At 42.2% G+C, this 248,543-nt stretch overlaps 15 protein-coding genes across 39 annotated transcripts; 6 read left to right on the forward strand and 9 right to left on the reverse strand.

Moving 5' to 3' along the window:
* Window positions 1-3,129: 3,129 nt before the first annotated feature.
* On the reverse strand, window positions 3,130-45,219 carry ano2b (anoctamin 2b). 4 transcript variants are annotated; one of them, XM_028954861.1, is made up of 26 exons: window positions 45,055-45,219; window positions 43,478-43,647; window positions 41,741-42,064; window positions 38,846-38,944; window positions 38,515-38,669; window positions 38,183-38,237; window positions 37,845-37,896; window positions 37,225-37,280; window positions 37,089-37,136; window positions 36,373-36,437; window positions 36,139-36,273; window positions 35,734-35,894; window positions 34,238-34,320; window positions 33,149-33,232; window positions 32,638-32,724; window positions 22,735-22,809; window positions 22,221-22,422; window positions 18,452-18,563; window positions 18,094-18,151; window positions 17,911-18,011; window positions 13,716-13,864; window positions 10,923-11,075; window positions 10,757-10,809; window positions 9,754-9,935; window positions 5,524-5,629; window positions 3,130-4,198 (listed from the first exon to the last, which is right to left on the reverse strand). In XM_028954861.1, exons 1-26 carry the CDS (start codon window positions 45,083-45,085, stop codon window positions 3,863-3,865), a joined length of 3,132 nt encoding a protein of 1,043 aa, XP_028810694.1. In that variant the 5' UTR covers window positions 45,086-45,219; the 3' UTR covers window positions 3,130-3,862. The 4 variants fall into 4 exon arrangements, with proteins under 4 accessions (XP_028810694.1, XP_028810695.1, XP_028810696.1 ...); XM_028954862.1 differs by lacking the exon at window positions 32,638-32,724; XM_028954863.1 differs by lacking the exons at window positions 43,478-43,647; window positions 45,055-45,219 and adding an exon at window positions 42,277-43,327.
* A 5,360-nt stretch (window positions 45,220-50,579) lies between these two features.
* Window positions 50,580-58,435, forward strand: cd9b (CD9 molecule b). Of its 2 annotated transcripts, none has more exons than XM_028954633.1 (8): window positions 50,580-50,731; window positions 53,876-53,978; window positions 55,520-55,617; window positions 55,919-55,993; window positions 56,228-56,329; window positions 56,427-56,522; window positions 56,621-56,704; window positions 57,888-58,435. In XM_028954633.1, exons 1-8 carry the CDS (start codon window positions 50,663-50,665, stop codon window positions 57,951-57,953), a joined length of 693 nt encoding a protein of 230 aa, XP_028810466.1. In that variant the 5' UTR covers window positions 50,580-50,662; the 3' UTR covers window positions 57,954-58,435. The 2 variants fall into 2 exon arrangements, with proteins under 2 accessions (XP_028810466.1, XP_028810467.1); XM_028954634.1 differs by lacking the exon at window positions 50,580-50,731 and adding an exon at window positions 52,179-52,393.
* Window positions 58,436-59,143: 708 nt separating this feature from the next.
* On the reverse strand, window positions 59,144-64,010 carry cwf19l1 (CWF19 like cell cycle control factor 1). The gene is made up of 14 exons (XM_028955004.1): window positions 63,883-64,010; window positions 63,695-63,779; window positions 63,521-63,605; window positions 63,342-63,443; window positions 63,005-63,219; window positions 62,798-62,913; window positions 61,754-61,838; window positions 61,517-61,666; window positions 61,309-61,435; window positions 60,845-60,927; window positions 60,550-60,759; window positions 60,012-60,131; window positions 59,581-59,678; window positions 59,144-59,501 (listed from the first exon to the last, which is right to left on the reverse strand). The coding sequence occupies exons 1-14, from the start codon at window positions 63,903-63,905 to the stop codon at window positions 59,357-59,359; spliced, it is 1,644 nt and encodes a 547-aa protein (XP_028810837.1). The 5' UTR covers window positions 63,906-64,010; the 3' UTR covers window positions 59,144-59,356.
* Window positions 64,011-64,318: 308 nt separating this feature from the next.
* washc3 (WASH complex subunit 3) lies at window positions 64,319-66,813 on the forward strand. The gene is made up of 7 exons (XM_028955218.1): window positions 64,319-64,612; window positions 64,763-64,861; window positions 64,955-65,020; window positions 65,105-65,227; window positions 65,781-65,891; window positions 65,988-66,052; window positions 66,173-66,813. Exons 1-7 carry the CDS (start codon window positions 64,562-64,564, stop codon window positions 66,261-66,263), a joined length of 606 nt encoding a protein of 201 aa, XP_028811051.1. The 5' UTR covers window positions 64,319-64,561; the 3' UTR covers window positions 66,264-66,813.
* Window positions 66,814-67,070: 257 nt separating this feature from the next.
* On the reverse strand, window positions 67,071-73,450 carry dram1 (DNA-damage regulated autophagy modulator 1). 4 transcript variants are annotated; one of them, XM_028954730.1, is made up of 7 exons: window positions 72,949-73,450; window positions 72,781-72,848; window positions 69,494-69,636; window positions 69,220-69,397; window positions 67,939-67,997; window positions 67,753-67,845; window positions 67,071-67,571 (listed from the first exon to the last, which is right to left on the reverse strand). In XM_028954730.1, the coding sequence occupies exons 1-7, from the start codon at window positions 73,077-73,079 to the stop codon at window positions 67,518-67,520; spliced, it is 726 nt and encodes a 241-aa protein (XP_028810563.1). In that variant the 5' UTR covers window positions 73,080-73,450; the 3' UTR covers window positions 67,071-67,517. The 4 variants fall into 4 exon arrangements, 3 of the variants coding, with proteins under 3 accessions (XP_028810563.1, XP_028810562.1, XP_028810564.1); XM_028954729.1 differs by having other exon boundaries at window positions 67,753-67,997; XR_003742546.1 differs by lacking the exon at window positions 67,071-67,571 and having other exon boundaries at window positions 67,759-67,845; window positions 67,939-68,343.
* A 2,198-nt stretch (window positions 73,451-75,648) lies between these two features.
* gnptab (N-acetylglucosamine-1-phosphate transferase subunits alpha and beta) lies at window positions 75,649-95,124 on the forward strand. The gene is made up of 22 exons (XM_028954355.1): window positions 75,649-76,157; window positions 76,310-76,395; window positions 77,169-77,288; window positions 78,055-78,105; window positions 78,759-78,961; window positions 79,285-79,349; window positions 79,573-79,707; window positions 84,132-84,293; window positions 84,546-84,725; window positions 84,835-85,005; window positions 85,103-85,226; window positions 85,300-85,512; window positions 86,332-86,456; window positions 86,715-87,644; window positions 87,960-88,159; window positions 88,288-88,507; window positions 89,153-89,266; window positions 89,396-89,481; window positions 89,629-89,727; window positions 89,819-89,986; window positions 91,597-91,687; window positions 92,657-95,124. Exons 1-22 carry the CDS (start codon window positions 76,026-76,028, stop codon window positions 92,726-92,728), a joined length of 3,747 nt encoding a protein of 1,248 aa, XP_028810188.1. The 5' UTR covers window positions 75,649-76,025; the 3' UTR covers window positions 92,729-95,124.
* A 397-nt stretch (window positions 95,125-95,521) lies between these two features.
* On the reverse strand, window positions 95,522-102,743 carry chpt1 (choline phosphotransferase 1). The gene is made up of 8 exons (XM_028954356.1): window positions 102,179-102,743; window positions 99,344-99,491; window positions 99,070-99,211; window positions 98,881-98,965; window positions 97,838-97,969; window positions 97,204-97,362; window positions 96,960-97,085; window positions 95,522-96,786 (listed from the first exon to the last, which is right to left on the reverse strand). Exons 1-8 carry the CDS (start codon window positions 102,416-102,418, stop codon window positions 96,664-96,666), a joined length of 1,155 nt encoding a protein of 384 aa, XP_028810189.1. The 5' UTR covers window positions 102,419-102,743; the 3' UTR covers window positions 95,522-96,663.
* Window positions 102,744-103,773: 1,030 nt separating this feature from the next.
* Window positions 103,774-133,244, reverse strand: mybpc1 (myosin binding protein C1). 8 transcript variants are annotated; one of them, XM_028953803.1, is made up of 34 exons: window positions 132,917-133,214; window positions 129,656-129,673; window positions 128,654-128,725; window positions 125,420-125,470; window positions 124,490-124,531; window positions 123,376-123,417; window positions 122,544-122,654; window positions 122,275-122,423; window positions 122,009-122,126; window positions 121,883-121,937; window positions 120,437-120,493; window positions 120,005-120,013; window positions 118,685-118,848; window positions 118,306-118,438; window positions 117,200-117,208; window positions 116,116-116,240; window positions 115,321-115,426; window positions 114,714-114,880; window positions 114,379-114,544; window positions 114,191-114,297; window positions 113,893-114,029; window positions 113,620-113,779; window positions 112,905-113,009; window positions 110,738-110,926; window positions 110,169-110,303; window positions 109,833-110,000; window positions 109,239-109,327; window positions 108,958-109,153; window positions 108,736-108,875; window positions 108,496-108,655; window positions 107,784-107,920; window positions 106,974-107,160; window positions 106,222-106,260; window positions 103,774-104,461 (listed from the first exon to the last, which is right to left on the reverse strand). In XM_028953803.1, exons 1-33 carry the CDS (start codon window positions 132,936-132,938, stop codon window positions 106,244-106,246), a joined length of 3,543 nt encoding a protein of 1,180 aa, XP_028809636.1. In that variant the 5' UTR covers window positions 132,939-133,214; the 3' UTR covers window positions 103,774-104,461; window positions 106,222-106,243. The 8 variants fall into 8 exon arrangements, with proteins under 8 accessions (XP_028809636.1, XP_028809632.1, XP_028809631.1 ...); XM_028953799.1 differs by lacking the exon at window positions 106,222-106,260 and having other exon boundaries at window positions 124,490-124,528; window positions 132,917-133,244; XM_028953798.1 differs by lacking the exon at window positions 106,222-106,260 and having other exon boundaries at window positions 132,917-133,242.
* Window positions 133,245-144,334: 11,090 nt separating this feature from the next.
* Window positions 144,335-147,516, reverse strand: spi2 (Spi-2 proto-oncogene). Its single transcript, XM_028955282.1, has 3 exons — window positions 147,394-147,516; window positions 146,250-146,376; window positions 144,335-144,651 (listed from the first exon to the last, which is right to left on the reverse strand). Exons 1-3 carry the CDS (start codon window positions 147,514-147,516, stop codon window positions 144,335-144,337), a joined length of 567 nt encoding a protein of 188 aa, XP_028811115.1.
* Window positions 147,517-147,632: 116 nt separating this feature from the next.
* spic (Spi-C transcription factor (Spi-1/PU.1 related)) lies at window positions 147,633-149,678 on the reverse strand. The gene is made up of 5 exons (XM_028955287.1): window positions 149,502-149,678; window positions 149,303-149,378; window positions 148,742-148,854; window positions 148,569-148,662; window positions 147,633-148,479 (listed from the first exon to the last, which is right to left on the reverse strand). Exons 1-5 carry the CDS (start codon window positions 149,502-149,504, stop codon window positions 147,998-148,000), a joined length of 768 nt encoding a protein of 255 aa, XP_028811120.1. The 5' UTR covers window positions 149,505-149,678; the 3' UTR covers window positions 147,633-147,997.
* Window positions 149,679-153,584: 3,906 nt separating this feature from the next.
* Window positions 153,585-155,061, reverse strand: dnajb9b (DnaJ heat shock protein family (Hsp40) member B9b). Of its 2 annotated transcripts, none has more exons than XM_028955196.1 (3): window positions 154,986-155,061; window positions 154,612-154,843; window positions 153,585-154,522 (listed from the first exon to the last, which is right to left on the reverse strand). In XM_028955196.1, exons 2-3 carry the CDS (start codon window positions 154,826-154,828, stop codon window positions 154,086-154,088), a joined length of 654 nt encoding a protein of 217 aa, XP_028811029.1. In that variant the 5' UTR covers window positions 154,829-154,843; window positions 154,986-155,061; the 3' UTR covers window positions 153,585-154,085. The 2 variants fall into 2 exon arrangements, with proteins under 2 accessions (XP_028811029.1, XP_028811030.1); XM_028955197.1 differs by having other exon boundaries at window positions 154,943-154,991.
* A 3,753-nt stretch (window positions 155,062-158,814) lies between these two features.
* Window positions 158,815-160,656, reverse strand: akap14 (A-kinase anchoring protein 14). The gene is made up of 2 exons (XM_028954628.1): window positions 160,091-160,656; window positions 158,815-159,820 (listed from the first exon to the last, which is right to left on the reverse strand). Exon 1 carries the CDS (start codon window positions 160,571-160,573, stop codon window positions 160,094-160,096), a length of 480 nt encoding a protein of 159 aa, XP_028810461.1. The 5' UTR covers window positions 160,574-160,656; the 3' UTR covers window positions 158,815-159,820; window positions 160,091-160,093.
* pnpla8 (patatin-like phospholipase domain containing 8) lies at window positions 159,762-167,672 on the forward strand. The gene is made up of 10 exons (XM_028954627.1): window positions 159,762-159,872; window positions 161,693-162,756; window positions 162,842-162,991; window positions 163,685-163,836; window positions 164,564-164,658; window positions 164,737-164,908; window positions 165,130-165,187; window positions 165,292-165,486; window positions 166,273-166,468; window positions 166,955-167,672. The coding sequence occupies exons 1-10, from the start codon at window positions 159,833-159,835 to the stop codon at window positions 167,227-167,229; spliced, it is 2,397 nt and encodes a 798-aa protein (XP_028810460.1). The 5' UTR covers window positions 159,762-159,832; the 3' UTR covers window positions 167,230-167,672.
* Window positions 167,673-170,013: 2,341 nt separating this feature from the next.
* Window positions 170,014-217,944, forward strand: nrcama (neuronal cell adhesion molecule a). 10 transcript variants are annotated; one of them, XM_028954082.1, is made up of 32 exons: window positions 170,014-170,148; window positions 185,438-185,506; window positions 197,768-197,971; window positions 199,805-199,822; window positions 200,177-200,282; window positions 200,493-200,686; window positions 200,810-200,932; window positions 201,710-201,880; window positions 203,208-203,319; window positions 203,738-203,922; window positions 204,037-204,168; window positions 204,295-204,438; window positions 204,532-204,643; window positions 205,040-205,206; window positions 205,551-205,698; window positions 206,098-206,222; window positions 206,396-206,425; window positions 206,733-206,834; window positions 207,476-207,673; window positions 207,982-208,052; window positions 208,170-208,395; window positions 208,554-208,669; window positions 208,785-208,989; window positions 209,069-209,191; window positions 209,404-209,580; window positions 210,909-210,944; window positions 211,493-211,558; window positions 212,067-212,189; window positions 212,519-212,674; window positions 213,103-213,234; window positions 213,328-213,406; window positions 214,506-217,944. In XM_028954082.1, exons 3-32 carry the CDS (start codon window positions 197,878-197,880, stop codon window positions 214,738-214,740), a joined length of 3,906 nt encoding a protein of 1,301 aa, XP_028809915.1. In that variant the 5' UTR covers window positions 170,014-170,148; window positions 185,438-185,506; window positions 197,768-197,877; the 3' UTR covers window positions 214,741-217,944. The 10 variants fall into 10 exon arrangements, with proteins under 10 accessions (XP_028809915.1, XP_028809920.1, XP_028809918.1 ...); XM_028954083.1 differs by lacking the exon at window positions 170,014-170,148 and adding an exon at window positions 184,433-184,557; XM_028954087.1 differs by lacking the exon at window positions 211,493-211,558.
* Window positions 217,945-220,092: 2,148 nt separating this feature from the next.
* On the forward strand, window positions 220,093-232,535 carry cntn1b (contactin 1b). The gene is made up of 24 exons (XM_028954354.1): window positions 220,093-220,212; window positions 221,733-221,864; window positions 222,153-222,191; window positions 222,266-222,392; window positions 222,512-222,693; window positions 222,789-222,884; window positions 223,748-223,954; window positions 224,182-224,281; window positions 224,820-225,001; window positions 225,086-225,210; window positions 225,415-225,532; window positions 225,677-225,827; window positions 226,150-226,277; window positions 226,396-226,568; window positions 226,894-227,017; window positions 227,258-227,425; window positions 228,105-228,254; window positions 228,343-228,413; window positions 228,577-228,811; window positions 229,171-229,283; window positions 229,847-230,036; window positions 230,161-230,276; window positions 231,091-231,247; window positions 231,339-232,535. The coding sequence occupies exons 2-24, from the start codon at window positions 221,810-221,812 to the stop codon at window positions 231,419-231,421; spliced, it is 3,090 nt and encodes a 1,029-aa protein (XP_028810187.1). The 5' UTR covers window positions 220,093-220,212; window positions 221,733-221,809; the 3' UTR covers window positions 231,422-232,535.
* The last annotated feature ends 16,008 nt before the right edge of the window (window positions 232,536-248,543 follow it).

The raw sequence follows: 248,543 nt of genomic DNA on the forward strand, positions 1-248,543 counted from the left end.
TCAGCACAGAAAATGAAACACATTATAGAAATTGTACTGATTTGCAGACAAACACACGCGAACACGCAGACAAGTGTGTGATACATATGTAACATAATGTAACATATGTAACCACTAAGTATGTATTTATAATGTTTATACATGCAAGACCTAAGCCAACCCATGATCTAAGCTCAGTTATATAAATATGTATGTATATATGTGTGTGTGTTTTTGAAATAAATAATTTCTATGTGCTAACACGACACACGTATATGCACACACACACACAAACACACAAAAGACTAGAATTGATTGAAAGGACTAAATAACACCACTGTGATCTTGGTGAAGGACACTACTGCTCATGGGTTTGGACACACCTACTCTCGCCACACTTTACCTTCATGGCTGCTTTGTGCACTACTGTCATCATCAGGAGCAGCTTCATGAGAAGCTCAGTAACACGCTGGCATCAGGGCTGTGGGGAAACTATCTTTATGGCCTTAACTTAGGCCAAGACTGTGAAGCCATTACATCTGAAGACCAAATGTAATATGTGGTGTTATTTTCATTTTTTGTTTACTAGATACATTAGTTTTCAGTATTCAGATTTGCTCTAAAATGTACAAATTGTCAGAAACAAATTTGACTAGTAGCGTAGCTCTCCTTTTCCTTCCTTTGACGCTTACACACACAGACACACACACACATCTGCAACGAGACTGGAAGTCTGCAAAGTGCCTCGCTGTGTCCCCTGACATGCTGCATTCAGAGACTTACTTCAAATGTTCCCCCCTTTAGCCCCTCAAAAGTCCTGCTACATTACCATTCTGCACTCAAGACGTTTCAATGCCTGCCACCTAACCCTGAGAAGGAACGCCCTGAGGGACTCAGCGGGGCAGGTTTGTGACACCAATCCCTTGCTGACTCCTCTCTATTCTCCCATCTGCCCCAAAACACTGGTTCCTCCTCTCCTCTCCTCTCCCCACCCACATCTCACATTAAACCCTGATGGTATGTGTTCTTTTCATTTGGTCTGAAGATATGGACACATTTTATCTCTCTTCCAGGCTCCGAAAACCTATCATCACCTATAATTACGGGCTGCAGTCGCGCTAATTGTTTTTAAGGCAGTTGTGCGGTAAGTCCAGCGTGAGAAACAGAAACGTGTAAAGGACGCGGTCACATGATCTGAGCTCCTGGCTGTTGACAGGAGACATTTGTTGAGGCAACACAGCGGAGTAGGTTGCAAAGCTAAATGAATCCGGCATATCTGTCTATCAGGTAGAACATGGCTCTCTGTCATGACAGGTATTGCGCTGGTGTATCCCATGGTTTTGTGCCAGGTTTTAATGTTAATCTCCCAGGATTCCACAGGGCTTAGAGAAGGAATGAGGCCTCTGAGTGAGGAAAGTGAGAAGACATGTGGTAAGAAAGCATGAAAGGTATCTAAGGAAATGATTCAGTTGCCTTATCTGGTCCAACACAGTTTAGTGAAATAGTCATGACCACCAGAAATAACAGAGGTGTTGCAAAAATACACAGGAAAGTCAATAAAAAGAGGGTCAAGCTTACAATCATTTCTGGCCACTTTTGAACTGTTTAACTTTTACCCCATCTTTCACTTGTTAAGCCATGGGACATGCAAATTTTCCCCCATGGGAGCCCAATTGTGTAATGAAGCTTTATGTATCTTCCATAGGGTTTTTTGTATTCAGTGTGTCCTGAGCCTAATCCTCTTTTGGCCTGCGGCGCAAAGCCCCAGATAAATCAAACTCCATTGTGGCAGATGAGTCTCGGGAGAAAAAGATCAAAATCCTGTCCTAGAAAAAAAATAGGCATGAAACATTTGGAGGAAAAAAAAGGCAAGAGTCCCACATTACAAGACGGAACAATGCTCAGAAACCATTATCCTCAATCGACGGGGGTAATTTTCCTCCGTTTTTTGTGAGTCGGCAACATTTAAAAAGTTCTGTGGTTCACAAGTGGTTCCATTTGTAATGTGACTCTCCCACAGTAACTACACATATGCTAGGTAGATAAACAGATAGAACTAAGCATGTGGCCTTAAAAAATTTAATTAAGCCTATACTGAAAATAGTAGTCACTTGCCATTATAAAGGTCTGAATACAAAGTCAATATGCATGTAATTGGGATTAGCAGCTCATTTTTATTTTATGAGCTTTAAGTTTCTCAAACAAAAGCCACGAGTACCTGCTACTCTTCTGCTTATCCTGAAACACAATGCTCCTTCCATGTCACTAAGATTATGTTGACAAGAAACATAATAAAGGCAACAGGTTTGAAGAAGGTGAGAGCGATTCAGTCACATGACTATACAGACACCATGTTCTTACACTAAGGATCAAATTGGTCACAGAACATATTCCTCTTGGACATCTGGAAATGTGGAAACTGCACGATTTGTACATATCAATGTTTGTCACATGATCTCCATGAACGTGGGTATGGGTACTGCTGGGTGCACACAGCACCCTTACCCTACCTTCAGTTGCTTGTTCAAACGACAGGGCTTCCTGTCATGGCACAGATGCTGATGACACTTTATCTCGGTGTATGCTTTGTAACAAACGTTTTGTACAAATTTGACAGTATATTTTTAGATGTATATTTTTACTAAATTTATCTCTAGACATAGAGCTTGTAAATGTGTTTTTTTTCTATTGAAAAAGCCATGTCTATCAGTATTGCTGACTTTTTGCCTTTGAACTTCACCAAAATGCTAAATAAACAACAACAAAAAAATTGGCAGTGTATTCCTTTCATTTTCCCCATAAATTATCCCATGGATGGCAATTATTTCATATTTATCCAAAGCCAATAGCCAAAATTCTCTCCATTGTACCTTGTGGCACTGTGATCCCTGGCTGAAGAGGAGGCAGAACCAGCCTTCTCAGGTCTCCAGGAAGTTTTAATTTGCCGAGGTAAGGAAAATGGCTATTTAAACTCTATTTAACACTTTTCAAATTAGACAAGTGAACTGAACTACAATACTTCAACATATCCTGAAATGTAGTACCAATCCCTGACTGAACTTTGTTGCACTGACCTGACGTGCACACACACACACACACACACACACACACATTCACAATATATATAAACATATAAACAAGGTCACAGGGTTGCATCTCACTTAAATTTATATATCATTTTATATAATACATTTCCATGTTAATAGTAAACATTGCTTATCTTGTGGCTTATTTACTTGATTTAATACATTAATTGCTCTATTTAACCAATATTTAACCAGAATGAGACAGACCTAAGGTGACTGTGAAAGGCCTTATCTGCTGCGTTACACCACAAAAAAAATCATAAAAAATGTGTAAAAGCAGTTTTACGTGTGTTCAGTTTTGCAGGTTAGGTTGCACTGCTTTCTCTGACATCTCCCAAATGTGGCACCCCACTTTCACACAGTTCAAGGAAAGATCTGGAAAATCTAGAGAGGAATGTCCTTCCTCCTGAATGTCCATGGCTTTCAGATTTGGATGCACATATGATTGCCTTTGCAATATGTTTTCTACGGAAGCCATCAATGCCTCGCCCATTAAGGAAGAGACCCAAATATAGAATAAAACCACACCATCCAACACGTAGGTAACGAGGGTTACAGGAGCCAGGTCCCAGCATGCCCCTCTCTTTAAAACCCAATCTTCAGACATCATTCAGATTTACAGACAACTTGACAAAAACAAATGACTTTCACCTTGTCCCAGAGCATTGCTTCGGCAGCTCCGGCTGACATTTAAAGAGAACTGAACTGCACATCCAGTGCCAAAGGCCAGCACCAGACCCAGGACTGTGTTCAGACGTGTATTTGAAACTCTTGCTCTCGTTATTACAGCATTTTCCTCACACTGCAGTGTGCCTGGTGGTCTCATGCCAAGGGGACACAGACTCCTGCCTGCTGAACTGGCTGAAGCTGGCAGCCCGCCCACGGGGTCGGGGAAAGCAGTGGTCCCCGTGTCCCAACGGGGGCTGCTGGAGGGACCTCTTGTTTGAAGGAAAAGAGGAAGCTTGACTGACATCCTTTGAGAAGAGACTCTGGATTAGCTGTAGCTTCTCCTTCTCCTCCCGTAGAAAGACGTCCACCAACATGGCCTTCTCCTTCTTCTGCTGTTCGCTAATGTTCTTGGGAACGTCTGGGATCACCCAGTCAACCAGCACACTCATAAACATCACCAGGTTCTGGGCACAGAGACGAAAGTCAAAGTTATTTTCAATCATTGAAGTGCACTCTTTTTAAACTTAGCACAGCACTAGCTGTGTGGTATGTTTGCTGGTGTAAGGTCAATGGGAAGATGTCGCTTTCTCATCCTGGATCATTTTAAACCTGCATGCATTGATATCATTAAAGACTGTGTTCTCTGCGACAGAAATAATTCCACTTAAAAAAAGGTAGTTGGTTTCTCGAACTACCAAGCAGTTCTTTCTTTTTATATTTATTAATTTATTTAAATCCCAAATGACACTAGTGAACAAGCCCCATGCCAATAATCAGCTTGAAAATAGTTCCTTAAATAGTTCCTTCTGTGTCCCCTGTTGGCACTTTATGTAGCCCAGTTTGTGTCGCACACATGCACCCTATGTTGGTATATAACTTAGTTTAATTGTTCAATACACGTAGAACCAGGTTCCCGGAGAAACGTTATTTCGTTCCACTATGTACTGTCTAACGCGTATATAGCTGAAATGACAATAAAATCAACTTCAGCTTCAGCTAAACGTTCAGCCTAAACATGTCCAGTTTCGTTTTGTTTATTAGAACACCGCTTATTGCAAGATGTCATGCTTCTGAGCCTCACGTTTCACCCCGTTCAGCATGACACCAGGCCTTGGCGTGATTTCTTTTAATTTTCACAGACTGGACCTCAACTGACTTCTTGAAATATTTCTTGCTCTAAATCTGGGTCTTGTGCACAAATGCACATGCCTGATGCGTGAGAAAAGGCTTGTTGTTCAAACCTCTTCATAAAAGTACTGTCTGTAGATGGGAAAACTAATCAGCTGATGGGGAAAAAACCTGGTGGGTGTTATGGATGTCATCATGGATTAATTCACTCTATAAAAATGGGTTACAAGTGAAAAATATTAATGAGCTCAATATATCAGTATGTTGCATTTTTCTACTGACATTTCAGCGTTCTATTACTGAACAAAAAAACACATGGTTCTCTTTTTATACACGTGAACAGAATTATAACCTGTGGCAAACCTTGCCCCACATTGCAATAGTTCAACTAGGACCTCTGGACCTATGTATTCTGTGCTGGAGAAAATGGGAGAAAATCGTGCTACATGTATAGGTTTAAGAAGGTGTTATTATGTATAAATGTTTTATATATAGGGGTAGGAGTGTCATCCCAAACATGTTTGGTAATACCAGGGTCCATTTTTCCAGTTATTTGTTTTGAATTGTCACAGTATACCTCTAGGCTTATATGTGCAGATAAAATGCAGATAAACTGGTCTCAAGTAACAGCTACTGCAAGCATAAAGCAGATGATTTGTACCTGGAACAGAATGACAAAGCCTAGTCGCGCTGCCAGTATAGCCCAGTAATGTTTGGAGAACTGGTAGGCATCAGGGGACCATGGTGGCTCCCTGTAGTCTTTGTATCTGCCAAAGGAACAACAATCAGTGGTTTAAAAAAACACACACACACACACACACACACACACACACACACACACACACACACACACACACACACACACACACCAGATACCTGTTTGGTTGTTTGGCAACAAAAGTAATTATTAAATCAAAAGACATGTATTCAAGAATGTATTCAGTGAAAAAAAGTGGATCAAATTACAATTGACATTTCAGGGTACAAAATGGACAGAAGGTATAAAATAAAAACAAACATTTCTACAGCATTATACAGAACTACACATGATACTTAAGGTGTCATCTAAGGGACAAACGACAGAAATTAGACCTGGATTTGTAAAGACACTAACTTCCTGTCAGTGCAGTAGAAAAACTCGATATTGCATCTTTTATTGGGACTTGTATTTAATGGCAATGTGCACGTCCAACACATCATTAACTGCAACCATATTCCAGGCCTAAATGTAGGACTATGTTGTTGAGGCTCCAGCGTCCCAATAATACCAAAATAATACTAAAATTACGCACGCTATTGCAAAACTGCATGTCATTCCAAAAGTACAATAACATTATATGATGAGGTAGAAGAAAAGCATGCAGTATTTTTCAAGGAAAAATGGTAGGTCATGGTCCAGGGTACTTTCATTCCAACCCACTCCAATTCCAACTGACCCCATACCTTACTAATATATCGAGAATTTAAATCTCATTCAGTTTTTGGAAGAAAATAGCCATGGTACTCCAAATGAACACTGCCATATATGAGTAAAAGTGTGAATATGAGTTTAAATGGGATAAAAAAAAAAAAGATAAAATGCCCATAGTTTTCATTATCTATACTGAATTATGGGAGCACAAACAGAATGTCTGCAGAGGGGAGCCTGTGATTTCATTGCCATATACAGTAATCCATCTGGAATGTGAAAGAATGGCTTAGATTCCCTAAGACAACCAGCCATCTTCATTTTGAAGAAATGATCCCTTGGGCAGAGACTCCTTGTTTGGCAGTGCACAGCCTGAAAAGTGCAAATAAGGAACTGGCCTGGGATTATTCGTTTAGTGTATTATACCCCCAATTTTAGTTACAGGGACGAACACAAACACATACCCAAGCACAATCTGTCATGCAAGGATGCATGCATGTAGACACACACACAACTTGACATCCTGCTACCATTTGGGCCTCTGGGGAAAAGTTCTGCAAACAGAGGTTAGGTCATTCCCACCCAAACCAGCTTCCTACAGGCTCCCCTGATAAATGCCCTGTCTGGGACTCCCTGACAGAAACAGATCAGATACCAGATCTTATGGCCAAATCTTACACTACCAACAACCTCGATGTTTACTTCCCCTGCAAGGCAGGAGTTTCACCTTGTTCCTACTACCCACCCTAAATCACAGAGAATATTACCCTCTGCTTGGAGAGTCAGTTCTGACAGATCACTGTGCTTCCCGTCATTAGACCATCCAAAAAGAAGCATGTCACTTACAGAAATAATGAACACTGCACACCACTCTAATGTCCACATTAGCAGCAGGCACAATGTGCCTTAATGCAAGGCTAAATGTGAGATGTGCAGTATAATGTTATGCATGAAAATCATAATGAGCCTGTACTGCACTGAGTTGCTTGTGTCTGGATACACACTGGTTAAACACCTTATCCACACAGTCTTTCAATCTTATGGTATTAAAATACATAAAAACACAGGTCAGACTGTGAGGGCATCTCTTGTGAACAGCCCTCTTCAGGCCACCCCTCCGATTTCCTCTGGGCTCTGGCTGGGCCGTTTAAAATGTAATTTTCATCTGGTGAAGCCATTCTTCCATTTCTTTGGATGTATGCATGGGGTCATTGTTGTCCATTATCTTCTCTTCTTTTTAAAGGCTGTCTTCACAAATGTGTAGTTTTTATGATATAATATTCTAATAATACTTTAGCTTGTTTTGCTCATATGCCTTTATACTGAAATATGAGTAATGTAGTTAAAATGTGGTGCGTATTGTGATATTGTCAATAGAAGTTATGAATTACATTCATAAAACTTTTGGTAACGTGTCACAAAGGTTATTGAAATTCTGTATTATAAAAGGAAGCACCACAAGCTATTTTGCCCAAACAGTATTATCTCAAACTTTTATTTGCCGTATTATTGAAATGCCAGCTATTGTTAACACACCGTCTCAAAATGATACTGGCAAAATACCACGGCAAACAATAAACAAATTTAGTTTTTTTACTGTTGGATGAGACAAAGGGATAAATACAATGAAAACAGGCAAAAACAACACAAAAAGTACACCCATAATGCGACTCACACAAACTAAATTATGCTGTTCACATGAGTCTCATCACTGGGGCAAATTAAATTTCACTTTATTACAAACTGAAGCAACATTTTATATAGTGTAGCATAGATATCATTGCCAACACCAATTATCTAGTGCTAAACCAAGTGCATCATACAATTCCCAGCCACTTCTAAGCATTTAGGTCCTTATTAAGAGAGGAGATTTCTATTAAAACCATACAAAATGCTAGTCCTGCCTAAGTGGCACACAGCACAAGCAATTGTGGTGATGTATCCCCTAGGGCTTCCCTGAAAAAAACTAAATATTCCATTTACAGCTTACAACTTGTGCTGACACAAGAAACTAAGTAAAGTATTGCAGTTTGTATGACTGCCAGCATGAAAACTGCACTCTGAGAGCTCTGCCATTCCACGGGTGTGGACATTTGCATTTGTGAACCACAACCAGGTAGAGGTTCAAATAGAAACAGGAGCAAAAGAAAAAAATAACTAAACAATTTATAGAAAACCGCATTTTGAACAGGTTGTTCATCAACTGACCCAAAGTTTAAGACCATAGCCCCCCATAACAACTAAATGGGTCAAATAACTTTGTAGAGAGTAGCCCCACTGTTCTTGTTGATCACTTTGTTGATCAAATTCGTTTAGATATACTTAATGCAATTATTTCCACGAGGCTGGAACGTTGCGACATGTGGTGAAGATATCTTCATGAAGGGCATCCATGGTCTGGAACTGATATCTGTTTTTGTAAACTTCACCTGCTGTCAAATATTCTTAATGAGATTTAGATGAGAGATATTATTCTCAACAGATGGGTGGTAGTAGCCTAGTGGGTAACCATAAGCCCATAAGTCACAGGTTCAAACACCACTTGCTTTCAGTGTGTCCCTAAGCAGGACACTTAACCCTGAGTTGTTCCAGAGGGACTGTCCCTGTAACTACTGCTTGTAAGTTGCTCTTGATAAGGGCTTCTGCTAAATGCTATAAATGTAAATGTTAATTCTCGTGGAAGAAACGCTGACAGGTGTGTTGTTAAGTGAAGTGTCCAGTGGAGCCTCCTCCATTGCACTGTGTAGTAAACATCATAGATGGGATCTTCTTGTCATGCCATCAGGATCATAAAAATCGTAAAAAAAATAATTTAATCATCAGAGAATAATTTTTTTTCCACCATTTTATGTCCCATGTAAGTTTGTGGCATGGGAGAAGTTGTGGCATTTGAAGACTTTTTTTATTATTTGGATGCCGTGTTATGGTTATTAGGCTTCAGTCAGCATCAAGAAGGGCCTTGAGGATCTGTTGCATCCTCCAGCTCAGTGCATGTGTTTTTTGTCTCATAACTATAAGGATCTTTTTACATTTTTTAAATCACTGTCTCTCTCCGTCCATCCCTGGCAGCAATGTTGCGAGAGACCATGATTGACGAATAAGAGACCACAAGAGATCAAACCTGCATACCAGTAATTTTCCCCCGGTTTTTGTCCAAATGTGTATTAGGCAGTAAGGGAACAGTCGGTTCTTGATCCTGATGTGTTGGAAGCAGAAAAAGAGTAATGTCCTAATTGACTTCAGATGCCAGCCCCGTAAACAGAAGGTTGCCGGTTCGAATCCGCCAAGGTGCCTCTGAGGTGCCACTGAGCAAAGCACCGTCCGCACACACTGCTCCCTGAGCACCTGTATTGCTACCCACTGCTCACTAAGGGTGATGGTTAAAAGCAGAGGACACATTTCGTTGTGTCACCGTGTGCTGTGCTGCAGTGTTTCACAATGACAATTACTTTCACTTTTACTTCAGATTTCGGTGTCTCCTACCTGCAGAATGTAACCTCTTTTGGGTAGTTGGAGACCACAGGCGCTGTGCCTGGCTTTAAGTTGCTGACATTGAAGTAAGAGAGGGTGTGGTCGATGAAGCCGTACATGGTCCCTGTGTCGCTGTACATGTACTGGTACATCAATCTTGGGATGAAGTCAGAGGTGAAAGAGATCACAAAGGCCTGTGATCAAAAAGAGCAGATTAGAACCTGGTAGAAGTTTTTACAGATACATTTCTACAGATCACACTGTCCAACAAGGATCTAATAAACTTTGGTATGACATGTGCTATGTATAGCAGATATTATGCAAGGATCTTGTTCATTTTAAGAAAACCCAAAGTCCCACTAAATTTTATATATGGCTGCAAGAGTACCACTGGACATCTCAGTCCCCACCAGTCCTTATTTTCCTTTCTTCAGGATCCAATCTTATTTCCATTAAAGCTAAGAAGGTGAAAAGCCAAATGGAGGCCCTGAATGTCTTTGGGAAGGAGTGGTTCATCTGGGAATAATGCTCTTCACGGTTGCTTTACATTAACTGCATCCATGGATCAGACTTTAAGAGGCATGAGGGAGAGCAGGCATTTTAAATCAATTTCAGATTATCTGATCTCACTTCCAACTCACTTGCTCCATACATTGCCCTTTTCACCTAATATACCATTAAATGTTGTACAGTAATCCTCCTTAAACACCCAGAAGGGTGGAAGAGGGGGAAATCCCCTTCGAAACACCCTCCTGCACCTCACATTAAGCTGGTTCCAGGATCTTTCTACATGGCTCTATGTTGACCGGATTGCACTAGTTTTTACTGATACAAACAGGGCAGGCATTGTGACCTCCCTAAGGGACATAAATTTAGCATGGTGTCTCTCAAGCAGAGGTCCCATGATGGGAGCAGTAGTCCCAATGTGATTTGTGTGGGAAAGATGGCATAGGCAGTCTACCATCGCTTGGTTGAGGGACGAAAAAAAAAAAGATTAGATGGCAATTTGACTCACATTTATAATCACTGAGAACTTGCCCATCCCGCTAAGGATATTGTACCAGATTCCTAGAAAAAGCAGTAGACAAGAGGAAATGTTGCAAGGAAAATGTTTATTTATGTTAATCGTGAATGAAATACATATAGAAGGTGTACACTGGTGTGTTCTAAAAGTCAGGTACCAATATCTTTAGCTCGGATTGCGTCTGGTCGTCGCAGCTCTGTGACAAACTTCTTGGCATCCAGGCGGATCTCAATGACATTGTTCAAAAGGGCAAAGAGCGGAGCCAGGGGGAAGGAGGCCACAAACAGAGAGACAAATCCAAACTGAATAACTGTTGGTGAAACAAAGAAAACGCGATCATATAACTAGATGTTGCATTAATTCTTTTCACTGAAAAATAAATATAAAATAAGTACACACTCAAAACTCATTTTCTATTTTACACTTAACACTATGGCACAATTTTTGACTTGACACAAGGGTGGGGCTTGATCACAAGTGTTAGGTCAAAGGTGTCCTCAGGCACATGCACACGCTTTACTATAGTTGTTTCTTTCTTCTTTTCGAGCAAGTTAGAAAATATTGCCCTGTATGTTGATGTTGAAGAGTGGTACGAATGTCAGGCCCACTAGATGACCCATCAGAGCTAAAGTGGAGATATTCCATCTGCAATTTTGGTTTAGTAGAGTATGTGGTCCCAAGATGTCCATAACAGATATCCCATTTGTGATGTCAGCTGACACACACATGAGGATTTGGAGTATCTTTAAAAGTCATGCAACCACTAGTAAGATTACATCATGTAACCACCTGATTACACATGAAGCCCCTGTGATGTATTTTCATCTCACTTTTCTTCTGAGGTAAAATATTTAAATCCTGCACTCAATCAACGGCCTTTGGGACTGACATTCTGTGACTTAAATTGGAATTTTTTTTTTCATTTTGAGAATGAAACGACCAAAAAGTAGAGTCTAACCATTAATCACAGTGCCACACCATAATGACAGATTGAGCAATTTGACCACTGAGTATGCCACTGCATTTTCCATTCTGTGGTCTCCCAGCAAATCTAGATAAGACTGGATAAGTTTCAAAACAGAAGCCACAAACCATCTGCAAATCATCACATTAATTCTTTCCATAATTTGTTTCCTACCAAGCCAATAAAGAACTGAATTGTTCTTTAAAGGGCACAAAGTGGGATTCATTCCAGTGAAGCCGAGTCATATATGAGGGATGAATATGATGGGTTAATTTTAGGCTAAAGGTCCTGACAGCAGAGTGTTGATGAGGTTGGGCAGCTCGGCGTCCAAGTGACCACACTGTGCACCCAGTTTTGTTTTTGAGGAGAGAAACAAGGCAGGGGAGGATGTGGACACACTCCATCTGTTAACACCAACAGAAACATCCTCTTTTAAATATAATGCTGGGTGTTGGTACACAGTCTGTTCCGGCTGCCTCATCCATGCACACAAATCAGAATCCATTCTCATTCTGCCGGCTGATCTATTTTGGATGATTCAGTGTGCAAGCACATCGATGCACAAACCGAATGACACAAACAGTTCAGCCATGTGAACGGAGGCATCTCGTGGCATGGCCCAAAACTTACAAGCATGAATACCATTCACATTCACTCAAAAAACAAATCCAAATGGCCAAAAAGCCTAGAGCGGTTTAAAACAGCTGAATATTTGTCAACTAAACAAACACAATCCTTGTGGGAAAAGGTATTTTGAGCTGAAACGTGAATGACATTAATGACCAAGTGTTTTTTATATAAATGGCCAGTAGTCTGCAACATTACACCTTGATTTAAGGGCTGTCACACTAAATGAAAAAGTAGTTTTAGGGGTGCAGCATATACTCCGCCCCCTAATGACATATTTTTGACATGTTAACGACTTCTAGTGAAATTCTAATTCCTCATCAAAATACGCCCTTTGTTGATGGAACAAAACCGTTTACCAAATGACAACATGTTATGTCAGGATATCACATATGTTGCCCATATCACATTGTGGGATACTTACAGACCAAAATGTATTTTTCTGTTAAAACTAACTTTTACTACTGCATTAGGCATGTCATTGGTTTCTTACCTGACAACCAGAGAACATGTCAGCCCTGCCTGACTCGGGTCAGTGGTTCAGTAATGTTTTGTTATAAAATATTATAATAATATTGGCCTGACAAGGCCTGTCAAGCAGCATTCCTACACACACAGCAAAGTCATTAAAACTGGGTTGTATGTGACATGTTTTGACACTGTTTTCCTTCTAACTGTTTTTTTCCCAAAAATATTGTAATCATGCAAGCATTCACACTCCTGCAGTCACAGAGGCGCAGCATTTACTCATTCATGAGCTGGATCTGAGACCTTACTGAGATCTTACACTAGTGCCCCTGTCAAGGCAAGTAATTAAAGCTGAGTAACAAAACTGTGTGTGTGTGTGTGTGTGTGTGTGTGTGTGTGTGTGTGTGTGTGTGTGTGTGCGTTGATCTGCACTGTGATCAGGTTTGCGTAAACATAGCTTAACACAACACACACACAGGGCCTGGGAATCCAAACCAGACGTCACTCTGACATCTATCAGTGTGGCCTCCTTTAGAGTGGGTTAAACCAACAGATCAGGATGGGTTTGGCTGGGCTGCACTGGGCTGGGACTCCTCAGTAAGGCAAGACCCAGCGTGGGTGACGAAAGTCTTAGATTAAGACTTATATGAAGCACTTTAATTTCTAATTGTTGTGGTAAAATTTAAATGGATGGATCTGCTGCAACCCTCTGTTGCATGCACTGCACGGAGGACTCAAGCAGAGTTTTTCAAAACTGATGGTGATATTATCCCAGTGTCATCGGGAAACAACCCATTGAGTGATGTGAGTTGTTACAGAACAAGTTAACAGTCAGCCACAGAATTTTTAATTTGTCTCAGGTTTTTGAACCCTCTCAGCAACAGGACTCACTCATCTCCATGTACTCTGGTGTGAGGCCATTGAAAGGCTCCAGGCCGTAGTCCAGGACCCACTGTGGCCGAACCCGGCCCTGCTGTTCTTCACTTTCTGAGGGGGCCTGCTCCTTGTCCTTCAGAGTCCTGTACAACTTCTTCAGTTTCCTGCAAAGTTTCAAACAAATTGATCATAGCAACCTGTGAATAACATCTGAAATATGCCATTAGTCTCAGTAATAAATGTTGGAAATCACTTCTCAACCATAACATTTTAATACTACAACAAAAACATGAAATAAGTGGCTGTAAAATGTTACAAAATATTTCCATTTTTTAAAAATGCATAGAATCACTACTGGAAAGACGTTTTGTTATTCTGTTGGGGCAGTTCCTAAAATACAGGTTTACCCAATTCCTAAATGTATAACTCTTAGTCAGACTCTCTTAAAGGGTTTTTCCATCCCCCAGAGCATGTTTTGGTAAGTAAGTGAAGATTTTGCCAATAATCTTGCTTAGTAGTAATAGCCCAGGGGGTAACAGTATGAAACCCAGGTTCAAACCTCTCTTACTACCATTATGTCCCTGAGCAAGACAAACCTGAGTGTTTCCAGGGGGACTGTCCCTGTAAACACTGATTGTAAATTGCTCTGGATCAGGGCATTGATAAATTCTGCAAATATAAATCCATTGAAACCAAGGTATCCTGGAATTCCTGGAGTATATCTACAACCCACACAGACTCACATCTGGAGCCATGTATACAGATTATTATTATTTTTTCCAAACATTGAATATGATATGTTTTGTCTGAGAATTTATTCAAAACTGGCAGCCCCAGTCATGCTACATTTGTATTTTGTAGTCGAAATTGCCTAGATCAATCTAATTTTAATTATGGTCAAATAATTACAGTTTTAATGTTGGACACACTCAGTTGCATCTCCGGTCCCGCGGTAAGACTCTGAAGACATAGGGCACTGTTTTTGAACTGATGCTATGCGCTGAGCATGGACTTGTTTGCTAGTGCAAAGTCATAAGTAATTATTATGTCAGATGCTACTGTTTCAGCCAAAAAGGTGTCTTAGACATGAAACACAACAGCTGCAACAACATAAAATTCCTCCCGTCACAGTAATACACGAAAGACAACTTTCATCCCTCAAAATCATTGGCTGGGGCTATGAAGTGTAAGATGCCAAAATATTGTGGCAGCCAAAAGAAAGTCCATCCCACAGTGTAACAAGAGGTCACACATAAACCGAATAAAAGCAAAGTGGACATTGTGTTGCTCCAGAGGCCAAATACAGAGGAAGAAATGGCCCATGTGCTCCTGCTGCCTATTAATGCTTCCCAATAAAACCTGCTAAATGCAACAAATGTATTATTTAAAGGCTGAGAACACATGCCCTGAGCATGTCATTACTATTTAATGCACTGCCTTTGTGTGACAACTCCTTTACTTTGGTCACGTTAAAGTACTTGTTTACCAGCTGTTCTAAAACAGTCATAAAACACACTCACACACACACACACAGACAGATAACATAACTAACATGTGAATGCACACTGCAATGTACATAGCATGGAAAGTGTAAATGTGATCACCAAAGAACAACAAAGAAACGAAATCACACGTGCCCGCAAGTGCACATACATTAGGAGCACACACATGACAATGAAAACTCTATCAGGGTCAGTGTGAAAAGCTGTTACAAATCATGACACTGTCCAAACCAATAACATACATACATATATGCTAAGTTGTATTCATATATGCTAAATTTCATATTTCATTAGAATATGAATATTCTTATATTTCGTTAGAATATTAATATTTTTTAGAACATGTTAATATGACATAAACCCAAAATACATTACCTTTAAACTAAAAAAGAAAATGGGTATATTCTGCCCAAAAATGAAGAGGATTAAACGTTTCTTTTCTACAAAATGTAGTTTGGTGGATTTATGGTGAGGGGGAGGAGAGGAAGGGTAAAAATATCAAATGTCAAGAACGAGTCAAACAGAATTTTTTTTTTGATTGCATGCGGCTCAGATCATAAGGAGAATCCCTTTGATTCCATTTGATGAATATCTCTCAGTCCCCCTCTGTCTGTCAAAGCCAGTCGCCCATTAACGTATTCAAATAGTTATGAGTAATTTTCTCCACTGTATTTCCAGAGAAGAGAACAGTTATTAGGTATAGATATTACAGTTTTTTTGTTTGTTTTTTTTTACATTTACATTTGTAATGGTGTATAGGTGACCTGGTGCAAAACAAGCCAGTTCACAAGAACTGAATTGGATTTAATGTGAAACTCATCTTCCAGGTTACTTTTAATCAGGTAACTACTGTGCTCAGGTTGCAATAATTAAGTGGCCTGAAGTGTAAACAAACACGGTGCATAACTACAAAAACAAATAATTCACACTACAGTAACCTTTCCCGCACGAACACAAATACAAAAACACACAATGACAGTGCTGTCAGGGTTTTGCTTTTGATGGCTGAGAAGGCCTTTGAAGGTGCGCCAAAGAGCCTGACGTATGATTCATGCTCCTGTGTTGGCATGCTTACTACCATGCACACATGCACACACACGCATACACACACCGGTACAATCCTCAACAAAATCGTAAGACTGGGGGAAAGTGCACCAGTGGATTGTAACCAGGTTTAAGACTATAGCCTTTAAAAGATAGAATCTGCACATAAATTTGGCTTTCATGTCAGCCATTCGCAGGCACAACCTTCTTATACCAAAAAGCAAAAAAGCTTTCTGTCTTTGAATGTGTCAGGATTGTTAAGCTGCACAAGCATGGTCCCTCCATTCTTTCCGGCTTGAAACAGGTAAGACAGCTTTTTACTGTTTTCAAAAACACCCCAAAAATTTTCACCTGGACTGAGCCAGAGGATCCAACAAGCTGTCTGTAAAGACACATGCCAATCCTTAAAATTTGGCATATTTGTTATATTGCCGTGTGAAACAAGGATTAAAAAGGTAAACAAGTGTGTGTTCTTCTGAAGGACATGTTTCTCTATGGAGAAATAGGTTAAAGAGGGATTTCCACTAAAGGACTTTGCAGCATTTAGGTCCATTCCACTACTCTAGGGAAATCACAGCCTAGATTTCCCTCTTCCTATCTCCTACACACACAGACACACACAATCACAAATGCAATACCATTGCCACTTTCTCCGTCACTCACTCGTTTGCTATTCATGCATATTTGGTGTGTGCATAGATGGCAAAAGTATTTAGTGCCTGAGGTTCAAAAGGAAACAGAGATCACATAGTTGACCATACGCTCCATCTGCCTAAAGGCAACTGTGTGGAATGTGGGTGTGTGTCCAGATGAGTGTATGGGTTTGTGTTTATGAATGAGCTGGTACAGATATGAAGTAATGAAACTAGATGAATGCACTTATCAGCCATAACATAATGACCAGGTTGAGTAAAAAACTTTTATTCTCTCATTACAGTGGGACCTGGCAGTGTGTGGGATACATTTTGAAGTTGATGTGTTGGAAGCAGAAATTCATTGCGTGAATCTAAGGACAAAGGGTCAAATTGTGATGGCTAGACAGTTGGCTTCTAACATGTACAAAATGGGTGTGATGTTCCTGGCCTGCAATGGTCAGGACCTATGGAAAGAAACCATGGGCTGCCGAGGCCCACAGATGCATGGGGGAGCACAGGCCTGTGAATGTAATCTGGTGTAATAAAAGTATTGTAGGTGAAATGACTGTTCTGAACACAGTGCATTATGTTTTGCTGTGTATGGGGCTCAAATAATGTGCATAAGATGGCCATTCAGACAGGGCAGCAACAGGCATTTTTCATTTCACAAAAAGAAATCACCTGTGTAAACATGCACACTAGTACTGGAATGTGAGGTTTGAAAGACATAGAGATGAAAGATGAAAATATTCTGATCTGGAGATTGATGGAAAGTGCTTTATTAGAGCTGTGCTAGAGATTTCAACTGTACAACTGGACATTGACCTTAACCAGAACCAGACCTGCGATGGCTCCCACTTTTATCCAGTTTTATAAAAAGGAGTTCAGGACTGTTTACAACAAAAAGCTATAGAGAGGGAAAAGCAGGGGCAAAAAGTAGAAAGAAACTCTCATAGTAGTATAATAAAGAAGAGGACATGAAAAGATTGAACTGTGTGTGTGTGTGTGTGTGTGTGTACACAGACTTACGGAATGCCGATCTCAAAGATGTTATTCTGGATCAGCTGTTTCCCCAGCATGATGATGCTTAGCTGAATACACAACTCTATCAGACAGCCTCCTGGAGCACACTACACACACCAACACCCAAATCAGTTAACCCTTACAGTAACAACAAACATATATGTTACATACACACACACAAGGACTCACCTCCTCCATACGGTAGTCATTGAACACATAAACGTAACCTCCAGGCCGTCCAGCAAACCTGTGACAGGAAGGAGGTCAGCAATGGCCTCACCTTTACAGGGCATCGAAACCTTAAACCTTAAACATGTCGTTTATTGTTACTGCAATGAACAAATATCTATGTGGGAGAGAGAGAGAGAGAGAGAGAGAGAGAGAGAGAGCGTCCAGTAGAGGACATTTTCTTACAACACTTCAGGCATCTCTTAAGAGTGTCTGCCTTCTCCCTCTCAGCTTCATTCATCCACTTGACACACTTCCCAGCCACATCTCATCAACATCTCACCCTAACTCACAACAAGGAATAAAGGCCAGCACACACCTTCCTTTGAAGAAGGCCACATAGAAAATGGGGGCGTAGGCGTTCATGAATTTTAGAAGAAAAGCCTTGAGAATCAGACGCTCTTCAAAGTTGGTCTCTGTTTTGGGAATCTCTGGAAATAAAAAATATCATCCATTAATAATAAAATGACTATAACCGAGGAATCACTGTCATTTACATCGATTAATTTGCAAGATTTACAGTAACATCAAGACATATCAACCTTCAAACCATTTCTTCTCAATCCAGATCTAGAATAGTATTCAGGACCCTCCAGTCTGGCTTAATAGACAATTAAAGATTGGGACAGGTTTTACATAATGTTGGTCCTCCATGAACAGGGTTGAGAAACACAAGTAAACAATTTAGACAAATCATACAAATCAATTATTTGATTGAAGGTCACATAGGAAGTGTCAATTACTGAGTTTTTAAACGACTGGGTTTTAAGATGTTTTGTGATGGTGGAGGTGAAGTAACAGCAAATTATGGCAAGTCTGAGATCTGTTGGTCTGTATCACAACGAATAAATCATAGCAGCAGGCACATTTGCATGATATAGTGACTTTTAATGATGAAAGAAACAGAAATAAAGAAAGAGCCAAAACACAAGAACAAATCTTCTTAAAATGGACTAAATGGAAAATTAGGGCAATTTGGACTGACAAGACATCAAACTGGCACCACCTGGTGGGGCAGGAGCACCACAGTCTGCTGGTGTCCCAGGAGGAAGAGGGACCAGGCATGGCTGTTTGGGAAGGGTGGGCTACATACGTCGAACCTAATGAGTGACACTAATGTAATCATTGGAGAGACATCTGAGAAACCAAGGAACCAACTAACACCCGAGTGGGTCCCTAAATGTCATACCCCTTCCCTGCTCCTCCCATGGTTCTCTGCTGTGACTGAATATTACTAATAAAGGATTAAACTCACTACAATAGCAAAGCAGCACAAAATAAGGAGAAAAATAATAGCAAGGAAAACAAAACTTCCTGGTCATTTCAGATGCTGACTGACATTATTCGTCCAAACAGTGTTAGGAAGGAGGCTACCAGTGACCACTGATACCAGCCCCACTATATGTGGTCAGACTTGGAGAGTGAACAGCTTGTTGGGAATTATGACTTATTTAGGCAAGACAGGAAGAGGCTGGAACTTGTTCAGCCTCCAGGGGCATTCATTTATTAAAGCCCCTCTCAGAGACAACTTCTGTGATGGACAACTGACGTGTTGTGTGTTTCCTAGCTACTCAGAACTGGCCACGATGAGCCCCATCAAATATTCATAACAGAGCCGAGTGCCAGGCTGTGAGATAGAGAGGGTTCTTAGCTCTGAGGAAAGGACAGATTAAGAAGAGAATGATTCTCAGACAAATTTCACTTAATTTTACATGCCATATAAAAAAACCTAAACATCAGGATATACCGCGGGGTCACAGGATCAAATGCTAGCTGTCATTACAATAAATATCTCAACTTTTGGGACCCCTTTCATGTAACAATGGCCATTTTCCAAAAGTGGTCTAGTAGCATAAACAGTAGTCTAGTAATCTCCAAACTAGACTACTGTAACTCACTTCTGGCTGGTCTTCATTTAACCACTACTCAACCTCTCCAGCTGATCCAGAATGCTGCCGCATGACATGTTTTCAACCTTCCCAAATTCTCCCACACCACTACATTGTTACAGTCCCTCCGCTGACTTCCTGTAGCTGTCTGCATCAGATTCAAAATATTGATGCTGGTCTACAAAGCCAAGGAAGGGTCAGTGGCACCCTCGCACCTTGACCTCTCTGATCCTCCAGCACTGCTCGACTGGTACCACCATCTCTTAAAGTACTCTGTCTCGGATACTTGGGAGGTGGAAAGAAGTTCCACTACATGTTAGAACAGCTGAGTCACTAAAGATCTTGAAACGCAAGCTAAAAACCTTCCTTTTTAGGAAAATACTTCAATTAGATTAAAAAGACCTCTTACACACACACACACACACACACACACACACATATACTTACAGACTAGATTAAATGGAAAGTCAAATGAATTAAAGTGTCATTGTGAAACACTGCAGCACAGCACATGGTGCCACAACGAAATGTGTCCTCTGCTTTTAACCATCACCCTGAGCAGAAGACAGCCATGACAGGCGCCCGGGGAGCAGTGTGTGGGGACGGTGCTTTGCTCAGTGGCACCTCGGTGGCACCTTGGCGGATCGGGATTCGAACCGGCAAACTTCTGATTACGGGGCCGCTTCCTTAACCAGACAGACTGATCTTCTGTAAAAAGTACAGGGATTATACTGCTGAGGACTGCTGGAGTAAAGTCATTTATTATAAAGTCCTTTCATCTCTAATGAAGCCCCTTTCCAATTGTTTGGGGTATCTGGAAAAATGATTGTCTGGAGAACAAAAGGTGAGCACTACCATCGTGCCAACAGTACAGCATCCTGAGACCATTCATGTGTGGGGCTGCTTACGGGGCTGATTACTAAAAACCAGAGTCGACATGTTAAATGTCTAATCTAAACGGCTTATTGTAAGACTAATACATCAAGGCCACAAAACCACATCACATGCCATTCATTATATTTGATATTGATAGGATAAAAGCTCTCCAGAGTTTCCAATCCTGTCTGTACTGTGCTGTGGTGTAGAACACTGCATAGTCTGTTGTTGTAACATGCCTGAGTGAATATATGAAAGTTTTGGCCATCATGCCCATTTACAGTCATGTTTATGTTTGAGTGAAATATGCTGTACAATGTTCAAGCCATGCACTTGCTTACAGTTAAAGACTTTTGAAAACCACATTGATTCTCTTTGCGCAGTCCGTTAAAAAAGTTGAGCACAAGATGGTGCCAGAAATAGCATTCACTATGGCACAAATAAAGAGCATAATATTTTACAGTAGACATCATTTTATTACACATATGAAATATAATGAAATAATTACACTAACAAATTATATGAGCCTCTATGGCCATTGGTAAAGGGAACATGAGGTTGTAGTTCTATAAATGATATTAAATAATAGAAGAATAAAAAGAAGACTACGACCTAAAAACGAGTTAGTGTTTTACCATTGCTTGTCTGTATTAATATGATGCAGCGGTGAGACCATGGTTATCCTATATAAAATTGATGGCTAAATATTCATGGTATAATTACTTATTGTTTCTTTTGCATGCTCAACGTGCCATTTGTACAAACACACCCAAACATGTGTTGCCACTTAGCCCTGGTATTCCTGCCTTAGATGATCAGCTTGCGGGGTCAAAATAGGGCCCATTAAGTTTTGGCCACCATGCCTGTTTATGTTCATGTCTGAGTGAAATAAAGTCATGCACTTGTGCCTCGCCCCCTCCTTTCAGAGTGAGACCTATATATGGAACCAGAAACAGAACGTCAAAAAGTAAAAATTCAAAATAATTCAACGGAACTAGTTATTATTGAATAATTACAAATTATGCTTACGTTTGCCCACTGGAAAAAAATTACTAAGTAAGTGTCCATCGTGTTATTTCCTGGATGCAGTTTGTTTAGGCCATGTAGTCATGTGATTTTCTTGTTACTGAATTGTATTATCAGGACCTTACCATACCATGACATTAGTCCAAGTAGCCATCTGTCAATCTAGAGTGCAGCCACATAACCCAAATAACTCCAGTAGTACAAATGGGTGAAACCATCATTAAATAATCTTAATAAGCATTTATATACATATAAGTATAAATGTTTTTATAGTTATGAGAATTATATTCTTCTCACCCAGTTCTGTGAGCCACACAGCTACCGTCCCATAAATCTCGTCCAAAATAAGAATGACCACCAGGTTGATGATGACAGCAGTTGCAGTGACTGTCACTCTGATGTTGGCCTTTGTGGCGCCATCTGTGCTCATTGCCATCAGCGCAGAGACGGTGATCCGGTAAATAATTACACTGAACACAGCTGAGAATGTCACACCGAACTAGAAGAGAGGGAGGGGAAAAGGTATAAATGTGAGAAAAAGCTGGCAGAGGAGAGAAAAGGAGAATGTAACGCTCGCCTATTATTATTTCTTTTTAGTCTTTTTGCAGAAAATGTTCAATTACTAAAAATAAGAACATAATGACAGTGACACTAATTCATCTTGCATTGTGCCTCTAACAATCAAAACAAGTATAGCAGATCAATTTCAGCTCCCTTTTCAACTGATGTAAAATCTGAGTGTGATGCATAAACGCCCATAGGCCTTGTTTTTTTTTTCTACGTTTTTCTACGTTTTCTAACTCCACCTTACCATTAATAGTATAGAGGAAATACTGATGAAGTATCCTGGTATCCTGTCCCTCCATGTGAGCTTCTCTTGTCCGGGCTGTGGGAGAAAAATATCTTAAGTACAGCAAGTGCTCTTAACCCACAACCAAAGAAAATTTTACTAAAATGGTAGCCGTCATAAATACATAAAAATTGTGTCTGGTATAAAATGCTTGAGCCATGCATGTCATTAGTGCAAATCTGACTGTATTAATGGCAGTAATAATTTTAATCAGACAGAAGAAAAAAACAATCCAAGATCTACTCAGTTACTTAATGCAGGAACAATTGTGATCACCAGTTCATATAACCTGCACAGCTTTGGAATGTGGGAGGAAACAAAACAGGAACAGGAAACAGTTAGAACCCAGGTTTTCTTATGCCTGTGTAAGTGTGCAAACCACACCTTTGGAACGTTACGTGTTTCTTCATTAATTCATGATACCGGTTTGTCAGTGACCCTGTGTGACCTCTTTTTTCTCCAATTTACTCCAAAAGCATTCCCAGTATTTTCATCTATGACAATAATGCCAAGAACAGCATGTTGGCATCAACAATTTAATGAAAATAGACAGTGCAAATTGATGTAAATGCAGTTCATAGTGTTGGGGTATCGGGGGGTTGCCCATTACTAGAAGATTTCTGGCAGGAGGGATGAAACAGAAGCTGGGGAGGAAACGCTGTACGACTGGGCTGAATCCCTTCTGCGCAGCTGTGACTGCCTGTACGGGCAGCATCGGACACACATCATCGCCACACAAATCCAGCGTAAAAAATGCAACAGCCACAAGATGCAATATGGGCACACAGTAGAACCGAGAATGCAATTAGGCGGCCACAGGAATTTGCAAAAGGGCTTGAGCGTCCATTCCCCATTGAGTATAAGGATAAAGGAATGCTGTCGTGTAATGAAGGGGAAGGTGTTGCATCAAAAATAGCCCGCAGAAAGTCTGAGTAAGGCTCAGTAAGGTTCTATTTATTTAGTAAGTACACACTAAATAAATAGAACATATATGCTTCAGGAAATTGGACTGAGCCTGCAACCTCTAAAAATCTCACCCATAGTATGAGGTTTACAAAATTGACAATTATACAAAGATAGTATGAAATTTTGATTTAGATTTTCTGGAATATGATTATTAGTTTTTAATTGATTAGCTTGACCAAATATACAGGACTGGTGACCATATACCAATGAAGACGTATGAAGCCCTATTGGAACATATTATTATTATTATAACATATATTAAAACATATTGTTTATATAGGTATATAAAACATTATATTGTACTGCAGAAAAAAACACTTATGCAGATTTTTCTGTTTAATTTCTCATTACATTTTTAAATGTAATGAGAAATTATTAAAATTATTTTTTTGCATGACTATAAAGTATTGAAACAAACAGCATTGCTTTACTAAATTTGAATGCATGTTTTTCCTCCAGTCCCCACCCAGTGCCCAGTGTCCAGGTATGGGCTCTGGCAGCTTCGATGCTGACTAGGACTAGAAGTTATGAAAAGTAAGTAAGAGTGAGAGTAATGACAATTTTGAGCTGCCTTAAAAAGTCCTATCTTTCACAACACAAATCGCATGTTCATTCAGACCTTAGCAGAAGCGTCCTAATGGACAGTATGTCCTGTTTCTCTCATAAAACTGTTTTCAGACTGGAATCACTTTTCTTTGAATATTAGTGCCATGATAAAATGCAATATCAAATTCTCAGTTCTATTAGGTTGTTATTAAATCAGTCATTATAAATCAATATGATATATATTGTCCCCACTGTACACTGGCAATTGAAACATTATCCAGTTATATACACAGTTTTTCTTTTTACAGTAGGCAGTCTATGGCTCACCTTTTTACCAACAGACTACTTTGTGAACAGCAATTTCCAAAAAATTGCCATGACCCAAAATTGAAAAGCAGATTTTGCCTCTTCTAATTGGCTTCATTATTTAGGCAACAGCACCACCTAGCACACAAAACACACAAGGTGACAAGCCCCAGACCTAAGAAAAGATGTACCTTTCACATACTACAGCACAAAGGTCGGGACGATATTTTGTTGATATTGCAAATACATTAATCCCAAAAGACAAAATCTGAACAAATTAAGATATCTACACTTGTACACAGAATCTGCGACCAGTGATAAATATCATTCCTGCATGATCCAGAGATCACATTTGTGTTGTCCAATGATGCCCCTGTGTACAAGGTGCATTAGGGGTGTACAGAATGGAAACTGTCCGATGGTGCACAATAGCTGTGCATGTGACATATTGATTAAATTGTAGGTTACTTTACTTGGCAGTAAATTGATGTCTTATTGAACAATAGATTGAAATGGTGTATGAACGTAACCCATTAAGGCTGTTATTATACTGCTCCTGGGCAGGTCAGCCATCGTCAGCATGTGTAAAAAAAACAAAAAAAAAACAGGAGGAACCCTTATGGAGGCCACCGATGACGTCACCGATTGGTTGAATCCGCTTCTAACATCTGTGCAGCTGCATGTGCTTGCATGTCAGTGTGGAAAGAGGCCAACAGAAGTGGGGGCTGTCAACGATGTGGCTCACAGGATTAACCTCATCTGTGCTGGCAGTTAAGTGGTGTGGGTTGGGAAAGCAACCGCACAGCTGTAGGTTGCAGACGGGTGGTGGGTACCAAGGGTGTGGACAGCTGTGGTGAACAATATCCCCCTAAGCCCTCCGTCCTGAGACGGCCTGCAGACGTGCCCTGCAGGGGAGGCCATATCCTGCTGTAACCATGCAAATCCCTTGGTGGGGTTTCCCTACTCACAGTATGCATATATTTCAGTGTGTGTGCGCTTGTTCCCAGAGAAACGTAGGCAACATTTTTAAGCATTCCAAAACTGAGCCATAAGCCCAGACTTGGGTACCATGCCTGGCATTTAACAGCTTGAGGGCTCCCTTTCTTGCCAAATTCATCAGTGGATTACACCACAAATAGATCTGGAGCAACCACATATCCTACAGCAATGCACATAAATGACAGCATGATGTAAACAGTCAGTAACCTTTGTGGTAAATATGCGGCTAAATATGACATGAATGTACTGACTTCAGATATTTAGACACTTCCACGGGAACCAAATGTCCTTGCAAAGAAGCTGAATCCCATTAGGAAAATATTTTTTACTATGACTTAGGGGTAGGATCATGGTTGAATTTTTCAAAATTATAGAGGTAATTATGCATTTATAATCCAAATTGTTCTCCAAGATCACAACCAATATACTAGTGCGTGTCACTAAATGCACTAGAGCAAATGAATGCGTGTCCACACTGACACCCAGACCCCAGGTCACCCCCCCCAATACCAAATGCGTCAAATAGCATCCAAACCGCCTGCACGCTAAGCCCTTTTGAAAATTATGGACAGGATAAGCAATCTGGGTATTTCCTCTGTGCCATATGTCACCCCATCCTACTCCCACCCACCCCGCCCCGGCAGCAAGGACCCACCAGCTCAGGCTTGACGTCACACTCCTGGCGCCACTGCCCACTCATTTTGTGCCGGTAGCCTTTGTGTGATGTGTGACAGAAAAATAAATAAATAAGAATTCGAGGAGAACAAGGCAGTTGCCTACATTCCTTCACGGTGATGACGTCTTCTCAATATAGGACCTCATGGGATGGGAAAAAAATAAAGCTTAGATTAAATGTGTCGCGCAATCCACCCACCACTTTGTTCCAAGAAAAGAGGGGCTGATGTGACCTGCTTGTTGGGCTTTGTGCGTGCGTGTATGTGTGTGTGCGTTTTGAATAGGACATCAACTTTTAAGTGAATGGTGAATGCAGAAGATTTCTCAGTGACCTCCATCTAACACCATTTTCAGTCCCAGCTACACTTTTACTTCACTTTACTTTATTGCAGCACACACACACACATAAATAGAAATGGGCTGCATTAACATACTGGTTTTCCTCTCAACCATGCACAGCATCCATGTAACCCATATCTACATGCAATTTACATATTTTGCCAGAAAGGCCAGAAAGGCACAAAACATAATGTGGCACATCACAAACAAAGACACCAATCAAAACTAAGATACAAGGTTCATCATTACCAAATCTCTGCAGCCAGTAATGCAAATCTCAAAGAGGGTGAACTAAACACATTCATGGATATCATTTCAGTGAAGACTGAAACACACACACACACACACACACACACACAGATCCCTGGAGTTTGGCTCTCTCTGCTGGACAGTGTCGTCTTGCCGCGCAACCCAAATACCGTCAGGATTATGGGTCAGCTCATCAAAAAAAGTAGAAGCAATGATAGAAAAGTGAGAGGAAAACAAAATCTGTGGCATTCCTGGTCCAATTCAATATTAATTATGAGAACAAGAACCGTACATTCCAATGGCCAATAACGATCACATACAGAGCGTCCTTCAACTTGAAGGAGCCCTTGTAATATTTAGCATCACATGCATTCCATTCCACTACAATCATAGATCTTTAGTGAAATGATATTAAAAAACATAAATAAACCAACAACATGACCCCCTTGCCCTCAACCACAGTGCCGGAACTAGTGACTATCAAATAAAGGAGAAAGTCAAAACGAGAGACACAACAATATGGCATCATTTGCCCCATGACAGCCAGCGGCCTATTAATAAATAACGATAAAAACATTAACATTGCCGCTGTTGTCTCTCAGCCGGCATAGTGTCTCCAAGACTAAACCAAATCATGCGACTGAGACCAATGACAAATTTACCCTGTACATCACAAGTGATACAAGGATAATGGCAGGACAAAAATACCATCATCAGAAGACACGTTTAGTGGCCGATGGGGCAAGGGGAACACAATGGTGATTCCAAATCAAACATCTGGGTCAAGACTGCCTGTAGGCAACAGAATCTGGGACATTGATGGCTATACTTAAAACATGCAAACATCTTCCAAAAAAGATTAATCTCTTCTGCTGAAGCCTCTAACATTTACCTATTATTCACAATGGTTTCTTTAAAAGATATACCTGTAAGCTGTTCATCTTAAGGGTAACACCACACTGATTTACCGTATTAGGGGCAATTATGGCACAGACACAGATTAGTCTTGGACTACAAAATCTGTTTAGGCCCAATCCAATTGGCCCAGCACTTAAGGTTAAATTTAAATCGTAGTTTAAATTTGATCTGTGCCTGCAAATCTGCCAGAATGTGATGATGCAGCTAGGTTTAGGACAATAATTAAAATTTATAAATGACTACTGTCCTTACCATGGGACTTAAATTCTTTGTTGGTGCCATGAATTTGGGTTCCTTTGATTCTCCTCATTAGTTGCAACTCTGGCTAGTTGTATTGTTCTCCCGGTTTAGCCTTGTGTGCGGCTAAATGGCCTGTACCACAGCTTTTCTGCCTTCTTTTAGGGTCATGTCCCCATTTACATTCTCCTTATTCTCATTAAAGTCTAATGAACAACTTGCAGATGTGTCCTCTATCCTCTGTGCAGCATGACACACATATTATTTACAGGCTATTGATGACATCTAATTAGTTGTGTGCTGCCATGGACAATTTTGACTTTTCAATCCTTTCTCACAAACAGTATTATCCAGTGTGTCAGTATATAACTAGACATTGAAATAAACAATGTATTTTTTATTTGTATTATTCATTGTATTATTAGCAGTATTAATATTATTCTGACATTTTGATTGACTGAGAGATACATTGACACAGCTCTTTAAATATCATTCTACCTTATTATCCTGTTTACTTTATTGCTGCCTCATGTGGCACAATGCTTCCTGACTGACATGAAAGAGACTTTTGCCACTATTTAAAAGATTTAATGGGACGCATGTGACAGTGTAAATAGGCAGGGTTGAGTCAGGAAGTTACCCCTAATGGTAGAAGCCAAAGGTAGCAGAAACTGTGGTATAATAATAACAATACAGAACCTGGCATTCAACCTTGGACCTACACCACAATGCAAAAAGAAAAAAAATTGAAGGTACCCAATATTTTAGCATTGCCGTAACGTCAAAAAACAGACAAAAAAAATAAACGCTGTCAGTAGCATTATAGTAAAGTAAAAATAATTTAATTTACTCATAAACATAAATTAGACTATTTAGTTTAAAAGAGCAAAATAATATTTTTAACTACTAACACATTGGACAAGGGACTGTTACGCTTTACTTTTTCAGTGCAGTAAAGAAATCAAACTGTGACCTGCATTTTTCACTTATGCATGATGGATATGGGAAGCGAAATGTCATTCCAGACTTGTGTATGAAAACTGCCTGGCAGTGAAAGGGACGAGGATAGAAAGAATGTAATGACAAAAATGACTACAGGCCTGGGCTTGCTTAAATCTGGCTTTAATTAACAGAAGTGTTTCCCGGGGAGGGTGAGTGATGTGGGCCAGCCACCGTACAGTGACCACAGCTCCATGGAGAAATGAGTTGGGATTGGGCTGCCTAATGAGACCTAAAACACTGTTCCGGACACCCATAGCAACAGGTACAGCCACTGCCAATTAACTTTCACACCTTTGGTAACCTTTGGCACCCTGGAAAGAAATGGGATGATGTCGTACAAGGGTACAACCTTCCTATAACAAATAGCTGATTTATTTTAATATTGTGGATTGCAATATCAAATTCCAATTAAACAATTATAAATTAATTAATAAATTAACCAGAAAGACTGCCATGTTGTATTAAGAAGTTAACATCCTGTGAGGCAACTGCAATAATGTCAAACCACCTGATAATCAGCTTAATGCACACATAATGATGGACTACAGTACTGTATAGGCTATGTATAGTCACACACTCACTGTCTTACATTTCTTGCCAGTCAGATGGACAAAACAGTCCTCCAGCAAAACACCAGAATTAATGAGAATTAATTTTTGTTTCACATGCTTGCAATTTATGCTGTTTCCTTGCTAAATAATATAAACAACTTTACATAATTACTTACAAGAGTGAAGCAAAAATTAGAAAACCACAAATTCACAAGTTCAAACCCCACTATCTACCATTGCATCCCTCAGCAAGACACTTAACCCTTAACTACTGATTGTAACACCCTCTGGATAAGGGTGACGGCTAAATGCTGTAAATTATTTAACTAATTAGACTAGAACTCTCTTCCTCAAATCTTACATAAGCCTTTCAGGCTCTAAATACTTGCATAAGAAATAGGTCGATTGTGTGTGTGTGTGTGTGTGTGTGTGTGTGTGTGTGTGTGTGTATCTAAATTTTCTGACATTTATTCCAATAATATATATTGTACCAACATTTATCTTTGACTGCATTAAAACCCCCTGCCTAACATTACCACAGCAAGTCGAACCCTGCAATATGGAAGGTACCAATGAAGGTATAATTTGGTGTCAGCACCACATCCTTCTTGTCCTGCAGCAGTATAGACCCATGAACAGCAACCTGCATTGCACCCTGCTGCACTGTGTGTTGTGGGCAGTGGTGGCCTAGCGGTTAAGGAAGCGGCTCCATAATCAGAAAGTTGGCGCTTCAAATCCTGAGCCGCCAAGGTACCACCGAGGTGCCACTGAGCAAAGCACGAAAAAGTTTTTTTATTTCACCTTGTATCTACTTCCTGTATGAGCAGAAATGACCATCTTCCCTGGCCTCACCTATTCCTATTCCTATAAGCCATTGCTTATATAGTATAATGTGTCCAACCTCTCTACCTAGTGTCCAACCTAGTGTCACTGCAAACATGGATGAAGGGTCCGACCTCTCCACTGTTAGCTCACTACAGCATCCCTTGAAGACAACGACTGGGATTACCCACGGCAGGAGTCTTTTTAGTTGAAAGATGACCCTGCCAGCAACGTTGACAATTGTTAGTGTCCAGAAGTGAGTGAGGTACTGGGTGATGGTGTACTCTGGGCCGACCTTCTCCCAGCCATTTATGCATGTCCACAGCCAGAACCCACATTGGAAGCTCCACCACTGGTGCCCACACTGAGTGGTCTGATGCCGCTCCTCACCGCCGCTCCTGCATCACTATCTGCACCCACCGACCAGCACTCCCTGACTACCATACACCATTCTCTTCTTCCATTTTATCGGCCTTAAGCGGAGCTGACTGCTGCACCCCTGGCTCACTGATACCAGCAGCCCAAACCTCTTCACAGGCAAGGATATTACTGCTACTAAGATTGCACCTAAATCAACATTCCCATTTAGGTTGATTTAGAGAGGTTCAAGTGTTGTGAAGAAGGCTTCAGGGTCCAGCAAGCACTTCAGCAAGTGCAAGGAAAGTCCAGCAAGCACCAGGACAGTCTCCTAAAGATGATTCAGCTGCGGGATCGGGGTGCCACCAGTGCAGAGCTTGATCAGGAATGGCCTAAGGCAGGTATGAGGGCATCTGCACCCACATTGAGGCAAAGACTTTTGGAGGACGGCCTGGTGTCAAGAGCAACAAAGAAGCAACTTCTCTCCAAGAACAACGTCAAGTAAAGTAAAGTGAAGTGATTGTCATTGTGATACACAGCACAGCACACGGTGCACACAGTGAAATGTGTTCTCTGCTTTTTACCATCACTCTTGGTGAGCAGGGGAGCAGTGTGTGGGGACGGTGCTTTACTCAGTGGCACCTCAGTGGCACCTTGGCAGATCGGGATTCAAACCGGCAAACTTCTGATTACGGGGCTGCCTCCTTAACCAGACAGACTGATATTCTGTAAAAAGTACAGGGATTAGACTGCTGAGGACTGCTGGAGTAAAGTCATTTATTATAAAGTCCTTTCATCTCTAATGAAGCCCCTTTCCAATTGATTGGGGCATCTGGAAAAATGATTGTCTGGAGAACAAAAGGTGAGACCATTCATGTGTGGGGCTGCTTCTCATCAAAGGAAGTGGGCTCACTCACAATTTTGCCTAAGAACACAAATAAAGAATAGTACCAAAACATCCGCCAACAGCAACTTCTCCCAACCATCCCAGAAAGAAGAACAATGTCTTTTACAGCATGATGGTTCAGAGAACAAAACGTTGAAATTTTGGGTCCATGGCCAGAAGTTGATTGACAGCATGCCAGGGCGAATTGCAGAGGTCTTGAAAAAAAGGTCCAACACTGCAAATATTGACTCTTTGCAAAAACGGGATGAAACTGTCAATAAAAGCCTTTGAAACTGCTTGTAATTATACTTCAATACAGAAACAACTGACAAAAAGATGAAAAGAAAACAATGAAGCACCAAACTTTGTGAACACCAGTATTTGTGTCATTCTTAAAACTTTTGGGCATGACTGTACAGTAATCTGTCAATGAGTCAATCTTTATGCATGAGGCACAATGTACACTGGCACAGAGAACCTAGCTTATAAATGAGATGCAGAGCTCCAAGCCTCAAGTGAGCAAATCCAAGGATGTTTCACTTTGAAAGTGGGGAAACCAAAACTGACATCAGACAAATTGCATCTTTTTAGAATATAAAAGCTTCCAAACTTTTCAGGGTTCCAAAGTCACACAATTAGAGCAGAACAGCGCTGATGTCTTGGGGGCTATCAGCCTTAAGTGCTGGAAATATCCAGCCTCCCCAGAGACCCAAGGGAGAGAGTGGCATAATCAGAGCCCATAAGACCACAGACACACGCTGCACAGATTCAGAGGAAATGAGAAAGGCCCTGATAGACACAGGGGAGGTGAGACTGGAGACAGGAATGCTGTTAAGGTGAGCGAACAAGATGTGACCTCCTCTCCTTGTCTTTTTTTTTTTTCCACAGGAAGTAATCTACATAAAGATTGGGAGGATGTCCCAGTTCTTAAAAGGTCTATGACGAAAAAGGACAGAAATAAAGCCCCAAGAAAGACAGAGGGACGGAGGAGAGTTTTTTTTTTCTTTTTACCGGGATGCCCGTTGTCATAGCAGACAGCAGCCTCTGCCTCCACTTGTCCTTCCTGGACTCCCCACTCTCCACCGCACTCTTGCCATGCTGGAACAGACAGACCGGGCCAAATGAACACAAATGTGGTGCCTGTAAAGCCCTCCAGCTGAGAAGTGTTAGGGGCAGGGAAACATAACTAGCCAGATCTGAATTTTGAGCCCAATCTGTTCCACTAGCAAATGCCATCCGTCTCTTCCGCTCCACCTCCGTCCGTTCCCTCTCGAAGCCTGTGCAAGCTTCACCATCTCACTGCCAAATCCTTAAGGCCATTGAAATGCATGATGGGATATATGAATTCCCAGCCCTCATCATTTGGCTTCGATTGTTCATCCCCCCTCGGAAAAAAATACAGGGCAGAACTTCTTCCAAAACAGTCCGGTCCAGACAAACTTATCACAGTTTGCTCTCAAAAGTCCCTGGTTTCAGCTACTTTTCTAGATGATAATGACTAAATCAACATTGTGTATCCAACCTCATTTTTGCTCTTCTTCTGGTTCCTCATCTTCCTCTGCCTCTTCTGTAGCAGTATAGTTTCATATTTTGGGCGTGGATGTTCCTAAGGGAAATGGTGTTCAGAATATTATGTGATGCATCACAGCTGGCAGTTCAATTTGCAGAGAGGTCAAAAATGTTACCACTGAAAGCAAGGGAAAGAAATCAAGGACAAGTTATGCGCCTTGAGCAAATGGAACTCAAATAGTACTTGGACTATTACTTTGAGATAGAAAAAAATAAGACAAGACTGTTTTCCATAGTTCTCACAATATTTAATGACCTGTTAACATGTGACATATTGATGCCGTGGATTTAAATCATCCAAAATTATGGAACAGCGTGTGTGAGAGTTGTCAGTCCAGCTCCTGCCATTTTAAGTTAATTATAATTAAAGATCATGTTCTGGGAGACAGAAACCCCCCTGTCAGGATCCAGTTTTTGAAGGGGCCATCTTCGGGTCCGGAGTTCGGACCGGCGTTTCACGTTCATCCTGTGCTATTATGTTTCCTGATGGTTTTCACCTGTGTCTGACTGTATTAAGCTGCCCTGTTCGTGTCTGTTCGCCATCGGGTCATTGTTACTTGATGTCTCCCCTGTCCTGTTCACCATGTGTTAACCCCTGTGACGTCTCGTGATGTCGTGTGTATGCGTCCTTCTTCCTCGCCATGTCCAGCCATCGCTGGATCTCCTTCCTCATATCAAACCAGCGTGACATATCTATCAATATATATTTCTGACTGGATGGTTACCAATTGCCCACAGAGCATTTAAGATCTCAAGATAAAAATGTGATGTCAAATTAGATCCACTCTTTAATGTTTAATGCCATCTTAAAAAGTCTTACTTACTTTGCCTAACAATGTCCATAACTGCCATAAAACCACGCCCCACTTTTCATTTAGCATGCAGTTTTATAAAAATCTATGAAATCCACCTTCTAGTAAGGAATTGAATTGAGGCAAGTCAAGGTCTGTCTGTTATCCTTAAAATAGCAATAAGGCACAATTAATTTCGAATGGTGCGTCACTGCATGTGTCTCACTCCTGAGGTGCTAAGTGACCCTCACCTCTTCTTCCTCCATACCAGTCAGGTCCCAGCTGTGGTTCAGACTGATCTGCCGTCGCTTCCAGTGCTCCAGAAACATGGCAGCTGCATTCACAAAATAACAAACACAAAGGGATGTTAAGAACATTTTACTCTGTCACTCTTAAGTGTTGCAACTCCACAGTGTCACTGGACCATTAGTATTTGCTTATTAGCCAATAAACATCTGCTGTGGATAGGAACTGTGATATTTGCAGGGTATTGCTTCAAGCCACAATTTAATTTGGAAGAACAACAACTGCAATCCCCTCGCGGTCTAAAAAATTCGCCTGATAATGTACACGATTCGAAAACCCGCGCACTAAATATCATCAGTCTGGGAAGGTCGTTAATATCTATTGTCCCCCTGTCCCCCACGTGGAGGTCCCGCTGTGCGTAATAATGCATAGGCCCCTTCGCCACACGCGGTTGTGAAAGACAAGCTGCTGTCAGCCCACACGACACAAAGCACCCGTCAGCCAGTGCACTGATGTCAGGGTCCGGCCCCGATCGCGAGGCAGTGACAGGAGTGGAAACACAATGCTCCAGCCATTCATCTGCTGTGTCACAGACGGTATAATCTTCATCTGCCCCATCTCTCCATCCCCCTTTCTGTGACATCCCTCTATCTTGCTGCCTATCTCCTTCCCATGTCCGCCCCTGCAAGTATTGTGTATCCGTTCATCTGGTGCTTTCCTATGTTTGTGGAACGTGAAGCTGCGTTCAATCTGCTGTCCACTTCAAAAGTGGAGAGTCAATTCACTGCTGATAAAAGTATTGGTTTAGAGACTACAACAACGGGGTCTAATGGCAGTTACATTGGCCTAATATTGTTCACAATCTCAGAATTGACAAAAGAGCCATGGCTTTTTCATTAATGTTATTCCTCTGAACAAGGCTCTTAACTGTACATTACATCCAGCAATGTTAGAATTTGTGTGAAACATAAAGGTTGTTGATTGCTGAATGAAACTGGTATCCATCAGCTTCAATGTTAAAAAGAATAGTATCTTGTTCATGGAATAGTATCTTGTTCACCATCAGTTTTTATACAGATATAGTTGTATATTGTAAATGAATAAAATTAATTATATGAAGTGCAGTGCATTTGATTTAGCATTATACGGGGCGCTGGTGGGCAGTGGGCAGTGAAGGAAGCGGCCCCGTAATCAGAAGGTTGCCGGTTCGAATCCTGAGGCGCCAAGGTGCCACTGAGGTGCCACTGAGCAAAGCACTGTCCCCACACACTGCTCCCCGGGCGCCTGTCATGGCTGCCCACTGCTCACCAACGGTGACACATTTTGTTGTGTCACCGTGTGTTGTGCTGTGTATCACAATGACAATCACTTCACTTTATATACCATATATGGTTCACAATTTCTAGCTCTTCATCAGTGTTCAGTTTCTGACCACAGGACAGCTACTGTCTGCAATGACAGGAATAAAGAGAGAGGGGGGAAATGGGGAAAGATTGCCTACCCCACAGGGACATGAAGATGGCAAAGAAGACCGTGGCAGGGTTGTCAAAGAGGTGGCTTGCCCTAGCGGTGCTGCAGGCCGTACTGAGCTCCCAGTAATCACAAGCCCCATCGCACAGCGGGCACATGGTGAAGTTCTGCATTGTGTCGCACATCTCTAAACTGCCACAGACAAATGCAAAAGACAAAGGTTGGCCTCATAAATGTAAATTTAAGATCTGGGACAGTAAAATGCATTATGCATTTGAAGCATGACTCAGGAATACAAATCAACTTAAAAATAATTACATAATTAGGCACAAGTCTTTTAGGGAAAATGATTGAGGGGTCACCTGTTCCTGTGACATTTTTGTATGCCAGCCACTCCTCATGTTGATACTAAAGCCCCGCAGGCACCACTACCTACCTGGGCACGTTGGTGTCGAGGGTGGCACAGCCGTACAAGAAAACAATGATGCCCACCAGGGACGCCGGAATTAGCAGCTGGGTGTACACACCGAGCCAGGCAAAGTACAGGCCAATTTTTTCCCCAAAGTACTTCCTGAGTTGAAAATTGAGACAAAAGTAAGATGGTGCTCAGGACAGGAGGACATGTCGTAATAACCTGCGTTCGGTAATAAATAAATAAGTAAATAAACACCTAATAAGGTCCACAGGTTGGTACTTATAGAACACCCCATATCTCGCCCATTCATCATGCAAAATCTGAAACATGAGAAAAACACTCATAAATAATTATCACTACGGTTTCAAATCTATTATTGTGGTTAAACCGCAGTTTATGAAATATACGCAGTGTTGCAAACGTAAGCAATGTAATGAGGAGAAATGACAATTATAGAGATTGTCACTCTCAGACATAAAATACCAGGCTAGAAAAAGTTGTGGTTATAATACAGTACAGGCCAAAAGTTTGGACACACCTTCTCATTCAATGTGTTTTCTTTATTTTCATCACCGGACCTGAACCCAATCGAGATGGTTTGGGGTGAGCTGGACCGCAGAGTGAAGGCAAAGAGGCCAACAAGTGCTAAACACCTCTGGGAACTCCTTCAAGACTGTTGGAACACCATTTCAGGTGACGATCTCTTGAAGCTCATCGAGAGAATGCCAAGAGTGTTCAAAGTACATAACTCCACATGTGTTCATTCATAGTTTTGATGCCTTCAGTGAGAATCTACCAACGTAAATGGTCATGAGAATAAAGAAAACACATTGAATGAGAAGGTGTGTCCAGATGTTTTCCTGTACTGTACATATCAAAACATGATATACCGGATATATATGTTAATATAAATATAAAATATATGTGTTTTTTTTTTTTATTTGGTCATGTCACTCAGCCTGAGCACCTACCTGCCTGTCATTCCTTTCCTCTGCACTTTCCGCACCTTTAAAATCCCCCTGTGAGCAGAAGGAGAAGGTCACCAGCAAAGAATTACACACAGTTCCCAACAATCTATACGGCCACAGGCAAAAGAGGGCAACTCACATCATGAAGTGGGAATGCCGACTCATAGACACCTTTTGCTATTAGGGTGGTGATCCCTAGGAGAGTGGAGAGGAACGTATGAACACACAACCCACAAAGCCAATAAAATGTGCACCCAAGGTCCCTAATTTCTCACTGAACCTAGACCATCTGGTGAAACTTCTCAAGACGGAGGACAGCTGACATGTAGAGCACAAGCTTTAATCAAAGTAATTAAGCAGTCCTCTAAGGAGCGGCATTAAAAGTTAAGCGATTAGCCTGCAATTAATAACACGATTCCCAGATCCAGCCAGCAGGGACACTTCTGAGACAAACCCTGGAACTGTGTGACCCATTTAACAAAGAACACAGGAGAAAGGCAGACGGCTAAACTGTGCGAGGGTGGGTGAGAGAGCGCGTCCCCTCCTGAGCTGGCCTGAATTTCTGCTCTCCAGTAGCTCTCAGGGGCTTCCTTCTGCCCTACTCCCCCGTCCAAAGCAACATATGGCGGCTCTGGCCACGGGCGCCGCGGCCCCGTGCCCACACACACTCCTCTCGCCCCCGGGCACGGCTTTCCCCGGAATTCCCATAAGCCCGCGCGTGTCCCTGCTGGCAGCCGAGCGCGGTTCAGATGCGTTTACCCATGGTTTGGCACGTCCGCGTGCAGGCGGTGCGGCGCAGGATCTCGTACACCTGAGAGACAGACAGACAGAGAGAGAGAGAGAGAGAGAGAGAGAGAGAGAGAAAAACATCGGCCTCACTGATCGCACCCCGGGGAGGGGAAAGGGGGCTAATTGTACGAGCGGCGCCTTGGCGACGCATCATTACTGGTGAGCACCTGCAATGTTACCTGTTGTACTCACTGCCCTCTCCCACAGGAGCTGAATTAACAAATAAAGATGCCCACACACACACACACACATAAATACAAACAATACCCCCCTTCCCCATGCCAATCCAGGAAAGGGAAGAGACTCACTATTCGGCTCCGGGTGGTATTGTCGAAGAAGGTGTCTTTGGACTTGATGTTGTACCTGAGAACAAACAGGCCGCCGATGAGGAGTGAGCGAGACATCGTGCGGCTTGATTGGCAGAATGAGTCACGCTTTATTTTTACATTCACACGGACGCCTCTGGCAGCTACAACCAAATCCCGTTACGTCCTCCGAGACTAGCGGAAGGGGGCAAAATCCACACGTTCCGCCCCCGCTCTGCCCCAGGACACGCGTGCACGTACAAAAACGCTCGCGTATACAGGTACTACAACGCACACACACACACACACACACACACACGCGCGCGGCCTCTCACAGGTGCATCTTGTCCCGGGAGAAACAGTGGGACAGGAATTTGGTGCGGCCCTGGTCCTGTGTTTGGGGGACGTTGGGCTGGAATGGTTGGTTGAGCTTCTGCCACACCAGGTTCATGGTGCCAGCAAAACCTTTTTCTCCCTTCAGCTCGTAGCTCTGCGAGACACACACAAGCATATTTTCAAACGCCTTTCCATCTTTTCCCCCCTCGCCGTGGAATGACGTGAATTCCACGCGTATCGCCGGAGCCTCTTGTGATGTGTGCGTTAATGTGGGTACACACTTTGGATGAAATCTAGGGTGCTAGAGGGGAGTGGGGCGCGGTGCCTCACCTTCTTGGTGGCCACTTTAATCTTCAGGAACTCGGCCTCCCTGCTCAGCACCTGCCAGGGCGCGTGGATCCGGACGAAAGTGTGGCCGTGGGCTTTGTGCTGCGGCGCAAAAAGAGAGACACTCGGGGTGACACTCGGGTCGCACCTTATCCCGCCCGCCTGCAATGGCGCGTTCTAAACCTTGCGCATTGGGAGACGGCGTGTGCAGAATACCTCTCACCACCACCTCCATCTGACAATTACGTAACGCAGACTATCCTCCAGCACGCGCGCAAAAGCGTCCCATCGCGGCTTATCATCAATACCGAGCGACGGCCAATCGTCTCGGCCTATCCGCTGCCAGGTCGGCGTCTCTTCGCTGTTCAGTAAGTGTTGCGGCATCATTGTGCAGGTCTGCGGTTGTGTAACAGAACCCTGCGTGGCCAACCTCGGCAGAGCAACGACAAAGCAGTAACAGTATACACATGGCACATGCCAGCTACTGACCGGCACCCGATCGCTTTCAGTACACCACCCGAAAATGAAAGAGAGGGAAGGGGAGAAGAGAGTGAAAGCCCTGAGGGGGACAGGCAGTGAGACAGGGACAAACAGACAGACAGGAGATGGATGGATGGATGGATGGATGGATGGATGGATGGATGGATGGATGGATGGATGGATGGATGGATGGATGGATGGATGGATGGATGGTATAGATAGATAGATAGATAGATAGATAGATAGATAGATAGATAGATAGATAGATAGATAGATAGATAGATAGATAGATAGATAGATAGATAGATAGATAGAATGCCTCTCATGTGTGGAAAAAATGGGTAAAAATAAGAAGGTTAATTAGGATATGATATTCCAATTAGTACTTCATCTCAGCAGGGGAAGGTATTTAGGTCGATTTGGGTCTGGGGGAGTCTCCACCACAGACACTGGCTGTGACTGACATTTGAGGGGCTCATACAGACCCCAAAGCGGAGGTGGCACAGCAGGCTGAGGTGTTTCCTGCCTCTGACATTTCAAATCAGTACACTGACAGAGTCATGTGAAGGAGTGTACGAAAAGAAAAAATTTATATATGTGTTATTTTAAATTATATTAATCAATTGTATTGAAAACAATTGACAATTGAAATAACATCTAATTGAAATGGCTCTTAATTAATGAAATTACTGCATAAATGTAGAGCAACAATTAGTTCTTGAGCTTCCGTGGCACGATGCTGTGCTCACTAATGCAGGTCTGCCACTTTAGCAACATCACTGATTACTACAAACTCCTTTTGCAATGATCTCAGTACAGCTGCTTAAAGAAAAAATTCCACTAGCCTCCTTCAGCAAATGGTGCATCATGGAAGGAAACATGGGAATTTCGACTTGACCTCGAACTTTTAAATGGTAGTGTAGAATAGATACTCGTACAAATTCTTATCCAGAAGCTTATTCCAGCCCTCACCGTACACTTGATCTGTGAAGTAATCAATACTGGTGATGACAGTATGAAAGGTTCACAAAGGTTCACGCTGACAGCGTTGGGACGCTCCGTGCTCATGGGACGGCACTCGGCAACCACCAAGCGTTCCCGCCTGACCTGGAATCAAACATCCCCGGAGTGGATACATTATTTATGCTGTGTGGCCCTGAGCACTTTGTCCAGGTGCTGAACCCAACGTGGCACATGTAAACATACTGAAACTTTTCAGACGTGTCCGTGTAAGGACTCCAGGGCTAAAGGGATGAAATTGCAATTCATTTCACTTTCTATTGCTATGCATACAGAAAACCTAAACCAATGCAGTTTTTCTTAAACGTTGGACTGCTAAAATCTAGTGAATAGACGTGAATTTCACAAACAAAGTCACTTGGCTTAAAGCAAACAAGAAATCCTTCAAATCACGTGAAGTGAAACTTTTTTGTTCGATGTTGATAATTGTGGCTGGGTATGAAAATCAGAAGTCCAATTATGAAAATCAATCAACGTTTCACAATACTGAAATGTCCAATTTATGCAGTACACAACTACATTTAAAAGACATTTAAAAGACATTTCTGGAGATTGATAGAGAGGATGGCGTGACAGCTTTAACTACTTCACCACCACTGGCCTCTTTACACCTACCTATAGTGCTCTAATGCATAAAGACTATTAATAACAGTCAAACAAATCTCACAATTTTGCATCTACGCTTCTGGCATTTATCAGCGACTTACAACCACCAGCTACAGGGACACATTGGTAGTACGTGGGCATTGAACCTGTGACTTTGCGGTTCACAGTCCAGTGTGTTACCAACTAGGCTATTACCAGCCCGCACATCATATCTCAACTCCACCAAGCAGACGGAAAAAGCTGATAACGTATTCCGTTGCCCCGCGAGTCTTCCAATTACAATATGCACAACAAAAGTGGCAAGAAACAAATGGTGAATAATTAAACTGCTATCATTAATAATGACTCACGTACAGGCGGTCTGGGACTAATGGCACCCTATTGGCCGTACAGTTACATCATGAGACAACCCTTAGCACTGAGTACCCCCCTGGGGGAAGCTGGTCCGTGGAGACCTCTCCAAGGTGCGTTAACAAACGTGAAACACGTCTATGCCCCTCAAAGATCGATCAACGTTCATTTTTTTTTTTTTTTAAATCGCAGCAAATGTGCAGCTTTTGTCTCTTTCCACTTGGCCACTAGACCTCATCCCTCCCAAGTTACGCTCACTGTGCTTGGCAACAACCTTTATAAAACCAGCCTCCTCTAGTAACCATTTCACAACATAGTGCGCCCACACGAATCCATTTCGCCGAGCGTTTGTCACCACATGGCATTATCTGGATCCGTGCTGTGGCGTGAGATTTCATGATTTCTACAAACCCAACCCTCGTCCTCCTCCTCCTCACACACCTCGCTGCCATGCTCCATCTCCAGACCGGCCTCCTTCAGGTTGGCTTCGAACTCCTCTCGGATCATCCTCTTCTCCCCTTCAGCCGGGTCGGCGGGTCCCAGATCCACCGAAACCTCGCCCCGCTCCGCCTTGCCCTCCTCCGGCCCCTTCTGTGCCGCCCTCAGCGGGAAGCTGCCATTGGATATGACGGAGAGCCGGTGCTGGTCCGGGGAGTCCCGGGCGGACGGCCGCCTGTGGCAGTGGTACACCAGCACATAGTCCACTTTCCTCTTCCCGTCCGCGAAGTACAGCCTCTGCTCGGGGTCCATGAAGTTGTTGACCACCTGAGGAGGACAGAGATGGGTGTGAGGGATGGAGACGTTAGAGCCGCCGCTGTCATCTGTGGAAGTGAGGAGGGGGGCGTGCTGCCAGTATTTACGATGTAGGTCAGGGTTTCACTCTCTCTCCACACGCACCGAGCCAAAAACCCTCCATCTGTGGCCACACGCACACGCTCCCAAGTTAGGGTCTGAATCTAAACGTTGCATCCACTCACCGGTATCTTGCTGCCAGAGGACAACGGAGGCTGCATGTCGCTCTCGCGAGAGAACAGAGGGAAAGAGAGAGCGAGAGAGAGAGAGAAAGAAAGAAAGAAGGAGAGCAAGGCAGTAACACTGGGGACGCGCTCCGGTCACCTCGAGGCGACGGAGGGCTCCATGGCTCAGGCGCAGAACGCCTGGTGTCGCGCGCGGCGCGCGAACCCCGTCTGCGCGCGCGGCCGCGGCGCCGCGCTCCTCCGCGCGCTCCGAGAACCTGTACGTGGGAGGATCGGCTTCAGATGGCCGAGGGCCGGCATAGATGCATTCGTTTCAACGACGAAAGAAAGAAAGAAAGAGAGAAAGAAGAAAACAAGAACGCTCACGGAATCAGCACCGTTTAAAAAAAAAAAAAAATTAAATGCTTATAAATCTGTGCCGAACCCTTTTTGGTCTATTCAACAAAAGCCGCTGAATCGGAGGACGCGGCGCGACGCGCGAGTTCGTTGGAGAACTACCCCGACCCTCCTGTGAGCAGTGCAGGCGGGGGGGTGTGACCGAGGGGGCAGATCGATTCACGGGACAACACCTCTACTAAAAGTGCGCTAACCAAGAAAACACACACAAATATACGCACAAATCGCAAAGGATGTCACGCGTAAAAAAAATAAAAAGCTTCCTGGCCGCAGAAATGACATTTCTCACGAACGAAGCCACCAGGACGAGGACACGAGGTCACAATTAGCGTCTCGCTGATCTCGCGAGAGAATCAAGAATAAAAGTTACGCGACGCGCGCATGTTTTCCACACTGAAAATGGGCGAATACACGTCGCTTGCATTTGCTTATGCGTGTTTAACGCGTTTAGAATGGTGGATTTGTTGGTAAGTCCACGTAAAGACGGCCGCCTGTCGCTCCGTCGGCGTGACGCCGCCCACGGCCACAGAGGCCCCGCCCACCTCGCGGGTCGCCCGCGCCACGCTCGCTGGTCTCCATGGAAACCGGCGGCCTTTACGCACAGATTCGATGGTCGGCAGGCGCCAGAGGGGAATACACGTCTTCAGATTTACTCCTAAAGAATCAATAAAGTGGCACTTTGATGAAGTGTAGTTCAGTTCTGAAGTCGTTTGCTCGCTATTAGCTTCAAAGCAAACACACGCGACTGGCCGAGAAAGTCGCGGGGAAAAAAACCTCGATAAATGAACTCCAGCCTGATGCTCACCGTCTCCACGCCCTCCTCCTCCTCCTCCTTTTCCGGCTCGCCTCCTCGGGGCGAGAGGAGACCCGTTCCCGAGTTCTCCCTCGCCGAGCCCCGCGGTCCTTCGCTGTCTATGGAGGACGACTCGCTCAGCGCCGTGGTCACCTCCACCGTCACGGCGCCGCGCCATATTTCTGTCGAGGGAGGGCAGACGACAAGAAAGGAGACGCAGAAGGCAGTCATGAATGAGCCTGTCTGACAGGTGTGTGAGTGTGTGTGAGTGTGTGTGTGAGTGTGTGTGTGTGTGTATACCGTGAGCAGGAACACCAGCGTCAACACAACACTCCCCAGGGAGAGGATTCCAGGTCCCCGCATATGTAATAACGCCTGCATTACTTATGCACGGCGTGTCGTAGGCAAAATAATACATATTAGGGTTCTTTAGAAAATATCGATACTTACGTGGTGATATTGTATCATTTACATTTACATTTATGGCATTTGGCTTACAGCGACTTACAACGTACTTTCATGCTACCATCAATAAAGTAGATCTGTTCTGGTTCAACAGGACTCAAACCATGAATACAATCACTTTATTCACTCTGTTGTAGTTTTTCCTTGCGTACGTCAGACTATAAGAAAGTTAGAAGTTAGCCTGGAAGACATTTTTTAAGCTGCCGATAGAAAATACTCAGCGACTGTGCTGCTCTGACCTCGAGGGGAAGTTCGTTCCACCAGTTCACTCCTCCAAGGGCCAAGACAGAGAAGAGTCTAGACGAGGGTCTTCCTCGTACCCTCAGCGTTGGGTGACCAGGCGAGCAGTACTGGAGGGTCGGAGAGTTCGAGGTGCAGCGCGAGGTATAATGGGGGCTCTGGGGTACGTTGGTGAAACCCCAAGTTTGGCTTTGTAGGCCACCATCAGCATTTTGAGTCTGATGTGGAGGGGGCAGCTACTGGGAGCGTACCAGTGGGGTGGTGTGCGAGAATACTTGTGTGTCGTATACTTGTGTGTCATTGGAAGCAAGTTAAGTTTATCTATATATGTGAAACCCTTTAAAAAATTACAATAATAATAAAATTCACTCGTGCTACAGCAAAACACTTATATAACTAACTATGTAAACCGGGCTGCCTATTTTGACCTCCAGTGATAATGGCAACCCCTGTGACACAATATATTCACAATGTGGACATACATTTTTGGACATTTACTGTTCAGTGGCAAATTCACCACGAACCCCAAAACATACATCTAAAAAGCCACAATCTCACTGAGGAAAACAAACAGACAAAGAAATTCAATCGTCGCCTGTTAAATTCAATATATCACCAATGAAGATGAATGTTTGTGTTTATGAGGGTGAGTGCCAGTACTTAGTCACATTTGATCCGATCTAATCTGACCTGATTTGACATGTCCCACCCTACGCTATCCTGTACGGGTCTTCCCGACGGAAGCAGGTGCCTAAGGACTGAACAGCAGATGCTGTTGCACGCGGCCTCCTCGCGGCCTTTGGGAATGTCTGCCTTCGTTAAGAACACCAGGCTATTCTCTTACGAATAAAAGGCTTCTTTCCAACGTTTGTTTGAAAGCTTACCTGGAAACAGCGGCGCTTCACTCTCCGACATGCTGCTGGTCAGACGGCGGGAGGGATAAGGGGACCTGGAAAGACTTTGCCGGCTTTGCAATCCGCTAAGATCGCAAGGGGCTTATGGCAGACCAAACTTTGACTAATGACTCGAACCTTCTGTCTCGGTCTAGACTTCACGTTTGTCTCCTGCTCCACATAGACACAACTATGCGAGGACACCTCCAGCATTGTCCCAGCATATTACGTAAAAAGCTAATCAGTGCTGTAACGATGAACAATATTCATTAACATGGATTAAAGAAGATGGTAAAACCATCAATATTTAACAGCCTGAACAGACGCTCCAAGGCAGATGACCATAAGATAAACCATGAAGGTGTCAGCCTATGCAGTGGTGGGCCTTCACGTGGAGTCCAGTTACACAACTTTTCAATAAGAGTATCCAGTGTGATACTCACCCTTGAACCACAGTCATCCACAAGCAGAACGTCTCTCACCCCAACAGGCTCCAGTTACGCTCTAGCCGCAAAATAGCCCCGTAGCCATCTATCTGATTGTTTTGTCTGCAGATGTATCTGTCCAATTAAATATTGAAGCCCAGCTTCGAAGAAACCAATGACTGCTCCAGGTTCAGCACCACTGATGCATGCCTAAAAGGGGGTATTAATGCTTTAAGTGGAGGATTCACTTGGAGAGGAAAAGTACTTTTTTTTTGTCTCAAATATTTATTTGACCTCAGTTGAAACTTTTAGGGTGCTAAAACTCTCAGGGTATCTCACAAAAATGTGGCATTTTTCCTGTTGAGTCCTGAATCATTGAAAAATTCAATGATTCAATTGATTTAAATAAATCTTCACCAGTGACACATGGAGTTGTCAAACCAAGTCTCATATGCCCATATTAGTACCTCTCACCTGCCAAGGTTTTTTTTTTTTAGAAATATCGATTTTCCACTAATCACTTCAAACATGTGATCGTGTCAGTACAGTACAGTACAGGCCAAAAGTTTGGACACATCTTCTCATTCATTTTCCTGACCATTTACATTGGTAGATTCTCACTGAAGGCATCAAAACTATGAATGAACACATGTGGAGTTATGTACTTAACAAAAAGTGGAGACCTGGCCTCCACAGTCACCGAACCTGAACCCAACCGAGATGGTTTGGGGTGAGCTGAGCAAATGGCGGCTATTTTGAAGAAACTAGAATATAAAACATGTTTTCAGTTATTTCACCTTTTGGTTATGTACCTTAAGTACATAACTCCACATGTGTTCATTCATAGTTTTGATGCCTTCAGTGAGAATCTACCAATGGAAATGGTCATGAAAATTAACACATTGAATGAGAAGGTGTGTCCAAACTTTTGGCCTGTACTGGATATTTTCCTTCAAATAGCAGGTCCTGGAGCCAAGCCTGGTTTGGTTTGGTACACGGCCCTCCCTGTCACTTTTTCCACGGATTGCCACTTATTGCATTACTGTCAGCTATTATGGCAATGTATTCAGCAATGTATTTTTATAGATCTGTGCTAGAAGACAAGCCTCCAGCCCAATAGTATGGCTAATGTTGCTCCAAATTTGGTAGATTTCCACTTCTAGCAGATCATGCCCAAGCCAATTCATTTTGCGTCCATTACTTCTTAGTGCCTTCCAGCCTCAGACTCTCATGGGAAAGTTTAATTAATTTGAGCCTATATAATGAATCTCTTAAGCAAGACTTTAATTTTGGTACATTTTAATATGGTACAGGTTTTTATGTCTGATATTACATTTATATCTCATGAGGGCAGATTTTCTAGTCAGCAAGCGTCACAATGCAGTAAACTAACATTAAGGTAACTGCTAAATAAGTAATAAAAGGGCAATAATCAGAAACTCAAATAATGTTGAATTCAAATGGTTGATAGAAAATGAGTGAAGGAATTAGTTGATTTTATTGAATGAGTAGTATCTGTCATGGGAGAAGACGATAAAGGAAGGCAGACTGTTCCGATGCCAAGGGGCAATAAAGATCCTGCAAATAAATGTTACGAAGGCCGCTATTCTTTTCTTGTACACTTGTTTGTTGATTAAAAACTAGCCTCTATACTGGTAGCACCAGCAATTCTGGATGTGTCACTCATGTTCCTGGATTTGTTCAGTTCAGCCTTCAACTGCCTATAAGATTTTAATTAAACATGCCACACCTTAAACTGGTTCTGTAATCCCTCTGGGCTCAAACTGTCCCAGACTTATTCGTGTCCGTCTCTCTGTCTGTTTTCATACCGCCTTTGGCTAAATTATAAGATCGGGGTCCTCCCACAACAGAACTGTGGTTTTAACACAGCGGCGCAGACGCACCATTTGTCCACAAGAGGGCGCAATTTGACAAGGATTTCTGAACACAGTCACGAACCACGCAACAGGCAGTAAGGCAAGTAATGATCACATCTTCCTTACGTAATCATTACCAGAAGCCAGTTATGTAGAATTTGTTACGAAGAGCAGGAGCACATTCTGAATTACTGTCCATACTGTGATCGTGCCTTCATTCATTCGGCCTGAATGATTATGTCGTGTAGGATGTATGAAGCATTAACAATTCATGATTTGTAACTGGGATCATCTATGGTTGTTCAGAAATGTCAGCTTTATAAATAACCTAATGGCACAATAATACTTCAAAGGACTTGACCAGCTGTTGACAAGGTGATTTTTTTGTATTTTTCCTCCATTACTCCATGAGGGTGGTAGTAGCCTAGTGGGTAACACACTCGCCTATGAACCAGAAGACCCGGGTTCGAATCCCACTTACTACCATTGTGTCCCTGAGCAAGACACTTAACCCTAAAATTGCTCCAGGGAGACTGTCCCTGTAATACTGATTGTAAGTCGCTCTGGATAAGGGCGTCTGATAAATGCTGTAAATGTAAATGTAAATGTAAGTTTATTCTCTTGGGCACAAGGTGCTATGTACACTGCTCAAAGCCCCTAAGCTCCCTTTTCCCCAAGCGTTTCACCAGATGCTATGATGAAACAGCTAGGTGAAGTCATCATTCATCATCCGCAAAGATTAAGTAGGTTGCAGTCAACTGTTAGTCACCGTGAGGCATGTAGCAACACTTGCGTGGGTATTTAATAAAAAGGTCACATCTCCACAGTTTCCGAAATTTCGTCAGCACCCGTCTACTCCCTTTCTCAACTCGACCACTGCGACTTTCCCAATGCAGCCTCCACCCCTTCATGTTTCCGCATCCAGAAGCAGCGAAGAGGGTGTGATGGTAAAGGTGCTGTTGTTTGGCAGTGAGCCACGTGAACCACACATTAAAGTTCTTAAAATTAAGACTTTTGGACAAATTCAGAGAATCACTTGTAGTTTCTTCACTTTTGCCAAATAGAGCAAATGAAAATGGTTCTAAGCTTGATTCTGTGAGTTGTGGGGGGTCAGTCATGGATCAAATAACATGTTTCAATTACATTGCACTATAATTTAGCAACTAGCTACAGGGACAGTCCACGTGGAGAAAACCGGAGGGTTCCGCTTGGGCACACGGCGGTAGTTCGGCATTTGTGCTTACCCAAATAACTTCTCCAGGTTTGGGTACTTGACTAGAATTGCTAAACTTCAACCTGGAAAAGATGGAGTAATGGACTAAATGATGCATACGCCGGGCGGAAAATGTGACTGCGCGATCTTCAGATTTGACCTTTCGCATCTCCCCACGTTGTGAAGTTCGAGGTTGCTACAACATCGCCTAAACACAGCAGCCGCACCGCAGCAAGCGGCTGAGAAAGAAGAAGTGCCTCGGGCTCACGCCGACTCTAATTAGCAGCTCATAATGTCTCATCTGTCTCCGTCTGAATCAAACAGGGCCAGAGGGAACGGCCACACTGTTAGCTGCATCAGCCTGGTCACATGATTAAATTCTGTCTTCGGCGTGCTGATGGGACACATCGACGTGTAACGGAACTAGAGATCAGTTGTGGGTGAGGCATCGAGGGACAGCAGATACCGTGTCAGATTTTGAAAGCCTTCGGGACTGTGTCTGGCGTTCTCAGGGCCGGGGGGGTTCTCGAGGACCGATGCGGCTCAGACATAGATGGATGGCTGACACAAGAGCGGTGGGCGTGCGCCTTTGAATGGAGCCCATTCTTCTGGCGCAGGCGCCTCGGCACAGGCCCGTCATCAGAGAGCCATTGTCCCCTTCCTCGTTCCGTCCTTGTACTGTGAATCTCTGACACCACCAGCTCAGGGAAGCATCAAAGCAATTACAGTCGGCGCAAGCAGACCCGAGGGCGGCCGAGTTAGTCGTTCTTTCACCAGATGAGTGACAGGATCCAGCTTACTGATTATACACATTCGCCAGAAGCACAATAGCCGCGGAATTTGTTTTGCCGGTGCCACAGCTTTCGTGGTCGAGGCGTCCGTTTTGATTAACAGAAAAAAAACAAACTTTAGAATTTCAAGCATCAAAACTTGATATAGCTGAAAGCATTTGAAATCAAGAAACTACTTCTGTGTACAGAGTGTCTACATTTAGAAGGCAAAAACAGGCCGGTTAATGTGATAGAAGATTCAGCAACAAAACATCAAAGAGTTACAAAAGAGTTTAAAACCCCAGTCAAAAGACTACTGTAAAGTTTATTGTCACTTCAGCTACATACAGTACATAGTGAAACGAAACAACGTTTCTCCAGAACCTGGTCCTTCGTGTAGCATTTGAACGATTGGACAAAGTTACATATTGACATAAAGTGCACGTGTGCGACACCAACAGACTGGGCTACACAAAGTGCAAACAGGGCACTGAGGCAGTAAAAGATGAACCTTTAACAAAAACCATGTAGACACAATGAGATAGACAACGCTAAACTAGTGAAATGAGTAATAAATGGACAGAGATAAATGGGCAGCGTGCAACATTTTTCTGCTCATTTTGCACGTTTGTCTTGTCTTGTGTGTCCTGTTTGAAATACCCAGCATGTCCTCTTACAAGCATCCTACATGATGTGTGTCCTGTTTGTCCTTGTTCAGTGTACAGAAAACTTTTTACTTTTTTTTTTATACCCCTGTACAATATTCAAGTTCTAGTTTTAGTTAGTATAGTTTAGTGTGTATATACCTATACAGTACAGGCCAAAGGTTTGGACAAACCTTCTCATAAGTCCGCATGTGTTCATTAATGGTTCTGAATGAACACATTTTTTTTTTGATGCCTTCAGTGAGAATCTACATGTAAATGGTCCAAACTTTTGGCCTGTACTGTATAAATTTCTTTATTTTACGATTGCTCTATGGGGAGCCTGTGTGAAACATTATTTCAATAGAAGATGCAATACTGGTGTATACTGTTGTACTGACAATAAACAAATCTTGAATCTAAAAAAAATCTCTTAAAAATAAATTAACAAATAAACAACAGCAGAAATGTTATTTAAAGAGATTTGCGAAAGGCTTGAATAGAAAAGAAAGAAAGCGAAGCACGTGTGGAGTCGGGAGGGTGTGAAGATAACGGGGCGGGTCACGCGGATTTCCACGGCGGACACTCCACTCTCCGCTCTCCTCCACGGACCGAGGCGCGCTTATTCTGCACCTTTTTTGCGCTTCGCGGGTGTGCATCGGAGGACATCATGGCGGCGTTGTCCAGCGCAGAACTCTGCGTCAAATATGTTTTGTTCATCTTTAATTTCGTCTTCTGGGTAAGTGGGTTTTTTTTTTAAAGTTGACACGGTGACATCGCGTCGCGTTTCAATCCGCCTGCTGCCGACTGATTTTACAATTTCTGTTTTGTCGCAATCGTGCGGTAGGCGTTTTTTTTTATTCAGAATAGAATAGAATGCCTTTTGTTGTCATTATACGCATGCACAATGAGATTAAAAGCATTTAAACCGGATTCTGACAGGCAGACACACAGTTAGCATTCTAAATTTGTAACCGGTTCGTTTTTTAATTGTTCTGTTGCAACTAAATACATTTTTCGCCGTCTGTAATCTGCATTTGTTGCGCATGCGCCGCTCCAGTCAGCCTGATTTAAATATTCAATCACCGCCCCCACATTATGCTTTTAGGGGAGATTAGAGGGGCGTTTCCCCTCTCTGGTGGGACATTTGGGTGGAGTGGGGGGGGGGGTCTCCCAGAGTCCCCTAAAACCACAGTCTGGCTGGCACGGGGTGGCACCCCCCAACACACACGCTGCTTTAGAATGCTGCCAATGCCCCGCACAGATTCCAAGTTGCAGGAATATTAATATGTCAGGGGAGGAACTCCGGATTCTGTCGGGTCAACAAACGTAACCGCTGTTTGCTTTAAAAGCAGAATGGCGGCGTTTCTCCTTAAGCCCCTGCTTTAGCGTTTGGGGCGTGTGCTGTTTGATTTTTGTGGCATGAGTTCACGGCACAGACTTGTACAGAGACATTGTTTCCCTCCCAGCTCCAACAAGTGGCCCTGTCAGCTCGTTTGGTGCCATCTATTGGGAGCTGGCGGCGCACGGAGCTCCTCCGGCGACAACAACAACCAAAAAGAGAAAAAAAAAAGCCCAGCTCCAGTTTGCTCTAAGGTCTAAATCAGAGACGGTAAGCGGAGAGAGAGAGAGAGAGGTGGCTGGGCAGGTGCACAATGTCGCGCTTGTTGGCGTCCAAGTGCCTTTTGGGGAAGTGCAGCTCGGGTTTCCTCCTCCACAAAAGAAAGGCCCAACCAAACCTCCCCCAACCCAGGCATCACCTGCAAACAGCACTGGCGACCACAGCGTTACACGGACCACAAAAAAAAACAGAAACACTGACACTTGAATACTAACTAAGAGAAATTGTCCCTTTTTTTCATATCACTTCATCGCAGCATTGCTTATCTTTGTTTGAGTATCGTTCATATGGACCGTTTGGTCAACAGGTACGTGCCACACCTCCCTTCATATGTTCTCTTTAGTTGTGAACGGCTTGTTTTTAAGCTATAAGAAGCACGTAGTTTTATTTATTTCAACAAAAACTGCAATTTTTTTTACTCATTTACTCTGTTTGAGGGTGGTAACTAAGCAACGGTTTCTATACCCCCCCTTCCTCTTTTGGCCTGACTTATTCATTCCTTTTTTTTTTTTTTTTTTTTGGCTCCACCCATCCACACACCTAGAACCTATTTGAAATCAACCCCTCCTCCACCAGCTCTGGCCATCAGGCGAAACCCAGGTGGGGCAGAAAACCTTTTCCTTTCTTTCTCTGTAACGGTGAGAGGCTGCTGTGGCCGGTTTGAAGGTCCTACTTGCTCCTGCTGGAAACCCGTGGTAGCCTCAGACCCTCACCATGGCAGTAATGGGTGGAAACAAATGCATCAAGTACCTGTTGTTTGGTTTCAACTTCCTCTTCTGGGTAGGTTCTTTCTTGTGAAAGCTTCCGCGATGTGTTTCTTCTTGGGCAGTGCATTTGAAATATGGGCAACCTGTAGGTCTGATCCGATGTCTGGTGAGGGGTATTGAACTGGATTTATTGCTCGTGCGCGTTCGTGTGTTCATGGAAGCTGCCCAACTTGTGCTCCGTATTCCATGCTGCGAAAGTGTTTTTTCTAGCAATGTGTGTGTGTGTGTGTGTGTGTGTGTGTGTGTGTGTGTGTGTGTGATATATATATATATATATAGTGTCTGTCCCAGTTCGTTTGGAACCATTTTGTAATTGTACCGCTTTCAACTTTTCTTTGCTTTTGGGTACTGCGTTGGCTTGGCCGTAGCTAATGGGGTTAATGAATGGGGTTAACTTCTGGCATGGTGCAGTTATTTGGAGTGTGTGTGTGAGTGCAGTCGTAGGTTCTGTTATATTGTCTTATTATATTGTGGTGTCCCGCTGTTCATTAAAACATTTTTTTTTTTTTTTTTTTTTTTTTTTTTATGGTTAGGTTAGCACAGCTTATCGAGGAATCAGGCTTTGTGCCCTGGTTTTGTTGCTAAAGGAAACCCTGCTTTTTTTTTTTTTTTTTTTTTTTTTTTTCAGGGCATAAAAAAAAAAGTGGGTTGGAAACCCCTTGCTGCTGTATTCTTTGAATTCCACACTTCTCGGCATGACGAAGGGAAGGCGTGTTCCTGCGCGTTCCTAGCATCGCTGTGCCCTTCCGTCTGAAAAAGAAAATTGCCCAAAATCTACATTTATGTTCTGTTTGTCAGAAGATGGTGGCATGGGCTGTTTAAATGCAAGAATCTGAAGAATCCCAAATACAATAATGTTGGTTTTTCTCCATGTTTAGTCTCACAGGGCTACATGTTCTAGACAGACAGAATGAGTTTCTCAATCCCTCGGCCTGTAGTTCCACTTGTAAAAACTGTAGTTATTGAACAGAACCGGCAATTACTGACGTGAACTAGACAGTCGGATTGGAGGAGACGTTCTTGCATGTTTGTCTTTTGAAAACAAGGTTTAGGATGACCCTGTATTTGGGTCTGATTCTGTCATCTGAGAACGCCTCAACAGGGTATCTTGGTCAAGCTGAGACGTGACTCACATCTAGTGTGCATGATCTTGTTCCTGTTTCATAAACGCTACTTGGCAGGAACAAGTGATTCCATCGCATTTGTCATATAACCGCATATAGTTACTTGGCCTACAGTAACCATATTCAACATACTCATTCATGTCCTTTTTACCACAAAGTTGTGACTTGGCACCTGGACAAATGTGTGAATTAAGCGTCTCGGGCACAAGTAAAACGGGTTTAGCGGCTCTTGTACTTGCAGGGTGTCTCTGTGTCTTGTCTAACAGCCGGTTTGACCTCATTCCCACTGAAGTTAACTGAACCGTGAGCCAAACCCAGTCAAGTTTTTTTTTTTTTTATATTTTTACAAATGTATGTCTCCCCCTGACCAGCTTGCCGGAACCGGTGTCCTCGCTGTGGGGTTGTGGCTGCGCTTTGATAAGAAGACCGAGGGCCTTTTTGTGCCACAGGACTCCCCCTCTGTCTTTTTCACAGGTAGGACCATCTGCACTGAAACACGATGCAACACCGTTAAATAAAGCATCCCGATTCGGACTTTGTTTGATCAGGACGAGTGAGTTCGGAGGACAATGTATTTAGATTTTTTCTGTAATTGAATATTTCCACATAGTATCCAACAAATCTGGCCACACCCATACACCACCTGTGTACTGGTGTGATTTGAATGCTGCATCATTAAAGGGTAAAGAGAGAACAAATGCTGAACAAACACTGGCTGTAGTGCTGGCGAGGTACAGGTTGGTTCTCGCCACAGTTTAGTTATCTGAAGTGCTTTTTCATCTGCCCATGGTGGTTCTAGGTGGATATGGGCGTTGTTTGAAACTGCTTGTATGAATGAAATTGTGTTTGATTTGCCAGTTTTTTTACTTCAACTTCCAAACAAGCTTAATGCGAGATCTAACTGACTTTAACTATGTGTATTACTGTACAAACCCACTTCGACAATCCCTAATTATATTTTATATATATATATATATATATATATATATATATATATATATATATATATATATTGAAAGTTTTTTCAATTTATAAGGTGCACCCTATGCAAAATTTACTGATGTTTGAAGTAGTCTAGAGTAATAGTTATGAATGTATAAACAAGTTGCAGGTGACTATTTGGGCTTAATTTAAAATGTGAGTTTGTCTTTGTGTGTGTGTGATATATAAATAAATAAATATCTGGCAAATCTAGTCCTGGATGGCCATCAAGTTATTAATTCTTGACCGTGTATGTAGGGTTAGTACTTTATTTTTTCTTTTTAACTGGTAGAAGTGCATTTGCATCCTTAGAGTATAAACAGGATTCATATGCTGAACCTGCTGTCCAGAATAGGGTGGTGCAATGCCCAGCCCCCTTTTGCTGCCAGAACTGCGGCACAGGGTCACAGTCACCATTCTCCTCCACGCCAACAGGGAGTTCATTGTTCCCATGAACTTGTTTTGATTTCTCGACTCACCAGCGCTCCTATAATTTTTTTCTCTTCCGGCTCTGCAATGGCAAACATTTTGATGAGGGCCTTCCACACAAACAGACTGTGGGTGGTGTGATGTGTGTGTGGACAGAGCTGTTTATGCCTGCGTTGGAGCTATTGTTTAAGCTGCAAGTTTTCCATGCTTGCATGCCAGTTCTTGCCACTTGCTGTGACCCAGCACCAATATTATTTAAATATGTATTGGTGAAAATATGCATTTGATATGCATTTTCATCCAAAGCAAGAACCATACCACCAAAGCTTCTATAGCCTCGTAAAATGCCTCTAATCACACACACTCACAAATTGATCCAGAGCGACTAACAATTAGTAGTGACAGTGCCAGTCCCCCTGGAGCAGCTTCAGGTTAAGTGTCTTGCTCAGGGACACAATGGTAGTAAGTGACATTTGATCCTGGGCATTCTGGTTCTCACCCACTAGGCTACTACTAGTCTATATATTGTGTTTGTCAATGAAATAAATCTTAATTACCAATTGTATAGTTTTATTGTGTAAAATAAACATTACTTTTCTTATCAGGAGTCTATCTTCTCATCATTGCTGGTGCTCTGATGATGGTGGTTGGCTTTTTGGGCTGCTGTGGGGCGATCAGAGAGTCTCCATGCATGCTGGGACTGGTGAGTTTATTGACAGACTTTGTATATCTCTGGATGACCTGGGAAACTGATTTGTGTGTTTTATTTGATCAATGTATAGGAAAAATGTTTTTTACCTTGATCAAAGTTGTTTTTTTTTTTTTTTTTTAAACTGTATAAGGAAATACTCTGTGCTTGGAATAAAAAGCCTGTTTTTAAACCACATATACTTTCCTGTGGCAAAGTGTTCTAAGATGTTTCTTGAACTGAGTTAGATCTTAGATGGATGCTGGACGAACTCTGACTTCAAAAGGTGTCTGAAACCACTGCTTTGTTCCTACAGTTCTTCTTCTTCCTCCTCCTCATTTTTGCTGCTGAGGTCGCTGCTGGAATCTGGGGACTGTCAAACAAAGACAAAGTGAGTTAAATACCTGAGGCTGGATGCCATACTGGGGAATGTCCTTCAGTCATGAACACACCCTGTGCTGTTAACCAGCATTAAAGTAGATGGGTGTGATTTTAAAACACTGAGCAAACAAAGCTTTAGCAGTCTGATTTTAAATATTTTATTTATTTTCACTGTAGAGTTTGATCATTCAAACAAATGGAAGTAAATGACCTTGTGTGTGTGCCATGTGTTTTTGTTTTGCAGGTTGTACAAGACATCAAGGACTTTTACACTGAAACTTTCAATAACTTCATGACCACAAGACAAGAAGCACTGAAAACCACACTCACCGCCATTCAATACGGAGTGAGACCATTTTTATTTTTATTTTTTTGGTGCAATTATTTCATAATTTTACACTTGCATCGGTAACCTTTATCCCCTCCCCTCACTTTACCATCAGCTGGACTGTTGTGGTATCACAGGGACTATTGTGGATGCAGCAATTGCCACGGACACATGCCCAAAGAAGCAGGGTCTTAGCGCTCTCATCACAACAGTAAGCTATACACTCATCCATGTACAATTTATTGCGTTTAAATTCACTTGCTTCATTTAGAATTTTTATCCTAGATCACATACTCTTTTGCTTTGTAGAGCTGTCCCGCTGCCATCGATGACATCTTCGGCTCTAAGCTGCACATCATTGGTGGAGTGGGCATTGGAATCGGAGTGATCATGGTAAGGGCTTGTATTTCTGTACTAGTAGAAATACAATTAGAGTTACAGCCCTTGCATGGTTCCAATCATACCTGGTCGGAGCTACTATATTCATGTCATGTAGGTGACTGCCTCAGCTACTGCTCCCCTCATGTCTGGAGTTCCCCTAGGCTCTTTCTTAGGCCCAATTTGATTTTTACTTTACATACTATGCGGATGATATCCAGATCTACATGCCATTAAGAGCTATTAGTAATTATTCTATTGATAAACAAGTGAGCTCAGTCATAAAAACAAGTTTAGGACTATGTCCAAGGTCAAAGGTTATTTACCACCTGGAGATATGGAGCGGGTAATCCATGCATTTATCACCTCATTGCTGGATTACTGTAATTCATCAAACTTTGGTATTGGTCAGTCCTTAACCCATCAGCTGCAACTAGTGCAGAACATAGTGACTCTCTGCTCACTGGCAAGCAAAAGTGTGACTGTTTCTTGGCCTCACTTCATTGAAGTTTAGGATCGCTAATTTTTTAAGGCTCTTAAGGCGTCAGCGCCCCAGTACCTCTGTGACCTTCACATATATAGTCCAGCAAGACAACTTAGGTCATCTGATCAGCCTCTCTTGACCATCCCTAGGACAAGGCTAAATACTTGAGTAACAACCTTCCCTGGCATGTTCGATCTGCTATCACTTAGAGGCTTTAAAAACTAAACTAATTAATTAGAGCTGGCTAAGGAGTGATGTTTTGATATTTTTGTTATTTTATGTCCTGTGGTTTTATTGCTTTTGTCTTTGTTTTATTATTTTATGTTCTAAGTGTTTTATGATCACTTGTATTTGTTCTTAGCTGTCAATTTTATGTACACATTAGAGGTGTGATCCTTCACTAGTCTCACTAGTTTCTACATGGTCACATGATGTTTTCAAATACAAGAGTTAAGGTCTCGTTCGCCTGTGTGAATGCTTCAATTTGCTACAATGAGCAGAAAAGGTCTGTATTCTCTTCCAAGATGGTTTCCTGTAACCACTAACAGACAAAATGTTTAATTTCACTGCAGTCACAGAAGGTAAAGAATGGAACTGACATCATTGCCTATTCATACCTGTCCCAGAATTCTGTGCGCTGTGCCATATGGGAGCATGGCATGTATGTGGTGAATGGTCAGATTTGTTCTCACCGCCTCTGCCTTTCCTCCGCAGATCTTTGGCATGATCTTCAGCATGCTGCTGTGCTGTGCCATTAAGCGAACCCGGGAAGTTGTGTGAGGATCATTTCCATGGAAACCCTCAATCCTGCACGATTAATTTATCCAGTGTGTTCGTCAGGTTTTTTTTTTTTTTTTTTTTTGTCCCTGCACACGCCTGCACTTACAAGATCACTGTTTTGTCAGTGGATGCCTGGAGGAGCTGAAGTGCCTGTTACTGGAGTGACTCAGTCTAATCGAATGTATATAAACGTGCAGATGAATATTCTAATCATTTTGATTTGACCTATTAGAAAAGAGGACATTTGGCGCAATTTTTTTTTTTTTTTTTCTTTTTTTCTCCTTCTTCTGAAATTGCTTATGCTCAGTTATTTACCTGGAGAGGTTTATTTCATAAGCTATGATTTAACTATTGTAACTTTTTTGAATTTTTAGAGAGCTCTGATTTTATAATTATTATAAATGTCTATACTTATTTTGATGACCAAACATATGTGTAACAGTTTGAAAGACAAATAAAATGTGCTAACAAGTGGGAAATAAGGAACCGTGTGTTTTGTGTATTTTTATTTATTTATTCCCCCCCCCCCCCCCCCCCCCCCCCCCAAGATTCCTTATCCAGTTAGAAAATAAGGCTGTGCTCCTCAGCTGTGAGTGCATCCACAAATATTACTCTATTACAGGGCCAGTGGTGGCCTAGCGGTTAAGGAACTTAACCAGAAGGCTGCCGGTTCTGATCTGCCACTGAGCAAAGCACCGTCCCATGCTGCTTTCATGGCTGCCCAAGGCTCACCAAGGGTTAAAAGCAGAGGACACATTTCATTGTCACCATGTACTGTGCTGCAGTATATCACAGTATATATTATTCCATTAATGAAATGTGTTTTTTGTCCTGTCCAAAACTTCTAAATTTAAAGCTCACATTTTAGTCTGGTAATTAACGGTAAAGAACTTTTCAAAATCCAAACCATATGCACAAAATTCTTGCATATTTCATAAAATAGTTACATAAAATTTTCATGTCATACTATTTATCTGCACAGACACAATTCATGCAGTTGAACTGTGCAGCTGTTTCCTCCACCCACTGCTTAAAATTTGTGTAGTTACGTTCTTAGATTTGCATGCAACATTTGTTTACATTTTCCTTTTTGACTTTTGAGGTTGTGACTGCTCAGAGAACAGTGTGTGAGGCACAATTTGACAATCTTGCCCCCTTCTGGGTAAGAAGAACATTTCATACAAAAAAAAAAGAAGCTAAAAAGAACTTTATTTAGTGAGCTACACAAACCATAAAATAAGAAAACATTTTTATACAATATCAGCTCAACCACAGTTCCAGCACATTTAAAACATTATCACTGCAGTGATAGTGTCTTTAGAGATTACTGAACATTTTAAAAACTGAACGGGGGGAGTATCTGCTCATCTCTTTCTAAACCACCCTCCAAATTGGAAATCTGTTCAGTCTTCCATGGTGAAGTCGAAGGGCTCGAACTCGGCACGGACCTGCTGCGTCAGAGTTTCCTCTTCGTCGCGGCTATACTTACACTCCCTCCAGTCAGCGCGTGTTGGGATGTCCAGGACCGCTTCGCTTGCCAAGACCTCCCTGGAAAAGACACAGACATTCAGGAACAGTGCGGTTTAAGTAAATTCCCTACGTAAAAACACTGCATCACAGTCCCCACCTGCCAAACTGCAGAGGGAAATTCTTTTTTATTCGATAGAAGAGCTTCTCGCCTGAATCCAGCTCCAGGTAGAAGTATGGGGTTCCGGGAGGGGCAATCTAAATGAGATCAGTTAAAGAATATAAAATGCACAGCTCACAAAAAGAATTTTTTTTGACTCAACATCACCCTACTTCAATGCTTGTTAACAGTGAATAAAGAATTTTTCTTCCCAAACCCAAAAATTTTGATATGCCGAAATAACAGGTAGAATTGCAATAGCAATGTGCAGTTACTTGGTCACTTTTTATGATGAATTAATTGTATCCTTTGTATTTCTGATTCATGCATTCTTGCTCCTCTGCTGTAAAGCATGTAGCATGTCATGACTGTCGTGAAAATGAAAAGTTAGTGAAAACCTGCATCTGAACTATCATTGAGCTGGAATTTACCTGCTTCAGATCCGTGTGTTCTGGAATCTCCATCAGCTCCATCTGCTGTTCCTGGGCCTGTACCATGAAAGCTTCCTTCAGGTCCTCTGAGGAACACTTATCCATTGGTACAGGTACTACCTGAGCAGTGGAGACAAAACTGATATTATAACCCCCCCCAAAAAAACAGGAAATATACACGAAGATGGTTTTTGTTCCATTTATTATTCATGGTCATCACAGAGAAGCAAGTCCCTCAGACAGTGTTGCTAGTCACAGCAGAGACAAAAACTGGACATCTGTCTCTGCTCAGACTTAAACTGATGACTGACTGTGGGTGACACTGGGTAGGAGGCACAGCTGGACTCCAGAGCTGCATCCTTGCAGGGTCCCAGACTCACCTGACCTGTTATGTGCGTGGAGCGTCTAGGCTGACTGAAAGTCTGTTCAGAAAGCCATAAAGAGCAGCATCCACAGGGATATTTTTCCATTTTTGGAGAAAAAAAATTCTACTATATGAGGAAATCTGAATAAAAAAAAAAAAAAAATGTAAGCAAACCTGTAGCTGGAGGTGCTGGCTGCGATAGTTCCTCTCAAAGAGCACACAGCGCTTCCCCCGGCTCTTGTAGAATTTCCTCACTGCGCTCTTGTACTTATCCAGCTCCTCAACCACCTCTGAAGCCAGATCCACCACCGACTGGTAGTGGCCAATGGGCAGCAGCAGGACGTGGTCTGGGGTCAGGCAGCCCTTAGCCAGAGCCATATAACACTGAGGGCAACACACACACACACACACACACGTGATTATGACGTTACGTTCAATTTTCAATTGTCCACCAGTCAGTTAAACTTACATGGGTGCCAATACTGACAACCAGGTGCTTCTCCACCTCTGGGCTAGCCAGACAGAACCAGCAGGGACCAGTGGGCCGAGGAGCTGGGAGTGGAGAGAGGGCATGTCAGTGATGTTCTAACTTCCAAACATTACCATTTTCTACTAATTTATACTAAATTAGTATTTTACCATTAACAGCAGCAAAGAAAAGGGGCAGAATGAAAGTCACAGCCAGTCGCTGAAACCAGGATGAAGGGACTAATCTGTAAACCCTCATGCATGAAGATGAGGTCTCGCATTTAGAATCTTGCAATGGCAGCAGAGTGCATGTTTAAACCTACATGCACGTGAGTGAGATTTCCCCAAAAATGTACGAGAAAATCCTGATCATCCAGATAGCGTCATAATAATGGATGAGAAAAGAAATGGATGGATAATAATGGAGGACACTGCTTTTGAGGTTGCTACGAGACATGGACTCACGGGGTCTCCGTGGTTGTTTGTGATGATGCTGCATGTCTCCATCAGAGTGTCTTTTCCTGCCTGGACCATGGTGGTGGTGCTGTTGCTTCTTCCCCAAGTCGAAGAAATACTGAGAGGCCGGTTCCTCCTTCCAAATGACATTAAATGTCAGAAACGTGCAACTGAAACTGAACCCCAAAACGCACAAAAGTTTTTACGAGATACATACCTCATCCACAGATGAAGCCGGCACTAGCCTCTCTTTCTGGCCTTCTTTTAAGGGTTTTATGTAGGGATTCTCTGTCGTGTCTTGAGGCTGTTTGACCAGCTCTGAAGGATCCATGTTCTTCATGGGAACAATATTGAAAGCATACAAGTACTGGAAAATGAACAAAAAGTTATTTGCACAACAACCTAACAATCTTTGTGCACATAAACAGTATTAAAGACTGTTAAACTTTCATACCTTCTTTTTCCCTGGATTGTTGACAGCAGCGAGTGCAATAAATCTACTGACGTGTCTGGGACTCTCCTGAAGGACTACATGGTTTCTGGGAAGAAAATAAAATTACAGAAATAAATTAATTTGGACTAGGTGCCACCCTCCTGAATTTCTCCACAAACCAAATTTGTTTCAGGCAACTCCCTCACACAACGTAGACAACCAATAAGGTATTAATAACTGCACAACTGACGGTGGCCATTTCAGGTGCACCATGTTTCCTGCTGGGGAAGCAATTTGCATAAAAGCATTCAAACTTCTCTCAACATTTACATTTACAGCATTTATCAGACGCCCTTATCCAGAGCGACTTACAATCAGTAGTTACAGGGACAGTCCCCCCCCTGGAGCAACTTAAGGTAAATTGTCTTGCCCAATGGTAGACACAATGGTAGTAAGCAGGATTTGAAACTCCTGGTTCATAGGCAAGTGTGTTACCCACATGTTACCCAGGTGTAAAATTGGCTCATGAAGCAGCATCCAGCAGCAGTTAACATGACTACAGAAATGATCCCCACACCACTTTTAGGTCATGTGGGTGACATTGGGTGGCTACCTAATAGGGACAATAAATCAGCTTCAGAGGCGAACTCCAAATCCCGTCCAACATCACTGCTTTAAGCCAGTCTGCTCTTTTTCCAGCTTTATTTTTCACTGCAACGTCAGGTGCAGCGCTCAGTCAAGTGAAGCGATTGTCATTGTGAAAAACTGCAGCACAAAGTGACACAATGAAATGTGTCCTCGGCTTTTAACCATCACCCTCGGTGAGCAGTGGGCAGCCATGACAGGCGCCCAGGGAGCAGTGTGTGGGGGATGCTCAGTGGCATCGCGAACCGCCAACCTTCTGATTACGGCTATGATTCCTCACCCACTAGGCCAAAAACTGACCCACCACTACCCCAGCACGTCATGTGCCGCCAAAGTGAACTGGGGGGGTCTGTCGCTTCGCATTGTGTCCAGCAGAATCCGTATGCAGGAGGGATGGGAGAAGCCTGACAATTCACATACCTGTATGGGAGTCGTTCGTAGTGGACACCTTCTACTCCGGCAAAGTGGTAGCGAGGCTTCAGCTGATCACTAATTTTTGCAATGGATGCAACCCCAAAAAACTTTGTGTCTATTTCCTGCAATTAGACAGGGAATTTTTATTTATTTATTTTGCAAACTGAGGTACAAGACGGCTTTACGGGTAAATCAACCTCCACATTTGCTTACTGGGTTGTTCCCATACTGCCAAACTCCACGGGGCCACTGAGACGTCAGGAGGACGTCCACGCCTCGGAACTTCGAGCTGGACACCAGCGGGTCCACCAGCACAGACGCGTCCTTCGGGGTGAAACAGTGTGCAGGCGCGGGTTCTTGCCGCGCCTCGCGTCCGCTTACGTAGGCAATCTGCAGCCCCGATGCACCGGTGAAGATGCCCCGGCGTCCTAAACACACACACACACACACACACACACACACACACACACACACACACACACACGCAGTTCATGGAAAGCTGGAACGTTCAATGAAACATCCTAGTCTGGGCTGGAAAGAGACTCGTTACCAAGGTAGACGATGTTCTCTGCAAGCTCACATCCATCCGCACTTGGGAAGTACTTGAGCGTGTCGTGGCTGGCTGCCCCCAACACATAGGTGTGGATGGGTGCTGGGTGCGAAAACGGCAGGTGTCAGTGGACCACGCGAACCGCCATCTGTTCAGCAAAGTTGGGGTTCACAGCAAACCTTTTTTGGCTCCCGACTTGTATTCGTTCCACTCGGCTTCGGCATCCGGCGTCGATCCGAAGAACTCCCCGACGCACAGCAGTAGCTATTTAACAAAAAGCAAAAAAAAAAAAGTGACGTTGAAAGCACCCGAGGTACGGTCCGCAAAATCGCTTCACGTCGACAGCGACTTACATCAAACTGGCCGCTTTTCTTCTGAATGGCTCGGACCCGACCGAACAGCGCGCCGATTCTTCCCTCGACGTCCCCGCACGCCAAACTGCACAAGCACAACAGCGTGAAACGTTTACGCCTGGACAGCGCGGCGCGGTCGCTAAAAAAAAAAAAAAAAAGACTGTAAAGAAATAAAAATAAAAACCTACACCCTCAGCGGCTGCTCTCCCATCCCGTCGGCCGCACGGTGGTCGCGGTAAAAACACGCCGTGTGCGGAGAGCGGAGAGCGGGCTTTCCGTCTTCGGTGCGTCATCTAAGACGGGCCGTGTTCGCCCCGCGAATCCGGGTTAGCGCGACGAAACCGAAATCCCGAGAAATCATTGACGCTGATCAGTTTTTTTTTATTTTTCACCGGTGAGTGTACAGAATAAATGCATTTATCATTTTAAAAGACGTGCAAACAACAGAAGTCTTTGCGATCTTTCGCTTAGATTTACGTCATTAAATTACCGGGAACTAGTTTCTACACGGAAGATAAACTAAGTAGAACCTTTTTTTCCCAAAATTAGAGTTAGGTATTTTACTTGTATTAATTTCTCCTATATGTGTCTTCAAATGTAAACTTATGCTAGATACTTATACAGTGTTTTATAAGTAAGATATGTATCTATTATAACAGGAACAAATGAATGACATATAGGAAACAGAAAACTTTCATCAACTTTTATTTTGACATATTATAAAGAAACCCTTCAGAAGTCACACCGTGGTCACATGAAAAGGGAAGAAAAAAAAAACAACATTCTGTATTATTCATATTGTTTAGCGTTGGCCTGCGCTGCGAGAAACATAAGTAAAATATAAAAAGCATTAGATTAAAAAAAGACATGGACGAAGACGGGCTACCAATAGTAGGATCGGGAGTCGATCTGACAAAGGTTAGTTCCCCAATTACTAATATTTGCTGACGCCTTAGCAAGCTAGCATCTGAGATTCTTACGCGTGAAATGTGTCGTCTTTACGGGTTTGTTCACACGCCACGCAGCGCGACGTTTATTTTCACATTCCTTTATTGGCCTTCGCTTAAGGTCCCGGCCATCCAGCAGAGGAGAATTGTGGCTTTCCTCAACCAGTTCGTCGTCCACACGGTCCGATTCCTGAATCGCTTTTCAACCGTGTGCGAAGAGGTATCGTCTGTGCACATGAGCAATAGGTCGCTGTCTGAAGTTCCTTTTTGTTTCATCTTTGCACTTTTGTGTCCTTTGTTTCTCCCCCCCCAGAAACTGGCCAGCATATCATTGCGGATACAGCAGATAGAAACCACACTGAGTATTTTGGAGGCAAAGGTTGGCTTTTTTTTTTTGTTGCATCTTGCGAGGGGTGCGACTGGATGGCAGCAGAATAATCTGTCTTTTTATTTTTTTTTTTAGCTATCCTCCATACCTGGCCTGGAGGATGTAAAAGTGGAGAACGTCAGTCTGACAGCAGCCGAGGAAGCCAAGGGGCCGGTGATGCCTCCCAGTGGGACCCCGGCAGCACCATCACACGTAGAGGTATGTGAATGGCCTTTTACAGGGTTCTTCTGTCAACAAATCTGTCTATAGATTCTTTTGTGTTATTTTCTTTGTCCCTTGGTTTTTATTGTTGTTGCAGGATAATTTCAATACAGCAAATGTCAAAACGTGTTTAATAATCGTTGTCTATTAATTGATTCTGATGAATACACTAAACACTAAAATATTTGCAGTTAAATCAGGATCATTATCCTGATGCAGTCATATTTATGCACTTTTTAAAGTGTAAACTGGTAATACCTTTTAATGACCACAAGGGGTGGTCATATGACAGAGAAAGTGATTTGTCAGATTTAGATTCAGATTTTATTTGTCACACACACCATCATACATACAATTGTATTGAGGTTATACATCTAAAAGTTCATCCGTTTATTTACTCTTATTGCCTTGCAGATGTTTATTTTAATGAACAATTAATGAGAAATGCTTTGATTTGGTTTATAATTACTTTATATTGTTTATTTATTATTGTATTATAGTGTAAGATATATATTGGATTCTAGAATCCAATGCTTGTTTTATGTTTCAGTCTGGCACACAAGAAGCAGCACAAGATCAGAAGGCTGAGAGCATCGCAGAGAATTTGATGACTGTGGCTAAAGACCCGCGCTATGCTCGATACTTGAAAATGGTTCAAGTGGTGAGTTGATTTTCGATATTGCCAAGGTGTGAAGTTACTATTCACATCCTTCTGATGTGTGACTTTACTGACTAGGATTCATTTAATCATCTTAAGGGCGTCCCGGTGATGGCGATAAAGAATAAGATGGTCCTGGAGGGTTTGGATCCCAGTCTTCTAGAGTGAGTTTTCATGTTCATGTTAAGCCTTGTCTTCTCTTTTCCCCGAACCTCTACTCTTGCACAGAAATACACGAAACATCTTTCTTTTTAAATACGAAATTACTGACTTTTTCCCTCCAGCACACCGAATGCCCCAGTACCAGATGGGTCCAAGAAGGCCACAGAAGAAGATGATGACAGTTCAGGAAGTGAATCGTCTTTTAGTGACTGAAAGATCTGGTGTCTCACCATTACGTTGATGAAATCTTTTCCTATGGCCATGAGGATCACACCTGGATATTGTTGGACACCCATGTACAGGGGGGGATTTCAGAATGTGAAGAGTGTTTCAAGCTGCTTTCACAGCTTGAAGCATGTGTGTGTGTGTGTGTGTGTGTGTGTGTGTGTGTGTCTTAAAGAATGTATATGCATAAAATATAATGAGACATCATATGTCACAGGAATCAGCAGACTGCTACTTTTGTTCCCCATGTTTCTTTTGTTTGATGTGTTTTTCCTTCCGTCTCTTTATTAACAACAACATGACCAGCTGTTTCCTTTTCATGGTCAAATTTCCACACGTGATAATGTTGATGTGTGGCTTGGTTTTGATTTGTTAAATCTGATTTGTCATGTCAGTGCGTTGCTCTGTATGATAGAAGAAACACAAATATTTCAATTATTGGAATTCACGTTAAACTAACTGATTATTTGCACATTTGATATTTTCATCTCATGGAAATTGTGATGTGATTTTTGCAAAATACACAAATTGTGCCTGACCTGAGACATGCTGCTGACTTTTTGGAAACTAGAGTGCATTATCTTTCTTCCTATGTGATTGGTGAGTAGGGGGACCTTTTAAAAGAATACACACCTGATACATGCATTTGGTAGTTTGTCCTTCAAGAAAGGAGTATTGCCTAAGGCTCAAAAACCTACTAAGGATGGAACGATCATCTTGTGATCAATTCAAAAGTTTCTACACTAACAAGGCTCCACAGTCAAGAAGATGAAACAGTACAAACACAAGCAGAAGAATTTTTACAATTTTATAGAAGAATGTTATGTTTGGTCAGACATAATATTTAGACATTTTTTTCATTTAAGATATAAAAAATATATATAATTTAGTAGCTACAACATTTTTCACTAGAAGAGCTTGATTGTGGCATCACATGGTTTTATTTCACAACACACGAAGTTCCACAAATCTGATCTTGTCATGTGTTTAGGATTTTTTTAAAAATATGGTCAGTTGACTAAAATTACTTGCAACATATATAAATTAATAAAAATGTAACAACAAACAATAAACTAGTAATGAAATAATAATAATACCAATGTGTTGCTGAAATGAAAGTACATCAGATTGTCAGCACTGGTGCCAGTAGAGGTGTGAAAATTAATACTGAACAATGTCCCCAATGCAAGTGATACAATCACATACCTCTGAACGCACATACACATATATTTTTTCTCATTTCTAATATTCTTGTGAATGTTCTTGTAATTCTGCTTTCACACTCAGGGTGAAGAGCTGTGACAGAGACAATAACAGACATATATATTTTAAATGAATTGTATTGTTAAAAACCTCCACTGTTAACATACCGTTCAGTCATAATTTCATGATTATATTATAGTGCATGCAGAGAATTAATCCTATGATTTCTAAATCATCAAATCTCTGGGTTAGCAGTTTCAACAGTGCAACTGACCTTGAACTCCCTGATGTATGTGAGGAAGAAGAACACGAAGCTGAAGGCTACTGTCCATTCGCACACAGCGCTGATTAAATGGAGGACATAATCCTGCAAGAACCAAGCACAGGACACAATAAAACAAATCAGCTTCATGTTCGGCCTTTGGCAAGATACAATAGAGTAGAGGTGGAAACACGGAACCTGATCCTGAGGATCCCAGTGCAGTTTATTTTTCTTCACAAACGCCCAACAGATGATGGCTTGAGAAATAGCACTCAAGGACAAAACTATAAAACTATCATGTAAAACTGTACAACATGGAATGATTAAACAGTGATTAACTAGACCAAAGGTGCCCGGAGACCTTCAAAAGACACAGTGTTTCACAATGACAGTCACTTCACTTTCATGATACACTTCAGTTCAGTGGTTTTACAGACATCTTCCATATCTACTCTGCACCTGTGTGGTTAAGATGAGATTCACCCAGTTAGTAGTAATACTGGGATTTTGCAGAGGTTGACCATGGTCTGAGAAGGCATCACTTACTGGAATTAACATCTCCAGTGGGGTACAGATCTCCATTCACTCTACTCCATGTAGCTGCTGCATGGATAAATTCTACTCAGGAGTAGTAAGGAGATGTGCGATTACATCCCACCCTGGACTAACTGAACCTCACAATCCTTTTTATACATGCAGGCCATTATATTTAAGCAATATGGAGGGCTATGAGTGCCAAAACTAAATATATAAATACAGCAATAATTAAATAATAAAATGTGCTTTGAATTTTTTTAAAAGTAAATTAAAACATTATTAATTCATTAATAAAACGATTTAATCCATAAAAACTGGAAATAAAAACAATATTAATTTAGTAAAGGTCTCATATCCACATATTTCACAATTAATTTCATTTGGTCACAGACTGGGCAGGATTACAGCTGATCGAGTCTGTGTCCTATCCAACATGGCGCTACCATTCCCAGGCGCTACAGAGATATTGACTGGTACTTCAGTAAATTCCTCTGCTTTTATGTCAACAGTGAAAGTGAAGCAATTGTCATTGTGACACACTGCAACACAGCACACGGTGGACACAATGATATGTTGACCCATCACCCTAACTGAGTGGGTAGCCATGAAAGGTGCCCGGAGACCTTCAAAAGACCCTTCCGATTACAGGTCCACTTCTTGGCGCGCTAGGCCCTGGCTAATCCTACAAAGTCTCTTACCAGCTCTGCTGGAAAACCATGAATGAATTGTAATGCCATGTTGGAAAGGACAGAGCTTCAGATCAGGCTACCTTACTTTAGTCAAATGGGTAAATAACATTTTTCGGACAGCTACTTGTAACCATAAGCAATGTAATAAGGCAGAATGATATTAAATTTTTTTGTGTCAATCAATCAATCAATCATGCAATAAAAAGGTTGGCGCTATAATTCCACGCAAAAAATTCTAGTGAAGCAAGGATACTTGGGAAAACAGCCACAAAGGCAACAACAGCGAGGATGGTCCGAGTCCAGCACACTGTCTTGGAAGTCGCATACGGGTAGGCCTTAAAAGAGATGATGGTCTGAAGAACGATGTACAACATCCCACAGGTGAAGAAGGTTGAAGCGCCAACATCATGGACTACAGCCACAACGGTCTCCTTCAGAATGGAAACGTTGAAAAAAAGTCGAGCTCTTTGCCATAGAAAAACCTTATCTTGTTTTTTTTTTATTTAGGTCATAAATTTTGCGTGTACTTGAAAGGTTGCCACCATGCACATTCCAAAGCAGGCAATTAAACCCACTGCAAGTGCACTTCGATTCAGAGTTGGAGGTACTTGACCAATCTTCTCATTTAATCTCTCCAGAAACTTGTATCGGGCGTACATGGTAGCCAACCCTGGAAAACATATAAATTTGTGGATTATTTCATACAGTTTAATTCTTTCATAATAATGATATTATTATAACATACACCAATGACCTGTTGAACAAGGCATGGCCTTCTAAAAGGCTTTTGAATGGCAGAATGAGTTACAGTAAAGGTCATGGCCTGACCTTTTGTCACGACGGCATGCCAGGCAGAGAAAAAGGACGTTGTCTTGCCACAATGGAGGGTGGAGGAGGATCAAACGCTGGACATTTTAACTTTGATATTTTAATAAACACAACCTCGGCGCAACGGCCAGAAAAACAAAAGAACAGAAAATGTGGCACGAAAGTGAAACATCAGTGACAATGCAGGAAAACCTATGTTTCCTGCAGGCACGCTATTAAAGGGTCCTGATCAATCGAGCCTAATGAGTGGCAGTGATCAGAACCCGATGATCAGGTCGACTGGCGCCAGCTGGACATCGACTTTTACAAGACAGGGGATTTACTTAAAACAAAGCATGACATGCATGGCACACAATACAATGACACAATAAGCATATGCATTCATACGCCTAACATTAGGTTAACAAGCACTTAACATTCGGCAATCAGAGAGGCGACATTGACAACATGAAACGCAGGGTCTCCGGCTGCAGTCTACCTCAAAGCTTGAGTAGAAGTAGTAGAATTCACATTTCTCAGGTCGGTGAGACAGAGGAAGAACATAACTGCCACCTCTTAGGTCCTCGGCCAATTCAACCAGGCCACTGCTGCCTTTGAGCCAAGTCCAAGATCATAAAACTAGATCAGAGACCTGCATGCTTTTGCAGAAGGACCTCAACTAGAAGCCTTAAAAACTGATCAGAGATTTTTACAGATGAGAACAGCCTTGTGTAGATGCCTGCTACAGAATGGATGATGACTGTGGGATCATCTTTCAAATGATTTCTTTACATTCATTTATCATTACGGATCTATAGATACAGATCCAATTCTGTTCCTTTTCTGGGGCTGGATCCTTTTCTTAAGAAAAAAACGCTGTAGACTATTATCTATTCCTGTCACCAGTTGTCACAAAAGTTCATGGAACCTTGGAAAGTGGAAACAAAGTTCAAGGGAACATCTGAAACACTCTAGTGTCTAATGTACACTTGTACAATGTACAAGCCTTTTATAGATCAATCTCTGAAGTGATCTAACGTCTCTCTTAATGCCTTGCAGGAAGAGAGGACAGCACCCACTGTTCCTTTGCTGTTCAGTGCTGTCCCATTGCGGCTCAGTACTATTCCTTTGCTGTTCAGTGCTGTCCCTTTGCTGTTCAGTGCTGTTCCTTTACTGTTCTGTGCTGTCCCTTTGCTGTTCAGTGCTGTTCCTTTGCTGTTCCTTTGCTGTTCAGTGCTGTCCCTTTGCGGTTCAGTACTGTTCCTTTGATGTTCAGTGCTGTCCCTTTGCGGTTCAGTACTGTTCCTTTGCTGTTCAGTGCTGTCCCTTTGCTGTTCAGTGCTGTCCCTTTGTATTTCAGTACTGTCCCTTTGCTGTTCAGTGCTGTTCCTTTGCTGTTCAGTACTGTTCCTTTACTGTTCAGTGCTGTCCCTTTGCGGTTCAGTACTGTTCCTTTGCTGTTCAGTGCTGTCCCTTTGCTGTTCAGTACTGTTCCTTTGCTGTTCAGTGCTGTTCCTTTGCGGTTCAGTGCTGTCCCTTTGCAGTTCAGTACGGTTCCTTTGCTGTTCAGTGCTGTCCCTTTGCGGTTCAGTACTGTTCCTTTGCTGTTCAGTGCTGTCCCTTTGCGGTTCAGTACTGTTCCTTTGCTGTTCAGTGCTGTCCCTTTGTGGTTCAGTACTGTTCCTTTGCTGTTCCTTTGTTGTTTAGTTCTGTCCCTTTGCGGTTCAGTACTGTTCCTTTGCTGTTCCTTTGCTGTTCAGTGCTGTCCCTTTGCTGTTCAGTAATAGTCCTTTGCTGTTCTGTGCTGTCCCTTTGCTGTTCAGTGCTTTTACCTTGCTGTTCAGTGCTGTCCATTTGCAGTTCAGTACTGTTCATTTGCTGTTCCTTTGCTGTTCAGTGCTGTCCCTTTGCGGTTCAGTACTGTTCCTTTGCTGTTCCTTTGCTGTTCAGTGCTGTTCCTTCGCTGTCCAGTACTGTTCCTTTGCTGTTCAGTGCTGTTCCTTTGCTGTCCCTTTGCGGTTCAGTACTGTTCCTTTGCGGTTCAGAGCTGTCCCTTTGCTGTTCAGTACTGTTCCTTTGCTGTTCAGTGCTGTTCCTTTGCGGTTCAGTACTGTTCCTTTGCTGTTCAGTGCTGTTCCTTTGCTGTTCAGTACTGTTCCTTTACTGTTCAGTGCTGTCCCTTTGCAGTTCAGTACTGTTCCTTTGCTGTTCAGTGCTGTCCCTTTGCTGTTCAGTACTGTTCCTTTGCTGTTCAGTGCTGTTCCTTTGCTGTTCAGTGCTGTCCCTTTGCTGTTCAGTACTGTTCCTTTGCTGTTCAGTGCTGTTCCTTTGCTGTTCAGTGCTGTCCCTTTGCAGTTCAGTACTGTTCAGTGCTGTCCCTTTGCGGTTCAGTACTGTTCATTTGCTGTTCCTTTGCTGTTTAGTGCTGTTCCTTTGCTGTACTGTTACTGTCAAGTTGCTGAAGGCCTTGCAGAATTAGAATGTAATTGTACTGTGCGACAAGGTCTCAGGTTCATAAGACAAAAACACAGAACTGAGTTCGATTTCTACTGTTTATTTTGGGTTTATATTTTGAACCTGCTGCTCTCTATTAACTTGTTTCATATTCACTATTTCTACCTTTTTATAGCAGGTGTGGGTTTTTCCTAATTCATCTGGACTTTTTTTCTAAGGCAGCCTTATGGGAAAACAAAGTTTCATTTCTTTGTCAGATGTGAAGGTTTGATCCAGCTAGTTTTCTCGGGCAGGTGTTCCTCAGCACGGCTTCTTCTGCCGTGTTCACTCCACAGAAGGAGAAGTGAAAATGAAACGGGGGCTCATCAAACAAAGCCTTAAGAAAGTCCACGGCTGCTCACCCCACGCAAGCCCCACGATAACGTAGCAACAGCGATCAGAAAGTGTTCAAAGTCTCCGTCCTAAAAAAAAAAACTTCTGTATAGCAGTAAAACACACACACACACACACACACACACACACACACACACACACACACACACACACTCCCTACCTGCAAAAGCTGTGATCGAGGTCATCAGTCCGAACACGCAGCTCTCGGGAGGTTTTGTCCCTGTGTCGCTTTACAGAAGAAGCAGTGAGACGGTGAACGTTTCTTCTGTTTGGAGGATGCGAGGACAGGAAAGCGAAACCGACCGAGCGTTGTACCCCGACCCCGTACCTGATGTAGGGGAAGATCGCGTCCACGTCCCTCCGAACCAGCGCGATGACGTAGTCGACGATGAAGGTGCTGGACGAAGAGATGACCAGCAGGACGGGCAAGAAGCACGTTCCTTCCGTGAACCACGGCATCGTCACTGAACTGCCGTGGTTTATTTCGACATCACGTGTCGGACGAGGCTGGTCCCGACCTCGCTCTTCCTGATTGCGATCGTTTCCCCATCGGAGCCTCTTCTCTTTTGTTCTGTACGATGATGCTTCTGCTGGTGGTAGGGATGGAGTGATGGCAATGGAACTTCAAACAGCAGCAGCAAGAATACTGATTATGACCACGATGAATTCCGCTCATTTCGTGCATGGTCACTGATGGCTGAGGTGAGGTGGTCACCTGTACAATTACAGAAGTACAAAGTAAGCTGGTTGCAGGAGCGTGGACACCCTTCAACCGATGAACTTTTTAATGAATTGTAGCATTTTGTCTTAAAAGGGAAGCGATTGTCACATGTGATACACAGCAGCACAGCACATGGTGCACACAGTGAAATTTGTCCTCTGCATTTAACCCATCACCCTGAGTGAGCAGTGGGCAGCCATGACAGGCGCCCGGGGAGCAGTGTGTGGGGACGGTGCTTTGCTCAGTGGCACCTTGGCGGGATTCGAACCGGCAACCTTCTGATTACGGGGCCGCTTCCTCAACCGCTAGGCCACCACTACCCCTTATCAGGTTCACACCTGCCATCTATTGAAAAGACCAGGATTTACCTGCTACAGTAAAAGCCACGGCCCACCAACCTGCCTCAAAACCACCAAGATCATCCCAGTGCCAAAGAAGTCAACTGTGTCCTGCCTCAATGGCTACCGGCCCATAGCAATCACAGCCATCATTATGAAGCTTCCCTCAGAAGCTGGGGAGGAAGTTGGACCTGCCGGGAATAAGCTCTCCAGACTTCCTAACAGAGAGGCCCCAGTCTGTGTCTATAGGAAATAACACCTCCAAGGTCCTCAGACTGAGCGCAGGTTCCCCACAGGGATGCTGCTCAGCCCACCGCTGTTCACTCTGCTGACACACAACTGTGCTGCAGGGTACAGCTCGAACCCCATCATCAAGTTCGCAGAACAGTATGGGGCTCATCACCAACAACGATGAGTCTGCCTACAGAGAGGAGATAAAACATCTGGTGGATTGTAACCTGACTCTCAATGTCACCAAGACCAAAGAGATGGTTGTCAGCTTCAGGAAGAAACCGTCCGTCTCCACCCCACTGCACATCTTCTGTTGAGATCGTCAGCAGTTCCTCAACACCACCTCAACACCACCTCCACCACCAAGAAAGCCCAGCAACTTCCTCAGGAAGCTGAAGAAGGCCCTCCTACCGTCTGGCAGACGGCTCTGCACCAGACACTTCAAGAGCTTCTTCCCACAAGCAGTCAGAGCTCTCAACTTAACAACCATACACTTCCAGTCTTATGCACCTGAGCTTTGCACATCTCAACTCATTTTGCACATTCCTGCACGTTTTGCACATGTCTGTGTTGTCTTGTGTGTCCTGTTTGAAATATCCATCATATCCACTTACAAGCATCCTACATGATGTTGTCCTGTTATGTCCTGTTTGGCCTGTTTTACTTTTCTCTTATAGAGACCTGTACAGAATTTAACTTTTAGTTTTTGTTAGTATAGTTCAGTTTAGTGTCTATGTACACATATATTTTTCATACAGGAACTGGGACGTCCTTTGCTAGTGGTTAAGGTTGCTGGTTCGAATCCCGATCTGCCAAGTTGCCACTGAGCAAAGTACTGTACCCATGGCTGCCCACTGCTCACTCAGGGTGCATCGTGTGCTGTGCTGCTGTGTATCACATGTGCCAATCACTTCACTTCACTTTATACTCAACGCACACAGCTACCCACACAAAGGACTTTGTTTCAGTGTTAGTCGTGGTGGATCATTTCCAACCAGTCTTCATTTGTGTTCAAAAAACTCTGCTCATTTCTGTTGAGCCCTGGCGGTCCCTCGTTTTCCCCTCGACACCTCGGGCATGACACTGACCAAGCTGATCCTGTATAATAATATGATAATATGAATATAATATGAAATAATAATATATAATATGATATACAGTACAGGCCAAAAGTTTGGACACACCTTCTCATTCATTTTCTTTATTTTCATGACCACATTGGTAGATTCTCACTGAAGACGTCAAAACTATGAATGAACACATGTGGAGTTATGTACTTAACAAAAAGTCAAGACCTCCACAGTCACCGGACTTGATCCCAATCCAGATGGTTTGGGGTGAACTGGACCCCAACAAGTGCTAAACACCTCTGGGAACTCCTTCAAGACTGTTGGAAAACCATTTCAGGCGACGACCTCTTGAAGCTCATCGAGAGAATGCCAAAAGTGTTCAAAGCAGTAATCAGAGCAAAGGGCGGCTATTTTGAAGAAACTAGAATACAAAACATGTTTTCAGTTATTTCATCTTTTTTTGTTAAGTACATAACTTCACGTGTTCATACATAGTTTTGATGCCTTCAGTGAGAATCTACCAATGTAAATAGTCATGAAAATAAAGAAAACACATTGAATGAGAAGGTGTGTCCAAACTTTTGGCCTGTACTGTACGTGTAATGTTGCAAGACTCAGAAGTTGCAAGACTTTGCTTAATCATATTGGTCTGTGTTCCTTTACGTTACTGGTGCAATTATTTATCCCTACTAAGCCATGGCAGTGAGAGAGCGAGAGTGACTAACCACTTAAAACAGAGCCACACTGATCTGAGGTCAGTGTAAAAAATGTGTTTAGGTAATCTTCCACACCAACAGGGGGCGACAGGAGAACTTCTTCAATTCACACGACCGTAGAGGAAGTGCAGGGACAAGCCCTGTCATGCTTTTTTTTCACTTTCGAAAGGGCCGTCAGGTGACAGGAAGACCCCGGGCGAAACTGTCCTCTTCTGTCACAACTTCCCCCGTTTATTTCTGCGCGGCTGTTTTTTTGCGGACGTTCCCTGCGCACATGTTCGTGCGCGTAGCGTGTGCGGAGGGACAGATATGGGCATCCTCGGGACGCAATGGTGATAATCAATTCCATTCTCAAACTTCTGCAGAGACAGACGTATACCTGCCTGTCCCACCGCTATGGACTCTACGTCTGTTTCGGGGGAATAGTTCTCATGATCGTCTCCGCTTTCCAGTTCGGGGAGGTGAGTGGCCGCCGCCCGATCAGATCAAGCAAGCATCGATCCACGTCGATACGGACCAGGGTCTTGTTCACCTTGTGCACTTCTGCATTCGCTAACCGAAATGAGTGTGGAGGTGAAAAAGACACGTCGTGACGTGTTCGTTGTCTCCTCAGGTGGTGGTCGAGTGGAGCAGGGATCAGTACCACGTGCTGTTCGACTCCTACAGGGACAATGTGGCAGGGAAGTCCTTCCAGACACGGTAAATATTCCCAGCCACGTCCCACCAACCGCCGACCCCCACGTGACCCGACACACCCACATAGTGAGCCTGAGCAAAAATGCATCAAGTGGGAAATTGTGTTACGGTCCTGATGAAACTGCATTTCCAAAAGGCACGTTTGGTGCCTACAACACCGTGCCCAAGGTGAAGCGTGGTGGGGCCAGGATCCTGCATTATAAAATACCAGCACAAAACCTTTTGGCATCTGCTAGGTAGTTGAAGATTAAGAACAAGCATCACAAAATATAACATTTGAACAGGGGTGCGTACACTTATTATAGCCACTGCATGATGGGACCAATTTGTGGGGAATAGTAGACAGGAAGAAGGACTACTTTGAATTTCACTCTTCACAATCGGAAATAAATAATGTTAAATGCTTTAGATCTTGGAAGCATCTAAAATTCATAACATCACAAATGTCAGTTTCATGTGCGATGCGACCTAAACACTTATTTGCTATATTTGTCTTCCTACAGAAGTCGCTCGTCTTACAGACCACTTCTAATTGTATTTTTTTGTGTTATAAAGTTATATACTGACAATAAGAGCTGATCAAAATGCCACTTTTCCAGAGGAAAGCGATGTCATTCTTAGAGACTGTTATCCAGAGGTCATTGGCAAGTCGTGAATCCTTCCAAATCCTCTCGATTTCCTCCGATCCTCTCGGCTTTTCCACGAATGTTGGCATGTCGTGTCCAGCATCTGCTCATGTGCTGCTGAGTGATGATCGGGCTATTTGTGCTGTGCAGGCTCTGTTTGCCCATGCCTATTGACGTGGTGTATACCTGGGTGAACGGCACTGACACAGACCTCCTGAAGGACCTGAAGGCCGTGAGGGAACGCCTGGAGGAGGAGCAGCGAATACTGCGGTACAGCAGGGCCTTTCCGTAATCCGCTTCTTTGCCATCAGATATCTGCGTGGCTGTAGGATCATATCATACAGACATAATGTCTTTGTCAGTCCTGTTGCAGATTTGAGCTTTTTCTATGGGACAAACGAAACCTAAGATAAGATAAGATGATCCTTTATTTGGCCTACAAGTGGGAAATTTACAACGTCATGGCAGAAAGTGGACAGTACAAGATAAGAGCAGCAAAAAATAATAGCATGGACAATATGCTGACTGTATAATATAAAAAGTTCAGTATACAAATAAATAGTCTGGGTGGAAAGTTTTACAAATATAATATAAATATTTGTGAATGTCTGTATGCATAGGATATAAGTAAGTGTACATATGTACAGAGTGGATATGTGCACATATTGCACTTAAGAAAAATGGTTAGGCTGGATCAGCGTGTTTTTGTGGTTGGCCACTGTAGAGTCTGACAACGGTTGGCAGGAAAGACTGTGGCAGGCGTTAAAAATGGCAGGAAATGAAGACACATTTCAATGGGTGACAATTGTGAAGGTTTTAGACTTTTTAGTTTAGTTTAGACATTTAACCGGTGTCTATGGGCAGATCAGAGTGCATATGAGCAAATGGTGCACTAGGATTCTGTATGAATATTTTGTTTGTCACTTATTTTGTATATAGAGGTGATAAGCGGTTAAAATTACGGTTTGATTTAAGCCGTGGACAAAGATCCCCGTTTCTACTCTCTTGAGTCGGACTGGATTGTTTCTCACTGCAGGGAACAGCTGAGTAAGAATGCAAGCCAGACGACAGAGGTACCAAAAGCAAGGTAAGTCTCTCTGAAAAACCGTCATTTTAATAAACCAATGGTGGGGTAAATCCATATTCATCTGGTCCCGACTTTTGCTCTGCCATCTAACCATGGTGCTCAAATGATGGTATAACTTTTCAATTAAGGAAAATTGTTAAGCCTAATGACTGTGAAAATGCTGATCCGTGTTACTTATTTCATTTTATTTAGATTTTGGTAATACTCTCTATGTTTGAGTGTGAGCCAAACAGCCTCGTCTTGCTTAAAGTTAGCACATAATGCAGCGGACAGTTTACTCACCAACAGCATTTACATTTTACATTTACAGCATTTATCAGACTCCCTTATCCAGAGCGACTTACAATCAGTAGTTACAGGGACAGTCCCCCCCCGGAGCAATTTAGGGTTAAGTGTCTTGCTCAGGGACACAATGGTAGTAAGTGGGATTCGAACCTGGGTCTTCTGGTTCACAGGCGAGTGTGTTACCCACTAGGCTACTACACCAATAATGTTTGCTTCTCTACATTGGCTGTTGGGTTTTGAAAAAGTCAGGTTTATTATCTGATTCTTCAGATCAGGTCTTTGCAGTGACCGTCAAATGAAGAGAAGCTTTTAAGCAGAGAAATGACCCTTTAGAGTTCACCGGTAATGACACTTGTTTCTCTTTGTAGTGAAAGGCCAGAGTGTTTGTTGTCCCACTGCATTATGGCTCCCATCTTGGTGCTGGACCCCTGTCTCCCAGCGAACGTGTCCGCGAAGGAGCTTCCATCTCTTTCTCCTTCCCTGTCCTCTGCCAAGCAACTGCTGCAGGTGGCCAAGCCCCTCCACCCTTCCACCAGCGTGTCTGTTCTTCTGTTCCACTCCCAGAGCGACGGTAAATACACGCGCAGTCATACACACACATAACCAACACTGCATATGAAAGCAATGATCTGCACATGTTAAAAAAAAAAAGATATATGGTTGTATAAAAAAGTTTAATATTGATGAAAAAATTATTTTAATGTCAAATGCCACCTTAAATGCAATCAGATTGATATGTACAGCGGTTGTGGGGGTGTTTGTGTTCTTATTCATTAGCCTGATCCAGTGCTGGAGATCTGTACAATAAGCAGACTAATCATTCAATCAGAACAAATCTCAAGTTGCTGGCTGAAATGCTGTATCCAGTGTAAACTGTAATCTCTCGGTTTTCAGTGGAAAAAGCCTGTGCTGACGTGTCGAAGGACCTCCAGAAGCACACTGTGCACAGGGGCTACTTGGTGAGTCAGGAAGGCATTTTCAGCAAATTACGACTGCTTATTCTTGGTAAATAGTATTGGACTAGTATAGTAAAAATAATAGTATTTTTTTTTTTTTTATATATGCTGGAAGTTTTTTCATGTAGTCCACTAATGTGAAAAAGAATCTGTTAAGACCGGTGCACAAAATAAAGTGTATTGGTCTTGTTGATGTTCCAAGGTATGTTTGCTTCCTCTTGCACAGACGACCGATAAGGAGGCTCCGGGCCTGGTGCGCATGCAGACATTGGCCTACCTGAGTGGCTTCCCTGCGTCGTTTAAAGAGACTGAGCAGCTCAGGGTTAAATTGCCTTCTGTTGTCACCAGCAAAATTAGACAGGTAAGACACTAGCTGCAGGTGTCTGTCTTCCTTCTCAAAGACATTTCTACCACTGCTTTTGTTCTGTCTTCATATTTCTATATCTATATATCTATATACATTCCCCGGCCACTTTTTTAGGCACACCTTGCTAGTACTGGGTTAGACCCTGTTTTGACTTCAGAACTGCCTTAATCTTTTGTGGCATAGATTCAACAAGGTACTGGAAACATTCCTCAGAGATACTGGTCCATATTGACATGATAGCATCACGCAGTTGCTGCACATCCATGATCCGAATCTCCCGTTCCACCACATCCCAAAGGTGATCTGTTGGATAGTGATCTGTGGAGGCCATTTGAGTACAGTGAACTCATTGTCATGTTCAAGAAACCAGTCTGAGATGATTCGAGCTTTATGACATGGCGCATTATCCTGCAGGAAGTTGCCATCAGAAGATGGGTACACTGTGGTCATAAAGGGATGGACATTGCAACGATGATCAATTAGTACTAAGGGGCCCAAAGTGTGGAAAAAGAAATGTCCCCCACACCATTACAACACCACCACCAACCTGAACCGTTGATACAAGGCAGGATGGAGCCATGTTGTTGATGCCAAATTCTGATCCTACGCAGCAGAAATTGTGACTCATCAGACCAGGCAACATTTTTCCAATCTTCTATTGTCAATTTCGGTGAGCCCGTGTAAATTGTTGCCGTTCGACGTGTTGTGCGTACAGATGCTCTTCTGCATGCCTTGGTTGTAACGAGTGGTAATTTGTGTTACTGTTGCCTTTCTATCAGATCGAACCACTCTGGCCATTCTCTTCTGACCTCTGGCATCAACAAGGCATTTTTGCCCACAGAACTGCCGCTCACTGGATACCATTCTCTGTAAACCCTGGAGATGGTTGTGCATGACAATCCCAGAAGATCAGCAGTTTCTAAAATACAGAGACCAGCCCGTCTGGCAGAAACAACAACGTGCCATGTTCAAAGTCACTTAAATCACCTTTCTTCCCCATTTTGAAGCTTGGTTTGAACTGCAGAGGTTCTTCTAGACCATGTCAACTTGCCTAAATGCATTGAGTTGCCACCATGTGATTGGCTGATCAGTAATTTGTGTCAACAAGCAGTTGGAGGGGGGCCTAATAAAGTGGCTTGCGAGTGCATATGATCTAATTTGACCACTGGATGGCAGTATTTTCCAGTATGTTCTTTTTGTGGGGTTTGAACCCATGACAGTTATCTCATTTGCATTATTTTTGCATTTTGCGGTGTGCATTTACAATAGACAAGAAGTCAGCAGGAGCCACATGATAATACATCACAGGTCACACCCACTAAGGTCCACGTTAATGGACTTTCACTCTCTGCCATGTTCTCTTGCAAAAGCTACCGCCCACTCCGCCCACCGGTTCTCACTACTAGAACAGCACATTTTAGGGGCCGTTTCGGTGATTGATTTAAGGGCACCGGGTACAAATGGCACATTGGTTCCAAAATAACAAACCGACACGGGAACCCGATCACTGGAAAAGGGTTCTAAAAATTCTGGCTTATAGGCAAATATTTTACCAACTAGGCTACTACCACCACGGGTTCAGACACGTTTTTAGTCTGCTAAAAGCAGGTGGACAACAGTGCTGACCAGAGAACAATAGGATAACAGGAAAATCTGCAAATACACTGTGTGGATAAACCTGTTTGACAGGTTCTTTGGTTACATTAACAAAATGGTGGGGTCAGTGGTGGCATAGCTGTTAAGGAAGCAGACCTGTAATCGGTACAGTCCCCACACACTGCTCCTTGGGCGCCTGTCATTTCTGCCCACTTCTCACCAAGGGTAATGGTTAAATGCAGAGAACACATTTCGTTGTCACCGTGTGCTGTGCTGCAGTGTATCAATCACTTCACTTTTATTATTATCTTTTTTATTTGCTTGCAGCTTAGATTAACAATGGTTTTGTTTTCTCTAGTTTGTATTTGTGCCTAAGACTTGGACACAATATTGTATATTTTGTTCCAAATGTTTTGCTTTTTAAAGTTTATTTTTTATCATTTAAACTATAATTTAAACTGTTCATTTGAAATGTTAGCTTCAACACAACAAATTTGGTTTTGTTTGTTATTATTTCATTATGTTATATATTTTTACTAATTATAAAGGCAGTGCTGTGATATAATGGCAATTAAGTGATTGAAAGTTCGACATTTGGATTTTTATTTTCTGCCCTGCAGCTATCTATGTCCCCCATAGTCAAATCTGCTACTGATCATAAATATTGATGTTAAACAGTGGGAATATAGCTTGGCCCCAGTGGAGAGGCACATGAAACCACCAGACGGGGTCGTTGTAGATCTATCATTGTTATTCCTGGACTACCTAAATATTTATAAAAGATTACAGTAGATCCATACAATACTTCTTAAACTCACCACAGTAAATGGTTCTTAAATCCAGGTAATGTTATGTCATTAACAACGGCCTGTATGTTACACACACACGCACACACACACGCACACACACGCACCCGATGTGTTGATAGCTGAGGTTTTAAAGTGAAACCTAAGGTGCCAGAACAGTGGGGGGAAGGGTGAACAGGGGGTTACAACTGTTTGATGTGGCCTGGTGCTTGTCTGCAAAGGGAAGGGTCAGTGGGGTCTCACTGACCTTTCACTCCTCTTCACTCACCATTTTTTTTCTTTAGCGTGGTTGTACACACACACACATACACACACACATATATTTTAAAGCTTTGCGTGGCCCATGTTTATTAACATATATGACATTGGTCATACATTTCATGGCATGGGTTCCCAACCACCTTTGGTCACCCTAACACCCCTGCAGTACTTGCATGTCCCTGAAATTGGCGATGTCAGACTTTACCTAGGATGGTTAATCACCCTGGCTGCTGAAAAGGATGAATTATAACCGGAAATGTTCATTTTGAGTGAAGCAGAACACCGTAGATTCCGATAGGCCTAGTGCATGAAGTGTTCGTTGTGAGTGATTGAGAGGGCAGGTTTGGTGAGGCGGCAGTGGTGCTGAGCGATGGTGTGATATTAATAGCAGGCTTTAGACTGAAGGATATGTTGTTGAAAGCTCTCCAAAGTCCCCAATCATCTGGCCAGACGCTGTTGTCTGTAAAATATTACTACCCAGTGGTTGTGGTTTTGTTTCTTGTACAACCGTTCAGGCAACACATAAACAGTTATTATATAATATTATATGCTGGTGATGAAGTTAGTGTTGAACCTGATCATTCGGGGGAGGATTAGCAGTGGCTGGTAAGGAACAAACCCGTAATCTTAAGGTTGTGGCCAAGGTGCAGTTGAGGTACTAGGGTGGTAATAGCCAAATGGGTAACACATTATGAACCAGAAGGCCCAGGTTCAAATCCCACTTACTACCATTGTGTCCCTGAGCAAGACACTTAACCCTGAGTGTCTCCAGGGGGGGGACTGTCCCTGTAACTACTGATTGTAAGTCGCTCTGGATAATGGTGTTTGATAAATGCTGTAAATGTAAATGTAGGTACTACTGAGCAAAGCACCCGTCATGGCTGTCATGACTAGTAATCAGAAAGAGTACAATCATAAATAAATAGACATGCCACATCTCCTATTTTTGAGGTTTGAGGTGTTTGATTGCCATACATGGAAGCTCCACGAGATGGAGCTGATTGAATCTGTACATGCAGGATAATACATATTCATGAAATGAAGTGCTGGTCAGCAATTTATATATTTTATTTTAGTCAATTTATATATTTTATTTTGTTTTAAAAGATGTGTTTCTTCTCAGTACACATTCATAGACATATAGATATTAATAATTTAAGGAGGTGGAGACTTCCTTAGTCATCGCTGGGCCTAAGACCAGCATCTTTCACTGCCTGTTCTAAGCACAGAGGTTTATTGGTCCGTTCATCGGAATGTTAACCCCTGTTCCAGTGAAGTCTATTCATAGCCGAGTAGTTCACAGTATTGGCTTGGGGGGATTTTGTGTTTAGTGGACGTCCGTTGGAATGTTAACAATGGGTTAAAGCCTTTAATTTTCCCCCCTGGGGTCTGTATTTTAATATAAAATATAATAATAATAAAATATTTGTGTTTTTTTTTTTTTTTACTGACTTATGCTTGACAGCGCATGTCATCTCTCCTGTATTGATGTCTAGTGGTCAGTCGAGTAGAAAGATGAGTCCACTCTCGCTAACCTTTCAATTTAATCCTGTAAATTAAATCAAATTTGTGAATGCCATATTATTTGCATACTAGGAAACAGAAATGTATTAAATACATTGAGCTTCTAATGTTGAGGCTGTGTCTGTGCATTTCTTGTTATTGTCTGAACTCACAGGCACCTTATCAGAATTCCTATTTTCCATATGTTGCATCATCCACTGATATATTGGCATGTTGTTTTGGTCTGTGTAGCTGCAGCTTTTTTCGGAGGCCAGCATCGCCCTGCTTCATTTAAACAGCCCTCAGGACTTTAGTGACCTGACCCAGCAGGCCAAGAAGAACCTGACTGTGGATGGGAAAGAGCTGACTGTCAGCCCTGCCTACCTGTTCTGGGACCTCAGCGCTATTACACAGGTACAGGGTCCTTGTCTAACTGTCTTTCTCTTTTCCTATCTTGAGCTCCCTTATTTCCTGTTTTTGTTTGGTAGCATTACTATTACTATTTTAAAATGTTCAGGCCAATACACTAATCCTACCATTAATGTAATTTAATATTCTTTCCAGGTGTGTATATATAGTATATACAGGGTGGAATGAGAGTATTAGCCTCATACATGAATATTTAAAAAAAAAAATATATATTTTTTTAAATCTTCTGTCCCGTAGTCCAAACAGGATGAGGATGTATCAGCAAGCCGCTTTGAGGACAATGAAGAACTTCGGTACTCGTTGCGATCTGTGGAGAGACACGCCCCCTGGGTGCGGCACATCTTCATAGTCACAAATGGGCAGATTCCGTCCTGGCTCAACCTGGATAATCCCCGCGTGACGGTGGTCACCCACCAGGTCCAATGGCGAACATTAACATCTGGATAAGATTTAAACAGACCATGTTGTCCTTTTGAGCCTTTTTAGGTTTGTGTACAAATCTGTAAATTTGTGTGTCTCTTCTCAGGAGATATTTCAGAATCTCAGCCATCTTCCCACATTCAGCTCTCCAGCCATAGAGACACACATCCACCATATAGCCGGCCTTTCACAGAAGTTCATCTACCTCAACGATGATGTCATGTTTGGAAAAGATGTGTGGCCTGATGACTTCTACAGCCACTCCAAGGGGCAGAAGGTCTCAATTCATTTGTTCCACATTTAGCAGTGAATTCTGTACATAACCTCTACTCTGTTAAGCAAAAAGTTTTGGGTCTCCCCCCCTCTCTCTGCAGGTTTATTTAACTTGGCCTGTACCTAACTGCGCAGAAGGATGCCCTGGCTCCTGGATTAAAGATGGCTACTGCGACAAAGCCTGCAACAACTCCGCTTGCGACTGGGATGGTGGAGACTGCCTTGGTGAGCTTCCCTCGCTATTCCAGTTATCATTTTGACATTACAGCCGGATGAAAGGTATATCTTCTACCCGCAGGTGCAGGAGGCAGCAGTCGGTTCGGGCCAGGCGCACCTGCGGGGGCAGGCGGTGGACCTGGGCAGCCCTGGCATTTCGGAGGCGCGTTGGGAGGAATTGGGAGTGTTTCCTTCTGTAACCAAGGATGTGCCAACTCTTGGTTGGCAGACAAGTTCTGTGACCAGGCCTGCAACGTGCTGTCATGTGGCTTTGATGTGGGAGACTGTGGCCAAGGTGGGGGTGTTCCTGAATTAGCCAAGTATCTTTCATAATGTTATTACATAAAATCAACGCCAGTGATTGGGGGAAAATGCATGCTGAGCTGCAGTCAGATTATGTGGCCGCATGTCATTTTGGAGCCGATCCAGATTCTTAGACACTGGATTAAGCTGCCCCAAAAATCTGCTGTGAAATAAGCACTCACTCGGGGTTATCACTGAATCTTTTTTTTTTGTTTGTTTGTTTACGAAGATTGGCATGGACTATCATTTACTGTCATTCTCATAAGGGCTTAAAAAAGCTTTATATGTGAAATTGAAGTGATTGTCATTGTGAAACAGAGCACACGGTGACACTGTGAAATGTGTCCTCTGCTTTTAACCATCACCCTTGGTGAGCATTGGACAGCCATGAAAGGCGCCCGGGGGAGCAGTGTGTGGGGACGGTGCTTTGCTCAGTGGCACCTCAGTGGCACCTTGGCCGTAACCTTCTGATTACGGGTCCGTCACTTTACCCACTAGGCCACCACTGCCTTATTTGTAGGCTTGGATTTCTTTTTCCTTTATTTGTCCATAATTCGACTATTTAATTTAAACTAGAATATATAATTTACTTTTATGAGGAGTTATTAGTTTTATTAGTTTATTATCACTAGTTTATTATCACTAGTTTTATTAGTTTTTATCACTAGGTGGAGCAGTCTGACTGTGAACTTGCAAAGATATTGTCAGGTGATCAACGCATATCAATTTTGTTCCTAAATTTAAACCTCAATTAAGCATTTTAAGTGTTTTTTTGGTTTGTTCTGACATCAGCATTTCCTGTATTTTGCAGATCACTTTGATCAGCTTTATCATGTAATGCTAATAAGGAACCAGACCACATACACCCTGCCACAGGGGGAGATCCGGCCTTATTTCAGCTTTTCCGGACTGGCCCAGCGTGTTGTGGAGGCTCAGGTCAGCACCAGAGTGTCAAGGAACTGACAGAAAATGACAATTGTATAATCTTTGCTCTGTATTTTACACTAAACACATGTACACTAACACAGAGGCACTGCCAGTAACAGTAATACACCATTTAGCTTTGCTTCTTGTCTTTTTAGTGTAGAAATTCATAAATCTTCACATATGGGTATGATGGGTGATTCAAAGTGTCTGACTCTCATGCAAAGGTGTGGCCTTATATCAATGTGTAGCCTTCTTCTGTATTTTCAGGTCAGTGAAAACCCATTGGTGCGACACACTAGTGTAGCCAACAAATGGAAGACCATTCACTTGCTGCTCCACCCAGGCCCCAATGCCACCCAGGTCTTCTACAACATCACCTTCCAGGGAATCAATGATGCCCATTTCATCATGACCTTCACAGTTTACGCGGACACCCGTGAGCTCCCACGTCAGAACACGTCCAGTACCATGCAAAAGGATGAGAAAAGCAAAGAAGCTAAAGCTTCTACCCCAACTCCTGAACCATATGTGGTCTATACTGATGTCCCTGTTGGGAAACAGGGTCCTAAAATCATGAAGAAGCCACCCGGTGAAGCAGAGGAGGCCATCAAGGTGCCTGTTCTAGACATAGGCCTGTTGCCAAAGGATATTCAGTATGAGCTTCATTTGCTACAAGGAAAGCTTCAGGCTGGAGACATCACTATGAAGGGTTACAACCTCACCAAGGCCACATTGCTGGCTCGTTTTAAGGACCTGCCCCAGTATAAAAACAACAAACCTGCAGCTGACAGCAAACATCTGGTCAAACCCTATAAAGACCTGGAGGCAGAGGAAATGGGACGAGGTGGGGGAAAACCAGAGCGAGTGAAGAGACAAAGCGTGGCTGAGGGCTTTCAAGGTACAGTAGACATGAAAGAACAGCAAAAGGAAAAAACTGTGACCACGGTGCAGATACCCATTGATGACAGGCCACCGGTTAGATTTACACCAGGAGACCTGGTGCCTACTGAGAAACCTCAATCAGCCAGGCTCCTGGGCAGCCTGCTAGGAAGCAAGTCCAGAAGTGCAGCACGTCCACACGACCAGAGTGAGGTTGCAGGTGGCCTTCCCATCAGTCGTAAGCTCCAACATTACACCAGCTCAGACCGAGGCTTCCTGCCCTGGGAGAGAAGAAAATACTTTCAGGACCTTCTTGAGGTACACCTCACCGAGGATTAATTTGACCTATCTATCTATTATCATTTTTCAATAGAATTACAGTTATAATGTAATGCAATGTGGCCACAAGAACTTTGGATCGCTTTATGCTCACATGACTATTGTAGCAGTCCACACAGCATACCTACAGTTTTCTGTAGGTGTCCAGAAGAAATTGCATTGTTCCTCTCAGACAGATAAATAATTTCATTTTTTGCAGTGAGTTTTTTTTTTGCAGCCATTAATATATCTGTGTGAATTGTTAATTTTTTTTTTCAACAAATATACATGGGCATTCTCCTCTGTGTCTTTCAGCAAGAGGAGATTTTGCGAGCAGAGCTTCAGTACATGTCTGACGGCGGTGCCACTGCTCGGAAGCTGCGGGACACCTTTGCCGATTCGTTGCGCTATGTCAACAAGCTCTTGAATGGCCAGTTCGGTTTTACATCCCGTAAAGTTCCTGCCCACATGCCACATATGATTGATCGCTTAATCATGCAGGAGCTGCAGGACATGTAAGAACGAGTCGTTTTATATGGTCAGGCTAGTTAATATGCTCCTCGTCTTACGTTGGAGACTTGAACAAAGAATGATCATCTCTCTAAGCGCTAACCTTTTCTTTCACACTACGTTCTCGTTCCAGTTTCCCTCCGGAGTTTGATAAGACCTCATCCCACAGGGTTCGTCACTCGGAGGACATGCAGTTCGCTTTCTCTTATTTCTACTTTCTGATGAGTGCCGTCCAGCAGCTCGACGTGTCCCAGGTGTTTGACGAGATCGACACGGACCACTCTGGGGTCCTGTCGGACCGGGAGATTCGCACACTTGCCACTCGCATCAATGAGCTGCCCCTCAGTCTGCAGGTAAGCAGTGCATGTTAGCATGTTAGGTGAGCTGGTTTGAACATTTGGTTTTGAAATGTCAGCAGCAATGGAGGGTGGATAAATGAATTATACTAATAAATTCTTTTAATTCAAGGAAGCCATGTGTTTATGTCCTAAAGCTTTAAAGATGGGGTGGTAGTAGCCTAGTGGGTAACACACTTGCCTATGAACCGGAAGACCCAGGTTCAAATCCCACTTACTACCATTGTGTCCTTGAGCAAGACACTTAACCTTAAGTTGCTCCAGGGGGGGACTGTCCCTGTAACTACAGATTGTAAGTTGCTTTGGATAAGGGCGTCTGATAAATGCTGTAAATGTAAAGAGAAAGTAGATACAAACCGAGAGAGGCACACGTGGAAGGACATCAGTTTTAAATGTCAGTTGACTGAAAGGCAGACAGTAAAGATCACTAATGGAATGGAAGGAATTGATATTAATGAATATTCATGTAAGCAGGTTCCACTTTATTCTGCCAGACACCTTGATTTGTTTATGTTTGTTATGTCAATAAATAATAGTAACATTTGTGTTTTATTGTAAAATATGAATATGCAGTTGTTATGGATTGGTAAAGATAATTGACAGATGTTCCGTACTCTCCTTTTTTTTTATTTCATGTGACAGGACCTGACTGGTTTGGAACAAATGCTGATTAACTGCTCTAAGACTGTCCCCACCAACCTCACCCAGCTGCACCTTGTCAACCCAACGCAGGAAACGTACTACGACCCCAGCATGGTGAGAGTTCCCCCTCAACAATGAACCTCTTCGTTGTTTCAACGAAACTTTTGAAAGCATATGAAATCGATTGTATGGCATTACCATTTGGAAATAACTTTTGTCTTATCGTCTTTATTATTTCCTAAGCCCGTGGTCACTAAAGGCTTAGTCATTAACTGCAAGCCCATCACAGAACGGATTCACAAGGCCTTCAGGGACCAGAACAAGTATAAGTAAGTCCACTGTGTATCTTTATACTCACTACTTTATTTATTAGAGATGTATCAATATACAGAATACAACAATCATGTGGTTGAATTTAGGTGTTTCTGAATTTGTGGTGTTTGTGGTTCATTAATACCACAATCTGTCTTGTGCAGGTTTGAGATCATGGGTGAGGAAGAGATTGCCTTTAAGATGGTGCGCACAAACGTGTCTCATGTGGTTGGCCAGCTGGATGACATTAGGAAGAACCCAAGGTGAGAGTGGAGAGTGTATAGTGCTTGGTCTGATCATGCCTGTTCTTTGTGTGCTCTTGAAATGAACCTTGTGATTAAAACTTGCCCACAGGAAGTTCATCTGTCTGAACGACAACATTGACCACAGCCATAAGGACGCTGGTACAGTGAAGGCGGTTCTCAGGGACTTCTATGAATCCATGTTTCCACTGCCCTCTCAATTTGAGCTGCCCAGAGAGTACAGAAACCGCTTCCTCCACATGGCAGAGTTGCAAGAATGGTAGGAAAAGAAATGAAAGCAAAGTGATTGTCATTGTGAAACACTTCACACTGAAATGTGTCTTCTGCTTTTAACCATCACCCTTGGTGAGCAGTGAGCAGCTATGACAGGCGCCAGTGTGTTAGGAGGGTGCTTTGCTCAGTGGCACCTCAGTGGATCGAGAAGTTAAATAAAAGCCTGTCCGCTCTGAAATCCATGGGCTGGACACATAAACAGTGACCACATATTTTATTAACATATTTTATTCAATTTATGGGCATCAGGGAACCACTATCAATATGCATTAGACTCCCAGAACATGGGGAGTCTGCAATACACCACAATCTCTGGTGAACATTGCAATAGCATTCAGAAACAGGTCTGCATTCCAAGGACCATTGGACTCTAGATAAAACAAAGAAAAATATCTTCAACATCTTCAACATCAAAATGGTGAGAAAGGAGGTTAAGATGTTATTCACAGGGTCAGCAATATCCAAAATGGAATATGAAAGATGTTTTCCTGTGCATTTCTGCAACATCTACTCCAAAATCTGATCTCAGAAGGGAACAAGCCTGACCTGAGACCACGTTGAAATGCTGAAATTTCTTAAACCATGATTGAAATAGCATCATAATGATTTTTTAGGTCTGGATTTCTGTTGGTAATGTGAAGCATCTTTCTTGTCTTTATTATTTCATTCATTTCATAAATGTAAACGCTGGTAGCTAACTAGACATTTTATAATTACGCAATTCTTAGTCAATGACTAATCGCAGTAGTTGTTAGTTGCAGCCTGAACTCTGTATTGACCACTAAGCTCCCTCTGCTCTGTGCTAAAAGAGAGCAAGTGATTCATGGTTTATTTGTTTCTCTCCCTTGTTTGGTGGGTGGAGCGGATGGTGTTTCCCGTCCCTGGGGAGGTTGGGGAGTTCTAGAAGCTGTCAGCAGGCTTTGGAAAGAGTACAAAGAGGCGACGTTCTATTTCAGCAGCACTGAACCGCCAGTTCTGCATGGAGATCATGAAATTAGCCAGTGGTCTTTAGGAAAGACTTGACTTGCCGTGGACAGAAATAGGCATCCATTTGCACCATGCACTGTTAAGGCAGTAGAGTCAGCATGGTAGGACAATGTTGACAGAAGGTTGGAGACTGTATGTGTGTGTGTGTGTGTGTGTGTCTTTATGAAAGGCTAAAGATTTGGGGTTCACTTTAGGGTCTGTTTTAGGCTTTGGTCGTGTTTTACATATTTATCACCTTTTGGTCCTCAAAAAGATTTAAAAATGTATGTCTGTAATGTAAAAAGCTTCCAAATGTGTTTAGTGCTGGAGAAAGCAGCCATCTTTTTTTCACCCATGTTGCCCTCTGGCTGGCAATTGCTTTGGGCCGGTGAGTTCTTCCAGCCGGTGATGTCACCTTGTCACCCTGTCACCTTCTCACCTCAAGCATGCCTGCACGTATGACATCAGCCACCGGCACATAGACACTGGCACCAGACACCACCAGGTGCTGTGGTGATGAAATCCCACTGACAGCCGCAATATAGACTCATCATCACATGAAAACACATGACCATGTGTAAATGTTGACAATGCTGGCGTGTAAACTGCGAGTATGTGTGTGTTCTTCAGGCGCAGTTACAGGGACACACTGAAGTTCTGGACGCACTGTGTGCTGGTCACCCTGGTCTTCTTCACGGTCATTTCCTTTTTTGCTGAACAGGTCATTATCCCTACACATTTTCTAATGTTGCCCCTGCTCTACACAAAGTTAACATAAATACCAGAATGTGTTCGTTAATAAATTTGTATTTAAAAATTCCCCATGGCAGTGTTTCTCAAACTTCTCACAAGAGGTACAACCTCCAGAAATATTTGCTTCCACCACGATGACTGGCATTAAAGCAGATATTTATATTGAACTAGTTTGCCATATCATTCATTGTTGACCTGGTAAGGTTATTAACTATTGTACACGGAGGATTAGGAATAATAACTACACTGCATTTAAACACACTGAATTGTATCAATAATTTCAGCATGCCGGTTATAGAACTAATAACACAAAACCTTCTCTTCAGAAACCTTTTTCAAACCCTACATTTAGAGACAAATTAGTACTTAGTGAAATAATTAAAATAATTAGTACCTACTAGTTAGGCTTAGGACTAAATATATATCATTCTTTTCTACTTAATCTTTTATGATTAGAAGTAGTGACATGCCTACTCAAGACCTTTGGTTATGTAGATCAGACAGTACATTCTTAAAAAGGATTGTTGGTAATTCTGAGGAAAACTGATCCTGTGGATATGAATATAAATCTCTTGTACTGTACTGATGCAATGTTCATAATGATGTGTTGTCAGTTTGTAGCGTGCGCACACACAGAGAACACAGCTTTTTTGACTCCGTGGACCTTTGAATGTGGAGAAGTCCGGGGTCGTGTTTCCCTCAGCTGATCTTTAGGAAAGGTTAATGGTCTTGCTGACCTTTATGGCTCGCACATCTTCACCATTCACATTCTGATAGGTCGGCATTCACACGGTTTTGATTTTCAGATGCGTTAACAGTGTTTAGAATATTCTCTCCTCTGTCTGTAGAAGTATTAACAGTGTCTGTACTGAAAGCCCACTGTCGTTTCAGGTTGCATTTGCATGCATTCTGACTCGTGCATTCCTCTCTCCCACAGCTGATCATGCTGAAGCGCCGCCTGTTTCCCAGACGCCGCGTCAGCAAGGAAACAAACCCCGAGCGTGTATGAGAACTAGGACTCTCGTCTCGGGAGAGGGGTTCAGTAGGGCCTCCAAAACACTGTGAGGTAAAGGGGCATGATTAAGTTTGTCCTCTAAAACTTGTTGCATATGGAATGCAGCAGAGCAGCCGTGGGAGTCAGAAACTGCTCTGTTTCCATGCTGAGCGAAGAGGGCATTTAAAGAGACTGAAATGAATGAACGTCTACAGAGTACAAGGTTTTCTGTTTCCATTCGCACCCAGTAGTGCAGTCTGGAACATTAGAACATTTTCACCCCTAAATAAAAGTGTTTAAATGTATCCAGAGGCCATGGAAAAAACTTTTCCAGCTTTTCCTCTCGCTTTGGTAATGAAAGTTGTTGTTATAGGGAATTGAAGACAGATGCCATACGTTTCTTTGCAACTGATTAATTCAGATCGATGTTTCCTGTGTTCGCTAACACGTCAGCTCGCTTAGTGACGTCTCACACAAAAATGTCAAAAGACTGATTCAGTTGTCAAGTTTGTCTATAATGTCTTGTCTTGTCAAAAAAAAAAAAAAAGGATGCAGAAGAAATGTGAACACAAAACTCTTCTGATTGGTGCTTAATGCTGCCATCTGTCTTTAGTTCCCCACTATGACAAACTACACCGCTCAAAAAAATAAAGGGAACACTTAAACACCACAATGTAACTCCAAGTCAATCACACTTCTGTGAAATCCTACTGTCCACTGAGGAAGCAGCACTGACAATCAATTTCACATGCTGTTGTGCAAATGGAATAGACACAGACCACGTCTCAGTTCCTGTGCTTTCTGGCTGATGTTTTGAATGCTGGCGGGGCCTTCCACTCTAGTGGTAGCATGAGACGGCGTCTACAACTCACACAAGTGTTTCAGGTAGTGCAGCGCATCCAGGATGGTGCATCAATGCGAGCTGTGGCAAGAAGGTTTGCTGTGTCTGTCAGTGTAGTGTCCAGAGCATGGAGGCACTACCAGGAGACAAGCCAGTACAAAAGTAGATGTGGAGGAGGCCGTAGGAGGACAACTCAGCAGCATCATCTCGCGTTGCACCACAGACTGTCCAGGTCTGGGAGGAGATCCCTCAGGAGACCATCCATCACTTCATCAGGCCACACACACATACTACTAAGCCTCATTTTGACTTGTCCTTAAAACATCACATAAAAAGTTGGATCAGCCTGTAGTGTGTTTTTTCAATTCAATTTGGAGTGTGACTCCAAACCCCAGACCTCCATAGGTTGATACATTTGATTTCCATCGATAGATTTTGTGTGATTTTGTTGTCAGCACAATCAACTATGTAAAGAATCAAGTATTTAATAAGAATATTTTATTGCACTGTACATTATGTCAAATGGCTATGTTAAGGGATGCACTGTTCACTGTCACAGATAGACACTGGCACATAGAACATAGATTTTATGATTTATGTGATTTTTTTTTTTTTTGCCTTTTAACCTCTATTTGTTTTCAACAGTCAACTGGTTTATCAGAAAATCATTTTGGGAACAGATAATATTTAGATAAAAGTCCCTTGATGTGAAAAATACAATACAGTACAAACCAGTACAATGAATCCATACTGGTTAACGGTAATGTACAGTATTTTAAATTCCTCCTGGCAATACAATATTTCAGTGGCCAAATGATCGATCATATTTGTTGGCTGCAGTTTTGTTTGCCCATTCGGTCAATGCATCAGCTTGTGTGTCAGTGTCTGCTTCCTTCTCCTCCACCAGAGGGAGTAGAGACTCTGACTCAGGTCAAGAGGAGTTGAGATGTTGATTTCTGCCACTGTTAATGTGACAAAAAAATAGAAGCAGCATTTGACTGCTGTCATTTCTTAAATGTTAGATCCTCTTTTTGGGATAAGATGAATAAAAAAAAACACCAGACATATTTGTTCAAACTGTTCAGTGATCCATTGAATTCTTGATTAAGTGCCTTTTATGAATCATATATAAGGGTTTTTTTCCCCCTTGGTCATTGTTTGGACCCTTGATCTCATGACAGTTACAAGTGGAACTGAAGGTGCTGGAGTTTGTTGTGCTGATTCACACTGTACAGTGTTTTTGAGCTGTATTTGAAGATATGTTACTTCAGAGTACGATACCTCCAATGATTGTGGACCTGCTGTAATTTTTTTTTATTTCATTTTGTGTGTGTATGTCTCTGTGGGTTGCAGCTAAGAAGCCATTTGTGTCCTTGTCCCTATGGGATCCTCTGTGGCCTGTGACCAATGAGTTTAGGGTTGAAATTGTTGTTAAAAATCTGCCACTGGTGACCAATCGCAATTTTCCTTAAGTGACACGGCCACTGAATGTGTTCATCTGTTGTGAAGGGATTTTAGACCGCTCTGTTTAACGATCATGAGACAATAAAAATCTGTATGTTCACACTCACAGCATAAAACCATAGCCACGTATTTCTGCATACATGACATCAATGTCTCACTAAATGTCTCCCAAAAGAGACTTTCTGAAATCACGTGTACCTCAGGTTTCGAAATCAGATCAGAGGTTAATCTTCAAAAAGCCGCATTTAACATTCCCTAACTGCTATTATACATATTAAGTTTGTATAAAGCAGTAAAACAATGAATAAATCACTTTATGTATTATTAATGTGCATTTGAGCTGTGATCTGCTGTGCCAGTGTAATGATTCATAATGAGCAGAACCAATGATGCTAAGGGGATCTACTTTTTATAGAAGAAGTAGAGTATTTGGGATGGGGGGGCACCCTTTGGATTCTTTCCATTGGTTAGATAAATGAAGACAATAACTGATACACTGCTTATTAAATTACATAAAATTTATTTGAAATGTTTAGCCCTTTAGGGAGGAGAAGACTTTAACAGCAGATGGAGTGTTAGTGTTTCTGCATCATTAAACAGGGAAGATGGACTCTGAATGGAAGAGGGTGGGGTAGGATGGGGTGGGGCAGGGTGGATGGGGCAGAACTCATACTTTGAAAAAAATTCAGTAACAGGGTCAGACAGGACATTCCCCCTAGACAGAGTATTCCCTATAATCTGCATTAAACACAACCCCTGGTCCCTTTTTCCCCCTCAGTCCTTGACTATTAGCGTCTGGAACAAACTGACCCTCAAACGGCTGATTCTAGCCCACGTTATTTAGAATTATCTAACAACGTGCTTTGTATTCCTTTAAACACCCGATTCACTACAGCATTTGGCGCCACACATTCAATGAGATTCAAACAATAAATAAGCAGTGGTTGAAAAGATACTACTTTTTTCTTTGGGAAAATAGGTTTCAATTTTCTTTGCTTGAGATAAACAATAAATCATGTTCTAGAATTACGACGCAGTCCCTCTCAGCTCGATCAGCATTCAAACATGTACCCAACTGACATAAATTAACACAACCCATCAAATGGAGCTGTGCCGAGACGAGTCAACGAGTTTGGCTGCTGGCACTGCTCAACGTTGCCCCCAGAGGCAGCAGTTTTACAAAATTATTGCTTCATAAGTTAACCATAAACAATGGTGGGGGAAATGATTCAATCGGTTTCCCTTTTTCCCTTTTATCTAAACCTACCAAACTACAAACCACAATGCAGGTGATGTAAAACATCGACAGACATTGGGTAAATGTTGCTGTGTGGTGTACTCTCAGCCAGCGAGAAGTGTTCCAGTGTTCGCCCTTCTTTTTTTTTTTTTTAAATCGATGCCAGTCAGTCTCAGCGGCAGTGGTGCTAACCTATCGAAACAAACGAATACAAAAAAAAAAAAAAAAAAAAACAGAACAAAGCACATTCATGTCTGTGGGTCAGGGTTAGTTAGAGGCGGTTACAGTGTCAAGGCTGATGAGGTTTTGGTTTGAGATGGTCTCCTCTTTTTCTTCTTCTGCTGCTGCTGCTTTCAAAAGTGGGGCGGAGTCATCATCCAACCCCGCCTCCTCCCGCCGGGCAAAACGTCAGTCTTTGTTGGACTTGACTTGGCCTTGCGGCGTAATGCTGAAGACGCAAATGTGCAGGTGCGCCGCGATCTGCAGGCATACACCTGTGCAGTAGCGTGTTAGGTCCACCAGGGACAGGATCTGCCACCCACACGAACAGAGCAAAGGCCACAGGAAAATAACACTGTTAGTTTTGCTGATTTAAAAAAAAAAAAAAAAAAAACCTGAATAAATACTAAATGGGTTCAATGTAAGGTGGTGTATGGAGCTGTACTTGTGAATGGAAATTATTTTAGCGTGGGACGTGATCTTACCCCAGCTATCCACAGAACAATGTACTCTTCAACATAGCTGTTGAAGTACTGGTTTAGAAACAGGAGTCCAGGGCCGATGAAGGCTGTGTCGTGCAGATGAAGCTCACTCTTGGTCATGTGTGCTATCTGGAATGGACACAGGTATGCATTGGAAAATGAAACAAAAAATTAAAAGAAATATAATTAAGTCCGAAAAACGTGAACATATGTTAATTTTGCAAAAAAAAAGGAAGGCAGGACTGACCACCAGCTTGTTGGAGATTTTGGCAATGACCATGCCAAAAGTGAGGACATACAGGCAGGGGTGGTGCTCAAACAGCTGGCTGGAAGACTTTTTAAAGATGATGAAGGCCAGGGTGAGGATCAGACCGATGTGCAGCCCTGGAGACAATACACTGGTGTCCTGTGGAAAGCATTTAAACATGACTAACACCAAGAAGCAGGGTTGTGTTTTATCAGTCCCAATCAAATCATTAATACAGGCAAAAAAAAAAAAAAAAAAAGTTTTCACCTTTAAATAAAAAAACTGGTAAAATAAACAGCAGTCATCTCTTGGCCAACGATTGCATTTCAGTCCTTTGTTGTTCCATTTGATGCTTGATCATTTTTTGGATTGATCTTGTATACTAAGGGTACTTTCACACATTAGTCTGTGAGTTTGTAACAATTCCTCATTGTTTTTCACAGAGAAAAAGAATACGTGCGAACCAACATGTGTATCACTTAACTTTCTCTCCACTTACTGGTCAGATGGGTTAACAACAAAAGTGAATACAGGAAGTAGACTATTATTTCTACGATTTTGAATTAGTTTAGCCTAATACCCACACCAAGAATGTAATCAATATTATGTTGGAACGTCTCTACAGGCCACTTACTGCAACAGTGGAGCCGTTTTTCCCAACACCTCCACTCAGGATGACCTGGAAGTAGTTTGTGCAGGAGAAGAGAAAGCCCCCGATGATGCCCATGATTGGGAACACATGCAGCTTCAGGCCAATAAGGGGCAGCTGAGGAAAAGGCACAGCCAGTTATTGAGAAAAAAAAAAAAAAAAAAAAAAAACAGCCAACATCGAGGCAAAAAGGGAACGCCCTCTCTACTATTGCTCTGGACCGGTGACGTATGTGAAAGAGAATTTTGGAGTCAATTTGGAGTCAATAAGCAATTTGAAATTTTTATGACCGATTACCTCTAGGAAATGTGGAAAAGGTTGAAGAAAGTGGGATTTCAGAAAAATAGCTAAAATAATTTTGTTGGTGATACCAATTTGTATATTAAGAACTATTATGGTTTAAAAAAAAAAAAAAAAGTCACTAATTTCAGAAACTTTTTCTATCTTATGTATTGATGTCCGAAATGACTGAATGTGATTGAAATGGAAAGGTCTTACCAAAATAAAAATTCTGAAATCCCATGTTTTTGCACCAAAAAAAAAAAAGGGACCTGGCAGAGGTCAGAAAAGTGGACCCTTCAGTGGGCCTCAGCTGGACTCTAAAGCAACTACATGGGCAGGAAGAGAGCGGGTCGGGTCCGGACCGGGTCTGCGGTTATCTGTACCAGAGAGCTGAGAGCATGCTAAGCATGATGGGGAAAGCCGGTGCGCACTGTGGTGACACCGTGACACTGTGGCGCCTGCTCATGTTCAAGGGTGACTTGGTTGCCATGGTAATAGTTACTCATATTTACCTTTTTCAGAGCTTGTTAGTCAAGCCTCCAGAGGCAGCACAGAGCAAAAGTGAAAGAAGGTTTTAAAGACTTGCAGTCAGAAAAGTGTGCTTGTTGAATTATGCGTCACGTTTGTGAAGCGGTGGTGTGTGTGAGTGTGTGTAGGACACCGTTTGGGAGAAAAACAGGCAAGTTATCTTTCGTTTTATCATTCCTCGGTGGGAAAGCATTGACGAGACGTAGCAGCCCTCATACCTCCGTCTCCCACAGGCTCACTCCACCAATCGCTGACATCACGTACATGATGACAATGGCCACCTGCACCTCTGTCACGTCAACCCTGAAGCAAGACACAATTAAGGAGGCTTAAAATCAAGTCCCTAAAGGGTTTCTACGGTCATTATTTGTGTTGCGGGGTGACCGCTTCCTTGCCACTCCACTCACAGGCCAAAGCGGAGCGTCCCAGACACGTAGGTCTGCCAGTGCGCGCAGAAGAACATGAACATGCCCACGAAGCCGCAGAAGAACATCCAATTAGGATACGCTCCGATCCCACAGCAAATACAGGTTCCCACGGCGACAAACACTGCAAGGGGAGGACAGACAGGGTGGGAGATGGGAATGCAAGCTGGACACAGGCGGCGGGGCATCCTGCTACACAGGGTCCATATAAATCCCTACGGACACGGTGACTGTGATGGTCAGAAAGAAAACTGACCTGTGGACACCGCATCACAGCCGTGGTCAAACAACTCGCCCAAGGCTGAACTGCTGTTGGTCCGGCGCGCCTGTTTTCCATCAATGGCATCCAGGGACTGATAGATGAACAGCCCCAAAGAACTCAGGAGAAAAGCCCATGATGGAGCCTGGACACAGTAAGAGGAGCACTCAGCTCAACATGCTCTATAGAAGACAAATGATGAAAAATTAAGGAATTCACAAAGGAATTAATGCTGTTGATGAATTATATTTGTTGTGATTTTATTTTTTATAAAAAAAAAAAAAATTAAAAAAAAACTTTTTCTCTCACAGTCCAAAACCACACAAGTGAAACTCAAGAAGTTATTCTGAGAACAAGCTCTTTAACCGGCCTTCTGTAATATAGACATTCCCCTTTATTAAACAAACCCTTTCACCCAGTATGGCTGTTATTGACAGACATGCAGGAAACTGATCAGCAATACGGTCTCACACGTTCTGGTAATGAATAAAGAATGTCTGCACTCTCGATTTACGTGACTGGACTCCATGTGAAGAAGAGCAGCCACAGTAATGATAAAACAAACAATCAAATTAATAAACAAAAACAGACAAACACTAGTGGCTGAACAGGCTAAATCCACACCACACATTTTGCTGGTGGTATCAGATTGTTAAAATACAAAACAAAATGTACCAAAAGGCCAATAAGAACAGACGCAAAATTAAAACAACAAGTCATTTTTGTTTCAGCGTTTATATCAAAGTCAATCTTTTATCTGCTTCTTAACTCTCAACTGTTCGATTTCGGTAAACGTTCTGCAGTGGATTGATAAGAGCTATAAAGTTGGGAGGTGGAAATTGTGAATATGCTATCTGTGGGCAGGCCACTTTTAATGGCGAATTATAAGCTGCCACGCAAAAGCCTACAATGTTCACTGCTATTAAAAAATGTGATTAATGTAGAAATATATATCCAGCTACTCTAGTGGCTGGAAATATCTGCATACATCGCATATATGTAGAGAGGACTTTTTTCAGCAGCGGTTACCAGTCAAATGCTGCGTTCGTTAACCAGGATCTGTCACTTTAAAAGCTTTGTTGACTATTAAAAAAACCCTTTCAATAAGGAAGCAGTAAAAACCAGGGTAGTATCGTCTATGAACCAGAATACCACAAAGTTACCAGTTCAAAAACCACTTACTGTGTCCCTGAGCAGGAGACTTGTGTCTCCAGGGTCCCAGTGTAACTACAGATTGTAAGTTACTCTGGATAAGGGTGTCTGATAAATGCTGTAAAAATTTAAGCAAAATAATAATAAAAAAAAAAAATCCCCCTAGTTTATGGTGATTATTTTTTATTCTTATTTCTTTGAATACAAAACTTTCATATTTCCCATGGAAACACAAGCCAATTTCTACATGACCCTAAACCTTTGAATGGTAGCATGTCTGTGTGGGGCCGATGGCCCTATTTCAGCAGACATAGAGATCCTCCCTCTACGACGCCATTCCTTTTTGCCAATTGGGCCAGGGGTTAAATGGAATCTACAAAAAGTAAAACACTTAAAATAATCCGATCAAGTCCAACCAGTCTTCTAAAAGACGCTGCCGACCTCTGACCTGTTGTTCTGCAGCGCACACTGGCTGCAACAGGTGTCCAACTAACAGTCTCCTGGAAATGTAGAATAAAATGTAGAGTTTACCCCACTGGTCAGATTAACAGAATGAACTGCCCTCAAACCAATCAGGAGGAAGGCCTGTGATGGAAATGATCTAGAGATTTTTTTTTTTTTTTGCAGCACCAGGACTACCTTTACCTTTGGCCTTTATCCTTGCTGATCCGAGATAAGATTTGAGCACTGCTGATTTGTCAGGAAACAGACATACACAAGTATAGACTATCTGCAGGGCTGTGGAATCTGGACTTTGCGCGCCAAACATCTGTGATCAGCACTCCAGAAAACAGGTAAAAATGACCCGACCCACACAAGCATCACTGATAAGCAGAGGCACATGTGGGGACAGAGGGCAATATTTTTACATTTAAACTGCAAAAATATAGATATTTTAGCACCAAATAAAACTAATTAAAATGCCTCAGTATTGCAGATGTCAATACAAAATGTACATAAGAACTTAAGTAAATAAAAGAGAAACCATTACAGGACTTCTCTATAATGCCTGGGCGCTACTTAATTTTGACCTCTGCTCTACTTTGAGGAAGTCTGGGTTTAATGTTACAACACAAGAGTTCCAACTAACACACACACACACACACACACACACCCCTGAATACGTACATATATACATATGGGGCAGTGGTGGCCTAGCGGGTAAGGAAGTGGCCCCGTAATCAGAAGGTTGCCGCCAAGGTGCCACCGAGCAAAGCACCGTCCCCACACACTGCTCCCCGGGCGCCTGTCATGGCTGCCCACTGCTCACCAAGCGTGATGGTTAAAAGCAGAGTGCACATTTCGTTGTGTCACCGTTTTCACAATCACTTCATATGTGTCATATATATATAAATAAAAAATAAAAAATGACACACACACATAATCAGCACTGAGCTGATGAGTTGTGATTTGGGACTGAAAAGAAAGAATATTTCATTAGTACAACTCTCAGAAGTCATGTCCCGCCAGCCACTACAGTCCAGGCGGCTGTTCCCAGATCAGCCGGACGCTCTCGTGATTTACAGTAAACACGTCCACGCACACAAATCCCGGCCGAACAGGCCCGGCGTTCGGCCATTTACTGAAATGACTGAAAACAGCAGGTAAGGTGTGAAGTTTGTGAGCCGCGGTCGGTCGGTCCGTCCGTCCGTCGGCGGTAAACAAACTCGCCGAACTCACCTCCTCGGTGGCGGTGGGGCAGTAATGGACCAGGACGAGCGTGGTGACCACGTTGATGAGCAGCCCGGTGATGGTCAGCGTGTTGGGCGCGACCCAGACGGGGACCTGCCGGACCAGCCAGTTCCAGTACACCTGGCACGGCGGCTCGAACAGCGAGCGGCCGGACGCGCTGTACTTGTGCGCCTCCAGGCGCTTCAGCTGCGCCGCGGACAGCGGCTGCGGCCACGGGCAGCGCGGCATGGCGCGGGAGCGGCGTCCACTCGGGTCCGGGCGAAGGCGTCGGGCGGGGGGGGTCCGGCGGAAGGCGGCGGGCGGGCGGGCGTGCGCGGGGCTACGCGAGCGGAGCCATTTTCACGCGGAGCGCCGCGGCGGCAGGAAGCGCGGCCCGGAAGGGAGCGCAGCCGGGAAATTTGAACCCGCGAGTCCGGCCTCGTCTCCGCTTCGCTTCGATTGATCGGCGACTGACGTGGCTCGCCTATTGACGATTTGCGCCATTTAAAAGGGCAGCTCCGAACTAGCTATCGACTGTCCATAATTATGACTTTCGTCGGAAATTCTTCGCACTGCACACGCACGAGCGAAGTGATTGTGAAACAGTGCGGCACAGCACACGGTGACACGACGAAACGTGTCCTCTGCTTTTAACCATAAACCCTGAGTGAGCAGTGGGCAGCCATGACAGGCGCCCGGCGAGCAGTGTGTGGGGACGGCGCTCTGCTCAGTGGCACCGCGGCGGATCGGGATTCGAACCGGTGTTCTATCATTTCGTCCTACTTATCGAAACGTCCTACCAAATGCAACCGCGCATGCGCACGCCCATAAATGCTGGGATGCTGCCATCCCATCCCAGTTTAGTTGGAGTAGTTCAAGGAAAAGACAGTGAGTGCAGCACCAAATACTTGTGTTTCTGAGCTATCAGGACATACCTGTGTTTTTTGGCCAATCAAGTGTTATAATTAATATTCAACCAGGTAAAACTCTTGTGGTAGGACAATCTGATGGGTGTTTCTGAGCTATCTCAACATACTACTTGTGGTTTATGGACAGTATAATTATTATATCAACAAGTTGAACATTGCAGAATTTGTACAGCTAACAGGAACAGTCGCTATAAAAAATGCAGGGCCGCTTCCTTAGCCGCTAGGCCACCACTGCCCCTAGTTTGTATTGAGGATGTAGAGAATAATAATTATCACTGTGAAAAGTGACAGTAATAGCAACGTACCACAGTTCGAGAACTACGGCAAGGACAACCGCAAGAACTGCAGAACGTGTGGGCAATATCGGTTCCAATAGAGAAGCGTAAAATTAAAAAGTAACGTGTACAATATGTGTATTTGGTTTGCTTAAAAAATTACTCAGTCACTACTGAAATGAAACCACATTTTAATGCATTTGGTAGTTCATCTGCTCACATCAGCCATGATTATGTGATTTTTTTTTAGGTGTTTGAGCAGCATAACAACTGTCATAAGAGTTCACTAGTTACTAATATCTCAGATATGACTAATGCCAGTGTTACTCCCATGCTTTTGTAACACAGATCGTCTGGTTAATTTATTTGAAGGATTAAGTAAATAATCAAGTCACTGACACTCTTTTACACATGTAAACGTTTATTTCAGCCATTATAAGATAAGGTTATTCTCTGGATGTGGGTGGACAAATGTGTGAGAGTCGTGCATGGACCTAAACCGGTTATTAAAAAAGCACAAATCAAAACTGACAATTCAATGAAGAACTCCAAAGCACTCCATACACAGAAATGGACTGTGATCTTTAAAAGGCATTTGCAGAATATTTAAGGTGTTACACTTGTAAATGACAATTATGGCCACCTTTTAAAAAAGCTAAACAAAAATAAATTAACACTAAAGTAAATGAAAGGAGTTTAATCTATTTTTTTTTTTACTAGCATGATCGTAGTATGAAATACAAGAGGCATGCATGTGAGATTCAAAACGGGAACTTTTTTTCAAGAAAGCAGATTAAATACCCAGTCGCAATCTGCATTTTTATGCTCACTACTGAATTCAGCGGCACTCTCTACACACAGCATGCCATGCCAAAACATCCCCAATAGACACTTCCCCCACCCAAAAAAAAAAAAGTGACAGGGTGCTAAGAGACAGGATGGACTGGTCACAGGTCTCTGCAGTGGTTGGGCAAATCGTCAGTCTGACCCCTTCTTCTCTGAATCCAAGCTTTTTGTCTCGTTCATGTACTTGTCGATTAGATGTAAGGGCACGCCTCTCTTCATGAGTTCACAGAAAGTGAATCCCCCTGAGGAGGAGAATGGACAAAATCCCTGTCAGATCTGCTGTATGAGGAGGGGGATAAGAACAAATGAGAATATTGGTGAGGCTTTAGGTCAATTCAATCTCAGGTTGAAAGAGGTGCAGGAATTTGACCAGTGAGTATTCAGTATCTGAGACGTTCTAGTCACAGGCTAGAGAGAATAATGGAAGAGAAAGGAAGGGCAAACCAGAGAACAGAGAGAGAAGAGGAAAGCCAGTCAGTATGGGAAAGGCCCAGGCTAAAGACGGAAGGAAAAATACTGAGGCTGTGAGTAAACCTACTGTATGCCTGCTCAGGCCTGCAAACCAACATGACATCATATTCTCTACACTTTTGTGGCTGTGGGGTAAAGGCCATTCTTCAGTCAGGGTAAATTCTAATCTTTGAATTAGGTGCATGAATAACTAAGCTACGTTTTCAATTAGAAGTTTGTCTAAACTCATTCAGTCTGGAAATTTGCAGACTAACCCCCCTCCCCAAACACAAACTAGTATTTGTAATATTATATGAGAAACATATTAAGAATAAATGCAAAATAATTGTCATACCATTACCATTTAATACTTATATTTAATATTTAATACTTTAATTAATATTTAAAAAAAAGGAACATTTATGTGCACCAATAAGTTATTATATTGTATTTATGTTTGTTTGTATGGCAAAACACAAAAAGAGAGCTTTTGGTGGACCTGTATTAGAATAATATGTATTTAACAAGTGAATGTTTAAAAAAAATCAGTATCTTCAAATGATTGACATTCTTGACTGGAAGAGAGTGTCTACACCACATGCTTCATGGGACGGGTCTAACCAGCATTTGCATAACTGCGGGTGAGTTTTCAGGTTATCTCCTTTTGGGACGAAAAATTAGACATCTTACCCGTAAGTTCCGAAATCTCTGTTTGAGGGAGGGCAAGGATCACTTACTGTACCCACCAAATTAACAGGGGAAGTGGTGTCCTAGCGGGTAAGGAAGCGGTCCCGTAATCAAAAGGTTGCCCCAAGGTGCCACTGAGCAAAGCACCGTCCCCACACACTTCTCCCCGGGCGCCTGTCACGGCTGCCCACTGCTCACCAAGGGTGATGGTTAAAAGCACTGGGTGCTGTGCTGAGTCACGCATGACAGTTAATCACTTTTACGTGAATAGCTCCGCTCTACCCCTGCTGAAGGTGTATGGGCAGCAGTAAACAGCTTGAGTATTTCCTGCAAAGAGCCGTTGCTTTCAGCTCAGTGAAATGAGACCCTCTCTCATCTATTTAGGCTAATCTGGAGGTTACTCACCTTTTGTGTGGCATTTGTTAGATGAGGAACAGACAGTGTTACCAGGACAACAAAAAGAAGCACACAAGCAGCACACCAGCCACTACAGGTAAAAATACCCAAGGGTCAGTACAGAAAGATAAAGCAAATATTTGTTAATTTTTTTTTTTTTTATCAATTGCAACTTACTATTCTATCAAATAATATGATATAGCTTTATTAAAGACAGAAATGAATTGCTGAGACAAACAGATGCCTTCACGCAGAACAAACTGTTGTTAACCTGTTCCATCATGTAATACTAGCAACTGCGCAAAAATTAACGTCTTTCATCTCAGTTAGACTTCAAAATGCTTACTGTCTAGCAATTAAGCTACTATCTCATTAAAAGCGAAGGAACTGTCTGTTCCTTTTATTGGCCACTGAAAAATGCATTATGACTGGCATAAGCTTCATATGTCAGAAGCATATGAAAGCTTACCTTGGATGAGAACATAAACTCACTACTCCTGAACGGGGACTGGGGAAGAGAAGAGAAAAGTGGGGTTAACACACACACACACTTGACATGAAGGAGTTATATGTGCCCAAGTGGAGCGATCACCAATTTTAGTTATGAAATATTCGATGTAGAGGAGTTAAACACATACTGTAGGAAACATTGTCAACCGCCTGAGAATCCATGAAGAGATGAACATGAGATTGATGAGTAAATTAAAACGAAACAATTGGGATTGATCTGAAAGTTTTCCAGTCAATTCTAAAAATGTTGCATAAAAAGATCTGAACTAAAGAGATGACAGCTCAGTTATAAATGCAGTATGTATGGGGAATCTATATTTTACTATGTAATGGAATGTGATGTACATTAATGTTTATATTCAGAGAGCTGGGAAATGATCGTGCATCTCACAAAAGTGACACCTCCTCAATATGTTGTTACTAAACAGACTGGATATGTAAAAGGCTATAATAACTGTAGACAACATTGGAAACAAATGGAAAGACGAGAAGACCCTTCATTGGATGGGTTCCTGCTGTCAGATTCCCCTCCTCTTCTTCATTTGGTGGTGCCAGGGACGCTGTGAACTTCAGCCAGAGTAATGCACATTTCAACATAATCACAGAAGACACTGCAAATGAGTTATGAACCCTGCATATGCATACACACCAACACTGCATTTCCTACGGTTATAACAAAGACCCGCATGACTGTCATCAGCCCATACTGACCTTTAACCTCAAGTTTGCATTCCACCTGTGCTTCACCCAGGTCATTGATAGCCTTGCAGGTGTAAACACCGCCATCAAAAGGGCTTGGCTTGCGGATTTCCAATGTGCAAACGCCCTGGTTGCTAAACATCCGATATCGTGGGTCATCAATTATCATTATCTTGTTCTTCATCCAAATCACTTTGGGCTAAGGCCAAATGGCAACACAAAAAGTACATATAGATGAAATTGGTATACAATAGTATACAAATGTGAAAGCAGTAACTGATTCGTTTACAACACACTTTCAGTACACTTATGTGCATTATTATAATTAAGCTTTTAAATGAGTGTGAGTGTACCCTGAATGTGTGTGTGGGAGTGAAGGGGGCATGTACTTAAATTTAAACGTGTAAAACCTTGCATTGCTCTATTCAGCTCTGGGAAATGCTGCAGACAAACAGGGACAGGGGTGGGGGTGTCAGTGGATTTCAAGGAAATTCTGATTGGCACCCACAGGCGCCCTGTGTTGCCCAGACTGTACTTTTTGCATAGTGGGATCTGTGTGGTTCGGTCTGCAGCAATGTTAATGAAATGTCGCTCCAAACGTTACAAAGCAACTGGTTTATTGTATTTTTAAATGTATTTATTAATTCCTCCCCAGTTTATACTTTGGTCCCTATGAGATTCAGAATAATAAATTATAGTAAATTTTTTTTTTTTCCTCTACAGGCAGCCTACCTAAGCCTGCAGTCAGGTTCCAGACGACCTTATCTGCTGGATGTGTTTCATACCACAGTTACACTTAAAGATCATGTGTGTGTCACCTACCCGTGGGTTGGCACGCACGCTGCAGTTGAGTGTGGCATTGTAGCCGGCAATGGCAAAGGTGTCAACAAGCGGCTGAGTGAACTTGGGTGGCTCTGTGAAGTCATAGTCGATGTACTCAGGGTTCTTCAGCTGGAGGCCTGGACGAGAGTGACAGCCAGAGGAAGAAGACAGGGAGGAGGAGGAGAACGGGGAGGAAGAGGAGGAGGTGGAGGAAGAGGAGGAGGAGGCATTGGAGGAGGAAGGAAGGGTAGAGGGGCGTTGTGCATGATACGGGCTAAGAGCTGTATCATGGGGGTATAACCCTTTGTGTGTGATGAGGAAGAGACAACAGCAGTTTTATTTCGAAACGGTCACCAGCAGCTGTCACATTTTATTCTTTTATTTCTCTGAAAAATATGTTAAATCTTACACAGGGTATATGATTTAACATATTGTACCAAATTGACACTGAGGCTGCATGTTGGGCAGCTTGTGTGTTTCTTCTCTGTGAAAATGGGTCCAGACTCCTCCTCTCTTATTCCGATTTATATTTCTCAAAAAACGGTTTCGAACATATAACATATTCCAAGTTATTCATAATAACTCATATCAAGGACCGAATCAGAATACTGTGTAACTGATTAAATGCCCTCATTCATGATTAAATTAAAGATTTCGTTGTAGGTTTGAATGAAAATTAAGGCTTTTATATGACTTTACTGTGTGTGCTGACCTTGCTTGACGATGAGGGCGCTGTCTTTGGTCACCGTGGCGCTCTCGCTCAGTCCACACATGTTCTCAGCAAAGACCCGGAAGAAGTACTCGTTCCCCACCACCAGCTCTGTGACGGTGACGCAGGTGCGATGGTAGTGCTCCACGCAAGTGTACCACTCCTGTCCAACAGAACACATGCCGTTTAAATGACATGCGCGACATGCCTCGGTATTAAAAGCAGGCGGGGTCACAAGAGTACCATAGTCTTTTTGTCTGCTTTCTGGATAGTGTAGCCTGAAATGGGAGCGTTGCCATTGTCCTTCGGTGGCGACCAGTCGAGGGCAACATTCTCCCCCCAAATCTCCTCGATCTTAACACACTGCGGAGGCCCAGGCAGATCTAACGACAATAGCATTGTGGCAAGTTGCCATCTCCCATGTGGAATCGACATGAAATTACAATGCAACTGAAGTGAACCTACCGACTATCTGGATATCCAAAAGAGCGGTGTCCACATGCTTCTCCACCTGTACTGCCATCTCGTACTTGCCGGAGTGTTTGCGCTCGGCCCTGCGGATGAAGATGATGCTGTCGCAGTCTGTGTTGCGGATGCTGACCTGCGAGGCTTCAATAGGCTCCCCGTTTTTCAGCCAGCTGACCTTCGGCCTCGGCTTCCCCTGCAGGGAGGTCAGAAATTGCTTGATTGTAGACTGAAAGGGCCGGAAGCTGACAAAAAGTATCCCTGTGTGTCTTCTGGTTTACCATGAAGGGCACCACAAGATTGACAACCTCCCCAACTTTACGAATATAGGTCTGCTTCAAGTGCCGTGGGATGCGAATCTTTGGAGGCTCTGGTGGTACAATTTATATGAATGCAGATTAGGAATACATCCTTCTTGTTATTTAAATTAGACATTAGAGATAAACTTGTTTCATCATCAATCGCAGTGATTCAAACTAATGAGACATTTATATTGCAGACATTGACAAATTTACTAGCAAATTAAGATTCTCAAACACAGGTCCTCTAATAATCTATCTGCACGTTTGGTTTGTCAGTAAGTCCCAGCACTATTGGCCCAATCTGAATTTCATTTTGGAACCACACCCCCTGTTTTATTCCTTAAATAAACTCCTTTGATGGAGCTGAAGATCTGGACAGGTTAACTGTAATAGGTGGAGTTGCTTTTGCAGATTTGACAGGCACCATTTCCTTCACCCAGACACTAGCCAATATGGGCTGTTAAGAATTATGCCCTACAGGGCAGCCATTCATTATGATGATTTTTTTGCTTAGTAATAAGGGTCAGAAGCTATTTTAAAATCGCCAGTGGTTGAGACACTGGAAAGACTCACCAATGACCTCCTTAACTAGAATGGAGTGTTGGGTGGTGCGTGGTGGACTGGGTCCAGCTTTATTGATGGCCTTCACCCTCACAAGGATCTTGGTCTCTGGGGGCAGACCAGTGATGGTATATTTGGTCTTCTCTGTTATCTCTGTATTGGACACTATCCACTCATCCGCTGCAAAAAGAGTTCATGTGACTGTTATAGCCTCCAAGTCACATCCTCCAATTGAAACCCAAATACATATACTGTGATTGTGAAAGTGCAAAAGGCACTGTAGCTTATTCAATATATGCCGCATATGTTATTACAATAAACTCTAGATATGTAGAAGGTCTCTCTTACTTCCTTCAAAGCAGTACTCCACTTGATAGCCATCCAGTCCTGCGGCTCCGATAGTGTCAGGAGGACGCCACTTCATTGTCACTGTGGTATCAGTGACGTCATCCACGATAAGATTAGTTGGTTCACTTGTAACAGCTGAGACAATTAAAAGAAATGGCATCACCATGACAACAATCACACAGCATTTAATGTATGTATTTATGTACACGTTTAGTGGATAGTTTTGGATCATTAAACTTTAGGCATCTAAACTTTGGGCATCATTATAAAGACATTTTTAGCCTCTCCTTAATCTCAGCCACGTCCAGTGGAGAACACAGACGGAATGTTTGGAATACTGTTGTCTCCAGAAGAACAGCTGCGGGAGGGGGGGAATCCAAGGACAGAAGACAGACGGGAGCAGTTATCATGCGACCAGTTACCCTGTTATGTCTTTGTCTCCGTTTGCATTGTCTTATGTAACGACTGAAGGCGTGATATAACTAAGAGGCATCGCAGACAAATTTGTGACATTTATAGAAGATGTGGATTAGTTGGTGTCAGGGTGGATTTGGGCTCATCCTACTTACCCAAGGGGATGAAGGGTTTGGAGGGCTCACAGGGTTTTGAAACGCCAATGGCATTCACAGCAAACACCCGCACCTCATAAGGAACTCCCTCAATCATCTTCTTAGGCTCAAAGGTGGTTTCTTTGCAGAGGTCAAAGTTCAGCCTCATCCACCGAGAGCTCTGCTTTTTCTTTCTCTCAATGAAGTACCCTTAAGAACACAGGATTACAGCATGATCTCCATTGGTACACAGTAAATTTGGGTGGTTGTAGCCTAGTGGGTAACACACTCGCCTATGAACCAGAAGACCCGGGTTCGAATCCCACTTACTACCATTGTGTCCCTGAGCAAGACACTTAACCCTGAGTTGCTCCAGGGAGACTGTCCCTGTAACTACTGATTGTAAGTCGCTCTGGACAAGGGCGTCTGATAAATGCTGTAAATGTAAATTACATAAATACTATATTATATTATATAGTACAGTGCATCTGGACAGTATTCACAGCACATCACTTTTTCGACATTTTGGTATGTTACAACCTGATTCCATATGAATTTTTCCTCAGAATTCTACACAGAACTGTCAGGATTGGCTCCAGGTGATCGCTACAGCTGAAGCCAATTCTGACTGCCTTTAAAAGGCTGTAACTCCACCCATTCTGCAGCGACGACATTCTAGTGAACTCAGTGTGTGAACTGGATGTGATCGTGACCTGGCAACTTGCATAGTTTTTTGAGTTCTGGCAACCGCCATACGCCATTGGCATTGGTTTTACTATTCCTTTTTTTTTGTTGTTTCCCCTTTATTCCCCGTTTTTGCCCACAATAATAAATCATTGTTTCCCTTATGTCCTGCCTCTGCGCGTCCCTCCCCCGTCAGCTCGACGGTGTGTCAACAACACCCCATTAAAAAGTTTACTTACAGCCTCAAGTCTTTTTGAATACAATGCCACAAGCTTGGCACACCTATCCTTGGCCAGTTTCGCCCATTCCTCTTTGCAGCACCTCTCAAGTTCATTCAGGTTGGATGGGAAGCGTCAGTGTACAGCCATTTTAAGATCTCTCCAGAGATGTTCAATCGGATTCAAGTCTGAACTCTGGCTGCGTGCTAGGGTCGTTCTCCTGCTCAAAGTTGAACCATCGGCCCAGTCTGAGTTCAATTCAATATAGTTTTCATCCAGGATGTCTCTGTACATTGCTGCCATCATCTTTCCCTCAATCCTGACCAGTCTCCCAGTTCAAGCTGAAAAACATCCCCACAGCATGATGCTGCCACCACTATTCTTCACTGTAGGGATGGTATTGGCCTGTTGAGCGGTGCCTGGTTTCCTCCACCAAATTCACATTCATTCACACCAAATAATTCAATATTGATAATGATGTCAGTCTCTTATGTTCTCACTGAGCATATCTTGCTTGTGTTAAAGCTTATATACCTTTTCTCCTTTATTCTATTTTACTTATTTCTTTATTATTACTATTACTTTACCTATGCACAGTCACAACAGAGTGGGTCAGGATGCATTTCACTTCATGTTGTACTGCTATAAGTACGCATGTGACATAAAAATCTTTGTCTCATCAGAAAATATAGTTTCTTATGGTTTGAGAGTCCTTCAGGTGTCTTTTGGTAAACTCCACACAGGCTTCCATTGGCCTTTTACAAAAACTACTCTACCATACAAGCCTGATTGGTGGATTGCTACAGAGATGGTTGTCCTTCTAGAAGGTTCTTCTCTGTCCACAGAGAAACTGTGGAGCTCTGACAGAGATCGGGTTCTTGGTCACCTCCCTGGCTAAGGCCCTAGGTGCGTGCTTTTCCTAACCATGTCCCATCACTTGGGTGATCAGGGGAAACAGGATGCACCTGAGCTCAATTTTGAGCTTCATGGCAAAATCTGTAAATACACATGTACATGTGATCCCTTTTTTTATTTTTAATAAATTTGCCAAAATCTCAAGTAAATTGTTTTTCATCTTGTCATTAAAAGATGTATGAAGAATTCTGAGGAAAAAAGGGTTTAATCCATTTTGGAATTAGGCTGAAAACATAACAAAAGGTGGAAAAAGTGATGTACTGTATAACTGTAAAATAATGAAAATAAAGCTTTAAAATAGGATACAACGACACATATTTTCTATGCACCACTGCTTACTTTTAATCAGAAAAAACGCATATAAGGATTACCAAGAATCGGAGAGCCTCCGTCATAATGCGGAGGGTCCCATGTCATGGTGCACCAGTCTCCTCCCACTGCAGGGACCAGTGGAGCTTGTGGAGGGTCAGGGATGTCTGCACCAGACATATATGGTTGGCAAATATCGACAATTATAACATTCAATGGATTAGTGTATTTTAGTATGTAAGAGTTTTACTTGAGAATTGTTTTTAGCCCACCACATTTGAAAGATAAATTCTGCGCTTTTGACCATTCTATAAAGTTTCCTGAGCATTTAAAGAAAGCACATTGTTTAAACTTTAGAAAAAAGGTAGGACTATCTCTACCTTTTGCTCAGTACCTTGGAACGGGGCACAGGAGAAGCAGTGTTAATGCAGTATGATGCCATACCTCACCCTCAGTGGGAACATACTACCATGGTGGATTAAATGGATATATCACGGATACAAAAAAGAAAATAGAAAAAGGTGCTTCACATACTTCCGAATACTGTGAATGGCATCATTTAGAAATAAAGCACTACAAGGTGCTAGGGCTGGCAAAGGAATTAATGGCACACATCATACTACTACTACAAGGAAAAGTTTGGATCTGACCTTCCTTCAGGTAGGAATAAAGGACATTGGTGTCAGATCTCCACTTACATAAGGCTTCCGATATCAAAGCCAATGGTTGAACAATATGAGTGGTGAATGCAATGATGATTTTGTGCATGTTTCTCACCAACGACTTTGATCTTGATGCTGGCTGTGTCCTCTCCAGCTTCATTCTGCAGAACAATCTTATAGTTGCCAGTGTCCTCTCTTTCTGTTACATCAATGGTGAGGCAGGTGTGATCAGCAAACGTCTCTGCCCTTACGCGGCTTCCAGTATCCAGGATTACCTTTAAAATGAATAAATAATATGTACCTTTAACTAAAATGATCACACCCACAAAGAAGTTCAGATTTACAGACTGAATTCTGAATCTTGTTTTCCTTTTTTCTCACTGCTCACCCTCTCTCCTTTCATCCACACGACTCTGGGTGCCGGCTCTCCACTGATAGGGATCTCCAGGCGAAGTTTATTTCCTGCCACAATAGTCACTGTGTTGTCAGGACAATTCAAGGCATCCAGATGAACCCTGGGTGGATCTACGGGCCAAAAGAGAGGCAAAGCACAGAACTACACAGTAATACTGGAAGCTCTGCTTAATTTTGAACTATGCATCCTGTGTACATACCTCCAAAATATGGTAAATGAATGAAAATAAAAATATTAAAGGATGTGTAATTTTTATTTATTTATTTTTTACCAATTACGTGGACTTTGGCACACAGGCTTTGGGAGTATCCTTCTGGAACAAATGTGTAATCTCCAGCATCATGAATAGTGGAACTCTCAGCCTCTAGTCTGTGGTTTCTGTAAAAAAGGATAAATATGAAGTTCCAATTTTTACTCATTCACAGTGAGTTTGAGGACCTTTGAGATGCTGCATCTTACTTAGCTCGGTGCAAGATATTGATGCGGTCACTGGCTTGAATCAGCTTTCCGTTAAGATACCAGCGGCCTGGAACATTCCCTGGGTAGATCTCACAGTGCAACTTGAGTGGCTGACCCAGCATGACAGTCACATTCTCAAGGTCCTGAATGATCTTGAGGGGCTTTACTAAGAGGGTGAGAGGGGCCAACAAGGATGAACATTTTCCAAACTAAGAGGGGTGTTTATGACAGGTCTGCTCACCCCAGTTTGTACAAATATTTTTTTTCTGTTTGGGTCACAGTCATGTCTAATTTTAAGGAATATCTGGAAGTATATACAGTATCAAATTACTAACAGTCAACTTGGACATGGGCCTCAGTCGTTCCCCCAGTAGCCATCAGAGAGTAAGTGCCTGTATCCTCCTTAATGGCATCATCAATGATGAGCCAGTGTTTAGTGCCTTCACTCTTCACCCTGTAACGTGATCTCACTCCTGTCGGGACCTCAACACCATTCTTTAACCTTCAATAAATCAAACAAACATAAAAAAGAATAAAAATGTGATTAGAGGTGGTATACAGAATGGTTCAAATATGTCAGTAATCAATTTGACAGCTTGGTGGCTGAACTGTAATATGGTAATGTTTTTTATAATAGTCTATTAATATTTCATTGAAACTGAAACAGCCGACAAGAACAATACATTGACAGAACAAAACGCATTTTTACTCTTTAAAGGATTAATAATATATTATCAAGGGCATTATCGTATAAGGGCACTAAAATATACTAACTATACTATATACTATGATGTACTGTGTATTATAATAATGATAATAATTTAATCATAAACCATGTTGAAAAATTACATGTTGGAACAAAGTTGGTTTTCAAAATCGAAACAAAATTAAATCTTTGTATATGATGTTGATGTCCACACATTGAAATATGTTTGTTTGTACCATTTCACTTTAGCTCCTTCCTCCGAGACCTCACACTCCAGCTCAATGCGCTCATTCACTGTGGTCTTTACTGGCTCCAACTCTTTGACAATATTTATAGGTAATTCTGTGGTCAGGGGAACACTGGCATCATTATATCATCACCATGGTGGAAACACTTATATCTACTCAAATGTTCACACTAGCATGTCAGATTTGGACTTAAGATGACAAAATACGAATATATTCTAAACAAAATACTCTGTTAACATGTTTTTCTACCACCCAATTTTGAGGGGAGGCTCTACAAACAATACCTCACTACCTGGCAGTAGTAAAGCACATAACGAATTGAAAAATTTGAGGATTGTGATTGGTTAGTATTGGTCAGACTCTATCAGATTTACTTTTCTGCTCATAGACTGTCCTGAATACATAACTGTAGTTAAATATACAACACATAATGGGTACGTAGCACAAAAACACCTACAATGACCACAACATATTATTACAATGCTATTTTGTTTCACTATGTACTGTCTTAACATGTATATAGCTGAAATGACAATAAAGTCAACTTCAGCTTTAACATAGGGCCCACATACAGCGTGTACAAGAGGGGTTGGTGTGTTGCTTCCAACCAATAGCATGGAAACCATAATGGTCCATACGCCTTAAGGCATTCAAGGTTATTTTCTGTTTTCTTAAGACAACTCATTTTAAAATGTTAAAGCAAATATCAAACTAGATCTAATGGCCCAAAAGGTATGACGTGTGTGGTGACAAAAATGAAAAAGGGGAAAAAAGCCCTTTTACCTTTCACAAACAGCTCTGTGGTGCTTTTCTCATCCCCTGCAACTACTGAATACGCAGCATCATCGTTTATTTGGCAGTTGTTGATGACCATAATTCTTTGGGTCCCTTTGTGTTCAAAGATATACCTGCACAGTTAGACCACCGGTTAGCATCTACATATGCAGAAGGTCACTGGACACAGTGCTAACAAGATGTCTAGTGTTTACAATTTCATCTTCTGCGTTTTCAGAAATAAATGCAAATGAACAAGGAAATGCTGGCTGGGTAGTCGTAGCCAAAGCTAATTAACAAGCAAGCCCTTTCTTGTTCTCTCATCTATTTCGGAAAAACTAGAAGGCATAATTGCTGCGAACTAGTCACATTTTCTATGTCTTGTTTGTGCTGGTCTTGTTGATAAGGCCCAATTGTTGATACGGCCCATTACTTTTATTAAAAGTAATTTCAATATAATTCTCATGAGCAATTCGAATGCTTAGATGATTCAAATACCTACAGTACAGGCCAAAAGTTTGGACACAGCTTCTCATTCAATGTGTTTTCTTTAATTTCATGACCATTGACATTGGTAGAATCTCACTAAAGGCATCAAAACTATGAATGAGCACATGTGGAGTTATATACTTAACAAAAAATGTTTTTTGTGAAATAACTGAAAACATGTTTTATATTGTAGTTTCTTTAAAATAGCCACCCTTTGCTTGAAGGAGTCTTGAAGGAGTTCCCAGAGGTATTTAGCACTTGTTGGCCCCTTTACCTTCACTCTGCAGTTCAGCTCAGCTCACCCCAAACCATCTGGATTGGGTTCAGGTCCAGTGACTGTGGAGACCAGGTCTCCACTTTTCGTTAAGTACATAACTCTACATGTGTTCATTCATAGTTTTGATGCCTTCAGTGAGAATCTACCAATGTAAATGGTCATGACAATAAAGAAAACACAAACTTTTGGCCTGTACTGTACATAAAATACCTTTAATACTGAAAATCTTTGCATGCAGAATTTGGCACAGCATACGTATGGCTGGTCTTACTTAAATGTTGTATAGGTCGATGGTCCAAACAACACAGAACGGAAGAGCAAACTTACTTCCGATTGCTTATGGCGGGCATCGCAACCACAAAGCGAGTTGGTGCAGAGAGCAGGGGAGTTGGAAGTTACAGGAGAAGAGAAGCACCATGGCATGACACAGTGTGGGACAAAAGGACAGAAAGACATCATGCCTGGAAACTGAGCCTGGAATCGTCATTAGTGTCACATTCACAACAAAAAGACAGCACAACAAAACCTCTTTTGAAGAAGGAGATATGCCACTAAAGAGGAGTGACCACAAAGGAGCCGCAGCCTTCCAGATGGCTTTAGTCTCACCCGGCATTGAACTTCGCTAACCTAGTTACAACATTTACAGGACACTTGAGGACAAGTGTCAGATTCAGTGTGTGCCTCGGGATGCTGAGAGCTTTTTATTGTCTGCTCTACTGTGTTCTGGTTCCTTAAATAGCTGCCCTGCAGCTAAAATACTCAAATTAAGGCAGGGACTATAGGAACACATTTTGACAACAGATTATATCCAATATTGTGGTGCACAATGGAATCACAGTCTACAAATGAATAGAGACTGCATGTCAGCACTGTTAGAGAGTTGCTGTAATGATTTGTGGTTGTTGCAAAACCAGATGAGGTTAAAGACCTGTGAAGAAGGCGCTGATTCTTTTTGGTCTTACAAAGGATCTGATGTTAATTGCAAAGAGCCAATAATGAAATAATCACCAAAATGACCCCCACATTCCTGTCCATATATAACACATGACCAAAGGGATCATGTATGATCAAGATATCATGTTTTGCTGGGTGTCAGCTGGCAAAGGGCCACAGCGATGTGCCCTGAGACGAGAGGGCAAAGAATAATGCAGGCCTCAAAGTGCTAAATGTGCTTAAGGCGGTGTAGAAGGGCAATATTCTCTCAGATAAGGTTAGTGTGGATTTTTTTGTGTTTGGGGTTTGAGCACAGCACAGTAATGTGGAGTAAAAGGGATGCTTGATCGCTGCTTAAAAACAACTCAGGAACGCTAGCAGAAACATGTGGCCCGCAAATGAAACACATTTTTGGAGTGCGAAAGATGTGCTTCATTAGCAGAATGATAAATAGCAACTTGAAAGAAGAACTATTAAAAAAAAAAAAAAAAAAAACTCACTTTGGAGTGGGTCGGATCTCTTGTCCATTCTTGTACCATTTGAGCTCCACAGTGGGGTCTGCCATGTCAACTATAAAGCGTATTTTCCCACCTTTGTCCACCTGATATGCAGTTTCCAGTTTCTTGGCAAACGCTTAAGGTAAGAATTGACTTTTTACACAAATATAGTTATTCATCAAAATGTAACTGTGGAACTTGATTTTTGGAGGGCCCATGTCGATGCAGGTTTTTGTGCTCAATTTTGGGCTGAGAGATCAACCCAACATCAGATTGGCCCTCCATGGATCAGGTTCCACATGCACAATAACTTGCACAGTTTGTTTTCTTATTCTAGTTGAGCATAGCTGAACAAAACTTTCTGAAGCTGAATGCCCAGCACCTTCACTCTTCTTCTCTTCCTTCTTGGTCTTCTTCAGTCTCTTCAGAAGCCCTCGGAGGTCTGTGATACCGTAGGTGAAGGCAATTTTTTCATACTCATCTGGACGGGCATTTTTAAGGATTTCCCAGACATCCACTTCTGGGGTCTCTTCCTGCTTGGGCTCCCTGGTCACCACAGACATGGAGATGCCATGTGAGGTCAATGCCACCAAAAAGATCTTGCAACATGTTCTGAGGAACAACAGGGTGTGATATTGACTAAAGAAGAGAAGATCAGTGGTGTCAAACATTGGCTGCTCCTCAGTTGTTCCTCAGGACATGTCACCAAAGGGATGGGCATGTACAATATTATAGCTGATGTGTTTGAATTACTGAGATGTTACAGGGAGATGAGGACGTCTATGGGAAAGATACAGGATGAAGGAAACATCTTCATCAGAGGAACACATATAACAGAAGGGGGAGCCAAACTTTTGGATGTTAAGCGAGATAACACAGATTGGCTGAGAATGGCTGATATGATTTGGCATATCGACATCCTGGCTGGTGCTATTGTACAGGCTAGGTACAGGTAGGGGGAAAGCTAGCTTCATGATTAAGAGGGATAAGGACATTTTCAGTGTGGGGCATGCAGGTATTTATTAGTGACCATGTCTTGATGAACAGTCTTAATCCAACCTGTCCTCCACCTGAAATAAGCCCATCCCTTTGTACTTGTACTGGATGAGTTCACTCATTACAACAGAGCATTTACTAGTAGTAATGAAAATGTTCTGCTGGTTAAGGCAAGGTTAAGGTTAAAATGTGAAATTCATGACAATTTGTGAGACAATGTTTTGTTAGGCAAGACAAAATTAATGCAAACCAGACTTATTCAACAGACATTAACCTCTTTACAATGAAACATTTATGTCTGTTTATTCAGGCGGGTATTAGCTAAGGCTGGAATAAACAGGAAACAGTTTTGAGCTGTCTAGACACAAATAACAACATGATAAGTATGTTGATAACACTATTTCACAGCTTCATATATAAGAAATCCAACGGCATGTCATGATGATGGGAAAATGGCTGCCTTTGACTTGAGGTCTTAACAACCTGGTCTCCGCCGTTGCTGACAGCACAAAGGGCCATTTTCATCATTGTTGACGGGCGATGGAGCTTTTATGAATGCTGCCAATAAAATGAAGTGTTACCATTTTTAAGTAGGCCAACACTCTTGCTTGTCCAATTCCTACAGCTACATTCCATGCTGTGAAGCTACAAGATTACTGGTACTTACCGGCAGTAAGGTCTAATCTACCTACGGTACTCTACTAACCTGGTATTTCTGAATGTGTGGGGAAGAAGAAGAGACAAGGCCAAAATAAATGGAGCCACTTTTTTTCATTGTTATACACAATGAAAGGATTGTGGTGTTGCACCTCACAAAAACATAGATATAATTGAAAAAAGTAATCAAACATTTTTTAAAAAGTGATAGAAATAGCGTTAATCTATTTCTCCAAAATTTGAATATGCACATACTGTACACACCGCAATGCATAAGATTTAGTATGCCATAATTCAAATACATTACAGATTCAAGATTTGTGATACAAAATATTGGGCTGGAAAGTAAAAAGCCCTCAAATAAAAAAAGAAGTGGATGAAGACACCCAAGATGTCCAATCAGGGAAAAAGATTGGGCTAAGAAACAAAAAAAGCAAAAAAAAAAGATCCTGTCTTTTACAGAGCAGACAGGAGGTCTCACCTATGTTTTAGCAGCCCACTAAAGTCAAGCTCGCCCGCATCTTCCTGGCCTTCGCTGCTGTTGTTGACAGGAAGAGATTAATAGAAATTTTAAATCACAAAAAAAAAAAAAAAAAGAACTGCAAGCACAACAATGCTAAAAGACCAACGCAAATCTGGGGCCCTAATTACAATCGACGCGTTAGTTCCAAGCTAACGCACGATTGGGGTCTTACGCAAAATCCACTCTTTGCTGTACTTCAGCGTTCTTAAAATACGAGTCGGAGCAAAGCGGGGTTTGTGTAAGTGCTGCTAGAGCTATCCCAGGCAACACACAGCAACCTTCTCACAACGTTCCTGCATCGCTGCCTTAACATTGTGAGAACGAGTGCGGGCTGGGATGGGTTTGCGTTGCTTTCTGCCACATTGTTTTTAGGTAAGAGTTGGTTCAAAATGCAAGTGTTGGCCTTCCATCACGACATATGACTGTGGTTGGTTTTTGCTAAACAGTCTTACATAACAGTTAACAGAACACGTGTTCAGTTACATGTGTTCATTGTGAAGACGGAAAAAAAAATTGCTCATGTTTTTGTCAAGCCACGTTCTCAAGTTGGATATTCGTTTAACTACCGCGAATGACATGGCTCACAAATAACATCAAGCATGCTACTTCCTGGGAATTTTCAGTTAATGGTTATATCAATACGGCCATGTTCTGATTATGACCATGTTTTGATCCAATTTTGTCTGATGATTTCATTTTCTAAAACGTTAAAAATATTTTTTCAAACACATGGATGACAGTGTTTACTACAGTTTTCTCTGTTTTTTTATTTGCCTATTTGGGACTAACTGCATTTGTGTGTTTAGTTTTAAATAAATCTAAAACTATTGAGAATTTATCCATATCTCTTGCCATCGGCAAGAGCTTTGAATTGATATGTGTATCTCTGTTCTGCTCAATTAAGTCCATATGGTTCTCACCCTGAAATTGTTCTATGGATTGATCTCCTCTGGCTGCGTCTGGGTGTGTAGAGTGACATCTCTGGGTGTTGAGACGTATGCTCTGCCTGGTTTACTATGAAATGTTGCCTGTACTGTACAAACAAGATAATCCCAGTCCAGGCTGGTCTTGTTTGCAGTTCCCCAATGGTGGAATACTATCCATCGTCAAGAATCTCTATAGGGCTCATTTCTTTGTAGATAACCTCCTCTACTAACCATGTGTCCTGAAGTGTGAGTGCAATTAATAGAATGAGAGTGTTTTGAATAAAGATGTAGCTTAATGAAAGTAATTTAATTAAGGAATCGTGTCTGTCCTTATTCCAATGTAAACATTTTGTGCAATATTGGACTTTTTCACTTCCTTCAACAATTCTCAGTTCATAATGGCTTTGTACATATTCTATGGTTTTGCAAATATTCTATCTGCCTTCTGTAATTTGGCATGGACAAAATGACTTGTTACCTTCTTTTAAATGCAGAACGAATATCAATAGCCTGAGAGGTCTGCTCAGGCACATCTGGAAAGATACACAAAAATTAATCACATGAATCATATTCCGAATTCTTAAAATGAGTGAAAACTACAAACCTTTCACTTCAAGATCAAAAGAACAGCTGTCAAATTTGTCCTTGTAAGTGACCTCACACCTGTAGTTCCCTGCATAGTTTTCCTTGGCCTTAATGATGTGCATCTCAAAAGTGTGGATCTGGTCGGGACAACGAAACAAATGTGAAGCAAATTTGGAAACTCAACTAAACACAATAAATGCACTAATGTATGTTGATTGGTCTTGGTAGTCAGAGCTGGTCTGTATGCTGCTTTTTCAGCGTAAAGTTTTCAGTTTTGTACGGTACCTTTGTGAAACGGTCAAAGGACTCTTTCAGCTGCAAGTGCTTCCCAGTCTTGCTGGCCAAATCCATCCATTTTCCTTTGAACCACTTAATGCTGGGTTTTCGTAGAAGATCTTTGGCCTCCACCTTGGCAATGAAGGTGATATCTCCACCTTGCACCATGTATTACCGAAAGTGTCACAAATCATTTCGTGCTTGTGTATACTGTGCATAGTAGTTCAGTCGTGGTTGTGTACACACTTTTCGTAGTCCTTTGTATGTGATATACTTACCCACGGTAATAGATCCGCCCAGGGGCTTCTCAATTAGAAGGGTGGAGAGAGGAGGGGTCTCAATCTGCTTGTCTATGTCTTCGGGAAGTTGCCCCTCCCCCAGGGACCACACTAGCCAGTAAGGAACAAGATATCATTGAAATAGACATTTACATGCACGTTTACATACATCACACACATACCATTACAAACAGATTTAGACATTCTACATTCTAGGTCCACCACGAGCTGGAAAGCATACAGCAGCATGGCAAGCATAAAAACGTTATGGGAAAAAGGCGACCTGTGGCTGGATCTTTCACATGATTAGTATACAGAATGTGGTGTATCAGGCCTAAAGACCATTCACATCCTCTCTCACTCCATTCGTCTTCTAAGGATTCGGAACAAGAACATTCAGTTCATTTTTCCCTCGAGACCCGTGGCAAAAAGGATACCTCTTTAAAACCTGTGGCTGCTCAGCAATAGTTCACAATAATTCATATGACCTACCTTTCAAAGACACTGGAATTCCACTAAAATCTCAATAGGGAAACGAGTGTTCGTTTACCCATGGATTAAAAGACGTCAATTTCCAAAAACTCATAGCATCTCCTATAAGCAGTGGGGAGGAGAAAGAAGTAGGGATCTATGATGTTTAAGGAAACCAGGTCTTTCCATGGTGCAATGCTCCTTTGGCTTAATGAAACCAAACATATAAGACAGGTAATATTCCATTAGGCCAGCATTAGTGGTAAAATGAACATTTTACCAATCAAGGAAACAACCAAGGAATATTTTTCTTTACAAACAGGACCAGAGGTCAGGATTTTGAACAGTCATCCTGAGTTACCTGAGTCTTTCCTCCCCATAGCTGACTCAGGCACGCTATCATCTAAACAAAGACAGAAAGAAGTTTACAGCATATTATAGTAAATAGTACTGTAAAATTCAGTGCAACACACATGGACACATACAACGATCAGCCAAAACATTATGATTACTGACAGATGAAGTGAATATCATTGATTATCATGTTACAGTGGTAACCGGCAGTAGGTGGAATATATTAGACAGCAAGTAAACACGTTGTCCTGATTTGTTGAAAGCAGAAAGAATGCATATGGTGACAAGTCTCGGTATGTCATGACTAGACAGATGGCTCAGAGCATCTCCAAAATGGCAATCTTTTCATTTAAAGGCTTGGCACCAGTATGCAGTAAAGGAAGCCAGTGGAGGCATTGTGATGCAGTGTGATGCTTTGGGCAAAGTTCTGCTCAGGAACCTTGGGTCCTGCATTCACACGGATGTTACTCTGACCACCTACCTCAACATTGCTGCTGACCAAGTACACGCCATTATGGAAACAGTATTCTATTAGGGCAGTGCCCTCATTCAGCAGGATAATGCACCCTGCCACACAGCAAAAATGGTACAAGACTGGTTTGTGGAACACAACAATGAGTTTGAGGGTTTTCACTTGGCCTCTTAAATCTCAATCCAATTGAGCATCTGTGGGTTGTGCTGGAAAACAGGTCAGATCCCAAAACACCTATATATATAGGACTTCTGCTATTGATGACTATGTGCGCAGCAGACATTTAAAGATCTAGTGGAAAGCATGCCCTGACAGATCAGGTCTGTTTTGGTAGCAAAAGGAGGGCCAACTCATAATGTTATGGCTGATCAGTGTATACATAAATATATAACTGCGGTATTACACAGACTTTTCGAATTCTGACATAATGCAGTTGCCAGTCAAATGCAACATTTTCTCACATTGTTAACAATAGTATTAACTCTAAATTTGTGTATATTGTATATTTATCTATAGTCTATTATTTCTTTAATGTGACATGTCAATTTTGCTATCGGGTTTACTGTTTACAGTAAAAAAATATATGGATTATTAATTATAATTCTAATAATTCAATACTACAATTTGAGTATTAATATAGAAGTCTTACTAGGAAGATCAATAGACAGTTTCTTGGGTGTATTGCCTTCTTCTGGAAGAAAACAGAGCATTTAGGGTTATTACTTTTTTTTTTGTGGCTCTTGTAATTGTTATGTATTTCCTGACTTACACAGTTTTGTTTGTATATTCTTATCATGAGTGTGTGAATAGAAAAAAATAAAAATTAAAATGTAAATGTTTATGTATTCATAAACAGATGAATTCACAGGTTCTAGATATTAGTTTATTTAAAATCATTACCTTGATACGATTGATACCATATGAAGGTAATGCTGCACCAGTTACTCACACATTGGTTTAACAGTACAGTGGATTTCCAACGTGACATTTATTTATATATATATATTTGCAATTATTCATTTTGAAATGAAATATAAATAATGCTTTTTACTCGTGACATAAAAAAAAATCTAAAAGATCACATAAAACTTTGAGGTTGTTCTATATTCAATGTACATACAAACTACAGTTGTGAGTTCTTACTGATCCAATATTCAAGTGACGTATGATAATCTTTTGGAAACTTTCAAGCAGACAGATGGTAAAAGTGTATACACACATATAATTTATACACACACTTTTACCCTCATCCGTCTGCTTGAAAGTTTCCAAAAGATCATCATACGTTTCTTGCATAGCTGTACACATGTACAATTTTTAAATAAATGATTATTTTCATTGGTGAAATCAAACCATAACCATTATGAAACAATACACTGTTCAGAGAAGTCAAACATAAAGCAAATGAAAATCTTTGCTGTTGCCCTTTATTTATAATACTCTTCTCCATGACAACAGGATCTCCATGGCAATCTCCATGGTAAATATCTCTGGGTATTACTACACAGTCTCCATAGCAACAGACTCAGGAAAGATCTGACGTGGCATGATTGTTAGGATGTTTTTTCTGATTACCAACCTGAAGGGGGAGGAGGTGATGGGGTGCTGGTGGTTGCATCATCATCTTTATCTGTAATAAAGGTGTGATTGACACAGCAGCACCTATTAATGTGCTCCATGCCCATCATGAGAACACCGGAATAACAAACTTTATGCCAAAATGGGGTTGTCAAAGACCACACAAGCTTGTGTGAAAGAACAGAGTGGAGCATGTGAGAGAGAGGGACAAAGAAAGCTTGAGCGTGAAGTGCTGGGATGATCATACAAATCTGAATTAGGTGAGCTCATAGGTCAAAGTGAGTCTGTGTCTGTGTGTGATGAAATGTAATATGAAAAGCCGACTTACTTATGCAGAAACACGTGCTGTTCTGCAATTGGGGGAATGAACAGTAAGTCAGTCAGTTAGTAAGTTACAGAGCATTTTGCTGGCCTTGTGTGAGAGGCATGTATGAGGCTATGGCCCATTCATGAAAGAGTGAATTGTTAGCTGACCATGAATTCAAGGGGGAAAAAAATGGTTTACAAATCTGAAATATCATTGGATGGTCTAAAATCTCTGACGCACATAAATATTTATTCACTCACTTCTATACATATCTATATATCTATCTATCTAGTTTTACATATTGTTTTACATATATAAAACACTCTCGACTCTTTATTTTCCAATCTAATTTTTTTTGCGTCCCTACAAATTACAGACTCAGTCCTTATTTAAGTTTTCAGTATTAAATAAATAATTTACAGCAAGTTTAATAGGCTGCCCATGACATTCCCAGGCTTGTTCTAGAGAAGTTAAATCTGATTGAATGTGAACTCCCCTACCCCACAAAAAAAGTGTAGAAACTACACACATCTGCAAAACTACAGGTATGCTATCAATCACACCTGGATTGAGTGAGGGGGAAATAATTACATAACTGCATATCATGGGGCTTTTGCTGTTCAGGCATGTCTTGTCTCTGAATGAGCATCACTATTCGCACTAAAACATTCTGTTCCTACTCAGTTATCATTGCCTGGTTGAAAAGTTCACATTTTAATGGTGCTAAATAAGACTTAATGCATAGCACCCTGTCATCTTCCCAGATACAAACAAATTTTCTTCCGCATTGAGTAACAGTGAAAAGCAGGACAGGCAACAGTGTTCTTTACAAATATCCTGCAGTGGACCACCCTAAATGATGCTTATGGATCAGACTGACTAACTGAGTATTAATAGCATCATACTGAGTTTTACTCACCTGGAATAGGGAAGGTGCTGGGGGCTTCCTCCTTTATCTCTACAATCTCTACTGGCTCAGTCACTATGGGTTCCAGATCCTTCACCTCAGCCACAATAGGTATCAGTTTGGTGACCTCTGACATGACAGGGTCTGGCTCTGTCACCTCAACCACATTTGGCACCGTTTTCTCAACCACCATTGGTTCAGGTTCTGAGAAACTGGCTGCAATGGGCTCAGGCTCATTGACTTTTGGCTGTGGTTCTGTGACATCCTTCCCATTGGTGTCTATAGGGTCTTTGCCCTCGGCTACGGGCTCTGCACAGCAGACACATTGCCACTCTAGAGAAGCAAGCTTTGTGCATGCAAACTACAGCTACAGCAAAAGCACAGCATCTATATGAGTTGCTAGACATAAACATTTATGAACAAGACTGATACTCTTCTCTATAAACTACCCATTGAAATGGTTACACTAAACACTAAACTTACAACTTTTGACCGTATATTTATACATTTTAACTATTGTCCAATATAATTACACATTTAAGAATCAGCCATATCCATTTGTTTATTCTAGCCCAAAGAAGCAAAGTTTTTTTTTATTGGCCCAGCAAAGAAAATTATTCTAGAAATTGTTTTTAGTTACAAAGAAACTAGTTTTTCTTTGTAATTCATTTTCAGCATACTGTGTGTATGAGCTAATGAAGTTACAGGCCAGACGGTAAAACTGTGCTTCTTCCCCCAAATCATACTGTACCTTTGGAGTGTACAACTCCACAAACAGTAATGATTCCTTCAGTATCCAATGCTGACACCCAGCCCTCACAGGGTGCTGTCCCTGGCCGAGGTCAGTATGGGTGAAGGCAAAAGATGAACATCCAACCAGCAAGGTAAGCAAATGTAATTAGCAGCATTAGTATTGCATTTTTGTGAGTTGATTGTATATGTGTGTGTGTGTGTGTGTGCATTGCTTTTTGGGCAGAGCTTAAATTTCCCCATAGACACCTGACTCCCTAGAAAGAATGAATTAAAAAATGTATGGCATCACAATTGCTAAATTCCAATGCTGTAATTTGGACTGAAAGCAACTCAACCTCCAAGTCAAATGGTTTGTAAATGCCATTAATATCACTAGAGCAAGCTAAAAGGCTAAGAAAATAGACAGTAATTGGTGAGATATCATATTAAAGTGCATTTTTGCTATATTCTCCATTCTCTGGCAGTTTTATGCAATGATGATGCTTATTATCAGAAGGGCCATGCACTGGATGTGTTCAAGAATGTCAGATTCACTATTTTGCCTATTCGAATTATTGACTAAAGGCATGAATAGCGTATTTACATGTTTCATACATGTGTCTATAACAACGAACAAGACAGTGATGTCCACTGATGTGAACACAAGAATGATGAATGAGCAAGATGGATGCAAAATCAATTGATTTCTCTCACATTGTAATCCAATGTTTCTTGCACATGATACTTTTTCTCTTTCATGCACTAAAAGGATTTCAACAATTTTTGGTTGGCTTTGTTGTATTTGGTAAGTAATATTCATTTCTGTAGATTTATATGAAAACATCCTACTATATTTTTTATATTGCTATATGAGCATGATTGTACAATGTGTGGATGTATGTGTAGGGTACGTTTGACTTTTGATCAAAAAGTTGAAAATATCACATGCATACAGACAATGTTGGTATAGCTGAGACTTTCCTCTTTACAGACATCCACTAAATAACATATGTGATGGAGCAAATAGGTTAAAAGAAAATTGTGATAAATATACGTTAAATCATCCTGTGCCCTAATGTGCCCAGAAGCTGCACGAGGACACCCAGAATAAAAGCAGCAGAACCGTGGATCAGCTTTGAAGTGTGCGACCCACACAAAAACCACTCGTGATGTCAGAATGGTGGTGGTGTAAAAAGGGAACAAAAGAAAGAAAACGGAAAGGAGGGAAGAAAAGAGGGAATACGGGAAAATTGAGAGAATGCGAGGGAACACGAATTCAAACCACGTACCTTGGGGTGGAGACACCTCGAGAGTGATCTCAGGTGTGGGTAGGGCATCTGAATTGTCTGGACCAAGACTCTCTGAGTGTATGACAAACACACCGGTATTGCAATCGCTGCTGCAAATCGCACAGCTTTAGTATGCGCACAAACTACCACATCTATCACCCACTCCCATGCAACTGCAGCATAGAACATTGCAGAGCAATGTGACAGTACAGGTCCACATACACACAAAAGGGCGGCAGGAGGAAGAACATTTTTGGTCCATAGCAGCTTATGACACCCTGAACATGGCCTACTAAGTGGGAGAAAAGATTTACAGCACACTACATGGATGAAATGATCATTTGGACGTGCATTTGTTCCAATGTATACCTCTAGTTCACATCCTTTGTCTCTCCCTGTGTCAAAGACGTACACAAAAAGTAAGGCTCAAGATGGATGCTGGTAAAGCTTCAAGGTCACGTCATGGCATAAACAAGGGCCAATAGCAAGACAGAGACTGTGGTCACGTGGAGTGGAGGTGTCAGCTGAGTCAACATTGCTGGATCAGCTGGCTGCCTGTTGGTATGTCGATATTCTGAGTACTGTCATCACATCTGACCACAGATTACAAACACACGCACACACACACAGCAACCACACAGCACACAAAGCGAATCACTGAACAAGTTCTACAAACTAATTTGCACGTTTCAATATACATGCTGGGGTGACAGCGTTTGCAAATTTACACTGATGTCACTGTGGTTGTTGAGGGACACATAACACATAAACTTTTACTTTGTCTAATCAGCGCACCGGTTATCACTGTAATGTGCTTCTGCTCACGCACCCGACTAACTGATAGTACTGCTCTCTGTACTGTACATTCAATCACATCTGGGGTTTACAGATTGTGACAACATCAGCTCTTATCATGACCAGTGACCACAGAGTTTAGAGATTTTTCAATCATATTAACTTTGGCAAGATTGTAAAGGGCTGGGTTTCTGAACCACTACTCACCTTCAAGTTGGCCTTCATCTAGAACAAAAAGGGAAAATATTTTAATATGCAGTCATTCATAGTACAGTCATTCATTAGAAGTGCATCCTTTGCAGAAAATACTTTTATTCAAACAGTGCTTACTTGCTTAAACCACACGTATGGAGATACGTTTATGAGCTTGAGGTAAAATCTTAAAGCATAACTAATTGCCATAATCCACTATAAAAAATGTACAACCCAACCCCAAACACAAACGTGCATCTTCTCTTAATAATTTTTTCCAATGTCAAGAGATGTGAGAGTGAGCCCTATTAGAGTAAAGAAAAAAAATATCATAACTTTCCGAGTTCTCAAATTGATAAAATCTTTTAAAAATTACCATTCATCAGAGACACAAGAATATCAAATAAGAAAATTTTTAATTATTATACAGATATGTGGTCCATTATAGCACCATAACAGCATTTCCCATGAACTTCTGTTTATGAAGAAAGCATAGCTGTCAGAATTGAGAAATTAAAAGCAGTTTCGAAGGATTTGTTATTTAAAGAATATGTGCTAACATGTAATGCTTGTCCCATGATGTCAAGCCTAAACAGACAGCTCTGTTGGAATCACGTGTCCTCATCCATCCATTTCCACCAACTGATGAGTGCTGGCATGGCGTCTTGTGAATACTGTAATGATGCCAGCATCCTGGCGTGGCAGGAACGATGGGTCCTTTGTTAACGACGCTGCAGGAATACTGAGCATTGCACATGGGCCCATGTCAAAGCTGGCCCTGTGCGAGAGGCTCTGACTGAAGGCCTTGTGACTCACAACTCCTCCTCATCTCATTCCTCAAACTTTCTGTGGCTCTGGATGTAGACCTCAGGTTTATCTCCTTTCAGTGTTTGTATTCCAAATTCCTCTCTTCCATTCTTCTCATCTCTTGGTCTTCTTCCTCTTATGTTTTGCCTGCCATTCTTGTTTCTAATTCCCTCATTTCATCTCTGGGATCCCTTTCACAGTCTGAGTACATCACCGGGTAGAGAAGTCCTTGAATGCAACGCTGTAACTTCACATTCTCTTGCTGTCTTATCCTGGTCCATTATAAGAGCCGAGAAAGGTATTGTTTTACCTCCTGGCGCAGCTGACCATGCTGCAGGTATGTGCAGCTGTTGCTGCTGCTGTCGTGCGGACAGACTGGCTCATCCGACTCTCAGCCAGAACCAAAGTGCTGTCATTGCTTCATATGCTTAATATAGATCTTTTTAATTCTCTCCACTGCAAATAAACAGCTATGGTTCCCACCCCATTGTCTTTTCCAGCCCCACTTGCCCAAGAGAACTGGTTTGCTTCATTCCCCATCAATGCACAATATCCATAAATCTCTTATAGTAAATATCCGGAATACTCAAGCAGCACACAAATGCTGATGGCAGTGACCTCCTGTAAATCTTGGACAAGGTGGCTCCTTTGAGCTATTGAGAAGTGATGAGACTGGAGACCCCAGGGGAACACCAATGGACGCTGTTTACCTAAGGTCTGATTTATGGGGTGGTGAGTTAATGCCCGGAGCACAAATATATGTAGAGGCAGTCACTGCTCTAAGACAGCACGTGGCACCATTGTTAACAAACAGGAACCTTTGACAGCCCCATGGTCCTATGTCTTTTTAACTGCGTTCTAACTTATGTGACCAGCCTTGAGATCATGGACTTTTTAATGTCCTATTTCGAGGCCACTGAGAGGACAGACACAGCGAGTGAGGGCACAAGAAGAGAAAAGATGGGGATTAAAGTCTTCATTCTGAACTATTTTCAGGGTTTGGAATTCAGTTCCCTGGTGTGCTGGTCTCAACTCATCTTTCAATCTTCCTCTACCCTTTTTAAAACCTTTAGAATCCTCAGAATTACAACCGTCCATGATGTTTATAAAGGACAATGTGATTTCCAACTGAGAAACAGACTGCCATTTCTGTCAATCAACCCTCTGCTTCAGTGACATGTTGGCCCATTGGCTGTTTATTTTATGCAGGCCTGGATTGCGTTGCACTTCATTGAAAGTAATTAAACAAATCTATTTTTTATTTTGCAAATGTTTTGTCAGTCTTTATTTTATATGATCCTTCGAGTGGCACCTGCTATTATGATCAATCCTATCATTCCTGTTTCTTTATTTATCATTTTTGTTGGTTTGCAATGTAACCACATGATCATCTGTAGAGTCTTGCTTTGGCACTTGAGCTTTTATATTCATCCCTGATGGTAAAACCATCACAGTTCATTGTGAATGCTGGTGACAGTGATCAACACTTGTCATGATCCCTGAAGCCAACAAAAAAATCTGGCGCTGCTTTATGAGAGCTATTTAAATGTCAGTCACGTCAATCAAACTCGAATCCCTGTCATACCTCACTGTCGTAATTCCCACTGTCTCTGGGTTGGGGTTCACCGTTTCAAAATACTGGCCGAGGAATATAAATTCCCTGCAGTAAGGTGTGATTGAAACTGAAAATTGAAACTGTGGATATCCAAAGGTGTAACTAAATACATAAAAAATAAACACAAGCTGTGATAAAAGACTATTGATGTCCATAAAAGCAGTTTGCAACAATGTAAGGCTAAATTGCACCATTCACATCAAAGTGACCCGGCAGCCTGGACTCATGTTCAAACATCCATCACGTCTCAACAGTACCTCTGAGAACCAGAGCCGCCCCCTGCATTATCACCTTTAATACATCCATCAACCAGGGGCATTTGCCCAGTGGGAGCCCTCCAAACCTGGCTGTAACATCCCATGTTGCATCATGCATTAAGATGGTCCTGGAAATCATCCACCAACAGCCACAGTCAACCAGAATCTAGTCCTCTACTCATTTCAGCTTTCACCTTGACTGAAACAAATTCTTAATATATGCCCATCTTTTTATGGTAACCATCCTCTTGGAACTCGCTGAACCCCCTGATGGGCAAGTAATACAATACCAAAGTCACTTTCTGAATTCCAAAAAGAAGACAGAGAGCAAAGGAGTGATCATATTGCAAAGCTCAACTATAATGTTGTGCCAGGCAATCAGTCCTTGTCCAAGAAAATTTTTTTTCTTAAATCAGTGTTGTTTTGGGGTTTTTTTTTTATAAAAGACCAAAAGGCAAATACGTGAAAGATCACGTTGCAGCCATCCATACAGGATCTTGGCCATTAGCACATAACTTCACAAAAGGGAGGAATCCAGTGAACAGTATGCCAACAAGAATAAGTTACATAAGTAAGAATGTCAAGTAGCACTCCTACCTTTCTTGGTGGGTTCAGGCATTGTGAAGCGTTACCAGCGCGAAGCGCGTGAGCCGTTTCTCAGTGTTGCTCAGGTGTGGGATGCCAGGAGTAATGCAGAAAGACAATGAAAAAGAAGAAAAAGAAGCACCGGGACGCCTTGTGGAAGGATTTAAGAATGTTATAATTGAGAAAACTCAACCGACCCTGAGCTGGGGCCACGCAGACAGAACAGTATCAAATCTAGAGAAGATGGAAACCTAGGGTCTTATATATAGTGGCTAGTGGCCACACCTCTGTGTGCATGCAAGGGGCCACTAAACCTCCATCATTCTGACCCCCAACCCAAGCATCTCCTCCAAAGCCTCTCACCAGTTTGGAAATCCTAGGGCTCAGGCTCAGGGTTGGCTCCCACTCACTCTCTCTGTTGTATTCTTTTCCACTCTCACTCCCTCTGCCCCTTGTCCCATGCCATAGCTTAGTGGCTTTCCAACGCACACCACTCACCAGTTTAGGGATGGCACCCCGCCTGTCTGCTAGTCTTGTGCTTTAGCTACAAGGATTACAGCACCCCCACTTCTCTGTCCCCCCCAAAGACTATCCATGTCAGGGCTTAGCGGTGGCCACAAGTGCAAAAAAGGTTTCTGAGGATACTGAGCCCTTGACAATAAAACAAGCCTGAAACAATAATTTCCCTCAAACAAGTGAAGGTTTGGATATAGGGCTTTGAGTAAAGCACTCACATTGGTGCCAAGTGTGAAAGATCAGTAATCCTACAGGGATTCTGTCCAACAATCCTGGCCTAAACAATCAGTCTGGTAAAAGCTGGTTGGATGTATGTAATGGTATAATAAGGTCTATATTTAGAAGGTTTCTACATTTCTCACATGTAAGTAAGGAAGGCTTACTTATAAATTATTACATAGTAACTGCTGCTTAACTGTTTCTTATCTACCCCTCGGGTGTTGCGTTATTTTTTTACACGCTATCTGCACAGCTCCTTCCCCAAATTTCACTGAATCCCAAAATACAGGATTTATTTTCCAAAAAGGGAATTTTAAACCATGTTCCATGCAGCACTAATATAAGTGCAGACAATCTGCAAATTACAAATGAAAAAGCCATTTTAACAATACATTATAAGTAAGGTTGTTGTTTTTAATGGCATGTAATGTCTATATGTCGAGCTGAGAAATCTTTTTTGCTGCTAGTAGAGACATGTCATGGCTGACAGGGTCAGATTTTCACCTGGAAGTAGTCATGGCCGGGGTCAGCATCAGGTATAAACAGCTTGTCCACTGTCTGCTCAACCAAGCGCCACGGCAACTGCCTGTTTTTCTTGACGACCCTTTGTTTTGCCCCCTATGTGTTTGACCGCTCGCCTGTCCCTTGACTACGATTGAGACCAGCCCATGGATCTATCAGCCACGGCCGGTAATGATGCAAAGCCTGATGCCTTTGTGAACCACTACGCCGTGGTAACTCCTGAACCGGAGCGGCTCACTGAACACTGTGCTCCCGCTGAGTGCCCCCACGCACGTCCATGAGCTGCTCCTGGATCCACGATCCAGTCTCTCTGCTTCATCCTCCAGATCTGTTATGTCTGCACGTGTGCCTTCAGGTCCAGGCCCTAACAAGAAAATTAAAAACATAAAAATAGGCAGAACAACCACAACAAAAAAAAAGGTTTTTCATGATTACACAACTATACAGCAAACATTCTATATCCCTACTCTTATGTTTAGTGAAGGAGATAAAGCTTTACATTTAGCAAGTAAACACCACACCTACAAACACTGCAAGCCCCGCCCCTTGTAACCTATGCATCTTTCTTCTGAATTTATACAAACACCCAATATAGAAAAAAGGACTTGGACAGATTTGTAATTAAACTTTGACTGTCAAAACTCTATTCAATAGTCACTGTGTTTCACCTAAGAACTCTCCTAATCAACCAAAAACACATTAAAAGGAACACCTGTGGCTGATTTGGTCTTAAGGACTGTCATTTCATTTATTTGTGATGCCTTGTGTGTCGAGGGGCACCATTTTTTTTTTAGTGAAATGCTTAAAATCAAACAATTCCACATGACTGAAAGTGCTGGGTGACCAGTTTACTTGATACAGATGGTTGACACTATGTGGCCTTTAATAGTAACAAACAGACACAGCACTGTTCACCCATATATAACTCAGTGTTGGCTTCAGTGGCAAAGGCAGGGCTTGGAATGGCATCATGTGGAACTGCCGCAAGAAGCACACCAAACCATTTGCCGAGGGATGTCTCTACTGGGCTAGGCACGCATCACACAGGAGCTTGAGACGTGAAATCACCCATCAGGACCAAGCAGTGGAAAGTTTCGGATGTCCCCTAGTGGTAAGTATATGGTATTCAAATACACACAGTCAAAAATCCTCCATGTCAGTGCACCAACTGCTAATTAAAAAAACACACACTGATACATACACAAACAGATACATTTGAACTACTAGTTCACATTGTGTTTAATACAGGTTTTCCCTTTACTACACAAAAAATTAAAGGTCCATTTCTGCACTTTGTAAAGGGCAGATTAGAACTCATTCAGAACAACAACAATGACAGGAACCTATTCTGACCAATAGACATTAATAAATATTGAAGTATTATAATCATGGAATATTATAATCATTCAGTTCACATGGTTTAAGAACAAAATTCTCTGCCGGTGTGGAAAGTGTAACGCCTGAGGGGGAGGGGGAGGGAGAGGAACGATGAATGCAGAGGGTTCAGAAATATGAACAGAAAACAGGGAATCACAAATTAAGAAGAACCAAACCTCTGCACCACATGCTGAAAAATGGGGGCAGGTTCTTCTCTGTCAGTGGTATGCACTTGATGGTCAACCAGTATGTTATCTCAGCACTCGGTTCAATGTACACAATGTACACAAACTGTCCCATCATTGGCTCTAATGTCATTGATGAGCTAGCACTTAAAAGTGACACACATGGAAACGGCACTCTGGCAGGTTATATGGTTTTGAAGTTATGCTCCACACTACATTTACATTTACGGCATTTGGCAGACGCCCTTATCCAGAGCGACTTACAACATGCTTTCAAGTTACCATCGATGAAGAGATCAATTCCGGTTCACTAGGACCCCAACTATGAATACAATCTTTTTATTCACTCTTGTTGTAGACTCTGTACACAAGTTCGACAATAAGAAAGTTAAAAGTTAATCTAAATATTCTCTAAAGAGGAAGGTCTTGAGCTGTCGTTTGAAAGTACTCAGTGACTGAGCGGTTCTGACCTCGAGGGGAAGTTCATTCCACCACCGAGGGGCCAAGACAGAGAAGAATCTAGATGAATGTTTTCCTTTTACCTTTAGCGATGGAGGGACCAGGCGAGCAGTACTGGAGGCTCGGAGTATACGAGGTGCAGTGTGAGGTGTAATAAGGGCTGTGAGGTAGGATGGTGCTACTCCATGTTTGGCTTTGAAGGCCAGCATCAGTATTTTGAACCTGCGTGCAGCTACTGGGAGCCAGTGGAGGGAGCGTAGCAGAGGGGTGATGTGGGAGAATTTGGGAAGGTTGAAGATCAGTCGCGCTGCTGCATTTTGTATGAGTTGTAGAGGTCGGATGGAACATAGTGGTAGACCAGCTAGAAGGGAGTTGCAGTAATCCAATCTTGAGATTACTAAGGACTGAACCAGTAGTTGGGTGGCCTGGGTTGACAGATAAGGGCGGATTCGTCTGATATTAGAAGTGGAAAGCAAAACTGCAAGAGCTGTATTGTCTGTGTTAAAGAAACAAGAGCCTGAGTGCCAACCCTACACAGTAAAAATAAGCAGGCAACCACTGACTATTCCAAAGAACAAAGTGATGACAGTGCAATGTGGCTTTTTTAATAACAAGATGCTAAGTGGACCCCATTTGGTGCTGAAGCCAAACCACGAAGCACCATGGCCGATAGGGCTAGTTGTTAGGGAACAGCTGATTCCACTTTTATCAGAGGGGAACGGTAAAGTAGAAGTAACTGTTGAGAATGTGACTGCCAAGGACATCATGCTGTATGGCCGCACAACTCTGGGCTGGTTACACAGTGTAAATGCTATCTATCCATTGCTGATAAAACCTGTGGAGGGTCATGACACAGGCTGTGTCTTGGGACCTACCAGTTGACCTGAGTCATTTGATGAGTGACCAACAACAGCAGTGGGATAATGGATGTATTTAAGACTTGGAGATGGAGATACAGCTGACAGACCAATCATGTATGTTTCTGAATAAAAAGGAAGAAGCCTAACCGCATCACCAGAACACCTATCCAGAGCATTGAAACTGCACCATTTGAGATGATTTATATTGACTACCTGCACTTGGTTAAGTGTAAGGGAGGTGAGGAGTACATACTCATAGTGGTGGATCATTTTACCAAGTGTGCTCAGGCATATGCAACAAGAGATTAATCTGGGAAGCAGCAAGAAAGCTTTTCTATGACTTTATAAGATACACCATGATCAAGGAAGGGAGTTTGGAAACACTCTTTCCACAAGCTCCCAAACTATAGAGGCATAAAGCAGTCTTGCACCCCATACCATTCGCAAGCAAATCCTGCAGAGCACTTCAATAGAATGCTGCTGAATTTATTGCGAACACTGGAAGAGTCTCACTCCTCCTTGAACCGTCACCTTATTGTGGTGGAGGAGTTGCAGAGCCCTAATGATCCTAGGAGCTATGTTGTCTGGGGCACTTGGTGTCCCTGGTAGGATCTCCCATGACAAATTGGTCTTAGGTAAAGGGAGAGACAAAGAATGGTTCAGACGACTTTCATGGAAATAACAATAAAGAGTCAGTGTACCCGGCCCAGAGGATTACTGGGGTCCCACCCTGGAGCCAGGCCTGGGGTTGGGGCCCATGAGCGAGCACCTGGTGGCTGGGCTTTTGCCCAAGGGGCCCGGCCGGGCCCAGCCAAAAGGTGGGAGCTTTGGCGGTCCGATACCCGGACAAGGAAACTGGCTATTAGGACATGGAACGTCCCCTCTCTGGCGGCGAAGGAGCTGGAGCTTGTGGAAGAAGTTGAGCGGTACCAGCTAGATATAGTCGGACTCACCTCGACACATAGCATTGGCTCTGGAACCCAAGTCCTTGAGAGAGGTTGGACACTCTCCTTTGCTGGAGTTGCTCCGGGTGAGAGGCGGAGGGCTGGGGTTGGCTTTCTGTTAGCCCCAAGACTCTCAGCCTGTTTGTTGGGGTTTACCCCGGGGGACGAGAGGGTAGCTTCCCTGCGCCTCTGGGTCGGGGAAAGGGTCCTGACTGTTGTTTGCACTTATGCACCGAATAACCCACCCTTTTTGGAGTCCCTGGGATGAGTGCTAGATAGTGCTCTGACTGGGGACTCCATTGTCCTGCTGGGGGACTTCAATGCTCACGTGGGCAATGAACACATGACCTAGAGGGGCTTTATTGGGAGGAATGGCCCGCCAGATCTGAACCCGAGTGGTGTTTCGTAAATGGACTTCTGTGCAAGCCGCAGTTTGGCCATAACGAACACCATGTTCGAACATAAGGTTGCCAGGGCAGCCTAGGTCACAGGTTGATGATTGACTTTGTAGTTGTATCATCTGAGCTGTGGCCATGTTTTGGACACTCAAGTGAAGAGCGGAGCAGAGCTGTCAACTGGTGATGCCACGGAGACCTGGCAGACCCAAACGTATAGTGAGAGTCTGCTGGGAACACCTGGCAGAAGAACCTGTCAAGATGGTCTTTAATTCTCACCTCCGGCAGAGCTTTGACCACATCCCGAGAGTAGTGGGGGACATTGAGTCTGAATGGACTTGTTGAGGCGGCTGTTGCTAGCTGTGGTTGCAAGGTGGCTAGTGCCAGTCGTGGCGGTAACCCCATACCCGCTGGACACCAGAGGTTAGGGGAGCCATGGAACAGTGGACGAGCTCTTTACCCTTGCTAGGGTCATGGAGGGGGCATGGGAGTTTGCACAACCAATCCACATGTATGCGGGGTGCTCCAGGAGTATGAGGTGGATGGGCTTTTGTTAAGGGCCATTCAGTCCCTGTACCAGAGGAGTGTGAGATTGGTCCACATATCCGGCAGTAAGTCGGACCTGTCACTTGCCTTTCGGACCTGTCACTGCCCTTTGTAACTGGTTCTGTTCATAACCTATATGGACAGAATTTCTAGGCGCAGCCATGGTATGGAGGGTGTCGAGTTTGGTGGCAGGAGAATCTCGTCTCTACTTTTTGCAGATGATGTGGTCCTCCGAGCTTCATCAGTCTCTAACCTTCAGCTCTTGCTGGGTAGGTTCACAGCCGAGTGTGAAGCGGCTCGGATGAGGATCAGCACCTCCAAATCTGAGACTATGGTTCTTGATCGGAAAAGGGTGGCTTGGGTCGGGAGAGAGGTCCTGCCTCAAGTGGAGGAGTTTAAGTATCTTGGGGTCTTGTTCACGAGTGAGGGAAGAAGGGAGCAGGAGATCGACAGGCGGATTGGGGCAGTGTCCACAGTGATGCGAACACTGAACCAATCTGTCGTGGTGAAGAGGGAGCTGAGCCAGAAAGCAAGGCTCTCGAGTTACCTGTCGATCTATGTCCCAATCCTCACCTATGGTCATGAGCTTTGGGTAATGACTGAAAGAATGAGATCGCAGAGACAAGTGGCCGAAATGAGTTTCCTCCATAGGGTGGCCAGGCACAGCCTTAAAGATCAGGTGAGGAGCTCGGACATTCGGGAGGGACTCAGAGTAGAAGTTGTCCATGCTTACAATTCAACAATGAAGGAAACAACTGGATTTATTCCATTCTTCCTTCTTTTTGGTTGTAAGCCAACCTTGACTGTTGATCTAATATTCCTAAGGGATAAGGAAGAAACCAATTACGCACAGACTATGCAGAACAATGAAAGGAAGTTACGCAAGAAGCTTATGCAATTGCAATGCAGAACTTGAAGAAAAGGAGAGGACAGAAAAATCAACGAGCATGGAGTGCTCCATGAACCAAGTGACCATGTCCTGGTAAGAAATCTCACACCCAGGAGGACCCAGGAGAACTGTGTAGTCACTGGGAAGAGAAAATTCATGTTGTCAAGGAAAGAAGAGGTCTAGTATATGAGGCCAAACCATTGCAAGGATGGGAAGAAAGCGGAACCTAGTTCTACCTTGTCCTTACCTGGTTGAAGAAGCAGAGTTTTGCAAACATAACCCAGGAGACAGGAACAGTGGAAAACAGGTGAAAAAAGATGTACATATCTACAAAGACTACAGATGTACAGATAGTTCTAGTGAAGAAGAGCCTTATTGTCACACATGCTGAGCCACCCCTTAATGCAGAAGCAGAGGTGTTTCATCCCAGGGAGGAAGAACTCAGAGAGAGGCAAGAGGAACAGGTGGAGGAGAGATGTGACATGGAATGCCCCCTTGAATCTCCAGAGGATGAATATGAGGATGAGAAAAACATGGAGGAACAGGCTTAAAAGAACCAAACGTGGCATGTTTACCAGTATGATAGTTCCCAGTATGTCCCGTTTCTGCGCTTCATTCCCCCATCAGCCCATGGATGTGAGAGAATGTCGCAGCCCTAACAAGAAGCGCAGAAGAAAAAGGCAGAAAAGAAGAGAGATGGAGGAGAACTTTGAGTGCGGGCTCCAACGTGGGGCGACGTTGGGTGTGACGAGCCGGGATGGGAATCCGATGGGCCGTGACTGACCCCACGGTGATCCTGGACACCCCCCGAAGTGGGGTTTGCTGTGAATGAGTGGTTGGAGGGACAGCCAGTAGACGAGTGGGATGACGGCACGAAAATCTCGTACCCCATTGCACAGGCGCTGACTGGCGTGACCTCTGCAGGATCCCAAGTGGACTGGGACAACGCAGACCCTGAAGACGTCAGTGAATATCAGGCTAACTGGTGGGCGAATGGTGCGTTGTGTACACCACCCACTGCGCTCTCATGGCGCCACGGACGCCTGAATCAGGCATGGTTCTGGCATTTGTGACGTCAGAGGAGAGCGGATTGAACACAGACCATATTTCTGCTCATTGTAGCAAATCAAAGCATCCTGCATCATGGCTGTGCCAGGTAATTGCCCGCTTAAACTGCCAGGGCCCAGGCCTGAATTCACACGTGCAGACAGAGCAGAACTGGAGGATGAAGCAGAGAGAATGGATGCAGCTTGTTGACACTTGGTAGTTGCGTTCATGGGCCAAGAGGGAGAGAGCACAAGCACTCAGGCACTTGAATGGAGTTACAGTGCCTGACACAGCAGCAGGTTCAGGGGTTTCCATCGCGTAGTGGTACATAAAGGCTGTAGAGGCATTTTTGGCTGTATGTCATTACCTGCAGTGGCTGATAGATCCTTGGGTTAGGCTGAATAATAGTCAAGGGACGGGTGAGTGGTCAAACACATCAGTGGCAAAACGGGAACTATTCAGGGGCAAATCGAAAGGAGGCATAGAGAAAAACAGGTAGTCAATGAAAAGGCTAGCTGCAGCAAAGGGAAATGAGACCACAATGTTGAGCGGGTAGTGGACAAGATGGCCGCCGGCTGTTAATACTTGACATTAATCTGGCTGGGGGTGTCACATTGACAATAAAAAATAAACTTCATCTATTTATTTATTTATTTATTTATTTATCTTTTAAAAGCTTTTCATTTACAGTGCTGTCTTTGTTGGTTAAGGAACCAAATAAAGAATTTTATCGCAATAATCTTTAATGTTGTTATATATAGGAAGAGAAACTTCTTGTAAGTTACACAATTGAGCCAATGCTATCGTTATTAGCAGTGCTAAAGAAACTGAATCACACAATATATAACCAATCAGTTAATAGTTTAATTATTTAAGTATTAAGTTTAAATATTTGATATTCTGTTCAAATATTTAAATGGTTAACCAGTTTTTAAAAAATGTTGTTGAAACAAAAATGAAGGACAAAGAAAAAGCCAGTCTGCAATCTGTGACTGGCCTTCAGATGGAGAGCCCTAAGGCATGTGATCGAGTCGTAAACTTTGGGCTGAAGGAAGCAAAAGAAGCTGACGTCAATAGTCTGATGTTTGACAAAAGAGTCCACCTTAAAAATCCCCAATGTGACTACATCTTTCAAGAGATCATTTAAGAAGGGGAATTTGGAACTGTTTGGATAGCCAAAAATAGAAAAACTCACCGGTTAGTTGTTGTAAAAGTTAAGAAGTTTGGAAATGAAAACATCCTAGAGAAACAGGAGGTTGAATTACTACAACAAATAGATCATAAAAATATTGTAAAAATATTAGACACCTACTACTGTGACGGGAACCTGTATTTGTGCATGGAATTTTGTGGAACTATGACATTGGAAACGGGATCATACAGTGAAGAGCAGATTTCCTTTGTGGCCCAAGAGATTCTACAGGCCCTCACGTATATGCACAGTCATGGACACATTCACAGAGAGATCAATCCAGAAAATATTGTGTGTAGTGATGATGGTAAAATTAAACTGATTGGCTTTGGTGCAGCAACTATGGAAAATCTTAAAAAAAGAAAAATCATAGACTTGTGTGGTTCACCACTTTATATAGCACCAGAGTTGCTAAAATGTGCACTAGGGTATGGGAACTATGATGAGAAATGTGACATCTGGGCTCTGGGCATCACTCTGATTGAGTTGGCCGAAGGCAAATGCCCAGTGGACTTTGAAACAATTCCAGAGTTGTTAGACCACTGGTTAAAAGCCCGTAAAGCTCCACGACTTAAAGACAAAACCATTTGGTCTAAGAAATTTCGCTGCTTTGTGAAAGTCTGCTTATCTATGGACCCAACATAAAGACCATCTGCTGAAGCACTTTTGCAGAACAAATTTGTTACTAATCAATAACTCGGACCATTCGTCTTCAAATCACCGCATGAAAGAGCGCAAAGGTGCCATATATCCGACATCAGCGATGCTGATGTAAAGAAGTTGCCTGAGGTTACAAAGCAGGCAAGGTCTTCATCAAAGAGAAATAAGTGGTCCAGGTTCAAAAAAAGAACCAAAAAGTTTTTTAAATCCTTTTACCAAAAAATAGGGGAAAGAAGAAAAAATGTTAAATACAAATAAAAAAATAAAGCACACGTGTACCAAAAAAGACAATGGCCAAAAGAAAAAATGGCATTAGCCAGTATTTACGCACATGCCGAAAACTGGAACCCTCCCAGGGCAAAAGATGTTCCTAGCCCTAGTTCGGATGTTTGATGTTCAGGCAGCGTCCCGTAGAATCAAACTCACCTGCTTGAGACTGAGAGCTGTTTGGCCAAGTGGTTTTCTCTCATCAGACCACCTAATCTGCAAATAACGACTATTACAACTCAGTTGCTGTCAGTTGCTGGTCATTTCTGATATTTTAGTGTAAGTCCGTGTTTGAGGATCGGATTTAGCCAGCCGATTAGTAATATAGAACCGTTTGAGTTGGATTCTCTCCAAGTTTTGTTATTTGGATTTCAATGACACATATTGTGTTTTTTTTGGTCACTATGGTCCCTGATTCGTGACTGTTATCATTGAAAGTCCACGACGTGAGATCTTACGTGGAGTTTGATATTGATTTTATGGTTCATCGTAATTAAATTTTTTGTATTTTATCTTAAGTAATGTATTATTATTCATTTTCTGTCCAAATAGCCTTTTTCAATTTTACCAGACTAAAATTACCTGTACTGCAAAACGATTAATTCTGAAATAAATAAACAAACAAACCAGTAGGAATTTTCTTCAAAACAGGCCCATTTTAAGAAAGATCTACTACATATAGTAGCATATATAGAACCTGTTGGATATAAACTGGATGTTTTAGCTGCTGACACAAAATTTTCATGTTGTCTCGTGTTGTTGTATTTTTAACTACAAGTTCACCGTTGCCCAAATCCACATCCATTCCCATCTGGGTTGTTGTTGTGACGTCACAAATACGACCTGTAATATGTGCGTGTTGGCTTTAAGGAAGCAGTGCTGTTGTACAGTGTGGCTTTGGCTTTGAATGGCAAACAAAAAAAGAACTAATATGATTTGTTTGGATAAAACCCTGTGAAAAGTAATAAGCACCCAGCAGTAATAAATGTTGACATTTAATAATATTCTAGTCGCTCCCCGACTCCAGTCTTGAACACTGATGTGAGACTGAGCAGCGGGTCACAGTTTAGTCTATTGATCTTTAAGATGATCATCAGTTTATTTTATTTATTTACACAACGAGGGTCTCACACCCGCGGACGAGGTGATTATTAATCAAACATTCATTATATAATAATAATAATATTCATTATTAATCAAATAAAACGTAACAAGTTTGCAGAACAAACTGAATTCTGCATGCTGGGGGATTTAACGTCACACGTATCCACCCGTTCACTCGGCTGCCAGAAACTCAACAAATGACACACATGTCCCATTATAAAGTTATAAAATGAGTCTAGTGAAAGTAACTAATAGAGTTTTGCAGAGTCATGCTGTCCTCTGAGACTGTCCAGGACGGCGCTGCTAAAGCGGTACGTCAGTTTTTTTTTCACTTTAACAATCTCGCCGGAGCGGGCATAGTTGCGCAAGGCTCGAGACATCTTCTGATATGTCATGGGCCTACGGTTGCCTTTCCTCTGACCCCACAGTTCAGCCACACGCTCTTTATTCTGGGATGAGAAGCGGAAGACCCCTATTGATGCTGATGGCACCCAGGACACGCAGTGGGCCATCCCAGGATTTTCCAACATCTCAAAAATGAAATGGAACAGTCGCAGCTTCCTCCCTGAAATCACAGCAACATCCACTGTGAAGAAAACAGACTTTTTTTAAACATGTAATATGCACACACCCTGCATTAAAATTAGAAAACAGAGCCTTTGATTGGTTCATTTGTTGCAGTGATCATAGCCATGTTGGAACGTGTCATTTCAAAGGGGACAAATAACTGTTGTGTGTTAAGCAAGGAGATTGCTAAAATGTATATTTTAGGGTATAGAGGAAAATTGGGTATTCTGGGGGAAAAAGTAGTCTGAAAAAAAAATTATGAATGGCTTTTGCATACATTCAGTTACATTTGTGTATTTCAGTACAACAATACCAAGACTTTTTTGGCCCTGATTGTCGTTCTAAGCTTGGTTGTATGTCAATACAACCCTGGACTTAAATAAAAAAGTAGACTTTTTCTTAAGTATATTAAAACAATTCCAGGGTCAACGCATTCTGTAATAAACAGGCATTGGCCAGGCCTTTTCGATTTATGATTCCAGAGTTGGCAGTTGAGGACATTGTTAGCTGCATTTAAGGTACTGTACACCAGGGATATAATCAGTCTCTAGTGATAGTATCTCTGAAACCACAGGGGGAAAAAAAGCAGAACTTGCCATTGCGTCCCGGTGTTTTTTTGCGCGGTGTCTTAGTTGTTCTCCCGGGTGCAACGATGTAGGCAGGGACAGCTCCTGTGCTTGTGGGGTGGGGCAGGGCTTTCCCAGCAGAGACACCGAGGGCTGGGGGAATTGTGGCTGAATGTGGGGAATCACCATGCCAGAACCTGAGACTGAGGAGTGAGGCAACCTCTTCATTCTCCTCTGAACCATAAGAAGATCCTTGATCCTTTACAGTGTAAATGAAGAACAAAGTGTCGTCATTATTAAACAAACTGATGGTTCACAGTTAAATTATGAATGTGTTATATTTTTTGTCCATTCTGAAGGCATACTATGTCTGATTTTGCCCTCATCATTTGTCTTGTAATTAACTGCCCTCTTGTGGCCATGGTTGGAATCTAGGTTGACCACCAGCCATTGAATATAAATTTCTGTCATTTTGTGGGTGTGGTCATGGCTGTTATACTATTTGTCTTATCAAATTGCTCTTGACTCCATCATTTTGAAATCTTCTAACATCTCAGAACATTAATATGCACATTTGACACGAAGATTCCAGAGGATGGAATCTCTTGTGTAAATGTTCTAAGTCAGGAAAACGAGGTAAATAATTTATTATTCTGTTTTATTTGAATTGTTCACAAAAAAGAAACATTTTCTCATTGTTTTAATGTTGGTGGTTTTCACCATTAATGGTCTTATAGGTTTAAGACCATTAACAGTGTGGCTTGATGGTAATTTGGGTTTGAGGTATGAAAGTGTGTCTGTATCTGTATTTCTTAAAACCTGTACCTCACCTTGTCATATGTGAACACTGAGAACATTGGAGGTTCTACGGCTAATTGGTCAAAGAACTTGTACGGAACTTGTCCATGTGTCTGGTCATTTTCACCTGGGACATAACTCGTCATTGCCTGGAGATCTATATTTCAAATAAAACTTGCTTAAAATCAATAAAAATGGACTTGCATTGGACAATCATAAATAAATACCTTACCAACATTGCATGCATCTCGTTCTCTGGACTCTTGTCTGTTGTGTTCATCCAGAAACTCTAGAATCACTTCCAGGTCTGTCTGAAATAGAAATATGGAATTCTGGAACGTTTCCACAGACACCTCTAACTTCAAAGATAAAAAACACCATAATATGATAATCATTATTTTCATTGAATTAATTGTATTAAATCAAATAATAGAACTAACATTGAACTTCAATTGTCAACTAAAAGTTAGTAAGAGACATTTTGAACTACTTCTCATGTACAGAGCCTTCTATAATGAACTGTAAGGCTGGTAGTAGCCTAGTGAGTAACACACTTGCCTATGAACCAGAAGACCCAGGTTCGAATCCCGCTTACTACCATTGTGTCCCTGAGCAAGACACTTAACCCTAAATTGCCCGAGGGGGACTTGTCCCTGTAAGTACTGATTGTAAGTCCCTCTGGATAAGGGCGTCTGATAAATGCTGTAAATGTAAATGTATGATTAATTATTTTTAATTAATCATTTCCATTTTTTTTGGACAGGAAAATGTGTTCTGAGCAGCAGGTGATAATCTCCACAAATAATTGTAGTAGTAATTTGCCAAATACAATTGTAATATGGGATTTATATACAGATAAAATAAATCATAGCTTGGTTTTTAGAGCCAGTTTTGGAGGATGAAAGCATTATATAAATATATTTATAGTTATTAATTATACAAAAGCCTTTGATGCCAGAGAATGTGAATGTCACAAAACTTGAACTTCATAAATTTACCATATTAGTTTGATGTTCAGAGTAAGAAATCATCACTCTTCCTCACAAACGTTCCACAAACCTGTTGTAGACAGAAATCCTTATCAGTCAGTGCTGCCCCAAAATCATCAATGGGTGTTCCCCCATGTGACTGAACAATTATTTCACATAATAAGAACAAAGGCAGAATTAAAGTATACCTGAGAGGTGATAGATTCAATGAGCTCTGGAGTCCCTTTCTTCACCAACACCGGACTGTGCAGTCGTTCCGACCTTTTATCACCTCAGCAAATCCCTCTAGACTTATCTCCAGAACCACACAAGCCCAGTGAAGGCTCTACGGTGACCCACAGCACCCAGTTGGGTCTTTCTGCTTGCCAGGGGTGACCACATCCTCACCACTGCCTGAGATAAGGGCTTCTGTGGCTTGACACTAAACAATGCCCTGTCCCCAGGAAGGCTGACACTGCTACCCTCTACCCTCTCTTGGGGCGCCTCAGCCATCCCAGTTTGTCGCTTCATGTTCGGGGGGTGGGGGGGTTGATTTAATGGTTTGTTTAGTGGCTGCAGTTAGAGTGTATGCTACTGATAGGTTTCAGAGTTCGCATAGTTTGTACTTACTGGAACTACACAAAATGTTATACTGATGTAAAGTTTATTTATTGTTTTTATCAATCAACAACTATTTCAAACAGAACACAAGCTTTAGAATATGTACATGCAATTAAACGAATAGGTTTGATTTAAAAAAAATCTTATTCTTAATATTATGCAGATTTAATTTATTTACGGCCCCTCTTGCCAAAGTTTAGGTTTGTTTACACCATTCCACCCCTGCTGTGTCTTCCTTTATATTTCTTTTTAAAATTTTACACATGCTATTAAACTCAAGTGCCTCCATCCTTGCCCCCCTTCCACAGTCACTGAGATTCCATTCATCTACATTTACATTTAAGGCAACGTGCCTTCATGTTATCGACGTGCTTTCATGTTACACCTTCATTCACACCTTCGCCCCCTCACTGGATGTGAGCACAGTGGCGAGGTCATACTCCCCTTGATAGGAGTACTGTCCATACCAAGTGTGCCAGTCAGTGGTGCCATAGCAGGCCAGCTCTGCTTGGGCATGCTGATGGTGGGGCGGCGCCATCTCTCCGCCACTGTGCCCAGAAGAGGGGTGACCTGTAGTGTGTATGGTACCAAGTCTCTGCAGTATGTGTGGGTTGAACTGGTATGTAAGTTTGCGACGGACTTTGACAATCTCGCCCGTGCGGCTGTAGTTCCTCAGCGCCCGTGCCATCTTCTGGTACGTCATGGTCTTTCGGTTGCCCTTGCGTTGGCCCCAGCACTCGGCCAGCTTCTCTTTATTCTTGGAGATGAAGTGGAAAGTTCCGCTGCCCCTGTCTGTCCACTGGATGGAGTCCACCATGTTGGAATCATGCAGAGCCTCATGCAGATACTCATACAGACGCAGCTTCTTCCTGACTGCAGGTGACAGGAAGAGACTCGCATTGTATACCAGTACCCGTTATAAATATGAATAGGCAGGCCAAGCATTACAACTCACAGCTCACCTTTGCCATTCCGTGCTGGTGGCGGGTAGAACGGCTGGCAGTCTGTGTTCACAATGGTGCCTAGAGATGCATCAGGAACAATATGTGACCATGACTGCGAGAGAAGAAGAGAGAAGATTGAAGGCCTCAACTTAAAAGTTGGAGAGAAAGCACAAGCAGCAGCAAAAACTCACTGTTGTCTCGTTCCAGTCTCTTGTGGTTATGGCTATGTCAGAGAAAGGTGTGTAGCAGGAGAGACCCTGTCGGAAGGGGGGTTGGTTCTCCAGAACCTCATAATACTTATTTTCTAAAAGTGACAAAAGTGAAGTTAGGAAAAGTCATAAACACCACTGTTTGCTAAATTTACGACATATGAAACGATATGTGACGGGAACGATACAAGATGCAATTGTCATTGACTGAAAGTAGACTAAAATGTCAGATTTTGTTAACTAAAACTATACATGGATAGTTCTGACTAACATAAGACTAAAATGAACAGACTTTTAGTTGACTGGAACTTAACTAGACTGATGAAAACGAAAATGATAGCTTGACACAAAGACTAGACTATAAGTAAGATTAAGACAGGCCGATACAAGCAACCCATGAGACATGACAGATATTCCACAATCAATGACCGATCGCTCATGAATGCTTTTCGCTATCAGCCCTGAATTTAGTTAAAGAATATTACAATATATTACTGTATGTAGTATGTATCATATGTTAATGTGTTCCATGCTAGAGCAAACCTGTTTCGTAATACAGATGGTCAGAGTCTCTTTGGATTACATCAATAGCGTCTTGAAAATCGTTATCCAGTGAGCCCTAGAGGTAGACCAGCAGACCATATCAATAAAAATCAATCATCAAATTACAAATCTTTGAAAAATGAATAAAGAATAATGTACCTTTATATTCAAAAAGTAGTAAAGAAAATGTATGTCTCACCATGCTGTGAATATTTAATCTACTTTCTTTGCTTGCGGCCTGCAACCACTGTCAGTCCTAACGTGTGAGCGACGCTCTCAGACCCGACTCTCTTCTATCGGGTATATATAGTGATGGCCAAGCATCGACGGGCCATCCAAATGAATATTGTGTGAGATAGTACCAGGCTTATTTAAATGTCTCAACGTCACCTCGGCACCTCTGTGCTCTGCAACACTTCTCTTTTTGTAAATGCTCATCAGATACACCTCCCACAATTGTTCTTTCGTCATTCTTCAGGTAGCAGCATCTGTCCATATTTATCATTTGTTTGACCAGGAATCTCATCCACTCCCGGGATCTGGAGATTTGCATTTCTGGGCAGCGTTTAATTTAAACCAAGAAATAGTACAGATTGCATTGTTTCCGCTCACTGCAAATTAAAAAAAAATTTTTTTAATTCATTTTAGATAAATGAGTTCAAATTAGTTTGACTAATAGACCCTAATCATCCTAGTATGGAAGTCCTGCAAGCATTGTGAAGCATTCTAAGTCTATACATTGTGAGCAAAAAAACTCTTAAGGACATGCATGTTTCTCATTGCATAATTGACTGTTTGCATACCAATGATCTTAACATTTAGTCAAATTATGGACAACCATTCCTGTAAGCCACACAGCGCCTGAACTTCCCAAAACAACTTGCACACCACCCAGCCCCTCAGAAAAGTGCAGGCACAGTGGAGATCAACCGTTGCCAGTATTACGGTCATTGCCTGTTATTCCACACAAACCTGATAGAGCACTTGATAACGTTTATACCCCGAGACAATGCACGTCCATTTTTTGCACGAAAATAATACTTCCCTAATTTCTACAACAAACTCACCCATTAGCATGTTACCTGCATGGTAATCGCATAGCTGTTCAAATAGCAATTTCCTCTTTTACGAAAAATTGCTCAGTTTGCTCAGATTCTAATAAGGGTGCAGCTTTTAAAATGCATTCTTGAAAAAAAAAATTCTGAATATTACAGTCTTTATCAGCAATCAGATTTTTTTATTCAACCACAAGCCTAACCATATATCAAATCTTTTGCATAAGGCCACACGACCTTATCAGTCTCGCCTCATCTATGAGAAAAGTGTTTTTTTTTTTTCTCCCACTTTTAACAAGGGCCATTTAAAAGCTCTATTTATTATATGGCACGGGGACATGTGCTTTAAATATCAACTGACGGCCTTCTGAAGTTCCCCTTTTGGGTGTGATGATGGTAAACAGAGGGGGATCACAAATGGGCAGCCATCAAGTGCAGTCTACCTTTGTGATGAGATACAGTTTTTCACTGATCGCTTTATCTATCATGGTCAGATAAGCTTTCATAAAAAGAGTGTGTCTAACAGAGACACTTTGTGCGCGTATGTCTGTGTGTGTGTGTCACAATGTCGGTATGCTGGTATTGTTTCCCGTCTGTGCGTGGTGATAAAGCATACCACAGCTTTTGAGAGAATTGGCCTAAGCCAAAACACCTTTGTCTCTGTCCCCAAGACAAACAATCATTCAACCTCGAGCCATTAACATGTCCATAAATCATGAATTAACCCAAACAATACAAACCACATTGTTTCTGCTTTTTCCTCAGAAATTGGATATTGAGCTTCAGTGTAAATAATATAAAATATGTACAGCACAGGTCAAAAGTTTGGACACACCTTCTTATTCAATATGTTTTCTTTATTTTCATGACCATTTATGTTGGTTGATTCTCACTGAAGGCATCAAAACTATGAATGAACACATGTGGAGTTATGTACTTAACAAAAAAAGGTGAAATAACTGAAAACATGTTTTATATTCTAGTTTCTTCAAAATACACTCTTGGCATTCTGTACACTCTTGGCATTCTCTCAATGAGATTCAAGAGGTCGTCACCTGAAATGGTTTTCCAACAGTCTTGAAGGAGTTCCCAGAGGTGTTTAGTACTTGTTGGCCACTTTGCCTTCACTCTGCGGTCCAGCTCACTGTGGAGGCCAGGTCTCCACTTTTTGGTAAGTACATAACTCCACATGTGTTCATTCATAGTTTTGATGCCTTCAGTGAGAATCTACCAATGTAAATGGTCATGAAAATAAAGACAACACATTGAATGAGAAGGTGTGTCCAAACTTTTGGCCTGTACTGTACATATCAAAAAACATACAATGCATGTATGCACTTTGAAAACAGTTTTTGGATTTCAGAGAACTGTTTAATATAGGAAATATTTAATCCATTTAAACATTAATGTAGTGGACCTTGGTGATCAGTGATGCATGTGTGTGTGTTAGATTGTGTCTGTGCACATTGAGGCGTGATTGTAAAATGGGATTATGGGTGCGTGTCTGTGTTTGTGCATATTTACATTTTCTGGTTAGATAGCAGTGAAACCATTATCTCAACCAAACAAAGAACCTCTTTCCTTCCCCTTCTTTGCAACCACTTTTCAAAAGGACTATTAATGTCGTACCTATGTGGGAAGGAGAGATGAACCACAGGTCTATTCAACTTCTTTATTTACTCCATGAAAACCAAGAAGTTCCCAAAACAACGGGCACAAATGAAAACATTATTGATGGCTGTCCAAATCCAGGGGACATGACCAGGGGACATGGGTTGTCATTACCAGTCATTTTAATGCATGTTCATGTTCAAAAGAGTGAAGGCAACTTCTGTTCAGAGGTCATAGACAGTGGTGCAGTGGTGGTCTGCCGAGTCAGGAAGCAAATCCCCAACCGCCAAGGTGTCACCGAGGTGCCACTGAGCAAAGCACCGTCCCCACACACTGCGCCTGTTATGGCTGCCCACTGCTCACCAAGGGTGATGGTTAAAAACATTTTGTTGTGCCACCGTGTGCTGGGCTGCTGTGTTTCACAATGACCATCACTTCACTCTCACTAATAGAATTATGTTCTCAGATATAAATAATTTAAACCAAACACACAAGTATTCATTTATTCTTACAAAGTTATATCCACTTAGTATAAAACAGTCCCCTAGGATGTTCAAGGTGGCAAGAGGGACTTGAACTTTGTGCATAATCAAGTTGAAGGTCTAGTACCTACTTCCTTCTACATTTTAAGAATTTTTTTTCATGTATTATTTTTATTGAAATAATACATTTACTTTAAGCCGTTACTTAAAATGATCAAATATGTATCCATAAATAATGGATGCATTGTTAACAATGAATTGCTATAGGTTATATAAAGAGACGTTAAGGTCATATTAAGTCATTGTAAGTTAAATATAAAATAATAATACATCAGAGAAGTAAAATTGTCGGGCAAATAGTTGTGACTGGTGCGGGTGTCATGGCATGAGGATGTGTGTGTTAAACTTGTTAGTTATTTCATAATATTTCAAATGATTTAATAACCTTTAACTCTACTTATTGCACTGCAATGGGGATCGACTTCAGTCTTTTAAAAACTGATGGCAACAAATGCTCTTCTGTACCATTTCTGGATTAAGTGTGAGTGTCTGTCAACCATTGTTACCAGGCCTTTGCCAATACTAAAGAAATATTGTGACTAAAGTCAGACATTGGAATGAAATGTCAGAGACGTTAAGTGTCATTTCACTGTCATTTATTCTTGCTGAATGTGCCCCAAATCCTGTCTGAAAAAAGAAAAGAAAAAAAAAACACAACCCTCGAGATTATCTCCAAAGTGATGGAGGTGCAGGTTCTTCAGGTTGAACACAGGCAGCAAGCACAGACAAAAAGGCAACACATTGAGAAAGACGATAAGACAAAAAAAAAGTGCTGGCAACAAATATTGCACACCATGCCGGAGCTTAAAATAGCTCTATTGAGCTTAACATGAGGTAACAGTTGGTCATATAGCAGATCAAGTCAAATGAAGCCCCACAGCGTATCCTGAATATATTGCATGTAGAAAGACACGCTCATATATATCAAAAAAGGAGGCCAAAGCAAGTCGATTGCTTTTGTCGTGTCATGTCCCCGGCACTCATCTGTCTTTGCAAAACAGCAGAGTATTTCATTGACATTTTTATGACAGCAAGCAGAAAATGGGTTTACCCCCCCCCCTCCCATCCCACCCCCCTTAGAACAGGGTGCCAAAAAAAGGAAGTCCAAATGAGAACACTATATTGCCTGAAAACCTCCAACTTATCATGTATGAAATCATTATTTTCGGCCCCATTGTAAATTTATTGAAGCTTAATCATGCATTGCACAGCACAGGGCAGTGGTGGCCTACCCGTAATCAGAAGGTTGCCGGTTCGAATCCCCAGCCGCCAAAGGTGCCACTGAGTACCGAAAGTACCGTCCCCGCACACTTTGTGTCCTCTGGACACGTGCGTGATCAAGTTGGACACAAGAGGACACACTCCGTGTGCCGTACGTGCTGTGCTTCAGAATGACAATCACTTCACTCTCGCTTTCAAATTATGTACATAGTTACCCAGAACATCAGATTAGATTAAGTATCTCTCCCTCCCTCGTCAGATTCGGTTGTAATTACTTGTGATTAATACGTTTAGGTCTTAGCCCTTAGCATGCAGCTAATAAGCAGAGAAGGGACAAGTCACAATGTTGGGGACTCAAGAGCATTCGGTGTATGTGGTAACCATGTTCCCTCGTCGCTGGGTGACAGTTCTGCAATTCTGTTTTACAGAACCCTGGAACCTACTACTGTCTGTGCTCTCCGAGCGTTCTCCGAATGAGAACATCTTCTCCATGTTGCCAAAAATGTCATCAAACATCCCGCCACCAAAAGCCCCCTGAAAGAATCTTCTGTGGCGACTGTGGACATCCCGTTGGGTCTCGAAGTGGTTTTCGAAAGCCCTCTTCTGACGAGAGTCCTGGAAGTGCTGGTTTTGGCCGAAAATGTCCACGTTTCTGAACATGTCGTCAAAGTTGAAGCTGAATGGCTGGTGGAAGCGCTGGCCACCACCTCCTCCTGCCTCATGGGAGAAGGTTCCACGTCCCAACTGGTCATACTCCCGCCTTCTCTTGTCATCTGATAAAGTTTCATACGCTAGAAAGACGAAAGAGGAGGTGTGAAGAAAGTGAATACATTTTAACATTCCAATGGAGGGATCGGGTTTCATAAAACTGTCATTATACCTTCCGCAATTTCCCTAAACTCGGCTTCTGCGTTGGGACTCTTGTTCTTATCTGGATGGTACTTCATGGCTAATTTGTGGAAGGCCTTCTTGATCTGATGTTCTGAGGCATCTCTTGGTACATCCAGAATGTCGTAATAGTCCTTCTCAGCCAGGATCAGCTCGGTTATTAAAATGATGCATAGCGCCAGTGTCACTGCTGACGGTGCTGTTGCCATGATCGATGTCAAAACCTGTTAAAGAATTCACAGCAAAAACATTAAACGCAACTCAAGCGACAGTAACACAAATAACAATTGGATTAATCACTGGCAATACATGAATTTTGGGACCTTGTATATTAAAGACTGAAATCAATGACCCAGGTTAACTCACAGGCACACGCAGAATGTCAGGAACAGCTGATTTTCTGACGCCAGCGGTCTCTTTCCTCCCTTCAACTTTTCGCGAGAATGCGTCAGCACAACATACGAGCCTGCCAACTCTCCATTTACTTCCATTGAACAGTTTTGAGGACGCAGGTCCATCTCTATTGTCGCAAAAAGAAACACGTATGGCGCTTTCAAAGGCTTATGCATGCTTATTTCATCTAGCATCTTAGGGTTGTTTTATTAAACATCTCCGGGATTAATTACTAAATACAGCAAAGCTGTTGTGCGTTGGCATTTTAACGAAATCCCAAATACGTGACTACCTCATGAGCATTTCAGAGCTGGTTTAATAATTTTAGCCAATCAGACGCCGTGTTTTTATCACGTGACAATATGTGCCGAAATGCAAGAGTCGTCGCTCTGTCCCTTCAAGACTGTCGTAAGAAAGTCGAAACTTTCTTTTGCAACACCACGAGTCGCAATGCTATTGGTCAATATCCCGAGCGTGTGAATAAGCTTCACCGCGATTGGCCCGCACACACACACATACACACACTTTCGCACGTTGTGCAGACGGCGTCATATCCGTCACGTTATCAGAAGCACCAGGTCTGTGTCTGCTATGGAAATCTGTTTATCTGAAATAAATCGCCCGACGGCTGGAAATGCCGCGATGTTGTGCAGTTAGATCCTGCAAAAACCGCGGTGGGGCGTCGTCTACAGACACCAAGAAGATCAGTTTTTACCCGTAAGTATTTATTACAGAAAGGAAAAAGAATCTCGTTTGGCATTCATATATATATACAGTACAGTACAAGTTTGGACACACCTTCTCATTCAATGTGTTGTCTTTATTTTCATTGGTAGATTCTCACTGAAGGTATCAAAACTATGAATGAACACATGTGGAGTTATGTACTTAACAAAAAGTGGAGACCTGGTCTCCACAGTCACCGGACCTGAACCCAATCGAGATGGTTTGGGGTGAGCTGGACTGCGGAGTGAAGGAAAAAGGGGGCAACAAGTGCTAAACACCTCTGAGAAGGTGTGTCCAAACTTTTGGCCTGTACTGTATGTATGTATATGTGTGTGTGTGTGTGTGTAATATATATATATTCCATTTGAAGTACGTGTACTGCATGTAAATAGTAAATGATGTGCCATGGATCTCTTTCGCCCCTGTTGTTTCCGGGTCAACTGGTGACCTGCGCGTTCATGTGTTCGTGTTTTACCTTGTTTTCCTGTGAACGGCGGCAGATTAGTCAATTTCAGGAATTTATCTGTTCTCCACCCCTGCGGTTGATCTGTATTCCATGTGAATAACTTTCATCCATCTGTGTCTGACATGTTAAGTACTGTCATTCCTTTAGCTAAACATCATATCCACTGTTTTAAGTGGAGAAAAAACAGGGGCTACTTCCTTTCTCTTGCAAAACTGAAATCCTGTAAATCTGTAAGAAGGCTGTATAATAACATCTCTCATTTGTCTCTGGTTTTCATCTGTATTTGCTGTGTCTTATACCCTGTTTGCTCTGTTTATTATGATTGTACTTTATGATTGTACCCCCTCCTTTACTTTTTTATTACTGTTTGTCATAGTTAAATACACTAGATGTCGCGTCTATGGGAGCGAATGCGTCAACAGGGCCACCATCTTGGGACGAGGTAGAGGTCCTTTTAAATGAATGAGTGTCTGTCAGGGTCAAGGTGGACTACAGAATTAAAGAACCGGCTTATTTGGGGGAAAAAATAGCTCTAGACCGGGCAGGTCCATACAGAGAGTCATTTTGTATATATTTGTCAAGAACTGTTATTTACAGGTGTCAGAACAGAAGCTGGGTCTTTCCAATGGGGAAACATGAAATGTTTCTGTAACATGAATAATGTAATTTGTCAAAAAACAAAATATCATAACATACAAGATGATCAAATAAAATCTTACTTCTGAAGTGTTATTACAGTCGTACGCGATACAAAAGTCTCGCATCTTTGCTCGTACCGTCAGAGAAGCGTGGTTGGATGTGCTTGGAACGTTGTCCAGAAGCAGACTGAGAGGCTGAATGCAACATCTAGTATATATATTTATGACTGTTTGTAATATAATGATTCTTATCCCCTTCAAGTATTTGTACTGGATTGTAAATTTTTTTTTTCATATTTTTAATAATAAAAAAAAAATCCATAACAAGTGTTTGAATGTACTTTTTTTTTAAGGTTCCCTTTACGAGACAAAGCTAGACTCCAGAAATGGGTTGTCAACACGAAACGACAGGAATGGACGCTGAGTCGGCACCAGTATTTATGCAGTTAACACGTTACAGAAGACTCTTGACTGGGGAATCCGATACCTGAAACACACGGCTGTTCCAACTGTTTTCCTGTATGTCTGCGACATAGGTATTTCCAGAAGCATCGCGAGTCTGGTCAATTTTGCCTCTGCAAAGAGGCTTGAACAGTGCAATGACTGCAAAAACGATTCAGTGGGAGCTAGGCTGACGTTTACCTGCATTTAAGTATATGTATATTTAACATCTGATTTAAGAAAAACTTATCTACCAATAAAAATATGAACCAAAATTACGTCTGGAGTCTTATAGTCAATGAGATTTAGTTGGTTGTAGTATTGTAAATACATTTATTTAGAATAAATAAATAACTTTTAGCAGAAGGCACGTGAGAGATGACACATCCTGTTAATTACTTAATTTCTGCTGTGAAGAATGTCTGGAGTGGGAAGACATGGAGTTCAGAGGACTTCATGGTTACTCCTGTGACATTCTTGACAGTAGGGGGGGTTCCACAAGGCTCTATACTTGGTCCCCTTTTATTCATTGTATTCAGGATTTGGGTTCAGATGTGACAGATGCTCATTGGACGTGGTGTCCTAGCAGGTAACTCCGAATTCTCAACCCCTGAAACAGTCTAGAACTCAGCAACGTTTGCATGAATTTTGCCATGCTTACAGTAGTCTATTATTGGCCGACGAGGCTGTGATTGGAATACAGGAATGGATCTTTTGACAAATCAAAATCACCCATATTTCGGGATGTCCCAGACAATACAGTTGGCAACCCTACTAGCGGGAAAGCAAGCGGTTACATAAAAATGAAGGTTGCGGGATTAAATCCCAAACTGTGTTAAAATGTATGTGCAGAGTTTCACAATACAATCACTTTACTTTCAATTATTGTGCAATATTTGTATATACAGTCAAGTCCATAAAATTGGGACATCGACACACTTCTAATCTTTCTGGTTCTTCAGGAGCACAATGTGCTTAAACTGCAGAAACTGTTCCATGGACAGGTTATTTCCTCATTATCCCATTTACAAGGAGCAGATAAATGGCCTTCAAAGAGCTGTCACTATCACTGACGCAAACCATCATTAGGCTGAAAAATAAAAAACATCAGAGCGATAGCAAAAACATGAAGTATGGCCAAATCAACTGTTTGGAATTTTCTTAAAAAGAAAGAATGTACAGATGATGTGAGCCACACCAAAACACCCTGAGGACCACAGAAAACAACTGTGGTGGAAGGCCGAAGAGTTTTTCCCTGGTGAAGGAAAAACCCCTTCACAACAAGAACATTCTACAGAAGATGCTATTGTCTTTTGCTTCTCTTATCTTGTACTGTCCACTTCCTGACAATGTAAATTTCCCTCTTGTGAGACTAATAAAGGATCATCTTATCTTAATAATGTAAACATTGTTAGATATACTAGATTTGGTCAAACAAGACGCCATAAATAAAATGCATTAACAAACTTTATTGAATGAATAGTAACAACTACAAATAGAATACCTTTAAATTCCATTTTGACGTGTATGGTTACATATTTCTTAAACTGTACCAACATTGTAGATTTAAACATTGACACAGGACATAAAGGACAATGAAAACAGCACCAGACGGAAGAGGATCTTTTTTGACTCAACATTTAATGTTTATATCGATGAATGCATCCAATAGTCAAACTAAATAAATAAACAGTTACTCTGTAATTGTAATTGTCCTAAGAATTTGCAGTGCTGTAACCCAACACAAAATAAACGTCTTGTATATAACTTCCGGCGTCTCAGTCGCTAGAGGGCGCTCCATTATAACAAAACCCACAAAACCGATTCGTTTTAAAATAACAGCGCAATGAAAGAGATGTTGGTGAAATAAACTAACTATAACCTTTATACAAAGTTATAGTAACCAATAAAAGTTATTAAAAAAAACGTCTTTTTCCGTTCCTTGTTATATTAGCATTAATTAGTCCATGCCAAGAAGTGACATTCATTTTGTGATGATTAATAACTATAGACATTAAACTATAGACTGGTGGAAGAAACACATTCATAATTTTTTAGCCCTTTCAGTAGAAACCATAAAATTGTTTTCATCCTAATGTGTTTAAGGTTCTGATTTAGTTTTTTTTTCACATTCAGATAAATGGGGGAGTTTATGTGTGTGTGTCCTACTCACCAGTTTAGTTCACCACTATTTCAATGTGTGGTTAAACATGCAATTTTTGGGATCAGGCATTTAAGTACACATACATAGAACACGTGGGAGAACTATACATTAAAAGTGACTGCTTTTACTCGGCAGCATAGTTTTTAGACAGCGATCTTTTTCATATTTGGTTATTTTTATCTAATATATTTTACAGTTCATGAAATTGTGAAACCGCCCAGTGGCCATTAAAAAAGGGGTCTCGATTGTTGTTTTCTTGCCGCTGAACTTCGTCCCGGCTGCTGGTTCTCTCGCGAGATCTGGCGAGATCTGCTGCTTCCTACCTGTTTTCTTCTGTAGCGACCAAGAGGAACGTTTCTTCTCGCACAATAACCTATTCGGCAAAATGTTGAATGAAATCAGTGACAATTTTGGAGTTGCCAAAGGTACGGCTTATGAATTGTCCTATCTACAGACACGTATACACTGTTAGCAAATGCAAATGCAAAAAAAACACAGAAAGTTAGCTGAGCTAGTTAGCCACGGGGCTAAGTTAAGTGACTGGGGAGTTTTGCCACATTCACTCGCGTTAGAAAGCAGACCCGAAAGAGCCAAATGTATAATTTGAACACATTTAACGCCGAGCAGCCGCGCCGCTCCGCACCTGTCAGAAGTGAACCGACGTCTGGAGGAACGTCTTGCTGTCGACAATGTCCCGCAGCCACTTCTCCCTGAAGCGGATCCGCCCCGGGCGGAGCTGGAGGTGGTGGGACTCGGCCGAGAAGTAGACCTCCACCGGCAGCGTCCGAGGCTTCGTTTTGGAGACCAGGACGAGGAAGTAGACGCTGGCCGTGGCGCGGGGGATCGGGCCGCGTGGGGTCGGTACGCTCCACTGGGTTCTGTACTGGTACTGCGTGTGGAAGTCCAGCTCAGTCTCCCGGAGAAAGTCCAAACTGACGCGCCACTCGGGACCCACCCCCCACGTGCGGATGTACTCCTCTATTTGCTTCTTTCCCGTTTCGACGGTAAAATCCTTGCATGCTACCCAGTTAATGTTCCCGATTTGACCGGGATCGGAGGTTTCCACCCCTCGAGGAGAATCGGATGCCGTTTCGGCGAGGTTCGGGGTACAAGATCGGTCCCCCATTTTGCCGAACCTAGCCCTTCACTTCTTTAAAACACTGCTTGGTGAGACTGCTGCTCGGTTCAGTTTTCAAGGGTTGTCATGGCTACAGGACTCCATCCGGGTAATGTCGAGGCAGGAGGCACAAGGCTCCATCAGAGGCCTATAAAGTATGGAATCCGATTTGTGCCCAAAACCTTTCCTAACATCCTAACTTAAATTAGATGTTGAAATGTACAGTACAGGCCAAAAGTTTGGAGACACCTTCTCATTCAATGTGTTTTCTTAATTTTATGACCATTTACATTGGTAGATTCTCACTGAAGGCATCAAAACTATGAATGAACACATGTGGAGTTATGTACGTAACAAAAAGTGGAGACCTGGCCTCCACAGTCACCGGCCATGAACCCAATCCAGATGGTTTGGGGTGAAGGAAAAAGGGGCCAACAACCTCTGGAAACTCAAGACTGTTGGGAAAACCATTTCAGGTGACGACCTCTTGAAGCTCATCGAGAGAATGGCAAGAGTGTGCAAAGCAGTAATCAGAGCAAAGGGCGGATATTTTGAAGAAACTAGAATATAAAACATGTTTTCAGTAATTTCACCTTTTTTTTTTTTTTCAGTACATAACTCCACATGTGTTCATTCATTGTTTTGATGCACCCATCACTCTTACTTGAGCTCTTATGTAATTAAGAACATTCTTTGTTCTAAAACAGTTTAAAACACTTTAATAGTTGAACATAAACTTTCTTGCCGTAGCCCCCTACTGTGTGTGTGAACTGGGTAAGGAGTTGGTGGAACTGGGTCACTGACCTCCCATCTTGGCATGTTGTGTCGTGATAAGAAAATATACAAATTCAGGAGATTCAGATTTTTTTTTGTAGAATTGTAATGATTATAAAGATGATGTTCTAGTAATTGACGCTTGAATATGTTCTCTTGCAGATGGCCTGTTAAGGCGGAACAGTGTCTTTTATGTTTTTACTGGATATATGGCAGCGAGCAGTGCCTAACAAGCAGATGGAGTTAATGTTAGGGCTGCCGTCTAAATCCTTGTTTTTTTAGCCCATGGAAAAACAGCACCACCAAAAAATTCTCCTTATTTTTGCTGCTGTCTGTGTTTCCTTCATGCTTCAGGCAATGCATTAGACCACTCCTCAGCGGGCTTGACTACCTTAACTGGACACAAATCCAGAAAAGTGCAGGAAAGGCCTGGCCGTAAAGCATGGGCGTTCAGGCCTAGGCGACTCTGGCACAAACTCAACCTGTGTGCAGGAGAGTTTTTTCCCAGCAGCCCCACGCGTCGTCACTCAAGCCAACGCATGTCGCGCATTCGTAGCACGCTGGACACCGTCTCCAAAGCAGTCAGTGGGACGGTGAACATCGACCTCTTCTCCAAGGTGGCGCGAATCAAACCCAATGCTGCCCACGTGGGCAAAGCCGTAGCGGTCAACGTGGCTGAGGCTGAGGTTTCTGCGCTTGTAGCCATGGATACACCTGAGCTGAGGAACAAAGAGGAACGTGCAGAGCAGGGACAACTGGTCCATGGCAGAGCGCAACCTCCAGCGAATTTAACTACCCACACTGGTCACACGTCCTCCGCCGTGGCCATACAGATGTTGCAGCGTTTCCAGCCTGCAGCCTTCTCCACCAACATGGACGAGACCTACGCTCATCTCTACCAGCATGTCAACACCTACTTTGGCAGTGACACGTCTACTAATGACAAGCAGCCCCAGAAACTCGGTGGGGGTCCAGAGGATTCAGGACTTGATCCCAGTCAGGTTCCTTGTAGAGGTATAATGGAACCCATGCCGGTCATGGTGCCCGTCTCTGAGAAAACACCTACAGATTCCTCACCTGTTCCACCTGCCCTGGACCAGGGTGGCCCAGCTACTGACACCAATCAGTCCTCACCTTCCTCAACCACTGAGGGTGAAGGGACCCCGAGCCCTTCCAAGAAGGGCATCAGCCAGTACCTCTATTACCCCAAACCCAGTGTGCAGGCGTTTGTGGGAAACTACATCGCTCCGCTTGTCCCAAAATTTCGGAGTGATCCCCAGAAAGCTGCTGCTGCGGAAAAGGAGAAGGCCTCGGGTTCCGAGCCGGTTGCATCAAAGGGAGGAGAAAGCTCAGAGGAGAGCAAAGAGCAGAAAGCAGCTGAGGACAAGGCCCAGAGACTGCTGTCTCAAAGAGAGAAGGTAACATTGGCTTCACGTTCCCACTTCTTTTAGTGAAATCTGAACACAGTTTAAAAGGTTTTTTATTATTTATTTATTTTTTAAGATTATTGCCCGAGTAAGTGTGGACAACAGGACCAGAGCTCTTGTGCAGGCCCTGCAGAGAGTTACCGATGTGAAAATCACTGTTAGCCGAGTGGAGGACCTCAGTTTCCACCTACTAGAGTTCCCGGAGACCAGAGGGGTGGCGGTCAAGGTAGGCGCCGCTCAAGAACTTTGTGCATGAATAGACCCTTAAAGCCCAGACAGCACATGACGAGACCCAGTGCCAGGCACATCTTGGTATGCAAGGAGAACATACGAATGAGTGAGGACCTGGGATGTGAATTCTGAAAACGAAAAAGAGAGCCAGCGACTAGATAGTAGCTCAATATTTTTTGTTCCCTTTGGAGCCACATATTGCAAGTTCATCATGCAGATGGTTATGAAGGAAGTCTTTAAGGGCAGTTTTTCATTTTGGACACTGATGAATGTATGATGAGGTTTTGATGGAGCACTTGCATCAAAGTCAAAGTTCCCATCAACAGATCTATTTTTTTGATACAGGGACCAGTCCCAAAAATTGTGATTTAAAATGTGTTGTGGTTCCAAATGACAGATTTACACAAATCCTCAGCCAGCTGATAACCCTACAGGTAGCATTTGTGGTCTGGGATTTATAATTTATTTTTAATTACTGAAACAATGCAAAACCACTGGTAGATACCGTGTAGGCTAAGGAAAGAACACTCCATATTTCATATTCATAAACCTTTAGTTTTGGTTAAAACAGAATAATTCAAAATAATCAAAAACTGAAATGATTGATTGTTATCTTTTGGTGTGCATTATGAGCAAATTCAACATGAAATCATTCACAGTTATTATTCTGTCAACCTTTTTACCCTAGGAAAGGGTGGTCCCATGTCTACTGCGTCTCAGACAGGCAAGCGATCCTGCCCTCCAGAGTGCTGTGAGGCAGGCTCTGGCCCTGGTGGGTTATACTGACCCCGTCAAAGGCCGCGGAATCAGGGTGCTGTCTATCGACGGCGGAGGAACCAGGTGGGCTTCCTTACAGCTATGTCCTCATGCATTTCACACTGTCGCATTATTAACCTTAAACTCAAACAGGCTTTTCAACAGCTGATCAAAACTTGATGACCAAAGAGGCAAAAGGACAACGGTATTCTCCTGGAAGAATTCCATCGTCAGCTGCCTGAGGATTCAGTTTGATGTTAAGAAAGATCTGTTGTAAACTGCAGCAATTTCCCATCAGATGAGGGTTCTCAGTTGAAGACGTGTTTCAGGGGTGGCAAACACGGGCCACAACTGCGAGATCTATTGTTGTGGCCTGGTGATATGAAGCGCTGATAACACTAAAACGACAGATCTTATAACGCATTGCTTCAGTTGCCTTGCCAGACGTGATCTTTACACTGCAGCTGAACAGGAGCAGTTTCCACTAAAAATGTGCTGTACCACTGACTTCCTTTTCGATACCAAGCAAAATTCAGGTTGGAATGTGCGATACAGAGAGCTCATACAAAAATGAAATGTGTTTGGAAAATCTAAATAAAAAGTGTACGTCCTGCGGCGCCGCCCGATTTTCCGGGGTGGTCAGCTGCTCTGCGTGCGCACCTGCAAGAAAGTGTCCCGCATTTTGGTGGAGAAAGTGGGCAATATGATTGAGTTGCGTAATCCTTTTCTTTGTTTTGCTAAATGCAGTTCAGACAGATTCTGATTGATCGCACTGATTAACCGAACAGAATGGCTGTTCTTGTGCTTTCAGAGGACTGGTTGCATTGCAGACTCTGCACAAGCTGGAGAAGCTGACCGGGAAACCAATCTATGAGCTGTTTGACTACATATGTGGGGTCAGCACCGGTACGTTCTTTCGTTGTTTCTCTCAGTGAATGAGAAAATTTGGAGAAAGTGCTTCTGAAAGTGATTCTACTATTCCAGGATCCATATTGGCCTTCATGCTGGGGGTGTTTCAGATTCCGCTGGCTGAGTGTGAGGAGATGTACAGGAAGCTGGGCTCAGACGTCTTCAAACAGAACCTCATCGTGGGCACAGTGAAGATGGGATGGAGCCACGCATACTATGACAGCGAGACCTGGGAGAACATCCTAAAGTGATCATTTTAGTTACATAGCACGTTCATGCAATCTTTTCAGCTCAAAGTACTTATTAGAGAAAATATATGACACATTTATAAATTTAAAAAATACTAATTAGTAAATGGAATGTAAATTAATTCAATAAAAGGAGAATTTACACAGCCAATGAGATATTTTTGTAAGATTGGTCTTAACACCCATTACTCATAATGATTTACCAATTTACTATTTGTAGAGAAAGAATGGGGGCTCAGCTTATGATTGAAACGGCAAAGAATCATAAATGTCCTAAGGTGAGTGGATGTTAGTTTAGATCTCGGTTCACTTGACTTGCATGGTTCTTGAACAAATCCGTACCACTGACAGCTTTATCGTTTTTCCCCTTATTCTCCTTCAGGTGGCAGCAGTTAGCACTATAGTTAACAGAGGCCTACCATTGAAGGCGTACGTCTTCAGGAACTACAACTTCTTGCCGGGGGTCAGGTCTCATTATCTTGGGGGTTGTCAGCACAAACTATGGCAAGCAATCAGAGCCTCTTCAGCCGCCCCGGGCTTTTTCCAGGAGTTCGTGCTGGGCAGCGACCTCCACCAGGTCCGTACAACGGTGCTGACTTAGCACATTTAGCAATATGTCTTCCTTCCATTTTTTTTTTTTTCTTAATTTGAGACACTTGTTTCCTTTTTGGGGTAGACTGTTGTGGCAATGACTGCTGTTCTTTTCCCCAAATATAAGTGTAAAATGAGATCAAATTGAAATATCCAACATAAAAGGTAGGCAGATGATAGAAAGATATGCCCCACTTTTTTGAGAAATTATTCTGATGAGGGTATGACATTAGCACTGGTAGATATATTACAATTATGTAGGTAGTCGCCAAGTTGTGAAATGTGCTCGATATGTGGGGGGAAAAAAAAAAAACTATTTGAGTGAGTGATTATTTGGGAGATAATACAGGGCTTTTGGATTTTTTGAGTAATATGAGACCAACTCATGTCATGGTTAGTTTTTTCTTTAAGAAGAACGAAAAACATCTAACTGTGTGTAGGAGTGAATAAAAAATAATAGACCATATTTCCTAGCCCCACTAGCCTTGCCAACGTACCTTTTATTAAAATAAAAATGAGTGGTTGTCTGTCTCTCCACCCCCCAACCCCACCTCGGGGCTCCCAAGGGTGTGAGTCTCTTGGTGACCGCATCTGTGCCTCCTTAATAATCTCTCCAGACTGTGATCATGGTGCCTGGCATCCTTTTATTTTTGGACTGCTTTTTGGTCTAATAGGAAGATAATGGAATAGGGTTGCCTATAATAATATTATAAATGCAGTCATCTATGTCATGTGGCTGTTTAATAATCTTGCTTTTTTGTTTTTTTGGCAGGATGGAGGTCTCCTCATAAACAACCCCACAGCTCTGGCCATCCACGAATGCAAGAACCTGTGGCCCAACACGCCCATTCAGTGTGTGGTGTCTTTAGGCACCGGTCGCTATGAATCTGCCAGCAGGAACACCGCCACCTACACCAGCCTGAAAGCCAAGCTAACTAACGTCATAAGCAGTGCCACAGACACAGAAGGTGAGGCGCTGGTAGCCCTATAACGCCCACTGTACCATAGACAGTATGCTTGTTTTAGTGGCCATTAAATACACCGAATGTGTCAATATAAAAAAATGCAATCTATGTTTGAAATGCAGAATATTACTCTACATATGTATTTCAGATCTGTTCACGAGACGATAGACAATATGGGGTTTACAAAAATGAGATTTTAAAGGCCATTTCCATTCTGACTGGCTCCTGGTTCCTGTCTGTTTAAAAACATACTACTCAGTAATTTTGTGTGTGTGTGTGTGTGTGTGTGTGCGCGCGCGCGTTAATCACATCATGACTATTACAAATATTATTTACCTAAATGAGATGAATGTGATTATTGATCAGTTCTGATAGAATAGCGCTTTTCTAAGCGTTACTTAAGGCACATGTGGCATCCCATCGATCCAGTGATCCAGCTTTATGATGAATGCTCTCATTCACTGCTTCTTTATCCACCTTCCACCGCAGAGGTCCACATCATGCTGGATGCCCTGCTCCCACCTGACACCTACTTCCGCTTCAACCCCTACATGAGCGAGGATGTCCCTCTGGACGAGGTCCGGCGGGAAAAGCTCAACTTCCTACAGGAGGAGGGGCTGCACTATTTAGAACGGAACGAGGCGAAGCTGAAGAAAGCGGCCTGCGTGCTGACCCAGGAAAAACGGGCCATCCAGAGACTGGCAGAGTGGGCGCAGCTGAAGGCCGACATGTACGACGGCCTGCCTTTTTTCTCCAAGCTCTAACGCTGCTGTATCCCAGTGGTGCGAGAGTCCAGGGCTCTCAGTTGCTCTGCCAACAGATGGCATTTGAAGGTAGCATGAAGAACGGTTTTCCTGAACATTTACAGGTATTTGTATTTGACTCTCTACTGAGGTCATTTCTGTTTAATTACACTACTTTGTCCTTAGTGCAGCCGTGTGTATGTTTCGCTGATTTATTGATTTGAAGCATAGCCAAATAAGCATGCACTTTACTCTCTAGCATAACTTAATATGACAGCACATTTGCAGTGACCTTTCTGTTATTGATTACATCTTTAGCACGATAACTTGAGCTCCTGAGGATGAGTACTTGAAGAAACAAATAAACATGTAAATAACTTCCTGCTCTGACTGTCTAAAATAAAAATTGTGTTAAACACCAGAGAGATTATCCAATTTACAGTCAATAAAAATTTCATAAATTATTTATTGTTCTCTTTGAATGTCTATCCATTGAACTATTATGGAAAAAAAATATATATATATATATACAGTACAGGCCAAAAGTTTGGACACACCTTCTCATTCAATGTGATTTCTTTATTTTCATGACCATTTACATTGGTAGATTCTCACTGAAGGCATCAAAACTATAAATAAACACATGTGTTTAGCACTTGTCAACCCCTTTGCCTTCATTCTGCGGTCCAGCTCACCCCAAACCATCTCGATTGGGTTCAGGTCCGGTGACCGTGGAGGCCAAGTCTTGAATGAGAAGGTGTGTCTGAACTTTTGGCCTGTGCTGTATATGTCTGACTAATAAATAATCAAAAAAGTGGATGGGACTCAGTGATCCTGAATTGTATTGTAAAAGTCACAATACTCCCCCATGCTAAAAGCTGAATTTTTTCAGAAATAATTACTGCTGCATGGCAACCAGCAACGTTCTTCTGTATGTAGAACTAGCAAAATTGTTTTATTCTCATATAGTATATATGAATATGGAAACTAACTGGTTCATAAGGAGGTTAGATGGGCTCGCAATAAAGTGCTTTTCCACAACCGCGTCCATGTGCTGTTTCTTGTGTGCTCACGACATGACATTTCTAACGGCCTTTTAAATCTGGCATCACCCCGGGTCGACCTAAACAAAGCAGACGCTTTGTTATTTCACCTTCTTTAATGAGGCCTGCTTTTTCCACCCAGTTTCCATACACACTGTACAAGTTAATGAAATATTCTGAAGACTGGAGGTATAGTCCTGCTTGTTTTTTTTGTGAATCCCAGAAAAATCATAAGAATTCAATAGCCAAGTAATGAAATGTCGTTCCTCTCAGGCCCCCTCATGGTAATTTATACTTAAAGAATTTTGAAGAAGGTATATGCATAAATGTTCATCTAAATTACATTCTTTATGTATCTTTATATTGGTATTTGTTAAAGGAGTTGATTTTTTAAAATATTTCTTATCCCTGGAGGAGTTTATGCTGAGGTTATTGCGTGTGAAGATCGAGGAAATGATGCTGATCCAGCTTGATGCAGTCCCGTGTCTGGATAATGGAAACTGAGCAATCCAGATTGTTGGACGTCTGCAGAACAATAGTCCTAGAGTGCTGTTACCTAGCAACCACACACTCTGCTCATTCAGGCCTTATTTTTAATCAACTTTCCTCACAATGGAACCATCTTTTTTTAGTGACAGTCTTTAACGCAATGCCTTCATGCAACCTGAAATGAGCAGATTTTTTATGGCTGTTGAGCATGAGGCGATAAAGTGAGTCTGGGGAAGTAAGACGAATGCCAGACGCGGTTTCACGGCCTTTTGAAACAATTCACTGACTTCCAGGTCAGCTAAACACAGCAGACACCATACATTTGAGTCATATGTTTAAATGACCTCCCTGTGAAACTATAGTTGGCAGTAGTCTAAAGGGGTGAATCAAGGGAGGACGGTTCATCAGCGCCCATCGTTACTGGCTTCTCTTTCCTGGCACTGTCACCGTGGCGTCCAGTGCTGCCCGCACTGCCACGCTTTCCAACTTCTTAGATGGACGAGCGGCTGCTTCAGACAGGAAGGAAATGAAAGTGTGATCATTCACACCGCTGCTTCCCAGGAAGCTGAGCACGTAAACAGTAGGATCCCTGGTGTACCTCAACCTGAATGTGGAGGACCAGAAAACCTCGTACCCTGTGGTGATGTGGGAATTGCTGCAGCTAATCTTCTTGACCTCCATTTGTGACCTAGGCATGGCCATAAATTAGATGAGGAATGCTGTTTTGTTTTTTTTTGTTTTTTTTTACAGAAAGAGATTTACATGCTTTTCGGTATTATAATCTGTACATAGAATAATATCCAGGACTGTCAAAATGAATCAGGTTTCTACTGATTAATACTGTTCCTAAACCCTTTTCTAGAACATGCTCTGACCATTTTTATGTGAGCAACTGTGTCCCGGAGCAGGACACTTGTCATACTTTTAGAAAAATGCATGGTGTTTCATCTCATCTTTTAATCAGTGAAACTCGCAGAGACTCAAGATTGTGGCACCAAATAATTCATGACAAGTCCAACGAATGGAGCCTGGATCGAGATGCAGCCCCGCGTCCCTATTTATACCTCCCGCAAATGCTGGCCTGCGGGTCCGTCCCGAGGACCTCTTCATTCGTATTTAAAAAAAAAAAAAAAAAAAAAAAAAACAGTGCCCGCATTCGTGTTTATTCGGAAAATCTGTTCACGGGAGCCATTTGCGAGACTCGGCTCAGCGGGAAGATTCGGACCGGCGGCGCGCTGCGCTGCTGCGGCGCGTCCGCGGGGCGGCGCTGCGCGTCTCCCCGGAGCGGCGCGACAGCCCCGGGGATCCCTGGCTGCGTGGAAGTCGTGCCGCGCCGAAGCGACGAGAGGGAGAGGCGCACCATTATCCCGGGTCCTGTGCCACGGTGGAGGTGTTTTATTAAAAAGCGGTGAGTTCGTCTTCATTTTGAAATGCGTCGCGCCGCGGTGCGTTTTGAGGGATGCGCTGCTCGGCGGAACAGGAGAAAATGCGCATTTGGTGCAGTGGATGCCTGGAAGACGACGTCCAGTTGTGGATTCCCCATGGCAACCGGTGATGTTGCGGATATTTTGCATGTTGTGGGTCGGAGGCACAGACCTCATCATGTCTGAAGAATACACCGTATGATTTGCGTCGTTAAAAGGGGTTTTTCCTGCTGATCCTCTCCATATTTTTATATGGATGTATATTTCGTCCAAAACAATTGATGCATTATTTTTTATCGTGTCTTTGTCAGCCTGGTTAAATGCATGGGCCTGAAACCACGCGTCTTGTACTGGTAACGAACCCGGGCATGCAGCATAAATGCTCAACGTCCTGTATAAATACAGTGGCATGGCACGGGAGAACGGGAGGGGAACAATTTAAAAAAATAAAAAATCTCTCTCTGTCTCTCTCTGTTCAGACACCCAGTCTGGGAATCGAATCCCATTCAGTGGTGAAGGAGACGACGCCGCTCTTTAAATTTTGCATATGGACCCAGCACGGTGTAATTGATTTAATTGGACAGGGAGGGTTCGATGGGACCTTGATAATACTTGATTTGTGAGTGGAGTGAAAATGACGAGTTGTACTGGTCTCTATGCATGGTTGTGTGTGTGTGTGTGTGTGTGTGTGTACAGAATAGAACGGCGCTGGCTGACGCCAGTCATCATCGTGCTCTGTGTTCCAGAGTTAAAGTGTTGAAGATTTTTTTTAATCTATGTATTATTATTATTATTTTTTTTGCCTCCACATATTCAGGAACCCAGAGACAGCAGTTATAATAAGGTTCTGTCTCCATAAAGCCACTTAACATCGTAACAAATGTTGGAACAAAGCAGACATACCATTTAATGCTTATCACCACGATCGTCTTAAAAACAAACGTGCTTTGAACGTTCCGGAAGAAAAATAATTCGTCTATTGCTAATTTTAGCCGCGCCTTTAGAGATAAAAATAAAAGCTATTGAATTTCTGCAATTCAATATCGTGTGTGTAAGATGAGGCGACACAATTGAGTTTATTTAGTCCTCGCATCCTCATCAAAAAATGATTATGGCGTCCGTTGGAAATGGCACGTGCCGCGGGGCGCAGCGAGCGTTGTGTCGGGGAGTGTGCCGGTCTAAGCGTATGCGCAGGATTTGTAGGCCACTGCTGGCTCTGGACGTGTTGTTTTTCCTTTGCCTTAATCCTCAAGGGCGAAGAGGCCTGCATCACGCACTCTGTGTCCAAGCCTGAGTTCTGTCTCTCTCTCTCTCTCACACACACACACACACACACACACACACACAGATACAGTAGATCAATCGCAGCAGTAAAAGTTTAGTTATATTGAAGACCTGCATTAAAATTTCACGACTGGTTGAAGACTGATGAAATGGAGATAATGTAGACGCCGCTGCCGTTCGGCCCTGAATCAGTTTGGTTGTCTTTCCTAAAAAAAAAAAAAAAAAAAAAAAAAACCTCTACTGTAGAGATGGCCATCATTCTCTCTCGAAAGATATATTCCATGTTTAATGGTGGACTCACGCAGCGCACACATTTTGAAACGGCTGACAAATTTCCAGCGGCGGGAATGATGAATGGGCCTTGCGGTGCTGCATAATTTAAGCGACACAAAGGCCCGATGAAATGTGTAGCAAGTCAGCACTTTTATACTCGGTAAATGTGATTGACGTTTTCTACACCATGGCACGTAAAGAAGTAGGTCGAAGCCCGACGTCAATACAAGGAGAGACAGCGGCGCATCTTTATATGAGGATGCACCACTAGATGGAGGTATTTGGAAAATATCCAATGAACATCTGATGTTTAAGTAAAAAAAGCTATTGTTCAAGGTTCTTTTTTAATCAGAGACCGGTGGCAAATTATTCTGTCAATATTAACGGCCCACGCTCAACCAGTTATTTAATAAAATTCAGGATTTGCCAAGTCGATCTCGTACTCTCGTACCATATAGTGGTCGCGTGTGATCACTGCCCACTGCCTCCTCTGACTGCTGCACTGGAAACTCTGGTTGAACATTGGCAGGTACGTCACTGTACAATGCCAGATTATGACACAATGCATATTCCTTTGATATAATACAGTAGCACGTTTCGATATCGCGCAGGGCAGGGTAAATATAAACAAAGATGGGCCGTGTGGGCCCTCAACCAGACACGTAAAATGAAGACGTGTCTGACACGACAGTGACAGACCAAAGATGGGGGGACACAGCGAGGAAAAATTTATACCGATAATTACAGATCAAGGTAGTCAGGGAGCACAAGACGAGGCGAGCATGAAACTCCGGTCTTTTAAAATTCCCCTCGTCACTCACAGTGGCATTGATTTGCCTAATGACGTCACAAAGTACATTGTGGTGCAGAGGTTGCAATGCCCTGTCCATATTAGATATAATGTATTAAAGCGAGAGTGAAGTGATTGTGATGCACAGCAGCACAGCACACGGTGCACACAGTGAAATGTGTCCTCTGCATTTAACCCATCAGCCTTGGTGAGCAGTGGGCAGCCATGACAGGTGCCCGGGGAGCAGTATGTGGGGACGGTGCTTTGCTCAGTGGCACCTCAGTGGCACCTTGGCGGATCGGGATTCGAACCGGCAACCTTAACCGCTAGGCCACCACTGCCCCGAATTAATGATATATTCCGATGCCGGCGTCACTGGGAGTCCTGCCGGATTGTGCCTATTCTGATGTTAATGCTCCCCCATGACATCATCTTCTCTGCATGAATCGCACTAGAGTTCCTTTCACTCCCGATCGCCACCGGTCTCGTGTGTTAGTGTGCGTTACACCTGCTCACCAGCTCTGTAACAATGGCAGCCTGTTGAGCTGGTGAGGCTTCGGATGTACCTCCTTTATTTGGGGATCCCGTTGTGTCAGGCTGACACAGAGACCAACAAAGAGGACAAGTCTATCATTTTCCTTCCCACTTTTAATTAGGAGTTATTCTTCTAGTGCAGAAAGATCCCAATCTGACAGCCTTTAAGGGTCCCTTATTATGAAATATTCACTTTGTGAGATTATTTAACATTATTACCAGTTCTCCTAGCCTATCAATGGTCCTGCAGTGGCTGGAAATGGTGATATGCATAAAGCGAGCTTTGGTCATTCTGCTCCAACTTGTGAATTTCCCACCCCTCCTCTAAAAAAAAATCTCCACCGACCATCATAGCTTCTAAACATGTGAAGAATTGCAGTTGCTCGGTGATTGAATGTGAAAATTAGTACAAATGTATTTTTTTTGTTCCGTCACACGAGACTCTTAATTGATAGCTAAAAAGGAGACCAATATTGCAATATATTGTTTTGAGCTCTGTCGCAAAAAATAATCGATACACTAATGACCAATATCAACATTTTATTACAACACAAAATTATTAATTTACCCGTTGTCAGTGTCACTGTCACTACCCAATATCTACCACTCTGTTTGAGTAAATTGGGGTAAAGTCGCGCAAACATTTACATTTACAGCATTTATCAGACACCCTTATCCAGAGCGACTTACAATCAGTAGTTACAGGGACAGTCCCCCTGGAGCAACTTAGGGTTAAGTGTCTTGCTCAGGGACACAATGGTAGTAAGTGGGATTTGAACCTGGGTCTTCTGGTTCATAGGCGAGTGTGTTAACCACTAGGCTACTACCAACCGCAAACAGCGGCCGCCGAAGAACACAAGTTAACTAACAACAACAGAGAAGAAGCACAGAGAATGGCGGAAAATAATAAATCACGGTGAACTAGGTGATAATGAGGGCAAACCAAGTAAGTTACAGTAACTTAGCACTGACGTTTCAGTATCATGGTTTTCACATGTTAATTAATGTTCATGTTGTTTTTATAATATTACAGCTAGACACTTTTTTTATAAAGTACAGCTAGACACTTTTATCTGTCTAGCTGTACAGTGTATACATTTAAGGCCAGGAGGCAGTTATTATGCAAATGCATATTTCCTTGCACAATGTTGGAAATATTGGCATTAATAAATGCACAAGATTTCCTCATTATTTCCTTATTCCTTATTTTTCTTTTTCAGTCATATATATCGTGATATATATCGTTGATGAAATTTCTTCCAATATATTGAATATCGTAGATATCGTGAATCGTGATATTATCATTATCGTGTGTGTGTATGTGTGTGTGTGTGTGTGTGTGTGTGTGTGTATATATATATATATTTGTAAAAATGTATACAGATATTATATGCATTTCTGTTGCATGCAATTTGTTGTTTATTTTCCGGCTGGTGCCATGAAAAGTGAGTTTCAGGCAGAAAGAAATGTTGACGGTGTTTCACCTACTGAAAATATGAATAATAAGGTGGTAGTAGCCTAGTGGGTGACACACTCGCCTATGAACCAGAAGACCCAGGTTCAAATCCCACTTACTACCACTGTGTCCCTGAGCAAGACACTTTACCCTGAGTTCCTCCGGGGGGGACTGTCCCTGTAACTACTGATTGTAAATTGCTCTGGATAAGGGTGTCTGATAAACGCAGTAAATGTAAAAATGTAAATGATAATTTTTGCATTTTTTTAAATATTTGCTTTCATAAACTATTAGTTTGCTGTTCCGAGATTTGACTGCTGTTTTAATAACTGGGCGGCTTTATAAAATCTTATAAAAAAAATGTGTTAAAAATAAAACAAAAATAATAAAAGCGTACTGGTCCTTATATTATTGGTTTTGTCCCCTGAATTATATGGACAGTTTGCAGTTCAGCGGTATCATTAGGTGCGACTGTGGTTCTCCTGCCCACGACCCTCATCCTCCTCCGAAGGCGGTGGCTGTCACACAGGGAGAATTATTCCAGGGGGCCAATCGGGCCAAGGCTCTCAACTCTGATTATTAAACGTTGTTTTTGAGAGGTTCATTGATTCTGTCAGCTGTGAGCTGTGAGCTTTTCTGACAGTTCAGCATTTCTATGTCAACAATACTGGGAAGATTTACGTCTAGTCTAGATGAATTAATCTGTCAGAATAGATTCACAGACAAACATACTGGACTATTATGCGATATCAGCACTTGCATCTAATACTGATGTTTATGATCATATTCCATTTTTATATCAGAAAATCCAATGAATTTATTGGGCTTGTTCTAAAGGAATTCTCTCTAAACTGTGTATGTCTTGAGTATCGCTGCGTTGGTAGCATTATTTAATCATCTTTTTCATTTAATCTTTAACCAGATTAGAGCTTTTTGGGAGAGTGAGGAGGACCAAACCGGCTCTGGCTGTAGCCGCACTCCGGTTTCCGTCTGAACGAGACGCTGTGTCTGTGTTGTGCTCCACACCCGCTGCAAGTGTGTGGGAGGTTGCCACTCACTGCCCAGTTCCTGCAGATGTCCTTCTTTGGGTGGCCATATGGAAACCTGTGGGTTTACCCACACAATGGAGGCAGTATGGAGCGTCTGAGTCAACCGTGTAATCCTCGGTATTTCATCTTGCGCTTGCGAGATTCAGTCACGGTGGCCACTTTAATAGGTACTTTCCACGAACTGAGGAGAACCTTGAACTGGTGGGCATTAAATATTATTCTGGAATATCCTTTTAGGAATTACGTTTTCAGGCTGTGTGTTTGTCTGTCCGTCCCATTAATGTGAACATGATACCTTACGAATGTACACATGTTCACTTGGTCTCTTTAGGTGAATTAATTTGATTTTGCTGGTCAAAAAGGTCAAGGTCACTGGTTGTCCACAGCGCAGGGGGATGGTTAACAGCCATACAGCCGCAAGGCCAGTTTTAGGATATTTATGACGTTCACACTCCCTCACCCAAAGCACTTAACACGACAAAGCTCATACATCCGAAACTGATAAATGAATTATAATAAAAGCACATGCCTCTCACCTGAGCACCATTCCACCCTCCACAGTCTCTCCCTCTGAGATTTATGGCGTCCAATCCCAGCTCTCCCACGGAGCGGCCCGGCGTGAGCGTCCAATCGGTGGCCTTGCTCTTAAATTAGAGTGTGTATGAGGGAGCCATCTGGCTCACGTGTTTTATTGTTGCACTCGTATCACTATTACAATTCCATGCAGTATTTTTTTTTCTCGACATTCTTATGCTTGCTTGCGTAAATCGTGTTAAGTCTAGCTTGGAGGGCGATTGATGAGGATCAGAGATGCGTGTGAAGACCTTTGACCTGATCTGTGGTGAGTCCTGACAACATCGACTCCCGCAATATCAACGCGATCGCCGTGTTCAAAAGGTCACCACGCTTCAGCCGAAACATCTATCAGAAGATGCAACATCATTTATGCCTTTTCAGGAGTGGTATTTAATGTGGTGGTCTTTGAACTCATTGTGATGTAAGGGGTCAGGTGAAAAACGTCTTTAAAGCGTATGGATTTAGTTTTGCCCTGATCGCAACAGCTGCCTAACACTTCCTGACAAACCTTACATAATCCTGCTGCTCCTGCTCCCTGCATCTGCATTATCAAGGATGCTCCCTCTTCCTTGCAGTGCGTTACCGCTCTCATATCCCATGTTGTCCTGCTGAAAGGCCAAAAGGGGCTGTTTTTTTGCTACTATTCATTTTCTTATGCAGACTGGAAGGGTGGAACACAGATTAGAATGCAGAGTCATGACACTTTGCTTTATTCAGTCCTCCCTGTCACAGCCTTGTTATTCTGGCAATTAATATTGACAATTAGGAAGTAGTGCTCTGTGAATGCATGAGCGCATTGGGATGCATTGATCTGAAGTCATAATTCAGCACCACCAGGGATGTTAGTATTGATTATTTAAGCAATAAATATAATATTGACCACGTCTAAAGATGTAGCATAAGCATGTGTGTTGCACATGATTACACTTAAAAATACTTTTGCAGTGTATAGCTGTTCAGTGCAAACATATTTTCATAGTCATTTGTCTTGGGTGGGAGGAATCAATTTAGAATGATTTTTTAATGCATATGCTCATTCTTATTTTTTGGCTGTTGAGTAGACCTTTCTGTGAAAACTGTATACATACAGCACAGGCCAAACGTTTGGACACATCTTCTCATTCAATGTGTTTTCTTTATTTTCATGTAACTTTATTTTCAGAATTTATTTTTAGATTCTCACCGAAGGCATCAGAACTATGAATGAACACATGTGGAGTTATGTACTTAACAAAAAAGGTGAAATCACTGAAAACATGTTTTATATTCTAGTTTCTTCACAATAGCCACCCTTTACTCTGATTAATGCTTTGCACATTCATTCTGTCAATGAGCTTCAAGAGGTCGTCACCTGAAATGGTTTTCCAACAGTCTTGAAGGAGTTCCCAGAGGTGTTTAGCACTTGTTGGACCTTCAGTGAGAATCTACCAATATAAATGGTCATGAAAATAAAGAAAACACATTGAATGAGACGGTTTGTCCAAACTTTTGGCCTGTACTGTACAACATGTAAAATTTGTGGAAAGAGTACCAGTCAGCAGTTTTTCATCATTATATTGTGGGCGGGGCATAAATCAATTCTATTGCACACTGGCAGGAAAGATCATTGTCCAATTGTCCTAAATTCAGGCTCTGGTTGTTCAGATATGTCTGGCTGTACTGGTTCAGTAAAACTGCTAGACAGAGCATCCATTTTTCAGCTTATAACTGTTATTGATAGTTAAAAATGGCCGTGATGTCAGCGCCTTCAGTGGATAAACCCCCAGTGTTTCAGGGCAGAGAATATAGCAAAACTTTCAAATGATTTTCGAACCTAATTTGAAATACTTAGAGACTTTTATAGTCCCTTACAAATGCCCAAATGAATAATAAAACATTTTTAGCATTTGTGTGTTAAAGAATAAAAGAAGGACTTGAGTAATTCCTGAGTTATTCCTCCTGTGATCTTTCACGATAAATCATTACTGCCATTTGATAATCTTTGCACTGTATTATGATCAAAATTACATTTGTATAATTTACAATATGTCTTTTGGGTGAAATATATTCTAGACCTCCTCTAAATCCCCAAGGCTCCTGATTAATGGAAGACTCTCTAACCTCATTTTTAATGTCCCTCCAGAGGGTCTCAATATATTTAAAACTATAATTGTCTTTTCTTTTCACTGTCTTCCGGTTCTTAACCGGAAATAATATGTTCCGCTCTTCGGTTGTTAACATTAATTCATTATTAAAACATTTAATAATGAATTAACATATTATTTCCGGATTATTGCAGTATTTCAGTGTGAGTATCTAACTATACTTGTTTTGTGAGATATTTCGGTGTACTTGATCATGGATATGGTGCAGATTTACTGAGTAGATTTTTACATTCACTGCTGTGTTGAGTTACACCAGAGCAGAGCAGATGCATGGTCTGTCAAGGCTTCGTGCTGTTTAGTAATGAAATTTGCAGCTGCCCAGTTACAGTTAAACTTCTTTTATATTTCTGACTGTTACGCCTGTAATGTGTCAGATTAATTGCGGAATGCCGACTTATTAAAGGCTCAGATTTGCACTTGATCGTTTCTTTTCACACAAGTGTTATGCAGGGCAGAGAAAAGGGTCAAGAAAACACTTTGGCTTTAATAACTGAAATAGGGTTTTTCACCGTTCCAAAAAATTGGACTTACGTCAGCTAATAAGGTAGGGCCACATTATGATGTTGCTCCATCTACTCTAATGTGGTATCTACCAGAATAGTTTAATAAAGCCAAGGCCTGAATGTACACAGGCTGTTGAGTGCTGTTTATGATTTAAGCACATGGCAGAACTTGGTCCCGAGTGCTGCGTAAACTGGCATTTTTACAGAAGCGACACACACTATGCATTCACCGTTATCGAAAATGAATAAGGAGGTGGATATTCAATCTACAGCTAATATGTTGTTGTGTGTGATGTTTGCATTTTTGTTGCGGTTGGTATTTTTAGCAGTTCCTTTTTGGATTTGTGGAGGAAACTCAGGTGAAGCCCGAAAAGAAGGGAGTCCTGCCAGAGTGAAATTCTCACACCGCTGCTGGGGTTTCCATCACACTCTCTTTTTATTTGGCTTACAGCACCTCGGTTCTGCCACGGCTGGATAAAACACAGGAGAGAGAGACATTGTTATTGGTTTATAATTGGTTTATAATTGGTTCCTCTGCTTAGCGAAGACTCAGTCTGCAGCAGGGCCATGGCAGAAGATTAACTCCACCAACAGTATAGTGCCATGTGCATTTAAAGGTGTACTTTATGTAATCAACTGTTACAAGATTCATAGAAATTTTAGACATTGGCAATATTTAGCGATGAGACAGAGAAAGAAAGAGCATACATTTAATATTACATGTTAAATATGATGCAGTGGTGAATCCATATGCCTGTGGTGTTTATATTTCCAATGCTGACCCTTCTTAAAGACTTCTGGCAGATTAAAATTCACTTTTACAGTTGCATAGCAGTTAATGCTCATAAAAGACATATTAGCATCCATTAATGGTCCGTGGAAGCAGTCAAAAAGAGATTGAACACAGACTCACTTTTTCTCACTGTTAACAAGCCTCTGTGGATCTGACCACCACGCTCCTGGATTATGAAATGCTGCTTTGGGCCACCTGGGCAAATGATGAATAATTTAACGCAGTGAGTATTTGCCTGCAGTAATGATGTCAGCTAGCGCCTTTTCTATTTTAGTTTTTTTACATGTAAATACTTCTGTTGCTTAAACACTTTTTCTTTTTCTCCGGTGCCTTGGATGCATTGGTCTTAACAACAAATGTCTACAGTGGAATTCACCCCTGGAACAATAATGGGGACTATAAAAATAAATGACACCGTCTCCTAGTAGCAGGACAGGCGGGCCATGGTGATTTAACCAATTTTATGGTTGGCATCATTGTTATTGTTATTGCTCTGTTATCATGGGCTTTAATGTGCACAATCTGCTTCAGGCTATGCCCCCAACAGTGATTTTTGGTCTCCCAAGACGCACACCCTCTTCATTGATCATCTATGAAAAGATGGTCAATAATGCAGCGCCTTGAGGGCCACAGTCTGGCTTTGGCTCTCATTAGGATGGTGGTTGGTAGAGCGCCTGTATCCTGCTGGGCTGGTTGCACGTCTGGTCTCTATGTTCTGAAGGTGATTTTTTTTTTTCCCAGAAAATGACCCAGTGAGGTCCGATTAATCACGCAGTTAAGCCCGGAGATCAATTCAAGTGGAGGAGAGAAGGCGGCTTTTCATTCATCATTCATTCGACCTGTCGATGCGGGGCAGAATCCCAGCACACCTGGCAACATTCATCTCATCCCGGCATGTGGAAATTGCAATTACACACCAACTGTTCAGGCAGAGATTTCCTGCAGACGTGCCAGCGCCAATCAAGGTGCACCTTCTGTAGCCTCGCCACATATGTAGCTTGCAATGAAAGTATGTCAGCCAGTAGCGAACAAGGATCTGGACGCAAAAGAACAAAACAAATGGAGCGCCGACCGGGTGGCTGATGTGACTTTGTATTCATGTAAATTAGGAACGGGGGTGCACATATACTTTGCATGCCTGCTGCATGGTCTGACCACGCGTGAAGAGACGAGGCCACGGATGTGCGAGCGTGTGCCACCAACCACAGGCAAATGCCATCGCCGGCCACTCAGGTGTTCCTGGCCTCGACCTGGATGGCGTGTTGCTGTTATCTCAGCACGTGCGATTTGCGTGCAGGTGTTTGTGTGGCGTTGATCAAATTTTACACTCAGACACCCTGAAGTTGTTTGTGTTTGTTTGTGTGTTGCGCAAAATTGCTGAAAACAGAGACAGACTGACCCCTGTCCATCACCTTCCACAGTGATTGTTCTCCTATGATCTGATGATCTCCTATGGTACTGTACTGTAATAAGATGGAGCACTGTATTACTTTTTCTCTTTTAGATCACGTGCATGTTGTTTACCTAATGGATAGCACCAGGGTGCACGGTGGGAAGAGGGGAAGATGCCAAAAGCATCGTACTGCATATTTTTAATCCTTATTTTCACACAAGTGACCCCAAAATCCTTCATGTAAAGTCACAACTGGCAGTATTTCCCATGCACGACAACGCTGCTTTAATAAATACTCTTCGGCCTGAAGAATAGAGAAAAGTCCCATTTCGGGTAACCAGACGTCCTCTTTTTCCCAGACATGTCCCCTTTTTGAGACCCGGAAATTGCGCCAGGACGAGCTTTTAGAATTGTCCAGGGTTTTTGAGTTGCCTAAGCATTTGTCACATAATGGACATCCCACATGCCTGTTCACTTCCACTTGTGCTAGTAGATCTGGATCCAAGAGATAAGTGAACGCGGATTGGGGGCTTCAGGGTTAGTAGGGATTGACTGAGGGAGCGAGGAAATTTTGTGTCTTACTGAACCTGTGTAGACCTTGAGTGGGATTTACCAAAAAAAAAAAAAAAAATCGTGAAAATCCTCGGGGGACTGAAATATGATCAGAATGTGTAAAAATTGTGCATGTACTTTCTAGTGACGCGCTATCCATCGCATCAACACCCACCAATTTAGATTACCTTATTGTTTTGACTCATAAAGTCAGGCGTTTATGGAAGTCTTCACCCCGGGTGGGCGTTTACTAGTAGCGAAAAAGGCATGTTCAAGACCACCGAAAAGAACTCTCAAGTCGCCCTCGCGTTATCGGGCATTTTTCTTGTGACACGTTTGGCCCTTGCCATTAGCATCTGATGAGATTAGTTCTTCCCAGAGTGTTGATTTAATTCAAGTTCAGCCGTACACTCCGTCTCTGTGGACCCTCACCATGGTGACGCCCTCGGCTCTTAGGCTCTGATCTGCTTGCTGGATAAACACTCTTGAAAGGGCGGCTGGGAGCAGAGGGGGTCTGGGTCTGGGGTGCGACTGGACTCCTTGATTTTATTCCCTTTGTCATTGTTTCTTTGCTGTGTTTTTACAAATCCCCTGTGGGTTGTAGTGCCTGAATTAAGCCGACATGCGGATTATTACTCGTTTATTAGCAAACTGGGAACATGTTGCTTTTGAAAAGAGGCTTTCTAGAGTCACCATGACCTCAGGGAAGTGTTTTTATTAAACCTTGTGCCTATGGTATTGCACTTTAACATGTAAGACACATGCTTGATGGATGGGATCAATTGGCACCCAGCCTTGGCGGGGGGATGATCAGACCATCAGCATTTACATAAAACTCAAATATCTGGCCCTATATGGTTTTTTTAATGGCCTTTGGATTAATGGAGCATCTTCTCCCCTTTCTCTTTTGTTCCTTGGCCCGGTTCATTGTGTCTTTCATTTGTTCATGTCCCGATTCAACGGTCATGGTTGGGTATGTGCCACAATGTCACAAAGTAAGCAGCCTACCCAGCCAGTTGGCGGCACCATTGTGGTGAAACAGGTCATAGGTCACAGCCAATGAGCGTAAACGTCATAATGCTAAACATAAAGGCTACATACATTTACATAAAAATTCTTCCTCTTCAACGTCATGGTGAAGCTGCCACCATGAGAAATAAAAGTTTTTTTTTGTTTATCAGCTCAGTTTGTGGCTGGTAAATCTTCTCACTGAGAAGGCCTGCATATGTCTTTGTGTGTGTGCGTGTGTGTATCTGAGAGATTTTAACACACAACTTGAGTAAATGAAGAAAAAAAGATCCGTGGAAACTAGTCAGACTCATTTTCCTTTTTCGCGGGTTGTGTGGTGTGGGTCCACAGGGAGGGGGGTCTCACACCAGGAGAAGTGACTCAATATTGGTGAAGGCCTGTTTCTATAGAACCATCCAGCATGGTGGCTTATTGCTTCATTTCCTGTGATTAGTTCTTTTTTACACAGATCTTTTCTCACCTTCCTCCCTTGGTTCCACCAGACTTTTTCAGGTCAGTGTTGGATTGTTTAACCGGAGTCCTTATGGGCAAGTCTCACCATTCAGTTACTATCCATGGCTGGTGATAGTAATATGTCTACAGAGAAAAGCCTTTGGTTCATTCTCTGCTTTTAATTTCATTCATAGTTGCATGTTTCTTAATAAATATAGCCTAGTGGGTAACACACTCACCTATGAACCAGGACTCCACAAAATCACAGGTTCAAACCCCACTTACTGCCATTGTGTCCCTGAGCGCTGTCCCGGTCCCTTAACCCTGAGTGTCTCCAGGGGGACGGTCCCACCATCATCACATTTGGACTCTAGATGTATGGCTGTGGAAGTATTACTTAACATGGACATACTTGACAGTATACTACCAATCAAGGGCCTTTGGTTAGTATAATGGACCTCTTCAGTTTATTGGACGAACAACTAATATCCTGCTTTGCTTGTCATATATTATCAAAATAATATGAGCTTTTTGTGTGTAAAACATATTTTTTTGAGACAATAAGTCCATACTATGTCCAGGATAGACTTACATGGCTTACATGACATGTATCTGCCTGTAGTATGAAGTAATATGATTTTTGTGAAGTTACTTCTGTTGAGAATCTAAATGAATGGCATAGTATCACAGAAAACTCTTCAATTGCTTGGTGATCGCTTTGTTTTTTTTTAGCTCTCCTTTGTCTCTGGTTTAATATGATCCCAGTTTGACTGTTATGAAGCAGATGATTGGATCTTGGGGGGAAGGGACATTCTAGGGACATTCTCCGCATACATTTCTATTCAGAATACTTCAGGTGATGCTTCTGCTCCGTTACTCTCTGGAAATATGTAGTGTTGTCAAGGGTAATAATTTTTTATTTTTTTAAATGTGCATCTTTATAATGCCCCCCATCCCGGCTGAGCATACTTTAAAACGGAGTGAGCGTGATTAAATGCACCATCTGCTCTTACTCAGCTGGGATCTGAGGATACGCAGTGACTGGCAGGCATGATGCTTTTCCTTTTAATCGTCACTCTGAACTGTGTGTGATGTAACGAGAGCTTTTTGTTCGCTGGTAGCAGAACGGCACGGCGGACAACGTGTCTTTTAATTTGCCGTCTCTTCTGTCCATTGAAATCCCCATGAATTAACACAAAGGGACAAGTGCGTAAAAATGTAATCTAGCAGATGTTAACAGGGTGAATTGGAAATAAGAACCTAAATGAGGTCCTCCCGGCTCCCCCGGCGTCTGCGGATGCTGGCGGGCCGATAGCACGGGACACCGGGAAATGTTTTAACCCCCATTGTGCGACGACAAAGAGCGCGCTAATCTCCCGGCGGGGGGGGGGGGGCGGGGTGGCGCGTGAATGGACGCGCGCATCTGTGTGGGTGCGCGAGGGAGGCGAGTGCCCCTCTCTCCGTGCGCTGGCTGGCCACGGTGGCACAGGATTACAGGCTCACGCGGTCACGGGGAATGATCGGGCACACCGGACACACACACACACACAAACACACACACGGAGAACTGTTACTCACTTCGTGGGTAAGTGGGATGTCATATGTCACACTGATTTTCATTTTTTTTATTTTTCTATTTTTGTGATTTTTTTCTAATTCCATATACAGGTATTTCTTTTTTACTTTTCCTTTGTTTTTCAAGGATTCAGATCTATATTTTTAAATTGTTATTTATTTTTCTCATATGCTTGCTTGGACAATCATATTTTTTGATCTCTTTGTTTGCTTCCTAGCATCAAGTGCAGCTTTGACAGGGATGCTTGCAGGTTTTCTCCTGTCACTGCTCTGTATTCTTGCACCGAAAGGCGTCCAAGCGGGTTCCCTCCGCCGCTGGCGGCCCACCATGATGAAGCATTTTTAGATTACATTTTTTTTTTTTTTTTGTCGCTCGATTTTTGGTTTCTCCGCGCTGCCCTTTCTCTCTCCACACCCAATCTGCCACAGCTTGGTTTCTATGGCGACGCTTCAGGTCAACGGCGTGTGATCTGTGCATGTTGGGCTGCGTGCGCATGCCGTTTTTTTTTTACCCATCTATCCATTATTTATCCGTTCATTTTTCGGATAGGTTTCTCTGCGGATAGGTTTCAGTTGGGGAAATTTGGGGCTCTAATGATGCATCCGAGGGCAGTAAATTATGATAATGCATTCGCGGTCATGGAGCCGGACATGTAGAAATGTTCTGCTTTGCTGAAGGTGAATGGAACTAAACGCTGCGCTCGTTCTGTCTATTGATTTAAAGCGACGCCTTGTGTGTGTGCAACAAAACAATAAATTAGAGGGAATCCCTTGGGCTGAAAGGCAGATAGGTTGAAATTGCACCTCGAAGTGCTCCAGTTTGGTTGTCTTTTGTGTGCATTTAATCAATCCAAGTTTATTTGACTTTATTTATGTATTATTTTTTTTAGGTTTTAAATCAGTGGGGAATTAGTAAGGATACTTCTGAAAGGACAACCTTTTGACTTGACCTTCAACAGGTAAGTTAATTTTTTTTGTGCTCTGCAAGGTTTTGCTAAATTGATGATTTTATTTTGTAAAATATTAGTAGAAAGCATTTAATGAACAGATGTTTAACTGCCATAAATGTAAATTATGTCAAGTTGTTTAATTTATTGTGTTTACTTATTTTCTTCATTTTATAAACATTGTTTCGTTTATGGGTAGGAACCAAGTTATATTCCGTGTTGCACACTGTCACATTTAAGTGACGCAAAAGGGTTAAGAAGCTAGAAGATGCTGTAAATTAAAGAAGGCATAAATAAGTTGTTAAAGGTGAAAGTAAGCTGTGAAGAAGAGAAAGAAAAAGTTGGAAGTGTTTCGTGTTAAGTTTTGTTCTAAAGCAAATTTATTCCCTCACGGTTACGTGCAGCCAGCGAGGTACGTTTAACTGTGTTTCTGTTTTATTGTGCATTTGTCAATTTTAGTTTAAATGTTTATTTGTTATATTTACATTGATCATTCTGTACATTTATGTAATGACAGTTTGACGGTGGATTTATGGTGGATTTTATGGTGGATTGGCGGAGAAGTTTAACAAAGGAATAAATCCATCTGTGACTGATGAACCGCGGTGTCGTGTATTATCTGGAGGGAGTAAAAAGATGCATGCATGAATGAATAAACTTCCTTGGGCTTATATTTATAGATTACATAAAATATTTTTTTCACGCATGCTCACATATTCATTTGGCCAAATAATTATTGAGGAGCAGCTTTGCACAAATAAACCCCCCAAAAAAAGATTTTTTCCCCATGTTCTTGGGAACATCCACTGTTGCGGCACTGGTGTGTTTTCTGCTTTGTTGCTCTGAAATAGAACTGCTTTTAATTAGATTTATGCTTGTTTTACTAGTTGAACTCAGGATTCAGTTTTGTTAGTTAGTAGAAGTGCTTATTTTTTTACTAAGTATTTGTGAAATGTGAGGAAGGAATTGGTCAGTGTAAGTTAGTATGAATGTTCACATCGCCCCCTTGTGGTCTCCAAAGGCGGTTGTTCTATGCATCATTTCGGACTTCTGTGGGACGCCAGTGCCAATGAAAAATCCAGTTGTTCCATAAAGTCTTCTATGTCTTCTTTCCCCAGTGTACTGATAGTGTCCTGTCACTAGGCAAGTGAATGATGAGATTACCCAGCAGGCTGTGCAGGTCTCCTGGAGCAGAGACTCTGGACTCAGTGAGCTCACACTGATACCCACTGCAGTCTTCTCATATCCCCCATCTACTGAGAGCCACCCTGAGTCGCGTTAAGCTCAGCAAAGCTGACATGCTGCACTGCAGGCTTCCACAGTGACAATAAAACAAGGATTAAAATATGCGATTGCTGACTAATTATAAATATACAAATTATAATTGAATGTTACTCATGCTTTGCATGGGTCTTGTTACAGAGTATCTTTACATGCTATTTATGAAATACCATGAAAAACAATGTCATACCATTTCCATACCTTTTATATATTATAAAGTATATTTAAGATTAAGCTAAGCACATGCTAAATAGTGACTTCTTATCTCATTTGGACATTAATAGTATAAATACATAAAACAAGGATACACAGTAACATTATTTTGTTATAAAATTATAACATTATTATTACCAAGTATTATTATTATTATTATTGGCCCATGAGGTCCTGCATCTTTCTTGGCTCCAGACCCCTTCTGTCTGATGATTTTCTTGCCCAGATGACTAATCCTGATCGGTGAACAGATGGGGCACAGGGAGAGGGGGCTGCCAGTGTGCACCATCTTCTTCCCAGCAGAGCGCTATTCGTGTGTCTACTGTGCATTTGAGGGTGTGTTCAGAGTGACGTTCACGGTTATTATTTTGTGAAGTCTACTCCAGCTACTGTAAATATTCCCGTTAATCAACAATGGTATTGAGGGTATGAGAGGCACGCTGACGGCAGATTAACTCTCCTCTGTGTTAATCCTGGTATCATGTTTTTTTTTCCCTCTTTTGCTCCAAATTGAAATATGTTTACCTTACGCCGTTTTTTTTTTCACATCCTACTTGCCAGCAGTTTTGCACGTTGCCGCACTGTGACCTGTATTGAAAATGGAAATTGACAAACTGTGAGCAGAGAGCACGTAATGACATGGAATTACTTTAACGTTCCATTCTGCCTAAAGGCTAAAAAGTGGATTGTCTGAATTCGACCCTTGATTTCCCTGTTCAGATTAAAGCTGGTCTGTTTTGAAGAAGTATTAGATCAGTTAGATTCTTTTTTTATGTCTTAGTCTGACTAGAAGAGCCTGAAACAGGGAAGAGAATTTTGTTTAACGGACTGTGTGATTGATTCCTTAAATTAGTAGATTGTTATTCCTTAAATTAGTAGTTAGTAGATTCCTTAAGTTAGTAGATTGATTCCTTAATAATCACAATTTGAAATTAAACATTCACATTATCATTTTGAAGTTACTTAGCAGCCATAGTAAAATAATATTACTGTAAAATAAATGTAATTATATACTTTAATAACCATAATTACATAAATCAAATCAAACTTTTTCAGATCACTGTATGTTTGCAGTAAGAGTTATATATATATTGATTAAGCTTGTAGAATGCACCTGACTTAAGAACCAATTCTGACAGACGTTGAAAATATGGTAATCAGACTTTTAGCATGTATGCATTACTCCATAATTTACATCTACACTTGTAGGGCACCGAACATCATCAATATCTGTATTGTTGACCTGATACAGGCCTAGAATCTTAAGGATTTAGTAAAAAGAAATGGTCCCTTGACATTGTAAGAAGACCGAATGTTTTTTTCAGTTGTGGGGCTGCACGGTGACGCAGCGGTTAGGGTTTGAACACAATCTTGGACCTTGTGTGTGCCGACTTCCTCCCTGGATGGGCTGCGGCAGCTGTGACCCTGACTTAGTGGTTATGGAAAGTAAATGAGCCAGTGAGTAGACTGACCTTAAGCATATCATCGTTCATTTTCAACATTTACATTTATGGCATTTGTGGCCGTAGGGGTGGCCTAGCGGTTAAGGAAGCGGCCCTGTAATCAGAAGGTTGCCGGTTCAAATCCTGAGGTGCCACTGAGCAAAGCACCGTCCCCACACACTGTTTGTTGTGTCACCGTGTGATGTGCTGCAGTGTTTCACAATGGCAATCACTTCATTTATCAGACGCCCTTATCCAGAGCGACTTACAATCAGTAGTTACAGGGACAGTCCCCCTGGAGACAATGGTAGTAAGTGGGTGTTGAACCTGTGACTTTGTGGCGAGTGTGTTACCCGCTAGGCTACTACCACCCCCAACAACAGACCCATGGGTGCCAGAGCCAGTCCCTGGTCTTTGGGCACAAGTCAGGAAACCCACCCTAAACATTAGCATGTTTACCACTTGTGTTTAGGACAAACAGGGTTTGCTAATAAGTTATTCTCTCACAGTTACGTTGTCCATCCAGTGTCCAGGCAGTGTGCAAGGCCTTCATCAGCAGTAAACAACACAGAGGATTACAATGTGGTGGCAGCGATGGGGGCAAACAGCCCCCCGGTGCTGAGCATCAGCACTTCCCAAAGCCCTGCAGAGAAAGCCCTGCCATTCAGCGGACGTTGCTGGAACGAGTGACCTCGGCCTGCCTGCCCACGTGCCGCGATGCTCAAAGGGTTTGATGTCATTTATTTTTTCTGGTTTAGCTGCGTTAGCGCCCGGTCAGTGACCACCTGGACCATAAGCTTGCGGCCCCCTCCCTCGTGTCTCGACAACGGGCCCGACAGCTATAAAACTCCCACTCTGTTTTTACGTTCAGATTTACATTCATGTAAATGGAGATACGGCTTAACGCTGGAAAAAAAGTGACCGATTTCCCACACCAACGAACCTTCTTCATCATGATGAGAGATGGACTGGCCATGGTATGATAAAATACTCAATAAACACAGCTCATCATGTCGGGGAGCCCTGAGCTCTGGCACGTCCCCTTTTTATCTCATTCATTTGTGTGTATGTGTGTGTGTCTGTATTCTGTGTTCTGGACCTGCAGCATTGTGACAAATCTCACTAAAGCTGGAACCGCTAGTGCGGACTGCCCCATGTCATCCTGATCTAGCTAGCAATCTGTCTGCCTGTCTTTCTGTCTGTCTGCATGGCTGGCCTGGGCTTTTTGGTGACCGGTTGTCATTTCAATTCATCACAGGAATGTCATTATGAAGCAGACTCGCCCACATATATCCTACACTGAGTACACAGAGTAGAAAAGGGACAATTCTTTGAAGAGAAGTCTATTCAAAGGCCGATATTTACCTTCCGTGTCATTTTACGTAGTATTTCAAACGTCAGCTTTGAGAGTAAGTGATACTGTTAGGCAGAGGAGAGGTTTGTAAATGTGGCCGCGTGCCTTTATGGATGCCATGTATGCTGCCTTTCTTTCAGTCTGAGTGTGACTGTCTGTGAAAGGATGTTTGCCACTTTTTCGACTCCATTCACCACAGAGACCATGCTTTTGTTTTCCCGGACACACCCTCTCTTTCTCTTTCCCAGGGGATCTTTACACTTTCTCGTGATTTACATATAAAACATAGATCTTCAAATTGTGTGCCTGTGCTTCGTTGCTCAAAGCCAAATTCCTTGGATGAGCACATCGCCATGGATACGGAGCGATTTTGGAAGGGTTCCCCTCTACCCTTGACCCCGAGTCTCTGTTGGTGTGCCAAGACCATTGAGCAGAAGAGGATGCTCAGCAGAAGGACAGAGAGGAACTCTTCCCGGTGTTTAATCCACTGGCAGACAAAGAACCCGGAGGATCATTAGTGAAGAACTTCAGCGTAGTGGAGAAACACCCTGCCTGTAAAACAGCGTGTGTTCTGAGCTTAATGGTAATAAAATGTGTCTAGGATAGTAAAACATTCAATTTGATCATTAAATAAAATTATGAAGTATATTAAAAGAACAAAATGTGTTTTGTTACTGAGATTAAGTTTATAATACCCTGTTTGGGACTGTGGCTCACAAATAATAATGATAATAATGATGATGATGATGATAAGAACACATTTCCCAGTTCTTTAACAATGAAAGACCTGCCAGCATGACATACACAAACATACACAAACAAAAAAAGCGCAGCATCTGCGGTGAGGTGTCCTTGTTGTGCGCCAACATGAATAAAAGATCAGCTTTTTGTGTGGTACAGTACTTATTTGAGGCCCTCCACGCTGTGACAACGAGCTCTGATTCATATGTAAACCGCAGTAAACGTAAGCATTTACTGTATGTACTGAAGACACACAGACATATGCAGACACACGCAGTTTTCGGTTTACATTTGGATGGAAAGCAATGTATTGGATGTGTGTCTGTGAAGATTCTACAGTCATCCAGGTGAATTTGTCTGAAAGTTGAGTCATTCAAGCGTCCAACGTGGTCGTTGAATATTTGCAATGCCAACATGCGATGTGCAGTATAGCGCTTTTTTCTTGTGAATGGTGGCATGCAAATGCAAAATAACACATCACTGCTTAAATAGTAAAAATAAAATACCATTTATAAAATGTCTAGTTCGAATGATGTAAGCATGACCATACAAGATGCTCAGCAGCCGTGATGAGTTTTTTTTTTTAGCATCATTGCAATAAGCACCTTATGTGAGTGACACTGACTAGACCCTTATAAGGGACACTGGTATCGGATTTTGGTTCCAGGGAATTTGGTTGAGCATATGTACCAGCATGTGAGGTTTTGAGCCAAAATTCACTACCAGTATTAGTGCATCTCTAGCCATATCTAGCAATAGATATCATAACATAGGGTGTGTTATTGCTTGAATGAATGGCATTTGCAGTCCTTTGTGTTTATGAGTAGAATAGCATGAACAGATCCGTTGGCCGGAATGAGACAATATTCACCTCTGATGCTCATTTGACCAGGTTCTGGTTTTAGATAAAGTCACGTCTGCTTTTGAATTAGATTATATATGGTACACAATTTACAATGAGAAAACATATACACTACAGGCCACATTGGTCTCACTGAAGGCATCAAAACTATGAATGAACACATGTGGAGTTATGTGCTTAACAAAAAGTGGAGACCTGGTCTCCACAGTCACCGGACCTGAACCCAATCGAGATGGTTTGTGGTGAGCTGGACCGCAGAGCGAAGGCAAAGGGGCTGTCACGACTACGGACTTACGTGGGAAGGAAGCGCAGATGTCTGACGTGCTGGGAAGGGTTTTTATTATTAAATAAACAATAAACACAAATAAAGAATGGCGCGGTGGCCGAAAACGATTTAACTACAATAAAGAACGTAAACTTGCCCGCAGGCGTGTGGCGATTGCCAGAACTGAAAATACACAAATACACAACCGTGCACTAACGTTCACGAAAATGCTGTGTTTCAGAATGACAATCACTTCACATAACCTCACTCAAGTGGAGACTATTAGCCCAAAGGCTACCGTACCTTGCCAGTGGCATCCAGAGATCTGACTCACAGATGATTCAGATGGTCCAGATGCCTTTGGGCAGTTCACATCTGTTTCTTACGATGCTGTATAGGGCGTGGTCTGGTATAAGCAGAGATTTAATGAAGCAGGGAGCTGAGCTACTCATGCATGTATACATCCAATCCTGATGAATTTCCCTTAGATATCCATTGATTGGGAAAAAGAGGAGACCAAACCAATTCAAGCTGACCCTTTACGGACCCTAGGAAACCCAAGGTTCTGCCCTGGTCATCTCAGTCGCCTCTCCAGAACCCCTTTGGTAATCTGTGGAGTGAGTGGAAGAGCATTGTGGATGATCTGGAGAGATTCCGAAAAAGAGGAATGTGTCCTTCAAAGTCGTTGATGAAAGGGTGTTTTAATGAAAATAATTTGTCTGAATACATTTGGCACGTTTTATTTTGAGTGGGGCGCTAAAGTGTCTTAGTCTGACCAAGTGACTCGGCCCGGAGTTTTACTTTTTCTACAGTGTTACTGTTGTCTGCTGTATCCCCTGCTGCCATTTGCTGCCTTCAATCGATTCACGTAAACATAGCCTGGCTGTGTCCGCTGACTAAGCTGCCCAACCTGATCCCACCACAGTGACCTTCAGCCGCACGCTTCGCCTGCACTTTCAAGCGGCCAAATGATAGGGTGATAGTAGCAGAGTGGGTAACACACTCACCTATGAACCAGAAGACCCAGGTTCAAATCCAGCTTACTACCATTGTGTCACTTTACCCTAAGTTGCTCCAGGGGGGGACTGTCCCTGTAACTACTGATTGTAAGTCGCTCTGGATAAGGGCGTCTGGTAAATGGTGTAAATGAAATGTAAATGAGATGCCGTGTTAAAGATGCAAATCTAAACGCATTCTGCCCTTGTTGTTTTTCCTTATGGTCAAGTTGGCCAATGAGAGGCTAAAGAAAAATTCAGGCATTGTTTTGCATTATTTTTGAATTTTCTGTTTGTAACAGACTTGTCAGATTATAAATAAAAAAAATTCCATGTATGTGAATGACTGGCTCTCTGTAGGTCCTCCTGCAAATTGTGAGTCATTGGGCGTCACCGGCTGTTTGTCAGGGGGAGGGTCTGTCCTCAGCCGGTGCAGCTGAGTGTTGAGGTGATGCCACCATCTTGATGTGAATTATGTAGGCAAATCAGATCCAGGACTGTGACAATCTTGTGAACATGATATGCATATTTACTATTGCCCTGTATTATTAATGTATAGAATGCAATTGTGAGTTATTATGATTCTGATATTTTACAATATGACATGCAAACTTCTTAAAGGTCTCCTATCATGAAATGTCACTTTGTGAGATTATTTAACATTATTACCAGTTCTCCTAGCCTGTCTATGGTCCTGCAGAGGCTAGAAATGGCGATATGTATAAAGCGTGCTTTGGTCATTCTGCTTTGCTGTTCAGAGAGCAGCAGCTCAGACGGTCGGATCTGGAATTTGACTCCTTATGTCATCATAAGGTGAAAGGTTACCTCCCGTTTCTCATGCTTTGTCCGCCCCTGAAAGGTGTGAAGCACTGCATTTGCTCAATGATTGGATGTAAAAAAATTGCACAAATGTATTTGTTTTGTTCCATTACGCAAGACTCTGACGAAACAATTATTTAGTTTTATTTTTTGACACGACTTCCTGTGCCAAAAAATTGTGGTTGGTCAATGGTGTTGATGACGTTCCACGATTGACCGCTCACTTCTATAGGCCGCTCTCCTCCTCATCCCGCCTCCCACCTCTTCATCCCGGCTGAATTTTGGAACGAGACTTAAGATACAGTATTAGGGAACCACTAAGTCATGGGACCTTTAAACATGGAGGAACTAAGGTCGAGACTGAGTATCCTCAAGAGGAATAATTTATCTGGTGACTGCGTTATTAAACGTATTCAACAAATTTAAACTTCCTTTTGCATCGATTAACATGAGTCGGACCCGAGACCAGGGTTTTAAGTCAAGATTAGTTTCCCAGTGGAGTCTGCGCCTGCAGGTTGGACGAAATGTGTGTTTTATCCTGGTCATGGGTTTTCCCTGCCTTCTGCCCATAGTTCCTCACTTCCAGCTAGTTCCAACTTCCTCATTAAGGTGGTAGTAGCCTAGTGGTAACACACTCGTCTATGAACCAGAAGACCCAGGTTCAAATCCCGCTTACTACCATTGTGTCCCTGAGCAAGACACTTAACCCTAAGTTGCTCTAGGGGGGGACTGTCCCTGTAACTGCTGACTGTAAGTTGCTCTGGATAAGGGCGTCTGGTAAATGCTGTAAATGTAAATGTCGATCAGATTTCATTAATCTGACATGAATCGTGAATTGATTCATAGTTTAGGTTTATTTTGGGTGTCGTCTGTAAGATTGGTGGGTGTCACCTGTAAACCTTATTGAGACACGTGGTTTGTGCTAGTGCATGTTTTTAATAACATACTGTAGTTTTTATTGCATTGAATAATTCCAACAAATTGCTCTAGTTTGCCGGAGCTTTTGCCTTAATCTCTGTACTGTACTGTATATACATCACATGCATACACAATCTTCTTTTATGAGTTAGAATCCAATAAGTAGTAAATTCTTGTTTACATATGAACTCGCATACATACCAGAAGTAGCCTTTAAATGAAAACTTTCCCCGGCCTCTAGGTATTTCCTTCAGGCCGTGTTTTTTGTCGCGTTTCGACTCTAAATGCGCGACCGCATGGCGACGGTGCAGTCTGCCCAGTCCGACTGCCAGACGCGCTCTCAGCTAATGTCCCATTTTTTCCCTGCGTGTTTCTCCTGATCGGAGTGAGCTGTGCATGAATTACATTTTGAGCTTGTTTGGCGCTTGTGTCCTCTGCTACCGTCCTATTCACAGCACTCCGCAGACGTGCATGCTTTGAAGAGGCTTGGCGGTTACTATCGACGCTTGAATGAGAAGTCGCCGGCTTAGAGCCGCTCACCCAGGGAAGGGCTGCTTCATATTATCGTCTTTAGCCTTGTACCAGCAACACAGAAAACGCACGGGGCCGTATCAGATAAGAGACTCTCACGGGAAGAGCTCACCTGACCTTGTGCCTCCAATCTGGATGTGTTCACCTTGAGAATGCACACACACACACACACACACACACACACACACACACTTCCAGGCAGTGTGTACCGAGGGCTGCTAATGAATAATGCAAGTCAAATCCATTTATCTCGGGCGACCAGGTCGTACATCATCAGTCGTACAGAGAGCATGATGCCAGGGCCCCCGTTTGAATTGAACACGGTTTCAGACGTTTTATTTATGTCGCAAAAAGCGCGTATCTTATTCTGTGCAGGCATCAGCTTGCAGCAACACAGCTGTGCAATATTTGCCTGTTAAATATTGATTTCAAGAGATGGAATAATTAACCTCAGTATTCACTTATCAGTCTGGAATTAGCCGGGTGCGTCTGCTCTTATCAGCACTTACTAAATTAAGAATCTAATATAACATCTTTTGAAAAGAAGCCAGCAACAGACTGCACTTCATGGGTCGGTGCAATAATGATGGCAAGTCCACATTAGACTTCGATCTTTTTTAAAGAAGTAAATAAGTTCAAATTGGGGTGGTCAAATGTATTGTTAGCCGCTGTAAAGCTAAATGTTATTACATTTACATTTCTGGCATTTTATCAGACACCCTTATCCAGAGCAACTTACTATCAGTAGTTAGTCTTGCTTGGGGACACAATGGTAGTAAGTGGGGTTTGAACCTGTGACTTTGTGGTCTTCTGGTACGTAGGTGGGTGTGTTAACCACTAGGCTACTACCACCCTAAATGGGCTTAAATTCAAATTTCAAATTCAAATTTTATTTGTCACATACGTAGTCATACACGGTATGATATGCATTGAAATGCTTTTTGCGACTGCTACAGACCACAGTATTGCAAATGTTGCAAGTATACAATGAACCAATATTGCAAACATAACCAAATATTACACTTTTACGTCTTTAACATAAAATATGTGTACCAGGTAGGGTGAAGGTGTGCAAATGAGTGAAAGATAATGTATAAGATAAAAAAAGTAAAACGAGCTGAGATTGTGCAAAGTGATTGTCCAGAGTGATTGAAAGTGAAAGTGCTGGAGTGTATTGGAGTTCTACGTACTGTTGTTGTTAAGGGCTTGGATAGCCTGCGGGAAGAAGCTCCTCCTCATTCTCTCTGTGTTGGACTTCAGGGAGCGAAAGCGCTTCCCTGATCGCAGCAGAGAGAAGAGTCCATTGTTGGGGTGGCTGGGGTCCTTCACTATCTTCCTGGGTGCCAGTACTACGTAACTAGTAAAAAGACTGAGAGGCATTGCACTTGTGTTCTTTGCAAAAGGGTGTTACTTAAAGCCAAACCATAAAATAAATCTGGACTTAAAAGAAGTGGATGGTCATCATAAGGCCATTTATGAGTATTTTATGGTGTCTAGAGCAGCTGCACATGGAATCACTGCAAAATTCAATGTGTGCTGTAGTGACCTTCTGCCATTGTGTCCCTGAGCAAGCCACTCTGAGTTACTTCAGGGGGACCTTCCCCCATAACTACTGATTGTAAGGTAATGTAGTGTAAATGTATCTATAATACCTTAGCAAAGAAGTTGTGTCTTATGCTAGAGCTGTGAACCTACTGGTCTTACGATTCAATTCTTGATATCTTGGTGCACGACGATGCATCCCATCAGTTTTTTCCCAAGCCAATATGATTTCACATCATATTTTACAAATGCATCAGTGAGATGAGAGTTAATCCTTCCCGCCATTACAGTGGCACTGTAATTTGATCAAGCAGCCACAGTCACTATCTGCACTACGTTTCAACAAGAATTTTTATGCCGTCACCAGAAAACCAACTAGCAATGTCATTTTGATATAATTGATTATGTTCTGCACTGCATACATGCAGAATCGCCGACATCTGCATCGCGATGCAACAATTGTGTGAATAATTTCATCCCCCCTATCTTACACCCTCTACATAAAGAACCAGACTGAAGTGTCCAATTAGGATCGTCGTTCATGTGTGAGGTGATCCATATGCCAGCCTCACTGTGTTGCCATTGCAACTATCATTATCCCACATGAGCGCACTCACGTGGGCACTCGCTGTTGTGTTGTGCGTGGCCTTGCCACCACGTGCTGTGTGTGTGAGTGTGTGTGTGTGTGCAACTCTCCTTTCCATTAATAAAATAGATATGGCAGTTATGCAGTTATTTTGTTCTTACATGCACTGTGTGTGTTACTCTACATACAAAGTGGCATCTCAGTTATATATAAGTAAACAGAGACGAAATCGTTCCCAATACAAACATAGTAAACAGTTGGACAGGGATTGTTATTGTCATTACATAGGCAAGACAATAGCAAGATTACAACTGGCATTTGGCATTTGGCTGAAATGATTCCGAAGGTTGATGGCAAGTGACAGTTTTAGGTTTATATATTAAATGATTGCAGCGTGGATATGTGGATAAGGAATGTTCCAGTGAAAATCAGTAATAGGGATAGTGAGAGTGTAAGAGATGATGAACACATCACAAGTACGGATTTGTGGTGTGACATATTAAAATAACTGTCACTATAGCACAGCGTAACTCATAAAATCAGTATAACTCTGCATCAAATGTGCAGCAAGAGACAAGGACACAGACCATTTTTGCTTCTCCTGACTAGAAATGATTTCACGACAGTAGATTAAGTTACAAAGCGTGTGTACGTTTGATTTTACGGCCGTCATCAGAGTGGTCTGCACCTGACCTCACCTGACCCCTCTCTGTCTGTCTCTCAGGGTGTCTGGGGTTGTGTGAATGCCCTGCATGCTTCAACACTCGTCGTGACTGTGGAGAGAGAGGAGGCTCTTTTCTGCAACTCTTGGCGTTTCCCATCACGCAGCGGACCATGAACAGGAAGTGGAAGGGCGCCTCGTGCGACGGAGCCATGGTACTGCTCCTGCTGGGTCACATGACCACAGCTTTGGAAGTGCCCCTTGACTGTAAGTATTGCAGAGATTTCATTAGTGGGCCAGTTTGAGTGGTTTTCCTGTCTCATCGGATAGCAGATATTATGCATGATATGTTATTCATATTTTATAACAGCATTTTTCATAACGAGTGCAATTTTAGGAATGATAGTCGTTCAAAAATGTGCAGTTCATCTCTTGGTTTGCAGCTTGCACCATTAGCAACCAAAAAAAAAAACCCTACATCTCAATTAGTTTTCAAATCAAACTGAGAAGATGAGACAGATGAAGACTCGTCTCCGTGAAAATGAGTTCAGCCATCTCCTCTCCAGCAACGTCTCGACACTAATTCAACACTGGTGCTCAGAGCCTTCCCTGCACCCATTAAATCCATGCCTGTGTGGCTGCAGTTTACACAAGGAGCACAGACTGGATCAAATATTTGAACAAATCCCATGAAAATGGAGAAGTAACCTAAACTCATAGGTCCGCTTGAGGAAAAAATGCTTATGCTGTGTCTTCAGTCTCACAAAAGGTCTGGAAATATTTCTCAAGCAAGCACAAGTGCAAATAGAGTACAGTTTTACGCTGGTTAGTGCATTTAATGACTTAACATATCAAAATATGTAAAATGTAGGTGACTCTAAATATACTTTTATAGTCTTGCTTTAAGCTTTTAATTTTATGTGAATCCTATTATTTTATTAGTTGAATTTGCTGTTACTTTTACTAGTACTGTTATTCTTTATTATGATTATAATTTCTTTTATAGTTATTACTGTGAATTTATGCTCTTATTTTGATTTGACCACAACTTAAAAAGCACTTAGAGCTGCAAACAATGGGGCAAGTAAATGGCATGGTTTATAGGTTTGTTTAAGTGCAGAAATGCCATATTTTTAAAACCATCATCAATCAAAACAAATTTCCATCTTCTCACAAACACCTACTTCATAATAAAATTCTTTGATCTATCACAATGGTTTTGAGAAATGCTGCAGACTTTTCAGATGAACAGAATGCACTCTTAGCTTTCCATACAGTTAACTTTTCATAAATTGAGGAATAAGCTATGAATAGCTGAACTGCCCCTTTATGGTTTCAAACAGCTACAGGCATATAAAACAGGAATAAAACACATTTACATCTATGCATTTGCAACTGTAGCCACCTTATAATGTGGTCTCCTTTGAGAAAATACAGTATAATAAATTAATAAGGTTGTTACTTTTTTTTAGATTAGCAGTTGTTGTGCCCTCAAGGTTTGGCTTTCTATACTTGCAGCCATGTCATAGATATGAACAGTAGTATAGAACAATGGATGGTCTTATAAATGTCAGAACTCCGGCTGTATTTCTAGGAAAGACTACATTCAAATGTGGTTCCCAAATCCAGGTTGTGTTTTCAGTCTTCCCAGGTTTTGTAATCGCTGCATCCGATTGGCTACTGAGTCTTTACATTTGGCTAAAGGAAGACTGCAAATGCAGATGAACTATAATCTGAAACCGCCTCTGGGTTCATGTGTACACTTCCTTGTAGTTTTTCTGGTGAAACACCATTGATATGACGCTAATGTTGCACATGCTGATGGAAAATGCTTTGGGCCTCCAGTACGAGCATCCTCTGACTTACCTGCATTGAGTCAAACTGCAAGTGAACTTTCTTGATCTGGCTTGAATTTAAATGCATTTTATTTACTTGAAAAGAATGCATGAAACTGCATGAATGACTTGGAACAAAACTTCCAGCTCACATCCAGAAGCTAAAGGAGATCCATTCTATTGTCCCCGCAATTTGTTTTCTTGTAACTAATGCACGCCTTTTACACTCTTTATTCATGAACGCTGAATCATTGGGGACAAAAAGCTAAAGTTCTGGAAGGATGTAAGTTGGGACTGGTGTGATGTATTATTTCAAATAAATATATATACATACCTTGTAGTCTTTGTGTGATGCTTCACCAGCATTTATTAGATGTTAACCATTTATGTTAACCATTTATTGATTAGATGGCAATGCACTTCATTTCAGCTGCATGGTTTATATATGTTTGTCCGTCAGGTTTGTTTCTGCTATTTTTAAAGATACCTGGAAAGCTGCCTGCATGCTGCGGTTTTGGCTGGATTCTTTTTGCTAGATTTGGTGCATTTGTGTGGAATGCTGAGTGTGAGTGTTGAGCTGTGTGTGATTCTGACCGTGTGTTGGCGTGTGCTTACTTGCTCTCCCTCTGCTCCTCAGTGCCACAGCCACCCACGATCACTCTCCAATCGCCAAAGGATTACATCATTGACCCACGGGAGAACATAGTCATCAACTGCGAGGCGAAAGGAAAGCCACATCCCAGGTAAAACCATGGGCACTGTCACTACGGAGACCATGAGTTAGAAAACTGCAGGGTAACATCCACTGCCTCAGCACCTGACAGAAGCCAAACTCATATCACACAGTCTGCCTGTTAAACTGACCCCTGCACAGTAGAAACTTACATATTTGACTTATTTCTACTGTGCTGGAAATATAGTGTAACACATTGACATTGAATTGATGTGCCCAGCTTTTCATGGACCCGCAACGGAAGTCATTTCGATCTTGACAAGGACCCTAAAGTGACAATGAAGCCAAGTTCAGGCACCCTGGTCATTGATATCTCTGGGGAGAAAGCTGAAGCCTATGAAGGGGTGTACCAATGCACGGCTCGCAATGAGCACGGCACTGCCGTCTCCAACGACATTGTCATACGCCAGTCACGTAAGATTTTAATCACATTTGATTTATGGAGTACCCAAAGAAAAAAAAGGAGTTGTTTGACTCATGTTTTTTATTCCATTTTCTCTGTTACAACTCTGGTATTTTTTTTTCTCTGCCTCACAGGCTCCCCCCTGTGGTCAAAGGAAAGAATTGAGCCGGTTGTGGTGCAGCTGGGAGTGTCCCTCATTCTGCAGTGCAGACCCCCAGCCGGGCTCCCCCCTCCCATCATATTCTGGATGGACCCCTGTAAGCCTGATACTGGGGCTGATTTCATTAGATGACATTACTGGGGTTGCATGGTTTTTCTGTGAAACGTGCAGCGCTGCATGTATTTTCATTTGCTCGTATCTGACCATGAGCTCAGCAGGCTGCAAATCAGCATATATTTTGCCATCAAACCGACCTCTTGATTTTTTATAGTTCTTAAGCAGTTTAGACTGATTTCTGTACTTCTTTTGTGTGTTTTTTTAAATCAGCCATGCTGAATTTCTGGTTTCAAATGATGAAACCCAGCATTTAGCAGCTATTATATTGTGCCGAATCCTAAAATTGAAACTTTTGTGAATTGTCAGAGAACTCTCAGGGTCTCTTCGGAGAGAACCATATCTTCTGAAATGCATTGCTTACCTGCTACACACCCTGGTACTCGGAGTAGTATAATATAATACGTGTCAAAACACTGTTGCATATTAATTGTGTGAAATTTTTTGTGTACATTTATAGCACAAACAAATTGAGAAGTTAGTATACTGCTAACATTTTGTATTGAGATTATGATCATAGCCCAATTAGCACTACCAGTAATGCACTACTTATACTACTTTGGGCAAAATGTTTCATTTTGGTTTTAGTTGTTTTTAGTTACTATTCGGCCATAATACGCCAGTTGTCACAGTTTATTATTTTACATGTTTTTAAATATTGAGAAAATATCATGTTATCAGTCTCTTTTCATGATGTCATGACAATATATTGTTTGTAATTTGTCAATTTTCTCAGCGATTAATTGTCATTTTTTTGCAGTCTTCCAGCGCCTTCCACAGAACGCTCGTGTTTCACAGGCCTTAAACGGAGACCTGTACTTCTCCAACGTGCAAATGGAGGACACAAGGAGCGACTACATCTGCTACGCCCGGTTTCCTCACACCCAGACCATCCAGCAGAAGCAGCCCATCACTGTTAAAGTGCTGGACAGTGAGTGTCTGACCCATTTTTGAAGATCAGGCCCTCGATTTAATTATTTCTTGTATTATACTTTTTTGTATGTTACTTTTCATGCCCTTTTTATGTTTCATTTATGCAGTGTGTGGTTTTACGTGTTTGTAATGCTTTGATGTATTTCAGTGGATGCTATGAATGACACAATCGTGGCAGCTTATTTCAATGACACTGATTTTTGGGGTGGTGAGTGCCTGCTCCCTGTCCAAGTGAACCCTCCCCTCACCCTGTAGAAGACCAAAACCTAATTCATCATAACCCCCGGACCTAAAGCGCCCAATCTCACCTTATAATCAGTAGATATTCTAACCTTCATTTCATTCATTTTGATGCAGAGTAGATCCTTTGTCACTGGAGTTCCTGGTTGGGACCTCAAACGTAAATGAAAAGAAGGCCAAAGACCAGTTGAAGACCAACTGAAAGAGAAAAATTATTTCTTCCTTTCTGCCCTCTTAATTCCTTTTAATCCTCTACTTCTCTACCAACCGTCCTGTTAGATGTACACTGCCCGGCCAAAAAAGCTTGAATTCACATTTTAACAGACAGCCTTATCCAAAGTTATTTTAAATGGGAAAATAGTATGTTTGTTAAGAAGGACATGGAGAGAAGCACAAAGCAAAAATGTCATGTGACCTGATGAGTACAGAGTGACCCTCTTCGAGAGCGAAGGGTGTATCAGGGTAAGTAGAGAATAAAATGTAGTCAGCTGAGTACCTGAATATATCTCAGCATGTGACAACACATAGTCTCAGTGTAAAATGAATACAATCTCATAGTGGCAAGATAAGTCCACGCAGTAATTAAAGCTAAAGGCAGTGCAACAGAACAAATCATTATGACTTTCATTTTTGGCAGGGCAGTGTTGATCTTCTTTGCCTTTGTCTTTAGTCATCGGTCCAGTGGTCATGGGAAAGGCATCTAACATATCTCTTCAAGCCATCGTTCTCTCTTTTCCAATCCTTCCATGCTCATGAGGATGTTCCGAGACATGGAAGGATTCCTGTCCACTGCATTTCCACCATTTTAAGAGAGGTTCACTTTTGCATTGATATGCAGCCTCCCAAGCCATATTTAGTGACTGACTGAGGAGAGTCCAACAATTGAAGTCTTGTAGACTTCAACATTACTTAGTAAGAAAGTGTAAGAAAGTTTTTTTTATCACTGGCTCATTTTTTATTGATGCGATGCCCTAGACTACATCCTACTCCCAAAATGAGGTTCTTCAGAGAACATATTTGGGGGCAGCAGAGGGTAATGCATCTCATCACCCCAGCTACGGCTTGATTCAGCTCTACCCTTTCAGATAGCCCTGCAGGGCAGCGACGCCCATCTTTCATGACCCCAAAGGGCACCAACAGCGTAGCAACGGTGCTTCGAGGGGAGACGCTGGAACTGGAATGCATCGCTGATGGCCTGTAAGTACGGTGTCTACATTGCGTCACTTTGGTCTGTGAGGTTCTTTAAAACTGTTTTGTCTTTAACATTTGTCAAGAACATTTTTTAAACGTGTAGATTGTATTATTCGTGTCCGTGGACCTTTAGACTAACAGGAAAGGATCCTTTTGGAATTAAAACCTGCCTCATTGGTAAGTAGATGAAGGCTGAAAGTTACGTCAGTTTATTTTCTGGTGGGACTTTACAACATGCCATACATGGTCCTTGCTTATGGTATCACCAGTTGGACCCGAATGGATTATGTGGCTTTGGGAAAGCAGAACGTTTGTAGTTTGTGAGTTGCAGTGTTGAGGCTGTAGAGTCATGGTCATGATTGGCCAGACATTCGGTGGCCAGACATTCACCCAAGTATGGCTTTGATTTGTTGTTATTTTACAGGCCCACTCCAGACATGTCATGGAACAAAGAGAAAGGGGATCTGCCCAGCGGACGCTTTTCTTTTCACAACTTCCAGAAAACTCTACGGGTCACGGAGGTGACGGAGGCTGACTCTGGCGACTATCGCTGCACAGCCAAAAACAGCCAGGGACTTGCTCACCATGTCATCACCGTCATGGTCAAAGGTCTACATTAACATTTATGGCATACTACCACCCTACGTCTGTCACAGATTCTTCTTTTTGTATCTGACACTGACTATGATGATATTTGACCTTGTTTGTCCTCGATCCTCTTAGCTGCTCCGTATTGGGTTGGAGCCCCACGGAATCTCATCCTGGCACCCAGAGAGAGCGGCATCCTCACCTGCCATGTAGGAGGCAACCCCAAGCCCACGATCACCTGGTCGGTCAACGGCGTGCCGATCGAGAGTGCGTGTCACCATGGCAACCACCATCCACATCTACATTACACTCTAGTATACACCTAGTAGTATAGGTTGCGAAGCAGGATTGAAAGTGTACATGTGTATACTCAGTACTGTGATCCCTTGACAGACACACCCAAGGACCCCAGTCGGAAGGTGGAGGATGACACTGTCATCCTTTCAGACGTCCAGACGGGGTCCAGTGCCGTATACCAATGCAATGCCTCCAACGAATTTGGATACCTGCTAGCCAATGCTTTTGTCAATGTCCTTGGTGAGCAGATCATGGTTATTTTTTATAATTTTTTTTATACCATTGAATGATGTAAATTGATCTTCATTTGATTTCTGCTGTTTGTTCTTCTAGCTGAACCACCCAGGGTCCTAACTCCGCCCAACAAACTCTACCAGGTTATTGCCAATAATCCTGCCTTACTAGACTGTGCCTTTTTTGGCTCACCTATACCAAAGATCACCTGGTGAGTTCATGGGCTGAAAGGTAAAAAAAGAAAAGAAAAAGAAGTGTGAAACAAATGACAAACATTACTTTGGAGCATTGATGGGGGAACAGTATAATTTTAATATATATATCTTTTTAAGTTGGCTCCTTGGTTTTATGGTAATTTGAGAATAATGATGATCAAACAGACCTAAATTAAAATCCACTGGCTCCAGATGATCTCCCAGCTTCAGGTCACACACTGAAAGCTGTGGCATGTTTATTTAACATTTAGTCAAATGGGGAAAAAATTGTATGTGTGTTGCTGATTTGGTTCAATGGCTGTTTCTGCCACTCTCGGATCATAATTTTCCTCTAAAATAATGGCCAATTTACATCTATTGCCATATTTTTCTTTCTTTTTGGATCTTTTTAGGTATAAGGATCAGCAGACAAGTATTTTAAACAGTGACCCTTATGTGCTCCATATCAATGGAACCCTAGAGATCCATGCAGCTCAACCACTCCACAGTGGCAAGTACACCTGTGTGGCCACTAACTACCTGGCCAGCAAAGAGAACCACGTCAGACTGGAGGTGAAAGGTAGGGCAGCAGTCATATGTTGTGCATCTCAAGTAACATAACAAGTAGAGCATAAGACTTTTATTTGTGAGTGAACCATGTAATTTGATAATAACATTTACATTTACGGCATTTATCAGACGTCCTTATCCAGAGAGACTAGTTACAGGGACAGTCCCCCCTGGAGACACAATAGTAGTAAGTGGTTCATAGACTAGTGTCTTACCCACTAGGCCCCTAGCACCCTACTACCGCCCATGTAATAAAGATGATGTACAAAATAAAACCTCAAATGTTTTTGTCTTATATTTGTTTTTTGGGTCAGCATGAGTTCACTGCCATTTATTTGCTCATCTGTATGTTAGAGCCCACACGCATTCTGAAGCAGCCGGAGTATAATGTGGTGCAGAGGAATAGCAAGGCCGTGTTTGAGTGCAAGGTGAAGCACGACCCCACCCTCACCCCTATCATGTCCTGGCTGAAAGACAACGAGGAGCTGCCAGATAATGAGAGGTAGCTGTGGAGAGAGGAGAGAGGGCTCAAAATAATTTTGAATTTATGTATTATGTTAACCTATTGTCATTATCAATTTAAATGTTGTATAACATGGCTAAAATGGGTATTATGGTAACAGTGACTAATGATATTCATCGTACAATCAAACGAATCAAAAATTCATACTTGAGAGCATGTAGACTCATCACTTGAAATAACAATAGTGACATGTATGGAATCCTTAAACTGAAGCTTTTGTAGAACTGCTAAAAGTTATGATGAAATGTTCTGCTAAAGTAGGTATACTTATATGCTGTCTTTAATTGATATATTTCTTGTAGGAAATTTGGATTATGAAAAACCCAATCCTAGTTAAAATTTGTCTACACTTTCTTACTGAACACATTTTGCCTTTAGGTTTGTGATTGAGTCCGAAAGCCTGACCATCAGTCATGTGACAGAAGCAGATGAGGGCACCTACACATGCATCATGAACACCACCCTGGACCAGGACTCCGCTAGTGCCGTGCTGACTGTAGTTGGTACACTTGAACATTCATTAAATCCACTAAGCTCTTGCAGTATATAGTCTCTTAATAACCAGGCAGACACAGTTTGTTAGCCAGTCTGAATCTAAATTAGTTAATGGCTAGTTTTGAAATGTTCTTATGTGCCTAATAACTCCTCCTACTTTTACTGCTGCCCTGCCTGTCAGAGGCCACACCCACTCCACCCATCATTTACGGTAAAGGCAACACAATGGTTTGGCATTTCTTCAGTATCCATTACATCCATCATGCCACTGGGATTTGTGTTTAGGATTATTCTCTGTTCCCTCAATTGAAACATTCTATTGTTTTTGTTGTCATCTGTAAATTTTCTTGGTTTTGTTATATTACGTTATATTTTAACTAACATCTTCCAAACATGATTTCAGAAACATATATATTCTTCATTTTTTAATGAAGGTCTTTGATACAGTGTACATGAACAACTACACTTCGAACTTCATATGAACCTCTGCAATGGCTAAAATATCTGCTTCTCCACAGAGCAACCAGACCCTCCCACTGACCTGGAGCTCACTGACCAGAGGGAAAGGAGCGTCCAGCTCACATGGACTCCAGGAGATGAGCATAACAGCCCCATTCAGAGTATGTGTGGTTTGAATATTCACAATTCTGCTACTGGTACTCTCGTGCCATGGTGGGTAGAGAAGGGAGAGGAGCAAACACTCAATTTTTAAAAAAAAATGTATCCAAAAACATACACAGTTTAAATAGAAACACATGCAGCACACGGGAAACACCATTAAGGCAGGACCTGGGGGTGTGGGAGAGACTAACAGTCACCCACAGGTGGTGCCTGATAGGTAGGGGTGATTAGATATTTACATTTACTTTACATTTACATTTATGGCATTTGGCAGACGCCCTTATCCAGAGCGGCTTACAACGTGCTTTCAAGTTACCATCGATGAAGAGATCAATTCCGGTTCACCAGGAGCCCAACTATGAATACATTAGGACCCTTTATATGTTAGATCTCAGTCTTGGAAGCCAGGAATAATTATTGTAGGCACAATTCTTGTAGAACTTAATGATTTGTCACATTATTATTAATGTTACTTTCCCTGTACATCATAAATATGATGTAATGCTCCTGTTCAAATGATGGGTTTGCTTACATACAGTATGTAATGTTCCACAAGAACTGACAATTAATGACCTCTTAACGTAGATGAATAGCTGTAATATGTGTAAACAGTCTGCTCTTGTTTTTGTTTGTTACACAGAGTTCCTTGTCCAGTATGAAGATTCACTCCACCAAGAAGAAGCTTGGGTTAACATGACTGAGGTTCCTGGCACTAAGACCACAGTCCACCTGGATCTGTCACCATACGTGTACTATTCCTTCAGAGTGCTAGCCCTCAATGATGTGGGTTTCAGTGATCCAAGCCTTCCCTCCAAACAGTACAGGACCAACCCGGCAAGTATGTTCAGACACTGTTATATGCTTAAAAGAAATTAAAATCCTAATGTATGTAAATGTGATTGTAATATATGTTAATGTAATATACAAAACATACAAGAAATATAAAGGACTGTCTCAGGCTTATAGAAACCGATAGTGGTGCTTTCTTTACAACTCTGCTTGAATATGTGTCCATTGCTGATGTATGAATAAAGCGATTGATCACAATCCTAGCAACTACTGATAACTGTGATTTTATTGATTGTGTAGTTGTGTATAAGCTGTGTTCTACAGAATAAGTCACTGAGTTTTCTTTGCTTCCTTCAGAGCCGGATGAGAATCCGTCAGAAGTTGAAGGCTTTGGAATAAAACCCAACAACCTAGTAATATCCTGGAAGGTAAGAATAAAATGTAAATATGTTTTGCGAAACATTTCCCACAAACTTTTTTGTTGAGTAGACATTTTTTATTAATATTTTTATGTTGCTAGGTAATCTGTGTATTTCATTCTTCAGGAGCTTAACGGTCTGCAATCGAATGGACCTGGACTCCAGTACAAAGTCAGCTGGAAGCAGAAGGATGTGGATCAGGAGTGGATCACTGAAACCGTGGCCAACACTTCCCAGTTTGTGGTTTCTGACACCCCCACCTTCAGTGCCTACGAGATCAAAGTGCAGGCAGAGAATGACTACGGCACAGGGCCCACGCCAGAAGTGGTGGTGGGATACTCGGGGGAAGACTGTGAGTTTGACCTCGTCCTGTGAATCATGCTGTAAAATCTCAACAATGCAACATTTTCTTTAAATAGAACCTTAAAAAAGTGAAGTAGTTTGGGGCGAGGGTGTGTGCGGATTAAAGAAGGATGCTGAGTTCTTTTGGTCATCCTTGGTATTCCTCAGTGCCCTCAGCAGCTCCAGATAGTGTGCAGGTTGAAGCTCTGAACGACACGCTGGCAGAAGTCCGCTGGGAACCTGTCCACTTGTCTGCTGTCCGGGGTAGACTCCAGGGCTATAAGGTACCAATGCCAGGATTTACTAGGTCAATTATGAAACGACTGGATGTAAAGAGGTCCGGATGTACAGGATTTAGTATAAATAGACTTCTTATATTGTATATGGCGGCTATGGCAGCTGTATTACTGGAGGGAGAGGAGTCTACACAAGGAGGATTCCCAGCCGGAGGAGGCGCAAGTTCTTGTGTTTGGAGAGAATAAGACTGATGGGAGGCTGCCTGGCCTTCATCCTTACAGCCTCTACAGCCTGGACATGCGGGTCTTCAACGGCAAGGGTGAAGGTCCCCCCAGCGCCAGGCAGCAGTTTGAGACCCCTGAAGGAGGTAAAGGCGGTATGACACGTTTCAAAGTCTGATCATCACTTGATGCTTATTCTCTGATTTTTAATTTTTTTTTGCAAAGTTCCTGGGCAACCAGCTTCCTTTCGAGTCACAGAACCGAGTCTGGACTCTCTGACACTGGTGTGGACTCCTCCAGAAGAAGAGAATGGACGCCTGACCCTCTATACACTGAGATACCAACCTGGTAATTTTTTTTCCCTTTAAATACTGCTCCTGGAGTACCTCCTACCAGAAGGTTTTCACTCTGACTTTGGTGTTTCTTAAGGATGGAATAATTAGTCGGTTGTAGGTTGTAACCCTAACCCTTACTTTCTGGTAGGTGGTACACCAAGGGCAATGGTCTTAACAAGAACGATATGGAGAACGTTATGTTAAGGCCTCCTTCTGTTTTTTTAGTCAATACCACTAGTGAACTGGGCCCCATGGAGGAGATCATTCTCTCACCCAATGAGACTGTGTTAACCGTTTCGAACCTAAAGTACAGCACTCGCTACAAGTTCTACTTGAGTGCTAGCACCGTCAAAGGCTCGGGTCCAACCGTCACAGAAGAAGGTGTTACAATAATGGATGAAGGTGAGTTTGTATTAGCGGGTCTGAAATACATCTTTCAAACTTTCCAAAGAATGATGGAGGGGTGAATTATTGGTCGCTGAATTTGCCTGAAAATCTGTCATTTGTTTGAACTAAATGTACATACGTTCTGTACACTGTGTACTCGCTAATTCTCTTTGAGTTTGTGATGCTAATTGGTTCATTTAAATATTAGATGTGCTTTCTAAATGCACATTTATAAGGGCATTTATTGACAGAAACCTGACATTAATGTTTTACAATGAGCACGTAATACATTGAAGCCTTGAACCTTGAACTCATTAGAATCACAGTAGAGGGTTTGGATAACCAGCATTTTAATAATAATGCTATAATATGCATTGCCTATACCATTTTAAATGCAATACAATGTGACACTTTTTTGTCTGAGCTAAATTTTTATCCACTTGTAGTCATTTGTGAACATCCAGCTGAGAAAACTCTCTTGGATTTTCTCAGGGATTTACTTTTTTGACAAGGGCATGACAAGGGCATGGGAAGGCATGGGAACGTACTGTATATAAAAGAGTAAAGTAAGGCTAAGACAAGGATATGGCACCACCTGGTGGGCCAGGGGAGCTAAAATGGGAAAGGATTTGGTGTTATGGAACACCGGTATCATCACCATCGGTGGTGGCCTGGCGTCTAATGGAGTGGACTATTAATTGGAAAGTTGCTGGTTCAAATTACGAACCACCAAGGTGCCCCTGAATTGCCACTGAGCAAAGTTCCATCCCCACACAGTGCTCCCTGAGTGCCTTTTATGAGGATGGTCTCAGAGGATGGTTAAATGCAGAGGACACATTTCACTGTGTGCACTGTGCGCTGTGGTGGGGTGTGTCACTTGTGACAACTAATCAATTTCAAGAGTTAATCAATCTTCCCGCTTTGGTCCAGATGGAATTGGTTTCTTTATTTATGGTGTAGGTACAGTTTTTTGGTACTAGTTGTGTAGGGTTGTTTTTGTTCGTTTCTGAAGAGTCATTGTATGAAGAACGTGTTTGGTGGTAGAAATGGGTCCAATGGAAGGGTCAGATTCTGAAAAACCCATTTTAACCACAGTCGCAATGATTACGATGCTAACCTGCTAACACAAGGACTGCAAAATGATTCTATTATGCTACTTATTTCCCAGCTCTGTGTTCTTGTTCTTGTGGGTCAGTTTCACTAAGACTGGAAGGGCTAGCACTGTACTTCTGAATATGAGGGGGGGGCTGAATGTTGAAGCCATCCATGGACTTACAGCCCTTCTGCCTCTGTCTGTTCTCTTTTCTTCTCCTGTTCTCCTCTCTTCTAATGCCCCTTTGAAGCATTATTGCGGCAACCCACAATAGCAGTGGGCAAAGGTAACACGTGAGCTGATGTGTCTGTCCATAGAGTAGCAAGCCTGTCATAGGAAGCCTGCTCAACCTGCATGTGCTATCCCTCACAGTAAAAAAAAAAAAAGTCTAGATCTACTCCATACCTGAATAGAGATAGAGCTGTGTCCACTAGAGAATGCCTTTTTCAAAACCGCAGTATCACGCGTGTGATTTGTGATGCCTGCTGGAAGATGTCTCTTCTTTTTTTTTCCCTGGATAGATACTGCTGAGTTATCTGATGGAATGTATTATGAATGTCTAGAACATTCAGTTAAGAGAATGCATGATTGTGCACGACACTTTTAATGCTTAATTTCTCATATGGCGTATGCATCTGTCTGTCTGTCTGTCTATATATGTGCATGCCAAGATGGGCACTATTAACCATCTTCAAACTGGCGCTAAGCGCAGTTGCTTGCCGCCAGTTTGAAAACAGTGCCCTCTCTCTTTTCTCAGTCTACACGCCCTATTCACCTTTTTTGTCCAATTGTCCGGTATATTTGTATGTTTGACTTTTCTCCGTGTTCTTCCAGGCCACACAGAGACCCCCTACACCACCTCACTTCTCACTCCGTCTCCACACCCCCCGCTTTACAAGGGTACTACTCCCCCTTCCCTCTTTCCCCCCCGCACTCCGTCTGTGCACCCTTGTCATCTGCATCTGAACTCTTTGTTCTGATTTAAGTTGCCGTGTCTTTATATATATGTATATATGTTTAAAGTTCTAGTTCTTGTCTTCTTCTCATTGACAGGATCAGTTATTTGAAGAAATTGTATTAAGTGATTGATTTGTCCGGGACAGTGTTAATTAATCAGCACAAAAACAGTGTAAACGAACTGTAGTTAACAGCTGATTGATTTGTAGTTGATGTCTCTGGCAAAATACAATGATTTGATGCAAACATCATATCATTTATTTTTTTATTAATGATGTAATTATTATGTAAAGACCCATTAGTAGGTCCATGTTGTTACTGGATTTATAAATTGTAATTATAGATCCATTTGGAGGTATCTACCACCCACCACTATCATTTAAAAGACTGATATCTTTGACCTTTGAACCCTCAGCTTCACGTTCTCTTGTTCTCTCTCCATTGTGAGCAGTGCGCTCCAACCTTCTGGCCTTTGGCAGTGTAAACTCATCCGTGGGAGAAAATGGAGCTGTGATAAGTTGGGAATACTGGGGAGTGAATAAAAATGTTTATGTGGAGTATAATGCGGAAAACAGTAAGAACCTTCTCAGTACTTTCAGTTGTTTGAAATGTGCATGTGGTGCTTTCATAAAAAAACAAAATCACATTTTATGACAGTGTTTTATCTCTTGGATTTATTGCATGATTTGTCCATCGGTTGTTTTATTATGAAGCTACAGTGTGTTGGTGCCTTAACTCTCACAGAATCAGACACCCATTCCATATGAGTGTTCCACCAAGACGCTGGATATGCCCATGGTGCTGATATCTGGAATGTTAAGGAGTTAATTCCCTGTAGTTGTGAAGTTTTTTTTTTTTATTTTAACTATAGATTCTAACTCTGGGTCTAAACATTCTCTCTAGGCAAAGAGGCTTGGATTAAAAAGTTAGTAAACGGAACACAAACGTATCTGATTAAGGGTCTAAAGCCTGGAACGTCATATCGAGTGCGCGTGGTTGCTAAAGATCACTTGGACCAAACCATTCACAGCACGGACGAGCTGGTTATTACGGTGCCAGGTGAGGCAGCATGCGGTCACAGGGTCTGGCTCAGTGTGTGAAGTGTCACAGCACAAACTCCCCCACCCTTCCGGACCACGGCGTGCATTATGGTGTCACCTCCAGCTTTGGTTCTTCATTCCTTTTTTTCGTGACTTTTTTTTTGTTTTGTTTTAGGTTTTTCGTTTGTAGGTTTCAGTCCTTGTCGTCTTTGTTGGTTCCATGAATTAATGTATGAGTAATGAGCACCATGAGTAATATGTGGCTCATGGTGTTCATCAAGCCATACATCAGTTTTATTTAGAGTGGAGTGTGTCTGCAGATCACTTTTACATTGTAAACTGTTTCACGGCCTTAAGTATATTATTATGTTATGGGTTATTATATGGATTACGTAATGTTTTTTTTTTTATCTCTCTCTCTCTCTATCTCTGGGTGTGCGTGTGCAGCAATGCCAAGCCGACAGTTAGACATTGCAACGCAGGGCTGGTTCATTGGACTGATGTGTGCCATTGCTCTCCTTATCCTCGTCCTTTTAATAGTCTGCTTCATCAAAAGGAACAAAGGAGGAAAATACCCAGGTTGGTCACAGCTCCTCTGTTCTCTCTTCATGTGTTCTTTTATTATTTCTTCTGGCTTCAGACTCACACGCAGAAATTAAATCTGTTCATCAGTGAAAGAAAAAGAAGATGCCCACCAGGACCCAGAAATTCAGCCTATGAAAGAGGATGATGGGACATTTGGGGAGTACAGGTGAGAGAATATGTGGAGACGGAAGCATCTGACACATCAGCACCTCCTGACAGTGCACTGACTGTCCTTTTCTTAATCAAACCGTTGCTTGTATTTTATTTGGAAGCAAATAATCAGTCAGATTATTTTGGTAGTTAATGTCTGTTTTGTCATACTGCCCATTTATAAAGTTCTTTATATAGATGACAGCTTAGAAGTGTTTTTGACAGATTTCAGACATATAGACATTATAGAATGAGGTCCCACGTGATGGAGCGTTTGCTCTTTTAAACTAAATATTTATTTATATTTTAATATAATGCAACTGACAGCAGGTTTGTTTGGTTTATCCACCCTACAATATTAGGTGTGACAGATTGCAAGTTTAGCCAGTGTTTGTTGGTGTCAAGAACCTGTGTCATCCAAACGTTTACAGCCATGAAACATATTTCATCTGAGAAGCTTTGTGGCCCAGGACTCTCATGTTTATTCTCACGTTCAAACGGTTCCTTCCGTGTCTTTTTCTGTACTGGGGGGAGTTTAGGTCCATGGAAAGGTAAGAGCTGAATGGCCGACCCCAGCATGCAAAACACACTTGCCAGAGGTTTGCGCCATGTGCCTGTCTTTTAGAGACGGGACAGGGCTCTGTGACAGGCAGCCTTGTGCTATATAGAGCTCAGTCTCCACTGCACTGTCCATCCAACTCGAATCAATCAGACTAAATGCATCTGCTCTGCTTTTCCTGGCATCTTGTTCTGTTTTTGCATTTCCTTTTTAAGCACAATGCTTGGCTTTGCATTTTTCAACACCTCCTCTTCGCTAATTATTTTCTCAACTGAGCAAATTCTGAAAGCTGTGTGTGCGAAACCCAGTGCACAGTGGGTTTTGACTGGTTCGGCTTATTATTTGAAAGGTTAATGACATACGAGTCTGTAGGCTTAATGTAGAAGAATGAATTCTAATCGTTCCAACGTTGCACGCTGCTGCAGCAGAAATCATTTTGACTGACAGAGCACGTAGTTTTAACCCTTCTTGTTCTCAAACTGAAATTCAGCATAAACAATCACAGATGCGTAAGTACAAGTTTCTTCATCAGTTTTTTTTACTTTCTGGCCCTCAGTGACACTGAAGACCACAAACCTCTGAAGGGCAGTCGGACCCCATCAAACGGCACTGTGAAGAAGGACGACAGTGACGACAGCCTTGTTGACTATGGCGAGGGCGGAGACGGCCAATTCAATGAGGACGGCTCCTTCATCGGCCAGTACAGTGGGAAGAAGGAGAAGGACACGGCGGAGGGCAACGAGAGTTCTGAAGCGCCCTCACCCGTCAACGCCATGAACTCTTTCGTATAACCACCGGAGACCCGGCCCCCCCCATCACTCTCACGCTCAAATTCTCACACACACACACACACACACACAACACTGATATTCTGCAGGCTGTCCCATCACACTGTGAACACCTCCCCTCATAAACGACGTTGCACACCAACACGGAACACCCATAACCACGAGCGAGTGAGCGATAGCAGATAGCAATACAGATATGCAGGAGGAATGTACCAAGTGACCAGGAGGGGTATTCTTGGGGGAGGGTTATCTTTTGAAAGCATAATATAGGTCGATAGATAGATAGAGGTAAATGCTTATGAAAATATATACACAAAATATGTAATATTTTTTCATAATTTCTTGTGAGCTATGATAGCTGGCTTCCAAGGTTCTGCATGGAGTTTGATATTCCTACATGGCACAGAAGATTGAGGTCCGTATTTTCCGGGTGCTGAACAAGTCTTGTATGTTTCAAAATTTCTGAACTTACTCAGCATTGCCTATGTTTACATGGACAGCAATGTTCTTAACCTGAATAAGATGACATTCCGAATAAGACACTTAACCTATCGTGTTGAGTGTTTGAGTCTTTTGAGTCTCGTGTTGAGTCTTATCTGCATGTTGCAGACATGTAAATACCTGATTGAAAGGTTGCAGCATTTTACAACCTGCATTTCCAACAGAACAGGAGAACATTCCGTTGGAATTGGGACATTCTCCATCATGGAATATAGCTTCCTAATTGAAGTGGGAAATGAGAGTGTAATACTGTAAAAGCAACTCATGCAAACTCTACATTGAAATATTGATCAAATAATGTAGAATAAGTAAGAAATTAGCTGAAAATGCTGCACTTTGCATTGTCGTTCTTCTTCATTACGCTGTTCATTTTATATAATAAACCTTAAAAGGGGCACATTGTAAATATCACAGTGAAGAAGGCACCACAGAATCACCTCAATAAGGAAAACTTCCAATGCAAAGTGTGGCCTACAATTCTCGCATCTTTCCCACTTAATTAAGAATAAAGTAAAGTAAGCTGCTTCCCAACACACCAGGCACCTGTCATGGCCGCCCACTGCTCACTAAGGTGATGGGTTAAGACCAGAGGACACATTTCGTTGTGTCACCATGCGGTGTGCTGCAGTGTTTCACAATGACAATCACTTCACTTTCAGTACATTGCTGTCCTTTGTAGCATAGTCATTATGAGTGTCCAAGGTACCAAGCCAAATTTTCATATTATTGGTGCTTTAATTCAAGTAAAGAATGTGACATAATTGAACACACCCCATGCCCAGTCTTACGTACAACTAGGAAAATACAGCCCTGAGTCTTACCACTAGAAGATGGTGTAGAAACCATGGTTTATGGTTGACTGTCAACGCTGTGAATCCGCCTCTGTTAATGCTCTCTTGTGCATTATGTAAAAGAAAAAGTTACATCGGTGTTAACCCCAGACAGTGTCATTGTGGACATTATGATTATTATGTATGATTATTATGAGAGGGATAGAAGTAAACTAATATTTTCTTTTCAACCGGCACCACAATACATAAAATGTAGCTTTTCTTATAAATACATTTTCTCTTTTATTGATTAATTCTTTTTATTACTTTTTTCTTTGTAAATGTTAATTTATTAGTGTCAGACATGTCATAGCGTTGGCTTTTTGCCATGGCTTCGCCCTGTTCATAGGTGTGTGCAGAATTGACCATGGTGTTTGTTCGTCATCAAAGCACCGCCCCCTTTTCAACAATGTATACTTCTCTGACACACCCACCCACATTCACACGCAGTGAGAAATACGCTGTTTGCTCCCCAAACCTACGTTGCCTAGCCTGCTGTACCGAGCGGACGGGCGGGGAGACGTGTGATTTAGTAGCAGTCAGTCGGCGTACAGGGGCTTCCTTTTGGGGGCTCCCCAGCATGGTTTCAGTGCCTTGGTGGAGAACAGTGTTCTACACACATTCATGGAGGGGAAAGCACCTACAACCATTCACTTGGAGAAAAAGTCCAGCAAGTCACAGAGGTTCCCGAACAAGCGATGGAGCGCAGATGGAGTTTGGCACATTCATGTTCCCGCCTCACCATCGAGCAGCTGAAACTACTGCCAATCAAACCTACATCGGAATGGTCAACTGCCGCTGGGACTGGGGACTTCGGTGGCACTTTAGGGTTGGGGCAGGGGTATTAAAATGTGGAATGTGGAAAACCAAAAGCAGTTACCTATAGATAGAATTCTCAGTGTGTGCTGTATGCATAGGTGTCTACAGCAATTCCACACATTTTGTTTTTAAAATTATTATTTTTCAATGTTAATGCATGAAACTGAGTATTGCAAGTTTCTGAGTGTAGTTCAATCAAGACAAACACAGTGCTTCTAGGTATACAAGTCAACACGGAAATGAACGGCGTGTGTGTGTAAAAGTCTTGATGGCTTGATGGTGTGTGTGTGTGTGTGTGTGTGTGTGTGTGTTTTATGCGTGAATGTATTCTATTGTCTGTATCGGGGCTGTCTGGTTTTGGACCAAGCCTCGGGTTTTCATGAATGGCTTGTCATAACTTGCATCAAGTTTTTTTTTTCCCCCTTTTTTCACTTCGTCTGGAGGTTTTTTTTAAGTGTGGATATTTCATGGCTTTGTATATATAATCCGACTGACATCGGGCCACGCGAAACACAAGGGGAGATACCTGCATCTGTACCACGGTGTATGAAGTAGCTCAAGTGGTAAACGGCTCAATGGGTGCTTTGCGTTTTTTTTTTTTTTTTCCAGTTTCACTTCATACTTTGCTGTGATTATTCTTTTTTAACTTGCCAGGCAACTATCAAACTTTCAATGGGGTCAGTGAAACTAGTTAACAATGAGGTTCTCTGTGGGGTTCTCTGTACTCCGTCTGTCTGATGATTCATGCACCTTTTCTGTAAAAAAAAAATATAAAGATATGAAATGAAATACACACAGACTCACAGAGACTTTCAGAAAGAATACACACAGCGATGTGTGTTTTCCCTGGAAAACTTTTTTTTTTTTTTGTGTGTGTGTGTGTGTGTGTGTTTGGTGATATATGATAGGATATAATATATGATATGATATAACATTCTAGTATATGTCCAAACATGAAATAAGCATGAGAGGCTGTCAAATGGTTTACTCTACAATACTATTGCAAAATATTTTGTATTTTAAATGAATAAAAAAAATAAATGTTGGTTTCAGGTTTCCACAACTTTATTTTAGTCTTTTGACCTTCACTAAAAGAGAAGAATGCTAATGCAATATATGCTAATGCTAGCTATAGCAATTTAATATTGGTTCATATTGGTTGACATCTGATGTCTATATTAAACATAAAACACAAAATCCTCTTTTTTCAACTTTAAATGAAGAATTTTACATAAACTTTTTTTATCATCGTTTTGTCACTATCGACTGAAATTTGCGGAGCTGCAGCACCATACTTAGCATAGAGGTTCCTGCAGCTTCAGGAGAGATCATCCGATACGTGCACAGCCAGGAACTGCACATCAACGGATCAGCTGGTGACAGGGTCGACTGTGTGAAGTCCCTAGCGTGCACATATCAGATGGATGGAACCTGAGCACCACCACCATCATGAAGAAGGCCCATGATTCTTCTGGGAATGGTGGCCGAGCGGGTAAGGAAGCGTCCTACCATGCTCCCATTATTTTAGCACAGAACCATAGAGAGCATCCTCTGCTGCTACATCATTTTCTGGCACAGGAATGGCACTTCTGCTGATAAGATGTCTCTACAGCTGATGGTGAGGACAGCGGAGAGGATGGGTCAGCCACCCATCTGCCACCTCTACGACAAACACGTTATCCGACGTGGGAACGGTGCTTTCCACACAGCACATGCAAAGTTCACCCTCCTTCCATCTGACATCAAAACCGCAACAGCCCACCCCAAGCAGTCAGAGTCCTCAACTCACTGCCACCAAAAGAACATAAACACTCTTACAAACATATTTGCTGTACTTGCACACTTTCATTTACAGCACACCTGATCATATCCTGAAACCTGGTATTCAAATACCTCCTAATTTTACAAGCGCACTTCTATTGTCTCCTGCGCTGTCTTTGTTTATTGTACATAGCTATAGTATAAGTACCTTTTTACAACTTTTTTTTATCTTACATTTACATTTAAGGCATTTGGCAGATGCCCTTATCCAGAGCGACTTACAACGTGCCGCCGATGAAGAGATCAATTCTGGTTCACTAGGACCCCAACTATGAATACAACCTTTTTATTCACTCTGTTGTAGATTCTGTACACAAGTTTTACAGAAAAGAAAAGTTATAAGTTAATATAAATATTCTTCAAAGAGGAAGGTCTTGAGCTGCCATTTGAAGATACTCAGTGACTGAGCTGTTCTGACCTCGAGGGGAAGTTCATTCCACCACTGAGGGGCCAAGGCGGAGTCTTGAGTCTAGATATATATCTTACGTACATTTTGTACGTTTTTTTTTTATTTGTAACTTTTTTAATTAGTAGTTTTATATCTCTTGTGAATGTATTTTAATGTTTTTATAAATGCACCATGGGGGGGCTTGGGGTGAGACAGCATTTCGATACGCTCTATACTGTGTATATGGTAGTATTGACAATAAAGGTCTTGAAACTTAATCCTAACCCTAAATTACATTGTCAGTGATTAAAAATGACAGCTGTCATTTTGCCAAATTGGACTGAGCCCTTACCCATAATCCCCCACACTATTCTCACAAACCTCACAATGTTTCAGTCGTAAGAGATTTAACTGAAGATTTGTTGCCATTCCTTATTGTTTTTGGGCCTGTGTGTGGATGGGGGCAGGGGGTCTGGCTTTTGAACAATTCTACACCAGTTTCATCCCCCTCTGCCCTCTCACTGCAATGAGAGGATTTAATCTTGCACATGGATTTGGTGAATTAATTTGTGTGTGTGTGTGTGTGAGATAGAGAGAGAGGAAGAGGGGTAGACTAATACAATATATATACTTACATATATACTTACATATATACTTACATATATATATATATATATATATACACACACACACACACACACACACACACACACACACACACACACACATATATATATATATATATATATATATATATAGAGAGAGAGAGAGAGAGAGGGAGGGGGAAGACAGATAGACTGTTTTTGAAATGTTTTTAAAATGATATTTAAAAAAGTGTTTTTTAAAGAACACAATTCAGAATATTGACAGAAGAGATCTGATTTTAGCATCTGTCCGACCGCTGTGGGCGTGTCCGCCGCCCGGCGCTTCTCCTCCAATCAGCTTCCTCCTCCTCCGCCGCCCCAGCCAATCAGCAGGCGCAGCAGCGCCGGCTGCAGCCGGGCTTGGTTGTGGAACTATGCGGTTCTGACCCAGGTGTGTCGGGAGGAAGTGGCGGCCGACCGGAGGATGATGATTATTTAACTAAATAAACATACACGTACAAATTATTTTCAGGTAAGGACGAAATGAGCAACAATAATTCTTTTTAATTTCGGATTATTCTTCGGATTACTTTTCTTCGGGTCTGGACGAGTTTTTTTTTGGTGTAAGATGACGCGGCGGCCGCAGGCGAAGCCGAGACGCCCCGCAGTACCGCAATGCAGAGTTGGCGGATAACCGGCTCGGTTCTTCCAACGTCGCGGTGCCGTGTCACCGCGCAAGGTGACACGGGGACGATGCGGGACGGGCGTCTTAAAAACCACGCTATTAATCGTGCAGAAAAACGTCACGCCTTTACCTGTCCATACTTTTTAACGTGATCAAGCTTAATTTTCGGCCACTGCTTCTCAGACAGAATGTCAGTGTTTTTCATGGATATCCAGCACACACACACACACACACACACACACACACACACTCAGCTTAAAACAGTGACCTCAATCTGCTGCCTGTGGCCGGAGGCGGACAGCATCCCACCAGCCTGGAACCAGATTACTGAGGGCTGCTGATGATGGCGGTGCTGATGATGCTCAGGACGTTTCTGAGTCGGCCCACAGTGCAGAGTGGGGTGCTTGTGTGGGGTGACTTGGTGAATGCAATCGATCTGCATGCTTTTACGCAGGCCTGCTGACGACAGGTTTAGGGCGGGGCTCTTTTTTTTTTCTCGCTCTGCTGCAGATTTTTGCAGCCCCGGCCCGTGCAGGAGTCATGCTGCTCGGTCACGACGGTCTGAACGTGCTGTGGCTGCTCCGGCGTGTGTGAAAGGACGATGGAGGGATGCGGCAGTGCTGTGTGTGTGTGTGTGTGTGTGTGTGTGACTGGGCTGGCTGCGCACAAAGTGCTGAGTAAGAGCTTTAAATGATTTATTCTGAGACCACCGGGCTGAGGAGCATCGTGGCCTCCTGCTGCAGAGAAGGAAAATGGATATCCAGCCACAGTGTGTGTGTGATGCAAGGTCATCTTGGGAGATATATATAAATATATTTGGAGTTACTCACATTATACTGCAGGATACTGCAGGAGGCGATGACAAAAGAATTAGATGTCATGTAAGGCTGCTCAAGTAGCTTTTTCTTAAAGGATTCTAAAGTATTTGCGCTTTCTAAGACTATTTGCTTCAACTACACTACAATCTGTCATTCCCATTTGCTTATGAATGGATTAAAATTATGGTTTTATGGATAAATAGTCGTGTAAATTAAAAACTGTGTGACTGATGTGGCATATCAGTCTTCTAAGTATATGCAAAATGTAGATCATATTATAGGTAGAGTTTTGGTACTTGGTTCTAATGAATGAAATTCATCTGTCTGTCTATCTAACTAAATCACAGTACTCAAGAACAACTGAGAGAAAATAATTTGTTCATTTTTATCCTTATAATTCGTTTACATTTAAACTAAATTTAATTTGGAATTGGGGATTTATTGGATATTGCATTCTGAGTCATATTTGTTTAATGTCAGCATTAAATATTGGCCACCCCGTGACATGACACAAAGTGCAAAACTCTGTTACGCTTGTCCCTCACACAGGACACATCTGAAATGCGTGTCTCGTCCCACCTCTGGGTGGCGTAGAGCTGCTGGGCCGCACCTTGAACATAGTTGCCATGGTGACTCCAGTTGTGCCGCTATGTGTGCTCTCATCTCTGCTTCTGTCAGCAGGTAAGGGACGTTTTTTACTACAACTGAAAACAACAGCACTAGTTAAAGGAGCAATAAAAGTGATCAAAAGTGCAATATCTAGTGCATCTATAGCAAATATGGATTGGACTACATCATTATTAATCTAAGTTTGTCATATTTTCTATTCAAACGCATTTCATGTTTTTTATGGAAAACATGGAAGGTTAAGCTGTACACTTTGACATATACTGTACCTGCAGTAACAGGAAGATCTTAATTATTTACCATGGCTACACTGCCTTACCGCTTCTATGTTCCTTCTAACAGACGGGCTCAGGATGCCCTGGGAACCACGCATCTTTGGAGGTGAGTTGCGACTGAGCGCACCGATCGCCACGGTCCACGAGAAGCGAAGGTGAAAAATGATTTCCTGGTTTCAGACGAGGCCACGGGTTACGGCCCCGTGTTTGAGGAGGAACCTCAGGACCTTGTCTACGCCGAGGACTCGCCAGACAACAAAATTTCCATGAACTGCCGAGTGCGCGCCAACCCACCTGCCACCATCAAGTAATAAAGAGCACTCTTCCATCAAGGGAGAAGGATAGAACGATGGAATTATGAATATGTTATTAACCCTTTGACATCTGCATTGCTGTCATGGTAACACGCGGGTTTTTCCTGTCCAGATGGTGGTTGAACAACTGGGAGATTAAACTGCTGGAGCAGCCTGATGAGTACTACAGTCTGGTGGGAGGCAACCTGGTCATCACTAACCCTGACAAGAGCAAGCATTCTGGGAAATACGTGTGCGTCGCCAAAAACGTGTACGGCACCATTATCAGCAAAGAGGCCACCATTAAGTTTGGATGTGAGCGACGGCACTGAATTGCACACGCACACGTCAGCGCGTCACTTTTAAAGGGCTTAATGGTGCGTGTCCTCTTTTCTCCCTCCTGATTGCAGATCTGGACATGTTCCCGACAGATGATCGAGAGCCTGTTACTGTCAAAGAGGGTCAAGGCGCAATCCTGCTCTGTGATGCCCCTGCTCACTATCCTGGTGGGGATTTCATAAACGCTGACCATGTGTTACGATGCATTTCATTTCCATTTACGAGTTACAGGGACCTGGAAAAAATTAATTGTCTGGGAACTAACAGTTGTTAGTAGGGACGTGCAGAAATGATTTGTATTTGTATTGGGAAAAAAATTGGGGCAGTGATGGCCTAGCAAGGTTGAGGGTTCAAATCCCAAAGGTGCCACTGAGATGCCACTGAGCGAAGCACTGTCCCCACACACTGCTCCCCTGGCGCCTGTCATGGCTGCCCACTGCTCACCAACATGTTAACATGTTAAATGTTTAGCTAGGCTTTTATTTATCATACCTAACTGCAAACATGTATAACCATCACTGACATAACGAAACTTACATAACTGTGCAGTTAAATACTTACCACCTAGTTTGGGCAGTTTTGTGTGGATTTTTACAGTTTCTTGGACAGTTTGGGCCTGAAACAATAACAATGTCTGGCAACACTGGTGCAATGCCGCTTCACCACATTGATAAAGTTCCTTTTACCACAAATAAGTTGCATTTTTGGAAACATGCATAAACAGCACTCTATTTTGCTGATTAACACGTGGGATGAATGATCAGTGAACATATCAAACTGGTGGAGCTTTTCCTGCTAAACATATTACATTACAAATAGAAAAGTAGGAAATGGGACAGTAGGAAATATTACCTGTTTTCTCCCCAAATTCAGATAATTACAAAAATATTAGTGTGAAGTAAATGTGCTTTATAGTTTGATCTTGCAACTTCTGGCTGCCTGAACAGTTTGTTACCCACCAAGCCACGTACTACCCCCATATTCACTGACATTCACTGAATCCACTGAGGAATCACCGACTATTTTCCAGAGTATGTGACGTATCGCTGGATATACAACGACTTCCCTAACTTCATTGAGACGGACAGGCGGCGCTTTGTGTCCCAGACCACGGGGAATCTCTACATAGCCAAGGTGGAGCTTGAAGACGTGGGCAACTACTCCTGCTTCGTCTCCAGCCCTTCCATCGGCAAGAGCGTCTTCAGCAGGCCCATTCCTTTTGTACCACAACCAGACAGTGAGTCAGTCTGCTTCATAATGGGCCGATTATCTGCCATGACAACATTTTTTGGTCATTTTAAGACAAAAGTAAGATAAATTGTGTTGTAAATAATTTTATTAATTAAAACCAAGAATGCATTAATTAAAATGTTCAAATATATCTTGCACATACACCTTTGTGATTTGGTAATTTACCATATTCATTTTTTAAGTTCATGACTTACTGGTCTCCTTCTTCCTCAGAGCCAGTCAAGAAGTATGCAGCTGAGATAGTGGTCAAGTTTCCTAAAACCTATGCACTGCTTGCCCGGAATATTACTCTGGAATGCTTTGCACTGGGAAAGTGAGTCAACTCAAAAGATGCCCTGGTTTTGGTAGAACATTAATAGAAATTGCTAATCTGTTAACAGAAATAAATGGAAAAAACAAGATTGTCAGGTATCCGTTGATTGCTAGGTATCCATATAGTATGGAGGAGGAACCACCCACCGCACCCTTTTTGTTGGTCCAATTATTTATGACACCCACAAAATGAACCTTCAAGATATTTGTAGAAGCAAAGTGTAAATTGAGGGGAACCTATAGAATTGATTGACAGCTATCATGTATTCTATTTCATCCATCTGGTGGATTTTAACCCCATTCAGTTCAATATGTCATTTAAGCAAAGTGTAGTGTAAAGGAAGGCCCGGTTTCCCCCCTTCTCCTCCGTTTCATACTCCGTTTTCTTTGTTTGTAAATCCACATTTTAAATGGGCGTGTCACAAACAGGTTCTCATGTACATATAATTATAGTGCAGATTGCAAATTTCTCTAAATTGTAATATAGTCGTTGAACAAAAAAAAAAAATCTGTCCTAAACACATGTCTTCTGCATTTAGCCCAATTCCACATGTCCGTTGGAGGAAGTTGGAGGCTGACCTGCCTCCAAGCTATGAGGTCAGCATGAATGGGGCAGTGTTGCACCTTATTAATGTGCAGTATGAGGATGAGGGCAGCTACGAGTGTGAAGCTCTCAATGTCAAAGGCAAACACTATCACAGGCAGTGGCTCTATGTCGAAGGTAATTTGCATACGGCCTCCGCATGTTCCACTATTAGCTTGTAGGGAAACATTGCCTTTCAATTTTGTCATTTCCTGTTTTAAGGTCCTCCAGAGTGGGCATCCCAGATAAATAATACAGAAAAGGACATAGGCAGCGAGCACACCATGTCCTGTGTCGCCATGGGAAAACCGTGGCCATGGATACGATGGCTGAAGGATGGATATTCAGTAAGGAGATCATTGTGATTATTGTGAACTTGCATAGCTGACCCCTATTATCAATTATGCTCATGATGCTTTTCTACAAATCAGTTAATTTTGTTGAAAGTGTCATAAATACGTTTGGGAACCTTAAATACTTGAGCATATAGTACAACAGAATGTCTAGACATAACATAAAAAATTTTATTCATTAGTTGTTCTTCCTTACAGCATGGGAAAGGAGAGCTGAAGTTCTCCAGTCTAACATTTGAAGACTCCGGCATGTACCAGTGTGTGGCGGAAAACAACTGGGGAACCATTTACGGCAATGCAGAGCTACGTGTGGTCGGTAGGTCAAGTCGAAAAATGCCCTTTGACCTTACACTAGTGAACAAGTACCACACTTATGGGCAGTTTGAAAATAGTGCCCTAAGACTATGTTAATTGCATAATAATATCATGAACTGAGTGTGTGGTTCTGCCCTGCCCTCAGCCTGCGCTCCAACATTTGAGTTCAACCCGGTGAGGAAGCAGCTGCGGGGTGCCCTATATCGTCGCGTGGTGATGGAGTGTAAACCCAGGGCTGCGCCCAAACCCAAGTTCACCTGGAACAAAGGGAATGAGCCTCTCGCCAACTCCTCACGGTCAGTTGCCCTCATCAAACCTCACGGTGGCCTCAGTAGTCACACCTAGGGCAAGACACTTAACGCTAAGTTGCTCCAGGGGAGGACTGTCCCTGTAACTACTGATTGTAAGTCACTCTAGATAAGGGCGTCTGATAAATGCCGTAAATGTAAATGTAAATAAAATATGCAGATAAGCTGCAAGTAAAATTGCTCCCTACTTTCTTAACGTCAGTGAACACAAGAGATTGTAAGAGCATAACATAAGAGATATACAAGGAAGAGGTATACAAGAAACAGAGATTTGAAATTTAAGACCGCATTTGTCCTGTCTTCTTTGTAGATGTTCCATCTGGTCAGATGGGAGCCTGGAAATTTTCAACGCCACTTTGGACGATGAGGGCGTCTACACCTGCTTTGCTGAAAATGACAGAGGAAAAGCCAACAGCACTGGAACACTTACTATTATTGGTGTGTTGCACAATCCCTTCTTCACACTGACTTTGCACTGCTTTGCTGACTATAATTCTTCTTTCTTTATCATTCTTGATGTCAATGTGCTGCATATTTGTGTGTGTGTGTGAGCCAGAGGCCACCCAGATAATTGTAGGTCCGTCTAATGAGGAGATTGTGCAGGGGGAGTCTCTACGTCTGCCCTGCACTGCCTCATATGACCCCAGCCTGGACATCACCTTCGTTTGGGCATTGGACTCCATGCTCATTGACTTCTCCTTGGAGAGGAAACACTATGAGCTGCTGTTGGTAAGGCAGTGAAAGAGTCAACAACCGATCAGTGAAAATGACCTGCCAAAAACAAATGGAGACATATTAATGAATATAGTTAATATGGTGAATATGCTTTAACAATTTGTTTAAGAGGCATAATATGCTGGATACATCAATATCCTCAAAATCTTAGGTGGAAGCTGCCACTTGGGAACATGTTTTGAATAGAATAGAAAAGGATAGACATTTTGTGTAAAATGTAGGGTAGTTTTTTTTTAGTAATTTGTGGCGTACATACATTATTTGTATAATATATTTGTTTAATATAGCTATGTGTGTGTGTGTGTGTGCATTAAATCAGGACCGTGAAAACAGTGGAGACCTACTGCTTAAGAATGCGTTGACCAAGCACTCGGGACGCTACTCATGCACAGCACAGACCATCGTGGACACTGTCACTGATTATGCTGATGTGGTTGTCAAAGGTCAGTACTGGGGCTCCCAAAATTCTACAGCTTATGAGATGTGAAGCATAATGTTTTATGGGCGATGTATTTATTTATTTGTTTGGGTGGGACTCAAATTAATAGTAAAACTGCATTTGAACTGGTCAGTTTTTTTTTTTCTCTGCTGGGACCCACTTATGAGCTCGAGTGTTATGGAGTGTTATTTTTTGCTAGTGAAGTTAACTTACTGTGGACACACTACTCCACTGTCCTGCTCAGGTCCACCAGGTACTCCAGGGGGAGTTAGAGTTACAGAGATTCGAGATACATCTGTCAAGCTGGTGTGGAAACGAGGAAATGAGCACAGATTCCCGATCACCGAGCAGAAGATACAGACCAGGGATTTCTATGCCCTGGACCCTGAAGATTGGAAAGATGCAAGGACATGTAAGTCCACCAGAGGGGGCTAATGTCACGTCAACTCTGTCTTCAGGATTTGCAGACATGTACAGATAAAATTCCTTATTTGGAGATGAAGGGCTAACTAACTAATCCAGCCCTTTTTGTTGGTGTGTAATTATTTCTGAAACCCAGAAGATGAGCTTTGATGGTGTTTTTTTAACTGCTGAGTATTTAACTGCTGCAGCTTTTTAACACACTTAGCTACTTAACATGGCACAAATTGGGGCAGTGGTGGCCCTGTAATCAGAAGGTTGCTGGTTCAAATCCCGAGCTGCCAATGTACCACTGAGTAAATCACCGTCCCCACACACTGCTCCCCGGGCGCCTGTCACAGCTGCCCACTGCTCACCAAGGGTGACGGTTAAAAGCATAGGAGACGATTCGTTGTGCCATCGCGTGCTGTGCTGCAGTGTATCACAATGACAATCACTTCACATCACTTTTTACTGAAATAGTCCCTGAAATATCAAATCTGGCAACATTGAGTGCACGGTCATGTCTTCTAATGTTTTTTCCTTTTCCTCTGCTTGTCAGCATGCTTTTTGGGTACCAAACCAAACATGCAGATGGATTATCAACACTTTTAATCAAGAATGTGATGTCATATATGTGAAAGTAATTTAGTAATGTAAGATGTTTCATGCTTGGAACTTCTGTTGCTCAGCTCCTGCAGTCCTGGATGGCTCTATCGAGACAGCAGAAGTGGTGGATCTGTACCCTTTCATGGAGTATCAGTTCCGGGTTTTTTCCATCAATGAGATGGGTCAAGGAGAGTCCAGTTGGCCGTCCGTTAAGATCAAAACTTGGGATGCTGGTATAAACCCACATCGTTTAATCACAATGGTTATGAAATATTGATGCTATATTTGTTCAAAACATTGCCTTTCATGTTATTTCTGTAGTTCCTGTTGTAGCACCCACAGATGTTGGAGGTTTTGTGGGCATCAATGGAGAACTGACCATTACATGGACGGTAGGCACTACCAGTTTTTTCTGAAGTCAGAAGAGATGTTTTAAATGAAAGGTCTTATCTAGTTATAGTCATAGTCATAACTGGCTTACAAATGAAAATAATTGCACACTTGCGCTTTAATGTACAAAAGAAAAACTAACTTCTGTTGGCAAATCTTTTATAGCCCTTGCAGCCCCAGTTTTTCTATGGCAAGAAATCCGGCTACGTGGTGGCATATAAACCCCACGAGAACTACGACTGGGGATGGGGTACAGTCGCAGACCCAGAAGCCAGGCGATATGTCCACAAAGATCTCTCCATCGTGCCAGCAACAGAGATTCAGGTGAAAGTCAAAGCCTTCAACAGCAAAGGAGAGGGACCTTACAGTCTGACCACAGTCATCTATTCACCAGAAGGCGGTATGAAATGCTCTCATTTTATCCTCAAACTACATTGATATTTCAGTTTTGAGACATCTACCCATTTATGGTTCTTTCCTTTCTGACTATTTGTGTGTCAGAACCTTTGACTGGTAGTGTAGGTTAATATTATGCCTAATGTTAAACTCTTAGTGTTGCAACAGCCATAAATAACAATTATCACAATAAAACTGTCCGGTCTCTTATTACAGGGCAGCCCATAATTCTCAACAAAATAAAAGCATTTTTAATAAATGTATTTTAATGAAAATCAATTGAGTCTGCAGTTTATATTGCTATTAAAGGAGACTGTATGTATTTGCAAATGGTATAGTATATGTGTCATTTTGTCCCCCCAGCGCCAACTGAACAGCCATTAGATGTGTACGCCCGTCCAGTCACCGCCACCGAGGCCCTGGTGTGGTGGCTGCCAGTTTTTGAGCTTCCTCCGCAGTGGGTTGATGGATACCAGGTATGTTCATTGCTATCATTTTGACAGCACAGCCTTTTTTTACACACACACACACACACACACACACACACACACACACACTGAATTCAATAATAACTGAATTAAATAAATGAATCCAGAAAATAATCATGGACAATGATAATATAATATAATACAGACCAATATGTAAAAGCTACGTATAGACATAGCAACATAGCATTTGGTGACATGATTCAAATCTTGCAATGGTTCCAGTCCTTGAAAGCCAGAGGAGGTGAGATACATTACTTAATTTCTAGACACAATCCCCCTGGAGCAACCTACTGCTCATAATAACCAGAAGATGCAGAGAGATCTAACGAGAAATTATCGTAATTGTACCATTTGACAGGTACATTAATATAAAACTGCACATATCTACTGGCGAATAATATTATTCTATTACTGAATTATGTTCACATGGATCTCCCCTCTGAGACCATTGGGGGCCCTGGGGGAGATCATTTCTACAACATGATTCAGATCATCTGAATCATCTAGTTCTGAATTGCTTAAAGCTGACCTGGACCATTACTGTAAATCAGGTTAGGTATTGGAGGAAGTATGATGACAATGAAGCCGCTGCTCAGAGGATGCTTGTGGGCCGCAATGTGAACCACACACGTCTGGAGAACATGAAGCCCGACTCCCATTATCTCATCGAAGTGCGTGCCTTCAATGGAGTTGGACTGGGCCCACCAAGTGAGCATTGCGAGATGTTCACAAGGCGACCACGTAAGAGCTTGCTTGGACTTATATTAATCTGAATATATGTTCCTGTTATTAAATGACATGCTTTGTGCTTTAAGCTGCTGCAGAAGGCATTTTAAGTACAAAAGAATTTTGTGAATTTTTGCAGCACCTGCCCGTCGTCTCAGATTGTTCAAATATGTCAGCTGGAATCGCAAATGGCTCTATATCTCCTGGGACCACATTTATAGCTATTGGAATGAATCCTACATTGAAGGCTACAAAGTAAGTACAATATTTTATTAATGATGAAGAGGGAAGATATAATCCAATTTTTATTTGATAAGTTTAAATAAAAAATGAGAAATATATATAATATATAATATGACAGAGGATATTATAACATTTATCTTACATTTGATGTGTTTAGTAATGTATTCAGTACCTTCTACATTCATTAGATGGGATTGTGCAAATTGTCAATGAAGTTTTTGGTTTATTAGAATTTTTTGGGACATTCAGTGGTACCACTAGAGGGACCCCAAGTACCACCAGAGTACCCAATGTTTCCCACCTAATCAAATATTATTGATGATTAAATTTACATTTTGGCATTTATCAGTCGCCCTTATCCAGAGCAACTTACAATCAGTATTTGGAACAGTAACGCATCCTGAGACAATTCATGTGTGGGGCTACTTCTCATCCACTCACAATTTTGCCCTAGAACACAGCCATGAATAAAGAATGGTACCAAAACATCCTCAGACAGCAACTTCTCCCAACCATCCAAGAACAGTTTGGTGAAGAATAATACCTTTTCCAGCATGATGCCATAAGGCTCAGTGGCTCAGTGAACAAACCATTGAAATTTTGGGTCAACAGCCAGGAAACTCCCCAGACCATAATAAAACTTGTGGTCAATCCTCAAGAGGCGGTTGGACAAACAAACCCCCACAAAAACTTGTAATTATATTTCTATACACCACAGAGACACCGAAGCAGCAAACTTGGTGAAAACCAGGATCTGTGTCGTTCTCGAACCTTTTGCCCAGGACTGTAGGCCTGAATGATACTTATTTGTGCCTGTCCGCTGTAGATCTTGTACAGGAAGGAGGGAAATCGCTACGGGAAACTGTACACTACAGGCCGGCATTACATCGAATTCCCCATGCCAGAGACGGGCGATTACATCATTGAGGTGCGAGCCCGCTGCGAGGGCGGGGATGGACCAATCGCAAGAATGTCTGTACAAGGTACGAGGAATATCCATGTGAAGAAGGCGGATGTACAAAAGATCTCATAATAACAACTCGTGTCTGCTCTCTGTATTGTTCACCAACACAGGAAGCGCTGTCCGTGGGGCGCAGCCTTTAGGTGTGGCCTGTCTTCTCATGATAGTGTTCTTCAAAATGGGCCTGGGATTGTAGTGTTGCCTGGAAACCTCACCTCTGCCTCACATGCTCAGCAGAAACGGACTTTACGAAGACCTCCACATGGATGAGCGGAACTACTGACTATACCCAGACCTCACACCAGGAGTTCAACTTTTATAACCATATCGATCCTCAAATGGGAAATCATAGAAATAATATGAAAGCATCATAGAAATAATATGATCCGATCCACATAAAATGCCTCAAAATTGTAAACGATAGAAAAAGCACTTAAATTTGGTCACACTGGAACATAAAAACATGTAGAATCTGGGCAGCAGTAAAAATACGGCATCTGAATATCACCAAATTCCATACAGTCGCTCACAAAAGTGAATACAGCCATCACATTTTTGTAAATATCTTATTATATCTTTCCTTGGGGCAACACTTTGATACAAATGTAAAGTAGTCAGTGTACAGCGAGTAAATTTGCTGTCCCCACAGACATGGATGTCTAAACCGAGATATAATAAAAAGATGAGGGGTGTACTCTACTTTGTGAGATGCTGAAAAAAATGTGATTTTGTTTCAGCTTGGATCCGCGACATTGGAGACATTTTAACTTCTGCTAACTGGACGCATTTTATATTTGAGTTTGTAAAACTTTGAGTTCTTAGAACTTAATATAATATAATGATTCTTAGTATAAGAGTATTGGAACTCTATTTTTTCAACACACAACCTTTTGTAAACCTTTTTTTTTATTATTTCAAAATCTTGAGCTCCTTAAATGGTAACATTTATTTATTTAGTTTATTTATTTATTTAGTTTATTTATCAATCAATCAATCAGGTTTCATCTATTAAGCAAGCAATATTTCCCCCGCACTGAAATCAAGTCACTCTGGGCAAGGGAAGTACAGTAATGTACAAAAGAAAAAGCCATTAAAAGATATGTTCTGTTTTAGGGTCAGACAGTGTTACGTGTCGTGTTAGTACTATATCATAAATCATCTTAAAAAAAAAAAAAAAACAGGAAATAAAATGTACAAAACCTTCACTTGAACAGTGAACAAATAATGTCCTGGTGATTTGAGAGAAAAAAAATGGGAATTTTCATCACTTTCAGTGCTCAAGCTTTAAATAAATAAGATGAATAACAGTAGTTTAAGTGATTTTTTAAAAATCATTGTGGCATAGATGACAGCACACAGTGCACACAGTCAAATGTTCCTCCTGTGTTTTACCCATTCCATTAAGAAGCCGTGGGCAGCCATGAACAGACTTCCGGTCATGAGTCCACATCTGTGATCGCTGGACTAACGCTGGACTAACAAAGTTTGTTCAAGATTTATTCCATTCGATTGTTACCGTAAACAGGGACATTTCCCCTCATGATTCTGCTGAAACTTTCATGTGTCTTAATTTGTGCCAAGACAAATTAGTAATATATCTTATGTTCAGGTCTGCATCACATCAGTGTTCAGCACAGTCCTTTAATGTCGGCTGAACAAATCACTGTGGTCCACATGCGCTCAGTTCTGTGTTCAAGGCTTAAGGGGGCTCCTGGTGACAAAGAAATCATGTAGAAAAGGAGGACCTTCTCCTCAATATTGCTCACAGTTCTTTCACCAATAAAAGTACTTTCAGCCACTCCAAACATGATTGTCTCTTTCCAGTGTGCAATTACCCTTCAAGGCCCTAGTTAGAATGGACCTGGAGGGCCCTACATCAAACCAAACAGGCCGGGCTACCGGACTTGCTTTTTTGATGTATGTGGATTTGTGTGTATTCACATGCTTGAATATGTTATCTTCTTAGTAAAAGAAATATGCAAAAAATAGAAAATAATTCATATTAATATGCACCCATCAGACTTGATTTGATAACACTGTGTGGTTGAATAATCAACAAATCAACATTGAATAATTTATTTTATGTCTTTCTTTGATGGAAATAGTTTATTAATTAATAGTTTGAATGAAGATTCAAGATTGTTTTTTGTCAGTACGACAGTATACACAGTATACCGTGTATTGAAATAAGGTGTCTGTCACGACTACGGACTTACGGGGGAAGGAAGCGCAGAGGTTTGACATGCTTGGAAGGGTTTTTATTACAAATAAACAATAAACACAAATAAAGAATGGCGCGGTGGCCAAGAACGGGAAATAAAAGGGGAACAACTAAAAACTAACCCGTAGGTGTGTGGCGATAGGTGAAAAGCGAGTCTTTTCTGTACAATGAACAGGTCGACAGAACATAACTGGACAACATCATGTAGGAGGCTTGTAAGTGGATATGTTGGATAATACAGGAATGTGCAGAAACTGGATAATACGAGTTTACTTGTCTGTGAAAGCTACACATGTTACAATCTACAAACAAACAAGAAACTTCAAAAAATACCAATTTTGATTGCAAAAACAATAAATGAATGTGAAGTGATTGCCATACACTACAGCACAGCACAGCACAGCACAGCACAGCACAGCACACGGTGACACAACCAAATGGTCCTCTGCTTTTAACCATCACCCTTGGTGAGCACCTTGGCGGACCGGGATTCGAACCGGCAACCTTCTGATTATGGGGCTGGTTCCTTAACCGCTAGGCCACCAGTACCCCGGACACAATAAGCTGTCTCTTCCAAGTTCCCAAACTGGAGGCAGTATTATCAGGTCGAACTGTGAGATATAGCTTTAGTATGTAGCATTTGTTTTGATGATTTTAAGTTTAATTTCTGCATATATGTTGTCAAAACAATGTTAAATTGCCAATGATTAATGTTAATAAAGACAAAAATGAACAATAATCATGTTAACTCTTCAAATGGTGGTAGTAATGGGTGTTACTCCTTTTCACACCACTAGATCTCAGTCTAAGACCACACAATGAGTGGACAGTTAGGAATAAGTGCAGAATTCCCACTTTTCCATTGTATACACGGTCCATAACCACTGAATCCATTTCTGGGTCGCAGCTGCCAGAGCATATCCCAGGACACTGGACGTGACAGGGTGGGGCATCAGCCGACCATAGGCCGGACACACACACCATTACCTCACTGACCGACACCTACAGGCAATTTAGAGTTGCCAATCCACGCAGCGTTCATGCCTTTGTGCTGATGGGGGAGAACCGGAGAACCCGGAGGAGGAACCAGCGCCCGGATTGTCAGACATTCCTCAGACACCACTGTCTGGACCTTTACATTCATGCATTTTTTCTTTAGGCATGTTTTTGATATGTGCAGTACAAATAAAATGTATTATTATTATTGTTTTTATTATTACCATATGTGTAATCGCTATTTGGTCTGTCCACACAACTGACATTTTTTACTTTAATGTACATTTGTGGGATTATAATGTGTCCGGTAGAAAGTGGGAGCCAATTCATCTTCCTCATATTCCTGTTTGAGGCGGGCTCATATATGTGTTTGTGTGTGTGTGTGTGTGTGTGTCTGCGTGTGTGTAATTTCTCATTTGGCCTGTTGTCTTTGTTTAATCATTTTCCCACTGTCTGGCTGTTGTTTCCCCGAGTCGGTGTTAATGAATGTCTCCGGTCTGGCTATGTTTGTTCCTTTGCTTTTAGATGGCAGAGGAGAGAATGAAAGAGAAGTAGTGTGTGTCTGTGTGTGTGTGTTACACCTCCTGGAATTATCTGCTGCAGACTGGAACACACTGGCAGAGATGCCTGCAGATTGCTGATGAGAAGATGAAAGGATCGGTGTGATTTTGAAAACGCGGGGTGTGAGTGGGACTTTTTTTTTTTTAAAGGGGCATACTGCGCCTGGACATTTTCAAAAATGACAAAAAATGTAGCTGCTATATTGGAGGACAGGTATCAGAGCAAAGTCCCATAAAGGCCACCCTGATACCTGTCCTCCTACATAGCAGCTACATTTTTTGTCATTTTTGAAAATGTCCAGTCGCAGAAGTACAAGAAATATACAAGTATGCAAATAAACAGTCCTAGAATAGAAGAATTAAACAGTGAATGTGAGTTGTAAAAAACAAACAAACAAACAAACAAACAATATGTTTGTGTGTGTGTAAATATATTGTTTGTTTGCTTGTTTGTTTGTTTTTTACAAACACACACACACACACACACACACACACACACACAGACATCTCTCAATGTCACGTTTGATGCTTTAAGAGAAACAGTGTGAAAGGGACTCACTGAGGTGACTTGACTCCTTCTTTGCATCTTTTCATGCATAATCTGCAATGTCCTTGTCTAGATTCCATTTTCCTCGGTTTTGTGTGCCTCCCTTCACTCAAAGCTGCTTAAATTCGAACCAGTTCCAACAATTCCCCATAATTTAACCCTGTTGCAGCATTAAAAAAAAATCTCCCTGCCTCTATTCAGCCCCACCACAGGCTGCTGTATGTAAAACAGAAAGGCCAATTTGCCGCTCGCTAGTCATAAATGATGCATTTTGCAGGGGACGCTTGTTAAGTCTCCTTCTTAGGGGACCGGAGAGTGCACGTGGCCATTGTGACAGACCCCCCAGGCCTCTCGGGCAAGTTTGGTCGTTCATAGCCAGGGGAGATCAGGCTGCCTGACAGACTCTGTGCCTGTCAGCTGTGTTGTAGTGTTATAGGTCTTGCGGTAGCTGCGTGGGGTGGCGGGGTGTCATATTTTGTGTGCGTAATTGCTGGATGCTGTTACAGGCCTCTTTGCTCCCTGACGGATGGCTGTTTAAGACGTCCTTCGCTGTCCCAGCCATGTATTATGTGACACATCCGGGGCCCTGTGTCTGCGGGTGTGTTAGTGATTGTTGTCTGCGGTGTGGACCATGGCTTTTAGTCAAGAAAAAATGGTTTATAGTAAGAGCTGGGCGATGTCCCTATAAATATAAAAATTGAATAAATCAATTTTAAATGTGGTACAGACATGCAAAACAACATTGCTTTTGGTAATATACTGGTTAATGATAAATGATAAATGATAAAAAAAGAACAGAAATTCTACGTTCAGATTTTTTTTCAACGGGCTACAAAACAGTGCTTTACATTCACTAGTTGACCAATACCTCTGAATGGCTCTAACCAGCCTCTAACTAATACAGAACGACTGCATTACAAAGTGCCCACATTCTCTCACAGCACCCCAGTAGCTGCCCCCCTGCATCAGATTCAAAATACTGATGGTGGCCTACAAAGATAAACTTGGGGTTTCACCATCCTATCCCAGAGCCCCCATTATGCCTCGTACCGCACCTCGCACTCTCCGACCCTCCAGTACTGCTCGCCTGGTCCCTCCACAGTCATTTTCAAATGGTATCTTAAAAAATGTCCCCTTTAGAGAATACTTAGACTAACTTGTAACTTTCTTATATTCTGACTTATGCAAGGAAAAAAAACAACATAAAATGATTGTATTCATGGTCCTAGTGAACCAGAACTGATTACTTCATTGATGGTAACATGAAAGCAGGTTGTATGTCGGTTCGGATAAGGACGTCTGCCATATTACATGTAAATGGATGCTTGGTTTAAAGTACAGAATGTCATGGTAGTTTGGGGGTTTTAAATGATTCAGCGAACTGTTGGTGGAATGGTCCAAAATGTCCAAACATTACCAAGACGTTCACAACTGTATCTGCATATCTGATAAATGCTGTAAATGTACTTGTTTTGGTTCTCAGTCTGGTCCCAAGATGTCTAAAACACACTTTAGTGAAGTCATTACTTAATATTGCCATTTTTCTGACATTTACATGTTTTTAGACGTCTATGTTCTCTATGTCACACACATAGATACACACAGGCATGCACACACACTTGCTTATCTGTCTTTGTCCCTTTTCATTCATTCTCATTTGTTCCAGTCTCTCTTTTGGCCTGTCAGCATTCTGGCAGTATTCTCTGCTGACTGCGCAGCAACAAGCCCAGTCAAGTTCGGCAATCCAACCAAATCATCTACCAAAAAAAAAAATGGCCAGAAAACATGCTTTTCTGGCAAAATATAGCTATCTAACACAAACGAGCCAGTTCATCAGTTGAGCCGTGCTCAAACCACAATCTTTATATTGGATGTGAAAATTGAAATGTTATAATAGCAATGTTATTTGCATAATTTCACAGCATGACAAGTGACACGTTTGCCCTTCCAAACACTCTAAAAGTGCTGTAGCCACAGTAATTATTGTAGACCATTGGTTTCAAACCCCTTCCGGCACTTCTGTGAGTCCCAGTATTTTCCGAAACAGCATCTGCGTGTAAACTAATGTTGAAATGACACAGCGTCAGAGGGGACGATAAAAAAGCGAGGGACTCTCCGGAGTGCATGCTGTTCTGGAGATGAGGTCAGGGATGAAGTCACAGCTCCGCGGTTCCATTTTTTCTTTTAAATCACCGCACCGCTGCCGACTGTCTGTGTTTTCTGTTTGGCAAGATGTCCGCCACTGACAGAAAACCTGCCCTGGACATCTCAAACATTTCTTCCAGACGGTAGCAAAAAAAAAATCTGTTTATTATATCTTGGCTTTGCTTAGCCAGATGAGGACCTTATTTTGGTCAATCTCGGGGACCTTGGGGATCTCTTTTCATGAGTGTTTCACGGAGGTAAACAAGGCCATCAGCCTGGACCGCCAATCCAAACTATTACAATTTTTATTAGCTTTACTTTACTTTACTTTATTTAGCAGACGCTTTTATCCAAAGCAACTTACAAGAGGAAGACACATGCAATTCTCGTTCGATTTCTATAGAATTTTGAGATTACAAAACTAAGAGCCCCGACAAAGCATAACTTGTCAGAAAAAGAACATGCTCAGAGATTGTTAAGTGCTAGACGAAAAAAAAATTATAGTGTGTATATATAGTGTGTATTTTGTGCAATGTGTACGCATGTGCATGTGTAAGTGTTAGATTTGTCTGAAATACTTTTTGAATAAGAGGGTTTTCACCTGCTTCTTAAAAGTGGTGGTAGTCTCGGCTAGTCGAATGGAGGAGGGCAGATTGTTCCAGATAGCTCCTCCTTCAATGACTCAAAGACGACCAGATCCTGCCCTGCTGAATTCTACGCTGTACTTCAGATAGGAAACATCAGTCCTGTTCGGATGAAATAATCCAATAAGACGAAAAAGCCCTGGCAAGTGAGAGCCAAAAGTGCCCCTGAATTTCTTTTTTCCTTCCTTTCATCAACAATGAGCACGGAGCATAACAGCCACTTCTTATTACGAGCCAGGTTGACAGTGGCAAAGCAAGAAAGCTGACAGATGAGCTGCGCTCTGATGAAAGGGCAGATGAAGATGAGGATGAGGCCTTGCCTAGCGAGGAGAAGAATAAATATGGGAAATGAAGGCGAAAAAAAATACGATGCAGCATTCAGGCTGGGAGGACATCACCTCCAACCTTCATCTCCAGTGTGACGGATGGATCTGACACCATTTCAAGGACGTGGCTGACGGACTCGTCACTGCTGTAGCAATAAAGAACCCAAAGTGTCCCAATGGTGCTTTTTTTAAAAACTCCTTTAAAAGAAAATTCAGGCCAGTATCTCTTTCCAAATGTAATATGAATCTTTCAGTTGGCTCTTTAAACACTGCTGCTGATTTAACGGTTAACCATGTTCACACATATTCACAAACTTTCACATGCAGTTGTGTCCAGATATAATGGGCACACATCAGCAAGACTCTTGCATCTGTGAGAGCAGAATGCCGAGCAAAATTCGTACGTTTGCTCGATGTCAGTTGCATCTACAGCGTCCTGCATGAACTTGAGCACATGGGCATAACATAAACCACTAATGATTTAAACCCACCCCATCGGTACATCTCATCCACAAACACCATTGAAGATCACGTTTTCTTCTGATCTGTTCATTTATGTAAATCCTGAGGACAACTTTGACCTCACACTGGTGAACAAACCACATGCTTAGCACCAGTTTCGAAATAGTGGTTAAAATTTTATTCTCTGCTCTAGACATGCTACCCTTGCTTCACAGTCATTTGTTACTGACAGCCGTCAGTAATGTAGCACTTTAGTAATGTGGGTTTTCACATAAATGGGTCCAAAATGAGCACCCATGGGGGGTCGGTGGTTCAATTTTGCACTTCCTGGACTAAAGTGGTGCACTGCATTGGCCACTGAAATAAATGAGGGTCTATAATACCTCCGCGGTGGTTTTGGTAGAGCACCACGGCTTTAGTGTAAAGGGAGGAGACCCTGGGTAAAGTTTCAACTCATTCAGCGTTTCTTCTCTGTTTGGGCCTTAGGTAACACCTACGGGAGCTTTCCAAAAGTTCACCTCACATTAGAGATTCATGGTAGCGGGCGAGGTTGTGGGCGTTGCTGGAGGAGCAGCATCTGTGAGGCGCGGTAGCATGTGGACTGGGAATAGTGTGTTGGCTGTCACTCCGCGGCATCCGGTGTCTTAGGAGACGAGACGGAGACACCTTGCGTGGGAAAAACCTTAATGCGTTGGCCTCATTGAGACGGATGCATTTTTAATAACGCCGCTTCGATCACCGGAGGAGACGTCTGCTAATAAGGCGGTGATGGCCGGTGGTGCCAGGATAATTCTGCACGTCTGCACTAATTTCCTCCCTCGTTTCGGCTCCTGGTCAGATAACGATATGAATGTGATGGGTATCTGAAATATTAGCGCCGTTCAAAATGTGGGGAGAGCACGCAGCTGGTTCTGAAGGTTCTCCGCGGATGGAACCGGTGCACGACTTCAAACGGTAGACTCACGTTGACTCTTAATTAGGGCTCTCGAGGGCGGACGAAGAGACGTTACGGTTGAGCTGGAAAAGCTGCAATTACCGTCATCATGTTAGTAGGTATGAGCCGAGCCTGTCAGCCTTCTCGGACTTCCAGACAAGCTGTGGCTGCACACATCATAACCGGCGAATAAACCGGAGATTGACGGCTGCTCCCGCAACGGGGCGGGAAAAACGTTACGGTGGCGGTTCCGGGGGAGTCTCGGGAGATGCGAGCGAGACGAGCGAAGAATCCCGGATTGAAGTTCAGCCAAGGCCTCTGACACCCGAGAGAATGAGAGATCAAGGAATATATAGGCAGAAGCATTTTTCGTTATGTTAACGGCGGATTAGTTAATGACACGCTGTGCAGAGTCCCTCTGTTTTCCGCTGTCTGTCAGCAGAGCTTGTCCCAGGGGAGAAAACTCTCCCGCTGTGTGCTGTACTTTTCCTTTCCCCGCCCTTTTACTTTACTTTTCCATGTTTTTCATGCTAAAGTGGAATGCTCCAAACGCCAAACAGTCGTACTCTTGGGAGGCTAAATGTTTTCTGCCCCTTCAACAACTGTGACCTGCCTGATGAAACCGAAATGATCCCGAGAGAAAACCCCTGTGCTTTTAATGTATTGTGCTCAGAAATCAGCATTTGGCCTGATTTCTGTTGGCATGTATGAGAAGACATGGAACGGTGATAACAAAAGTACAGTAAAATAGAAAAACCAAGAGACCTTATTATATTTTACAAGGCATTGTTATGCAAAATATGAAGAAATCTGTTTCCTTTGTGCACTCAAATGCGAATGTAGATGGCTATCAATTAAAACAATTAAACAATATGCTAGATGTCGACTGTATCATATTAACCAGGGTGTCCCATATTTTCTGCTAAATTGGTTAGTCCCACACCAGATTCCCCTCTTGTGTATTTTGACAATGACTCTCTGAACACATTTAATTTGCCATAAAACCCACACCCATTTCCAAGAACTCACTGCTGCTTTGTATGACGGAAGTTATATATAACAGTAATCTGAATGCTTTTCTTTTTATATACTGTAACTGTCAGGATTGACTGCAGTTGGGCTTATCACAGGTGGCCAATCCTGACTGCGCATAAAGGCCGGACATTTCCGCCCCTTCGGAAAGGGACGGCATTTTCGTGAACTTCACTTGACAAGCGTGTTTATGTTTGTATTTTGAGTTCTGGAAATCGCCACACGCCTACAGGTTAGTTTTAGTTGTTCCCCTTTTATTTCCCGTTCTTGGCCACCGCGCCATTCTTTATTTGTGTTTATTGTTTATTTGTAATAAAAACCCTTCCCAGCATGTCAAACCTCTGCGCTTCCTTCCCCCGTAAGTCCGTAGTCGTGACAGTAACAGAGTACATTAATGGCAATGCCATCGTTCTTCATCCCATTGTACAGAAAGGAGACACTGGAGATGCACCAATGATCTCAACAGTAATCTTATCTTGGTTTGTGTGGGAGTGTTTTTTCTTTTTTTGTCTTCTTGTCATTCATAATGCTTAATTTTTATCTGTAGATTAGAGGAAATCATTAAATATTCATGTGATTTATTTTGCGTTTGTTCCTTTTGCAGGGGATGGATGCAGCAGCCGAAATGGAGGCCGATGTCTGCGGAAATGATGGGAAATGGGGCATCTGTGGAGGGCAGTGGGAGGTGAGAAGACTGACAACGAGTCTGGAGGTGGGGTGGCTGTAATCAACAGGCAGAAGGAGGACAGAATTAGCGAGTGGACGTAAGGGCCCATCAATCGCTACTGTATGACCTAATGGTCCCAGAACTCATGGAGGGAACGGGGTGGGGGTCTATGGAAAGCTCATAATGGCTCGTTCATGTTTCCATGCGCTCCTCCTGATATACAACCCCATCAAACCAGATAACCCGCAGCAGAGGAGGAAAGGATGAGAGCACCTCATTAAGGAGAGTTAATTAAGCTCAATCAGTGCATCTGCATGAGAGAGACTGGAGCCTCAGTGTGTGTGTGTGTGTGTGTGTGTGCATTAGTCCTATAGTCCTGACACACTTAAATCTGGACTCAGTGACTTTAAATTACTGCAGACAGGTCGTTATAGTAACAGAGTGAAACCTTGGTGTGCGTAGTCACACAGTAAAGTGTATGACAGGGAGCCAGTAAGATTGTGTACTGTGAGGTCAGCCTAGTGGGTCAGTTCTGTACTTAGCAGAGCTTAGGAGGTTAATAGACTTTTGATGAAACCGTTGCATTTGATTGGTTGTGCTTGGCCCTGTATCACTGTTTGATCTTCCACTCGGCTTCTGCTTCCCAGCATAGGCCTGCTGTGCCATCGCTGATCAATAGAATATATTTCATTTCATGTCGACGTGAAACATGCCAGCGTTTTATTTTTTACTGTCCAGTGTACTCTTCGGATGCTGAAAATGGGTATTTTTTGTGAGAAATAGAGCAACAGAGGTGAAGAACTAGCAATAGCTGTTCAGGTCAAATGCAGTGACTGATTTGGTAATTTTCTATCAGCATACAGCCCTGGATAGTCCTGCTGCTTATGAAAGTGAAGTGAAAGTGAAAGTGAAGTGATTGTCATTGTGATACACAGCAGCACAGCACACGGTGACACAACGAAACATGTCCTCTGCTTTTAACCCATCACCTTGGTGAGCAGTCCGCAGCCATGACAGGCCCCCGGGGAGCAGTGTGGGGGACGTTGCTTTGCTCAGTGGCACCTCAGTGGTACCTTGGCGGATCGGGATTCAAACCAGGAACCTTACGGGAGGCTGCTTCCTTATCCACTAGGCCACCACTGCCCCAAAAATAGGTAAAACTTAATTATGCTAATTATTAATCTCACACATTAAGGTGGCTCTTTTCCACATATTTGTCTTGTCTTGATTTACTGTTTTGGCTTTTATCTATTTTGCCTTTTATTTATTAATGTGCCTCTTAATTCCAGAGGGGACGCTACTGAGCAAATCATGCCAAAACATCCTCTCTCTGCGTACCTTTTGGCAGTCTCTAATTTAGCCAAATTATTAATTACATTACGTGGATGTAATTATGTACGTATTATGTACATATTACGCCCACATCATCTCAGAACAAAACCCTCTTTAATCATGCAGACTCTGTCCTTGGCAAGCTTACAAGGCTGCAGATGGGTAGCAAGGATTATCCTTTGACCTCTGACCCTCCAATGACCTGGAATACACTACTGAAATTGAGGGGTGAGGACAAATTGAGGGGTGAGAGGGTCAACATCTGGTCCACCTTATTCAGCTTATTGGTTCAGCAAGCATGACAAGGTCAGGCTGCAGTCGCAAAATGACATGGGTGTCTCTTAAAGTTGGTACTTTTTTAGTTGAATGAACGATCTAATCCAATTTTATAGATTTATTTTATTGGGTCCACAAATGTGTAACCTGATCCACATTTGTAACACTTTTCACACAATGCAAAACCATGCATTTTTATCAGTGTTGTGTAAAATCACATCTACAGTCGCATAGTGGTGTGGCAGATCGTGACCTGGCTTCACACCTCCAAGGTTGTGACTTCGAATCGTGGCTCAGATGTGTGTGTGTGGGGGGTTTGCATGCTCTCCCTGTGGTGGGGCTGGTTTTCCCTGGGTTCCCCAGTTTACTCCTGACATACAACATGATGATCTAGATGAACTGGTGTCTCTGACTTTACATGTATGCGTCCTGTGGAGGGCTGGCACCCCGCCCGCTTGGTGCCCAGTGTCCCAGGATGGTACCCGGCAGCTGTGACCCTAAAACGGTTATAGAAAGTGGGTGAGTGAAAGAGCAAATTATATCAGTAAAAGTTAATTGGAATAATAAATAATGTTATTTATCAGTTATCTAGAATTGAAAATTCACTCAGGAGCAACGTGAATCTTTTATGTTCCGGTTTTTGATTCTGCTCATCACATTTGTATCAGGTTTTCATTCATTGAACCATTTTTTAATCCCCACATTTCACACAAGCTTGCTTTTTGCGTGATAACAATTGTGCTTTTACCAAACGCAACTGCACGCTGTGCTGCTGTACTGTGCATTTCTCTTGTTATCACTAATAAATGCAGAGGCTGGGTTCCTGATGAGAAACACTGGAAGCCTTTTGACCAACAGCTTGTTAGCAGCAGCATGGTTTAACCCCAGGAGATTATGAAAACTGTGCGTCTAATTAAGAGTTACGTTTCAGCCAACTGGATTAGAAAAGATGAATTGAAAAACAATATAATCTTTAAATGTGCCTGTCTTAGATGGATGGCCGCTGGCTTTGCTAGTTTGATCTCAGGTCCCTGAAAAGTTCTCAGGTTAAAGGTCATTTAGGCCGCATTTTCCTTACATTATATCAAAATGTTTGCTTATACCACAATATGTATGTTTTTTTTACAAGCAAGAAAAGACTGCATGCTTGCACTCAGATGGCCTTGATCTTCTAGAAAAATGTACTTGCCGCGAACAAGAATCGTCATTTACGTATGTCCAGTAGTTGTGGCAGTTGTATAGATGTAAAATGGTCTCTGCAGTTTTGTGTATGTGTTTTGGTGCTTTCGATATGCAGTGACAAGGATACCAGAACCACCCTAAGTCTGATGTGTCGGTGGGCGTGGGTTCAAACCGAGGGCTGTCAGACTCTTTCCAGTCTAAACGCTTAATTAAAGATTGTGTTCTGGTTTCTTTTCTTCGAGATACAGATCATTCGCATTGTCTGTGTGCTTCTGTAAACTCCTCACGACATATTTGACCCGACATTAGCAGACAAACCCCGGCAGTTCTCGCTTTCCGTGGGTTCTGTAAGTACAGCTGTCTGTACAGGGCTGTGGGAAATCAGCCTTCTGAGCAGCTCTCATAAGACAACAGCGCCCATGGGTTTCAGCCTGGAGAGCGTTCCATCTTGCTTGCCTTTTGTGGATAAAATGATGCATTGGTAATTACAACCCGCAGCCAGCCTCTGAAAGTCGGAGCTGAATTAATAGCGCTGTATAATTATCCAGCGGCGCGCTTTCTTGAGAGAATTGTTGTCTCCGAATGAATGGATATCCAGTGTCTCCTAATGGACGTCTAAATTCTATTATAGCCGCGCGAGAGCGAGGTTTCCATTTCAAAACAAACCGCAGGGCCTTCTTGTTCCGTGCCCCATTAGTGGGTGTCCTGTGCTCCAGTGCCGGGGCCCGGCCCCATTCTCCGTTTTTTTTCCTCTCGCTTATTGATCGAGCCTGAACTCTTTCTGCAGACGGACGGGACACAATGCGTGCGTCTGATGGAAAATTACAGCGCCGAGGACCGTCCGCAATTTATATCCGTCAATTCCGTCACGCTCCGTGTTTTGCTGTACCTGCGTATTTCACATGCAGACTTTTGTGGGCCGTGGCGAAAGTAATGATTCTGTAGGTTTCCGTTGACCTTTTAATGATTTTGCATCTCTAATGTGTGTTTTGTCGAGGAGAAGTCAGGAGAGGGCAAATCCAATTTTAGATAATGGACAGTGTAATTGAAATTTATTTTGCCGCTCCTGCTCAGGCCTACATCACTTACAGTCCAACCACTTAAACGCGTACGGGCCCTTTTCCCGTATGCAGCCTCTTAAACATGCATTAAAAGAAACACGCAAAGCTTTCGGTCTACTGCTTTACAGCAGCAAGTGCCTGCAGTTTCATTCTAACATGGAGCAATCGTACAGCAAGTGTGGCTACAGCCCCCTGCCGTAGATCAAGTGGATCGCTGAAGTGGGGGCAAATTTAGTGGAGTGGCTTGCTTCATTAGCCCCAACACATTTATTTTGTAACACATGCTCACACACACATATGCACATAGAATGTTGAAAAGAATGAAACGTGAAACTTCACTGCACCTTGTAATCCACAAGTTGCAACACATCGCACTTGTGGATTGTGTATGTGTGATATAGCGTATGTGTGTGTGTGTGTGCCATTTTGCCTATTTTCAACACAGTCACACACCCATGGGTGGTGTAGGGCATTATATGGGGGTTGACGCTTGGTGATGTTGCCGTGTGTAATTGATGGATGAACCCACGGCCGGTCCGCGACGGGCGGCTCGCCCGGCCTTTCCCCTCTGCTGACTCAACCCTCGCAAGTGTGAAATAGTCAATTACTTCAGCGCCTATTGGACGTAACAGGCCAACGAGCAAATGGCTGTCCTGGGACGGGCCGAGAAGCGGGGGCAGAGAGGAGGGACTGGAGCATGGAGACGTTTGTCACCTGAACAGGGATCTGAGCTGAGCTGTGAACAGTCCAAGCCTTCAGATGACTGATGTGGTGACCCCCGGTGACCTGAGCAGCTTATGACCCATGCCTTAGCCCTCCACACCATGGCCAAATTTACCAACATAAATCCTGACTTTTATTAGACGCTAACAAGATGACTACTCAGCCACTCGGCTCCGACGTGAATATAAATTAGCATCAGCTATGTGCCTCACAAAGATAATCTCGCTCACCCCCTCAGAAACCTGGAGAGCGTTGCTGCGCGGGGATTAACCGTCGGCACACAGTCTCTTATCTTCACTTTGTGCAGAACATGTAAAGCCATAGAGACCGGGGTGGCGCATTGTCATGCGTTCGAGGCACGGGAGCGTAACGGGGACTAAACGCGACTCGCCGGCTGACGCCTCGCCTCACTGTATCTCTGACGTACAGCGGCGGAGGAGAGATACGAATCGCAGCGCTTTCGCTTTGCAGGCGACAGGCCCTAATTAAGCTCAAGGGCTGACAGGCATTTTGATTGTGCAGTTTACATGCTTCATTTTGCTTCCAGCGAGCATTGTGTCCTGATTCGTGTGACCAGAGTCGCTGTTAAACACAACTTTTTATTCTGATTGTACTAGTGAATCTGTCATTTGTTTTCATAACTGAATTAAAGAAGCAACCTTTATTACACACTCAGTACATTGTGACGCACGGCTCACAGCACTTTTGGGCCTGAATCATTTGAACCAGCCCTTAGGTGAATTAATATTATTTTTTTCACAATTTATTGAATTTGCATTTTATTTAAAAAAAAAATTACTTTTCCGTCACTTTACTTTTCGGTCACTTTTCCAAACTTGTCTTTGTCATAATTTAAATATTCATTATATCAAGCTTTAGTTTTAAGAAATTGAATGTAGAAAAGGTTATTAATTGGTTACAAGTTTTAAAAGAAATTGGATTTATAATGCAAAAATGTGCAACTTCTATATTTAAATTTTTACAGTCCATAACTTCTTAATAGGGCTGCACGATTTGGGGAAAAAGACATATTGCAATTATTGAGATCAATATTGCGATATGCGATATGATAAAGGGCACCTGCTTGTATATCAATGAAAAGTCGCATACAAATTACTAATAGTGAAATGTTTAATTTCAAAGTGAAACATACAAACTACTTTTTACTTGAGAAAAGTTAACTAAACAGCTAAGAACAGTCTAAATAGTTAATGCCTACGTTTAGCCAAAACGTTGTTTGGAGGCTGACTTGAACACAGGAATGCATAGCTTCGCTAGCTTAGCCTAGCTTAGCTAAGATTAAGATTTATAAAACAGGATTTTATAATGGCCAAATATATTCAAAACAATTGTCCAGCCTTACCTATGAAATGTAATCCCCCGGGATCTGGTTTGGAGCGTACAGCGGTTTGTACAACCCCAAGCAGCACAATAGTGAGGCATTTTTATGCACTTCTCTCCATAGACATGTATATGCTTCACTGCACAGCAGAGCCTATCGCAATATGGCGGCGACGTTGACATCGCGATTACGATTGCGATTAGATTAATCGTGCTGCACTACTTCTTAACTCTTCAAATTTATTATATAAACACAAATAACTATACGTACACGTAGGAACACAAAAACTCAACAGATCTTATATATTCCCAACTACTGAAAATAATGGAGGCATTCTGTACACTACATTCTGTACAGTGATTCTTTCACTCTCTCTTTTCTCTCTGTTAGTGATTGCTTGGCGGTACCAGAGCTCTGCCTCGATCGTGAGAAGGCTGTGGGGTATGGGCTTTAATAGAAAACCATTAAGTGTAATTAGGGCCTTTCTCTGGGTGAATGGTCTGAAGTTGTGCTTGGATCCCCTGATGTTTAAAACCTTTAAAGTGGCCATTTTGAAGACTCTGATGGAAGAAACATATTGGATGTGTTTTTTTTTTTTTACCTTCATGACTGATTTGTTCACAAGAAAGTGTTCACCACAACCCTTCAGGTCTGTTGGAAACTGTCCCTGTTGTCTAATTTAAGGTGGCAGAGAGAAGCCAAGAGCAAAAACTCCCTGCTTTGGAGAGACTCAAATGTTCGTGCCTTGTTTGCTACTTTAATATTCAGTCCTGTGTCTTCAATCTTATTCTGTAATGAAAAAAAATAGTAAATGAGTAGGTGCGTCCAAAGTTGTAGTGTAAATGAACTCAATAGTTAATAGGAAAAT

The sequence above is a fragment of the Denticeps clupeoides genome, chromosome 15, assembly GCF_900700375.1.
Source record: "Denticeps clupeoides chromosome 15, fDenClu1.1, whole genome shotgun sequence".
NCBI lineage: Eukaryota > Metazoa > Chordata > Actinopteri > Clupeiformes > Denticipitidae > Denticeps > Denticeps clupeoides.

Bases quoted from the DNA above. Each gene is read 5' to 3' on its own strand.
- ano2b (XM_028954861.1), bottom strand. From the start codon at position 45,085: ATGTCGGAGAGTGAAGCGCCGCTGTTTCCAG. The intron at 38,670-38,845 runs GTGAGGCACCGC...TGTGTCTCGCAG, and splicing joins TTAAAGTGGCCACCAAGAAG to AGCTACGAGCTGAAGGGAGA. The intron at 4,199-5,523 runs GTACAAATCATC...CTCTGTGCCCAG, and splicing joins GCTTTGTCATTCTGTTCCAG to AACCTGGTGATGTTTATGAG.
- cd9b (XM_028954633.1), top strand. From the start codon at position 50,663: ATGGCGGCGTTGTCCAGCGCAGAACTCTGCGTCAAATATGTTTTGTTC. The intron at 55,994-56,227 runs GTGAGTTAAATA...TTTGTTTTGCAG, and splicing joins GACTGTCAAACAAAGACAAA to GTTGTACAAGACATCAAGGA. The intron at 56,705-57,887 runs GTAAGGGCTTGT...TTTCCTCCGCAG, and splicing joins TTGGAATCGGAGTGATCATG to ATCTTTGGCATGATCTTCAG.
- cwf19l1 (XM_028955004.1), bottom strand. From the start codon at position 63,905: ATGGGAGAGCAGCCGCTGAGGGT. The intron at 63,606-63,694 runs GTAAGTCGCTGT...TTTGTTAAATAG, and splicing joins AGAAAAGCGGCCAGTTTGAT to CTACTGCTGTGCGTCGGGGA. The intron at 61,839-62,797 runs GTATGTGAATTG...TTTTCTTCCCAG, and splicing joins TACGAACGACTCCCATACAG to AAACCATGTAGTCCTTCAGG.
- washc3 (XM_028955218.1), top strand. From the start codon at position 64,562: ATGGACGAAGACGGGCTACCAATAGTAGGATCGGGAGTCGATCTGACA. The intron at 64,613-64,762 runs GTTAGTTCCCCA...CCTTCGCTTAAG, and splicing joins CGGGAGTCGATCTGACAAAG to GTCCCGGCCATCCAGCAGAG. The intron at 64,862-64,954 runs GTATCGTCTGTG...CTCCCCCCCCAG, and splicing joins TTTCAACCGTGTGCGAAGAG to AAACTGGCCAGCATATCATT.
- dram1 (XM_028954729.1), bottom strand. From the start codon at position 73,079: ATGCCGTGGTTCACGGAAGGAACGTGCTTCTTGCCCGTCCTGCTGGTC. The intron at 72,849-72,948 runs GTACGGGGTCGG...TCTTCTGTAAAG, and splicing joins GCGATCTTCCCCTACATCAG to CGACACAGGGACAAAACCTC. The intron at 69,637-72,780 runs GTAGGGAGTGTG...TATGTTTTCCAG, and splicing joins CTCGATCACAGCTTTTGCAG to GGTTGGCTACCATGTACGCC.
- gnptab (XM_028954355.1), top strand. From the start codon at position 76,026: ATGGTGATAATCAATTCCATTCTCAAACTTCTGCAGAGACAGACGTAT. The intron at 88,508-89,152 runs GTAAGCAGTGCA...TTCATGTGACAG, and splicing joins AGCTGCCCCTCAGTCTGCAG to GACCTGACTGGTTTGGAACA. The intron at 89,728-89,818 runs GTGAGAGTGGAG...ACTTGCCCACAG, and splicing joins GACATTAGGAAGAACCCAAG to GAAGTTCATCTGTCTGAACG.
- chpt1 (XM_028954356.1), bottom strand. From the start codon at position 102,418: ATGCCGCGCTGCCCGTGGCCGCAGCCGCTGTCCGCGGCGCAGCTGAAG. The intron at 97,363-97,837 runs GTAAGTGGCCTG...TGCTTTCCACAG, and splicing joins AAAACGGCTCCACTGTTGCA to GACACCAGTGTATTGTCTCC. The intron at 96,787-96,959 runs GTAAGATCACGT...TGTGGGTGGCAG, and splicing joins TTGTTCTGTGGATAGCTGGG to ATCCTGTCCCTGGTGGACCT.
- mybpc1 (XM_028953798.1), bottom strand. From the start codon at position 132,938: ATGCCTGAACCCACCAAGAAAG. The intron at 122,655-123,375 runs GTAACTCAGGAT...CTTACTGGCTAG, and splicing joins TATGGGGAGGAAAGACTCAG to TGTGGTCCCTGGGGGAGGGG. The intron at 113,780-113,892 runs GTGAGCAGTGAG...TTCATTTTAAAG, and splicing joins TGTGGATGAAAGGAGAGAGG to GTAATCCTGGATACTGGAAG.
- spi2 (XM_028955282.1), bottom strand. From the start codon at position 147,516: ATGAAGCGACAAACTGGGATGGCTGAGGCGCCCCAAGAGAGGGTAGAG. The intron at 146,377-147,393 runs GTGAGGATGTGG...TTATCTTTGAAG, and splicing joins AGCCCTTATCTCAGGCAGTG to TTAGAGGTGTCTGTGGAAAC. The intron at 144,652-146,249 runs GTAAGGTATTTA...CTGTGATTTCAG, and splicing joins ACGAGATGCATGCAATGTTG to GGAGGAAGCTGCGACTGTTC.
- spic (XM_028955287.1), bottom strand. The intron at 148,855-149,302 runs GTTTGCTCTAGC...TGTCACTTTTAG, and splicing joins CCATCTGTATTACGAAACAG to AAAATAAGTATTATGAGGTT. The intron at 148,480-148,568 runs GTGAGCTGTGAG...TGTCACCTGCAG, and splicing joins ACCAGCACGGAATGGCAAAG to TCAGGAAGAAGCTGCGTCTG.
- dnajb9b (XM_028955196.1), bottom strand. From the start codon at position 154,828: ATGGCAACAGCACCGTCAGCAGTGACACTGGCGCTATGCATCATTTTA. The intron at 154,523-154,611 runs GTATAATGACAG...TCGTCTTTCTAG, and splicing joins GTTTAGGGAAATTGCGGAAG to CGTATGAAACTTTATCAGAT.
- pnpla8 (XM_028954627.1), top strand. From the start codon at position 159,833: ATGTTGAATGAAATCAGTGACAATTTTGGAGTTGCCAAAG. The intron at 164,909-165,129 runs GTGATCATTTTA...TACTATTTGTAG, and splicing joins ACCTGGGAGAACATCCTAAA to AGAAAGAATGGGGGCTCAGC. The intron at 165,487-166,272 runs GTCCGTACAACG...TTTTTTTGGCAG, and splicing joins TGGGCAGCGACCTCCACCAG to GATGGAGGTCTCCTCATAAA.
- akap14 (XM_028954628.1), bottom strand. From the start codon at position 160,573: ATGGGGGACCGATCTTGTACCCCGAACCTCGCCGAAACGGCATCCGAT.
- nrcama (XM_028954082.1), top strand. From the start codon at position 197,878: ATGAACAGGAAGTGGAAGGGCGCCTCGTGCGACGGAGCCATGGTACTG. The intron at 208,053-208,169 runs GTAAGAATAAAA...TTCATTCTTCAG, and splicing joins ACCTAGTAATATCCTGGAAG to GAGCTTAACGGTCTGCAATC. The intron at 212,675-213,102 runs GTGAGGCAGCAT...GTGCGTGTGCAG, and splicing joins GCTGGTTATTACGGTGCCAG to CAATGCCAAGCCGACAGTTA.
- cntn1b (XM_028954354.1), top strand. From the start codon at position 221,810: ATGGTGACTCCAGTTGTGCCGCTATGTGTGCTCTCATCTCTGCTTCTG. The intron at 222,694-222,788 runs GTGAGCGACGGC...TCCTGATTGCAG, and splicing joins GGCCACCATTAAGTTTGGAT to ATCTGGACATGTTCCCGACA. The intron at 226,278-226,395 runs GTGTGTTGCACA...TGTGTGAGCCAG, and splicing joins TGGAACACTTACTATTATTG to AGGCCACCCAGATAATTGTA.